Raw genomic sequence first — 235185 nt, forward strand, 5'->3', positions numbered from 1 at the left:
TTTTATAATATTTAGAAAAGGCAACAGTGAAAATCACTTAAAATATGGAATAAAAAATAATGGACATGGTAGAAATGTTTTTCCTAAATTGCAGGGAGATGAGCTTCCTCTTGTCTGCTCTTCGCAATCTTACCATGGCTTTTCTTTGCCTTTAACCCGGACTCTTACCACAGTTTAAAAGGGCTTTATGAAATGAGACGGTCCCTCCTTAACTCTCCTGCCTTTTTTTTTTCCCTATTTGTGGCTCAGGCTTAAGGAACATCTTCAAATTCCTCCAGTGTTTTTTTTTTTCTTGCCTCCAGTCCTTCATGTTCCCCATGCTGAACTAGGCTTCCTTCATCTCTTAATTCTCCAGATTTCACTTCAATATCACTTCCGTTTAACATAAGAGGTTTTAACCCTCTGAACCAGATTATGTGCCCTATAATTCCTCTAATGTAGCTTTTACTACACTTTGTTAAGGTTGCTTGTTTGGTGGTCTTTCCAGTGCTGTTCTATGATGGGGCGTATGTGTGTTTTGCTTACCGTTGCATTCCCAGCATCCAGCACAATATCTGATCTCATTCAATATTTAACAAATAACTGGATATGTAAGGAAAGCACAGAGATCATTAAAAAGGTAAAAACAGAACAGTATTCATTGGATTTTGCAATGAACGCGTTAAGGACTTTAGTAATATGTAATTGCAGCATGGGAAGAAAGTGACCACACCAAGAGTTTGTACAATAGAAATATTTTTGATATTTTATGAAAAAGTGAAAGGTAGTGGCCATGGTTTTTCACATTTTTGTCCTCATCTGCAGAGAACCCAGGGACCATGATTTCCCATTCCTCTGTCCTTTGGGCTCGAGACTCCAGATGAGATAATTAGGGAACAAAGTCCTGGTAAAAGTAAGTGAATGTTTCTGTTAAAAGTACTCCCTGCGGGGGCTCCTGGGTGACTCAGTGGGTTAAAGCCTCTGCCTTCGGATTAGGTCATGGTCTCAGGGTCCTGGGATCCAGACCCGCATCGGGCTCTCTGCTCGGTGAGGAGCCTGCTTCCCCCTCTCTCTCTGCCTGCTTCTCTGCCCACTTGTGATCTCTGTCTGTCAAATAAATAAATAAAATCTTTAAAAAAATTAATCCTTTGTATTTAAAAAAAAAAAAAAAGTACTCACTGCTTGCTGTGACAATTCACAGACCTGTACCCCTGGGGCTAATAATACATTATATGTTAATTTTTTTAAAAAAGTACTCATTGTGAGCGAAGTACTCTGAAGAGGGAGAGTTTGTCTGCTTGGGGAGTGTCAGGCAGGGCTTCGTGAGGTAGTAATAATGATTAAGCCAAGTCTCAAAGGTTGGGAAGAATTTTACACAAAGCTGGATGAAGAAAAAGGCATAATAGTTGGTTTGTATTCAGGAAGATCGTTTCTACTTGCCACTAAACTAGCTCTGTCCTCGGGCCTGTCACGTGAAGCCTAGTCTGGATCTAGTTTTTCATCCTGAGAGTGAGGTAAGAAACAAAGTCTTCTAAAGCTATTAATATTCTTCGCTTCCAGGGAGACTGGAATGTTGAGAGAAACGCGAAGTTGTTTCAGTGGCAGGGAGTTATGGCAGAAGGGGAAGATGATTTTACTGTGTTATTTCCAAGTTTTTACTAACTTGCAAGACTTAGATCAAAATAATTAGTAATTTGTACACACACACACCATGGCCATACTTAGTTTACCTTGTGACAGTAGGTTAAGATTAATTAGAAACACGTCTGCTGTTGGGGCACCTGGGTGGCTCAGTGGGTTAAGCCTCTGCCGTTGGCTCAGGTCATGATCTCAGGGTCCTGGGACCGAGCCCCACATTGGGCTCTCTGCGGGGAGCCTGCTTCCTCCTCTCTCTCTGCCTGCCTCTCTCCCTACTTCTGATCTCTGTCAAATAAATAAATAAAATCTTAAAAAAAAAAGAAAAAAGAAAAGAAAAGAAACATGTCTGCTATCAGCAGTCCGTTGTGAAGTGCCTAAGGTCATAATCTACATCGTCTTCATCTTTCTAACTCCAACAGCATGAAGTCTTTTACCCAATAGGCACCAAATAGGTGTGTATGTTGTTGTTTTTTAAAGAATTTATTTATTTGACAGATCACAACTAGGCAGAGAGGCAGGCAGAGAGAGAGAGAGAGGGAAGCAGAAGCAGGCTCCCTGCTGAGGAGGGAACCTGATGCAGGGCTCAATCATGACCTGAGCTGAAAGCAGAGGCTTAACCCACTGAGCCACCCAGGTGTGTGTTTAAGGGACGGGTGATATATACATGAGTGGTCGTTTGCAATCAGTCTAGAGTGTTTTCGAGCTGGCCTGTCAATAGTTCAAAATGCCATTTTTGTCCGTGGTCCATCCCCTGCTTTCTCTTTTCTGTCTTCAAAAGAAAACATCTCTTGGTCGTCTGGCTGGCTCAGTCGGAAGAGCATGCAACTCTGGATCTCAGATCTGTGAGTTAGAGCTCATGTTGGGTGTAGAGATCACATTAATAAATAAAATCCAGGGGCACCTGGGTGGCTCAGTGGGTTAAGCCGCTGCCTTCAGCTCCGGTCATGATCTCAGGGTCCTGGGATCGAGCATCGGGCTCTCGGCTCAGCAGGGAGCCTGCTTTCCTTCCTCTCTCTCTCTGCCTGCCTCTCGGCCTACTTGTGATCTCTCTCTGTCAAATAAATAAATAAAATCTTAAAAAATAATAAAATAAAATCCAAAACATCTCATTATACCCATCCTTTGCATGTCATGCTCTTAGGTCTTCCTGCGCTTGCTTCTCAACAGACCAAAGTCCATTCTCATAATTCTTATATTTAATTTCCATTTAATCGATGGAAGTGAAAGGGCTATCACCTGTCAATGAGCACCTGTCTTTAAGCGGTGAAGCAAGAGAATTCAAAACACTAGCAACAGCTTAACTGAAAGAACCAGGCTTCAGAATGAATTTTTTAAATTAGCCTTGTTTACCTACTCTTTTATCAATGACTTAAAAACTGTTAGTGGGCCAATCAGTAGAAGGTCTTCCAATGCCAGTTCTCCATTGAGCTAATTATGAGATAAGGTTATTTGACTTAAGTAGAAGTCAGGAAGTCAAGGTTTTTTTTTACAGGTGATGCTAATGCAAACGCATTAACGTTATCACAGGAGTTTGCAAACAATTCACTATCAAAAAGATTATGTATTAAAGCACCATTCACAAAGCATTGCAAGGGGAAAATGTGCTGTTTTAAAGAATGCCCATGCTCCTGAACAAACACTGCGCCCTCCAAGTGAGAAACAGAAGTCATCACTGACTGGTGGCTGAGCACCACTCTATTTGCTTTCTTGGGCTACCATAGATTTAGGGAGTTCAAACAACACAGATTTATTTCCCACAGTTCTGGATGCTAAAAGTCCCAGATCAAGATCCAGAAGTCAGTTCATGGTGAGGGCTCTCTTCCTAGCTTGCAGATAGCTACCTTCTTGCTGCGTCTTCATGTGACAGAGAGCAAGTTCTCTGGAAGGGCACTAATCCCAACATGAGCACCCCACACTTCTGACCTCATTTACCCCTAATTACCTTTCAAACATTTCGTCCCAAATAACACCACATTGAGGGTTAGGGCTTCAACATATGAAGTGGGGACAGGGGACAAATGCATTCAGTCCATAACTGACGGGTCAACTATGACAAGGTGAAAGTCTGCCCTGCAAATAGCCATCACTGATTGGCTTAAAATCCAGAAGCAAGAACATAGTTTATATACAACCCCTCTCTTCAGAGGGTCACAATGAAACTTCCTTAGCATAGAGGTCAAAGACTTGCCACTTCGAACTTCACATAGACAGTAATATACTGTCGGTTCCTAAATAAACCTTATCTTTCCCATGTCTCTCACTGTCATTTACTTGGTCCAAACCATCAACTGTCAGGATACGGTAACCTATTGTAAGGGCCTATTCAGCCAGAGCAGCCCCAGCCCCACCCCGGTTGAACTGCCATTTTGCTGTAAAGCTTAAATAGACCTTGCCCCCCCACCCAGGGGAACTTATTTAAAAGCAAGTCTGGGAAACCAGTCCCACGTAACAAAGTCCTAGTACAAGGGTGGGTCAGGCCAGGTGGAGGTATTCAATCAGTGGGGGCACATACTGTCTCCTAGCTACCAAGGAGTATGGGCCCCCGGCCTTTGGGAGCCTTTTGGCACCAATCCTAACCAAGGTGTGATAGGCTGGTTCAAATGTCTACTAGGGTAAATTGTAATTCAATTTGTCACCTAGCATCACTGTGGAGTTTCCTGTGTGTGTTACAATCTCATTGGCCACCTGTGTGTGGCCAGGCCCAACCACATGGACTTTGCTCTATAAAAGTTAGTCTGGAAAGCAGGGAGGGGTCCTCCTGTCTGGAGGGGCAGCCCTGACCGGTCTGTTTGATTCCTGATGCTTGGCGCGAAATAAAGCTTTGCTTGACCTTCGCTTTGTATCAGTCTCGCTCCTTTAATCACGGACCCATTATTGGGGTACCCAATTTGGGGGGGACCCAACACGATAAATTGCTGTCTCCCCACTTCCTGTCTTGCTTTTCCTTCCATGCATTCTCCACACAGCAGTCAGTGATTTTTTAAAAAACTGATCATGTGCCTCCCCATTGAAAACCCTCAAATGCAGTCTGTTGCTCTTAGAAGAAAGACCAAAATTCACACCTGAAACTAATATGACAGTGTATGTTAATTATTCTGGAATTAAGGAAGGAAGGAAGGGAAAAAAAAGAAGGAAAAGGAAGGAAGAAAAGGAAAGAAGGGAATAGGAAGGAAGGAAGGGAGAGAATAAGGACCAAAATGACAACTTCCACTTTCAGACATGGTAGAGTAACAGGGTAAATCCAAATGGCGCCTGTAGGTCTTCTTAAATTAAGGAGGCAAACTTCAGTCTTTGGGGAGGCCTAGGCAGTTGGAATTTGCAGTGTAGAAGACCTGAGAGAAGGGAGTTGATGAGGATTAAATTCTGGAGATACTCAGAGGTTTCCAACTAGTACTGATTCCGACTAATACTGACCAGCTCACATGGAGGAGGAAACTACCAAGGCCAAAAATAAGGACCAGAAATTCCAGTATAACAATCCCCTGAGCTCACACAAGGACTGACAGGCTTCATGTTCCCACCAGTCAGATTGGAGAGACGTCCTAACACAACATCAGCAGAGCACTCAGAAAATTATTATTATCTCACTAGCGCAACAGAACTGAACCTAGACTAAAGGCTGTTCTGGACCCATCTAACAAAGCTTAAAGCTAGCTTGAAAAAAATTAAATTATTTCCAAGTCACTTAATTGAATCCTAGAACAAATTCCAAAAATATATTGAGGAATCGTTTAAAAAATCCAACACCCAGGGGTGCCTGGGTGACTCAGTGGGTTAAGCCTCTGCCTTCGGCTCAGGTCATGGTCTCAGGGTCCTGGGATCAAGCCCCACATGGGGCTCTGTGCTCAGTGGGGAGCCTGCTTCCCCCCCACACACTGATGCTCTGCCTGCTTGTGATCTCTCTCTCTGTCAAATAAATAAATAAAATATTTTAAAAAATATATCCAACACCCAACAATGTAAAATTCACATTGTCATCAAATCAAAAATAACCAGGAATACAAAAAGCAAGAAAATACAACTCTGCTGAAGATTTGTAGAAAACAGAATCCATTGTGTGCACTGTCGATAGGAAAGTAAATTGGTGTAGCCACTCTGAAAAACAATATGGAATTTACTTTAAAAACTAAAAATAGAGGTATTGAATGAGTGAGTAATTTTTCTGGATATTTACCCAAAAGGAAAAAAAAAAAAACAAACCACTAATTTGAAAAGATGTACCCTTGAATTTACTGCAGCACAATTTATAATAGCCAAGGTATGGAAGTGACCTAGCTGTTCATCAGGTGATGAATGGGGACACCAGAGTGCCTCAGTCAGTCAGTTGAGCATCTGCCTTTGGCTCAGGACATGATCCTGGAGTCCCAGGATTGAGCTCCACATTGGGCTCCCTGCTCAGCAGGGAGTCTGCTTCTCCCTCTCCTGCTCGTCCCACTTGTGCGTTCTCTCTATCAAATACGTACATTCATACATACATAAAATCTTTGAAAAAATAGAAGAATGGATAAAGCACATGTGGTATATATACATAATGAAATATTACTTTGCCATAAAAAATGAAATTTTGCCACTTGTGACAGCCTGGATGGACGTAATAGGTATTATGCTAAGTGAAATAAGTCAGACAGAGAAAAACAAATACCATATAATTTCACATGAATGTGCAATCTAAAAACCAAAACGAGCAAACAACAACAAAGAGAAACAGAATCATAAATACAGAAGATAAACTAGTGGTTGCTAGAGGTAGGTGGGAAGATGGATGAAATAGGTGAAGAGGATTAAGAGATACAAACTTCCAGTTATAAAATAAAATCAGGGATAAAAGAGCATAGGGAATACAGTCCATAGTAATGTAATAACTTTGTATAATGAGAGAAGGTAACTACACTTGTGGTAAGCGTTTCATAATGTATATAATTATTGAATGTAATATTGTACACCTGAAACTAATATATGTCAACTGTAGTTCAATTAAAAATGTTAAAAATTGGGGCACCTGGGTGGCTCAGATAGTTGAGTGTCTGCCTTCGGCTCAGGTCATGACCTAGGATCAAGCCCCACATTGGGCTCCCTGCTCAGCTTCTCCACTCCCTCTGCTGCTCCCCCTGCTTGTGTTTTCTCTCTCTCTGTCAAATAAATAAATAAAATCTTTTTAAAAATTAAAAAAAATAACATCATAAGGTAATTATCATAAATAACTTCATACCAATAAATTTGATAACTTCAAGCAAATGAACAAATTCCTTGAACAGAAACTATCAAGAGCTAGATAACCCGATAACTTGAATCCAGTTTTGTATATTGGTTTGTACCCTGTAAACTTGCTGAACTTTCTTATCGGTTCTAATAGTTTCTTTTTCATGGGTTCCTTGAGATTTTTCTATACACAACATCATGTCATGCACGAATGGAGACAGTTTTGTTTCTTTACAATCTAGATGCTTATATTCCATTTTGTTGCCCAATTGCTCTGATTAGAACACCTTAACACAATGTTGGAAAGACTTCCTTGTCTTGTTTTTGATCTCAGGGGAAAGCATCAGTTTTTCACCATGAAGTATGATGTTAGCAGTGGGGTTTCTGCAGATGTCCTTTTTTTTTTTTTTTTTTTTTAAGATTTTATTTATTTGACAGATCACAAGTAGGCAGAGAGGCAGGCAGAGAGAGAGGGGGAAGCAGGCTCCCTCCTGAGCAGAGAGTCTGATGCCAGCTTGATCCCAGGACCCTGAGATCATGACTGGAGCTGAAGGCAGAGGCTTAACCCACTGAGCCACCCAGGCTCCCCGAGAAGTCCTTTCTTTTCCTAGCTTGTTCAGGTTGGTTTTTTGTTGTTGTTTTTGTTTTAAGATTTTATTTACTTGTTTGAGAGAGAGCATGAGAGAGAGTGAGCACACAAGCAGTGGGGAGAGGAAGGAGAAGGAGAAGCAGGCTCCTCATTAAGCAGGGAGCGCCCAGGACCATGACCTGAGCTGAAGGCAGCCACTTAACCAACTGAGCCACCCAGGTGCCCCTTGTTGAGGGGTTTTCATCATGAAAGTGTAGTTTTGGAATTTACCAAGTGCTTCTTCTACATCTATTAAGATTGATCATTTGATTTTTTTTTTTACTGTTATGATTTCTTACATTAATTGGTTTTTATATATTAAACCAACTGCCTTTCTCAGGTAAATCTTTGTCATGGTGGTTGATTCTTTTTTTTTTTTTTTTTTTTTTTTTAAGAGTATCTTCCACACTGAATGTGGAGCCCAGTGCTGGACTTGAACTCATGACCTCGAGATCAAGACCTGAGCCGAAATCAAGAGTCAGATGCTCAACCCATTCAGCCACCCAGGTGCCCCTGTAATTCTTTCTTTAGGTCAGTGGATTCAGTTTGTTAGTACATTGTCGAAGATTTTTCACATCCATTCTCCTAAGAGATATTAGCTTGCAGTATGTTTTTTCTTGTCATGTCTTTGTCTAGTTTTGATAGTTGTTTTTCAGTAAATTTGAGAATTTTTCTTCATTATTTCTTCATATATTTTTCTCTGCTCTTTTCTCTCTGCTCTCTTCTGGTACTCCCAATATGTATGCTGGTATGAAATGTGTCCCACATTTCTCTGAGGATCCTTTCTCGTTTAATTCCTTTGCTTCTCTTTGTTCTTCAGTTTGCATAATTTCTATTGACCTATCTTCAAGTTGACTTATTCCTTCTTCTGCCAGTTCAAAGGTACTGTTGAGCCCCTTTCATGAGTTTAAAAATTTCATTCATTTTACTCTTCAACTTTATAGTTTCTACTTGTTTAATGATTTCTACATATTTTTTGATATTTAAAGGAATGTTGTCATTATTTCTGTAAACATGTTCATACTAGCTTCTTTGATGCCTTTTTCTGATAAATCTGGTATCTGTTCACTCTCCTAAACAAGTTCTGCTGTCTGCTTTTTCCTGGGGTATGGTCATACTATTCTGTTTCTTTGCATTATTCATAGTTTTTGTTGGAAACTGATGTTTCAAACAATATATTGTCGCTTGTGGTAACTCTGAGTATTGGTCCTCACCCCTTTCCGGAACATGTTACGTGCTTATTTGTTTAGGGTCTGGCTGGATTATTTCAGTGATGTCTCCCCTCCTTACTACGCCCTTGCATGGTATTAAGCCTCTGGTGTTGCTCCTCAGAAAAAGTGCAGTTTTGGGTATGCCCATGATTATGCTGAAATGACAGTGGTTTTGGTAGAGCGGTTTTCCTCTCTTTCCTTGAGACCACACCCAGCTGTTAAACTTCACTAATTTCCAGCTGATTGCTCTATTTTTAACAATTTGTGCCTGGGCATAAATTGCTCTATAAATTACTCCAGTCAAGACTCACTTGTAGGAAGCGTTTCTGAATTCAGTGTTTGATTTTTTTGTTCTGACCTCAGCTGTCATATCCATTTCTCTTCTGAAAACCAGCCTATAGTTGAGCTTGTGTTGTAGATCTCCTCCCCATTACCTTTCACCGTAACCGGCACTTTGGTGAGACTTGAGTGTCTCCATGTTCTGTTGCAAATGAAGTCAGTTTTGGGGGGAAAAGATTAGTAGTTATCTTTTTTATGATCTGCTTCTCCTACCAGGCAAAATCTCTGAGCAAGGGTTCTAAAGCCAAGGAAGGCAAGCTTCTCTCTGAAGAACATGCCCAGTCTAGGAACCAAGCGTTTGTTGTTGGGGTGCAGGGTGTGCAGTGCAGTCCTGTGGGCTCTTCTTGGCTTGCCTCTCTTGGCATGGACCCACTACATTGTGAGCCAGGGCAAGGATGATAAGATAAGGTCTTAGTATTCTCAGCATGTCACACCCAAGGCAGAGCCTCCATTCCATGAGTGGGAGCTGGGCAGAAGGGAGTCCCTACCTCTCAACCATACTCTCACCCAGGACTTAGCCTCAAAACAAGTGGTTGGGGAAGGATAAGGGATGCTGATGTTCTGCTCCTCCCAGAAAAAAAGTCCTCCCACTGGGAGCTGGGGGAATAAGAAACCCTACAGTCTCTGCCTTGTTGAGTTAGGGAAAAATGAGGGGTTGGTCTTGGTTCATTCTGTAATAAAGACTCTTGCCTTTCTTCCTCAGTTTTCACACATTTTCTTAAATAGATAGTTCTTCGTGTTTTGTTTATAGAGGCTTTCAATGTTTGTTTGTTTTTAAGATTTTATTTTTAAATAATCTCTGTACCCAACATGGCACTCAAACCTACAACCCTGAGATCAAGAATTGCCTGTTCCACTGACTGAGCCAGCCAGGAGCTTCTAAATGGCTGTTTTTGAAAATAATTTTTACAGTTTCATCGGTGAATGAGTCAATGGAATTCCTCATACTATCATGCCAGATGTCAATCTCCACTGTTAAAATTTTTTAAGTATATGATATTATGCAAAAAATTCAGAGGTCTATTTGGTGTGAGAGTTTTTCTATAATGTTTGCATGTGATAAAATAATAATTATATAGAATTGTAATATACTTAAAATAATAGGGGATGCCTGGCTGGCTCAGTCAGTAGAGCATGGAATTCTTGATCTTGGTGTTGTGGGTTCAAGCCCTATGTTGGGTGTAGAGACTGCTAAAAATAAAATCTTTAAAAAAAATTGTTAAACATTATATATGTAGGACGCCTGGGTGGCTCAGTGGGTTGAGCCTCTGCCTTCAGCTCAGGTCATGATCTCAGGGTCCTGGGATTGAGCCCCACATTGGTCTTTCTGCTCAGCAGGGAGCCTGTTTCCCCCTCTCTTTGCCTGCCTCTCTGCCTACTTGTGATCTTTCTCTCTGTCAAATAAATAAATAAAATCTTTAAAAAACAATTATATATGTATATATATATACACATATATAACAAATATGTAATAAAAATGATTTTTAAAATTCAGATTAGGTTTTTTGAAAGTATTATATGTATAAAATTAGGAAATAGATTTTTTTACCTTCTATTGTCCCTTAGTCCTCCTCTTCATGGTCCATTTTTTTTATTATTATATGTAGTATTTATAAATATTAATCTTAATAAAAGCAGGGTATGATTTTTCTAAATCAGAGAACAACAAAACCCCCTTCCTTCTATTGGGAATTAAGCATTACTCCAAATATTGGCATGCTTAGGTTTTTATTATACAGTGTTTCTGTAGGGGAGTGATTTACTAACTACATTGTAATCAGTTCTTTTTTTTTTTTTTTTAAGATTTATTTATTTATTTATTTATTTATTTATTTATGCAGGGCTCGATCCCAGGACCCTGGGACCATGACCCAAGCTGAAGGCAGAGGCTTTAACCCACTGAGCCACCCAGGCACCCCTAATCAGTTATTTAAAAGACAGATTTCGTCATTGGATATAGAACTGCTTTTTCTGAACTTTGAAGTCACAACCTGACATCCCATTCATTGTTTATCTTGCTATGTGTGCTCTTATGGTCCCTGCCCTAAATGCTCTGTGTATATGTGTTTTATTAAAGAAAGTAGATGATTAGCTTAGTGGGTATAATTTACTATTAACTCACTGCCTATAAAGACATTAGCACTCAAATCCCATTCATTGTAAACAATATTATTTTTTGGCTAACTGGAAAACAATATTTATAATTCATTACCTAATTTACTAAGTACCCGTACTGCATGAGTTACTTTGCTTTTGAGATTTACAAAATCTCAGCAATAAAAATTAAGATGAAGATAGGCTAAGATTTATTAACTAGGAGTGAAAATAGAAATTATTTCTTCTGGATACTTGGTCCATTCATCTTAGGTCCTTTTATTTTTTTATTTTTAAAGCTTTTTTTTTTTAAGATTTTATTTATTTATTTGAAAGAGAGAGACATCGCGAGAGAGGGAACAAAGCAGGGGAAGTGGGAGAGGGAGAAGCAGGCTTTTCACCAAGCAGGGATCCTGATGCAGAGCTTGATCCCAGGACCCTGGGATCATGACCCGAGCCAAAGGCAGCCCCTTAACCAAGCCACCCAGGCATCCACCTAAAGATTTTTTAAAAAGTAATCTCTACTCCCAACGTGGGGCTCAAATTCATAACACTGAGATCAAGAGTACACACTGAGTCATTTTTCTCTTTCTGGACTTTTCTTTTTTAAAGATTTTACTTATAGGGGCACCTGGGTGGCTCAGTAGGTTGAACCTCTGCCTTCGGCCCAAGTCATGGTCTTGGGGTCCTGGGATCGAGCCCCGAATCGGGCTCTCTGCTCAGCAGGGAGCCTGCTTCCCTCTCTGTCTCTACCTGCCTCTCTGCCTATTGCGATCTCTCTCTCTCTCTCTGTCAAATAAATAAATAAAATCTTTTTTTTAAAAGAAATTAAAAAAAATTTTTTTTAATTTAAAAAAAAAGATATTTATTTGTTAGAGAGTGAGAGAAAGAGAGCACAAGCAGGGGGGACCCTGGGATCACGACCTGTGCCAAAGCAGATGGTTAATCAACTGAGCCACCCAGGCACCCTCTGTTTTGTTTTCTTTTGATAGATTTACTTATTTATTTATGTGAGAGAAAGCAGAGCAGAAGGCCGAGCAGAGTGAATCCATAAGCAGACTCCCCACTGCACATGGACCTGAGGTGGGGCTGGATACCAAGACCCTGCAGTCATGACCCGAGCTGAAACCAAGAGTCAACTGCTTAACCAACTGAGCAACCTAGGCTCCCATTTAGATGTATTTTTTAAAAACAGATTTTTCTCATAGATATGCAAATACAAAATTTTATATACAGTAAAACATCAAATACATAAAGTATATGCATTGTTAAAAAAATTTTTTTAAATGCCTCAAATGTTAATAGTGATTGTTTTTGGATGGTGAGTTTTTTCTTTTATACATTTCTCAAGTTGCATATGTTCTGGGGTGTGCAATTACTTCTATTCTAAGCAGGGAAAAGTCAATTTTGCTTAAAACACAACTCCTCAGGGTGCCTGGGTGGCTCAGTCGGTTAATCATCCGACTTTGGCCCAGATCATGATCCCCGAGTCCTGGGATAGGGTTTCTTGCTCAGCAAGGAGCCTGCTTCTCCCTCTCCCTCTGCCTGCTACTTCCCCTGCTTGTGCTCTCTCTTGCTATAGCTCTCTCCGTGTGTCAAATAAATAAATAAAATCTTTAATTAAAAAAAACAAAAAACTCCTTTCCTCTCCCAACTTGGAATCAAAATGCTGGACTTAGCTGCTGGCTGACAATGGAAGCAAGAGAGAGTGTTCACCAAGACACAGTGTTAATGGCAGAGCTGTGACTAGAAACAAGTCCTTCTACCTTCAAGTCTTCTTTGGCTAGAGGGAGCAGGCTTCTGAGGGGGCTTTTTTGTCTGTGCTCATTGGCATATCCTGGCTCCTTCATCTCTAAGTCTGGAATATCTGAGACAAAAAGAAAACTCATTGCCATGTCATTCTTGGGTCCCAAGGCCCCTAGCCAGTCCCTTTCCTACACCCTTCAGAGTCTTCTTGGTTTGTTTTGTACATCGTGTCTAGGGGTTTGGGTTACACTTACTAGGAGGAATAGGGAAATGTACTTCTAGTCCATCTTCCTGGAAACAGAAGTCTGTACCTAATTTTGAATTTATAATTTTATATCCTTCTTCTCCTCCTCCTCCCCCTCTTTCTCCTTCTCTTCTTTCTCCTCCCCACCCCCCCTTTTTTTTTTAAAGAAGGTCCACAGATTTGCAATAAGTGTCAAGCCCATTGGGATCCACCTCTGGTACTGGCACATGGTAAGAAATCACTAAATATTTTTAAATGGATAAGTGATTCGATCCCATAATTAAGATCTAATGAAATATGGTACTGGATATCTTTAGTATCTTGATATTCTGAGTAGTGCCTTTTGGTCTTGTGTTTTGTTTTGTTTTTCATTTGTTTTTATATTTTATTTATTTGAGAGAGAAAGACAGAGATAGCAAGAAAGAGCACGAGCAGGGAGGAGAGGGAGGAGCAGACTCCCCGCTGAGCAGGGAGCCCCGATGCAGGCTCCATCCCAAGACCCTGTGGTCATGACCTGAGCCAAAGGCAGGCATTCAATGGACTGAGTAACCCAGCTGTCCCTGCCTTTTGGTTTTGGAAAAAAAAAGAGAACTGAAACCAAAAAAGCAGGCAAACGGTGACCAATTGAGGGTGCTATTTAAGGGCTCTTGGGTATGGTTATAATCAGCAAAAGATTTTGCCTTTTATCTAAATCTTAAAGAGAAGCCTCACTGGTTATCCATTCCAGCAGTCCCCCGATCCCCTGAAATCATTTAGCAAGCTTATTTCCAAGTGCAAAAGAGATGGAAAATTTCACACACACCCCACTGGTAATTATTAAATTATATACTCTCTGGACTTCCAAGCACCAATTTATAGTCGGCTCTTGACAAACTGCAACTGAAAAGGCCAGAGAAACTTAAAAACAGGGGGGAAATCTTCATCAACAAGTCGATATAATCCAAATGCTCCAAACTTAAAAAAAAAATTCTTCAAGCGGAGTGTTGAATGAGACGAGATTGAAGAAAAACACCAGAGATGACATTCAACCATTCTTCCAAACAAAGCAGGATGTTGATACAGTGAGTAAAGAGAGATCTGGGCGACTCCAACTCTCAACCTCTAATGCAAAGGAAGATAGAGGGGCAGAAAGGATGGGTCACAAGACTTTAATGGAGCAGTTCAATCGAAACACCCTCCCCACATTTAAAAGGCCTTCCAGAGCCACAGGAGTTGGAAAGCCTCAGGGAAAGCACCTTCACATTAAACAGAAGCCAGCAGGTGGTGTGGTTCTTCCCCACTAGGAGGAAGTTGCAATAGGAAAGACATTGAGCAGTCACACCATGTATATGGAGTGGGGACTGGACCAAATATAAAATTAAAAAGCTGGCCCTCATACAGAGATTTCTTCAAACACAAGAAAGAAGCTCTCAGGGTGTTGGGTTATCGACCTGTTCGTGTGAATTTACATCCAATCCACGAGGGACACCGCGGCTCAATGAGTTGGGCATCTGCCTTCAGCTTGGATGGTGATCCCAGGGTCCTGGGATCAAGCCCTGCATTGGGGTTCCTCCTCAGCTCTGCCTCTCACCCTGGGTTGCGCTCGCTCTCGCTCTCTCTCTCTCTCTCTCACTGGCTCACTCTCAAAAAAATAAATAAAATCTAAAAAAAAAAAAAAAAGTCAGTGTATTTATTAGAAAGAAATAAGAAATATGGAAAAGAGAGAAAGATCAGATTAAGAAAGACCTGGAGTGCTGAGGTATGCTGTGAAAGATGACGTCGTGACTGTTGTATGGTTAAGGAAGTCCTTGTTGAGAAAGTGACATTTAAACCAGGAGAGAAGTAAGCGTGTGTTTATTTGGGGACAGAGCAGAGCAGGCACACTGAGCAGCTGTGCAGAGGTCCTAAGGCAGGCATGTGTGTGATATGTTCATGGAACAGGTGAAAGGTAATGTGTCTGGAATGGAAAGATGGAAAGGTAGAGTGTGTAGAGGCTTAATCTGTGGCATAATCTGATTTACGGTTCAAGGACTACTCTAGCACCCTTGTTAAAAGATTGAGAAGGATGGGGACAAAGAGAAAAAAGCAAGGTCAATGAGGAAGCTACTGCAGCAGTCCAAGCAAGAGACAACAGAGATTCAAGCCAGAGTAATAGGAAGGAAGATAGTGGGACATGGTCAGATTCTGAATATACTTAGAAAATGGAACCAACAGGTTTTCTCATGAATCAGATGTAGGGGGTGAGAGAAAGAGAAAAGTCAAGGATGACAAAGACTTTTGACCTAAGCTATTAGAGAGTTGGCACTGCCATTAGCTGAGTTGGAGAAAGTCAGTGTGGAACGGATTTAGAGGGGGAAGACCTGGAGTTTGGTTTTGGACATGATAAGTGCGGGATGTCTCCTGGACATCCAAGAGGAGATGAAGAGCTGGCGGCAGATATGAGGCTGGAAATATGAAATACTTAGAGATACAATTTTGGAAGACTTCAGAAATTTTTACAAAGATGAGACTAGACGAGGGAGTGAGTAACAGAGAAGAGGATAGAGTGCCCTGGAACACTCGAACATTAGTAGGCAAGGGGGAGAAGAGCTATCAGAGGAAAGGAGACAGAGGAATAACAACCAGTGAGATAGGAGGAACATTCTGTGTACTCAGCTTTGTGTTTATGGCTCTTGGCAAAGACTATTCTTACCATTTTAGTGTTAGGATTTTAAAGACCATTTGAAGAGAAGTTTGAGGGGCAAAGGTTATTCTAGACTAATGTTGACCCTTGGGTAATATATGAACAGTATCTTGAATTCCTTTTTTTTTTTTTTTAAGATTTTATTTATTTATTTCACAGAGAGAGATACAGCAAGAGAGGGAACACAAGCAGGGGGAGTGGGAGACGGAGAAGGAGGCTTCCTGCCAAGCAGGGAACCTGATGCAGGCCTTGATCCCAAGACCCCAGGATCATGACCTGAGCCAAAGGTAGACGCTTAACGACTGAATCATAAAAGGTTTTGTAGCTTTAAATACTAAGGGGTAATTTTTTAGACTCTACTGCTAGAAGAAAAATAAAGCTATATCCATTTTGCACGGAGGAGGGGGGAAGAAACACCATTTGTGAGAGAGAAAATGGTTGATCTAAGGCAAATTCTGGGGCCGTAATAAAATCATGGCAATGATGGTCATAGTTTATCTCTATTTAGTAGTTTACCAGCCCAAAGTAGTTACACGACTTTGCTAGAAACACAATTGTGTTCTAAATATTAGTTGTAATATGTATTAGCTTTTAATTAATGGAAACTTGTATAGAACAGAAGGAGTAAAACAACTGTCTAGTGTATCTCACTGTTCATGAGAAGGGTCATTGTTGATTTATGGTCTATATAAAGAACAAAGGAGGTGGACTGTGGATAACTGGAATATTTCTACAAAATACTTATGGGAAACATAGTTTATTCTAATTCTTTCATAGCATCCACAGCTTTCAACTAATTAAACTTAAAAAGTCTTGTATTTGGAATTACATGAAGGGCTACGAATTTATTCCTCAATCTTCTATAATTTAAATACCCAAATAAAATTGTACAGAAGCTTACATTAAAATTTTATGCTTTTTTTTTTTTTTTGACAGACAGATCACAAGTAGGCAGAGAGGAAGGCAGAGAGAGGAGGAAGCAGGCTCCCTGCTGAGCAGAGAGCACGATGCGGGACTCGATCCCAGGACCCTGAGATCATGACCTGAGCCGAAGGCAGAGGCTTTAACCACTGAGCCACCCAGGCAACCAATTTTATGCTTCTTTAAAAAAAAAAAAAAAAAAAAAAAACTTAGGGGTTACCCTCCTGGCTCAGTGGGTAGAGTGTGTGACTCTTCATCTCAGGGTTGTGAGTTCAAGCCCCATGTTTGATGTAGAGATTACTTAAAAATAAAATCTTCAAAAAGTAATAATAAATAAAAATTTGGAAAACCTCAGGATATACCATTATATCAAGTATACTATATATAGAGAAAATTATACATTCAGGATGGGGTTTTTGGTAATTATTGCATCTGAATGCAATAATTGCAATAAACTCTTGGTAATTATTGCATCTGAAATTTTTTAAAAAAATATTTTATTTATTATTTTGACAGAGAGAGATCACAAGTAGGCAGAGAGGCAGGCAGAGAGAGAAAGAGGAGGAAGCAGGCTCCCTGCTGAGCAGAGAGCCCGATTCGGGGCTTGATCCCAGGACCCTGAGATCATGACCTGAGCCAAAGGCAGCAGCTTAACCCACTGAGCCACCCAGGCGCCCGCATCTGAAATTTTTTTCAGGCATTCACAAAAATTTTTGAGAGCTACCTACAAACTAGCTTCTGAACTAAATGCTGAGGATACAGTAGTGAAAAAACAAAAATTTCTGTGGTCTTGGAACTTACATTCTATGAAAACAAAGTTCTATCAGGAAAAAGGAAACTTTAAGATTTTGGAGTAATATTTCTCAAAATGTGGTTCACTGGGACACCTGGTTGGCTCAGTTGGTTGGGCGTCTGCCTTCCGCTCGGGTCATGACCCCAGGGTCCTGGGATGGAATCCCACATCAGGCTCTCTGCTCAGCAGGGAAGCCTGCCTCTCCCCCTGACCTTCTCCCTTCTCATGCTCTCTCTCTCTCTCAAGTAAATAAATAAAATCTTTTAAAAAAATTCAATGAAGATTTGTATATTTTTACCATAATCTAAAAATTGATGGATATTATCAGGGACATCATCCCAGAAACAGGAAATCAAAAAGTGGGGTGGGAGCAGGAGTCTGCATTTTCAAAAAAAATGCATAACAGTAGAAACCATTATGAGTAGAAAATGTTATTTTAGACTGTGATATTTACTCTCTAAGTAAGCATATATACCATATCTCTGTATACACCACTTCCTCTATCCATTCATCTATTGATGGACACTTAGGTTGTAAAGCTGTTATTTTTTTTTAAAACTCTGTGTAAGAATATATCTTTTAGGGTGCCTGGGTGGCTCAGTGAGTTAAGGCCTCTGCCTTCGGCTCAGGTCATGATCCCAGGGTCCTGGGATCAAGCTCCGCATCAAGCTCTCTGCTCATCAGGGAGCCTGCTTCCCTTCCTCTCTCTGCCTGCCTCTCTGCCTACTTGTGATCTCTGTCTGTCAAATAAATAAATAAAATCTTAAAAAAAAAAAGAATATATCTTTTATATGCTTAACCTTAGGTACTAAAAGAAATCCCAAAGGTTAAAATATGCTCTCTGCCCTGGACAGTTTTCCAGTTTTGTTAGGCAATGTGTGCTGAAAGCATTAGGTGATATCTGTACAAGCTGGGGGAGGGTGCACTAAATACTAATGGACTTGGTAAGCGTCATCGGTGGTCAGAGAGGGAATATACCAGAGTACAACCTCTCCAGAGGAGAAGGTGGGTTTTGAGTTAGGCTTCCAGGGTGCATAGACTGTGGTTAGGTAGAAAAGAGGAAATACAGCATTTTGAGTGACATAAACAGATACAGCACAAGCTGGTAAAAATTATCTGAAATGTTATATAAATTATTAAAATGGTCTTTAAGGTCACCTGTCTTTTTCAAAAGACCCAATATTAGTGTTTGTCAAGACTTGTTTTTACAGGGCACCTGGGTAGCTCAGTAGGTTAAGCCTCTGGCTTTGGCTCGGGTCATGATTCCTGGGTTCTGGGATTGAGTCCTGCATTGGGTTCTCTGCTTTTCAGGGAGCCTGCTCCCCATCCCCACCTCTGCCTGCCTCTCTGCCTACTTGTGATCTCTGTCCAATAAATAAAATCTTTAAAAAAAAAAAAAAAAAGACTAGTTTTTAGAGTTTGGTATGAGTTATTTTCTCTCCCAAGCAGTGAGGATGAACATGTGTTTTTATTTAGTTAGGCAGCCTGGGACAGACTAATGTTAACTGGTCTGTTGAATGCCTGAAACTAGTCCTATATTGTTTCTTATCTCTGCAAGCAGGAACCAACTGAGAAATTACAGAGGAAATTCCTTGAACAACGTGAGACCAGGTTTTACTACCACCAGGGGGAGAGAGTATATTAAAAAAGGCCTAACCAGCTGGTAACCTTTTCTGAATCTTAGAACAGCAATTGCCTGGGTCCCACACACTAAACTGGGATTCTAGGGTCACAGCTTCCTAAGTTTGTATTCTTTGAAACAACCACGTCTGTAGTTTTAGTGTTGTATTCTTTGAGCCGCATGTAGGAGCTTCTTCCAATAAGCTAATGAATTCCCACGTAAAAGCCATTGTAATTTACAATCTGATCACAAGGGCATCCTCCTTCTAACCAAACATTATATGTACCAATGGTTTAAAATCATTACAAAATTCCCAAATTTGAAAAAGAAAAAGAAAAAAAAACTGGGCAAGTATCTGGCGGTTGAATTATTGGTCCCTTGGAGCATTTATCCTTTCAGAAGTACCCCAGCACTAGACCCCTGGATTCTCTAGTTTCAGATTCCCGTTAACAACCCTCCCTTTCCGTCTTTCCTAGCCTTCACTCCCTCTGCGCAGCAAACTCTATCCTTACCGTCCTGACCCAGAGTTACTTTGGAGGCGGCACCGATTTCCTTGGCAGTCAGCCCCGTGGCCAGCCAGCTGCCCTCCTAACCATGACCTCTAGACATTGCTCTCCTGGGCCAGATAAAGATTTGTTTGTTTTTTTACAGGGAGGGGTGCGCGAAATCTCGGTGCATTTGTCATGATGACATAATTTTAAGCATTAACTTTTAGAAAAAGCTACTAAAATTCTGAGCATGAATTAACTTGTGTAATCTTCATTAAAAAAACTCCACACCAGGGGTACCCCAGTGGCTCAACTGGTTAAGTTTTAGACTCTTGGTTTCTGCTCAGGTCATGATCTTGGGGTCCCGGGATGGGCTCTGCACCCATCCCAGAATCTGCTCGACATTATTTCCCTCTCCCTCTGCTCCAAGCCCTGCTCTCTCTCTCTCTCAAATAAATAAAATCTTCAAAAAACAAAACCAACAACAAAAAAACCCCAACGACAAACTCCACTCCAAGGGCGCCGGAGGGGAGTGTGTGTGACTCAGTCGTTTAAGCTTCAGACTCCGTTTCAGCTCAGGTCTTGATCACAGAGTCCTGAGTTCAAGCCCCCCTGGGAGTCCAAGTTGGGTGTGGAGCCCACTTAAAAAGAAAAAAACAAAACAAACCCCACGCCACAGGTGAGGGCCCTGAGGCACAGAGCAGTTAAGCCACTTGCTGCGTCCCAGAACCAATCAACCGCGGGACATGGTTTGCACCCAGGTGGGCTGGGCCTGCCGGGCGCCAACCGCTGCCCGCGCTTAGGAGGCGCCGAGCGACGGTGGGAAGCGGGTCGCGTAGGTGTCGGCGCCAGTCACCGGGCCCACAGCGAAGTGCTCCCTGCTTGGCTATCTCCCTCATCACAAGCGAGTAGCGCACCTTTTCCCGGCCCTCGGGCTGCAGGTTACACGCGTCTCCGACAGCCACATGACCCGTGGCGCGCGGCGCCCTGGGCGGGGCCGGGCGGGGCGGGGGCGGGACCTGACGGCAGCCCCGCCCCGTCCTGGGCCAGTTAACTGGCCGCGGAGCGGCAGGCGCTGACTCTGCGGTGCCGCGGTCGGTGGTGCTGGCGACCTGGCAGCCACAGCCATGGCTACGGTGCGGGAGAAGGCGGCGGCGCTGAACCTGTCGGCTTTCCATAGCCCGGCGCAGAGGCCTCCGGGTAGGTGCTGAGGACCCCTGTCCGGGGTGCGTAGGGGGTCCCGGGCCGGCCCGGGCTGGGGGGCGCTCTGGCTGCGGTTCTCGCGCTGGACCGGGACCCCGCCGGGTCCAGCGAGTCGGCGCAGCTGTAACCACTCGGGCGGGTACCTCTCGGTGTCGGCGAATTGGATCCCTCTCCGGCGGGTGGGCTTCGGCCGGCAGACCCCGCCGCCCTCACAGCTCAGCTTTTACTTAGTTCCCCAACTTGAACGTCGCCGCGCGCTCGTCAGTGGCCCGCTGCGTGCCAGGCGCTCTCACTCGGTCTCCAGACGGGCTCCACGGCGTTACGCGTAGCGAGTATCTCCGGACCGCGATGGCTCTTCGCCTTCTGTCTCAAGCACGAACCTCGGCCCACAATATGGCCAGGGACCGAGCGCCTCTCTTGCCCACTCAGTTCCCCAGACTTCCTGGGAGTGATGAGTGTTTTTTGTTCGATGGGAAGGAACTTGGCATAAAAAGTATTTATTCGTTAAATTTTCTGGATAAGGAGTATTTCAATGTATAGAAGTTTTGAACTTTTTTTTTTTTTTTTTAATGGTTTTGTGACCTTAGGAGAGAACTTGGTGAACTCTGCCACCAGCTTAATCGTATCTTTGGGGACAGCTTGCTTAGCCTTTTGCTTTCTTTGAATATCCAAACAAATGAACGGAAGGGATAACCAATTCTAAATTCTGATCCTAGCATATTACAACTCAGTAAGTAAAGATATTCACACAACACAGCATTTTTTTTTCCCCCTTTTTAGAACAGATACAACTTTCTCCCTTTCTGTATCTGCTGTGTGGGCTGTTGGTTCCCTATCCGGCAAAAACGTTTCCTTTGGAAAATACCTACTAGTGAAATTGACTCCTTCCTCAAGATGACAGTAGTCGGTGAATTGACTCAGGTCGTTTGGGTGCATCTCAGTGGTTCCAGTCTTGTGTCGACTTACAATTACTAATACTCCTTTTAATCTTCAAAATGCCAATAAATTGTGATAGTTCCTTTTCTAAGAACAATCATAATATTGACCTTTTCTCCACCAATTTAAAGGATCAGATAAGCGTATGATGGCTACATTCAGAATTTCTCTTTGTTTTACATTGTGAAGAGAAGGGATTCATTCATTGTTTGAGAATTCAAAATTGGAAACAGTATTGGGAAGTCTTTAGGCTTACTCTCTGAGTGAAAGCAATTGCCAACTTTTAAGTGATTAGAACCGTAGCACCCTGTCTTCTCTAACAGCTGAAATACCAGTTCTGAGCTTTGGGCATTTGTGAACAGGTTCTTAGATGGCATACGGGAGTATGTATCTTCAAAATTAAGTAGGCGACTCTCCAAGGGAAGAGCTGAGGTGCTGGTAAGCAGATCTAAACCTAAGGAAAAGACCAGTTTCCTGCCTGGCAGGTGCAGTGGGCAGAGAAGGGCCCACTGCCTTTTCTCATTTGTTTTGCTTGCTAGAGTTGGAACTCTACCTGTTAGCATTTGTTAATCCCTCTTCCACCCTTGAGTTCCCTGTCACAGTCCCAGGGAGCACAGTAATAGGAGCCTGTGCTTCTTAGTTCCTTGCAACTGGCTCTCTGTGTGCTGCCAGCAGCTTTGTACTCTTCATTCTCTACTGAATAGTTACTCTTTCCACACCTAAAGGGGCTGTAGTGACCAGGGGACCTGATTTATGTAGAAGAAATGAATGATATAAGCTAGCCATCAGTACTTGAAGATATTTGCCTTTCAATATAGACAAGAAAGTGGTGTGTTATCCTGTTATCCCTTCATACTGTAACCTAATTCTTTGAATTCACCTGGTATCACTTTTCCAGGGAGCTCAAAGTACTTCCCATATGCTGTTTCATTAATCTGTCTCAATTAAAGTAGGGACCAATGCCTACTTTTGTGGATACTTCTCTTAGCCTGTTTTAAAATTGTTCTTATTAGCAAAGATTTCTTTTACATCCTTTACCTACTTGTAGCCTTCTTTTTAGAGGCAGTCTCGGGTTTAGCCTGACATCTCTAATACCACACAAGAGGAAAGCAAACTTTGGACTACCAAAACCAATATACAGTAAAAGCATTGCGTATTGCTCTCAGTGTCTAGCAGGGTTTTCCCACTCAGTCACAGCTGCCTATTTGAACACCCAAATCTCAGTTCTTTACATTTATCCCTTTTCATAAGGTTTTGGTTAATGTCCAGTAGATTAGTTCTTTTCTTTTGTCTTGGCAGTTCTGTGAGTAATGTTTTAAAACCTCTTGGAAAAAAAAAAAAATTCTTAAAATTCTCTTTAATCCGGGGCACCTGGGTGGCTCAGTGGGTTAAAGCCTCTGCCTTCTGCTCACGTCATGGTCTCAGGGTCCTGGGATTGAGCCCCACATCAGGTTCTCTGCTCAGCAGGGAGCCTGCTTCCTCCTCTCTCTCTGCCTGCCTCTCTGCCTACTTGTGATCTCTGTCTGTCAAATAAATAAATAAAATCTTTAAAAAAAATTCTCTTTAATCCTAAATGACTTAGGATTTTTTTAAAAAATGTTATTTAGTTGAGAGAGAGAGAGAGCGAGCATGAATGGGGGGAGGAGCACAGGGAATGGGAGAAGCAGGCCTCCTGCTGAGCAGGGAGACCAACTTGGGGCCTATCTCAGGACCCTGGGATCACAACTGGAGCTGAAGGCAGACGCTCATGACTAAATGACTTAGGATTTATTAGGATTTATTTATTATTTTCTGAGGAAGAGTTAAATCCTCTGGTATGTGACACATCTTGTCTTAATCTGCTGGCAGAATTTATTTATTGAATTCTGTTTAAAGCCTGACGTCCTCAGGTGGTACGAATAGTTAAAGGATAAACTCTGAAGGTAGAGACTGTCTCCTTAGTTCAGAGGAGGGAAGAAGTAAGATACCTTCCCTTTTCTTTTTACTTTTTAAATAAACTTTTAGAATTTTAGAATAGATTTAGATTTACAGAAAAGTCATGAAGTTGGTATATAGAGTTCCCATCTGCCCTTTACTCATTTTTTCCTTACTATTAACATCTTACCTTTGTATAGTATGTTTGTCACAATTAATGAACCAAAGTTAACACATACTTATGAGCTGAAGTTCCATACTTTACTCAGATTTCATTAATTTTTGCCTAATGTTCTTTTTCTGTTCCAGGATCCCATTCAGGATATTACATTACAGGGGCTCCTGGGTGGCTCAGTCAGTTAAGCATCTGCCTTTGGCTCAGGTCATGATCCCAGGGTCTGGGATGGAGCCGCACATCAGGCTCTTTGCAGAGCAGAGCAGGGATCCCGATTTTTCCTCTCCCACTCCCTCTGCTTGTGTTCCCTCCCTCTCTCTCTCTCTCTCTCTCTGTCAAATAAAATCTTTTAAAAAAGGAGGGGATATCATATTACATTGAATCTTTAGGCTCTTCCAAATTGTGACAGTTTCCCACTCTGTTTGGAGTTACACGTCTGTTCATTACTGAGTACTGATGGTAGCCACTTAGCGTATATTGTCTCCTGTGATCCTCACGGTAACTGAGGGAAGTGGACCTAGCTCTTGTTTTGCAACAGAAAAGTTAGGCTGTTTGGCCAGGATTGCATTATTAGTAAATGATGGGGCCGAGAATAGAAATCAGGTATCTGGGACTCCAGAACTCATGCTTTGGTCTTACTCTTTGTATCCACAGAAAAGAACGCTGTGCCTGCTGCATTAACACAAGTTTTCATATCCTAATACTATTCAGTTAACCCACACTTTCTGAACTGTGGGCACTATTGACATTTTCTCTGTTGTGAGGGCTGGCCTGTGTTTAGCAGCGTCCCTAGCCCCTCTGCTCACTAAATGCCAGTAGCACTTCCCCTTCCTCAGCCTGGGACAACCAAGAATGGCTCCAGACATTGCCAGGTATCTAGGTAACTATAAAATCATTCACTAAGAACCACTGCATTAACTCTCCTTTAAAAATTTTTAGTAGTTGGCAATCATCTACCACTCACAAGTATTGAATATCCAAATCTATTATGTGAGGCAGTCTATAAGGCAATTAAATAATTTGAACTTTTGTGAATTGTAAGGACATTTGAAAAAAAGGCATTAGGGGCGCCTGGGTGGCTCAGTGGGTTAAGCCTCTGCCTTCAGCTCAGGTCATGGTCTCAGAGTCCTGGGATCGAGTCCCATTGGGCTCTCTGCTCAGAGAGTCTGCTTCCCCCCCCCCCCTCTCTGCCTACTTGTGATCTGTCTGTCAAATAAACAAATAAAATCTTAAAAAAAAAAAAAGGCATTAACTTGCTGTCCAAGTTTTTTGAAAATTGCCTAACATGAGCTATCTGAATTCTTTTTTTTTTTTTTTTTTCCTGTGGGGTAGGGGCATTCTAAAGCCCAAGAAGGAAAAGGAGATTGTTACATGTTCATTTAGAAGTAGCATTTTTTTTTCATAATTCTCTGCGTTTACCTTGCACTGGGATCCACTTTTGTAATGTGTGTATGATCTTCTCAGGCGAATAATCCTACTAATTTGAAGTGACTATAGAATTGTTTATGTCCTTAGGTCGGTTTCACCAGCAGGGCTGTGGGAGGTGTGTTCTGCAGATCATAGCTGAAGCTGATTATCCCTTTGTAACTTCTGAATAAGTGTAATTTCTTGACATGTCTGCCTTATGACTTGATCTTTTAAGGAATTATTTCAATAACTTGAGTATTTAGTGTGTATTTGTAGAAGGGAAGATACTTGTATTACACATATATATCAGAGTTCAGTATCAGAAATTTAACTTCTTTTTATGGTTGGTAAACTTTTTTGGATAGATTTCAAATACATGCAAAGGACAGGTCTTCGTTTTGAAAAGTAAGTATGGCTTTCAAGCAAATAAAGATGAGTGCTTGAAGAATGAAAGCTTTCAAGCAAATAAAGATGAGTGCTTGAAAAATGAATGTTAACTAACCTAGATTTATATAGGGCTTATGAGCACAGTATGTTATAGATCTAGTTTAAAACAATTTCTGAGCCTCTTGTTAGGCCACCTTCCAAAAAGCTTTTTATAAGGTCACATTTGTTCCTATTCCTCATTTCTTACCATATTTTCTGTGGTGTTCAGTGTCCATATCTAAATGGAAATGGGTAGAATTTCAGTCTCTGAAATCCTATAATCAGATGTTTAGACCTGAAACCAATCTTAAACACAGTGTTCAGCTCTTGTATCAGTGAATGAAGAAACCAACCTATAGAGGTTAATTCTCTTACCCCAGGTCATCACAGCTAATCTCTAGACTCTTTGATCCTTTCATCATGATGCTTTTAGAACATTTGTGACCAAAGGAAGCATCAAGGCACAGATAGTGCTGAATCTGATTTTGTTAATTTATTTATTTTAGAGAAGGGGGAGAGAGTGGGTTGGGGCAGGAGCAGAGGATGAGAGAGAATCTCAAGCAGGCTCCATGCCCAGCACAGAGCCCCATGTGGGGCTCCCTCTCTCAACCCTGAGCTCATGACCTGAGCCCAAATCAGGAGCCAGATGCTTAACCGACTGGGGCACCTGGTTTAAGGTGAGCATCACTAGTAATTAGATAGTGATGACTTTTAAAGAAATGTCTAGCTCATATGCAAGTAAGGGCTGGGGACAAGCTGAAGCTGAAATTTGATGCTAGACTTACAAAGCACTCTTTGTCTACTTCTGGTCTCTTGAATCCTGTTCAGAAGTCACAGTAATTTGTCTCACTGGGCCGTGGTCTGCTATACCCATATTCACTTCAACTCTTCGATGATGATGAATAAGTTTCAGACCAGCATGTGGGGGATCTATGTTCAACTGGTGAAGTCAGCATTAAAAAAACAGGTTATCCTGGTGTGGGTTTTGGCACATGTACTTGTCAAGTGCAGGTTATGTTATGTATTAAAGTATTTGTATGAACATGAGCTGGTTTGGGTCTGTGGGTGGTGATGCTTAAGGGGAAATATCCCAGGTTGCAGTGTTGGGAATTAATGGTCAGTGAGAACAGAGGGGACCTGAAAGGGCTGAATTGTATCCTGCCTAGAGGACTCTGGAAACATTGTGTGGCACAGAGGTGCCTACTATCCTGCTCTAACCTGTTCTTTAATCTTTTATACTGTGTTATCCAACCTGTAGAACTTCCTGATTTCCCATATTTAAGCAGCAAGTTAATATGCGGAAATTTATTCTTCTTACTTCCCCTCTGAGGATTAGCCTTTGTCACTGAAGCTGTGTATCCCCTCCCTCCTACCCTCTTCTGTTGTCTTGTTGATCTCTAATTAGTAAGTGACTCAGCCTCAATTTTTAGGATTTTTATACTTACCTACTTGTAGCTCAACTCTTAGGACTGAGGTGTTTCAAATTTAATATCATTACGAGCCAGAAGTCTATTTCACTGCTACTTAAAAGGCCCTCTGATCTCTACACGTTTGAATCTTATTTTCCTCTCCTCTCCTACTCCTGTGTACTGTGGCTTGTATGTATTATAGAATTTATGATATCCTACTTTATTTTAGGACTAACGGCTATGGCATTTATTTATTGGTTTATTTAATGATTGCCTTTTTTTTTTAAGGTTTTATTTATATATTGGGGGGGGATCATCAGTTGGGGGGGGCAAAAGGAGAGGGAGAGGCAGACTCCCCACTGATCAGGGAGGCTGATGCAGGACTCGATCCCAGGACCTTGAGATCATGGTCTGAGCCGAAGGCAGGTGCTTAACCAGCTAAACCACCCAGACGCCCACGGCTGCTGTTTTAAATAGCTTTGTTAAGGGTTCACAATCTTTTTTTTTTTTTTTTTGGTGAGGGGGAGGGCTCACAAATCTTTAAGTTTTTTGTTTCTTCTGATATCATTGGCTCACTTAAAGCTCTTTCACTTAATCCTAGTCTTCAATGAAAAGTTGATGCTAAAACCCTCTGGTGATTTAATATATTTGCATTTGAGAACTAGAAAAAGCATATATTTACTACCTGTGAAACTGGGTTTGTTTAACTCATGAGCCTCGATTTCCTCAAAATAAGATTATTAACAACTATTTCAGAGAAAGTTTATCAGGATTCAATAAGAGAAGGCAGAGCTTTTCATATTTACTCAAACATGAGTTGTTATTAATAACAGTGAATATTTGGAAAGGCTAAAGATCAGACATTAAGTTCATTTAAATCTCAGCTATGATCTCTAGTATTTTAAGAAGTTAAGAATATTAACTGTGAGGGCGCCTGGGTGGCTCCGGGGGTTAAAGCCTCTGCTTTTGACTCGGGTCACGGATCTCAGGGTCTTGGGATTGAGCCCATCATCGGGCTCTCTGCTCAGCAGGGAGCCTGCTTCTCCCCCCCCCCCCCACCTGCCTCTCTGCCTACTTGTGATCTCTCTCTCTCTCTGTGTCAAATAAATAAACAAAATCTTAAAAAAAAAGAATATTAACTATGAACACTCCTTTTATTTAGTTATTGTGGCTGGAAACAGTGCAGCTACTCCTGGGTTCTAGACACCAGGAATGAGCTGGACAGGTTTTAAGATTTCATCAAATGCTCCATTCTGGCTCTGTTCAGTAGATATTAAATACTGTGCCAGTAGTAAATCTCTTACCGGTGTGGTTTATCTAATTGATTCTCCATAATTCAGTCCTTAAAACTGCTCGCTCACATGATATTTGGAAAACTAGCATCAATTACTGCCTTCTTTGTTTATTACTGGATTCTGAAGCATCTTGAATTTTAAAATATAAAAACAGGGGCGCCTGGGTGGCTCAGTGGGTTAAAGCCTTTGCCTTCGGCTCAGGTCATGATCTCAGGGTCCTGGGATCGAGCCCCACATCGGGCTCTCTGCTTCGCAGGGAGCCTGCTTCCTCCCCTCTCTCTCTCTGCCTGCCTCTCTGCCTACTTGTGATTTCTCTCTGTCAAATAAATAAAATCTTAAAAATAATAATAAAATAAATATAAAAACAGTCTTGCTGATTTTAAACCAACATAATAATTGGTAGATAGTTAAATTACCCATCTACTTTTGGTACAGGAAGTATACAAATAGTAAAGGATTTTATGTGTATGCCTGCGTGTATGTTAGTAATTTTCATGGTGTAGATGTTAATTTCTAGTAGCTACGAAATGACACTGTAAGTGAATACAGTGTGATGGCCCACTGGGATTCTTTTATTATAATATAAAAGACTGAATGACCTACTTAAAATTTATGACCCTAGCACATTAAATGGAGTTTTATTGTCTTTAGGAACTCAACTTTACCTTCATCTCATACATTCTATTTTTTCTAAAAAGGCAGGAAGGTAGTTTCAGGTAGCAGTTTCTTTGGTTATAGCTCCCCTTATTCCTTATATTTGTGCTGATGCTTAGTTTTCCTTTTTACATGACCTTAAGGGACATAATAAGTTTTCAACTTCTCTGTCAGAGTATCCTAAAAATATAGGAAGTAATACACTTAACAAAACTGGGGGCTTAAAAATAGGAACCACTGTGTATTCCGAGGATCGCTGAAAGGTATAACACAAAAAAAGGCATACTCTCTGTTTATGTAAAAAGAGAGCAAGCCAGGGTGCCTGGGTGGCTCAGTGGGTTAAGGCCTCTGCTCAGGTCATGATCCCTGGGTCCTGGGATTGAGCCCCACATTAAATCGAAAGCATCAAACCGAATCAGGCTCTCTGCTCAGCAGGGAGCCTGCTTCCCTGTCCCCTCAAACACTCCCCCCCACCCCGCCTGCCTCTCTGCCTACTTGTGATCTCTCTGTCAAATAAATAAATAAAATCTTAAAAAAAAAAAAAAAAGGCCAGCCAGCTGGCCAACGAGCTGATGATTAGCTAGACTCTGTTCCATCAGCTTATTAAAACTAAGGTCCATTTTTTCCCTCTTAATTGTTTCTCCTTTTCTTTGTAGTTTTGCCAAATATCCATTTATTACAAAGAGGAAAAATGTGATAACTCTTTGAAAGCATGTTTTCTTTCTTTTCTGTTTTGCTAAAATCTTGCTCAGTTTCTGTGCTTTTCCTCTCTTTGTGGTAGGCTGTGAGCTCTTGGGCAGAAGGCAGTCTTCCCTGCACAAAGTACTTAACTCCTAAGCCTGCATAATAGGAAGCTTTAAAAATATTAGTTTATTCCAACTCGTGTGTGTGTGTGTGTGTGTGTGTGTATAACTATCCATCTACCTATTTACCGATAAATGCTTTTAAATGATGCAGACCATGAGCCAAATTCCAGTAGCACCTCTTACGGTATGTCTGGAAGTTACGTTTAAACTCTGTGCATCTGTTTTCCATCTCTCAAATAGACATTATATCTGCCTCATAGCATTGCTAATGGTCTAAATGTGAGGCACTTAATAGAGTTCCTGCCACATAATTCGTAACTGCCGCAAGGACCTACTTGATCTGCACTCCCCCACCCCAAAGACCATTTCCAGTCCCCTCTGATCTGACTTCCTACTGTTCTCTCCCTGGTTACCCACTCAGGCCATGTTGGCCTTGTTCCTCATCTCCTGGCCAAGCACACTTGTTTCTCGGGGCTTTGTTCTTCTTGCTCCCTCTGCCCTTTTCCCAGATATCTGCACACCTTGCTTCCTGGTTTTACTCCGGCTTTTGCTCACATACCACCTTGTCAGATCTTTCCAGACATCCCCTCCAAAATCGTGTTCTCCTCCTCACCAGTCTTTATTACCACCACCGCCCCCCCGCCCCACCCCCAGCATTTGTCCAACATCCGCATATTGTCTGTATCTTCCCACAAAGAGAACAGGGACTTTGTTTTGTTCACCGATGTATCTTAGCCCGTAGAACAGTGTTGGCCATACAGTAGGCGCTACTGATGAAAAGTTGGGCAACAAGCTGACCCCATACCTGTTCCTCATTAATAACTTTGGAAATTGCCACATTTTGCTTAAGGATTGCTTGGACCTGATTATTAATGAACAAGGTTTTTCCCGTTGCAGGTTTCAGTGTGGCCCAGAAACCGTTTGGAGCCACCTATGTGTGGAGCAGCATTATTAACACTCTGCAAACACAGGTGGAAGTGAAGAGGCGAAGACACCATTTAAAAAGACACAATGACTGCTTCGTTGGTTCAGAGGCTGTGGATGTCATTTTCTCTCACCTAATTCAGAATAAATATTTCGGTGATGTGGATATTCCTCGGTCCAAAGTGGTGAGAGTGTGTCAGGCACTTATGGACTACAAAGTATTTGAAGCAGTTCCAACCAAAGTCTTCGGCAAAGACAAGAAACCTACATTTGAAGATAGTAGTTGCAGCCTTTATAGATTCACAACTGTACCTGGCCAAGACAGTCAGTCGGGCAAAGAGAATAAATTATATTCACCTTCCAGGTTCGTATGAAATGTTGGACTATCCTGGGGACATTGGCAGGCTTTCCTTTACTTTTTAGCGAGAGGCTGACTGGCTTTATGTTCTTTTGGAAACTGTAAACTAGGCTAAGGGCTGGGTCTGTGGGGATATTTGACAGGATACAGTGAATTTCTATTTGGAAATTTCTATTTGGATACAGTGAATTTCTCCTGGAATTCCTACTTATTCATATTTTATATTTAGTAGAATAATCAACAGATTTTTATTTTTTTTCTGCTTCAATTCACAGTCGCAGTGTAAAAACATGTAAGAGGGTTTATACACACAGAACAACAGAAAAGGGGAGGGAGGGAAGAAGGGCGGAAGGGAGACAAGTGGGTTATCACTGGAATCCAGGACATGGCAGATGTGAAGTATGAAAGGTACGTGGGACCCAGAATGCAGAGGATTTCATATGACATATGACATCAGGAGTTTGCAATCAATCGTACAGATGTTGGGGAGACCACAGAAAATGACAGTGTATTTTAGAAAGGTCATCCTGGCAGCCATATGGACAGCCTAACGAGGAGAGCCAGTTAGGAATCTACTGCAGCATTGCCGTCTGCAGATGGGGGTACAGTGAGCTCCACTGGGGAGGAAGGAATCCTGTCAAGGGGGACACTGGGGGACGGAGGGGGACACTGGGGGGACAGAGCTTTAGAGCCCCGTGCTTGAAATGGGTGTTGGTGATAAGTACATTAACTTGATTATTTGTCATGAAATAAAACGTTTCCCTTATATTTCTTTCAGCAAAACTTTGTAGAGGTGACCATGTAACTGAAGCTCTTCCTTTTTTTTTTTTTTCTAAGATTTTATTTGACAGAGAGAGATCACAAGTAGGCAGAGAGGCAGGCAGAGAAAAAGGAAGCAGGCTCCCTGCCGAGCAGAGAGCCCCACAGAGCCCGATGTGGGGCTCCATCCCAGGACGCTGGGATCATGACCTGAGCCGAAGGCAGAGGCTTTAACCTACTGAGCCCCCCAGGCGCCCCTAACCGAAGCTCTTCTAATTCAGATCTGACCCAAAGGGTTTTAGTGTTACCAACTTTTAGTTATTTTTAATGTATCATGTGTCAAATTTAGTGTTATTTAGTGTTTCAAATATCTTAATGTCTTAAGTTTCAACACTCTATTTAGAAGATGATAACTTTTACCTCTCTATATAGGATGGAAATGTGAGGGTAAGATAGGGCAAAATCACTGCTTTCCAAATGCAGGTGTCATTTTTTATCTGGAACCATTGGAGGCACGTGCATGTAGAAATTTGGAACTTTGGAGGTTTTAAAAAGATAATTTTGTGCATAAAGCATATATTAGATGGCCCTCCTTGATGGATCTGGGAGAGCATCTGGTAACCAAATGCAGTAATATTTCTGTGGTAAACAAAATAGTCATACTAACTGGGATAAGTAAAGACTATGCGGGCGGGACAAGTTTTGTCACCATCTGAGTTCTGAATAAACTTCAGATTTCTCACAGCTTTTGGGGTTTCAAAATTGTGTATAAAGGATTATAGGCCTATATGTGGAAAACGATGAGCCCTATCCACCAAAAATGCCCCCAAAATAGAGACGAGTGATTAAAAACAGTAAGCTGTTAAAGTTAGATTATGTTTTAAAATTGGAGATCAAAATTTTAGTCATCAAATTACTTAAATCTGAATATTCAAAGGAAAATTTACCATATGTATATTTAGGCTTGAGAGAGAAGGTGGATATTTTTGTATTCTACTCTTAGAATTTGCATTTGTTGTGTTTTTGCTCTGAAATACATGAACTTTGTAGAAACTCAGCTCTCTGATAGTAAAGTATTTCTCTGAACTTACTAAGAAACAGTAATTTAAAAAATAAATTCATTTTAGGTATTCAGGTGCATTATTTAAGTCATCTGATATCAAATCAGCAAGTTTAGAGGATCTGTGGGAAAATCTGAGTTTAAAGCCTACTAACTCCCCTCCTGTAAACATCTCTGCAACCTTGTCTCCACAAGGTAAGTAAAGATGATACAAGTAAGAAATAGAAGACCAACTTCAGATAAAACAAGTTATTTAAAACTTTTCAGTCTTAACCTTTATTAGAATTTAAATGTTCAGAGCACAAAGAAAGAGTACACTGTGTATTAAAGCTGTTTATATTAAGTTTTAACAGAGGTCTATTATCTTTAACAAATAGATCAGTGTTGCAACTCTTGAACACTGACTTTTGTCCTATCAGCTGGCAGAGGTTCAAATCTGCAGTGTTTTGCGTGCAGATTTTTATTTATTTAAAATATGCTCTCAGATATTTCTTTCTCTAACATTTTATTAGGTTAAATAAAATTTTGAAAATCACATTAAAACATAAACAGAACTCTTATGTTCTTCCTTGTCTGTGGCAATGGAATGTAGATTAATGACCAATTTCCACCTTCCCTCCCCCATCCCAGTTGTGGAAACCCTGAGTGGAATAATCTGGAGCCAATAGTTTCAGACCAGTTTTCAGATGGAATAATGAATCATTCTTTCTTCCAAAGTCCTTATTAACATGTTATATGACTTGATCTCTTATCTCTGCCATATTGGTTTTACAGTAAAAGAATGAAAAGAATTCCTGTCGTCCAAAGTCTGTTCTCCTACACTTTAAACAAATCTTGAATTGTTTTATGAAACCACTTCATAAGTAAGATTGACTTTTTTTTCCCTCTTCTTTTTTCCTCTTTCTCTTCTCTCTCTCTCTCTCTCTCTCTCTCTTTTTTTCTTTTGCCACAAATTTATACCTTAGACTTGCCTGGGCAAATAACATGGTGAGCATTTAGTAAATATTGTTTCTTTTTACTTTGTCATTTCTCCTGTGTAGTTATTAATGAAGTATGGCAAGAAGAAACAATTGGACGTCTACTGCAGCTTGTAGACCTTCCACTTCTTGACTCCTTACTCAAACAGCAAGAGGTTGTATCTAAAGTACCTCAGCCTAAGGGGCAACCTGACTTGGTCAACAGCAGTAACTATCTGGATCGAGGGATCCTCAAGGCTTACAGTGACTCTCAGTATGTGGAAATACATCTGTCTCAATAATTTGAGGGTGTTTGTAGGGAAAGTCCTAGATGGTGGTTTTCAGATAATCTTTTGCATTCTTCTGTCCACAGCATCAGATAAGCATTAGTTGCTAATTATCAGGACTTGGGAAATTGAAGAACAAAATGACCTCGGTCAAAATCAGATGTAATTTTCATCATTTTTTAAATATTCATTTTTAAAATGAGATTTATTGATTGATTGATTTGACAGAGATCACAAGTAGGCAGAGAGGCAGGCGGGGTTGCGGGGAGAGGGAGGCAGGCTCCCCGCTGAGCAGAGAGCCCTATGTGGGGCTCCATCCCAGGACCCTGGGATCATGATCTGAGCCAAAGGCAGAGGCTTTAACCCACTGATCCACCCAGGCGTCCCAGCTAGAGAGAATCTTAAGCAGGCTCCACCCTCAGCATGGAGCCGGAGGTGGAGTTAAGTCCCATGACCCTGAGATCATGACCTGAGCTGAAATCAAGAGTCTAGAACACTTAACTGACTGAGCCTCCCAGGTGCCCCGCATACCTATAATTCTTGTACAAAAAGAAATAATTTAAATCCTATTTCTATAATCAAGTATTTTAAAAGATTTTATTTTTAAGTAATCTCTACACCTGTTAAGGGGCTTGAACTCACAACTCCAAGATCAAGAGTTGCATGAGCCACCGACTGAGCCAGCCAGGCACCCCATATTTCTACAATCTGAAGCAACATATGAAAATATTTTATAATTACCTTACATTTTAAATACAGAATTATAAATTGTGCTAGAAGTGACCTTAGAGATCATCTCACCGCATCTTAACAATGACCTTGGTGAAGCTGATGTGCAGAAAACTGACATGAGGGGCGCCTGGGTGGCTCAGTGGATTAAGCCTCTGCTTAGGCAGAGGTCGTAATCCCAGGGTTACGGGATCGAGCCCCACAGGCTCTCTGCTCCGCAGGGTGTCTGCTTCCTCCTCCCTCTCTGCCTGCCTCTCTGCCTACTTGTAAGCTCTGTCTGTCAAATAAATAAAATCTTAAAGAAAGAAAGAAAGAAAGCTGACATGACCTGCCCGAAGTAATGCCCCTGAGTGCTGGCAGAATTTGTTGTCCTGATTCCTAGCGGTAGAGCACAAGATTGTTCTTTTTTAAAACCGTATACAAAATACATATAAATATATAGTGCATATTACCAAATTGAGTACTAGAAGTTATTCTAGAATTCTGTTTCTTGAAAGACACTGCTTTTCTGAGGTTACCCAGGTGGCATTCTAAGAGTAGAGTTAAATTTTGATATCCTTTTCAGTTTGTCTTATAGTGGATAGCCTCTGTTTCCTCTTCAAGAAGAAAAAGGAAGACCTATGAAGCCAAACTTTTTGTCTGTGATACATGATCTAGCTGTATTTTAAAAAGAATTACACATATCTATATCTAAGTCTATGGAAATTTATCCTCATGGCAGACTTGAAAGAGGTAGTACATTAGGTACTGTGTGTATATTTGTTATTTGCTTTTTAAAATAATTCAGATAATTTTTTAAAAAAATAATTCTCTTCTCCCCCATAGAGAAGATGAATGGCTCTCTGCAGCAACTGACTGCTTAGAGTACCTTCCAGACCAGACGGTGGTGGACATAAGCAGAAACTTTCCTGAGCAACCAGAGAGGATAGACTTAGTGAAAGAACTTCTGTTTGATGCCATTGGCAAATATTACAGTAGTAGGGAACCTCTGTTAAATCACTTATCTGATGTTCATAATGGCATTGCAGAACTCTTAGGTAAGTAAGATCTTACTGGATACTGGAATTTGTCTTTTGGAGGAAGCAGGAAAAAGGATAATAAAAAAGGAGGCTAATTAAATCCTCCAAATGAACCAAAATGGCACTACTTTAAGCTCGAAGTGGATCTGGATTAATCCATGGAAAGTATGTTTATTCCAAAACTTCTAGGGCTCACTTGGAAGGAGGCTTTAGCAAGCTCTGCAATTACTTCTGGTTGGTACAGGAGAAAGCTGCCCTATTCACTGGAGGTTTAATAGGTTTAGTGTGGCAGTTCTTTTCTTTAGAAGGCTCTACCAACACCTCCACTCCCCCCACTTCATTGTCTTCAAAGTTGCAGACACTCTGCCCCGCTACCAATGAGCCAAACTCTTCCACATGGTTTGTTGAAAACAAATTGGGGGTTTCAAAGACTCCTTTCTATTTTTCTCAGGTAGAGTTGGATATATCACTACTTTACACGTAGTGTACCCTTGAAATGTGTTTGATTAATGAAAAGCAGGCTGGGGATTTATTTACAAAGCCAAGAGCTTGATTTAACATCCAAAAATGAGTATACAAGGATTTAGGAGTCTGCCTTGAGGTTGACATTGGTCATCTATTGTAATTCCTAGTCGTTTTATTTGGTTTTGCTTTTGAAAATAGTTTTGAGTTAGTTTAGTGTTTTGCTTCAGCTTTACCTTGAATTTTGTTCCCTTTGTTAGTCATATTTGGTCAAAATTAAAAGCAGTTTTTTCTTTTGGCTGAAGTGAACGGGAAGACTGAAATAGCATTAGAAGCCACTCAGCTCTTCTTAAAGCTTCTGGACTCCCAAAATAGAGAAGAATTTAGAAGACTACTGTATTTCATGGCTGTTGCAGCACATCCTTCTGAATTTAAATTACAGAAAGAAGTAAGTGTTTTGTCTAAATGTGAATTGTATTCGAGTAGTCTTAATACTTACAGGACTCACATGTCAAATTATTTCACACTGGCATCAAGTATGCTGAAATGAGTAATGGCTATTAATATCTAACATTGCCTCTTCTATTAAACTCATTTTATTTATTTATTTATTTATTTGAGAGAGAGAGGTCACAAGTAGGCAGGGGCGGGGTTTTGGGGGGGGGAGCAGGCTCCCTGCTGAGCACAGAGCCCAATGCCAGGCTTGATCCTAGGACACTGAGATCAAGACCTGAGCTGAAGGCAGAGGCTTAACCCACTGAACCACCCAGGTGTCCCTATGAAATTCATTCTTTTAAATATACACTGTTGGGTATGTTTTGTTTTCTTTTTATAGAGTGACAACCGAATGGTTGTGAAAAGGATATTCTCAAAAGCGATTGTTGACAATAAAAATTTATCCAAAGGCAAAACTGATCTTCTCGTACTCTTTTTAATGGACCATCAAAAAGATGTTTTTAAGGTAAAATTCTGAAAGTAGTTAAACTGAGTTTATGTAGTAGATAACTGGATTAAAATCATTTGAATAATCTCTTGTGTCCCTTCTCTCTCTCTCTCTCTCTCTTTTTGTTTTGTTAAGATTCCAGGAACTCTACATAAAATTGTTAGTGTTAAACTCATGGCCATTCAGAAAGGAAGAGATCCAAATAGAGACACAGGTAATCTGAGAAATACAATTTTCATGATCTTCCAAAGGCAAATTTCTAGTATTTATTTGTAAGTGTTTTGTTGTAAGTAGTTGCACTTCACCTAGACTTTAAAACTCCTCAGAGTTATCCAGACTTAGCAGAGAGTGTTCTTATGTCAAAAAGGTAAGTTGACCAGCGTTAGAGACTCAGCGGTGTTTAGCATCTTCAGTGCATTTTACAAACTGGGGAAAAAGAATATAAATGTAAAAATATTGTTTTTTTATTTTAAATCTGAGGAATAGATTAACTGAACTTTTTACTTTTAATCTTAAAGGATACATATATTGCCAGAGAATTGATCAAAGTGATTATTCTGACCATACACAGAAGACAACCAAGGATGAACTAATGAATTTACTAAAGACTATTGATGAGGATTCAAAATTGTCTGCAAAGGAGAAGAAAAAATTGCTAGGTCAGTTTTATAAGTGTCATCCAGACATCTTTATTGAGTATTTTGGAGACTGAGTTTTTAATGTCTGTATATAACTTATGTATTTTAAGAATAAATTATGTATCCTAAATATCTAATCACATTTGTAATTTTAAATGTTCTAAATATGAAATTGTACTTAATAAAACATGTTTTGTATAACCTTCCGTGCCTGAAACTATTAGATGGTGTATTGTTTTTAGGTATTGACTTCTTTAAGGTGAGCTGATTTGTAAGTACTGTGCCCAGTATTTTATGGAACATCATAGGAATTTAATTAGATGACATTGCAGTGTTTACTTAACAAAGCATTAAATAGTAAGGAAGTCTGTAATTACAAGTTAATAAGAGTGTGGTTTTTACCTTGAGAGGTACTCCTTAAAAAGGTGCAAGATAGAAACTCGGGCTATGATAAAGTGAATTTGCTAATTACCATAAAGAGTAGACAAGTCAGAAATTGAACTGTCCTAATGATTTCAAAAACTTCAACATCTTTTAAAATTTATTGTGGGAAAATTCAAGCATGTATAAAAATGGGGAAGAATAGAATAATAGAATAACTTGTACTCATTTTCCAGTTTCAACAAGTGGCAACTCATGGCCAATCTCATTTAATCTATATCCCCACGCATTCCTTGCTCCTGCCCTCGCAAACTTCAGACATAATATCACTTCATCTATTAAATTTCAGAATGCATGGCTAAAAGAAAAGGACATTTAAAAATAACCTCAGTATCATCATTATGTACATACAAACCCACAATTCCTTAGTACCATCAAATATGCAGTCAATAGTCACATTTTCTGATCTCAAATGATGTTGACAGTTTATTCCAATAGGGATCCATTAAGGTCCATAAGTTGCAATTGCTTAATGTGCTTCTTAATTCTCTTTTAATTTATATGTTCTCCTTTTTCCTCCTCCTCCTCTTCTCTGCTTTTCTCATTAAATAAAAATTGGTCAGTTCTTGAGTTTCTCCACAGTCTGGATTTTGCTAATTGTAAGCCTATGCTATCTTTTACCATATTCCTCTCATATCCTGTACTTAACTGTGAACTGGTGAAAATCTTCACTTTTTTTTTTTTTTTTTTAGTTTATTTATTTATTTGAGACCGAGAGAGATCACAAGTGGGCAGAGAGGCAGGCAGAGAGAGGAGGAGGAAGCAGGCTCCCCAATGAGGGGCTTGATCCCAAAACCCTGGGATCATGACCTGAGCCAAAGGCAGAAGCTTTAACCCACTGAGCCACCCAGGCTCCCTCTACTTAGACTTTTAAGGAGATGTAGGGAGGGGCATCTGGCTGGCTCAGACCTTAGAGTGTGTGACTCTTGGTATCAGGTTCTGAATTCAAGCTCCACATTGGGTATAGAGCTTACTTAAAACCAAACCCTAAAAGAGAAGTAAGGAAAACTTAGATGCGCCAAAATGCTAGCATGTCAGTCTTTTATTTTCTAACATCTGATACTGATAGTCTTCCAATGGGAGAGAGTTGAGGACTCTCCAGTGTGTCTGTGGTCCCAGTCCTCCTAATAAAGCAGGGAATAACTGTCAGGTTTTCTTGTTTTCCACTTTTGTTTTTATAGGCAAGGGAAGGCAGCTGTCTTTCCTATGTGAAAAAGAGAAGATAAGCTGGTTCATGATTTAAGTGTGAGGAAGTTTGCAGAAACTACAGAAAGTGTGGGGAGACCATACTCAGAGTGGGGAGGTAGTTCTTGCCCAGCTGCACATTCGAATCACCGGGAAAGCTTAACAGTTCCCTGGCTTCACCCCTGCAGTCTCAGATGATCCTTTTAGAACTGCCCACCCTACCCCACCCCACCCCACAGGAGATTCTAAGAGGTAGTTAGGGTTGAGAATAATCTAGAGACAATACATTAATACAGAGCAACTGTGTGTACACTCTGACTTGCAACCTTTACTTGGCACATAATTGAATGATTATTTGGCAAACAAAACTAACACTTCTCCTTTAGGGGAAGAACTAACTGTCTAGTGATTATATTCATGTTCCTAGAAGCAGTGGCATCCTAACAATCATTTCATGGAAAATTCTAGCAAGATCAGTTTACCTCAAACTTCCTAAGCAAGGGTAGAATCAAGTTTTAAGAAAAATTGGTCCTGTTTACTGCAAGCATGGTCAAAGTTTTAAAGGGTGGGGGTCCTGTGCTACCCTGAATGCTGGGGGCACCCGTCCTGTATTAGAACTGCCAGCTGCTTGCTGTGCATCCTCATCCACTCTTCTATGATCTCCCACTGGGGACCCAGCCCCACTTAGACACCTGATGGTAAGTGACTGAGCCTTGCCATCACCTTAGCTGGGTAGACTGGGGCTAAGCACTGATCCAAGGACAGCTTGCCTATAGGCAAATGACTGATTTTGCACAAAAATCAGCTTGGCCAAGGAAATTCTATATAGAAAAATCCAAAGTAGGTGGGAGAAACAACTAAGAAAACAGAGAAACCAGTCTGTGATTCAGAGGAGTGCAGGAGATGGCAGCAAAGAGCAGAGGTGTGATGGGAGCCATCCTGTGTGTCTTGGGGAGATGATCGAACAGTCTGGCTCTTTTTTTTTTTTGGAAAGATTTTATTTATTTGACAGACAGAGATCACAAGTAGGCAGAGAGGCAGGTAGAGAGAGAGGAAGGGTAGCAGGCTCCCTGCTGAGCAAAGAGCCAGACTCGGGGCTTGATCCCAGGACCCTGGGATCATGACCTGGGCCGAAGGCAGAGTCTTAACCCGCTGAGCCACCCAGGTGCCCCAAACAGTCTAGCTCTCTTGAACAGCTGCTGGCCTTCTCCTTCCAAACCCTAAGTAGTCTTGCAGTGAGCTCCCTTAATTTTGAAGTAGTTTGAGTTTCTAGTGCTTGCAGCCAAAAAAAATCAAACAAGGTGTCAATGTTTTTCATATTCAAAGGAAACAATCCTAAATATATCAAAAGATAACAAGTAACCACAAGTCAAATCAATGGTTTTGATATTGTAACAACATCCCCTCCACAAGTGAAAATTGTTTATATTAATCCTTCAAGGAAGGTAGTGGACTCTCTCTAGGGGTGTGGATGTGGTTGGGGGGAGAGAGGGTAGATCTCTCTGGGGAGGTGGTTCTTGCCGGGCTGCACATTCGAATCAACTAGAAAGCTTAACAGTTTTCCCCTGGCATCACCTGCAGAGTTTCAGATGATCCTTTGAGAAGGCCCACACTCCCAGACTATTTTAGGGAGTAGTCAGGGTGGAGGACACTAGTCCAGAGACCCTATGGTATATTAGTCCGGACCCTGCAATGAGAGCTTAATGTTTTCTTGATGAATCTTTATTCCAGTTAGTTGAGTATCTTAAGGGTTTTTTTTTTCCCCTCTCCTAAAGTGAATCCTCATCTGAGGACTTTAACGTGTGTGTATATTTAAGAAAAAATACCTAATGTTCTAGTTCGTGAATGACTTGAAGGTGTGCTGTCCTCAGCCTTCAATACTTTAGGAATAACTGCCCACATGTTATCTATTTAGTAGTGTTTGAAAGCACTAATTTCACATCATCTTGCTTTCCTACTTATTTAAATTTAAGGTTTATAGGCTACAGGTAGGAGACCCGGTTATTACCTTCATTTTGTTTAATTAAGGCATGCATGACATGCTCAGTCTTATAGCATCTTTACAAATGAACAGTTAAGAATCACATAGCTTTTATTTTTTGATTTTAGGTACAAAAACGATCTCTGTTCACGTAGTTTGCTATCGTGCCACTAAAAGGTAAGAAAAGCATGTGGGTTTTTTTTTGTTTGTTTTGTTTTGTTTTGTTTTGTTTTGGAGCAGTCTCCAGTCCAGTGCCCAGATAATCACGGCCCCCACTACCTGTGATGAGGGAGATGAGGCTCCAAACGGGCTTGTCTTAGCACGATATTTTCTTTTTCTAGAAAACAGTTCATAAAATGCACCAAGCGCTCACTGTTGTTTATGTTACCTACGCGGAGCTGAACCCACAAGGGAACCGTCCGTCCCCTTCCCTCGCGTCTCTTCGGGCTGAAGTCTAGCTCTATCGACAACGTGTAGCGACCACTCAGATAAATGAGAGGACCCCCAAACCAAAATCAGTCTGTGCCGTTAAAGTGAGGCTGGGCTATCCAAGTGGTTGGCATGGCCTTTTTTTTAAACAGCCGAAATGAGGCAGAATAATAAACTACGTGCCGCTACAAAATATGAGGATAATACTGATGTTTGAAAACCCGGGCAGGAAAGGCTTTGAAAGAGGTTGCGAATAAGCGGCCTTTTTCTTTCATTGGACAGACTCCGCGCAGGCTCTACCACGTGTTCCTCTCCCGCCTCACACTCTCATAGCGGCGCCCACCTTTCCGTACGAAAACATGGCGTCACCCTGCGTGGGGCTGGCACGACCTGTCTCCGAGCCACGGCCCGCTTGAGCCCCGCCGGCCGACTCGGAGCCTACCTCTCGCATCTCCGTACGGAAACATGGCGCCTCCCGGCTCAATCCCCCGCCCACCGAGCCCCCTCAGCTCGCACCGGACCGCGCCTCCCGCTTTTCCGTACGAAAACATGGCGCCGCCCTAAGAGGGGCGGGCGCCTCCTGGCTAAAGTGCTGCCTCCTCCTTCCCGACGCTTGAGGAGCGGCCACACTGGCCGCTACCCACCCGAGCCTGGCTCGGAGGACCGCCCGCAGCGCGGCGAGGGATGCAGCCGCGGAAGGGCAGAGGCTGAAGCGTCCCGTGCTCGCCGCGCATCGTTCCGCGCCTCCGCCGCGGCGCCGGCGGCCGTCTCATTCCCCGCCCGAGCGGCAGGAGGGAGAACTCCGCGGCAGGTGAGGGAAGGGGACGCAGAGGCTGGCAGCCCTGCGGGGCCCGCGCGGGAGGCGCCGGGTGGCATTCCCAGGCATTTCTTGGCCCCGTCCGCGCCGGTCGGATCCCGTGTGGTCTGGTGGAGGCGAGGGAGAAGCAGGGGCGGCGGCGGGGGGCGGCGTAGGGCGGCCTTTGTCCCGCCCCTCGAGGCCGTGCTCCTAGCGCGCCCCTCTTCCATCACCCGCAGCTGGCCCGCCACTCCCTCGCCGGCCCGAACAGTTGTTTACAACGGAATCCGGGCGCCCAGAGTGAGTGGCACTGGGGGCCAGAGGGAGCGGGTCCCGGCGTCGGTGGACGGAGCGCCTTGCCTTTGCCGAGAGACCCTTTCTGCTGGGGAGTGTCTTGTGGCGCCCTGGGCCGAGCGTGTAGCTCGGATGGAAGGTCTTTCGGGCCAGTGCGAGGAGCCTCTTACCCCGGTTCCCTTTTCGGGCGGAGCCGGAGTTGGTGATTGTTGAATGAATGAGCACGCTGTAAGCAGTCGGCGCTTCCTGGAGCCCGGTAATTACAGCTCCCGTCTGGGGGAAGCCTGTGGTGTGCCAGCTGCTGTTAGGCACATTCTGTCGTCTCATCGTCCCCCAAATCGAAGAAGTAGGTAGCTGCATTTTACAGAGGAGGAAACTGAAGTGCCCCAGCTAATAAAGAGCCAAAATTGGAACCCAGGTACGTCTGAGACCAACGCCCATCCTTCCCACACACGCTGACATCACAGAGATGACACAGCTGTCAACAAATACTTAACGGGCTTCTGTTTGGAAGACAGGCTTACACGGATGGAGCGGATTGGGGAATGTGGTTGGTGCTGGGCACGAAGAAGTTAAAAATCTAGGTGAAGAGTTGTGTGTGTGTGTGTGTGTGTGTTTTAATTTATTTGACAGATCACAAGCAGGCAGAGAGGCAGACAGAGAGAGGGAGAAGCAGGCTCCCCGCTGAGCAGAGAGCCCGATGCGGGGCTCGATCCCAGGACCCTGAGATCATGACCTGAGCCGAAGGCAGTGGCCCAACCCACTGAGCCAGCCAGGTGCCCCTGTGTGTGTTTTAAATAAAACTAGCAGTTTTGCAGGCTCGCCCTAACCCATCTTTCCCTCTTCATCACCTGCCACTAGTTCTCCTGCTCATTTTCGTGTGCCTTCACATTTGTCCCCTGAGTGAAATGCTCTCCCTTTCCACCTCCTCTCTCACTCTAGACATTTTTAAATTGGGTTAAATCCTCTGTTTTCAAAAGAACAGCTCAAATGTCACCTTTGTCGGGAAGGTTATCCCAGCCTTCCACCAGGCAGAATTCTTGTCTCCGTCTGCTCTGTTCCCTTAGTGATTTCTTCGTGCCACCAAGACTTAAGCTTCAGTCTGTTGTTTCCTTGTGAGCACGTTTCCCTCTCCAGGCCTATTTAAATAAGTACAGATAGATAGATAGATAGATAGAGATAAAAATATAGAATTTTTTTAAAGGATTTTATTTATTTATTTGACAGAGACACAGCAAGAGAGGGAACACAAGCAGGGGGAGTGGGAGAGGGAGCACCAGGCTTCCTGCCGAGCACAGAGCCAGAGTCAGCTGGACTTGGCTCCATCCCTGGACTCTGGCATCATGATCTGAGCTGAAGGCAGATGCTTAACGACCGAGCCACCCAGGAGCCCCTAAATAAGTATATTTTGAATTGGATTTAAGGCAAGGATGCATGCAGATGTTCAGTAACTAGCCCAACAAGAGTTCAGGGAAAGGTACAGACATTGCTGGGAAGTGTCCTGGGAGGAGTAGGACTTGAGCTGAATCTTAAAAGGATGAGGTTAGTTTACTAAACTGAGCATTGGAGAAAAGCATGCCTTCCTCCTCACTGCGCAGTAGGAGTTACTTCATCCTTTCTGAGCTCATTCTCAGCATGTGAAGAGGATAAAATTAGAAGTGTGTGTGTTTGTCCTTTCTCATAGAATATGCTGGCAATGTTATCTTTTGGTTTGGAGCATATCCAGAGCCTAATAGGATTTAGGACAGAGGAGATGGTTGTCTGGAGTGGGATGTCAGAAGGTAAGGAGAACTGCATTAAAGCAACTTTCATATTAATAATACAGGCCTGGAAAAAAAAATGCAGGCCTGAAAATGTCAATTCCAGTAACTTCATTTTATTTAATGGAGGGATCTGAAATTTCAGATAATTATATCAAGTGATTCTTCTCTGTTTAATGTGCAAAAGAGAGACTGCCAGACCTTTTGGAAGGAGTCAACATTTCTTTTGATCCCTGGATTACCATCCAGGTGTATAATAAAGACTAATTAGTATTTATGAAAATGTTTTGTGATCTCCAAGTGCTGATGGTACAAATTCTAATTATTTGCAGTTTTGTGAATGCAGAAACATTGTGTCTGTCTTCTCCCTTAATTAGAAACACCTTAGGAAGAGAGAACTCTAGGGAAAAACCTTGGGAAAGAAAAACTTGACAAAACTTCTACAGTAAAAAGAGGTTATGGGCGCCTGGGTGGTTCAGTGGGTTAAGCCGCTGCCTTCTGCTCAAGTCATGATCTCAGGGTCCTGGGATCGAGTCCCGCATGGGGCTCTCTGCTCAGCAGGGAGCCTGCTTCCTCCTCTCTCTCTCTGCCTGCCTCTCTGCCTACTTGGGATCTCTCTCTGTCAAATAAATAAATAAAATCTTAAAAAAAAAAAAATTTAGAAAAAAAAATAAAAAGAGGTTACGATTTCAGGCCTTTTTTTTTCCTTTTTTTTTTTTAAACTGGCCCAAACCAATGTGCTAAATATTATTCCTGTTCTAACCAGCAACTTAAAAAATTAAAACCCCGCCCAACCCCATACATTGTGGTTGTTTGCAACTTCCTCCTTATGATCTTTTCCTGCTCACTGACAAGAAGTTAATAAAAATATTTGCCCCGCATATTCTTACATGCCTTGTAAGATTCTGCCTTCTGTGTCATCTCTAGTCATCCACACAACAGAATGAAGGAAGCGGCTCATCAGCCCAGTGTATGGAAGCAAAGGTTAAAAGCATGGTTTCTAAAGATTTTTCATATCAGCTCTCAGGAATGAAAGTAGTGACGAATTGAATCACTCTTTGATTAAAATAGAAGCGGGCACTTGGTAGTATTATCTTCCAACAATGTAAGGTCCTGTTCTTTTTTCTTTTGACATGGTACTTAGGTGTGTGGAACAAAAATATTCAAACTTGTCGCTCTGTATCTGAGGTACAGGTCCATAAATTTGGTAAATCACAAGCGTCATTTTAGAGCTGTCTGTTTAATCACTGAGGTACAATATGATAGCTGGGTAAGAGCTTCACAAGCCCATTCATTTTCACAGGTGAGAAAATTGAAACCCAAGGAGAATAAATGATTTGCCCAGAGTTGTACTACTAGCTTAGTGGCAGAGCCAGAACATTTGGTTCACTTTTTTTTTTCTTTCCTAGGAAAGTGAATTAAACTTAACTGAGAATGTCCGAAAACCCTGACAAGCCCAATATAAATGAAGCAGGAAAATCAAAATCGAATGATTCTGAGCAAGACCTTGAAGATGCTGTGAAAGGTTCTGATGCTGCTCTACAGAAAACAGTAAAGTCGGGCTCTCCCAGCACCCAAAGAGTGCAAAGACCTCACTGTAAGCAAATTTGCCTTTGGGTAGAAACCCTATTATCATGTTTTGAGATAATATTTTGATTAGGCTTCCTTGTACTTGTGACCTTGACCTGGGTTCTAATAATATAACATTGCGGATAACTAGTAAGTTATAATATTTAAGAATAGCAAGTTTCTCAGCCGGCAGCGTAGTCACTTGTGGGTTTTCTTTTTTTCTGAGTTTTTTTTTTTTTTTTTAAGATTTTATTTATTTATTTGACAGAGAGAGCACAAGTAGGCAGAGAGGCAGGCAGTGAGAGAGAGGAGGAAGCAAGCTCCCTGCTGAGTAGAGAGCCCAATGAGGAACTCGATCCCAGAACCCCCGAGATCACAACCCGAACCGAAGGCAGAGTCCCAACCCACTGAGCCACCCAGGAGCCCCTCTTTTTTTCTGGTTTTTAAAAAAATTTTATTTATTTATTAGAGAAAATGCCCGGTGGGGAGGCAAAGAGCAAGAGAAAGAGAGAGAGAGAGTCGCAGACTGAGCAAAGAGCCCTGCGGGCCCATCCCAGGACCCATAAGTCATGACCTGAGCTGGAAGGCAGATGCTTTACGGAGCCACTCATGCGCCCCCACTTGTGGGTTTTCAGTTGCTTGAGAAATTAAAGTTTTAGGATCCTGTCCAGAATATTCCTGTCTTCCTGCGGTCTCCGTGGCATTCCACTTTCTCTGAAGTGCTCTGAGAAAGAGGGTGGAGTGCAAATTGTAGCTTTAATTTAAAAAAGCGTCTGAAAAGTCTGAGGCAGGTTCCAGCCAGGACTGTGCTTGTGCAGGTTAAAAAAGAAATAGGTTTTGAATGTGAGTGAGGTCACCACACCCTAACTTCATTGCCTGGGGGCTTCGTTCCCACGAGGCTGAGGGGATTCACTTTGCTGAATGGTCGGTGAAGTCATTTCAGATCCCTGGCAGGGAGCCGGCCTCATGGATGAAAAGGTGGTAATTTCCACAAGTATTCCCAGCAGTCGCCCCAACTCATGTCTTTTATTAAGAATACTTAAGCTTTTTGAAGTGAATCCAAAAATGAAAGTTTTAAGAGGGAGTGTCATAGTCTAAGAATGTCAGTGCTGATGTTATCTCTTTAAAGTGGAGGTGATCAGTAGTTCTTCATATTTGAAAGAAATATCAACATTTTTGGGGTTTCAGGTTGTTTCTTTTAAAATGATCAAAGTCCTTCCCAGGTAATTTATTAGTCCACACAGTACTCTTTTCTTTCTTTCTTTCTTTTTTAAATTAAGGTTTACGCCCCGTGTATGTGGCATGCTTTACTGACTGGTCCAGCTAGGCACCCCTCAACAAAGTATTCTTTTTTTCTTTTCCTTTTTAGATTTTATTTATTTGAGAGAGAGAGAGAGGGAGAGCTCATGTGGACACACATGCATGCGCCCATGGAGCAGGGGTGGGGAGGTTACCAAGGGAGAGGGAGAAGCTCACTTCCCGATGGGCAGGGAGCCCAACACAGGGCTCAGTCCCAGGACCCTGAGATCAGGACCTGAGCCGAAGGCAGATGCTTAACCGATGTTTAACCACACAGGTGCCCTTCAACGTAATATTCTTATTAGCAAACATTATGGGCCCCATTTTTATTGTGGTTTAGTATCACGTAAATTTTGATAAATACCAGTAGGTTCAGGGAAACTCGCTGTTGGTAGGACTGTCACGCATGTGTTATACCTTACAGAAAAAAAATTATTTTTGCAGAAAAAAATCAGGTTCTTTTAGCACCCGAAATGTACAAAGACCTCACTGTAAGCAAATATGACTTTGGTCATACTGGTCTCTAATATGTATAGTTAGAAAGCTTCTGTTGTCTCATTCTTGTTTATTTTTTAAGATTTTATTTTTATGTAATCTCTATACGCAACAAGGGGTTTGAATTCATAACCCTGAGATTAAGAGTCCTATGCTTTACTGACTTGAAACAGCCAGGCATCCCTGTTTTCTCATTTTCATTTTTTATTTAAAAAAAAAATTTTTTTTAAGATTTTATTTATTTTTTTTTCCTAAGGATTTTATTTATTTATTTGACAGAAAGAGATCACAAGGGGCGCCTGGGTGGCTCAGTGGGTTAAAGCCTCTGCCTTCATCTCAGGTCATGATCTCAGGGTCCTGGGATCGAGCCCCATGTTGGGCTCTCTGCTCAGCAGGGAGCCTGCTTCCTTCTCTCTCTCTCTCTGCCTGCCTCTCTGTCTACTTGTGGTCTCTGTCTGTCAAATAAATAAATAAAAATCTTTAAAAAAAAAAAAAAAAAGAGAGATCACAAGTAGGTAGGGAGGCAAGCAGAGAGGGTTGGGGGAGCAGGCTCCCTGCTGAGCAGAGGCTTAACCCACTGAGCCACCCAGGTGCCCCTGTTTTCTAATTTTTAAGATGAGGAAATTACACTTATCTCTTAGGATAGTTGTAAAGATTAAATGAATTCATGTAAAGCATTTAGAATAATGCTTGGCACCTAGTAAATGCTCAATAAATATTAATTGTTAATACTACTGGCATGTCATCTATTGCGATTAAAGATACCAGACTGATTGCTGTAATTGGGATGTATATGGCTGACATGATGGTTTTATCACCTACAGTTTCTGACAAAGGAGGATCATTGGTATGGATCTTTAGTCATTCTTTGATTGATGGCCTTGCTTTGGCATCCTGTCAGTCTAATGGCATGACTCCAAATTAATGTCAGGCCAACATTAGACTATATTATCTGAGACTGTATGTAGTTATGTCCTTAAGACAAGAGTACTTATCTTGGGACCCAAGATTTTTAGGGGTTGTAGGAACAGCCAGAAAAGTATATCAACATTTGTGTGCATATGCATTTTTTTAGGAAGAAAGTCATGGAAGATTTCATTAAATTTGTTTAGAAGTCTATACCAAAATGATATATAAAATCAGTTCCCTAAAATATTGCTCTGGCTTCCTTGTTCTTCTTATAATAATAGGTAGGCACAGGGCCATGGGCCTCAGTGTAAAGCTCAGACCCTATAGTATGGGGACCACATCAGGAAGCCTCACTCATCACCTAGAGCATAAATAAGAATTTATAAAATATTGGGGCGCCTGGGTGGCTCAGAAGGGTAAGCCTCTGCCTTCGGCTCAGGTCATGATCTCAGGGTCCTGGGATCGAGCCCCACATCAGGCTCTCTGTTCAGCAGGGAGCCTGCTTCCCCCTGTCTCTCTGCCTGCCTCTCTGCCTACTCTGTCTGTCAAATAAATAAATAAATAAATAAATATTAAAAAAAAAAAGAATTTATAAAATATGAAAGAAACTGTAGACATTTGAGTTTGTAGTAACTGTAAAATCACTTCTGAATTCTACAAATTAAAATGTAAATAGCAAAAAGATAATCTTTAGCCTTGCAAATTATAATAGAGTAATATTTTAAGGGCAGAATTGCTGTTGGTAACTGTGATGTTGTGAATTATAAAATAAGAAAACTCTGGGTTTTGGCTAGTTCCTGGCAAAGAGCTCCCTTGGAATTTCCTAAGTGATGAGCACTGGAAAGGTATCTTTTGTTATGTTAATGAGGTGACTTCTGGAAAGCATATAGATCACTCAAGGATGGGGGCTGGTTCCTAGGGGGACCCAGTCTCATATGATTAATTGGAGGGTTGAAACTTTCTTTTTTTAATTTTAAAGGTTTTTTTTTTTGTTTTTTTGGTTTTTTGTTTTTTTTTTTTTGGTTTGTCAGAGAGATTGAGAGCGAGTACAGGCAGGCAGATGGGCAGGCAGAGGCAGAGGGAGAAGCAGGTCCCCTGCTGAGCAAGGAACCAAGGAGCTCCATCCCAGGTGGCTGGGATCCCAGCGGCTCAACCCAGGCGTCCCAAGGGTTGAAACTTTCAGTCTCATCCCCCAACCTGCAGAGTGGGGAGAGGGTCTGGAAGTTAAATCAACTGTCAATGGCCAGTGATTTTTTTTTTTTTTAAAGATTTAAGAGAGGAAGAAAGCAGAGGCCTGGGCATGTGTGGGGAGGGGTGGAGAGAGAATCCACCAGCAGATTCCCTACCAAACAACGAGAGAACAGGGACCCAGACCCGGGGTTTGATCCTAGGACCCTGAGATCAGGACCTGAGCTGAAATCAAGAGTTGATCGCTTAACCGACTGAGCCACCCAAGCGCCCTGCCAATGACCTAGTGATTGAATCAATCATGCCTGTATAATGAAGCCTCTATTAAAAACCCCAGAGGACTGTGTTGGGGGAGCTTCTGGGTTGGTGAACACGTGCTGGTGCTGGGAGAGTGGGGTGCTCCGGGCACGGACGCTTCTCCCCCCTTGCCCCACCCATCTCTTCACGGGGCTGCTCCTGAGTCTAGCCTTTTATACTAAACCAAGGATCTGCTAAGTGACACGTTTTTCAGTTCGGTGAGCTGCTATAGCAGATTAAGTGAACAAGAGGAGGGAGTCATTGGAACCTCTGATTTATAGCACAGGTGACACGGTGGACTTGGAACTGGGGCAGTTTGTAGAACCCAGCCCCTAACCTGTGGGATTGGACGCTACCTGCAGGTAGATAGTGTCAGGATTGAATGGAATTGTAGGACCCCTGGTGGGTGTGTGACAACTGCTTGCCCCCACACACGTTGGAATTTGGGCGCAGAACCTTTAGTAGTGATAGAGAATATTGGAAAAAAAAAAAAAAAAGGCTGGCTTGTGAGAATTGGTTGGCCCTAATCTGAAGTGGTGATTTGATTCTAACAATGATGTGTTCCTTAAACACAGAGCTCCTCAGAGGAAGGGTCGGTCAGCTGTAACTTAATGTCCCCTCTGAGATTCTCTACTTCCATATGCTTCTCTGCTCACAAAGCACCTTCTGTGCTGGTGTTTCATCACCTTTTGGCCAGTGAAAGATGCTGTATTCAGATGAAAAGCATCAATTGTTATTCCAGTTAATATTTTCCATTTAGCTTTTTGGTTTATTGAATCAGTTCTTTGTGAGTTTAATTAGTAAATCCCAGGTCTCCTTAGATAAAGGGATGACACTAAGTTCTTACATTTTTAAAAAAAGATTTTATTCTTTTTTTTTTTTTTTTTTGAAGATTTATTTAGCTTTAGAGGGATAGAGATAAAAAAGGCACACATGTGCATGTGGGCAAGGGACAGATGGGGTGAGGGAGAGGGAGAGAGTCTTAGGCAGACCCCATGCTGAGCACAGAGCCCTAGGCAGGACATGATCTCAGAATCCTGAGATCATGACCTGAGCTGAAACCAAGAGTCAGACACTCAACTGACTGTGCCACCCGGGTGCCCCTAAAGATTTAATTTTTTTTTTTAAAGATTTTATTTATTTATTTGACAGAGAGAGATCCCAAGTAGGCAGAGAGGCAGGCAGAGAGAGAGGAGGAAGCAGGCTCCCTGCTGAGCAGAGAGCCCCATGCGGGACTTGATCCCAGGACCCTGAGATCATGACCTGAGCCGAAGGCAGCGGCTTAACCCACTGAGCCACCCAGGTGCCCTAAAGATTTTATTTTTAAGTAATCCCTATATCCAACATGGGGCTTGAATTTACAACCCCGAGGTGAGAATTGCATGCTCTACTGACTGAGCCAGCCAGGCGCCCCTGTGAGTTAATTAGTGTATCCCAGGCATCCTTAGATAAGTGGATGGTACTAAATTCTTACATTTTGGTTTGTGTATTTCAGTAATCTCCACACCCAGTATGGGGCTCGAACTCACAACCCCGAGATCAAGCTGCAGGCTCTTCCAACTGAGCCAGCCACGGTCCCTCCCCTCTTACATTTTTAAAGCTCATGACTAGACTTTGAGTTATGGTGTGTCTGTGTTCAGTCAGTATTTATTAAGTGCATGCTGTGTGTCAGGAACCCAGCAGTGAGCCAGCAGGTCCACACAGTCTCTTTGCTCATAGAGCTTGCTGTCTAGTGAGGAAGACAAAGTAACAAGCAATTTCTACACAGTGCACTATGTTCTGTGGATAAACTTTACCCTTCTTCACTGCACTCAGTGAATTGCCATTTGAGAAATTGCAAACACAAAACAGTCAACCCTGTGATTAGTATGCAGTGAACAATTCCTGTGGGTGTAGATCTGTAACGTATCCTGATCATATCATAGAATTGTAGCTCTTATCTCTTTTGATCAGGTACCCTTCATTAATAAGTTTGATTTTAAGTAGCCCCTAAGTTGGACAGTGCCTGTAAACTGGTGTCTGATGTTCTCAGCACTCGGTACAAATGGTTTTGTCCTAAGTATGCCCAAAACCCTGTGAACGCACTAACCTATAATTTGGAAGTCTCCTCTTTCATAGAACATTCCTTCGGTTGTCCTCTTTTTGCATATTAGCAAATAGTGGCCCTGGAAGATTTAAAGATTTAGGAGCAGAGGGAGATGGAGAGACAGAATCCCAAGTGGTCTCCCCAGTAGTGTGGGCCTCCTCGCAGGGCTTGACCCCACCACCCCGGGATCACAACCTGAGCCTAAACCAACAGTCAGATGCTTAACTGACTGAACCAGCCAGGCGCCTCTGGCCCGGAAGGTTTAAATGACTTGTTCAAGGTCACATTCAAGAGTCTTGGTTAGAGGGAATTGAATTTCTCCCTGACGTGCTCTGTCCATTGTGTTTCATGAGACCAGCGTCTATTTCTCATCACCCAAATGCCCCAAATTGTTGAAAAATGGCAAATTTACTGTGAAAACTGGGTGTGTTTCTGTTTGTTTGTTTGTTTGTTTGTTTTTCATAAGTTTAAGATGATCAGACATTTGAAGATTTTTGCAAAACCAGGGCTAAAACAAAACTTGGAAGCCTTGGTGACAATCCTGAGTCTCTTTAAGTTGGTGTGGCTCTTGATCTTGGGGTTGTGGGTTTAAGCCCCACATTGGGTGTAGTTGTTACTTAAGAAAAATAAAATCTTTTATTCTTTTTTTAGGATCTTTCTTTATTTGACAGACAGAGATCACAAGTAGGCAGAGAGATAGGCAGGGGAGGGGGGAAGCAGGCTCCCTGCTGAGCAGAGAGCCCAATGTGGGGCTCAATTCCAGGACCTTGGGATCATGACCTGATCCGAAGGCAGGGGCTTAAACCACTGAGCCACTCAGGTGCTCCTGGAATTTAATAATTTCTGATGCTTGCTGTTGATATGCCACAGTGGAAGTTCCATTTTCTGATAAATGGAAAGAGAAAATAATAGCTTGAATAAATTTAATAATCAGTATGCGTATAGCAAATTCCTGCTCAGTGCCTTTGAATTTTTAATCGACTTCATTGAGGTATGATTTATATATAATGAAGTTGAATTTTAAGTATGTATTTGAGTTTTGACAAATGTATTTACAGTTGTGTCACTGCTGCCACAATTATGAGCTGCTAGAACATTTTCATCACCTCCCCAAATCCCCATGTCCCTGGACAGTGAATCTTTCCTACCATTTGATCACAGCGTTTGACCCATTTAATGTATTGTTGAATTTGGTTTGCCATATTTTGTCGAGGATCTTTGCATCTATGTTCATCAGGGATGTTGACCTGTAATTTTCTTTTCCTGTAGTGTCTGGTTTTGGTGTCAGGGCAATGCTGGCCTCATATAATGAGTTCCAGCCTTTGACAACCACTTACTTGCTTTTTGTCACTATAATGTTGCCCTTTTTATGATTTCAAATAAATGGAATCATACTGTATATAGTCTTTGTATCTGACTTGTTAACTTGAGATGATGCTTTTAGGATTCATTTGTGTCTTTGCATGTTTTCGTTTATTCCTTTGTTATCACAGGGTAGTATTCTGGTGTATGGTTACAATCTGTTTATCCATTCTGCCGTTGATGGACATTTGGATTAGTTCTAGGGTGTGATTGTTAGGAAAAATGCTGCTGTTAAAATTTGAGTACAGGTCTTGGCCTGTACTCGACAAAACATGGCCATATGTTTTCAGTTTTCTTGGGTGAAGACCTAGGAGTGGGTTTGCTGGGTCATGTGGTCAGGGTATGCTTTACTTTATAAGAAACCAAGAACCAGTTTTCCAAAGTGACGGTACCATTTTTCATTCCCATTGTTTATGTATGAGAGAGTTCCAGATACTCCACATCTATGTCAGGACTTGGTATGGTCAGCATCTTTCATTTTGGCCATTCCAGTAGGTGTGTAGTGGTATCTCAGTGTGGTTTTAAATTGCATTTCCCTGAATCTAAAAGGAAAAACCTACAGTTTTCAACTTGCGTGAGGCAAAACCCAGTCCTTCCTCCTGGGTTTTTCTCCTGGGTGTCTCTTTTACTACTCACACAGAGTATATCACTTTTATTTTTTTATTTACTTGAGAGAGAGAGAGTGAGAAGGTGAGAGAGGAGAAGGTCAGAGAGAGAAGCAGACTCCCCATGGAGCTGGGAGTCCGATGCAGGACTCGATCCCGGGACTCCAGGATCATGACCTGAGCCGAAGGCAGTCGTCCAACCAACTGAGCCACCCAGGCGTCCCGAGTATATCACTTCTAATACCAAATGTGTGGGGTTCCCCTCCCCTGCCACCACCAAGCAATTTTCACACCAGCTGGGTGTCCTACACTGCAAATGAATTCTGACACTGTTTGCCCACAGATACCATCAGATCTTACAGGTGAAGGGCTTAGTTCCACAGGAATACTGCCCCCCACCTCCAGTCCCTCTGCTTTGGCCACGAGTCACAAGCCTAGGTTGTCATCTGTGCTTCTGACCAGTGGGCTATAGCTTGGAGATTCCGCCAACCCCTCCATGGATTCTGTTGATGTGCTAGAGTGGCTCAAGGAACTCAAGGCGACACGGTTCACCGGTTTATTAAGGTAAATACAGATGAGCAGCTAGATGAAGAGCTACCTGGGGTGAAGTCTGGGGGTTTCCTCCATGCTGGAGCTTCTGTCTCTGTGGAGTTGGGGAGCATCACCCTTTCCAGTATGGATGTGTTGGACAACCTGGGAGACCTCTGAATGCCCTGCTATTGAGACTTTATAGAGGCTTCCTCCTGCAGGCCTGATTAATTATTAACTCCATTTCCAGCCCTTCTAACCTCTCTGGAGAATAGGACTGAAAATTCCAGCCTTCTGATCCTGGCATGGTCTTTGTGGTGACCAGCCCCCATCCAGAAGCTGTCCACGAGCTCATTCAGAGTCACCTCGAAGGAACAAAACCTGTTCCTTCTGCTTATTGCTTCGGAATTATCAAGGGGTTTAGGAGCCTACTGTTAGTGAGGGGATCAAAAACCAAATATTTTTTTTTTTCTTCAAAGATTTTATTTATTTATTTGATAGAGAGAAATCACAAGTAGATGGAGAGGCAGGCAGAGAGAGAGGGAAGCAGGCTCCCTGCTGAGCAGAGAGCCCAATGCAGGACTCGATCCCAGGACCCTGAGATCATGACCTGAGCCGAAGGCAGCGGCTTAACCCACTGAGCCACCCAGGCGCCCAAAAACCAAATATTAAAACTAGATGCTCCTCGTGTTCTTATCACTTAGGAAGTAAGAAGGATTTTAGGAGTCTTCTGCCAGGAACCAGGGGTAGAAACCAGTGTACATATTTTCTGTTATCTCACACTGATGATTAATGATGTTGAATAGCTCTTCATGGCCTACTGGCCACTGTGTATCTACTTTGGAGCAATGTCTCTTCAGATCTTCTGCCTATATTTTACTGGTTGTCATCTGTTTTTGTGTTATAAGAGTTCTTTCTGTATTCTGCCTACAAGTCCTTTATCACATGTGTGTTTTGCATAGATTCTGTCCTACCTGACATGCCTTTTCATCTTCTTTGTAGGAGTCTTTCACAGAATAAAAGTTTTAAGTTTTGGTAAAGCACTGTTTATCAATTTTTTTCTCTTAATATATTGAGTTTGATCTTTTTGTATCTTACTCCAGATATCTTAATTCAAGATAAAGATTTCACCTGTCTTTTCTCCTAGGAGTTTTAAAGTTTTAGCTCTTATATTTAGGTCTGTGGTCCATTTTGGGTTCCTTTTTACTTATCATGTGAGGTTAGGGTTGAGGGTCATTCTTGTATATACTGAGAACCAAGTGTTCCAGCACTGTTTAGCTAAACTAGTCTTGCCTCATTGACTACATGTATATGTATGTATGTGTGTGTGTATCAGTCTGTTTCTGGGTTCTCTCTTCTCTTCACTGGGTCTGTAGATCTGTCTTCATACCAAAAATACTGTCTTGATTGTTGTAGCTTTAAAGTAACTCTTGAGATCAGTTAGTGTAAATCTTCCAACTTTATTCTTTTCCACAGTAGTTTTCATTTCTGTAGGTCCTGTGCATCTCCATGTAAATTTTAGAATCAGTTTGGCTTTTTCAACCAAAAAACTTGCTGGGGTTTTTACTGGGATTGCATTTTATGAATAGATCAATTTGGCAGAAATTGACATCTTAGTAATATTGAAAATTTTTATCTGGGCTTTGATTTTTGGATATTATATTTTGCTAATATTCATGAAGCAAGATTTATTTATTTACTTATTTATTTAGTATTTTTATTATTATCCTGTGGAAACGTTGAAAAGACTTTTTGTTGAGTATTCCCAACTTCCCCTATTGTGACTAAATAAAGATTTTTACCAGATAGCATATGACCAGCTCTTAGATTTAGTTCCTTTTTTTTGGTGAGCAAAGGAAAAAGGTAAAAGAGGAAGGTAAATAGTTTTTGAGTAACCTAAGAAGATCTTTATAACTGCTAAACCCTGTGCAAACCAATGACATTATTTATCTCATTTGAAGCCTAGGTCTTATCCCCATTACAGAAAATTAATATACCTTCTTAATTATCTTCTGGGTCAGTGCTTTTCAAATTATGGTTTCAAAACATTTTTAGTATCACATACAGGGTAGTAGCTTTAGTTTTCTGAGTAGCACATGATGTGCTAAACTACTTGATTGAATTTTAATTTGGGGGAATTCGCTCCTGGCGCAGTATTAGTGGTGACACAAAATGTAAACCGATGATGGGAACAAATGAGGAAATCCTAGATCTGGGGTCTCCTTTCTTAAATTTAAATTTAATTTAAAATTTAAATTAAATTTAAATTTTTCTTGACTTAAAAATCTTACCTAAGTCTCAGTTTAATTTAATCATTTCCACTGACCAGCCATAAGTAAAAAACTGGCTATTTTCAGTGTTGGAAGTGGTCTCTGTTTTTAGGTTTCTAGGTTAAAAAAAAAAAAAATGAAACAGGTAAAGTTCTGTTGTTTGAAATTGCCAGAGTATTTTCATAAATAGAGGCATAACCAAAATTATTAGCTGGTACCAGCTGCCTTCTCCTCACATTAATGGAAATTTTAATCTAGAGAAGCAAATCTCTTACACTGGGTTTTGTTACAGCTAGTCCTCCTCGATTTGTGACAGTAGAAGAACTTCTAGAGACAGCGAAAGGAGTCACTAACATGGCTCTAGCCCATGAAATTGTAGTAAATGGAGACTTTCGGATTAAACCAGTCGAATTACCAGAAGACAGGTAAGGCGGTTACTGAGTTACCTTGTTTAGTGGAACTCTGCCATTTTCCAGTTCTGGAAAGGTCTTCTCCGCTTGATGTCAGCATATTCAAATGTATTTTTTCCTATTGTATGTTGTTGCTAAAAAAAAAATCCCTCAGTATGTCTGTGCTTGGAATCTGATCATAAATAAAAGGTCTAGGAAATCTGTGGACACCTTTCATGTCAGTTTCCTCCTACTGCATAGGGCTTAGCTGTCCTATCTTGTGTTTTCATTGTACTGTTGCATTCATTTCTTGTAAACTACCACACTGTACTGTAATTGTTGGTTTACTGCGTTCTTCACCAGATTGTAATCTACAAAGACAAGGACTATACATTATTTTCTACGTCCGTAGCACCTGGCACACATCATATTGAATCTAAAACTCTTGAGTGTAAAAGTGTACCTTCTAAAATGTATTGTCATAAGAAAGCAAAATCATTGCCCATTATAACTGTACAAGTGTCGTGATAAACATTGGAGGAGGAATGGCTGCTGGGTTGCCAAGCTATGGTGTCGCACACATGAGCCTTTTATGACTTTATAGATCTTTCTTTGTGTTCTGCAAAGATAGTACTTTTTCACATTAATAATGAAGAACTACCTGTTTTGCTCTCACAATATAAGGACTCTCTTTTTTTGGAAGTTTTTATTTGTAAGTAATCTCTACACCGTACATGGGGCTCAAACTCCAAACCCTGAGATCATGCTCTACTGACCAAGCCAGCCAGGTGCCCCCAGAGACTGGTTTTAATGAGATGTTATATGTTAGTGGTAAGAGTTCGGTACCTAATTAAGCAAGTATCACACAGATCACATAGGAATAGGATATTTTCTGGAAGTAAAGTACTTCAGCCTATATATATGCCGAGTTGTTATCTTAAACTGCTTAATCATAAATATCTTAAGGAACTTGCTGTTTTCTGAGAAAATTAAAACAGCTCCAAACTTTTCAATATGCTTTTTAGCCTATGGCACTGTTTTATGCTATTAATTGGCCCAATGTCATCTGTCAAATGAGTTGAAAGTTATTCTGTCCAATGAGTTATTTATTGAAATAAATCACTAAACTTAAAATAAGGTATGTGCTTGGTTTAAGTATATCCAGGAAATCTTTCCTTCATCCAAATTATTTTTAAAATTTCTCACCCTCAACTTGGAGAATTTGCGCTTTTGGAAGTGATTCGAGGCTCAAATATTTTATTTGCTTATTTTTTTCCTATTTGTTTCCAGTTTGGAGAAGAGAGTGAAGGAGATTGTACATAAAGCTTTTTGGGATTGCTTGAGTGTCCAGCTAAGTGAAGACCCCCCCACATATGACCATGCCATCAAACTTGTTGGGGAAATCAAAGAGGTGAGGCAAAGAGCCATTTGTGGTGCTTTTGTGGTGTGTTTGGAGTAGTCAGCTTCTCTGTGTTACTGCACCAAAAGACTCGAAAGAAATTGAAGGATAAGTTAAAACTTGTACTTGCTGAAATGTGGATTAAGACTATTTTTGAATAGCTCAATGTGCTTTTAAAAATTTGAAACAAACCATGATAACTTGAAGGCTTTACTTTTGTAAATGAAGTTGTATTTGTCTGTGTGTATGTATTTTTTTAATATTTAAAGATTGATTTATTGAGAGCAAGAGAGCACACGTGGGAGCAGGGTCAGAGGGAGGGGAGAATCAAGCAGACTCTATGCTGAGCAAGGAGCCCAACATGGGGCTCAGTCTCACAACCTGCTGACCCTGAATTCATGATCTGAGCTGAAACCAAGACTTAGATGCTTAACCGACTGAGCAAACCAGGTGCCCCTGAAGGTTCATATTTTTAGAAAGAATTATTTAAGGAAAACAAAAGTTATTTTACAATATAGGTGGTTTGTAAAAAAAAAATTAATAGGTGTGGATGTGTTCAATTTATAATGGCCAAAAAATGAGTCAGTCCATGGGATAGAGAAGGCATTATGTAGAAGTTAATTCTTTTGCAAATACCTTTAGCAGTGGTATCAAAGAAATGTATCAGTGGAAATTGACATCTGTGTTGGCTCAGAGGCTCACATTAATTGTGTTTTTTCTCATTTTTAACAGTTTATCTTTTATCTGAGGGACTGCTACATAAACCTTAAATGGAAGCTTAAATAGCTAGTCTAAATGATTTGCAAACAGGGCACCTGGCTGGCTCAGTCAGTAAGGCACACAACTCTTGATCTCAAGGTTGTGAGTTTGAGCCTCATGTTGGGCATAGAGCCTATTTTAAAAATAAATAAATGATTTGTAAACATGTTTTCTATCCACTGTTAAATAAAAGGTTAAAATATGTATCACAGTAACAATTGTATTACAGTAACAATTGATAAGCCCTTATTTGGGTCATTGTGAGTTCCTTTGCATATAATAAAAAATGATGTCTGACTAAGAAACTTTGATTTAACTTAGCTGTGCTCTTTTGTAGACTCTCTTATCTTTCTTGCTGCCTGGTCACACTAGACTGAGAAACCAGATAACAGAAGTCTTGGATCTGGATCTGATAAAGCAAGAAGCAGAGAATGGGGCCTTAGACATTTCCAAGCTGGCAGAATTCATTATTGGCATGATGGGGACCCTCTGTGCACCTGCTCGAGATGAGGAGGTCAAGAAACTAAAGGACATTAAGGAAATAGTGCCTCTTTTCAGGTATAGAAATCATGATAATCACCTTCAGTGTGCTTAAAATACAGAGCCTTTTCTCTTTTTCTTTTCTTTTCAGATTTCTTCATCTTGGAGTGGGGGGAGGGGCAGAGGGAGAGAGTATCAAATAGACTCCATGCTGAGCATGGACACAGGGCTCAATCAGAGCCTGTTTTCAAATTTAGAATTCAAGTGTAGATACATGTGAATTAAAAAAATAAATAAATAAAAAACAAACATTTTGTAAAATAAAGAAAAGTAAAAAGAAGGAAAAAAATCATCCATAATTTTACCATCTAGAGGCAAAATCACTGTTAATCATGTTGATTTTTTTTTGTTTTTTTCTCCCTCAACATTTTATTTTGAAAAATTCCAAACGCACAAAAAAGTTAAAAAAAAAAAAAAAAAGAAGAAACTATGCGGTTAATACTGATGTATCCATTACACAGATCTCCCAGGTTTTTTGTTTGTTTGTCTTAAATATTTACATATTTGAAAGAGAGGGAATGTGGTGGGGAGGGAGAGGGAGATAGCTTGGAGCCTTTTGTGGGGCTCAGTCACAACACTGAGATCATGACCTGAGTGGAAATCAAGTCAGATGCCTTAAACAACTGAGCCACCTAGGTGCCTCCAGACATTGTGACATTTTACCCTTAAACCTTTGAGTAGGTGTCTCCCAAAAATGTGGACATTCTTCTGTATAATTAAAAAGAGGGTCATCTTGCTGGTTCAGTCACTAGAGTGTGTGACTCTTGATCTCCAGGTTGTGAGTTCCAACCTCACATTGGAGGTAGAGATTACTTAAAAATAAAATCATAAGCAAGGAGCATGTTGATGGCTTGGTTGGTTAAGTGTCTGCCTTTTGCTCAGGTTAGGATCCCAGGGTCCTGGGATTGGGCCCCACATTGGGCTCTCTACTCAGCAGCCTGCTTGTGTGCATGCTCTCTCTGTGCCAAATAAATAAAATCTTTAAAAAAAAATCTTAAAAATATCTTAAATTCTTAAAATCTTAAAAATAATAAATATCTTAAAATCTTAAAAATCTTAAAATCTTAAAAAATAAAAATCTTAAAAACAAAAAACCAAGACATTGAAGAAATTTAACATGAATATAATTCTATTAACTAACATATAATTCATATTGACTTCCTTTGGTCTTTTGGGTGTTTATTTTTAAAGATTTTTTTTTTTTTTGGTTTATTTTATTCATCAGAGAGACACAGAGAGACAGAGGGAGAAGCATGCTCCCCGCTGAGCAGGGAGTCAGATGCTGGACTCTATCCCAGAACCACCCCGGGATCATGACCTGAGCCGAAGGCAGATGCTTAACCAACTGAGCCTTTCAGATGCTCAGGTGTTTATTTTTAAATATATATAATCATGATCAAATTTATATAATTTTTTAAAAAAGATTTTCATTTATTTGACAGAGATCACAAGTAGGCAGTGAGGCAGGCAGAGAGAGGAGGAAGCAGGCTCCCCGCTGAGCAGAGAGCCTAATACAGGGCTCTATCCCAGTACCCTGAGATCATGACCTGAGAGGCTGTTAACCCACTGAGCCACCCAGGTGCCCCTATATAATTTTTTTAAAAGTAGGCTCCATGCCTAAAGCTTTTATGCCTGACCCTGAGATCAAGAGTTGCATGCTGTACCAACTGAGACACCCCAAATTTATATAATTTTTCTGATAATATTATTATTATTTTTTATAAAGATTTTTATTTATTTATTTGACAGACAGAGATCACAAGTAGGCAGAGAGGCAGGCAGAGAGAGAGAGGGAAGCAGGCTCCCCACTAAGCAGAGTGCCCAATGCAGGACTCGATCCCAGGACCCTGAGATCATGACCCAAGCCGAAGGCAGCGGCTCAACCCACTGAGCCACCCAGGCGCCACATTCTGATAATATTATTGACAAACAATTGACATGATGCTGCATGAGAATGTGACTTTTGGCCAGCTGCTTAGCTCTATATGTAGTGACTGGGACACCACACTTTGAAAGTCCTTTAGGGGAGTAGCTTTTATAACAGGTCATGTCCCTAGTGGAGACACTAGAAGCCATGCCATAGAATTATTACGAACTCTATTAGCACACATATATACATAAATATGTTAGCCGGGCAGCCCCCAAACCTCTGTCTTCTCTCAGCTGTTATGTAACCTGTGTGCTGCTGCCTTATTGGTCATCTGAGTGACTAGATGATGTCAGATCTCGTGAGCCCAAATGTTCAGCTGACTCTAAGAAGTCCTCCTGGTGGGCATTGTGGGCCTGACTTTTTCTATAAACCTTACACCCTAATTAGGGTGGCTCAGTTGTCAAGTGTCTGCCTTCAGCTCAGGTCATTATCTCAGAGTTCTGGGATCGAGCCCCGAATTGGGCTCCCTCTTCTGTGGGAAGCCTGCTTCTTCCTCTCCCACTCCCCCAGCTTGTGTTCCCTCTCTTGCTGTCTCTCTCTCTCTCAAATAAATAAATGAAATCTTATAAATAGACAAACAAATATACCCTATTTCACTTTTTTTTAATTGAAAGTGTCATTGAGATAATTGTGTGTTCGTGTGGAGTTGTAAGAAATAATACAGGACACTTTATCCAGCGTCCCCTGAAGCTAACCTTCCGCAGAATTGCAGAGGCGTCACAACTAGACTGTTGAGATGAATACAATCCAGGGACCTCACTCAGATTTCCAGTTTTACTTGAATGCGCTTGTGTCTGTATATTAATTTTTATATAATTTTATCCCTGTGTAAGTTTGTGTATCCACCACTGCATTCAAGGTTCTGGGCAGTTCCAACACCACAGAATCCCTTTTGTAAAACCAATGTAGATTATTTCTTAAGACTCCCCATAAGTATTTGCAATGGCTGCAAGATATTTATTTGCAGAGATATGGCTAACTATTACCCTATGAAGATGGACAATTAGAGTACATATAATTACTGTTTAATCCTGTTATGAACATCCTTGCAAATAAAACTTTTTTCTATATTTTAGATTATTTCCTAACTATAAGTTCTTTAGGGTGTGAGAGCACAAGCAGGGGGAGCAGCAGAGGGAGAAGGAGAAGCAGACTCCCTGCTGAGCAGGGAGCCCGATGCAGGGTTCAGTCCCAGGACCCTGGGATCATGACCTGAGCCAAAGGCAGATGCTTAACCAACTGAGCCACCCAGGCACCCCTAAGTTCTTAAATAGGCTTCCTGTGTTAGAGGATAGGAACAGTTTTAAGATTCTCACTGCATGTTACCAAGTTGCTTTCCAAAAGTTCCTTTTATTTTCAGCTTTTTTTTTTTTTTTTTAAAGATTTTATTTGAGAGAGAGGGGCGCCTGGGTGGCTCAGTGGGTTAAGCTGCTGCCTTCGGCTCAGGTCATGATCTCAGGGTCCTGGGATCAAGTCCCGCATCGGGCTCTCTGCTCGGCAGGGAGCCTGCTTCCCTCTCTCTCTCTCTCTGGCTGCCTCTCCATCTACTTGTGATTTCACTTTGTCAAATTAATAAATAAAATCTTTAAAAAAAAAAGATTTTATTTGAGAGAGAGCGTGAGCATAAGCAGTGTGGGTGAGGGGAAGAGGAGCAGAGGGAGAGGAAGAAGCAGGCTCCCTCCTGAGCAGATAGCCTGGATGTGGGGCTTGATCCCAGGACGCTGGGACCAGGACCTGAACTGAAGGCAGAGGCTTAATCCACTGAGCCACCCAGGCGCCCCTAAAAATAAAAATCTTATTGGGGCTCCTGGATGACTCGGTTGGGCGTCTGCCTTTGGCTCAGATCATGTCCTGGGGTTCCAGGATCAAGCTCTATCTGGCTTCCTGCTTATCGGGGAGTCTGCTTTTCCCTCTGCCCCTCACCCTGCTCGTTTTCTCTCTCTCTCTCCCCACCTCTCCGTCTCTCTCTCAAATAATAAAAATATTAAAAAAAAAAATCTTAACAAAAAACTCCTAAAAATGGATGTGTTTATTCATTCAACAGGCTCTTACTGAACATCTCTAAAGCAGTGGGCCTGGTGCTAAATGTTAGAATAGTCAGAAAGAGCTTCTAATAAGGCCAAGTGAGGAGTTCCTAGGAAGTGAGTCCTCTGGGGAAATAACTTGCAGCAAACTCAACCTAAACTCAAATTCCTACTGAGACAGAGAAGGCCCGGGGAGCCCCGCAAAAATGGGAGTCCGTACACTGTTGAAAGGGAGGCAGCTGAATGTGGGCCTGTGTTTTCAGATCTTCTCATTTCTCAGGAGAGGCTGGAAATGGAGGTCTTTGAAAACATGTTGGGAGCACAAACGCGTTCGTGGGCTACTCCAGTCAGTGGCTGCCAGTGGGCAGTTTCCGGCCGTCACTGGTCTGCAGTCCAGTTGCAGTTGATTTAGGGAATTGCTAAGGAGTGCTCAGAGGAGAGGCAGAATGTGCCGTGGAGAAAGGGGGGCTGTTCCATATACTTGGAGGTGTTCAGGATGGCAGGGGAAAGGCCACGAATCGTTCTCAGACTGTGTGATTTTTCCATGATAAACACCCACATATAAGGTCATTGTATCATACAGTGTTAGGTCAGTCCCAGAGGGCATCAGGGGACTCAGAGGACATGTGACCCTGTTCTTCCTTCCATGTGGGGCCACACCCAAGCCTGTACCTTGGGTTCTCAACCACCTTCAGCAAATAGGTCCCTTAGCAGCTCCCAGCCTCTGGAGAGAGAGGTATGTACCTGACAGGCGGGACTCGAGGCGTCCTGAGCGTCGGGTCAGGTCTGCTCGTCGGGCACATTCAGAGTGCGAGCTCACAGTTCTGCTGCAAAACTAGAACAGAAAGCAGGCCCTGAAACGAAGATCCTGAGGGGAGAGAGGAGAGAGTTCTTATTCTTTCTTTGCTGGGAAAGTGAATTAGCCTGTGTGACCATGAAGACCGGGTGGTCCTGTGTCTGCCCTTGACCTCGGGTCCTGGCTGTCCTTCCTCTGTGCTTCCAGGAGGGCTGACCCAGTGCCAAGGAGCGAGTTCCAGCCTACACAGGCAGTGGGGGAGCTGTGTTTGCTTGGAGGTAGGCCATGGAGGAGGGGGACAGAAGGCAGCTTAAAAACTTAGTCTTTTTAATCTGTTACTTAAATTTTTGTGTTTTCTAAATTTTTCTTATTTTATGTTTATTTTTTATTAAATAAACTTTTTGCCCCACTTGGAGCTCACACTCACGACCCCAGGGTCAAGAGTCGCATGCTCTAGCGGCTGAGCCAGCCAGGCACCCCCACTAAATTTGTTTTTCTTGATCTACTTGCTGCTCTTTCTGAGATGAAAAGCCTCTCTCAAATCTGCTGCCTTCTTTCCTCCAAGACAGTGCTTCCTTGACACGTGCCGAGTTCTAAATGCTTTTCTTCCTTTTCTCTCAGGGCAATTTTTTCCGTGTTGGACCTCATGAAAGTGGACATGGCGAACTTTGCCATCACTAGCATTAGGCCGCATCTCATGCAGCAGTCTGTGGAATACGAAAGGAAGAAGTTTCAACAGCTTTTGGAGAAGCAGCCAAGTACGTCCGATGCTTTGTGGCTCCTGCACTCTTTCTCCATTTCAGGGCCCTAGCTGGTTGCACAACGACACTGTTTGCCTAATAAAACTCAAATTTTGTATGGGAGTGTTCTGATTTCAAGATAGAAAAGTACCAGACTTTGGACTTGACAATGGACAAACAAGAGAAACAGAAGTAGAATATAAGAAAAGAAATTTAAAAGAACCAAGAAGTCCTAAATTAGGTTTTTAATGAAAACATCAGTTTGGGGTAAATCGTATGCTTGGCCTTAATTTTTAAAACATGGCAGACTTCTTGTAACTGTTTAATTCACGTGCTCCTCTCTCAAAGGTACAGGAAGAAATTTTACTTTGCCTCCGTTCTATATGCAGAAAATCTTTCTGGTTTTATACCCAGAAAAAGTCTCATTTTCATAAACCTCTCCGATGACTGCAGGAGGACAATAGGACTATAGCATGCAAAGCTATGTTGCATTTCTAGGATGGTTTTGGGGGGGGGTTCTCTGCATCGACAGCGGATAGTCCTGGTTAATTATAGTCTTTGGATCCAATTTATTTATTTATTTTAAGATTTTGTTTATTTGAGGGGCACCTGGGTGGCTCAGTCGGTTGAGTGTCAGCCTTTGGCTCAGGTCATGATCCCTAATGATCCCTCTCTCCTTCTGCTTGCCACTCCCCCGGCTTGTGCTCTCGCTCTCTCTGTCACTGTCAAATAAATACATAAAAGCTTAAAAAAAAAAAAAAGATTTATTTAAGAGAGAGCACCGCTGGGGGGTGGGGCAGAGGCAAACAGAGAGGGAGAAGCAGGCTCCCCGCTGAGCAGGGAGCTGAACGTGGGGCTTAATTCCCAGGACCCCGAGATCATGACCTGAGCTGAAGGCAGATGCGTACCCAACTGACGCCCCTGGATCCAATTTATTATGAGTTCCATTTAGCTGCTACCTGGGGTGGTTAAGAAAGAAAATGGTCTCTGGCTAGATTGTGTTGCTGGCCAGAGCAGGTGCTCATCCCGCTGCAGACAGAGAAGGCCTAGCTGGCCCGGAAGGGGTCAGGACAGAGCCGAGCAGAGGAGACTGTATGGGGAGAAGAGCGGCTGGGACAGAGCCGAGCAGAGGAGACTGTATGGGGAGAAGAGCGGCTGCGGTTCCCAGCACATACACGGGGCGTGGGCCTTAACCTCGCATAACCCTCCTGCCGGGAGCCACTATTTTTTTTAATTCCAGTTTATGGGTGTGGACCTCGATTTTTTTTTTTAAAGATTTTATTTATTTATTTGACACACAGAGAGAGAGATTACAATAGGCAGAGAGGCAGGCAGAGACAGAGAGAAGCAGGCTCCCTGCTGAGCGGAGAGCCCGATGTGGGGCTCGATCCTAGGACCCCGAAGCCATGGCCTGGGCCAAAGGCAAAGGCTTAACCCACTGAGCCCAGGTGCCCTATCGATTTTTTTTAAAGAGCTTTATTTATTTGACAGACAGAGTTCACAAGTAGGCAGAGGCGCAGGCAAAGAGAGAAGGGGAAGCAGGTTCCCTGCTGAGCAGAAAGCCCAATGCAGGGCTCCATCTCAGGACCCTGGGATCATGACCTGAGCTGAAGGCAGAGGCTTTAACTCACTGAGCCACCCAGGTGCCCCTGGACCTCGATTTTGAGAAATTTTGACCAGAATGGATTGACCGCCTGGTTGATTTTCTCGCCTTGTCCTCAGGAGGCATCCAGGCTGCCAGTTTTCCAGCAAAGAGCCTTAGTGTGTGAGTCCGGTGCCAGCAGCCAAGGGCCCAGTGAGGAGCTGCTGCTGCGGCTCCTGCACTGGTCAGGCGCCCCTTGCCTCCTCACATGGCCAAGCTGGGGGACTACAGAGCGTGCCGCCTGCAGAAGGCTAAAGGGACAGCATGGCTGCCCGCCAGGACCTCTGCGCCGCTCGTGCGTTGACACAGGTGCTTCCTGCGTGTTCCAGGAGCTGTCAGAGGGGTTTTCTTCTCCCGTCATATGAATAAAAACCTCGTCTTTCTCTTGTGCCCCCTCAGAATCCCTGGTGCATTTCTCAGCTTAGAAGAGGAGGGAGCACCCAGGGGCAGATGAAAGACACTTGCGATCCTCCCGGCGGTGCTCCGGATGCCGCAGAAGCAGTCCTAGGGGCAGCACACCTCCCCTCCCATGAGGTTGAAAGCAAATGAGCTTAATGGGAGACTCAGATCCAGATAAGGAAAAGGCCTCATTTTTAATGCAGAGGATACTTTATACTGGGAGACTCTCGCCTGTGTCTCCTCCTGTGTCTGCGCAAGAATTTTGCATTTCCCTGAGCTGGAGTCCTCAGAGCCCCTGTCTTGTCTCCTGCCGTGGTGCGGTTGGGGCTGAGGGCCATGGTTTTCGGGACAGCTGTAGGTGGCCAGGCCTGGCTGTGTGCTTCGTATTCACTATCTTGTTAATCCTCGGAACTGCCTACAAGGTGTGGCTGTCCATCTCTTTGTAGGAGGAATCTGATCATCCTTAGCTGTAATGGCGATATTGTGATTTAAACCGGGTTCTGTTTGGTTCCAAAGTCCGTACTTTGTATTACTCTATATACCAACCTTTAGGATGATTGTGCCACACCTTCAGGATGATCATCCCTAAAGCCATTCCAAGAAGTGTCCCTCCTGAGTGTCATGGTAATGTGGGTGGCCTTGTTTTTCACAGATTCCCTGGACTTTGTCACCCAGTGGCTGGAAGAAGCCGCAGAGGACCTTACAAATCAGAAGTATAAAAGCGCCCTGCCAGCTGGGGGAGGGGCTGCCGGCTCTGGGGACGGCCCCACGCCAAATCCTGTGGCTGTCCAGAATTATGCATACCTGAAGCTTCTGAGATGGGACCACCTGCGGAGACCTTTCCCGGAAGTAGGTGCTGCAGAGCGGTCTAACTGCTTGTTTCTTTTTGTGTGGCAGAACTTTGAAAAAATAAGTTTTGCGATGATACAGTTCTCTTACCAGAGAATGTCCCCTTTTAAATTGAACAATTGGGTGGGTTTTCATCAATTTACAGTTAGAGGACCAAAGCGTTTTCATCACCCTAAAAAGAGACCCTGTGCCCTTTCCCCACTCCCCTCCCCAGTGGTAACCACTAATCTACTTCCTGTCTCTCTGGATTTGCCTCTTCTGGACATTTCGTATAAATGGGATCCTGCACTATCGGCCTTTTGTGTCTGGCTTCTTGGACCGAGCATGATGTTTGTCCGTGTCATACGTAGGAGTACTTCATTTCTTGATTGGAAGTTGTATTTTTTTAACTGTAAAATATGTGTAATACAAAATATACCATCTTTTTTTTTTTTCTTTTTAGTTTTTTAAGCTCTACACCCAGCGTGGGGCTCGTACTCACAACCCCCGGATTAGGGGTTGTGCACTCCACCAACTGAGCCAGCCAGGCGCCCCAAGATTTCCCATCACTATGTGTACAGTTCAGGGCGAAAGGACGTTCTCACGGTTGGCCCACCACTACCACTGTCCTCTCCAGAACTTTCCCGTCTTCACAAATTCAAACTCTTTTTTTTTTTTTTTAAGGATTTTATTTATTTATTTGACAGAGATCACAAGTAGGCAGAGAGGCAGGCAGAGAGGGGGGTGGCAAGCAGGCTCCCAGCTGAGCAGGTTCGATCAGGACCCTGAGATCATGACCTGAGCCCAAGGCAGAGGCTTAACCCACTGAGCCACCCAGGCATCCCTCAAACTCTTTAAATACCTTTAAACACACCTCATGCCTCCCTCCACTTTGCCCCTGGCAACCACTGTTCTTTGCGTCTCTGGGTCTGATGACTCCAGGTGCCTCATATGAATGGAATCCTACAGTGTTTGTCCTTTTGTGTCTGGCTTCTTTCACTCATCGGATTGTTTTCAGGCTTCACCCATGTGATGGTGTGGGTCAGCGTTTTTTTAAGTCCGAACAACTTTTTGAATCATTCATCAGTTTTGTTGAATCATTCATCAGTTGACAGACGTTTGGGTTGTTTCCACTTTTTGGCTACTGTGAACTGTTCTGCCCTGAACGTTTGTGTACAGGTTTTAGCAGGGGGGCATGTGTTTGCAGTACTCTTGGGTGAATACCTAGGATGAGAATTGCTGGGTCCCGTGGTGATTTGAAGTTTCACACTCAGGAACCGAGTTTTCCCCGAGAACTGTCTACCCCCACACCCGTACCCCAAGCAGCCGCATCACTTACCCATCCCCCAGTGGTGCACGGGCCTTCCAGTGTGCACCGCTGAGCTGTTGCCTTGTTTTTACACAACTTGATTAAAACCATAACAGTGATGTTGCTTTTCAGTTTTATGTAAATAATACTACTTCCCATTCCATGTGCAGGATAAAAACAAACCAACCAACCATAAAGGTTTTTCACAATAAGTACTTCTTACTAAGAAGATGATAAACAAGGGATTTCCCCCATTTTTGTCTGTAACCTGCTGGTTTGGTGTGTAGACTGCCTCATTTTTTTTTTTTTATTTGTTTGATAGAGATCACAAGTAGGCAGAGAGGCAGGAGGAAGCAGGCTCCCTGCTGAGCAGAAAGACCGATGTGGGGCTCGATCCCAAGACCCTGAGATCATGACCTGAGCCGAAGGCAGAGGCTTTAACCCACTGAGCCACCCAGGCGCCCCGACTGCCTCATTTTTGAGGACACTTGGGGTTTTTATCTCTAGCCTCAGAAACTGCTACTTCTCTAAATCTTTCTCCTCTAAGTTCCTTATTTTTCCTTTGAAGATGCTGTAAGCCCATGGCTTCACTCTTGCCTCTGAGTTCCCTGTTTCATGCCAAAGGAGGCTTTAAAGAGGATGTGGTATTGAGGGGGCAGGGGAAGCCCCTTTCCGAATGGTGACATGTTCTTACCTGGAGGGCAGTTCGCAGCCTGACATTTCCTTTAAAATACTGCTGTGGGGAAGATGGTGTTTTCGTTGGACACCAATGTCTACCCTCAGGATTGATCGTTGGAAATGTTTTGTACCCTAAACCCCAGTCCTGCACAAAGCCGGGATGCTGCTGTGTAACATGGTGAAGTCAGGGAAGATGCTGAGTCTGGGGAAGCATCTTTGTTTAACAGAGGATCCTGACTCTAGGATTTTTAAACTTTACCTATTTATTTGACAGAGAGAGACACAGCGAGAGAGGGAACACAAGCACACAAGCACTGGGGAGCTGTAGAGGGAGACGCAGGCTCCCCGCTGAGCAGGGGGACCCCAGAATCATTGACCAGAGCAGAAGGCAGATGCATAACGACCGAGCTACCGGCGTGCCCCCAGGATCCTGAATCTTAAAGATAGTTTTCAGTGCTTGAGACGAACTCTAGGTTAAGACCCTAAATTGTTAATGTCTTGATTTGGTGTGCCAGTTTCTTATAGCAAAACTGGCTCTTCACATTTATTTGGGTTACCTGTAGAAACTCCCCATCGGAAGGGATATCTTGTCAGCCTTTCCAGTGTTTTTTCCTTCATCCCACGCAGGGCACTTTGACCTGGTAGAGCGCCTGGATGTCTGCCACGGGGGATGCCGTCGGAGAAACTCAGCCACTGCTTTCTGGGTGGCTTTCGTTTGTTTTCTGTCATTCCTCCTTTTTCTACTTTCGGTTTCTTTTTTGTTTTCTTCATTCACTTGCCGACTCTGAGGGGGCCTGCTTCGTGCTAGATAGTGAGGGGGACACCAAGGTGAATCACGTAGGCTCTCTCTTCCAGCAGCTTCTCCCCTCTTTCCCTCCGGGGCTCAGAGGGCTGGGGTGCCTGGCTGCCTGGTTTGCTCTGGACTGGTGTTGGCGGGGAGAGTGGTCACAGGACTTGGGAGTTCCAGTTTTAAAGTGGGGGCAGCCCTGGACAAACCGAGGTGAGTTGGTCACCCTAGCCCCGTATCTCATTACTCTTTCCTGTCTAACGATAGAACTAGTTACCGAGTGTTGGCTCCGCCAGCCCACTTTAGATCCATGGCCTTCCATCTTTAGGACATTCCCGAGAGGCAGGAATCCCTGGTCTACACAGGGCTCAGGCCGCTGAAGAAGCTGGCGTGAGGTTATCCTGCCTTTCAGTGGCGGTCTGCCTCCGGCTCTCAGTGGGCTCTAGGGCAGCCTTCCTAGGGAGAAAGCGGCTCTGAGGGGAAGGATGACTCATGCCTGATTCCCTTAAGCTCTCAAAGGACTGGAAAATTGGGCGGGAACCTGTGGAGGCACATGTGGGGCTGTGGCCCCACCGCCCCCTGCTGGCCAGCCTGCATCTCCTGCTCAGGGATGATTTCTGTCGCATCCCTTACAGACCGTTTTGATGGATCAGGCTCGCTTCCAGGAGCTCCAGCTGCAGCTGGAGCACCTCACCGTCCTGGGAGCCGTGTTGCTGGTCACATTCAGCATGGCAGCCCCAGGAATCTCCAGCCAGGCCGACTTTGCTGAGAAACTCAAGATGATCGTGAAGATTCTGCTAACAGATACACATCTGCCGTAAGTGGCCCCTGTGGGATGGGGGGGAGGCAGCGGTGGCAGAGAGCAGACAGCAGCGGGGTCTCCCTGTCTCCCAGCTCCCTGGAGCTGCCTTCTAGGACCGGAGAGGAAACCTTGCTCTCTGGTTTTTTCCCCCCAGCAGAACTGATTCGGGTTCCTAGAAAAGGCATTAGCGTCCATTCTGGGGTCCACGGGGCTCTAGGAGGGTGGCTTTCACATGTTTAGGACCAAGACCCACAGTAAGAAATTCATTTTCTGCTGTGACCTAGTACACGCTTCAAGCGCACCTGTAACGGGAGTAAAAACTTCACAAAATGAAACTTAACCCGAACCGTGCTTAGTACAAATTCTTATAACATTAAAAACAAAAATACTGCTTGCTGCCCACTGAATTGCTCTCACAGCCCCCTAAGAGTTTGGGTGGCACAGTCCTAGGAAAGGTACACTAAGAAGTGGGCAGCGTCCCCCTAAGTTGCCAGGTCACAAGCAATTTCTGCTCCTGCCCAGATGGCTCGTCAAGTCCATGTGGTTCACGGCCCACAGGATATGTTTTACTGGTCCGAAGTAAATACTGCCTCTCACAGGCCCAGTTCAGAGGATTCCTTGAGGAGGATGTCCCCAGATGTTCTCATCCTTACAAAATGGAGGCCTTTTCCTGCTGAGTTACACAGAGCTTGCCCGCGCTGAGTGTGGGGTCAGGGGTGCATGCACAGGCCAGCTGAGGCCGGGAGGGGTTTGCGGAGCTGAGGCCCTGGCACGTCACTGAGGTCTGTCCCCCACATCATCCGTCCCTCCCCGCCCCCCAGCAGACCTGGTGCTCTACTGTTTAGAGCTTCCCATGAGGGGCTCTGTGTGGGGCTTCCATACAGCCCTGTGGACAGCCCTGCGGTGTCCACACTGGCTCTTGGGTCGGTACCCTCAGAGCTGGTACCAGCTGTGAGTCCCTGGGCTCACTCATTTGTGCCCATAACTCCTACTGTACAGAGGGTTTAAGCCCAGAACAAAGGCCTCACAGGAAACCTACCAGCAGGAGGACTCCCCACAGATACTCCAGGAGAGCCCAAGGGCTCTGGAAAAATCAAGGTGCTCATTTTTTTAACTTAAGGATTTCAGTGTTATTAATTCTTTTAAAGTAGTTAATACCTTCCCCTATTTCACAAATCAAAAGGGACAGAAGGATATCTAATGAAAAGTTTCTCTTCCCGTTCTGTCCCACAGCTCCCTGGTTCTGGGTTCTTGCGTGCTACCCCAGCGGGATTGCGGATACTCGTAAGGCAGTTTCAGGATTGTTTCAGCACACAGACGCTAGCAAGAAGTTGGGTTTGGGGTTGTTAGCGCTGGTATAGTCTGAGCCCTTCCCTTCCCAGTGTTCTTTCTAGTAGAGAGAGGGGGGCTCCTGAGTCACGTGTCCGCAGCCTGGAAGGCTGAGTGAGGGCAGGGAAGAGTCCTAGACTTTCTCTTTGAACATGACAGTCCGCGCACTGACTCAGATCACGACTCTTACCAGGGCTCGGGCTCTTCCTTGGCCTGAGCCGAGTGGATGTGCACTTCGCTTACCGGCGCTCTCCTCCCTGCCTTCTCCCTTCTCTTCTGTACTCAAGCTCCTTCCAGCTGAAGGACGCCCTGACTACCATCGGGGAGAAGGTCTGCCTGGAGGTGAGCAGCTGCCTGGCCCTGTGCGGGCTCAGCCCCTTCACCACGGAAAAGGAGGCCGTGCTCAAGGGCCAGATCCAGGCTGTCGCCAGTCCCGACGACCCCATCCGCAGGATCATGGGTACGTTTGTGAGGGGAGGACGGGCAGCAGGGATGTGCCCTTGGAGGGACTGGCAGACCGGCCCGTCTGAAGAAACCTAGAAGGTTTTGGTAGCTTATGAGTGCTGATGAGTGAGGAGAGAGTGAGTCATCGCCATGGCGAGGGCAACCCAGAGTTCGGGACAAGTGACAGGGCAGCTGTCATTGCTCTAAGGCCTCTGACTTTGGAATCACAGGCTTTGTTCAGAACCCTGCTCCAGCACTGTGAGGTAACAAAAAATAGAAGTATTGGTCTCTGCACACCCCCGCCCCCTTTCTAGCTCCGAGCTCCTAAAATTCTTAGAGTTTCCTAAGTGATAAGAGCACTAAGAGTATCTTTTGTTCTAAGACTGGTCTTTGACCTGGATCCTGACATAGAACTCTTAAATCCTTTGGAATTTCCTGGGTGATAGGAGTGTCTTTTGTTTTAATGAGGCAACTCTGCGTGGGCTCTGAAAAACCAAGCCAGGATTAGAAGCCTGGAATTTTCAGCCTCCTCCACCCCCCTCCAAGAGAGGAGAGAAGCACTGGAAATGCCCTTGATGAAGCTGCCATAAACATCCCAGAAGTACAGGGTTCGGGGAGCGTCTGGGTTCTGCACGTAATAGGAGGGTGCTGTACCCCCACCTCCACCTACCCTCAGGACTCTGTGTCTTTTGTTCTGGTTTTCATGTGTATCCAAATCCTTTATTGTGTAATAAGTGAGTAAACAGAGATGTTACCCTGAGTGCTGTGAGCTGTTCTAGCCAATAATCAATATCCAAAGGGGGAGGAGGTCATGGGACCCTCCAGTTTGTAGCTGGAGGGACTGGCGGACGGGGGGGGGGGGGGGGGGGGGGAGACCTACTGCTTGCGGTTGGTTGGCTTCTGAAATGGGGGCGGGGTGTAGCCTCCTGGGACTGAGCCCCTGGCCTCCGGGGTGTGACACTCCCTCCACGTAGTGTCAGAACGGGAGTACAGCAGTGGGACACTCTGCTGCCATTGCAGAGTAACACTGGGTGGGGGAAGCCCCTGCCCTCGGCGCGCTGCCGTGATGTGCTCAGACGTGCTCAGGATGTGCCGTGAGAGGGGGGAGAGCAGGGCTTTTCCTCAAGAGCTCCCGTGCTGTGGCCCAAGCGGTGACCCAATGCCTGAGGCTCTTCATCTCTAAAAGACAATACCGACAGCCCTGTGCGGTTGCTGGGAGGACCACAGGGCATTAGGTGCATAAAGCACTTACCAGAATAACCCCAGCCCCTCACAAGTACTTGCTAGAGAGGAGCTGCTGGCAAATAGCTTTCTGTGCTGGCTGTTACTCTTCCTCATCCCAGCCATAGCACTAGGGAAAATTCTGTTCACTGGTTGATCAAAGAATACAGTGTTCCTAATTTGGGGGTGCCTGGCTGGCTCAGAGCACGTGACTCTTGATCTTGGGGTTGTGAGTTCAAGCCCCACGTTGGGTAGAGAGATTACTTAAAAATTAAAACAAATTTTTTTTCATCTAGGGGTGTCTGGGTGGCTCAGTCTGTTAAGTGTCAGACTCTTGATTTCAGCTCAGGTCATGATCTCAGGGTTGTGGGATAGAGCCCCGAGTTGGGCCCCGCACCCAGCACAGGAGACTGCTTGAGATGCTGTCTGTCCGCTCCCTCTGCCTTCCCCGCCCTTGCACTTGCTCACTCACTCTCTCAAATCTCTAAAACATCTCAAATAAATATCTAAAACATTTTTTTCATCTACTTTTAAGAACTATTTCTCTTTAGTATAACTTAAATTTGAAGTCGTTCTTTAGCTACTTTATGAAAGTGAATAGGCGTGCAGCGGAGCAACAGTGGATTGTTAGCAGGCTTCAAGCTAAAGCTGAGTGATCCGCGGTTACTGGATTTCAGGTTGGACAGAGGCTGAACCAGTGACCCGAGTCTCCTCTAACTCAGTGACTTCCTTTCTATCCTTAAGTAATATTTTACGGAAAAAGTTCCAGGGATCGACAGTTTTTTCCAAATCACTTCACCCCAGCCCTGCATCGCTCCCAGTGTCATCTGTGGGTCACTCAGGAGGAGCCTCTTGCAGAGAGAAGGACCGTCAGGATTAGCGTTAGTGACCGCGGTAGAGAGGCACGGAAGGCGGTGAGCAGTGCACGGGCTAACCCGTGGCTCCGTGTCCTGCCGTGCTGGGCTTGAGTAACAGCTCATCGCAGACCTGGGGCTAAAAACCAGTCCTGGGGTCGGGATGCTGTGAGCATCTCCAGTTCTGCGTGAGGCTTCGAGCTCTGAGAACCTTAGAAAACCAAACTAACTTGGGGGCAGGGGTGAGGGGACCCATCCGGTCTACAGTTGCTCTGTCACTGTGTATTGGGGTCCGAAGGGTGAAGGCCATGTGCACCAGGGAGGGTCCCGCAGGGCAAGTGGAAGGCGTGCGGTTTGAAAGAACCTGATGAATATAGACAACCCTGTTGCTTTTCTGAGAAAATCTGCGAGAAGCATGGCTTGGTGCTCTCTCAGCTGATGAGGACAGTGCAGAAGCGGCCTGGAGAGGAGGGGCTTACAAAGCGTCAGCCTGTGTTGTTCCTCAGAGTAGTACAAGTTCGCAGATGCCCGCAGCTCTGTGGCCTGCCCCTGGAGGCGTTACAGAGGGAAGTTCACGTCGCTTACATGTGGGCTTGGTGGGAAAAGCTCACAAACCCATGATGCTGGAATCTTCTTTTTTTCTCTTTTCATTTTTGAACTTGTAATTCCTGCTTTACCTCCCCCCCCCCCGCCCCATTTCTTATGTGCTCTTCAGCAGTGGCTCATGGTGGCCTCGGGGTGTCTTTCTCCTCAGCCTGTCAACACTGCAGTCTCCTTTTATTGATTCATACATTCATTCTTCCTTTCTGAATGGATTTTGAGCTTCTCCTGGGGCTGGGTCTCCTGCCAGCTTTGTGCTGTGGGGTGGGGGGGTGTGGGGTGCGGGGGGCGTGCTTCTACCTAACGGTCTAGAGCAGGAAGGGAAATGTTCTAAAGGGGCTGAGTGTTGGAAGTGCACGTGCTGTGGTCCACACCTGGTCCACGGGGTGGGCAGGGGAGACGTCCCTGGAAAAGGGATGTCTAAGCTAAACACGGAAGCATAATCCGAAGTTTGCAAAGTCACCCTGAACCAGAAGCAACCAGCTGCCTTCTTTTCTGTCACAGATTCCCGAATCCTGATCTTCTTAGAAAGCTACCTTGCCTCGGGTCATCAGAAGCCACTGCCCACGGTACCTGGGGGATTGGGTCCAGTTCAGAAAGAGCTGGAGGAAGTTGCTATTAAATTTGTCCGCCTGGTCAACTATAACAAGATGGTCTTCAGTCCCTACTACGACGCCATCCTCAGTAAGATCCTTGTGCGATCCTGACGCGCCTGCGCTCTTCGGCGGCGGCGGTATTAGCCTCTCCATACAGAATACCTATTCTCGACTCTCGTGTTGCTTTGGAAAATGGCTATTTAGTACATTTCTGTGTAACAGCCCTGGTTCCAAAGGGAAGAATACTGTGTATCACTGTTGAAAAGGGTTGTTGAAAAAGGCCCTGAATTCCAGTTTGAAGGTTTGTATTTATGAGTGCAAGTTTACAAATCAAGAAGCTTCTTGTTCTCTTACATTTGAGGGGGCACTCCGCTTTTAGACGGTTGACAGCCGCGTGTCTGCACCCGACTCTGGCCTGATTACAGCTGCCTGGTCTTTCCCGGGGGGCTGGGGCTTCTGTTCCACCATCTGGGTAGTTTTCCTTTCAGACACCCAAGACGATCTGCCAGCCACCGAGAATGAGAGACCAAGCCATGACGGTGTTGAGACTTTGCCCCCTGCCTGGCACCGACCCTCACTCTTCCCCCCTGCCTGGCACCGACCCTCACTCTTCCCTGCTCCCTGGCACCACCCCTCGCCCCCCCCCCCAGCTGTTTTGTGTTGGAAGGGCTATACAAGGCTTACTGCCTCCCTGTACCCCTTTGATTGCTTTCTCCTTGCCTGGCCTAGCCAGAGCTCCAGAGCCCTTTTGTTCTAGAGGGGAGTTAATTGATTTTAGAAAGCTTATTCTTTTATACAGAATTATTTCTGAGCCTGGATGATAGCAGTTATGACTTCTGGGATCTAGAGAGAGGAAATTCTTTGACTTTTAAGCTTTGAAAGTTAAGGAGGAAATATTTTTATAAACCGTATATATGTTGGTGTAATTTAAAAGACACTGGAGTTTTTACTGAAAAATTCGCTGATACAATACACAGATGTATTGATTGGATTTGAATTTCAGAAATAGATTTAAAGTGTTTTCAGATAAAACCGCATAGTGTAAGCTCACTTATTTCTGGGATAAAGGAAGTCCTAGAAAATCCCTGTTTTGGGAGCAGTATTTTTTGAGGAACTTAAGTGACTGGAATTCCTGACATACCCATCCTGTGGCTGAAAGGGTGACTGGGCTCTCACAGATGACCCACTCTGTTAGAATAAAAAGTAAAAGGTATGTGTATGTGTGAGTGTGTGTACGTGTGTGTTTTAGACAGGGACACTCTATCAGAAGCAGAGCCATGAAGTTGGATGTGAACTCCCAAGTCCAGGAACAGCACAAGACAAAATAATGCAGGGAATCCCTCAAAATGGTGGGGGCTGCGGTGGGGCCGGAGGCAGGCGTGGTGGCCTCCTGCCAGAGGAACGTTCGCTCTGTGACTATCGAGTGGTACTGAGCTTCAGGAGAGGGTACGCTTGTGCTCGGTGGGGGGTGGGGGGGAAGACTGTGATTGCTCCAAATCTATGTTACAAACTATGTTCTAATAGTATTTTCTACTTGCAGTCAGAAAAGTATGCTGCGTTATTTGGTCAGAAGTCCTATAAAGTTTATACTCAAGGACAAATCTTCCCTGGTTTCATTGGAAGTGAATAGAAGTTCAATAAGTAGAACTTTAAAAGGACAAAATCACGTCTTTTATAGTGTGTCTTCAAATGAGGTCGCTTCTGGAATTTTTTCTGGAGCTGAGGTTGCTCTGTGGCAGCCATACTTGTTGGTCATGGGGGCCCCCCCATCCCCCAGGCTGAGAAGCCCGAGCGCGCTTTAAGTAGGCTCCATGCCCAACACGGGGCTTGAACTCATGACCCGGGGTTCAGGAGTCACATGCTCTACTGACTGAGCCTCCAGCCTGTTGCAGCCCTCCCCCCAGCACTCTTTCACTCTCTTGCCTGCCTCAGCCTCTGAGTGTTTGGCGTCTTGTCCTGCCTCAGTTGAGGATGAAGGGGAGGAGCTTTACCCTTCATCCTTGAGTGAAGGGGTGGGTGGATGACCACTTCCTGTAGTCATTCTTCCTAAATCTTTAAAGTTCTTTTTTTTGCTGCCTTTTCTAAGGGTTCGCTTTTTACCAGATTTCCCGCCTCCCACCATGGGTTCCTAAATTCACAGAGTTAAGTTTGTACCATTTGAAATCTTGATGCATATTTTACAGGGACCCGCACAGACTCTCCTCTCCCCGCACCCCCCCACCCCTACCTCAATGTCCACGGGCAGAGTTCTCCAGGTGGCAAAGCCAAGAATGAAGGAAGCAAAGTTCAGAATCACAATATTCATACTGAATTTTGTTGTTCTTTGAAGATAAGTGAGTTACTTCCTGGAATCTCATAGGATTATCACCAAGGGCCAGGAAACTTCATTTGGTCCCTCAGGAAATGTTTGTTGAGCATCTCCTTATAATCCACACACCACCACCCCTCCCCCCAGCTCTCCCTCCAAGATACGTATCCTTTGGAGCAGAAATTATCCTTCAGAATTGAACTGGTTCTATATAATGTATTCTGACTGGATTTGACGTGATTTTCTACCTAACAGGTTTGTGGAAACAAGCGTGTTTTAGGAAAGTGCTGGGTTTATTTGGCGGTAGTGCTTTACTGTGGATAGAACCAAGCACTTTGAGAGTCCGGTTCATCATTGCAGTGTGTTCGATTGATCTGATGCTCTCACGGATGAATGAACGTCTAGAGTAGTAACTGCTACTTTGTTAGCTCTCGGTTGGGTGGATGGATTCTCAGCCTAGGTGTTTTTTGAAAATCTCATTACATTTATTTTATTTATTTTTTTTAAAGATTTATTTATTTATTTGACAGAGATCACAAATAGAGAGGCAGGCGGGGCTGGGGGGGGGGAGCAGGCTCCCTGCTGAGCAGAGAGCCCTATGCAGGGCTCGATCCTAGGACCCTGAGATCATGACCTGAGCCGAAGGCAGAGGCTTAATCCACTGAACCACCCAGGTGCCCCTGAAAATCTCATTACATTTAAAGCAAGCTATACAACTCGATTGTGTATGTAAACATATAACCCGACTGAAAGTATACTTCAGCTAAGGATATCTTACTGATTGAACGCAGTAAACAGGTGCGTAAGAGCTTTTTTTCTCGGAAGAAAAGTTATGAGTAAGTCTGACACAGCAGGCTTATAACATGCAGATACTGGCTGACGATTGATGGGTTATTTAGCAGTTCTGTTTTTGGGGAGGTGCTTATGTTCATTTCTCTAAAACCGCACGATTCCCGGGAATCAAGAGGTATTGGTGCACCACCTTTCCTGCTGAGTTACAAAGGGAAGAGGTATTTGCTCTTTGATGTCCGGGGATTTTTGGCATGCTCTGGTTTCTGTGTAGAACGTTTGCATTAATTTTCATTTTGAGGCCGGGTGGTAGAGTGCAGAGACTGGGAGCTGCCAGGAAACCAGAGTTCTGACCCCATTTCTGTTACATACTAACTAGAGCAAATCAGGACCTATTTCCCGCACATGTAAAACGAACGGAATAGACTTGATCGTTAAACTGCTTTCCAGTCCTGACATTCTATGATGTGTCTCAGGGGAGTTTAAGTACACTGCAGTAGGATCGTGCACAAAGCTCCTGATTGAGGGGACTGTCTGGGTTGGAGTCTCTCCTCTGTTGCCTTCTTACTAGTTGTGTGATATTGGGCCAGTCATTGTCCCTCGGGCCCCTGCATTTTCATGTGTAAAATGGGGAAACGACTCACTCACACTTCCTGTGAGGATTACACTTGAGAATGGATATTAGAATGCTTTGTACGGGGAAGGGACTGTGAATTGCCTTGTTAACAACCGAGGAGAGCATATAACCCTCTCCACGTAGGTGTACTCGTGTCTGTGCCTCGCTGACGGAAGGATTTCCTCCTGTCCTGGGATTTGTGCTTTTCTTCCGTCAACTCTTCTGTACTAAAGCTGGTCTTCCCGCTGCTCTTCTCCCTACTTCCATTGCCACCCACCGATTCCTCCCCACTCTCTCCTCTGTATTATTTGAACTGAACGATCGCATGAGTGAACAAATGAAGGACAGCAGAGGATCGGCTATGAAACTCCTATTTAAAGGCAGTTATCTCACTGAAAACATCATCTAAATAAAGAACCACAATGATGTTTGCAATTGTGTCTTAATATTGGATTTTGTATTCTAGAACTATTTCGTTTGTAGTGCTCAAGACAACTTCATGGGATGGAGGAAGAGATAGTCTAAGTGCAATAAGCTCTTTTAATTTGTCAGATGCTCACTGATCCCTTCCGAAAAAGCTAGAGCCTTGGAAAGTAAGTGGAACCTAAACAGGCAGGATTTAGTTGTTCTCAGCCCTGCTGGAGGTTTCTGTTTCTATTGCCTTCAGAACCTAAGAACTAGGACTCAACGTGTAGGCCTGGTTTAGGTTTGAAATCAGATGGGTCTGATGTTAGTAGCACTAGCCACATCTCACCATTTTTATGTTTTTTTCTGAACTAAACACCAAGAATGGTTTAAGAGTAACTTCTGACTTAAAGAGCAACCCCAGAACTGAAGAAGCACCTTCAATTCCATTGTTTTCATTCCTGCCGCCTCTGCTTTCTGAAGTACTGTCTTCGTCATGCTCAAAGCAGAACTCTGGTCAGGGTTCAGGGAGGAAAATTTAGAAAATGGATGAATTGTTTTTCTTGGCTTTTATTCCCAAAGCTTGGTAAGCTGACCCTTTTGTCGAATATGTAAGATTTTACTTAGATCAGGAACATGGTACCGGAGTTTTGTTACTTTGTATAAATGATCTCACAGGACTTCTGAAATTTTTATTAAATAGAACTTCACTTAAAAAATAGTAAGTAGAACTTCACTTGCTGAGTGTCAGGTAAGAGGACTACCAGCATTAAGGAAGTTTGCTTTGGGAAATGAAATATTGTAAAAAATGTATGAACATGGTAACTATGCTTTCACTGTCGTATAAATGAACTCTTGGTTTTACGTGCTAAACACAGGCCAATAGAGGGTTATAAAATTACCAAATAAATTTATAATTATTGAGCAAGGTTAATATGCTGACAAAAGCATGTCTTTTCACTCTTTTCTAATGGTACAAATTTGGTTGTTGAGTTTTACATTTACTTAGTAGCTACTACCTTTTACTTTCCTAGGAGTGGCAACACAGATAAAACCTCTCATGTGAAATTCAGTGCTAGAGGCTAGAGTTTGATTTTGTTCAGGAAGGACTGAGTCTTTTCATCTTACTGGGTTCTAGAATTCTCTAGAAAATGTCCTTGCTTTTATAAAAAGGAAAAATATGGATATCTTTTGGAAATTTCTGGGTCTAGCACTGTGGACACAGGAGAGTTCCTGGACAAGTAGGACTGGCTGTATGAGCATCCACACATTAGAGTTCCAAAAGTCAATGCAGATTTCTAACACCATGCTGCTTGATCAACTGTATCTACAAAGGGAATGATCAAAGACGCAGAATCACGTTAAAATCTAAACATTCATATATATATAGCAGAACATTAGAAAATGGTTTCTCTTAACAAATAATCCTTTTTGTGTTTATAGATCAAACGACATTCAGGAAAAAAACATCTTAGAAATTAATGGAATAGGAATACTTATAATGCCCCATTGGCTGCTCAGTGGTACTTTTCATCAAGGTCGGCGTGCGTGTGTTTTCTTTTTATTACGATGCTAAAAAAAAAATCATTTTTCATGCATTCACATAGTTTTGTTTTGTCGTTCATGCAGACATTACAGGCCTTTGAAGCCATTTGTCTTTAAATCACTCCCCAAAGTAGCTGGGTGATGGACATTGGGGAGGGTGTGTGCTATGGTGAGTGCTGTGAATTGTGTAAGACTGATCAATCAGGTCTCTGCCCTGAAAGAAATATGTTACATTATAAGTTAATAATAATTAGAAACAAAACAAAGAAAACCCAGAAACACTACCCAAAGATAGCACTTCAGGAGAGTCTGCACCTCTGTATTTTAATTCCTGGGAAGTTATTTGGTACTACTTGTATCTTTCAGATTGTTTTGATGACAACCATATTAATAAAAAGCTACACAGCTTAAAAGCAATACTTGAGAGGATAATACAATCTGAATTAGAGCCAGCTGACTTTGTTTATAGGATAAAATTTTAGCCTTAATGGGCAAAATACAGGAGACACATGCTTTGAATTACGACAATATTACCTGGCTACATATAAGCTTATGCAAGAAAAAGATTCCAGATAACGTCTTTTCCATTAAAAGCAAGAGTTTTGTAGAAGTATTTGAAGCTGATTTTAAAATGCATTTAATCACTTTATTTTAAAAAAGATTTTATTTATTTGACAGATCACAAGTAGGCAGAGAGAGAGAGGAAGCAGGCTCCCTGCTGAGCAGAGAGCCCGATGTGGGGCTCGATCCCAGGACCCTGGGATCATGACCTGAGCTGAAGGCAGAGGCTGTAACCCACTGAGCCACCCAGGTGCCCCTATTTAATAATTTTTGAATTCAAATTCTAAATTGCATACCCGATTTTTAAGTTTCTTTATAACTGTAATACTCTCACTTTTTTCCCCCCTTCCTTTTAGCTTTTATTCTGAATCACAGCCCTTAGGCTCAACTAGTTCTGTGTCTCATAGTTTTTCTAGAAATAAGTCAAGAGGAGGTAATGTTGCTAACAAAGCATGAAACCAAATTCTTAGGACTTAGAATTTAAAGCTATCTGCGCGTAGCTCCTGAAGAACATGTTCTTGAGCATGGAGTACCTTCTGAAGTACTTTTGTGAGAACAAGACAGTGGGTGGTGAAAGGAATTCCCACACATTGCTTTTAAAAGACATGAAAGGTAATATATCTGCCTCAGACTGGGGGAAAGAACAGTCATATTTGAGGATTTCTAAATGTTTAATTTGTCTCTTAAAATCAGATCCCTCTGTTTACAGTTAGCACTGAGGCCAGGAGAGGACAAGTAGGTAAGTGTACATAGATTAAATACAAGATGACCTTTCTTTGTATTGGCATTTATTTTTAAAAGGTATTGGCTGAATAAGTAGCTATTTTAAATAAATTCTGAATGGAAGCAGCAGGAGGCATGACATTTTTGAGATCCTTTTATTTTTTTAAAGGATTGTTTTAAAATTTTAAACTACAAAACCGGTTCCATACATTCTGCCATAAATAAAAACAAACGATAAGGCAGGACTCTACATCAGCAAACAGAACTGTTTTCAGAAAATGTGATAAAATGCTTTACAATCATAAGCCATCCAGTTTTTAAAATAAAACTGTTGAAAACTCACAAATCTTCAAGTGGCACATACAAGACACCCTTGAAGAGGGAACAAAATGTGGTTCTGCCGTTTTGTGCTGTTCTCACATTTTTGAAAACCTAGTTTTGCTTAGAGCACAGATCTGTTCCATATTCTAAAATTCACACAGGTTGGTTGGTTTTTTTTCTCGAGAACCATATGATAGAGGCACCAATGACAATACAACTTTGTTTCCAAGAACCTTGTAACAAAGCATTGTCTCTTTTAAACATATGACTTAAGAGGCAAAAACGGAATCCTGGAGTTTCTTCCAGAGGCTGGTTGGAGCCCGCCTCACCGAATTCGCTTCTGCTGCCGCGCTCTGTAGATGTCATGAACGGGAGGAACGACGGCGCCCTTTTCTTCGTCGTCGTCGGAATCTTCGTTGGGCCTCTTGACCGCTTTGGTGAGTACGGCGTTGCTCTCCACCGGGCCGTTGCCCTCCACCGCCAGCTCCGGGGCGCCGCCCGTGATGATCCGCACGGCCTCCTCGACAGCTGCGCAAACCACACGGAAAGGCCTGTTGGGGGCGCCGCAGAGTCCGCTCTGGGGAGAGACTCTGCAGGCGCTACCTGACACGTTTGCGGTTGGTTTCAGAACCTGCTGCTGGCAGAGCAAGGGAGGGTAGTAGTGATGCTACATAATTAGAGGAAAAGACAAAAGCGGCTCTTACAAGGACTTTCAGAAGCCCAGGGTCCTAGTGCGTGTTCCCATGAATAGAAAAGACCTGCTTTTGTGATGTTTTACTCAGTGGGATTAGATGTGAAGGAGCCTCTCTGTACCAAAGAGGGGTTGATCACTCTGAGGCTTCAGGGTACAGCAAGATGGCTAGCTGAATCTGGAAACTTCAGGAGCAAAGAATAAGGGTCTCCTGCCTAGAATACGGCCCTAAAGCGGGGCCTTCATCACTTACTATTTGGTATCTTGCATCTTCGGAAAATTTCCATCAGTTCATCCACTTGTACAAAAGGACCCTATTTTGACACAAATAAATTTTAATCCCCAATAACTGACAAGTTAAAATCACACGACTTTACATTTTCCGTAAGACAAGAAAAAGCACACAAGTATTATAACCCACAGAGCAAGTATTATCAAGAAAATAATAGTAAACAAACCTGGAAGCAGATGGGAGGAGGGAGAAGTTTCATTAGAACGACGGCTGCAGGCGGCACTGGGAAAACGCCCCCGGGAACAGGGTGCAAGCCGGGTGCTGCGACACAAGGAGAAGGAATCAGACAGGAGGGAAGAATTTCTACACAGGGCTAAAATAAATCAGAAGTAATCTATATAGAGAGTTCTAGGTCTGTGTTGCTTTGTTCTGAACATTTTAAATTGCCTTTCGTGCTTCACATGTTTGACGAGCTCAAGTGGAGGAGAGAGCGCCCTCTCACCCCCACGGCCGCTGGGAGGCAGAAAAGCAAACAATCCAGGGGTGGGACGTCAGTCAGTTTTTGTCAAAGACCATTTCTAAGCCTCGTAAGTCATGTGTGCGGCAATCCTGTTTAAAGTCGGTTACTCAACAGCATGTTTAATCATAAGGGCCTTGTGTTCAAATAGGATCGAGAGGCGCTACTACCCATTAGTAAGTGTAAGTAATACCAGACAGCATCGCTGGAGTGAGTGTCCAGTTGTACGGGTAGTTTGCAGGGAGCAGCATTTCTGCCCAAACTGGTTGCTGGAATCTGAATTGTTGAGGGTATTTTTGTTTTTAAGGACATTCTTAACTCAGTTTGCGGCAAAGATTACAGCTAAGTCACTTGTCATAGTGACCCTGAGTCTAATAATTAACCTGCAATGGAAAGGTCACATCAGTCCCCCCCACCTCTGGATTTGAACCAACACACAGAGGTCTCAGTACTGGGTCTAAAAGTCATGGCTTACGTGCTAAATGTCGTGGCTGAAATGGAATCATCTGCTGAGTGTCTGGTTTAGGGTACTCTGGTTTTCTATCCACTTCATCTTTCAGAACAGGCACTATAGAAGGAGCTACCACTGGGTCTGGAATGATAGCTGCTAGCTTAGCACGGGAGACATCCTGAAAATGCAGAACAGAAGAATCCTAAACCTGAAAAAGGGACTTGAATATAATTGTGCAACTCTACAATCTTGAGGATACACTGAGAATAACTGGGTTCAAACCACAGGAAGAGAACTGAGAGGGAACAGAACAGAGAAGTTCCTCTGCTGCAGGCACTGGTGTCAGTCAGCCTGTCCAGAGCCCCTTTTGCCACCACAGAGGTAGAAGAACATCTCACTTTCTCAGAATCTGCTCATATGCCACCTCATGGTGGCAAATCTGAAGAAGTAGGCCCATTGCGGATGGCTTGTTCGCTCTTCCCACTCACATTTTATACACATGGGAATATATTTAATTCTCCCCCCCCCAATAAAAAAAGTTGAAATAGAAATAGAAGATGGAGAATTCATATTTAAGAAGTTCAACTCAGAAATAGAGCTCTATTTTCATTAATTTCCATTTTCACCTTGGCAAAGTTAAAATAGTCCTTGCTAATAGGTGGTCTTAAAGGTCTTTTGCTTTTCATTGAGAAGTTAAACTAGAAACTAAATTTCCTGATCCCTGAGCAGTCAGAGTAGTTATAGAATAGGAAGCTGGCACTGGCACAGAACTAGGGCTTCCACCAGTGAAAAGGTCTGAAGCTTCAATTATGGGTCATTTTCCCCATTTAAATCTGGTTCATACACCAAACCAGCGAGACACAGGCCAGAAGAGGCTCCTGAGGAGAATGATGGTCAAGAGTATCCTAATGCTGGTTGGGTCCCTAAAGGGACCCAATCTAGGATCTGTGGTTATAGCTTCCCTTTGGACTTCCATCTTGCTCTTTGTTTTCATGACACAGGAAAAATCAAGAAATGATAGAACAATGTTTTTCTCAGCAAGGGCTATTTCTGGAGCTGCATAAACATTAATCTTAGCCTGAACAGGTTCAGGGGCCAGATTTCTTATGATTCTGTTGTCTATATAGATGAGTTCCATTTCCAGTTAAGCTAATTTCCCCAAGAACCCTCTGAAGTACTATGTTAAAAATACAAAAATCCCCTCGGGAACTTTATGGACTTTTAACAAGTTGTGAGGTTTCTTCATTATACCTACTGAAGCTACATTTGGTTTAAGATCTGTCAAAACATGTTCATCAGTTTTAAGAACTATTAGAAAAAACAATACCTAAAATGACATTGTTTCTTCCTTTCACAATACCTTCATGTGCCAAGCAGACAAAAGATACAGGGCACTGGCGATTTCAGGGGAAGGCTGAAATTGTTAAACCTCACTCTATTATTTTGTTCAGTACTTTTGATACTTAACGTTTCATAAACTCAAGGAAAAGCCCTGAACTTTTTCCCCATTTTCTGAAAAATCTATTCTAAAACTAATTTCTAGTTCAGAATTTGCTTTAAATGGATGTGTATTCATAAACTATTCTAAGACATGGGGCAAGTAGGGCTACTACATATCTCTTGATCCCAAGTACATACCTTATAACCAAGTGCTTTTAGTTCACTTGCAGAGCAAGGATATAAGTCCATGAACTTATATCTATCCACCAGTAAAGCTGTTTCTTTGCCTTCATACTCTTCTTTGAATGCTGTAAACCGTCTTTTCTCCACTTTGAGTATGCTAGCTAGATCACCAATGTTACTTTCAAAAGCTAGAAATCGGGCCCAGATTTCTCTGTAATAAATACAATCAGTACTTAATTATTCTAGGTTTGGAATAGGGAGTCCATTCACAAAAAAAGCCTGAAGTTCCCTCATCCCCCCTGCTTTTTTTTTTTTAAAGATTTTATTTATTTATTTGACAGACAGAGATCACAAGTAGGCAGAGAGGCAGGCAGAGAGAGAGAGAGAGGAGGAAGCAGGTTCCCTGCAGAGCAGAGAGCCCGATGTGCGGCTCGATCCCAGGACCTTGGGATCATGACCTGAGCCGAAGGCAGAGGCTTTAACCCACTGAGCCACCCAGGCGCCCCACCTCATCCCTTTTTTTAATTAGAAAAAGCTCTTTTTTTAATTATGATTTTCAAACTTAAGGACAGTATAACAAATATCTATAGACCATCATCATTACCTAGAATTCATCATTGTTAATATTTTGCCATATTGGTTTCACCTTGCTTTTGCTTAAGTACTTGAAAGTAAGTTATAGATAACACTTCATCCTGCACATTTGTGTGTTTAAGCTTTTTTTTTTTTTTTAGATTTATTTGGCACATCTTCCTATCCCCTTGTGGTAAGAGACACATTTACCTTAAAGAGGGTAAACTCTTGGTGGAAGAGCTGAAAAAGGAACATATACAGACTTCCAATTTCTCCTGAGTAATGTGGCTTCACCATTTTGTTTAGTGGCATGAATTATGTGGAATACAGTCTTCACTCAATATATGAATAAAAATATATTCTAAAATCTAACATGCTTCCTTTTGTTTTCTCATTAACATGGATTATTTGGGACATATTTGTACCTCAGAACTGTTGTTAACAGCCAGAATTAATTTTCTGAGACTCAAATGTCATTAAACACGTTTGTACTCAAGTAACACATGGAAGCCTACTGCATACCAGGAACGGGACTACTATAAAAAGCCTGTGTTGGCAGATGTTATTATTTGATGAGCTAAGATTTGGAAAGGTTATGAAATGTATCTAGGGTATCATCGGCTGAGCTGGAATTTGAACCCAAGACTCCAGAGCCTTATTATTTCCACTGTACCACTATACCATATTCCTGTTTGATAAAACTGATAGCCAAAAGCATAAACCAGGGATGTAATCTATCAAACTTTCAATATGTAAGAGTTTTTGTTCTGAACCATGGTAAAATTTTCAGAAATTTTATTTGTTTATATCAATTTCTAGGGCATTGTAAACTAGGAAGAATATTAAAATATTTAACAATAAATGGCCAACACCTCTTTCAATTCTACTCAGTATATAAACATTAAAAAAAAAAAATCTTAAACAGGTATTTGTAAATTAAGCTTCAAGAGAGAAGGGAAATTTCTTCTGAAACTTCTAAATAAACATTCACCCACAGATCACAATTCAAGTATTAAAACTGCCATCAGAACCTGACCAACAAGTTTTCCCAACAGCTTACCCAGACTTCTCAGGAGGAAGGCTTCCAGAGGTTAAGACTCGTTCAAACAAAACTCGGGTATTATTGTCCTCTAGGATACAAAAAAGATTTTAAACATTGAAAAATTAAATTTTACAATCAACAGTGTATTCACACATGCTTCATCTCGTTTAATTCTCATAAAATCCTCTGCAAAAAGGTAACTACTTCCCCAGTTTTTGTAGATGAATTAACCTCGGGTTCAAAACGAATGAGTTGGGGATGCCTGGGTGTCTCAGTCCATTAAATGGTTGCCTTTGGCTCCGGTCATGATCCCAGGGTCCTGGGATCCTGTCCTGCGTCAGGCTCCTTGCACAGTTGGGAACCTGTGCCTCTGCCTCCCTCTGCCTATCGCTCCCCATGCTTATGAGCACGTGCTGACAAAATCTTAAAAAACGATTGAGTTGATCTGGCTTACTGTTACTGAGTAACAGCTGGAACTAGAAGCCAGGTCTTTTTTTACCTGTAGTATGGCCCTCCTTCTATATGTACTGCATTTATGACAGACGATTTATAACTGGTATCTGTGTGAGATATCCAATTCGACTTTTATCTTTTTTTTTTTTTAAGATTTTATTTATTTGTGAGAGAAAAAGAGAGAGTATGAGTAGAGTGAGGAACAGAGGAAGAAGCAGACTCCCGCTGAGCAGGTAGCCCAATGTGGGACTCAGTCCCAGTACTCTGAGATCATGACCTGAGCCAAAGGCAGATGCTTAGCCTACTGAGTCACCCAGGCAGCCAACAAACATTAATTCTATAAGAGAAAATTTCTTTTTAATTAAATGCTCCACTGTTTCATTTTTTGGAGTGAAAGTCCTTTTCCAGAATATAAAATCACTCAGCTAAAATACCAAATTGTTTTTAAGTTTTATTCTTTTTTACTATATAGGTATAAAGAATGCTGTACATTTTAAAAATATCAAAGCATTGATAGATAGCGGTGATATCTAACTCATTTAAATGACACATAATTGTACACTTCTTTCTTAAACCAACTTTTACGCCATTTCTAGTCAAGAAATTACATGTACTGGACTGTGGGTAACTAGGCTAAATGAGACACATACATATGTATTCGTTATATGAATCCCTCAGCCCTGTGCCGGGTATAAGGTCGGATCTTAATATTATAGCAGGGTAGAGAAATAAAGATGGTAATAAACATAATGTTTCTTTTTGAAATCTCTCCTCTAATAGCCTCCAAGCATTTCACTTTACTACTTGGGCATCTTTGAGTTTTGGTGGCTAAATATTTGTTGTCTGTTCCTCCAGCCCTGACCCAGGAAACAAGAGATGAGCATGAACAACTCTTATTCCCAAGTCTGAATTTGTGGCTTTATCCTATTAGTGATGGGACTTCACTGATGAGGTATTAAAGATCATTCTGCAGAGTCAAAAGCATCTACCATTACTCAAATACAAATTTATGGTTGTTAGGCCACAAATATTTCCTGAGTGCCTAGTAAGTGCCGGTTCCACTGTGATGACGGAATTATAATACATTTAAGAAAAAAGAAACCCAGCAACATATTTTCAGAGAATGATATTGAGGGTTTAGTATTAATTACATAACCATTATAGATCTAAAACTTACTTACCATTCAGGTGGGAAAGATAGTCAATATAGGCCAAGACATATTCTGGAATGTCTCCATATTTCTTTAGACCCAGCTCAAAAATCTTAAAGGCAACAGATTTGTCCTGGAAGTAGAAAGGAATGTACTGATTTCTATGAAATGTCAGACAAGATACTCAAAACAATATTAAAACTATAACACCTAAGCAAGTTACATAAAGTATTAAAATGGAAATTAAAATCATATTAAGTAAAAACTGCTGCGTTCAAAACCAAGGTGTTTAATAAGGCATCAGTTAGCAGACAGTGGGGATTTGGATGATGCTCCATTTAATTTTACACAGATACACTTAGACTTCCTTTACGATACAGAGCAATTAAAACTTAAGGACAGAAACTAAGACTACCTTTTTTTTTTTAATGTATCTCAGATGAAAGAATCTATTTTACCTTTCTTTTCTTTTTTTTTTTTTTAAGATTTATTTATTTATTTATTTGACAGAGAGATCACAAGTAGACAGAGAGGCAGGCAGAGAGAGAGAGAGAGAAGCAGACTCCCCGCCGAGCAGAGAGCCCGACGCGGGACTCGATCCCAGGACCCCGAGATCATGACCCGAGCCAAAGGCAGCAGCTTAACCCACTGAGCCACCCAGGCGCCCCTCTATTTTACCTTTCTATTTTATTTCAGCACTTACCTTACTACAGTAATACTCCATGAGTGCTGCAGTAACATAGACGTGGTGGCGGGTTCTGGTATCTTCTCTTGCTTTTTTAAATATCATTCTTCCAGATTTGATACCTTCTGCTCTTCTTGCAAATTTCATATATTGGATATATACCTATGCAAAAAAAAAGGAATTTCTATTCTACAGATTAGGCAGAATGTGATCCCTGTAGCATCCAAAACAATCTCACCTTATTCTTATACTAGTATGTTTCCTGTATTGAATACCCAAGATATCAGAAAGCTAGGTTATAAGTAGTGCTCTCTTTAAGTCCACAAGCAATTTTTTCTGGTATTAAAGCTGCATGCAAATTAAATTTTTTAATGCAAATAAATTTTTAAAAATTGATACATAATTCACATACCACAAAATTCACCCTTTAGAGTGCACAATGGTTTTTAGTATATGCATGAGGTTGTACAATCATCACTACTATCTAATTCCTGAGTATGCAATTAAATTATAAGGAGGTAATAAAAGTAAAACCATTAGAAAACATTCCATTAATAAATGCCAACACCTAGAAACTCAAGATTTAATCTAACGTTTAATAGTATATGTTTAACTTTACATTTTCTTGGTTTATTGCTTTAAAAAGCCCACTAACACTATTTTCCCAAAGACCACATAATGTAACTTTACTGATAAACTATTAATGAGTCATTTTATACTAAGCACCACAGAGTGCACAATACATGATAAATATGTAATATCTGTTCAATGAACAAATGTTTCTGGACTAAGAATAGAGTCCTAATTTGCCCAGTTTTCATGTCAAACTATGTTACCCAGTTTTGATAGAGGTATGGATGAGTAGATGAATGAACTATGAGTTCCTTAAGGAGAGGGATTTTCGTCTACGGCCATACCACCCTGAACGCGCCCGATCTCGTCTGATCTCGGAAGCTAAGCAGGGTCGGGCCTGGTTAGTACTTGGATGGGAGGAGAGGGATTTTCTCTAATTTGTCATTGTACTTCTGGAATCTAGCATGGTGCACAGAACAGTTCACTAAATGAATTTTATTTATATTTATTTATTTTAATTTTATTTATTTATTTAGCAGAGAGAGACACAGCGAGAGAGAGAACACAGGCAGAGGGAGTGGATGAGGGAGAAGCAGGCTTCCCACTGAACAGGGAGCCCAATGCGGGGCTCGAGCCCAGGACCTTGGGATCATGACTGAGCCAAAGGCAGGCAGACAATGACTGAGCCAACCAGACTTTCCTAAATGAATTTTTTAAAAAATATTTTATTTGGGGTGCCTGGGTGGCTCAGTGGGTTAAGCCACTGCCTTCAGCTCAGGTCATGATCTCAGGGTCCTGGGATCGAGTCCCACATCGGGCTCTCTGCTCTGCAGAAAGCCTGCTCCCTCCTCTCTCTCTCTCTCTCTCTCTCTGCCTGCCTCTCTGCCTACTTGTGATCTTTCTCTGTCAAATAAATAAATTCTTAAAAAAAAATTTTTTTATTTATTTATTTGAGACAGGGATCACAAGTAGGCAGAGAGAGAGAGAAGGGGAAGCGGGCTCCCTGCCAAGCAGAGAGCCTGATGTGAGGCTTGATACCGGGACCCTGGGACCATGATCTGAGCTGAAGGCAGAGGCTTTAACCCACTGAGCCACCCAGGCACCCCCCTAAATGAATTTTAAAATGATGAATAAATGCAAATAATCAAAACAGTGAATCCCAATACAAATAAACCAAAAAGCAGAACAGATCTGACTTCAGGAAGAGGCTCTAGAGCTGCGCACACCCACCGGAGCCCTTGTCCTCTGGATCAAAGAGCTTCATTGCATTCTTACAGAAACTCAGGGCTTTGAAAACCACTATTATGGAGCAGAATTCAGGATATAGTGAGTTCCTGTCTAATTCCTTCCCAGAATGTTGGCTTCTCTTGTTTCCACTTATTTAAAAAGAAATATTTATTAGGCAACAATTATGTGGCATAAATGGCTTTAAACCATAATCACAAGGAAGATGTTAAGAGAAAGCACTACTGCTTCATACGGCTGCATTAAAAAAATACCTGAGGGGGTGCTTAGCTGGCTCAGTTGGTAAAGCATGTGACTCTTGATGTCAGGGCTGTGAGTCCAAGACCCACACTGGGTGTGCAGCCTACTTACGAGTGGCTCAGTGGGTTAAGCTTCTTCTGCCTTCGGCTCAGGTCATGATCTCAGGATCCTGGGATCGAGCTCTGCACTGGGCTCCAGCCCTGCACTGGGCTCTCTGCTCAGCGGGGAGCCTGCTTCCCTCTCTCTCTGCCTACTTGTGATCTCTCTCTCTCTCTCTCTCCTTCAAATAAATACATAAAATATTTAAAAATAAATTAAAGAAAATAAGAAAAGAAAGAAGAGAAGAGATCAGTAATTGACTATAAAGGGGTCACTTGAGGGAATTTCTGTGAGGTCATATAAGTGTTTTGTATCTTAATTGTGATGGTGGTCCCATGACTCAATGTTACTGGTCTGGATTCATAGAACTATACCAAAAAACCAGTGAGTTTTAATATATGTAAAGTAAAAATTTTTGTTAAAGCTGCCTACAAAGGTGTAAAGAGACATAACGTTACTCACCAAGGTTGGGTCAATATCCTCAATTGCCAGAAGTCTGTTATATATACTGTGAACTTTCTCATACTTCATGCGACTCTAGGGTGGTAGAGAAGAAGCAGATATAAGTAGATAATCACAAACAAGCTGGATTCGAGCTCTGAGGAATTTAGAGGCTGTACCCCACAATGGCACCTGCTTTGAACATAAATATATAATGAGCTGAGGACTAATAACTGTTCATTTTGCATCATCTCTACCAAAAGCAATATACCTGGCAAAGAAGCAGCCAGAAAAAAATTCAGTCCTGCAGTAAAAAATCCAATTATAAGAAAGTTCTAAATATTGTTACTAACCTCTTCATAATCTGCATATGCAAAATAAAGAAGCATATTCTTCTTTAATAAAGTGCTTATAGCTCTTTCATATATATTAGCAGCTTCATCACTAAATAATTTGGCATTATTCATATCCTAGGAGAAAAAAAAAGAAAGTTCACTCTTCAATAATTTTCATAGAGCTGAAAGAGAATGAAACAGACACTCACATATATACATATGGATACATATGCACTTCTGGATTCTAAAAAAATTCCAAAGACTTCTTAACACACAGAAGAATCATTCAAGTATTCTAAATGGCTCATCATTTTAATAGATTAAAAACAGTTCCTATATTTTAATTCTGACTAAGGTAGCCACATATAACAATGTCACTAAGCTTTATATTATAAGATTAACATTTTCAATACCTATACTTCATTACCAAAATTCAGTGTTGTATTTTTAGCAAATTATTGCTCTATTAAAACTATGAAAAGGCCAAAGATGGGGAAAGGAATACATACCCCCTTTTCTGCAAGCAGTTTACTTGACTGCTCAAGATACTGGGCAGCTTCATACCAAATATCAGGGTGATGGCCGAGTACAAGCAGGCACTGTTCATAAGCAAACATAACTAGGGAAGACATTCACAAAATATTATTTAAGAAACTATCAGTACAAGCATTATTACTAACTTAGTAGGCTAAAACAGCCCTCGATTATGAATGATTAGAAATAAAAGCTATAATGATTTCTGGCACCATTATCTACCTAAGCCCCATCCATTCATCTATCATTTATCAAATTAGTACTTATTTTTTTTTTAAAGATTTTATTTATTTATTTGACAGACAGAAATCACAAGTAGGCAGAGAGGCAGGCAGAGAGAGAGGGGGAAGCAGGCTCCCTGCAAAGCAGAGAGCCCAATGCGGGGCTCGGTCCCAAGACCGCAGGACCATGACCTGAGCTGAAGGCAGAGGCTTAACCCACTGAGCCACCCAGGCGCCCCCAAATTAGTACTTATTGAGCACAAACTGTATGCTACGGAATGTGAGAGATACTGAATGTATCAGTCACTAAGACTTCTTATACTCAAGGGGTGCCTGGGTGGCTCAATCACTGGGCATCTGCCTTCAGCTCAGGTCATGATCCCAGAGTCCTAGGATGGAGCCCGTGTCGGGCTCCCTGCTGGATGAGCCTGCTTCTTCCTCTCCCTCTGGTTGCTGCTCCCCTTGCTGTGCTCTCTCTCTGTCAAACAAATAAATAAAATCTTTAAAAAAAAAAAAGAAAGAAAGAAAAGTCTTCCTATACTCAAGGAGTCTGTCCTGTGTTGGGAAGATATCATGTAACAACTATTATGATGAGGAAAGTACAGTGTACTCTTGAACCTGCAGCAACAGAACTTTGCATAGTTAGACTCAAGAAAGGCTTCCCTAAGGAACTGACATCTAAAGCAAAACCTGAGGAAGGGAAAGAATCTGGTCAGATCAGAGAGTAAGTTGAGCTCAGAAAGGAACAGGGGACATAGTGTAGACAAAGGAAATTATCTGCAAAGGCTTACAGATAAGACAAGACTGAGGAGTTGTTTAAAGTTCCAAATTCTAGTTCTGACAGTAGCAGAGTTGTTTCTATCAGACTAACTCTCCTGAAAATAAAAATCATAAACCAAAATAACAAAAAAAAACAAAAAACCCCAAAACTATTTCAAGGCATGGGAGATTGATCAAAAGAAACTTATGGCCAAGACAGAAACCAAAAAACATTGAACCCTTAAAAAATCAGAACCACACAGGGTAAGATCCATATTTAATAAGACTTTTCCCCTCAGGGATACATTGCTGTGTGTACAGGGATAGTTAGATCTCAAGTCAAATACTGAAGTCTTATTTACTGGCTTAAGGGAAGTAACATGGCATTCTGTGCTATGAGAATAGGTAGAAAGTTAAGGGGGGAGATCTCCAGCAAAGAGAGAGTCACAGAGAATGGTACCTGAACATCTGAGCACAAATGCCCTCAAATCTTTAGTTGGCCTCTAAAATGTACTTAAACACAGAAGAATACAAAGAGCTCAAGTGGAAAGCAAAGCTGGAAGGCTAAAAGAGCTGAATAAGTTTCCTACCAGCTGCCCACTGTAATGGAGATCAAGTTTAGAATTGGAGTCCCATGAAGTTAGAGGTTCCGGGCAAACACCTTGAACTTCCCCCTCCGTCTAAGGACAAAGAGATTTACCATAAAATTAAAGGCAAATCTAAAATAGATCCATCCTAACAAGGTCTAGGTGATCTGTCAATAATTTAACTCCCTGCTAAAATAAAACTCAGTATTTTTCAGAGGAAGATGAGAGAACCCAGTCTTCACAATTTATCATTTGTACATCTGTATAATGTCCTAAAGAAAAATTTTAAACATCTAGACTCTGACAAAATAGGAAGATGTGACCCACAGTCAAGAGATAAAGGAACCAATTCCATGATGGCAGACATCTAGAACTTCAGAACTACTCTTATATATATGTTCAAGGATATAAAGAAAAAGATGTTAATAAACACAGAATCTCAACAGAGAAATGGAAACTATAAAAAAGAAACTATAAAACATGCAATATTTTTTTAAGAAGACTCCATGTTGGGTATGGAGCCCAATGGGGGTTTGAACTCATGACCCTGAGATTAAGACCTGAGCTGAGATCAAGTTGGATGCTTAACCTACTGAGCCACTCATGCACTCTCCAAAATTTCTAGAATGGAAATATATAGAACTGAAAAGTATAATATCTGAAATGAAGACTTCACTGGATGGGTCTAACAGCAGACTGGATATGATAAAACAAAGGTCAGTGAACATGGATGGAGAAGAATCTATAGAGCTTATTGAATCTGAAGAATGTAAGAGAAAAAAAAGACTGGAGGCAAAAAATAGCCTATGGGATAATATCAAGTGGCTGAACATGTATGTAATTGGAGTCCCAGGAGGGTTAATCCTGTTACCTCTTTTTGTGATAAGCGTCTGATCTTCTGTACGAAGAGGGTTGCTCTTTTCCCACTGTATGTATTTCTTCCACATATCCACCTGCTGGGCTTCTTGGGGAGTATTCTGAGGAGGCACTGAGGGAGCATTGCGGTCCAAACCTTTCATTACTGTCTCATATTCCTAGATAACAAGCATTTAGAATTCTGTGGTGAGCCTCGGAACAACTCAGATATATGGAATGGAGTTGATCAGTTTGGAATACTTTGTTCAAAATGCCTATTTTCCCCAAATACCACTTTGTTAATATAATCTAAAAACTACTGAAGAACAGAGAGAAAGATAACAGAGGATGACATACCCAAGAACAGGTCCCTAGGCCTGAGTGAACAGAACACCTCTGGGCCCTTTCTACAGGTGATCTAGGAGGTCACTCTCCAGGATAGAAGAGCTGACAGATCAACATGACTGATGATCTGGTGGCATCACTACTGCCAACTTTGGAGAAACTGTCTTTTAAAATTTCAATAGTTTGTATTCCTAGGCTATCTTCCCTGCCTCTTAATAGTGTCAATGAATGGAAAGGTATGCACAAAAGACAAAAATCTGGTCCTAAGAGCTATGAGACCACAAAGTAGTACAGTATTCAAGTATTTATGAGCAGATAGGAGGAAAGCATAGAACTCTTCGTCAATCTCAGGTAGAACCTGTCTCCATGTCCTGGTCAAGTATTTAAAAAAGTTTCTTCCAAACGTGATTTGTTCTATTTTTATCTTTAACATGTGTGTAAAGAGGCATTTCATTTCAAATATATCTGCTCAGATGATGAAATTGTCATTAGTTAAGACTGTTAATAACTGAAAATGCCAAGAGGAACATGAAACAGGGAAAGCTCTTGTATAAACAACATACTCATTAAAAGAAGTGATCTGTTGGAATTCCATACCTTTGCTACACGTCTAGCATTCATGTAATCTCGACTCCGATCTTCAATCATTTTTTTAGCTAAATGAATATTGATACCCTATGAAAACAAAGAGAAATGTATATTATTTTAAAATTAAGTATGTTTTAAAATTAGTACAATACAGTTAATTTGTGTAATTACTAAACAATTTTAAACTCTATATTTTGAAACATTTTGTTAATAAAATAAAGGTTAATCACATTACATGCTTCAGGGATCAAGGAGGATCTGCTTATATCTGTTAGGAGGGTGTAGTAAGTCTCCATGCGTCAGGAATTTCTAAAGATAAGGAATGATTTGGAAAGGGTCTATTATTTCATATAAAATTCTATTAATAAAAAAATGCTATACAGATTCATCAGATTGAATAGCCAAAACTTTGCTTTAAAATCCCTTTTCTCACTAGGTCTGTGTAACTGTTTTTGTTTTTTTTTTTTAAGATTTTACTTATTCATTTGAGAGAGAATAGAGCATGTGTGAGGGGGAGGAACAGAGGGAGAGGGAAAAGTAGACTGCTCGCTGAGCAGGGAGCCCTGATTCAAGACTCAATCCCAGAACCCTGCGATCATGACCTGAGCTGAAGGCAGATGCCCAAAGAAATGAGTCACACAGGCACCCCAAGAGAACAGTTTCAACACCCTACATAGTTCTTACTCATCACAAGAGATATAAGAGAAACTTGTAACGATACAGCTTATTTGGCAAGTATGTTCCTATATATAAGCTGATTAGATCAGCTAGTTAAAAATATGCCAGTGAGACAAAGATCTTGGACTGCAGCTCCACTGCAAGCCATAAATCACAGCACTGTAACTACATCAAAGACTTGCAATGCAACTAAACATGCCTACTGGAAAAAATTCTAATAAGGTCCCATTTCATAAGCAATGAATGACAATGTGTATGTATGACTGTGTGGATATGGTTTAGCATTGAATATAAGTGGTTTTGTAAGAATTATAATTTCTCCCAGGGTATTCTCTGAAAAATAATTCAGTAATATTAGAAGACTCTCAAAGCCTTACAAAAACATTAGGAGTAGTTCTCTGATTACAATCAATATAAAACAGACCTGTGTAGTACCAATATCCAGGTACCTTATACTAGAGAGGCTAGAATCCATAAATCCAAGTACATAAAGATTAAAAATGGCTTAGTTATAATAATGAACTACTCTGGCTAATTTACCTCTTCATACTTGTTATAGTCTCTCCAGAGTTGTTCAATGTTGATCATTGGATTAACACAACCTCGTTGATAAACTCTTCGGACAGCTGTTATTCTCTGATTTTCTGCATAAGACCCAACAGCTTCCCTGGCATTGGATTAAAAAATGCCAACAATTATAGTATAGCTAAAGCAACTGTTCACATGGAAGGAAAAAAAAACCTATAAAAATACTTACACGCCTTTTAAGAAATTGATGTAATCCACCCAAATCTAAGAAATAAAGTAAAATGTCAGTATCTTTCTTGATATTTTCAACTTATTAAGTGTAAGTATGGAAATAAGTTAACTCTACCTGATAAGACATAATTTCCATTCCAATTTTATCTAGTGCAAAGTCATATGCTTGAGCCATTTTTTCTCTGAAAAAAAATGTGAAAGATGTTTATTTTTAAGATTTTATTATTTTTTTAAGATTTTATTTTTAAACAATCTCTACATCCAACGTGCAGTTTGAACTCATGACCCCAAGATCAAAAGTCACATGCTCGGGGCTCCTGGGTGGCTTAGTCCTTAAGCATTTGCCTTCGGCTCAGGTCATGATCCCAGGATCCTGGGATCCAGGCCCACATCAGACTCCCTGTTCAGCAGGAAGCCTGCTTCTCCTCCTCCCTCTCCCATTCCCCCTGCTTGTATTCCCCCTCTCACTGTTTCTCTCTCTGCCAAATAAATAAAATCTTTAAAAAAAAAAAAAAAGTCACATGCTCTACCAACTGAGCCAGCAAGCCACCCTCCTAAAGATTTTATATTTAAGTGATCTCTATACCCATGATGGGTTTCAAACTTATAACCCTAAGATCAAAAGTCACATGCTCTACTGACTGAGCCAGCCAGGCACCCAGAAAGACATGTTTTTTTAAAAACAAGTATTTGTCTACAACTAAAACAAAACAAAAACTAAAACTAAATCTATAATTTATCTACAACTAAAAAATATATCTAACACTGATTGACTGGCTCAGTTGGTAGAGTATTGACTCTTGATCTTGGGGTTGTGAGTTTGAGACCCATGCTGGATGTAGAGATGACTTAAAAATAAAAACTTTAACAAAAAAAAAAAAAAAAAAAACTTAAAAAAAATTATAACTTCTGATCATATGATCAAAACAGCATTTGGACCTCTGTATAAGCAGAAATATAAAGATATCTTTGCAAGTACATAAAGAAAGTTCTTTTATGTTTAGTCTGTCGATGTCATTAATTTATGTACTTTCTTTTGCCTACTGTTTGTGAGCTTATCAAAGATAAAGCCCACGTTTCACTTAACCTAATATCCTTTAAACTGCCTAATCCTGCATGTAGCAGATTCAAATATGGAAATATCTGGTTCTCTGATTAAGGAGGTAAGTTATGTCTGAAGACGTATTAGCTCTGAAGTAAAATTTAGGAAGAACTTCCTCTTCAATATAAGGTAAAAAAAGATAATGAGGAAAAGGAAGTAGAAAATTCTAGTTACAGAAATAACTTGCCTGTTTGTTATACAGAAGATGAGCTATTTGAGAAAGTCCATTACTGAGTTTTCATTGAGGATGGATAGGTGGGTGTGAGTCATCACGGGGAGTTACGCTACAAGAGAACTGTCCAAGACACCTTTGAATACGTAAGCAGCACACTGCATAGTAAGCTGCCAAGAGTAGTGCTATGACAAGTAGTTAAGATGCTTTCTGTGGAGTTTGACAAGCCTGCCAACAAAGTGACTTGGCATTGCAAATGTAGTGTTTTGAAATAGAAGGGCTTAGGTGATTCAATTCTCCAGGATAAGACTTTCTTTGAGCACTTGTTCCAAGTTTTACTGACTTCTCAGAGAACCCTGAATTTCTGAAGTCACCCCAGAGTTAAGAGAAGGTGGGACTGACTATGTGCCTAGAGAGGACTTGTTTTCTTAAGATCTTTTTTTAACTTACTTGTAACTTGGCAGTTTACCCTTGGTTTCTCGAACATATGAAAGATAACACTTCCATAAATCAATGTGCAAAACCTTCATAAGGCATCTCTGAAATAGCTATAAATACAAGAAAATATTATCAGAATCCACTGTTAAAAAATTCCACATGTACGTGGGTAAAATGGAATATTAAAGAAATACATTCAGCTCTGCTCATGAATTTATCTTCTTACAGAAAAATGGCAAATTTAACAAATCCCTCCTATTTTCAGTTTAGATAATCAAAATCATTCTGATGACTTTTGCCAGTGGAGTATATTTTCTTTTCTAAAATTTTTATTATGAACATTTTCAAGCATACAAAAAAAGTTGAATAAGTACAGTGAAGTCCTATATAATCACTACCTAGATCAACAATTGTTATGATTTTACTTTATTTGCCTATGTGTGTTAAGTCCTAAGTTACACTTCAGCATAAAATTGAAAATATGTTTATGAGGACTCACCTTTTCAACCTTGTCATAATTTTTAGCTTTTATCTAAAGAGAAATAGAGAAAAATACAGAATTAACATTATTGTTTCTAGAGTATTAAAACACCATGCCAGAGTTTGACTGATCTTGCAAATTCATCCCTATACTTTCCAACTAATTCTACATTACAAAATAACAAATAAGAGAATTTTGAGCATGACATGGATAATTATGCATTATAAATATGCCTTATATAAACTGAGTCTACACAGCTTTTCATACAATTGTTGAAATTTTATTTCAGATTTTGTAAAATTATAGTTACAAGGTAGATACAGAAATATATACAAGGCATCCTTGAATAAAGCCTCATATATCTACTAAAGACAAACTTTATTTAAAGCTTTATTTTTCTTGAATAGCTAGAACAATCTGAGTATGAGAGCAAAAAGATTTGCTAAGTTTGACTACAATTACATTTTAGTCACCGAGTCAACCTATTATATTCTAGGCACAGTGGTAGGAACTGTGGCTACCACAGTGAACAAAACATGCATAGTGTCTGTGTCCTCAGAGGACTTAGAATTTTAATGCGGAAAAGTAGTGCCAAAATGGGGGAAATACAGGATGCTTATGGGTGCACTTAAGGGGAGTATAAAACTCAGACTTGGGGACATGCAAAAAATGTCCTGGAAAAGATGATGTTAAGGATGAGGGGTTAGTCTAGTAAAGAAAGGGAGGAGTTATTCCAGGTAGGAGGAATCACATGTGCAAAGACAAAGGTTAAATATTATTAGCTATCCCTTTCTCTGAGTATTTTCATCAGATGGTAGGTGAATAATTTGATTGATCTGAGACATCTTGGCTTGTGGTCCTTTTCTCTTTCCTGGCTTAAGGTGATTCAGATGAAAATTTTACTTTGTTTCTTTGGCTGGCGACTTGCTCTTTCTCTTCAGAACTTGTAAGATTTCCTCTTGATCTTCAGAGATCATAAATTTTAAGAGAATATGCCTAAGTTTTGCACTTTGAGCCAGCTCAGTCAGGCTTTGGAGTCAGACCTCTTGGGTTTTCACGGACTATCTACTTAACCTCTTTTTTCCTTATCCGAATAATGGGGATGATAGTGCCTATTTTGCAAGGCCATTATTAAGGACTCTGAGTTAATGTGAAGCCATTAGAACGCTGTCTGGCAAAGTGAGGACATAGTAATTGCCATTTATTATTCTATTAGCATAAATTCTGCCTGGAATTCAGCATGCCCTTTCAAGTTACAGAAACAGGTATCTTTCAGCTCAAGAATTTTTTTAAAAAACTACTGCCTTTTTTCTTTTTTTTCCCTTTTAGAACTCCTTTTATACACACTAGATCTCGTTGTTCTATTCTCAAAATCTATCATTTTTACCCTGTCTTTGAATTTTGGTCCAGGTTTAAAACTAATTCTTCCACTATATTTTCCAGGTCAATAATTTAGGTCTCCATGTTACCATTTTCTTCCATTTGACTTATTGCTATAGTAGTTCAAAAATAATGGGATTTTGGTTTGTTTTTTTTTTAATACTACACATTCAATATTGCTGTGTTCATAGTATTTTGTTGAAGTTATTGTCACTCTGCTTTGTTAGGGGCCTGTCCCGACAGTTTCAGTTAGCACTCCTTTCTTGTTGTTGGATCCTTAGAGGTGTAGCTGTTTTTTCTATTCACTGAAGCTCAGTGTTGGCAGACCTGGGTAGCTGACCCTTTCTCAACCATGACAGCTCTGTAGCAGGTGTAGACAGCAAATAAGCTGTACATAGTCCTTGGGCATAGAACCGAAAATAAATCTTTGCTCAAGAGTAGGATTCAGCCTGCTGGTTTTCCTCCTTTTCGGTTTCTTGGAGCCACGCTGTTGTCAACATCCCTCTGGGGGTAGAAAGGCAGTTGAGGCATTCCAAATAATTTCATGGGTCAGTTTCTTACTTTTTGCCTTAAGTTCTCCACCAGCCATCTTCTTTGAGGCTGCCATAAAACCTGAGTTTCCTTGCATTCCCCTGCTTGACTCAGTAGAGATGAACAGGCTGAGTTAAAAGTGGGAGCGAAGTTAAGTTCAAGTGATCAGTTTCCTAAATGCAGATGACAAATTATAAACAGTTCTCACAATTGGCCAGGACAACCAACACTTATAGAGAAAACTGGCAAAGAATATGAATAGGAAATTCCCAGAAGAGAAAATGCAAATGTTTAAAAATAATGTGGCAATACAGACAAACTTCCAAAATGGGAAAAATAAAATAATAGATATCACTTTATACCAATCAATATGGTAAAAGCTTAAAAAGGGTATTAACACTACTGAAGTGGTATGAGGAAAGAGAGTTCATCCACTGCTCAAGAAAATATGAATTGTTATAACCTTTATGGAAAGCCTTTGCCAAAATCTATTCAAATAAAAAAGTATACTTTTTGACCTAGCCATTCTGTTCTCAGATCTACCCCACAGAAACAAAAGCACACAGGATAAAATGGTGTTATACAGTTATTTACTGCTAACTTCGCAGCAGCAGAAACAGTTAACAAAGTAAATGTCCAATAGTAGGGAAATGGTTTAATAAATGATGGTGCATCCATATCATGGAATATTATAGATCCATATAAAATGAATTAAAGCTATATGTAACAGGTAACTTGGGAGTTTCCCTGTGATTTTATAGAATGAAAAATGATTAAAATATACATATAGAATTCATTTTTATAAAACAATGATCAAAAATAAATCTACTTATACATATCTATGTTTGTAGATGATTTTATGAGCATGGAGATAATATGGTATACACACAAAACTGATAATAGTTATAGCAGGCAGAGTTCTAAGGGTAGAAAGAAGAATAGAGACAAGAAAAAAGAGACTGTACATATATTATTTCATTTATGCACTTAAGTTAAAAAAATCTATTTTTGTGTAAGAAATATAAACCAAAAAAATTTTTTTTTCCTACATGAATTGGTCCTCTCTCTTAGATTCATTATTTATTGTTTCAATTGGTATTACATTCAATATATGTTTGTAGAAAAACTGTGGAATTCTCTGGTCTTGAATACCTGGTCACTGATTATCATTTATTAATTCAACCAATAAATATTCAACAGCCCTTCTCTAGAGCCTATACTGATGACTATAATGTTAATACATAGCAGCTATAATCTTACTTTTTAAACATTCAAATTTTAAAAGTACCAACCTGTATGCAGGTTGATGCAGTATTATAAAAATGAAAAGGATTTCATCACCTTGTATCAAATACTGAATATCTCACAGCAGCAGTGTTCCCACTTATAAAACAGGAATGATAAGAACATGTCCTATGAACACTTTCCAAGAATTGAAAAGAAAGCATCTAGATATTCCAGATGAATCATACCAATTAACAAAATTTTGATCTAAAGGAGTATAAACTTTCCATTACATATTCTTTAAATAGAGCTATATAAACCAAATAACCAAAAAAGCAATGTTGTTATAATTGACCCCATTTGAGAGAAAAGCAAAGCTTATGCTGCAGATCATATTCAAATTCCATTTTGGGGGCACCTGGGTGGCTCAGTGGGTTAAGCCGCTGCCTTCGGCTCAGGTCATGATCTCAGGGTCCTGGGATCGAGTCCCGCATCGGGCTCTCTGCTCGGCAGGGAGCCTGCTTCCTCCTCTCTCTCTCTGCCTGCCTCTCTGCCTACTCTCTCTGTCAAATAAATAAATAAAATCTTGAAAAAAAAAAAAAAAAGGTAGAACTCTTAAAAAAAAAAAAAAAATTCCATTTTGGTAAAAAATTCCACCTTGGTGAAAAACCAGCACAAGAACATGTGAACAAACTGCTTAATAGTCCATTTTTGTTCTCTAAAACATTATCCTAGGCGTTACTAACTAGTATTTGCACAAAAACATCTTACCTAGAAGTTAAATATTCTTAATATTTAGCAGTTATATAGGCTTGTACAGGAATCTACCTCATAACATAATCTTGGTTTAAATTTTTTAAATAATGAAAGAAAAAAGAAAATAATGTAAATTCTAGATACTGCCTTAAATTTTACACCAGAGACTCTTGCATCTGTTATTAACCAATGGAAAATGCCTCCATTTAATAAGCCCATTATATACATATACATAATTTTACAAAGCTCACTAGAACTTGTTCCTATCTATTAAAAGTAATGTTTTGGGGGCACTTGGGGGCTCAGTTGGTAGAGCATGGAACTCTTGATCTTGGGGTCATGAGTCTGAGCCCCACATTGGGGGATGAAGTTTACTTAAAAATAAATAATAAAAGTAACATTATGCATGTAATTTTAAAATGAAACTAACAGGGGCTCTTAAAAAATTACCTTTTTTTGGTCTCCAACTCTCAAACTTTATTGTGCAATCACCTGAGTAGTGTGAACTTCTGGGGCCTGGGTGGCTTAGTTGGTTGTCTGCTTTCTACTCAGGTCATGATCCCGGGGTCCTGGAATCCAGCCCTCCATTGGGCTCCCTGTCCAGTGGGGAATCTGCTTCTCCCACTCCCTCTGACCCTCCTCCCTGCTTGTGCTCTCGCTCTCTCAAATGAATAAATATTCTTTAAAAAAAAAAAAAAAGGATGTGTGGACTTAAATGTTTTTTAACAGGAATCCCAAGTTAGCCTAACGCAAAGATGTCTTACAGTGCACAGATTTATACCAAAATATGAATAACTTATGTCAGTGTGATGAAATGATTTTTTCAAAATTTCTAATGTGGTTATATTATTTTTATAATTTAAAACATTATTATAAGAAAAAATTAAGGATAATTTCTAATATATATTCCTCTGACATGTCTACTATTTATCATATAATTACAGTATTACTTTTTTTGATAAATCATTTGAATTTTACCAGTACATGAAAAGTTGCCGTGGAGGGATACAAGTAAAAAAATTTTTTTTAAAGATTTTACTTATTTTTCAAAGACAAGAGAGCACACTCAAGCAGGGAAAGTGGCAGGCAGAGGGAGAAACAGGCTCCCCACTGAGCAAGGAGCCTCATGTGGGATTCCAACCCAGGACCTTCAGATCATGACCCCAGCCAAAGGCAGACACTTAACCAACTGAGCCATCCAGGTGTCCCAGGAATAAAAATTTCCTAGGTGTCAACTTCCTAGGAATCATTTTTATTTTATAAAGGGGGGAGAGAGATAAGTGGAATACTATCAAGATTAATTAAACTTTAAATTTAACTGAATTTGGGGTTATTGGGGTTACTGGTTATTATTTGGGACAGGGTAAAACAAGTATAACACTGAATAAATACAGATCTATCTCTAACACTTTTGAACACTTCCCATTTTCAGTCATTTCTTAATTTCCACAGTTATTTCCCAAGCATTCATTGAATGTTGTCTTTTGGTACTAAAACTATCCTCAGGGTAATTATTGAACACAATGATGACTTACAGCAGATTATTTAATTTTGCAAAATATAAATGGTCAGAAGTGAAAAAAAGTTTAATAAGCCTTTGACTAACTGTGGTAACATTCATTTTTAACAGGTTAGATTAACTATGCCCTTACCTGAAACATCCAATATTTAGCTGTACAAAATTAAATTAGTTTTTTCTGGTCGATGTTGGAAAATTTTTCATATTTCACTGAACATTTTATTAAAAAGTTTGGTTTAAATGCCTATAAAACTAACATTTTTCTTATCAAATAAACCCATATATATCAACAGCATTTGACTTATTTCATCGAATTTATTTTTTTTTCTTATACCTTGGGAAAAGAAAAGAATCCCATAACATCAGAATATTTAAAAAAACATTATTTGCAAAATTGTCAATTATAATAATAATTGTAAAATTAATTTTAAATGTTTCAAAAACATATCTAACAAATAAACCCAAATGACAGGGTAACTATGAATAGGCAAAACATTCTAAAAGGAAATCTTTACATACTTTTTTTACGTTTTTACATAGTAACCAATTAGGAAAAGTCAGTGCTTATGGTTTGGTTTTTTAAGATTTACTTTTCTCTACATCCAATGTGGGTCTCAAAATTACAACCTGAAATCAGGAGTCTCATGCTCTACCAACTGAGCCAGACCAGCACCCCAGTGCTTGTGTTAAGACACTACTGGGCTACCCAGCAGAGGCAGGGCTAGGCCTCATCTCAAGTGAATTTACATGGCACTTGCTTATAATAAGTGATGAATAAATGAATTAATTATAAACCTGCATTCCTAATTTGTTCCCCACATCTTTTTCAAAGTAAAGCACATGCACTTTTGTGAAATTTAAGACAATATAAACTGAGTTTGAGCTACAGAATTTGCCTCAACCTGCTTGTCTTAATTATCCAAAGTTTGGGGCCCTAAACCTGAAAGTTGAAAGCAAATGACATCCTAATTATAAACCCTATCTTCCTTTACTCTTTCCCACTGCTAATCTTATATCCTGAGAAAAAGTCTTGGAAGATTACAGAATATAAGAAGTGTTTAAGGAATGTGGGAAATACTGAAGACTGACACTAAGATAGACCAACAGCTTTCAAGTTGTTGGAGTAGCTGCAAAACATTCTCCTTTCCACCACCCAGTCCCAATATCAGCGAAGAACTGTCTTCAAATAAATTCATTTTTATTTAACAAATAATGGCATGCCTATGAGGCAGGCTCTTTTCTAGCACTGGAGAGAGTGGTAGATTAAGTTTTATAACCCATGGAGTTCTATTTTAGTGAAGGAGCCAGGTAAATAAACTAGGTAGTTTTAAATTTTTGTTCATCTATACTTCCTATTTTTCCTGTATTATAGGGTATTATTTCTATAACATAACTTTTCTATTAAATGTAGTTACAAATGTATGCCAACGTACACATATACAGATTTAGATAAACCTGTTTATGTCCCATAAATTTCAGTTCTCCAAGCACTTAAAATGTGTTGCAGAAATGTTAAACATGAGTGGAAAGTATAGACCACTGTTATCGTCTCATTAGGACTGAAATTAAAATGTGCTAAGCAGGGGCACCTGGGTTGGTCAGTCAGTTAAGCGTCTGCCTTAGGCTCAGATCATGATGCTAGAGTTTTGGGATCAAGCCCTGCATCCAGGTCTGCTTCTCCCTCTCCCTCTGCCTGCAGCTCTGCTGTGTGTGCTCTGTCAAATAAATGAATAAAATCTTTAAAAGAAATGTGCTAAGCAAAAATATGATTATCTTCAGTTCTAGATTAAGTTTACATTCATTTCAATATTTCATACTAACCGAATTAAGTATTAATTGACCTTCCACTTTTCTGAACTAACTGAAAATATCCTCGGGGCGCCTGGGTGGCTCAGTTGGCTAAGCATCAGCCTTCAACTCAGGTGATGATCCCAGAGTCCTGGGTTCCAGCCCTGCCTTTGTCAGGCTCCCTGATCAGCAGGGAGCCTGCTTCTCCCTCTCCCCTCACCTGCTCATGCGCGTGCTCTCAAGTAAATAAATAAAATTTAAAAAAAAAAAAAAATGAAGAGTATCCAGTGTGTGCATAGAATTTATGAAGTGAATATGAGAACAGGAAACTGAGCTCTAATAAGGAGCTTATAATCTACTTGGACACATAAAAGTAATTACTGGAAAGAACAGAGGACTAACTTTAAATTATTTTGTATATGTTCCATGTCCTATAAAATTCAGAGGAAAATGAGTTCTATGCAAATTGGAGTTAGCAAGGAAAGTTTCACTAAGCAGGCAAAATCCAGGCCATTAATGAGAAAAAAGGTTTGTATAAATCAATGACATGAGTGTGTGGAATTTTCTGTGGAACAGTGAAGACATCCACAGGAGAAAGAACATGTACTAGGAAAGCAGCATGGCTAACTGTAGTAGAGGTCCACTACAAAGGGCCTAAGCAGAGTTTAAATCTGATGCTAAGCTAAGCAGAGTTTAAATCTGATGCACAAAAAATTGGATGTCACCAATAAGGAACATAAACAATGGCTCATCAGTACTAGGGTGGGAGGTGCAGGTGAGGAAGACTGGCGGCATTAATGCTATGGGATGAAGCAAGCAGGCACTAGCTGACAGAATAATAGCTAAAAGGCTGTTACTGTCATCCTTAAGTAGCCTGAATTTGGGGGAGGGGAAATAGAAAGAGAAAACCAGTAATATAGAGGAAAGAGCAACAGAAGTATTTTTTCATGAGAATAATAAAAAATGTTATGGTAGGTGTTGTAAAGTTTACTTTTTATTAGATTTAATATGAGATGACTATACAAAAGTACCAGACTAGAAACAACTTAGTCAGGAGATAAGGTATTTGGTTTCAAATTAGACTAGGGATAAAGAATCTGTATTCTAGTCATTTGTTTTCAAATAACTTACATATATATACCAGAGTGTATAATGCCTAAGACATTAGGTATATTCCCTAAAGCAGAGAAAAAGAAAAGAAGCCTAACAAGTACATAAGCTAACAGAAAAAGGACAAAATCCCATCTAAGTAGTTAACATTGTAAGAAAGGGAACTGGTGAACGGTAGGATATGCCACAGGTCAAAATGAATGTGGGAGTAAAAAAGATCAGTGGATGTGGTAATAAAATTTATAGCTTATCTATTACAAATTTAAATTTAACAGTTGAAAGAATTAAACTTGTTGGAAGTTGAAATCAATACAAAATACTGCTAACACTAGCAGCATTTATTAAATATTTAATGTATGTTAAGCACTATTCTAGTTAAGAGTATATAGACATATTAACTCATTTAATCACTCCAGTAAATAAAGTACTATTTCTATTACTTAAAGATGAGAAAACTGAGAAGGTTCAGTAATTGCCCATGACTGCACAACTGAGCTCTTAACGACTACACTCTATATTGCTCTTTAGCAAGACACATGTATGAGGATGTTCATTGAAAAGACTGCTTCTAATACACAAATTTGGAACCTTAAATGACCAAAGGCAGAATGACTAAATCATGCTTTGTCTAAACAATGGAATGGGGTATACATATATACATAAAATTCAAAAGCAATGATGTAGATTTATAATACTAAATAGAAATATCTTCAATATACTAGTTTAAAAGTGGAATTTAAAAAATACACACACATTTGGTATGTTTACCCACCTACTTATCCTCCTCACCACCACCCCTAACTCTAGAGTACAAGAAACATAAACTAAGGAGAAATGCACACAACACTGTTATCACTGGGAGAATTGAGAGTTGTCTCAGTTACATATTTCCATAACACATTTTCTAGAACACAATTTTACTGCAGTAAAGAGTTGGAGAGAAAGTCATAGTTGATTTGGGGCAGTGAATTCTTCTGAGTAATTTACTGGTATTTTTCTCTGGTTATAAACATCTCTATTTTAGATTCATTTTTAAATGCTCTGAAATTCTCAGCCAGGCCTACAAAGCTAAAAAAGTTAAATAAGTGATAGGTAAATCAGGCAAAACTGACTTCAACCAAAACCACCAAAGCTAAAACTTTCAACTTAATTTTTTTTTTAAGATTTTATTTATTTATTTGACAGACAGATATCACAAGCAGGCAGAGAGGCAGGCAGAGAGAGAGGAGAAAGCAGGCTTCCCCAGAGAAGAGAGCCTGATGAGGGGCTCAATCCCAGGATGCTGGGAGCATGACCTGAGCTGAAGGCAGAGGCTTTAACCCACTGAGCCACCCAGGTGCCCCTCAACTAAATTTGATTTTGTCCCAAATACAGGGCATTTGTCAACCACCCTCACTTGACATCTATAGACACAGTCTGTTTTACTTAATGTCTATAAATTCTTTGCTCCCAGGAAAAAATATTTTGTCAACATTATGCCAAACATTATTTTTCAAGAATATCCTTCAAATTTTGAGTAAGGAAAATAGAGCAGGATATTTTACTTTTTGAGAAAAGTAATTTGGTCTTAAGTATCAAAAATCACTTATTATCAGTGGGCTCAATTGGTTTTGCTACTCTAGCACCATTATGCCACCTCTCCATCATTCTCTCAAATCTGCCTTGTGGGACAGAAATTCTTACATTAGGGGCACCTGGGTGGCTTAGGCAGTTGAGCATCCACTCTTGATTTCTGCTCAGGTCATGATCTCAGGGTTGTGAGACTGAGCCCTATGCTCAGTCTACTTGTGGAGTGTGGGTGTGGAGCCTGCTTGAGATTCTCTGTCTCTGTCTCTCTCCCCCTTCCCTTGGTCCTTCCCCTCCAAAACCCCAGTACATTAAAACTGAGAATGAGAAATACATACGATCATTTGAGATCTTTCAGCTAGTAGGAATGTCAAAAAACCAATTTTATAAGTTACTGATCGCAAAAACAGTATCGATTCCAAAATATGCACCCTGAATAATGCTTAAGCAGAGGTACTGATTTGCTTCCCTCAAATGTCTAACAGTTTCTTTCCAATCTATTTATACTGTTTTCTATGCTACCTTAGTTTTCAACTTTTATGAATTATCCTCTTAATAAAATGAAAACCCTTCCAGCCTAACTTAAAAATACTATTCAGTAATATAATTTCTCTAGCATTATTACAAGAACTTTATGTATCACCCTAGAAAGTATCTAACTCCACTCATTTGCTGAGTTAACCTTCCGTGAGTATAGTTATACAACGTTTTTAAAAACATGTGGAGTGGAATTTTTTTCCAGTAATCTCTACATCCAACAAGGGGCTCAAATTCAGGACCCAAGATCAAAAGTCACATGCTCTTCTGACCAAGTCAGGTGCCTCTAAAGGGGAAAATTTTTGAAGTGGAAAACCATTTACTTAAAACTCTTTACAATTCTTTCTTCTCTTAATATATTTCTCACTACATATGCAATTTCACAAATTGAGAATTGCTATTTAAAAAATTAATAATTATCATGGGACAAAAGCCATAGTCACTCCTCTACTGTGAATCATTCTAGTTTTACTAATCAATTTCCTTCCCATTTTGATAAATTCATAACAGTATACCATTTTGCTTTCCAATTTTCAATGACATCATAATTTTTTCCATTCGTTTCCATTTTTCCATTCATTTTATATATGCTTTTACATTGCTAAATCAAGTATAACATTGATACTAGATATGTAGCATCATGGGTAATGCATCATCTGGACTTTCCTAAAATCATTTCTGGAAATCAAGATTATGCTTCCATAAAAAAGTAGAATAAATTTAGTACATTACATTTGTCTAGTTTTGAAGCAACTTGCCTAGTCTTCAATTTCCTTATCAACAGATTCATGAACGTAGAAAAAAAAATCCCATTTCTCCAAAACTTATACTGCATCCTTTGAATTTTAGATCAGAAATTATAATTAAGTTCTGCAGCTCTGCACTTCATACCCTTCTCATGTAAAAAAAAAAAAAAAAAAGCCCAAATCAACATTTGTATGACTCAATTCTAGCTTTCTCAATCCTACATGCATAGTTATTAAAATGACCTAATTCTATATTGCATTTAAATATATGCTAACCAAATAATCTCCCAACCATCTTTTCCACCAAATTTGTACATTTATGTAATCTTTTCCTCTCTATTCCTGGGCAAACTATACAGTGGCCATTATTACTAAAATTTGGAAGCAATTTAAAAGGCCCTTACCTGGCTCATTTGAAAGATCATGGCAGCAACTTTTGATTGTGAAATAGCAATTCTAAATAGTCAATCTGAAGAAATTGTTATAAATGTGTAAAGGTAAAATCGTATTTGTTAAGTTTCTTATAAAGCAAAAAAACGGAAAACAATATAATGTACAACAGTAAAGGACTGATTACATAACATTATCTAGAATGGACTACTTTGGCTTAAAAGCAATTCAGTATAAGTAACACATGTAGAAAATCTAAGTTATAAAAAGTCTTAAGATTTTACACATAGGTACACATAGAGAAGCCAACAGTGGATTAAGGTAGTAGCAATACAATTTCTTCCCTTTAAACTTTTCTAGCTTTTCTGTAATAAACATGAATTGTGTTATCCTTTTAAAAAAGAAAAATGTTTTATTTTCCCTTTTAAATAATAACAAATTCACAATTCCTCTCATCTCTTTTCTCTTAACTTCCATTTATTTGATGCCACTTCATTATGCTTGACCTTTAAAACTGAACCATTTCATTCCAAAATTTTTATTCACCCACATATTTAGCTTTTGTGACAACTGTATATGAAAGCCTGCTATAGGAACTGTATTTTTTCAGTATTCCATTGGCTTATATGAAAATGAGTCATCATTAAAAAAATCCCACAAAGGCACTGACTTTCACCAGTTTATTTTGCAGCACCTAGAGTAGTTCCCAACATAGAACATTCAATAAACAGTTGCTAAATTGAAGTTCCTTGTGGAATATTACACTAAATGAAGTATCTACGAAACTGTAAAAATGTAAATGTGTAACTTTTATAAAAAGCTAGGAGTTCTGTAATTCTTGTTAAAACTTGAACTGAAAAACCCAACCTCCATAAAATGGTTTAGAAAGAATATTATACTGTCAGTCAATTTAGAATAACAATTTTATAAAATAGATTAAGGACTGACTAAAATGCTAATATGGAGTTTGAAAGTAGATTTTTCACGTGGCTTAGACAATTCCATGCAAATATCAAATAATTTTTTCATTTATTCTCTTAAAAGTTTTTATTTCCAATGTAACACTGCTTCAAATAGCCACCTGAAAGATGAGAAATTGGGGCTCCAACGTGAGGTTTAAATAAGTAGACATAACTAACCAATTATAAATAAATAAGATTGAGACCTGAATCATCTTCTTCTATGATGGTTATGTTCCAAAATTCAAACTTTGGTTCTATTTTTATGAGTTAAGTCCTACTTTAAAATTTTAAGTATTTATTATCTCCAAAATGTTTATAAAATAACCTAATAGGTACTTAAATTTTAAAACTTTTTTCCTTACTTCATAAGTTCCTAAGTGACTTTCTCTAAACAGGCCTATAAAGGCTTAAGAGAAGTATGCCCTATTTTTCTACAATATATATAGTTTGAAATGTTTGGCTTATGTTTTATATTTTATCTCCTCCAAATACATGTTTGTGAGGACATTTTCCAAAGTGATACCACCAAAAGTAAAGAATTAAGCTCAAGTTCTACATGGAACGCTGCCATTAAGGTTTCAGGGGACAAGAAAGAAGGATTATAGTGGCATTCTTGTTATACAAAATAGACCCCCACTGTGCTCACTTAAATGTAAAGAAAGCTGAAGGGGGAAAAAAGCTGAATAGGAAGTCCTGGATCAAGATAATATTTTAGCTTATAAATGAAGTCTGGAAGCTCCTGTCATCCAATAAACAGATGGTCATTTTTCCCAGCGGATTCTAACACAGGTCTATTTTTGTCTGGGCTTTACATGACAGGCTAGTGCAGCTGTCAGATTATCAAAGTTTGTGACACATAAGAAGTAATAGGAAAGTAAGTTTCCTACTGCTCAGAGTCTCTAAAAAGCTGAACGGACAGCCCTTTTCTAACCACTACCTAAATCTAAGGGAGGACAGAAGCCTGGGACAGGACCATTCCTGCCCCACCCCCATGCCCTCATCCAACAAAATGCACACAGACAAGGCATAAAATAATGTAGGGATGGACTTCCAAATTGCTTCATTTGAAAACCCAGACTTTGTAAGTGTTTAGTTACCTCAACAATTGGGAAAACTAATTTTAAAATGTTTAATATTAAATAAATCAACAAGTAAAAGTTTTACGTTAAATAGTACAAATATAATCTATGTAATATAAAATTCACTTCGAAGTGATTTCCATAATTCTTAAAAGTGCCTTCAAGGTTTTGATGCTTGTTTTTAATTAATAGCTCAAGAAAATTTATACTGTGAATCAAGATTATTCTTCACAAATATTTTATAGTCAAATCAATTTAAGGGGAAAAAGCAAGTAACCAGCAAAAGAAGTATACCCTTACAAAATCTTAAAGGGGCACCTGAGTAGCTCAGTCATTAAGTATCTGCCTTCGGCTCAGGTCATGATCCCAGGGTCCTGGGATGGAACCCCTCGTCAGACTCCTTTCTCAACTCCCTAGCTGCTATACTGCCTACTTGTATGTTTGCTCTCTCTGTGTCAAATAAATCAATTAAAACAAAATAAAAAATCTATTTAAAACTATTATCATTACCTTCGGGTATTTGAGTTTTCTCACGTCTTTCTAATGTTGAGTTGCAGGAAATAGAAAGCTCAAGACATGTGAGAAAAATAACTTGTAAACATAAGATTTAAATGGGAAATTACAGGGTTGATCCACTAAATTAAAAGCTAAGCACAAAACATGTATTTGAAAGAAAAGTATTGAGAGCAAGTGAAGAACACCAAAAAAACAAAGAAAAATATTGGCTTTTCATCTCAGAGCATATTTATCATTTCTTCCAATTTGTCCCTGAGAAAAACGTAAGCAATCAAGAGAATATACTACTTAACTTTTATGTCAAAATTACTTCAACTTTTAAATAGCAAATTGTGAAGAATCCCTTAACTCCCCTAATATATGTTTCTGCAAATAAGAAAAAACAGAACAGAAAAATGTGGTAAGGGTATCATATCGGGGCTCAGAAAAAGAAATCCAAAGTCTTTAAACATGCAAACATGCTCAATCTCATTCATAAGAGAAATGCAAATTAACCACACAGAGATTATTTACCTATAAATACTGGCTAGAGTTTTAAAGTATAGTAATATATTGCATTAAGAGGATGTGAGGAAGTGAAGTTTTCCAAGGATTATCAATGGGATTTTAAATTGCTACCACCTCTGTGAAAGGGAACTTGGATATAGAAAATTCAAAAAAATCCCACATACTCTTTGATCCAGCAACTCCTCATCTAGAAACTTAATCTACAAAAATATTCACACAAATGGAAATGACATATAGAAAGACATTCAACGGGGGCTCCTGGGTGGCTCAGTGGGTTAAAGCCTCTGCCTTCGGCTCAGGTCATGATCTCAGAGTCCTGGGATCGAGCCCATATCGGGCTCTCTGCTCAGCAGGGAGCCTGCTTCCTCCTCTCTCTCTGCCTGCCTCTCTGCCTGCTTGTCATCTCTCTGTCAAATAAATAAGTAAAATCTTTACTTTAAAAAAAAAAAAAAAGAGGGGCGCCTGGGTGGCTCAGTGGGTTAAAGCCTCCCCCAGGGTCCTGGGATCAAGCCCCACATCAGGCTCTCTGCTCAGCAGGGAGCCTGCTTCCTCCTCTCTCTGCCTGCTTCTGGGCCTACTTGTGATCTCCATCTGTCAAATAAATAAATAAAATCTTAAAAAAAAAAAAGATGTTCAGCGTTCAATGCGGTAATGTTCATATTACAAGAAGTCTGGGAAGAACCTAAATATCCCTCAGTAGAAGATGGGTTAAGCAAAAAAAGCACTTGTAAAAAAAATTACTTTTAAAATTCATTTTAAATAATTAAAAAAAAAAAAGCAAGTGCAAAACATAAGAGGCAATTATTCATGTAAAAGTACAAGAGAAAAACATAGGCTGAATCTATTTCACTGAGAAGATGGGTGGCTCAAGGACAGGCAGATGAAAAACCTTTCACTGTAAGCCTTGTTAGTAACTTGGGAGTTTTGAACCATATTTTTTAAAACCCTAAACAAACCCTCCAATACTCTAAAAATGTACAAAAGACATGGGATATGTATTATGCACACAGAAATTAGTCTCCCTATTTCACTCATTTTTTTAAATTAAGTAAAGCCCTTCACCCAACATGGGGCTTGAACTCATGAACCCTGAGAACATGAGTTGGATGCTCTACCAACTGAGCCAGCCAGGCAGAAATTAGATGTATGATACTGTTTAACTATTTAACTAACATTATATTTTAAGACAAAGAATTACTTTTTCAACTTCCACTTACTAGAATTTAAGCATTTTAAAAAGAAATCTATCACGAACTGATAAAGTACAGAAGTATTACCATAAAAATTTAACTCATAATTTTCAAACATAAAAATGGTATTAACTAATAAAATAAAATACTGGTATAATTCAAGATTAGAGTGTTTTATCAGGTATTAATAATACTTTACTATTGAAATGATTACAAATGGAGAAAAATATGACTTAGAGTCAACACTTAACACTGTTCTACACAAACTTTATAAGCTTCAGCACTAAAGCAATCAAATAAGATTTACCAAATTTATATGATAAACATAAAATTCATAATTGCTTTCTTTTTAAAAAATGAAACTAAAAATAAATATTAACTACAATTCTAATAAAGGCCCACTCAAGAGAACTTTCATTACAACAGAATGAATTTGGGGGAGAAAACTTATTAAGAAAACAAATATTCAGGGTAACCTCATGGATACTTACTTAAAATTCCTTATCATGTATTTAAGCTTGAGGAAACTATATAATTGGAAATGTCCAAAAGTATGTATCTTTGACGATGCTTTTGTTGTTTTATTAATCTTGCCTAGAATTTCTTTCATCTCCATAAAGATTTTATTTCTGGATATAGAGCTTTGACAACTAGTTTCAGCAAATTGAAGTGCCAATTCCAATGTCTTCTGGCTTCCATTGCTGCTGTTGGGAAGTTGTTGATCAACCTGCCAATCCTTTGCTCATTTGTCTTTTTGTAGATAGCTGTTGCTGTGATTTTTCTGATCTTGTTTTCTATGGTTGCATTTTCATGTATCTATGTGGAAATTTTTATTATTATTATTATTACTTGGGATCCATTGAGCATCCTGAACTCTGGAAAATTAGTATTTAGTTCTTCAAATTGTGCTTCTGCCCAATCTCTCTTCTACTTCTGAAACTTCAATTAGACACATTTTCACTCTATGCTTTGTGGCTCTTAATCTCTCTCATATTTTCTATCTCATGGTCTCTTAGGCTCTAATCTGCATTCCTTCAAGTCTCTCTTCAGAGTGCCTAATCTGTTTCAACTCAATTCAACCTTAACTGAAGTCTTTGTTGATCTTTTTCTGCGTATGTGGTTTCCTTACATGCGGTTTTTAATAATTGAAACCCTTCTCCTTGGAAAAATATTTGTGGAGAATTTTTTTTTTAATGGCTTTTGTGATGAAAGTACAATCTTCCAGAAAGGGTTTGAGTAAACTTACTGGTTTATTAAGAGCCTAAACTCAGACTGAGTCCACCCTACATTAATGGGGTTTTGTTTTGTTTTTGAACCACCCAAGAGTTGTTTATTTTAACCACAAATCCATTCAAAGGACAACTCTGCTGTATCCTTTCAGGACTTCCCCATTCCTTTCTGGTCAGGATCACAATAAATGTCCTCAGTCTCCTCTAAGTTAGGCTGATAGCACAGTTTTTTCTGGTTCACTCTCATCCTGAGTATTACCTACACAGTTTTAAAGGGGAAGAATATTTTGAGCAGACTTGGGCTCCAGATTTTTGTTGCCTGAGCCCTTGGAAGCATTAACAGTTGCAGCTTGTGTTCTCCCAGTGTGGCAAAGACTCTCAGGGTAAAAACAACTGAGGTATTTTGCTTATCTCCCAGTGTTCCTATTTTTGTTTTTCTGTGTTTGTTTTGCAATTAGTTTTGGCCTGGCAAATCCTTACTATCAGTTCTTCCATTAGGCTTTTATCAAATTCAGTCCTGCAGTCTTAGTTGCTTTCAGTGAGAGTTGATCTGAGTAACGAAGTTCACCATACTACCCAAATCTTCAATGTTTCATACTATTTAGCTTTCAAAAACCTTGGGGAAAAAAATTGTACACAAACTATCTTGAAAAGTAACTTAAAACTTTAAAATCCAATGTTCACCGATACACTGAATCCCAAAGTTTTAAAAAAAATAGAATTAAACAAACCATATATTACAGAATTCCCAATTTAGTTCTCTGAAACACTTCATGAATCCAGCAATTTGAGTTTAAGGTTTGCTATGCCCAAGTAAGTGAAGCTTGGGTGAAAATCTCAAGAACAAAAAGTAAAATGATAACTAATATTTAACACAGAATTCTACAGCCTTTTTTTTTTTTTTTTAAAAGATGAAAGCTAGGGTAATCTTATATTTGTCTTTAAAAATAAATCTATATAAAGTTGTTTATGTATTAAAAGGCCTTTATATATTTCAATATTTAATATTTTAATATAGTATTTTAGTTTTTGCAAAAAGAATTCCCACTCGTCAATCAGATGCTGGCATTGTGTACATATATATTAGTCACAGTTGTGAAAGAGGGTGGGGAGTTAGAATGTCTATGCTTTACTAATTTGACAGAACCACCTGTGAAATCTCATAAATCAACATGTGAAAACTCAAGTTTTAATCATATATATACATACAAATATCTCAGAAATTTCACTCCAATATAATACTGCCAAAACTTTATTTTAACTTGCCAGGAATTTATTTTATACCAAGTTTTAAAGTTTTATCTGCAACTCTTTCAGAACTACAAGCAATTTTTTAAAGTTACTTCAAAATGATTAGGTCAATTAGTAATACCCTTTAAATTGGGTAATTCTTTAAAAACACTTTTGTGTCATACATCAAGATAATTCTAAACAGCAGTAAAGCTTAATCTATGATACCTAATCATCTCAGGCTATCAGACAAAAACATTTCCTTTGCATCTTAGATAAACTAGAAGAACACCTTTTTTAACCTGTTAACAGTAAAGCTATTAGATGTTTAATTTTATAAAAAAGAATACATTTTTCCATAAATTGGTACCATACTCTGATTCTTAGAAATTAAAATTCAAGGGGCACCTGGGTGGTTCAGTTGGTTCAAGTATCTGCCTTCAGCTCAGGTCATGATCCCAGACTCCTGGGATAGGGCCCACATTGGGCTCCCTGCTCAGGAGAGTCTGCTTCTCCCTCTCTCTCTACCTCTTCCCCCAAAACTTGTGCTCACTCTAATAAATAAAATCTTTTTAAAAATTGAAATTCAAGTTGTAAAACAATATAATCTCAATTTTACTTCCCACTGCAATTTTTCATCCAACCAAGTACCATTGTATGTCAAGCATCATTCTCAGTTCCTGAAACCTAACAGAGTACAAAGGAGAAATTATAAACACAGTAAGTATTATAGCTGAAAAAAAAATAGAGTAAAGATTTGAATTTTGATGAGTTGGGAAAGGGGTGGCAAGTTTCATTCAGTAGCCATAGCCGATCTCTCAGTGAAGATAACACTTTTTCTTGCAGATTTGAAGAACGCAAACGATTTACTTTAGCAGCTATATCTTTAGAGCAGACAACAGAGCTAATTTGTAAAGAAAAGCCTGGAGGTGGGAATATGTCTAGAACATTTAAGGAGGCTAGTGTGACTGATGAAGAGACTTTAATACATGAGTTATCTACCATACAATTATCAAGCACAAAATTTTATACTGAATCTGGTATCCCACTATTTATCCCTCATATAGACTAATTAAAAACTAATCAACCTATCTGCATTTGACTAATAACTGATGTTTAAACATAAAATTTACAGATATGAACTCAGTTAAAATGTACAAATTTTGTTATTGCTATACCAAATTCCACTTGGACGAGAGCCCTGGTTATTGTAATGGTTTTGAAGGTTCCAGAAAGCAGCCAAACCCAATCAAGAACCAGACTCACTAATTCAGTGATCAAAGATGCAGTATAACCCTTAATTACTCTTACAGTTATAGAAACACTATTTCATGCAATCCCATTCTAAAATGGGGCGCCTGGGTGGCTCAGTCGTTAAGCGGCTGCCTCTGGCTCGGGTCATGATCCCAGGGTCCTAGGATTGAGCCGCACATCGGGCTCCCTGCTTAGCAGGAAGCCTGCTTCTCCCTCTCCCACTTCCTGTGCTTGTGTTCCCTCTCTCTCGCTCTCTAATAAATAAATAATATCTTTAAAAATATAGATAGATCATTATCACATCAATATAATTATTAATAAATCCCCCCCTTATTAACTTAACATACTGCTGTAAATAGACAATACTCCCACCCTAATAATTTTTGGACTTTAAGAAAATTTGAAAACTTAGAAACTGGCACAGCTTTACCAAAAATAGGTTTGGAAACCAGCTGTTTTGCTTTCTTCTTAATTTTAGCCAGTCTATGTATTCCAAAAATATTCACAAGACATCAGGACATGAATTCCAGGGTTTTCCTCAAAATAAGTTTCAGTAAGTGTAAGTGGCATTTAAAAATCTTGGTTAAATGTCCCTTTGGTTCAACTGTCCCTTTTAGTGCACACTTGCACATTAAACTCCATGTTTAACCAAACTGAGGTAGTAAAGTCTCAAATTTCTTTCATTAACAGAGTTTATAAAACGAATAAAAATCTTTTTTCCTGTGCATAAGTCAATCTAGAAACTCTATGTTACTGAATAAGCTAGAGACTGGTATGTGGTATCCTAGGACTGGCATTTAGTAAAAACATTTTTACTTATGGTGTAAACTTTTCTAGGAACCAAACTGATTAAAGCAAGCGCTCAGGGGCGTCTGGGTGGCTCAGTGGCTTAAAGCCTCTGCCTTCGGCTCAGGTCATGATCCCAGGGTCCTGGGATCCAGCCTTGCATAGGGTTCTCTGCTCAGCAGTGAGCCTGCTTCCTCCTCTCTCTGCCTGCTTCTCTGCCTACTTGTGATCTCCGTCTGTCAAACAAATAAAATCTTAAAAAAAAAAAAAGGCAACCGCTCAGATTTTACCTACCTATAAAAAAAATAACTAGTTTCTACCTTTGAAAAGGCTTTTTTCTCCCTGCAAAAGAACATTTGGCCAATTGTTACATTTTCCTCAAGCTATCTGAAGACTATTTCAGGGAATAAAAGGTCTCATAGCTTCTTAAATTCTCTTAAGTCTGAAATGCCAACTAAAAATTAAATGAAACCAAAAGAGGATTTCTAACCAACATGTATCTTTCTTTGAAAAGTGAAAAGGAAACTTCCACTCAGTTAACATCTAAATTTATGTAGGCATGACTTAAAACAAGAACCCAGAATTATGTTCTCTCAACTTGCTGTTTTCCTAGAGCAAAATTACATTCACCTTACTATTTTAGCCATTAAAGTTTTAGACATTCAGGCTTTTCCCTCCAGTTCTATTTTCTAAAAGCTTGGGTGCAATTATTAACTATAGAGCTCATATTTTTATGTAACTAAGAAATACTTCAAGTAATGGTCGTAAGTCATCTGGTCATCTGTTTGAAATAGTGGGAAGGACTAGAAGTGAAATTCAGCTTACCAACTATCAAGCTGTTTCAACTGCTCAAATAAAGCAATGTTCTTTTTTTTTCTTGCCTCTGTTGAGGCCTCAGCACTAGTGGTTCCCTTTGCAGGGACTCACAAATTTCAGGCCTGTTTAGAAATCTTGCTGTTTTACATCTCCTGGACCAACCTCCCATATTGTTTTCTCTATCACAGCACCTATCAGCCATATTGTTTCTCTACAACAAACTATAATAAACTTGTTCACTGAGATGTTCATAGCATCTTGGTGTCTAGCATCCATTTATGCTAGAATTAACTTGAAAGTTAATTCCCCCATCTTCTCCTGATACATGAAGTGAAAGTAGGACCTGAAATAACATATTTTCATGTATTTTGTCAATAGCCAAATAAAAACCTATGAAAATGTGCCCAGTGACTTTCTGAGAATCTGTAAATTCAATAGTCAATTGTACTACAGAAAAAGAGTATAAGACTTTGGGAAATTTTAATGAATAAAACCCAGGCAAATATATCAATAGACATCTGTTAAGTCTTCATTCTAGTCAACATCCACTGATTCAGGGAACTTTTAAAGAACCCACATATAAAAATACTTGCCAAAGGGTTTGCTAATAAAATTCTGCATCTTTTAATCTGCACATCATTTCCTAGAAGTTAAGCTACAGTTACACTTTTCTCCCTATTCAGAAAATATTAGAATAAACATCACTGTATACGCTGAAGTGAATTTCTACAGTTCTTCAATTAAGAAAAATTTAAAACTGCAAAATTATTTTATAGGCAAATAATTTGAATTTTTACATTTCATAGATTTATTTAGGATCAACTGAGCAGTATAAGATGAAAAACAAGATATTACAGTATTCAGTGACATAGACTGGAGATGTACTCAAAAATATTTAACCTTCTAAGTCTGATAAACTATAGGTTACCAATAAATGGAAATATTGGCCCAGTTTCAGTAACTATGACTTTCCCATTAACTACAGAAGTTAAGATTCTCGGCATCCCTGGGTGCCTCAGTCATTAAGCATCTGCCTTGGGCTCTGGTCAAGATCCCTGGGTCCTGGGATTGAGCCCTGCATCCGGCTCCCTGTTCAGCGGGAAGCCTGCTTCTCCCTCTCCTACTCCCCCTGCTTATGTTCCCTCTGTCTCTGTCAAATAAAACCTTTTTAAAAAGAAAGTTAAAAAAGAAAAGTTTTGTAACTTTTAAAAAGAGCACTAAATGTTGTGCCCCTCTGACTTCGATTTTTCATGAGGCCCCCCCCAATAATTTCAAGTAATTTAAAGATTTCCCCTCCAAAAATACCCACATACACACACACACACACACACACACACACACAAATAAAATAGTCTATCCTGCCAGAAAGACTTATTTTGCAAGACTCCTACACTTCTATGGAAACAAAGGTTAACTGTATAGTAAGCAGATATTCAAAGGCTAATATTCTTCACTAAATCCTATATTCTGGTCTTGATTTAAGACAATTCCATCCTAATAAAACTCACTGCTCATTAAGTAGAAAGTAAAATGTACTATTCTCATATTAATGTTGAATATAGTTTTAAAGACCACGTCCTTACAAATTAAAAGTCCAGAATTAGTAAGATTTCTGTTAGTGTTCAGAATTCCTTTGTTATCTGAAATTTTATCAAAATACATAAGGTTAAACTTTTTTAAATCTGTGAAAGGTAAAAAAACATAGCGTAACAAAGCGGAATTTTAGAAGATGTTACAAACCATAAGATGAAGCTGCATGGAAATTACTATTCATGCTAACTTCTAAAACACTTAACAAATGTATGTGGTTGTTGAGTGGCTATACATAATCTATTTTTCAAAGAACTAGTTGCTCAAACCCAAGAATTAGAACACTTGACTATAAACCTCTTTCCCACTTTAAACATGAGTTTTGTTGATGCTAACAAAGTTGTTTAAATAATCTAAATCTCAGAAAAGCTGGTCATCTGAAAAAAAAGAAAAAAAAAGGAGGGGTAACACACACATACCTCAAAAGGTAAACTGTGGTTAATCAAATATCCCATATAAAGTACTAAACACAATGCCAGAATATATTAAAATAACAATAATTTGAGCTATTACCATTGAGGACAGTAATAAGAATAAAGGAAAAATCACTATAGTAAGATACAACTGAAAATCAACTATGAATTTTTAAAATGTAACTTGAACTCTTTACTTCTAAAAATCTGTTCTGGAAAAATCTTTCACCTCCAAAAGTATCTTCATTAGGTAATGTCCACAGATTTTTTCCATAAAAGTAGTTTTGCAGAACTATAACGAAAATATAAATGAAAAAACATTTGCTTACATTTAAGAACTCCAGTTCAATTCCATGCATATTTTAGGTAAGAACCGCAAAAACTTTGGGTTATAGCAAATGTATTTAAATTTAGAAAATAAGTCGCCTCTTGGTAAAAATATAAAAAACTCCCAACTTACTAACATTACATATCTAGAAGAGTTAATGGGACTTTGCCATTTTTATATAGATTATTGGAACGAATACTTGAATTCACATTAGTCTTTCCTATTCAGATAAAGAAGAGATGAATCTGAGAAATGGAAAAACTGTGTGGTAAATTTAACTTAAACACAAAGCACAGAAGAAAAAAGGACCATTATCGGGGCAGCTGGGTGGTTCAGTCGGTTAAGCAACAGGACTCTTGGTTTCAGTTCAGGTCATGACCTCAAGGGTTGTGAGTACAAGCCCCACGTCGACTCCACAATGAGCACGAAGCCTGCTTGAGACTCTCTCTCCCTCTGATTCCCCACCCCCTGTTCACGTGCATGTTCTCCCTTAAGAAAAAGAAAGTTTAAAAATTGGAACACTGGACGCCTGGGTGGCTCAGTTGGTTGAGCGACTGCCTTCAGCTCAGGTCATGATCCTGGAGTTCCAGGATCAAGTCCTGCATCAGGCTCCCAGCTCCATGGGGAGTCTGCATCTCCCTCTGACCTTCTCCTCGCTCATGTTGTCTCTCACTGTCTCTCTCTCAAACAAATAAATAAAATCTTAAAATAAATAAATAAATAAATAAATAAAAATTGGAACACCGTAAGGGGAAAATTCAAATACTCTTATCTATCACAGAAACAGGGAATTTTAGAAAAAAAATCCTAGGACAGCTGAAAAATGTAAACATAAGCTGCATATTAACTTGTATTAGAACACTACTGTTCTTTTTCAGTATGATAATGGTATTGTGGTTATGCAGTAAAATATTTTTTATATAAACAGAGAAAGATAAAGCCTGTATGCCAAAACATAACATCCAGTCAAGGTAGAAGGTCTATAGGTATTTAATATTCATGTTATTCTTTCAGTTTTTCTATTTTAGAATTTTCATAATAAAAGTCTGAAAAGGGAAGCATACCCAGCTGGTTCTGTCAACTCTTGATCTTTGAGTCATGGGCTGAGTCCCACATTGGGCATGGAGTGTACCTACTTAAAAATAAATAACCTGGGGCATCTGGATGGCTCAGTGGGTTAAAGCCTCTGCCTTCAGCTCAGGTCATGATCCCAGGGTCCTGGGATTGCGCCCGCATCCAGCTCTCTGCCTGCTTCTCAGCGTACTTGTGATCTCTGTCTGTCAAGTAAATAAATAAAATCTTTCAAAATAAACAGATAAATAACCTGAACCTTCTTATAAATAAACAATGGAAGAGCTTAAAGTACAAAATCCTAGGCCACCGGATTTCAAATTCTGTGCCATTTCTGTTTCTCCATACTACCCTTTATAACCTACAAATCTCCCACATTTCTTTCAAGAAATGACCAATTCTTCAAACATCTTTTCTGCACTACCAAAAATTGACAATGCCACTGTTGCAGTAACAGATAATCAGGAATAAATGTACTACTGCAGTTGAAACACAAAGCAAATAACCACCCCTACAATTAAAGGACTGTGTTGCAGACACCTATATGTAAGTTCTTTTAACTTGGAATGTCTGTTCTTTAAATGTAAATCTCACTCTTCTGTGAACTCACCCATTCAAATTTACAATTAAACATCCAGCTTTTAGGAAAATACCACTTCTATTGTTTAAGTGATCTTTAATTGCTAAGAGAAATTATTTCCTTTAAAGTGTTAGCTTTCCAAATTTGTGCCTCAAGCAGTAAAGAAATTATTTAAGTACTTTAAGAATATAGCATTTGCAAACACAATGAAATACTTATCTAGAAACTTTTCTTTTCTAGACTTTTTAAACTCACTTCCTAACCTGTTTTAAAGCCAAAGACCTGATGATTTAAATATATATATATATATATATATATATATATATATATATATATATATTCTTATTTGAAATAACTTGCCATTTGGCTAATAAATCAGTAAGATACTAATTTTCTGTGGCCTACAGTGATTCTCATAAAAGTAGTTAAGTTTTTATAAACCTAAGAGTTGAGGAGCAAATGTTATCTTCCCCATGTGATTTATGACAGAATTTAAAGGCATTACTGAGAGTATGAGATATGAGATTTGGAAAACTTGCTAATCACAAACCACTGAAATCCTGTAAATCATCATTTTTTCTAACTCACTAACTACTGTTTAAAAGAAAAAAACGTGGAGGGGAGCCTTGGTTAAGAGTCTGCCTTCAGCTCAGATCCCAGCATCCTGGGGTCCAGCCCTGCATCAGGCTCCCTGCTTAGCAGGGAAGCCTGTTTCTCCCTCTCCCAGCTCATGTCTCTCTTTCTCAAATAACAAAATCTTTAAAAATTAAAACGTTACTATTTAAAAAAAAATGTGGAAGCAAGTAAAGAAAAGCTGGCACTCTCCAACAGTTCTCAAATATACTCGAAGTTTGAGTCTATTGAATAGAGTACCTGCTTACACTCAACAATAAAAACACACACACAAAAAAACTAGATAATCTGTCAGAAGAAAAACATCAATGATTCCTGACAAAACTGTTTAAAATTTCCAAATTAAGTGGGTGGTTGCTGGGTGAGAAACACGAGTTTTACAGTCGTAGTATATCCCCATTATTTTATTAATGACAAAAGGAGAAATAGTGACTATACAATAGAGAAAATGGTCAGCATGGACATCACCGGTAAGAACACGTACCTCTGGATGAGATAGTGAGGACACACAATTATTTATAGCTTCTCAGCTATAATGTATATAACCTGAATCTGATGAGGAAATACCAAAGCTAAAGTTGAAGAACAGTTCAACATCAAAAGAGACTAAAGAGGAATAACAATTATGTATAGTAACTTTGAAGATGGTAATCTCACTAGGAAATTGCTATAAAGGGCATGATTAGAACAGTAATAAAAGTAGAACATGGACTATAGATTAAAGTTTGATTAATGATAGGGTTCCAGAATTTTTAAATGTTTATATATGAGATCTGTTATTAGAAAATACACCAAAATGGGGCACTTGGGTGGGTTAAGCAACCAATTCTTGACTTGGGCTCAGGTTATGTCACACCCAGCATGGAGCCTCCTTGAGATTCTTTCTTTCCCTCTGTCTGCCCCTCCCTGCCTCTTATAAAAAAAAGAGAGAAAAGAAAATACACTGAAGTATTAAAGGTTGTGAAGTATGCAACGCAACCTCCTATGGTTCAAGGAAAAGGGGATTGATAAAGCATGTCAAATGTTGAAAACTGGCCAATCAGGGCAAAGCATGTGTAAGAGTTCTTGTATTATCCTTAAACTCTCCTCTAAGTTTAAAGTATTTTCAAAAAAACAAGTTAAAAAAGCAAAACGGCAGTTTACAACCGATAAAAGCAAAGCTCTTACTATTCAACCCATAATAAAGCTGATTAAATCACGAAATCCCCAGTGACTGGCATGCAATTTGAATCTTCCACTCTAAATGATAATCTAAATAGTGATATTTATGCATTTTCTCACCTAACGTATCCTAATTAGGAGAACAAAACCCCAAGAAATCACTTATTAAATGAGTTAAATAATAGTTTTAAAAATGGTAGTAGTTGTTAAAATAAATGTACAGATAGTACAGGAAACTTTTTTTTGTTGACAATCTTCCCCCAAATACTTTTAAGCTCCCTCCTACAATATTGTCTAACACTTGCATGAGATAGTTTGTTAAGGTAATGAGATTTTGACATTAAAGTTTAATGAAATTTAGGTATTACTTCAGCTCTTCTACAAGTATCATTGATGCAAAAATTCTCAATTTTAAGATAAAAAGAACCAACTCTCCTAAGGACAGCTATAGACTGGAAATAATAAAATTACTATTTTTTAAAAAGGCTTATTTGATTTAAAAGCTACCAAAAGCCACTGAGGGAAAATTTTTTTTTAAATAAGGTAACAGTTAAAAATGGTTAAGAAACAATACATTCCTGTGTGGTGAAAAATCCAGAAACCTTACTACAAAAATAGCTAGAAATAATGACCAGTTCTTTGTTGGAACACTCCATTTCCCAACCTCCCCCCACCAAAGAATAAGTGAGTAGTATATATAGTCACGTACTAATTAAATGCACGGATATTGGTTAATAATCTGAAAATAGTAAGATGTGGTGGTGTTCTTGTTTAAAGACTCTCAAGGGTTAAGGGTTATTTATCAAAACAAAACAAAACACAAAAAAACAACCTGCAGGGATTTTAAGCCATACTCTCCAGCTAAAGTGGTCCTCTCTAAACACATGGGATTCAAGAGTTTGTTACTTAAATGATTATACTGTCTTGGGGCGCCTGGGTGGCTCAGCGGGTTAAAGCCTCTGCCTTCGGCTCAGGTCATGATCCCAGCGTCCTGGGATCGAGCCCCACATCGGGCTGTCTGCTCCACGGAGAGCCTGCTTCCCCCTCTCTCTCTGCCTGCCTCTCTGCCTACTTGTGATCTCTGTCTGTCAAATAAATAAATAGAATCTTAAAAAAAAAATGATTATACTGTCTTAAACAAGTTTACAGAGTTAGAAAATTGGGTTTCAAACCCACAGATTAAGTCAGCAACTACAAAACTGTCGGAAGTTCATTAATAACAACCACAACCCTGCCTGCTGATCTAAAAAAATAGTTCACCATACTGTCGGGAATACTACTAAGTACACAACAGACACTTCTAAGATTACTTCTAGATTGATTATATATTGAGTGATCTATCACAGTGTAGTCAAAAGAGCAAGCCAGGAGACTAATGAATCACATTATAGTTCAAATACAGGTAGTATTCTGTGAGGTATGAAACATACTCACAGCAATAAGATTCAATCATTGCCTTTTTAAGCCTCAATTCCCCAAACTAGATGCCAGAACACCTGAGTTTCCACCTGCCCATCCTGTGGAGACTGAGTCAGCATTAATGGTATGCTAATTGCCAAACCTGCAGGGTTTAAAAGTTTCCCAGGTGATCCTATAACACTGTAGTTTCTAAACTTTTCTTCTAAGGAATAATATCTTGATTTATTTCACTCACATACGAGTTGGCTAAACTAATTCATCTAATCTTCCAGCTATGAATTATGGATTTAAACTTAATGTCCTCTTGGGGTTTAAATATCCAATACTTGCATATTCAGTTTGTTGAATAAAATTTTTTTTCAAGAAAATCATAATCGCAAAAGGGTCAATACTCTTTTTTTCTTAAAATTCAACATGAAAGTTACAGAAAATGTTCCCATTACCAGATTCTTTCCCTTGGTACAATGTGAGGTGATGGGTATTAATATTGTGGGTATCATTTTACAAGATATGTATGTACTGAATCTTTATGTTGCATACCTTAAACTTATGCAGTATTATATGCCAATTATGTCTCCACACAACTGGAAGAGAAAAAAAGACTATTCTCCATACAGACATATGTAAAGACTAACAATATTATCTGCATATGCTAAAACTAAAATTTTGTATTAAAAAAAGGTCATAATTGAACACATTCTATCACATAAATAAAAGTATTAGAAAGCTTAAAAAAAGCTTTGGGACTATTCTATTGGCCTTAATATATTTCAAAGCATTATTTCAAAACTACATTTCAATCCTGTCTTTGACATTAGATTTTTGTTTTGATTTAGATCACTCAGTATTACCAAATTGAAAATTTTTCCTTGTGGGGTGGGGGGGGTCACATGGGTCTCCTAGTATACAAGTTGGTAAAACTTACCCCAGGTTATGCTTCCCTGAGCCTTAGAAAAGTCGTTTAGTTTCTCAACAAGTTGTATTCAAAGCAAATATTCAGTTTTGTTGAAACTGCTGTGGATTCTGAGTATGTGGGGGAAAAAATTTATACAGACTTCAATTTATGCCATTACATCAACCAACTGTTCTCTGTTCCAAAGTTGCTAAGAGCACAGCTGTTTAGTAATAAAAATTAAAGTTTAAAAAGTTAATTATTTACAAGCAAATACATGCATTCTTGTTCACATTTCAAAATACAGCTTTTTAATAGACATCACCAGTGTATTTTAGAAATCTTCAGTTCTTGGAAGTGCCTTGAACCAGACTCATTCAAAAAGGAAGAGCTGTTTGCAAGTTGAAAGCACAAACTAAACAAAAACAATAAACCCATTAGAAAATACCTGAGCCTTTGGCTTCAAGAGGTCTTTTTGCTTTTTAAGAGAAAGTCAATTAATTGCCACCTGGTTTCCTTATGCTCAAGTTAGAACCAAAAATGCAGAGCACCCTCAAAAGGCTTTTCTGTTAGGATTAGTTGTATTTCCAGTTATAGAGATTTTACTCTACAATATTAGAAAGGACTTATGTGTGTTTATTCATGGATACCATGATGCAGCATAATTTTAATTAATACCTCTTGGAATAGGGGAAGTGGGTCATATACCAAAATAGTCCCCTAAGATCTTGTATGATGCCCCACACTTGAAAAAAAAATAACACTATTAGGTACTATATATTAAGTATTGTTATTCCACAAATGCCCAAGAAATTTAGGCTAGAGCATTATCCACAGGGAACTACAACTGCATTGACCAAATAGTCCTTTTTGTTCCATAAATTTTAGAGTATGTGTGCTTTTTATTAAAATCTGGTTAGAGATGCTTTTTCCACATTTTCAGAATATACCATAAATCTTATTACACAAAATAAAGTAGAATATAAATAAGCTGGGTTAAAAATTTGAGTCTTTTCCAGAGGAAAAAAGATGAGCATTGCATTTTCAATGTTTATCAGTGACTTCAAAGATTGTAATTTTGCTTTATGAAGTGGAGAAATAGAAATATACAAGCAATTAGGTTCATTAGTACAAGGTTTTGCTTGAAAATAAATCACTACATTCCACATAAGATACTAAACTATCTAGAAGATAAATAGAAAATAAGATTTTTAAGAAAAGAAATATTATCTAAATTAACTATATCTTTCTGCAAAGTAGTTTTATTATACATTGCCTGGGTAAACAGAAAAGGCCTCAAGGGAACAACAACAACAAAAATGTATAGATCAAGTTAGTATCAGTGAGAAACCTAAACATCTATGCTACAATACTGGAAGGGAATATGGACGAGGTAAGTTCAATAAAACCCGAAATAAAAGTTTGCTACACCTAATAGTAAACACACAAATATCTTCTTTGTTTTAAAAATAGTATGTAATTATTTAAAGCACTTTCGGATATATGATCACTCAGTTCTGTGTTTGCAAATCATTCCTGTTTTTGTTTTTTTTTTAACACCCCTACACTACATTTATACATGCATTTGAGAAACTAAAGGTTAAAGATCACGTCGTGGTTTAGAGTACAATCTGAATAATCACACAGACATGGACCAACATTTATTACAAACAGGAAAAGAGCAGATCTATAAGAAAAGAGTACAGGTTTTTTAAAAAAGAGATTGCAAGCTGAAGTATAGAAAAGAAATTATATGATAAAGCAATAATTTTATCTGCATTAAAAAAATCACATTGCTCAGGATATACAAAACATGATTAACAGTAGTTTGAACTGCTACTTAGAGGAATTAAAACAGTATTGACAGTGGAGAAGTTTATTTCAATTTAGGTCACTCATGTTCCATGCTGAGTTCACTTCCATTTTCCAAGAGGAAAGGTATTTTTAAGAGTCATTTTTTCCCAAGTAGAAAGGTTATTTCAAAAAACTGAAATGTATACTTTACAACCCATTTATAAGGATTCAGTTTTAAAAATCTTTTAAATAAAAAGCAATCAATTCTCTACATACTTTTATTAAAGAATTACAGCTTTCACAGATAGCAAAATACATTGTTGCTATTACCAACAGCATTACCTTCTTCATTTCTCCTTCAGCTACCAATAAAAATCATCACCCTTTTGTAGGAAAATTTCTTATGAATGTGGCCCAATTCAAAACAAATTACTTCTACCAGTAAAATATTGTATCTTACGTGTTGTCACACTGATTACCTAGCTACATGAAAAGCTACAGAAACCACAAGCAGGAAAAAAGAACTTCAAAAAGAATATGGCAAAACCATAAATGTTCTCAACTTTGTAATTTAGTAACCCTTCGGACTACTCCAAAAAGCACTGAGGCTCTGACTGGGTATTCCACTTATATCTGATGTTTCTATACAATTAACATATGAAACACGAAAGTAATCTGGCCTAATTCTGAATTTATGTAATTATAAGAAGTACATAGATGTTGGTCCTAAATGTCCTTTCATTAGACACAGAGAATTTTATCTCCAACAATTTCTATGCTTTAGCAAAAAAAAAAAACTAAAAGTAGGTAACAAGCTAGCCTTTTAATTTTACACAAGTAGCTAGGTACTGCAGGTGCCACTGAAGAAAAAAGCTGATACACTGGCAAATATGAAAAATACCAGATTAGTGTCATTAGCTTCTTCACTAAAAATTACTTATATTATACTCTCATTTGCAACTGATGCTGAGGTTTCAAATTTAAAAGCAAAAAACCCAAAAAACCACTTTTTGCTATTTTGTTCTGAAGATTTACAAATTTCTTTGCAGAAGCAAAATTATCTCGTTATCAGTGATGTATGTATTTTCATTTGAAAAGAACTAAATGTATTAGGACTCATATGCAGTGGTTTGGCTGACCATAAATAAATGAAACATATTTTTCCCGCCATGAAGTACCGAGTTACAACGAATGTATTAAAAAAAAACTTTATTTTCTTGAGAGTGCATACAAAGATGTTATGTAAACGCTGTTAGTATTACCTTTAATGTGAAAACATTTCTTATTACTTCAGATTTTACTGTTTTATAAAAAGGTCATGTGTCTCCAGAAACATTAAAGGCCACAATGGGTGTTATGACCAAAGAATATTTTAGCCTCTTACAGGCTAAACAAAGTACAAAATGTGAAAATAAAAAAATAAAGAGCAAATCAGGAAAGAGAAAAACACAGCTCAGGATATGCATTTATGAATCAGCAATTTAACATTTTAATTCCTAAACCAAAAATGTCAATTTTACAAAACACACATTAATATATATTCTTCACCATTTTTCTCAAAAGATGTTTTATACATACATTCATATTTGTGTGTATATGTGTGTGAAATAACTGCAAATATTACCAATTAAATAAATTGGGCAACTGCTAGCAGCTCTGAAACAGTAAATGGAATGAGCTTGTTATGTAGACAATTTTCAGCCCCCTGAAATAACATCTGGTCTTAGGATTCTTTTTTAGAATGCAGTTGGTATTTTAGCTAGGAAATGGGAGAAACATAGTGTGTTCATACTCAAAGAATGGAGTATCTAACTGCCTATTTCAGTTTAACTTATGCTATAATAAAATGCATGAGTAAATACCTGAACATTTGAGAAATTTCTAAAACTAAAGGAAGTACTGTTTCATTATACAAAAACTATTATGTATCAATTATGTTCATTTCTGATGAGTTTGCATATAAGCTAATGTGTTTGTGAAATCAAACTGGAATGCAGACCAAGTACAGGTGATCCAGGTTCCTTGCTTTAATCAGTATTACAAAGCAGCACTGGGTTCAGCATACTTCAGACAGGCCTACTCACTCACCTGGTGAATTCCACGCCAGTCTACTCTGATGATTAAATATATTAAGGAAAGAAATGGTCCCAAAGGATAAGTGATGAAACCTTAAGGATATGGTCTTGGGCTAAAACCACAACCAAACTCCATGTAAGGTACAATCTCTCACACATACAAACACACACATCACATACACAACCACACACAAAAAATGTCACACACACACACACACACACACACGCACACAATATGTTCCTGCTATTGTCCAGTAATTCCCTCCCACTCCCAAAGTAATACACTATAAACTACAGCACAAATATAGTAAGTACACTGTAGCCTCAGTTAAAACTGGGTGTTGGTTGGTTCCATTATGAGAAGCACATCACAGGTGGCACTGTGTTGTGAAGTCTGTTTAGTACTACTGGTGACTAACGCGCTCTGAATAGGTCCAAAAGAGACCCATATATTACCAAATTTTAGTCATTATGGAAAATGTTATGAGGCTGCAGTGTATTTGATAATGCTGAGAATTTAGATTACAAAACTAACATTCAAAATAAGAATACTTCATAGTATAAGTTATAAAGAGAAATGGATAGAATTTTCACTGTAATGTGGATACCACTCCCATCTCACCCCTTCCATCCCAATAAATTATAACCTGAAAGATGATTACTTGGTGCCACTGGTATCAATACATTAACGCTTTATTATCATCTTGACTGCTAATTCCAGTTGTCAAAAATGAACATCTCCCTTCTAATCATAATCAAGAATGAGGACCTTACTCTTTAAAATAAACATGCCTGATGTAAAATTTTAAGACAGTTAGAAAGCAAGAAAAAGAAAGAAGTATCACTGGGTAAATTATGATTACACATATTTGAATCACATTAGCTTATTCCTGAATAATGTAAACTTTATCCTATTAAAAAACCTTATCTTTAAATTACCAAAATGCTTACATTTATTGACAAACCATGCATTTTCACAAAAACCTGAGATAATTTTTCACCTAATGTTTCATTTCACCACTCAATATACCCTATGAAACTAAGTTAATATTTCTGTATTTTCTTATAATACCATTCATATTAGTTTGTAAGTAGGAATAAAAAGAAAGGAGTTCTAAATAAATGACACAGGAGGCAATAAATTGACACATGACAAGTAAATAAAAGGCTAAAGCACTCCAATACCATTGAAACTGTTTTAATGTTGTTGCAACTCCAAAATGCAACAATCATCAGCTTGTAAAGACCCAAATTTCAAAAATTCACTTTAATTACTCCTTCAAACCTATTTTACAAAATAAAGGCAAGAGACATTTAAATCCTCCTTGTCCTAGTTGTGCTATCTATGTTCCTAACTTGTTTTCTATCACTCTAGTGTATGCTGCAATTCCCATCAGATGCTATATAAGAAAAAATAAAATAAAATATTAACCTCTGCTTCAATGTATAGTTTCCAGAATCTGCCAGAACTGGGGAACTGGGCAACAAGGCGTTCATAAGTCTTCCGTGCTTTGTCTATAGGTTGATTCTAAAATTGAAAACCAATAAACAGCATTTACAATGTTAAGATTATGAAAATATTATTTACTGCAGAACCAAGTAGTGTGATTGGACCCATAGAGAAGGAAATGTAATCCTATATCACTAAACCTGTGCCTCTCGAATGAGAATGCTCCAAGCGTCAAGGTCATATGGATTCTCTTCTAATTTCTTTTCCGCTTTCTTCACCTTCTCTGGGACATACTCAGCTGCCTGGAGGAAAGAAAAATAAGGAACTGATGTTACGGTTTTAAAAGTTTCATGCCTAATTTAATCCAAGCACAGTTATCAGTCCCCAATACAAAACATAAAAATGTCCTTTTACAAAAGAGGCCTGCATTTTCTACAATCTATATATACTATGCTATCATTAAGTCACCTGCATAAAAACAAAATTCAATGATTACATACTTTTAAAGCCATTATTAAATTTAAGCAAACCCATCTTTTACATAAACATAAAGCAGCCATTCTCAAACACTGTGGTCTCAGGACCCCCTTTATACTCTTAAAAATTACTGAGTATGCTGAAGAGCTTTTGTCTATGTGATTAGTTCAATATTTACTACATCAGAAATTAAAACTGATGAAAGAGTTAAATATTTATCCATGTACAATAAAAAATTATTTACATGTTAACATAATGCTTTTATGCAAAATAAATTTAAAAATTCAGTGAGAATATCCTATTTTATATATTTGCAAATCCGTTTAGTGTCTGATTTTTTTAAAGGTAGGTAGCTGGATTTTTCTGTCTGCTTCTGCATTCAATCTGCTGTGATATCACATCATGTAAAAATTCCACTGTACTTTCATAAGAGATTAAGAGTGAAAGGGCAGAATAATTATCTAAAGTTTATTATGAAACTATGAACTCACAGATCCTCTGAAAGTCTTAGGAACCTCCCAGGTCCCTGGACCAATTTTGAGAAACACTGCTATAGAGCATTCATCCTGAGCCACAAAAGAAAAAGCATGAAATGACATGGAAATTGTATTTTGATGTAAAGGTTTTCAAAACACGATTCACAAATTGTACAAACAGCATCATTAAAACTATTAAAAAGGAATTTGCGGTATAAGATCGTACTAAAATGTTTAGTGGTCACATGTGGGTAACAGTTTCATTTTTATTATAAAAATATAATCTAAAAAAAGAGTAATGCCTAAAATAGCCAGCACCTGAGGCAAAAATGTAAGTACTACTCAAACTGTTGTTCAGAATACCACCTGGGTGGCTCAGTCATAAAGCATCTGTCTTCAGCTTAGGTCATGATCCCAGGGTTCTGAGATTGAGCTCCCCCACAGGGCTCCCTGCTCAGCAGGAAGCCTGCTTCTCCCTCTTCCACTCCCTTGCTCATGTTCACTCTCTGGCTGTCTGTCAAATAAATAAATAAAATCTTAAAAAAAAAAAAAAAAAAAAAGAATACCACTATGTGCCAGGAAAAAAAGTGATATTCAACTAAGTCAGATAAATGTTAATTTTTAAAGTTGTGTTTTGTCTTTTTACAGGACTTCTTGAAATCTATATGGCAATACAGAATAATATTTAAGAGGAGACAGAAAGGGAAGCACTGCCCCTAACAGCTTTATTTTTTTCAGTGACAATTAACAACTCACAGAAACATTATGTCAAGGGGCACCTGGGCGGCTCAGTCATTAACAAGTCTCCCTTTCCCTCAAGTCATGATCCTGGGGAGGGGGGGGGCAGGTCCTGGGATGAGGCCAGAGGCCACAGGCCTCCGGCTCCCTGCCCAGCAGGAAGCCTGCTTCTCCCTGTCCCACTCCCCCTGCTGTGTTCCCTCCCTCACTGTCTCCGTCAAATCAATAAATAAAAAATCCTAAAAAAAAAAAAAAAAAAAAAAAGGAAAAAAGAAAAATAATGTCAAAATCCCAGATGGGAAGAAATTTTAGTCATGGGTTCAGGGAAAAAATATACCTGGAAGTAGTACACTCTTCTTTGGAATAAATTAGTGTCTACCACTGATAGGTATACATTTTATTTAGAAAGAAAAACACGTTTTAAAAGACCAATGTAGGGGTGCCTGGGTGGCTCAGTGGGTTAAAGCCTCTGCCTTTGGCTCAGGTCATGATCCCAGGATCCTGGGATCCAATCGGTGCTCTGCTCAGCAGGGAGCCTGCTTCCTCCTCTCTCTCTCTGCCTGCCTCTCCACCTACTTGTGATCTCTGTCAGACAAATAAATAAATAAATCTTTTTTAAAAAAATGTGATTTTGTATGAAACTCATATTTACTAATATATAAGAGCTCCATAAGTAGGCTAGCTCAAGAAACTAAAACTGGAAAAGTTTAATAAAGGAGGACTATTGGTCCCAACCACACTTTAAAACACAAAATGACATGGCAAAATGGTGTGGTAATGGTTCATGAATCACTGGTTCATGACAGTTGAAAAAGAGAATGATATATGGAAAATGAACAAATAAAGGTGATATTTCAAATCAGAATAGTGGCTTATTCAAAGCACAGGTTTAGAATAACTGTATAACCATCTATCAGAATAACTACAGTCAACTTTATCAAAATAAGGTTGAATTCCTATTTAACCCTTTCTACCGAAGTAAATTTCACATGGGTCAGAGATTTAAACACTAATAACAAAAAAGAACGAGAGGAAAACATACTGAAGTGGATCTAAGGCTTTTCAGAAGCCTTTGAAGAGAGTACACTTAATTGTTTAAATTGTGCATGAAAAATTATCAAAGTCAAAAGACAAACCTAAAAAATAGCCAACATATTTGGCAAAGTACTAAATTTATTCATGTACAGTCAATAAAAGATCAGCAACTCACAAAATGGGCAATGTACTGGAACAGTTCATAGAAAAAAAAATAGAAATGTAAGCCATAAGACAGAGATCCAAAGTGTTTTTATAATCAACATTACACTGGCAAGACATTCTCACACTGTTGGCGGGGGCAAATAGTAATGTGATAAAATTTAACATGAACGTTGACCCTGAATTCCACTTTTGGCAACTTCTACTGTACACATGCACAAAGATGTATACTGAAGAACTACTACTTGGCTGTTTGCTGTTGCATAAAACTAAAAATAATTAAAATAATCACATATAAAAGAACTGACTAAATAAATTGAGTAATTTGTAGTCAGGAAAAAGAACAGAGCAGGGAAGGTCTATAGATAGCAACATGGAACTATCTCCATAATACTGGGTGGAAAAAAAAAAAACTGGGAGATGAGCTGGGAAGAGACAGAGACAGACTCATGGAAACACTCCCTTTACAATGTATACACTCTTCTACTGTTTTAATTTTTATTCACCCAAGAAATATCTGCTCAGTGCCTAGTATGTGCCACACATTCTTGAAGGGACACTTTGGGATACAACAAAATAAAGTATTCTGCTTTCAAAGAGTTTACTTACTTCTTAAAAAAACAAACTTAAGAAAATATCTTAAAATAAAACCAGGATCTTAGTTTATAAGATACCAAGTATGAAATGTTAATGATAAAATAAGAAGTGTGATACAGAACTTTAAATCAGGAACTAAAAAAGAGCTAAGCTATACTTGAATTGCTTTAGTTAATCAATGCTAACAACTAGTGTTTCAAAGCAGTTTGATGTAAGGTCTTATACACTCAAGATCCACCTGCTGAAAATTAACCTACCAAATTAGGTAATGTATACCACAATCTGTAAAAGAAGAGAGAAACTCAAAAGATAGTGTCTAATATTCAACCAGCAAAATCACAGCAAGAAGTATAAATGTCTCCTTGCTAAATATGCCACTCCTTTAGTGATTGTCATCCCCCGTAGCACATTACAATCGCCTGGGATTTTAAAGATGCTCAAGGCCCACTATGTAAGCAATTAAATGAGAATCTCTAGGGACAAGGTGTACCATCACTACTTTTACTTTTTTATCACTATATATATTTTTTAAACTCCCTAGATGGTTCTAATGTGCAGCCTCAGGTGAAAACCACAGCTCTCCAAGGGCTTCCTCACTGTTCTTGTTTGCCTCAGAACTTTCCAATGGTCTACTGAAGCCTATGGGCTCTTTCTCAGAAAAATCTTTTTCTTTCTTTCTTTTTTTAAGTAGGCTCTACATCCAATGTTGGGCTTGAACTCACAATCCCAAGATCAAGAGTCACATGCTCTTGATGGGGCCAGCTAGGTACCCCTCTCAGAATACTGTTCTTAAATACACAAAATGAACCGTGAGAGACCTCAAAGGAAACCAATTATATTGAAATATAATTACTGAAATATTTTTAAACAAAATTTTACACAGTAATAGATACTTAACATATTAAATAACAAGATCTAATAATAAGTCTAGTGATGAAAACAATAATATTTGGAATATTTATGTCTAGTAGTTATTGCTAACACTGCCAGTGTGGTTTCTTGCCTACCTTCATAATAGACGGAAAGTTTCAATTTCAGTTAAAGATTAGTAAAAATATTTTCCTCCATCCAACTTCATAGAACCCCTAAAATTCTAACCAGACACCGGGGGGATGGGATTACAATGGACCTACGAACCCAGGCAAAGGATGCTGGAGAGCAGATGTTTAAAAAAAAAAAAAAAAAATTAATCACTCATTAAATAATAACCCCATTTCATTATAAGAAAAATAATTAAATTACATAATTCTACCCCAAATCCATTTAGAATCTGAAAGAACTATGGTTCAGCTCTTTTTAAAATCTGTTACACTCCTAAATTCTTTTCCTCTAGCAAGGATGTACTTAAATGTTCGTAAAACAAACTACATAGATAATTCTCAATCAAGTGCATTAATTAACAAAAAAGCTAACCAAAACCGCCCAGAATATACTCTGGTAGTCATGGCCACATTTAATTCCTACAACAAAAACTCATTTATCATCATGAACCAGTTGGGTAGCCAACAGCGTTAACACTTTTGCTCTCTTGCCTGAGCATATTTCTATAGGGCAAAGGAAATCTAAGCAGTTTTCCAGTATTCCACAAGGGGACTGGACCTCCATAAAGAATGGAATAGTAGGGGTGCCTGGATGGCTAGTGGGTTGAGCCTCTGCCTTCGGCTCGGGTCATGATCCCAGGACCGCATTGGGCTCTGCTTGGCGGGGAGCCTGCTTCCCCGTCTCTCTCTGCCTACTCGTGATTTCTCTGTCAAATAAATAAATAAATAAATAAATAAGTCCTTAAAAAAAAAAAAAAAGGAATGGAATTATTTTACTATTTCCTAAATCTACTGCTGGATCAGAGGAATAGATCAGTTTAAGAAAATTTAGGACAAGTTTCCAGTACTCATTTGAAATGGAATGAGGTCGGAACTCTGCTTTGTACAGCCAAAACACAGCTGTCCCACGGTTACACATCCCCAAAACTTATTTCAAAAAGTCTACAAAAATCCAGCTTTTGTCTTTGGAATAAACTATCATCCCATTATCATTCTTTAGGAAATGTTAATGGGGAGTAGGTTGGAACTCCAAATCAAATGACCAGAACAAAAGCTGGACTAGTTCCCAAAGCATGCATTACCAATGGTATCAGCTGGACTCTGGGAATGTCTTTGATTTGCATAATTTTAAAACCTAGAAAAATAACACAACTGTACGGTGTATACAAAGATACATACCAATATACACTATTTCAAGTGGGTACAAAACCCAGAAAAATTTTGAATAGATGATGTACTCTTTTTGGGTACAGGGACACAATGTTACTTAGTACCTATCTCTAGCATGTGTTCTATGAATTGTTTTTCTAGTAGTAGGGTACTGCTAACATGACAACTAATTTTTTTCTCTGTGAATAGTAACAAGTGTAAAACTGGCTAAAAGTATGAAGGAAGGGTAAATCCATTACACAATGACCTTCTAAAATTTTCTTTTTAATAATGGCTTTTTGGGGGGGCACCTGGGTGGCTCAGTGGGTTAAAACCTCTGCCTTCGGCTCAGGTCATGATCCCAGAGTCCTGGGATAGAGCCCCGCGTCAGGCCCCACATCAGGCTCTCTTGGAGCCTGCTTCCTCCAATCTCTCTCTCTGCCTGCCTCTCTGCCTACTTGTGATCTGTCAAAAAAATAAATAAAGATCTTTTTTTTTAATGGCTTTTTAAAGGCATAATCATATACAAGCCACTTATTTAAAGTAGACAATTCACAGTAAATTTTTTAAAAACATCTTATCATCCGACAAGAACCATCCTAACAGCCATTACCTTTCCCAAGGCCCTAGCCCTAGGCAACCACCAAACTACTTTCAGTCTCCATATATGTGCAGGTATTCCATGTAAATAGTATTGTACAATATGTTATTGTTTCTAGCTTTTATTATTTTGCGTGTTTCCAAGGTTCGTGTTTCATCATGTATCAGTATTTTCCTCTCTAATGTCAAGTAAAATTCCACTATATGGATAATCCCACAAATCCTACATTTTATTTAACTACTGATGGTCATTTAGATTGTTTCCCAGTTTTTGAGTGGAGTTCATTTTGTGTTTTTTACACACACACACACACACACACACACACACACCCCTCCCTACAGGTGAAACTGATAGGTCATATGGTGATTCTTTTTTTTTTTTTCTTTTAGAGATTTTATTTACTTATTTGACAGAGATCAGAAGTAGGCAGAGAGGCAGGCAGAGACAGAGAAAGGGGGAAGGAGGCTCCCTGCTAAGCCCGATAAGGGGCTCGATCCCAGGACCCCGGGATCATGACCTGAGCTGAAGGCAGAGGCCTTAACCCACTGAGCCACCCAGGCGCCCCAGTAATTCTATTTTTAACACTGAGGAACTGCCAGACTGTTTTCCAAAGTGATTGAACCATTTTACATTCTGAGCAACAGTGTTAAGAGGGTTCCAATTTCTTCAGATCTTCACCAACACTTGTCTTTTGATGATTCTGACCATCCTACTGGGTATAAAGTGGTTTTAATTTACATTTCTCTGATCGTGAATGAAATTCAGCATTTTTTTGATGTTCTTATAGGCCATTTGTCTTTGGAGAAATGTCTTTTCAGGTTCTTTGCCCATTTTTAATTGGGTTATCTTTTCACTGCTGAATTGCAAGAGACTTTTGTATTATGGATACAAGTCCCTTGTCACCAGATTTATAAAAAGTTTCTCCCAGGGGCACCTGGGTGGCTCAGGTCGTGGTCTTAAGGTCCTGATATCGAGCCCTGCTTCCTGCTCTCTACTCAGCAGGGAGCCTGATCCCCCCACCCTCTACCTGCCTCTTGCTTACTTGTGATCTCTGTCGTCAAATAAGAAAAAAAAAAAAAGTTCCTCCCATTAAGTGGGTTTTTTCACTTTCTATGATTAATCTTTTGTTTGTTATGTGAAGCCAGCCCAGAGAACCAGAATTTGACAAGGGCCTCACATACACTACACATGCATTTCAATGGTTCTCAAACTTTCTGTAAAAGAATCACTCTACAGTCTTAAAAACTGAAGAACCAAACAAAAATTTTTTTAAAATGTGGCTGTATCTATCAATATTATCATATGAGATAGTAAAATTGAGAAAAAAATTTTAGTTCATTTAAAAGTAACTTTATTGGGCGCCTGGGTGGCTCAGTGGGTTAAGCCGCTGCCTTCAGCTCAGGTCATGATCTCAGGGTCCTGGGATCGGTCCCGCATCGAGCTCTCTGCTCAGCAGGGAGCCTGCTTCCCTCTCTCTGCCTGCCTCTCTGTCTACTTGTGATCTGTCTGTAAAATAAATAAAATCTTTAAAAAAAAATTTATTTAAAAATATTTTCCAAAGCAAAAAAATAATTAGTGAACAAAACGGCAGTTTTATGGTTTCGTGACACTTAAATGTCTGGCTGAATAGAAGACATTATCTGCTTGGGCTTTCAATCTACTGCAGTATATCGTTTCGGATGAAGTATGACTATGTAACTAGAGTTATGAAGTATATGACTATGTATGTAGATGAGAAAGGAAAAGCACTTTTAATAGGCTTTTCATATAATTGTGGATAGCTGATGTAGCCTCCGAAAAACTCTAAGTTAAACTTTACTGAAACTGCATACCGGTTTCTATATGGCAGCTTAACTAATATTAGGGGGTGAGTTAACTCCCGTGCGAGGGGGGGGGATGACAAAAATGATTAATGACTGAAAGAATAAAATAATCTAATTTTTATTTTTCCCATCCCCACCAGGGAAGTGTAAAAAAAAGTGGGTAGTTTTCCTCCGAATATAGCTATTTTTGTGGTAAATGGGGAGGGTGTGATGCTAGAGGTCATACCTAAATTAAGTATCAGTGAAAATTTAATCCAAGGGATAAACGAAAGTATAGGGGAGAAGATGGTAAATTAAAAGATTTAAACCTATATAAACAGTTCTTGACCAAGGCGAACAGAACTAGAGGATGAGTCCTAACGTGGTTTTATAATGAATATTTCCCACTATTAAGGGTAATGATTGACTAAATATACTACAGGGAGGAAAACCACAAAAGACTATCAAAAGCCTACCATCCTCAAATAATCTGCAGTTTTTCCTCCACTTATTTTATAAAGAACGTATTCAAAAACAACTTTTAAGGTTCAGATATATTCAACCTCTACGTGGTTTGCACATTTTACATAAAAATCACCCATGGTACTTGTTTCAAATGAAGATTCTCAAGTCTCACTTACAGTCTGAAATTAAGATGTATGCACCTATAGTTCTATAAAAGCACCGAAGTAATTATGATACAATGGGCCACAGACTCCCATTTGGACAAACCTAACTAATCTGTTCTCTACATACATTTTCCAAAAGTTGTTTCTTTAAAAATAAAGTAGCATCAGACCTAAGTCATTCCATGTTTTCCCTAAAACATTAATAAAGCTGCATAAATTATACTATCTATGTGAAGTCTTTAGTCTCCTTTGATAGTTAAACTTTATTCAAAATTAAAAATAGACGAAGAGTAGCACACTGCAAGATTATCTGCAAGTAGTAACTGAGACGATTCATATGCCTAGAGAATAAAAGCAGTTTATGTGACAGGTGACATTAGGACTGAATGCCAGTTCAGTCCTATGTGTGTTCCTTTACCAGTGCAACAGAACTCTACCAGATTCTTTTTTTTTTGGGTAAATGAATCTGATTATGTATTCTGCATATCATCCCTTCAGCCCTTCCAGAGACTAGAAATCTACTAAACATGTAAACAATTCAAAACTCAAGAAAAAACACGCTAAAGATTATTGGCCTAAATAATGATACTAATCATATGTGCTTATTAAATCTGCTTACTAATTCCCTAGGAAACAAACAGCTGCCAACTACAAATAAAAATCTGAATCTTTTAGAATTCAAAAAATGTGGCTTTAGACCAAAAGTAGCCAAGATATTAATTCACTAAATAAACTAAATAAAACATTAGCAAATCATCAGTTAGGACACAGTTTTGTCCTCTGGCTTTATTAAGTATTTACTGATTATAAACTATCCATTAATCTAAAAATCTGCTAACTCAAATCAATTTTTACATAAATTCTCACTCCATTACCAACTGCCAAGCAAAACAAAACAAAAAGACTCAAATTCATAGGCAGGTCTTTATCTACAGAGAAAAGATTTAGAGACAATGGCAGAAAAGCTTACAACTATGAAGGGTTTTTGGCAATTATCCACTTAATAGGTACAAACACCTCAACACAGATTTTGCAATTCTGGAAAGTCTATCTGGGATGTAAGCTGTATTCCTGAAATTCCTACATTCTTAATGCTGAAGGAATGCAATCTCTCTTAACACAGCACCTTTCTACTGTACTTCTAAGGAAAACCAATACTTATATAAACACAGATCAGTCTCTCTTAGGAACAACTATTGCCAACTAGAGTATTCTACATGGTGGAAATATTAACAAAAAAGATGAACTCAATTTTGGCTGCCCCAAACTGTAATACCGAGTATCACAACAGGAGGAAGAAAAGTAGGAAAGGCTATTACAGAAAGATTGTTAAAAACTGGTAAAACTAATTGGGCCCAAATAACACATCATCTAATATATATACCTGGCCCTGTCTCTCCCTTACCACCCCCACCCAATCCACTTTGGCTTTATTTATATATTTTAAGATTGATTTATTCAGGGACGCCTGGGTGGCTCAGTTGGTTGGACGACTGCCTTCAGCTCAGGTCATGATCCCGGAGTTCCGGGATCGAGTCCCGCATCGGGCTCCCAGCTGCACGGGGAGTCTGCTTCTCCCTCTGACCTTCTCCTCGCTCATGCTCTCTCTCTCAAATAAATAAATAAAATCTTAAAAAAAAAAAAAAAAGAAAGATTTTATTTATTCAGGGGCCCCTGGGTGGCTCAGGTGGGTTAAAGCCTTCAGCTCAGGTCATAATCCCAGGGTCCTGGGATCAAGCTCCACATCGGGTTCTCTGCTCCGCAGGAAGCCTGCTTCCTCCTCCTCTCTCTGCCTGCCTCTCTGCCTACTTGTGATCTGTCTGTCAAGTAAATACATAAAATCTTAAAAAAAAAAAAAAAAAAAGATTTTATTTATTCATCTGAGAGAGAAAGAGAGAGGCAGCACAAGCAGGGGGAAAGGCAAAGGGAGAAGCAGACTCCTCACCAAGCTGGGAGCCTAACACGGTGCTCGATTCCAGGACCTGGAGATCGTGAACTGAGCTGAAGGCAGACACTTAACCAACTGAGCCACCCAGGCACCCCTCCATTTTGGGTTTAAAACTGTTTTTGATAGGCGCTTGGGTGGCTCAGCCAGTTAAGCGACTGCCTTTGGCTCAAGTCATGATCCCTGAGTCCTGGGATCCTGTCCCATATCCGGCTCCCAGCTCCGAGGGGAGTCTGCTTCTCCCTCTGACCTTCTCCCCTCTCATGCTCTCTCTTACGCACTCTCTTTCTCAAATAAATAAGTAAAATATTTTTTAAAAAATATTTTTAAATGCTATTAAGTAGTAATGGTTACCCAACAAAACCTTAAACCAGGTTTTGTGTTTCAACACTGTATGCGTTCATCTTTCATCTTAGTTAAGTATATAGCAGGGAACATTTTTCATTATTTTCCACATTGTCCTAAACTTATCTTTCACCAAAAGAGGACAATGACTTATGGCCCCAAGTTCCTCTCATTAAGAACTACTGATAATTATGCTTCTTCAGGTTATGCAAATTTTCCAAAGTGAGGATCATTTTGTTTACAATATAGGCATTCCTAATCCTAGGTCGGTTAGAAGTTATTTTAAAAATGAAGTCTTATTTCTAAAAGATGAGTGCAGAAAAAATTTTAGGGATTTAAAGGTTCATATGAATTGGCCTGGCTGAACACATTACTCTCCCCTCTTCTTATCTAACAAAACATTTAAAAAAAAAACCCACTCTTATGCCCAAATTATTTTTTTCTTCCTCCCAAAATTAAATTCTATGGGAATTTCTAATGTATCTCATACAGCCTAAATGCAAAATTCATCCATTAATTTACTGAACACCTTTAAGTATCAAAACAGAATTTCCTAGATTCCTAGATGCAAGGATGAATAAATAAGGCAGTCCTTTCAGCTCACATACAAACCCAGTAGAGGAACTCCAGACAACAGCTAAATGCTGTAGGGGTACTGCACAAGGTAAAATGGAGCTAAAAAAGAACACAATCAAAAGCTGAACCAAGCACTAACGTATGTGTGTGTGTGTGTATATATATACAGATAATATATCCACAGAGACACACACACAAGACAAAAATATAGCCATAATTCCACACATGAACCAGATGTGTTTTCATTAGGGAGTAGAGAGAACCTACAAGCACATAGTTTTGTCATCACCGAACTGACAAAAACAGTAATAAATACTGATGAAAAATGCCAAGGTAAATTAAATAGCTCTCTATGCAAAAATGGAACTTCCTCACAAGAGTTAAAAAAAAAAAAAAAAGACTACAATAAATCTTAGCAAACCATCCTGCTTGTTTACAATTATTTCCCCATTTCAGAGGGCACAAATTTACAGATTCAGTACCAAGAAAGTAATGACCATCCGTATTTTTTTTTTTTACCATCCGTATTTTTGAAAAACAGATACCAACAGGTTTGTTCAACCAAATTTTTTTTTGAGCTTCAATGTTATGAGGCTAAAAGAAATCTACAACTATCTTGCCATATTCTTTGTCCATAACATCCTTTGGCATCTTTCCAAAGCAATGGCCCCATACAGAGTGGCTTTGATTTTTTTTTAATGATTCTTCAGTTGTATTTAATCTCTTTTTGTCTATCATTTCAGCTCATTTTAGGTGATCTTTCCTCTAAACAGTCACCAATTAGTTAAAAGGTTACTGAGGAACACATAATCAACCTACAGAATACTAACTGCAAAAGGAAAAATAATCCTCTCTCTCCAAAATAAATAAAATCTTTTAAAAAAGAGAAAGGAAAAAAATTCTTTACAGAAGAATACGAGCCAGTCAGAAAGGACCGAGTAGAATTAGAACACCACCATTCTCTACCTCCAATGTAAAAACTGATTTATTCAAGAATTATTAATGGACAATAACTAGTTCAAAGGTTATCGAGGATCACAAAATCAACCCACAGATTACTAACTGCAAAGGAGAAAATAATCCTTCACAATGAAGAAACCCAGAATCACCATCCTACCCAAATAATCAAACTTAACCATCACTAATAGTGGAACAACCTAACTACTTGGCATGAAGTGCCTTTTGATGTAACATTATACCATTCTACCCAAAAATACTTAAGCCAAATATTAACAGAGCTCTCAGTTTAGACCTAAGCAAACACAAAGTTTTCAGGAAATAACAAAAGATAAAGGGACAAGTTAAATGATACCACACACATAAAAATCAAATCAACTCAGAAAATGAGAAGTTTCTACTAGAAAATTGTCCAGGATTCTTGAGACAAACAAAATCCCTGGGAGAAAAGGGGGTGGGGGGGACTGTTCAAGAGATACAACAAAATGATGCATGTAAACCCAAATTAGATTCTAATAAAGTAAAAGAAAATAAAGAAAAAAGAAAGAAAATCCAATGAATCCTATTTTGGCGATAACTGGGGAAATGTGAACAGAAAGTGGGATTCAGAAATGATACGTTATTACCATTAATTTTCTGAGGTGAGAAAACGGTATGGTTATATAACTGCATCAATGTCCTTATATAAAAGAATGATGAAATTTAAGGGGCTGAAATATGTGTCAACTTACTTTCAAATAAGTATGTATGCAGAGATAAAACAAGTAGGGAAAACGGTTGTTAACAACTGCTGATTCAAGGTGAAGAACTGTATTGCTAGCATTCATTGCACTTCCAACTTTTCTCTATGTACTAAACTTTGCACGGTAAAATTTTTAGGTTAATTTCTCCTCCTGTAAAATTTTCACCACCATCTCCCCCTTTTAAAACACCACAGTTCTGAAATATTCAAGGTCATGACATTTCAGTGTCTTTATAATTTTAGATAAATTTAAGGATTAACAAGTTCTGGAAACTTTCAATAAAATCTTAGGACATCACTACTCCTCACCTTTCAAGTGACAAAATATGAGCCCATCTCAGAAAACCCGTAGGTATATATAAACAGATTTGATAAAATAATTTTGAGACTCGAGACTTTGCATTTTTGGGCATTGTGACAGCATGTAAAATGTAAATGGGATTTCAGTACTGAAATCAGTCAACAAGCAAACACAAAATTTAATTTAGCAAGCCTTCCCGACATAAGGACATTTACAGTCACCCAGACCATTCAAGAGACCTCCAACTTTGCCTCATCTCTGCCAACCTCCAAAACAGCCTCTACCTTCTAAGCTGGGAATTTAAAAAACAAAAACCCAAGTGTAGTTCGTTACCACGGCAACGGGAAATTTCAGGAAATTGAGGCTCTGCAGGTCTAGCTAGCCTCCATTTTTAAAAACTATTTACCTAAACATAGCAGGACTTAAATCGAAAAAACAAATGGAATGACATCTCTCATAAGCTATCAGTTTCCTCTTTCAAACTAAAAGGTAGTATTTACCCAAATTCTGAACAAAGTGCAAAAGAAACAAATCACTTTACTAAATACCTGATTTTTACAGTATTTATAAGTCACTTACACCCAGTACTAAAGCGGACGCTTTTATTTACAGTGGCCGAAACCGATTTCTCATTTCCGATTTATCAAATTCTGCAATATTTGGGTCGCTTTAAAAACGAAAATGAACTGCGTACAGAATAAAGAGAAAAAGGAAGCAGAATCAAGTCACACAATTCCTTAATCTCGGCAAAACCATGCTTTTCTCCTACACTGCTTCCTTCTTCATTCGCACTGGCAAGAGACTATATTTCTCCCGATGAGTTTCATCTCCGATTATTTCTCAAAGTGGTAACCTATTTCGTGGTATATATCGGAGATGGCAGAGGAAACACTGTCAAGTTTTTCGAAAACAGCGACTACACGTTAAAGTAATCAATTCCGAACCACCCTAGTATCAAGATGGTATCAAAGGAAGGTATCTCACAGGAGTAGTCCCATGAACCTAACTAAACAGGACGAAGCAGCTTCCTGGCTATTGTCTAGATTAAATATTTGTTCGTATTAACGCCTAAGGCAGAGAAGCCAAAAAATAACTTCAGATCTCAAGTCAGCCCTTGCTCCCCATTCCCACATTGTCCTATACCCGGTTCTCCGGGTCCAATAGACCCCGATTGCTTCCTCAGGCGAACATGGCTGGAGTACTCGGACGAACACAGACTTGAAGAGAAGAGGTCGCCACGAGGCCCCACCACTCTCTTTCCTCACCTGCTCCGGGGCGCCGTCTCCTGACATGGCCTCAGTTGACTAGAAAGGGAGAACTGGCCCGCGATGCGAAGCTAGAAAAGAGAAATTAAACTAAAAACCACCCCAAACCAGTAAAGTTACCCCCTGCCCAGCGGAGCCAGACCGCCAACACGAAACGCCACCGCCCACTCAGATATGAATTAAAATGGCTGCGCCCCAGCCGGATGAGGGAAGAGGTGTGGCTTCTGCATTAACTTCCGGGGCAGTGGGCGGAGCTAAGATCGCGACTCGCCAGTTACTCGGCCGCGCAGATGCAGAGAGAATCCAGAAGGGGGCCCAAAGCCTGTGCTGACGTCACGACCCTGGGCTAGGGGAACTGTTGCTGAGCTGGCTGTAACCGGCTGGGAGGCGGGAAACTGTTTAGCCTGGAGGCTCGCGCGCCTTTTGGAGTTTAATTACCAAGCTGTGGAACCTGGTTTTTCGCTCTTGAAGCCTGACTGACAATCAGTTTAGTTCAGGCAAACTGGCCGTTTTAGGACAATGCTAAGTTTAAATGCCTTTTATATTTTGGAGTTAGGGAATATATCGCGGTTTTCTATGGTCTAAGCTAATGCTTTCTATGCTTCTTAGGGATAAGAGGAACAGATCAAGCCCATATTAATATGTACTGCCACTACCTCCTACTGTGTCTAAGGTTTTAACGTCTGTAAATCCTGGGTTTTAAGCTCAGCATCTCACCATGATTCTTCGTATGCAAATTGGAGGTAAAAGCAGTCAGACTCTGAAGCCAGACTCCATTCGTTTGAATCCTGGCTGCGTCTCTCACTTGATCAGTAACCGTGGGCAATTTAACTTTGCCCGCGCCGCAGTTTCTTTGCCAATAGATAGGAATAACAGTAGTACCCGCAATTTAAATAAGGTGTGCACGTAAAAGCGCTCAGAGCGGGTGTGGCATAGCCCAAGATTAAGTGAGAACGGGTCTCTTCTCAAACTAATTTCCAGGGAAAGTTTGTCATCCTGTGTCTGCTTTCATTCTCCTCAGGGATAGTGGCCTACATGCCAAAGTAAACCTAAACTTTTCCCATACACGTCTTACTCTTTTCTGTCTCCCTGCTTCTGCTTGTGTATTTCCACCACCCTTTCCACAGCCTGAGTTCTTACCCTTCCAAGTAATCAGACACATGAAAAATAATAGATGTATGTTAACACAAAGATGTAAATGTTTATTTCACCACCCAACAATAGAGGACATTAAATATATTACAGATAATCCATGATATTGTTACCTGAAAAAGAATGCAAAAATAGTGCACATTTTATAGGAGACACACACACACACACAACCTTAAAATATTTAAAGATGAAAAGCAGTTATCTCCAGAACAGGTGTCACATAATTTTCCTTTTTATCTGTTTTCTGAGTTTGTCTATGATTGATTACTGCAAGAATAAATCTCTAAGAATAATGTTCACAAACAAAAGAATAGCTTTTATGTTCTATTCTTCAAAGTTGGACTCAAATGCTGTTTTTTCCCAATATATATATATTTTAAAAGATTTTATTTATTTATTTATTTGACAGAGATCACAAGTAGGCAGAGAGGCAGGCAGAGAGAGAGGAAGGGAAGCAGGCTCCCTGCTGAGCAGAGAGCCCGATGTGGGGCTCCATCCCAGGACCCAGGGACCATGACCTGAGCGGAAGGCAGAGGCTTTAACCCACCGAGCCACCCCTGTTTTTCCTAATATTTTTATGAAAAACTTCAAAGAGGTAAAAGTTCAAAGAATAATCCTATGAATGCCTATATCCCCAACACCTTGATCCAGTGACGAACATTTTGACGTGTTTGCTTTATATGTATGTATTTACATGTATAGTAGTACACTTTTTACAAAATAATTTGAAAGCAAATACAAACATCATGACACTTCATCCAAAAATAAGTCAGTTTATGTTTTCTGAGAATGAGACATTCTCCTTCATAACTACAATATCATTATCACACCTAAGAAAATAAATAATTATTTCCTAACATTATTTACTATTCAGTTTATAGTCAAATTTTCCCAAGTATCCCAAAAATGTCTTTTTTGGAAGTTTTTTTTTTTTTTTTTTTACAAATCAGGATCCAATAAAGTTTCAAGCATTGCATTTAGTAGTTATATTTCTTCAGTTGTTTTTATTCTAGAAATAGTCTTCTACTAATCTCTTTATTTTTTGAGCTTTTATGAGACCTGACTGGTTTTCTCTAGGAATGTCCCATATTCTGGATATATCCCAAAGTATGCCCTAAAGGAATGATAAGAATCAGGTTAAACATTCTGGCAAGAAGGGGCACCTGGGTGGCTAAGTCAGTTAAGTGGCTGCTTTGGCTCTGGTCATGATCTCAGGGTCCTGGGATCCAGCCTCATGATCTAGGTGTCCTGGGATCCAGCCCCACCTCAAGTCCCATATCGGGCTCCCTGCTCAGCAGGGAGTCTGCTTCTCCTTCTCACTCTCCTCTGTGCTCTCTTTCTAATAAATAAAGAAATTCTTTAAAAAAATATTTTTTCAAGACTATGTCACAGGTATAGCTATGTACTTCATTTTGTATTATGTCAGGAGATACATCAAACTACTAATTTGGTGCTAAGTTTGATCACTTATTTGGGTGGTGACTATCAGTTGTCTCCTTTAGGTACATTTCACCCTTTGTAGTTAAGGAGCAGGTAATTGCAGAGTAAGGTGTTGGCACATGCTAATTTCCTGTTCCCCATCAAATTTTCACCATGGTTTGGTCATCTACTAATAAATCTTTCTTGAATTAATAGTGAAATACTTGGTGATTAAATAAAATTTTTTTATTCTATTATTCCTTCTACATTAATAGAAAGTTCTGTGAAAAAGAACTCTTCCTCATTAATATGTAAAAACTGGGTAATTGCTTAATTTTTTCCCTTTAATGACAAATTTTCAAAGCAAAGGTTTTAATACCTCCTTCAAGTAGTAGAAAATGAATTTTTTTTCTGGATTTTTCTCTTTGAGTATCATTGTGGATTTATGAGTTTTTTAAGACTTAAGTTATTTCAATCAATTGTAATCATTATTCTTTTGGGGCCAGTACTAGTCCCTTTATACTGGGTAACTGGATCCCATGTCTTTTTGACATGTTGCCATTAGTTTTGGAAAACTTCCTGACTTACTGGCACAAAATATCTTAGACTCACTTCCCTGTTACAGAATTGTACCCTCCCTGTCACAGACCTAGACTCAGTTATTTCTCCAAGGTACATTGGTTCATTTATTTTGGAAATGGTAATAGAAACAAAGTGTGGGCCATAGATGTTCTTTGCTCCTGGGTGCCATTGTTTCTAGGCCTTTTCAGAGTTCAGAGATAGTAAATGTATTTTTTAAATTATGCATTCATTTATTGATTTCCAATTCAAATTTAACAGATTGTCTTTTTTTCTGTGTTGATTCTACATTTGTATCTCATTTCTCTTACTCTTGGTCTTTACAAAATATATTAAAAAGTTTTTAGATTACATCAAAATAAAAAGCTTCTGCAGAGCAAAGGAAACTATCAATAAAACTAAAAGACAACCTCCTGATAAAGGGTTAGTATCTAAAATATATACAGAACTTATATAACTCAACACCAAAAAAACAAATAATCCAATTTAAAAATGGGCAGAAGACATGAACAGGCAATTCTCCAAAGAAGACAGAGACGTTCAACAGACACACAAAAAGATGCTCAGCATCCTTTATCATCAAGGAAATGCAAATCAAAACTGCAATGAGATATCACCTCACACCTGTCAGGCTAAAATCAAGAACACAGGAAACAGCAAGTGTTCTTGGGGATGTAGAGAAAAAGGAATACTCAGGCACTGTTGGTGGAAATGCAAACTAAACTAGTCACCTGTGAAAATGGTATGGAGGGTCCTCAAAAATTTCAAAATAGAATTATGATATGATCTAGTAATTCCACTATTGGGTATTTATGAAAACACTAATTCTAGAGGATATATACACCCTCATGTTTATTGCAGTATTATTTACAATGGCCAAATTACGGAAGCAGCTGAAGTGTTCATCAATAAATGAATGGATAAAGAAGATGTGGTACACACACACACACACACACACACACACACACACACACAATGGAATAGTATTCAACCATAAAAAAGAACAAAACCTGGCCATTTGCAACAACATGGATGGATCTAGACAGCATAATGCTAAGCAAAATAAATCAGTAGAGAAAAACAAATACCATATGATTTCACTTATATGTGGAATTTAGGAAAGAAAACAAATGAACAAAGGAAAAAAAGGAACAACCTAAAAAAGAGACTCTTAATTATAGAGAACAAACACATGGTTGCAAGAGGGGAGGTGGGTGGTTGGATGGATGAAACAGGTGAAGGGGATTAAGAGTATACTTATCTTGATGAGCACTGAGTAATATATAAAATTGTTGATCACTAAAAAACAAAAAATTAAGTTTCTAGTTTAAAATACAAATACTAAAATATCAATACCAATACATTTTCTGAGTGATGTTTAAGTCTTCTTTAAAATTCTTTTTGTCCTTACATTGTGTCATATTAAGGATGTTCAGTCAGGGTGACTAGTACAAAAGTCACTTGAAATAATTCTTGTCTCTCTGAGTTTATTTGAGCAATCTGACATACAGTTAGGTTCAACTGTTTCATTTGGTTTCAATTTCAATGAATTCAATTTCAATTTCAATGATTGAAATTCAATTTCAATCTTTTTATTTGTAATTTTATTTTTAAGTTTAAAAATCCCATCACATGGTTCAGAATCAAAACTAAAGAGTTATTTTCAGAGGAGTTTCACTTCAGTCTCTAGACCCTCTACCCACCCAACCCCATTGCCATTTTCTATAGATAATCATTTTTATTAGTTTCTAATGTTTCTTATTGCAAACATAAGCAGGTATATATTTTGCCTTTTTTCTTACACAAAAGGTCTCCAAGTATACACTTGATTTTTTTTTACTTAGTATGTTGTGGAGCTCACTCCCTACTTTACCAGTAAAGATTTTCATCATTCTTTTTTGTTTATTTAATGTTTGAATAGTACTTCATTGTGTGGATTGCCATAAACTTTACCCAACTTTATTGATGGAAATCTGTGCTGTTCCCATTCTTTTGCTCTACAAATAGTGCTTCAGCAAATAATCTTGTGCATATGTTTTTTTATATTTCTGGATATGTATCTTAGGGATACATTCCTAAAACGAGATTGCTAAGTCAAAGGGTAAATAGACATGTAATTTTATTAGATCTTACCAAACTCCCTTCCACGAGAATTGTGCCATTTTGCACTCCCCAGGTCCCTGTATTTATTTTTCCCATGGCTCCTTCACTAGTGTGTTGCAAATTTGGACTCTTGCCAATCTGATCAGTAAGAAGTGCTATCTCAGTACAGTTTTATTCACATTCCTTTTTTTTTTTTTCTTAACAAGTGAGACTATAATCTTTTCATATGTGTAAGGGTCATTTCCTCTTACTCAGAACTGTCTGTTCATGTTTTTGCCCTTTGTTCTCTTTATTTTTGGTCTTCATTGTCTCAGTTTTTTAAAGTGCTCTCTGGGGGCACCTGGGTGGCTCAGTTGGTTAAGCATCTGCCTTCAGCTCAGGTCATGATCCCAGGGCCCTGGGATCCAGGCTCTGCTCAGCAGCGTATCTGTTTCTCCTACTCCTTCTCCCTCTCCCCTGCTTGTGCTCTCTCTCTGTCAAATAAATAAATAAAAATCTTAAAAAAAAAAAAAAGTGGTCTCTATGTTATAGAGATTCACTCTTTGAGTGTTATATAGGTTGCAAATATTTCATCTGCATTTCTTGTTTTTCTTTTAATTGTGCTTTTAAGGATTTTTTTGGTGGGGTGACAGGAGGTTGGTGGGGGGTTTTGTTTGCTTGTTTGTTTTTGTTTTTTTGTTATGTAAAAAATCAGTTTAATTGTTATGTATTGGAATTCATCAATCCTGTTGTACTGGATTTGGGGACCAAGATAGAAGGGCTTTCTCCATTCCCAGGTAATAAATTCATTCATGGTTATAGTATTCCTATGATTTCATTCTTTCCATTTAGATATGTTGCTATAATTGGCAAATAAAAATACAGCACAATCAGTTAAATTTGAATTTCATATAAACAACAAATAATTTTTTGTATAAGTATGTACCAAGGAGCAAATGTAGGCAACTCTGTATCTTAATTGGCAACCCTACATTTGGATTTATGATCCATTTGGAGTTTATTCTGGTGTACATTAGGCAGCATGAGTCCAATCTTATCTTGTCCCAAATACAAATTCCATTTTCGAAAGTAATTTTTAATGAAGGAGTATTCTTAAATAGATTAGTGGCAATATGATATTTTACCCTCAATGCTCTGTTTTGCATCTTTCAAAAATTACGGAAATTTTCCTATCTAGCCAACATAATACTACCACATCTAATTAAATTAATAATTCCTTTATGTCATCTAATACCTAGTACATATTCAGATTTTCTAATTGTCCCAAAACCTTCTTCACATTTGGTTTACCTAAAACAAGAGCCTATTTAGAACAACATATTATGTTTGGTTTTTCTGTTTCTTATAACTCTTAGTTTAGGGCAGTTCCTTTTATCACAACACTGATTTGTTGAAGAGACAGCTGTCTTTTTCTTTTTTTTTTAAGATTTATTTATTTATTTAAAAGAGAGCATGCACAATTGTGAGGAGGAGAGAAGCAGAGGGAGAGAGAGAGAGAATCCTCAAGTGGACTTCCCACTGAGCATGGAGCCCAATGCCAGGCTCAATCCCAGGACCCTGAGGTCATGATCTGAGCTGAAACCGAGAGCTGGACGCTCAACTGACTCATCCGCCCAGGTGCCCCAGTTAGTTGTCTTCTAGAATGCATGTTCCACCTATGCATTTGTGTCCTTGCTTCCTCATAAAGTTATCCCATGAGTTTCCCCGTTGCAGGTGTGGTTAAATCTGTTAAATAACATAAACCTTTATACTGGATTAGGTGGAGACAGTCTGATTCTATCACAGTCTTCTTACAGCTAGAGAGTAATTCTTTGGAACCACATACATGTCAGGTTCTTCATCAATTATTCACCTCATGGTTCTTACACTAACTGATAATTTACGACTTGCTAATTTAAGGCTATTTTATTATCATTTCCTAATTATATGATTAGTTTTACATATTTACTAGCATTCTTATGAAGAGTTTTCCCTTATTCACTGAGCCTACTTAGAAAGCACGTTAAAGGGACACCTGGGTGGCTCAGTGGGTTAAAGCCTCTGACTTCAGCTTGGGTCATGATCCCAGGGTGCTGGGATGGAGCTCCGTATTGGGCTCTTTGCTCTGCAGGGAGCCTGCTTCCCTTCCTCTCTCTCTGCCTGCCTTTTTGCCAGCTTGTAATCTCTGTCTTTCAAATAAATAAAATCTTAAAAAAAAAAAAAAAAAAAAGAAGTGGTCAACCATGAACCAGGTGCTAAGTCAGGTAAAATGAAGATTGGGAATTCTCCACTGGACTTAGCAATATAGAGATTATTGATGACCTTGACCACAACAGTTTTGAAAGAGTTATGGGGGCAAGTACCTGATGAAGTAGGTTTAAGAAAGACAGAAGAGAGGAATCATTGAGCAGCCTTTGAAGGGATTTTCCTGCAAAATAAAGCAAGGAAAGGGAAGGGAGAACAGTAGCTACTAGAACAATCAGTCGAGAAAGAAATTTTCATTTGTTTTGTTTGTTTACTATGGATAGCTTTTAGTAAGTAGATAGAATTTACTGGGGGGAAAAGGGTCCATGCTCTGTATCTTGCTTTGTTTGTACAATCTGCCTTGTGAAGTAAAAAGCCCATAAGAATTTTTTAAAAAGTCAATTTCTGTCAGCAGTCACATCAGGCTGCCTCCCTACGAGAGACTACTTCTATTCACCTCATTTTCTTTATCTTCACTGCCATTTCATTAGTAACCACTTCCCCTTCTTTTAAAGCCCCTCCAAAAGGATATTTCTTTCAGATGCTTCTTTTTTAAAAAAATATACTGAGATATAATTCATATATTACATTCTATTAGCTTTAGACATATGACATAATGATGGCTACATGTATTATACTGTGAAATGATTACCAAGATGAGCCTAGTTAACATCCATCAACACACATGATTACAAATTTTTTTCTTGCAATAAGAACTTTTGAAATTTATTCTCATAACAACTTTCAAATATACAATATAGTATTGTTAACTGTAGTCGCCATGCTGTACATTACTTCCCTGCTGTTTATCTTATACCTGGAAGTTTATACCAAGAGTAATATATTTTTTAAATATTTTATTTATTTATTTGACAGAGATAAATCACAAGTAGATGGAGAGGCAGGCAGAGAGAAAGAGAGAGGGAAGCAGGCTCCCTGCCGAGCAGAGAGCCCGATGCGGGACTCGATCCCAGGACCCTGAGATCATGACCTGAGCCGAAGGCAGTGGCTTAACCCACTGAGCCACCCAGGCGCCCCCCAAGAGTAATATTTATCTTTTGTTATAGTGGGAGAGTTAACAGCAAAATTGTATAGTGGTGGGACTGATACAGTAGCAAGTAAACCTAAGAGATAAAAGGGAGCATTGTGGAGGTAAGAGAGGTGAAGGGAATTTGAATGCTGTGCATGGAAGGACTGTCTTGAGATAGAAGAAGCATAAATAACTCAACAGATGGAAAAGTTGAGTATGTGAGTGTGGTTGTTGAGACATGGTTAGGTGTGTTGGTGAGAGTCTTGGGAAGTTCCCTTGCAATTACTTCCATTTTCTGGTGAAGTAGGAAGCATGATCACCAGCTGAGAATAGGTTTTAGAAATGAGGATTTGGAGGTTCAGAAGAAAGGAGAAGGCATGAGAAGGTAACATGGGAGGAGTGAGGGTGGCTTGACTAGGGCCATATAGTAAGATTGCCTGGCAACCTATAGGGCAAATCTAAGCTGTCTGGTCAAGAATTTAAAATGGACCAGCCAGCTTTTGTGTTTTCCTCCAGCCACAGTTCAGCCACACAAATCAAATACATATGTAGGTTAGGGGGAAGACAGCTGCATTTAATCAGAGGTGTGGTTTTGTCAAATGAACATAAAAAGAAGCAAAAGGGAGAAACATGAGTCAAAATGTATGGGAGTACTTGTAATGACTGCTGATGGAGTTGAAACTAGGTAAGGAGGGGAAATGAGGACACCAAACTTTTGAGGACCTATGGTGGCATTAAAGATCTCTAGAAGGAATAAGCTGGAAAGATAGGAGGGAGAGATTAGAGAATGGAATGTAGAAAAATGACATCACAGAGATCCGTACTTACTGATAGTGACAAAATCAAGGTTATGACCATAGAAGAGAGCAGATGAGGTAGGTTGGAGGACAAGACCAGTGGAGGTGAAATCAAGAAATTGAACAATGTGGGTGCTGGACAGTTTGTCTACGTGTAAGCTGAAATTAACAAGAATGAAAAGTAGTGCTGGTGGGAGAAACCACAAAGACAGGAACTAGAATCTTTGAGAAAGATAAGGAGAATATTTCCAAATATTAATAACAATATTGCTATCATCAGTCACATTAATGAAGTCTAAGGTTTCTTTATAGCAGAGGTCCTCAGACTTTTTGGTCTCAAGATCATTATAAACTCTATTTTTTAATTTAAATTTTAGTTGACATAGTGTAATATTGGTTTCTGAAGTGGAATTCGGTGGACAACATCCAGAGCTCATCACAAGTGTGCTCTTTAATACTCATCACCCATCTAGCCCATCTCCCCCTCTACCTCCCTCCATCAACCCTCAGTTTGTTGTCTATCATTAAGACTCTTTTAATGGTTGTTTCCCTCTCTCCTTTTTTCCTTTTCCTGCTTCCCATATGTTGATCTGTTTTCTTACTTAAATTCCACAGATGAGCAAGATCTTAGGGTATTTGTCTTTCTCTGACTGACTAAATTCACTTGGTATAATACACTCTGCTCTATCCATGACTTTACAAATGGCAAGATTTCATGTTTGTTGGTAGAAGAGTAACATTCCATCATGTATACATACACTACATCTTTAGCCATTCCTCTGTCTCATCAGTCAATGGACAGTTGAGGTCTCTCCATGGCTTGACTATTGTTGATAATGCTGCTATAAATATCAGAGTGCATGTAGCCCTATTTGTGATTTTTGTAACCTTTGGGTAAATACCTAAGAGTGCAATTGCTGGATCATAGGGTAGCTCTATTTTTAACTTTTTTGAGGAACCTCCAAACTGTACTCCAGAGTGGCTACACCAGTTTGCAATCCCACCAATAGTGCCAGAGATTTCCCCTTTCTCTGCATCCTTGCCAACATCTGTTGTTTCTTGTGTTGTTAATTTTAGCCATTCTGAGGTGTGAGGTGGTGTGAGGTGGTACCTCATCATGGCTTTGAATTGTATTTCCTGGATGCTGAGTGATGTTGAACATCTTTTTATTTGTCTGTTAGCATCTGGATGTCTTCATTGTGGAAAATGCCTATTCAGATCATTGTAAACTCATAAACATTGTTGGGAACTATACAGAAATTAAAACCGAGAAAATGTTAAAATATTTATTTATTAAATAAATTTAAAATAATGGTAATATTGCAAGTTAACATATATAACATATGTTTATACAAAGCAACTATATTTCCTCAAACAAAAAATAATTAGAACAGTGGCATTTTACAAATCTCTTTAATATCCGGTCTAATAGAAACAGCTGGATTCTCATATTTCTTCTGTATCCAATATATTGCCATGCCATGAAGCCTCTGGAAAATTCTCCTGTACACATGAGAGAATGAGAGTGAAAGTTAACAAATATTATTATGATATATTTTAATCTTGTGGATACCTTGAAAGTTCGACATACTCCCATATAGCAAGACATAGTACCTTCAGGGTCTTTCTTGGTTCCATACAAATTTTAAGATTATTTGTTCTGGTTCTGTGAAAAAAGTTGATGATATTTTGATAGGGATTGCATTGAATGTGTAGTTTGCTCTAGGTAGCGTAGACATTTTAACAATATTCTTCCAATCCATTAGCGTGGAATGTTTTTCCATCTCTTTGCATCTTCCTCAATTTCTTTCATAAGAGTTCTATAGTTTCTGAGTACAGATCCTTTGTCTCTTTTGTTAGGTTTATTCCTAGGTATCTTATGGTTTTGGGTGCATTTGTAAATAGGATCAACTCTTTCTCTTTCTTCTGTTTCATTTTTGGTGTTCAGAAATGCAACTTATTTCTGTGCACTGGTTTTTATATCCTGACATCTTACTGAATCCCTGCATGAGTTCTAGCAGTTTTGGAGTGGAGTCTTTTGGGTTTTCCCCATAAAGTATCATATCTGCAAAGATGAGAGCTTGAATTCTTTGCCAATTCAGATGCCTTTTATTTTTTTTGTTGTCTGATTGCTGAGGGTAGGACTTCTAGTATTATGTTGAACAACAGTGGTGATAGTGGACATCCTGCTGGATGTCCACTCAGTTTTTTCCCATTGAGAATGATACTCGCTGTGGGTTTTTCATAGATAGCTTTGATGGTATTGAGGTATGTACACTTTATGCTTACATTATGAAGAGTTTTGATCAAGAAAGGATGTTGTACTTTGTCAAATGCATTTTCAGCATCTATTGAGAGTATCATATGGTTCTTGTCCTTTCTTTTATTAATGTATTGTATCAAATTGATTGATTTGCAGATGTTTAACCAACCTTGCAGTCCAGGAATAAATCCCACTTGGTTGTGGTGAATAATCCTTTTAATGTACTGTTAGATCTTACTGACTAGTATTTTGGAGAACTTTCGCATCCATGTTCATCAGGGATATTGGGCTGTAATTCTCCTTTTTGGTGGCATCTTTTTCTGGTTTTGGGATTGAGGTAATGCTGGCCTCATAAAAAGAGTTTGGAAGTTTTCTTTCCATTTCTTTTTTTTTAAGAAGAGTTTCAGAAGAATAAGTATTATTTCTTCTTTAAATGTTTGGTAGAATTCTCTTGGAAAGCCATCTGGCCCTGGGCCCTTATTTGTTGGGAGATCTTTGATGACTGCTTCAATTTCCTTGCTGGTTAAGTCCTGTTTAGGTTTTCTATTTCTTTCTGGTTCAGTTTTGGTAGTTTATACATCTCTACGAATGTATCCATTTCTTCCAGATTGTCTAATTTGTTGGCTTATAGTTGTTCATAATATGTTCTTATAATTGTTTGTATTTCTTTGATATTGGTTGTGATCTCTCCTCTTTCATTCATGATTTTATTTATGTGGGTCCTTTCTCTTTTCTTTTTGATAAGTCTGGCCAGGGGTTTATCAATCTTATTAAATCTTTCAAAGAACAAACTCCTAGTTTCATTGATCTGTTCTAATGTTCTTTTGTTTTCTATTTCATTGATTTCTTCTCTCTTCTTTATTATCTCTCTTCTCCAGCTGGGTTTAGGCTTTCTTTGCTGTTCTTTCTCCAGCTCCCTTAGGTGTAGGGTTAGGTTGTGTATTTGAGACCTTTCTTATTTCTTGAGAAAGGCTTGGAGTGCTATCTTTTTCCCTCTTAGGACCACCTTTGCTACATTCCAAAGATTTTGAACACTTATGTTTTTGTTTTCATTTGTTTCCATAAACTTTTAAAATCCTTCCTTAATTTCCTGTTTGACCCATTCATTCTTTAGTAGGATGCTCTTTAGCCTCCATGTATTTGAGTTCTTTCAACTTTCTTCTTACAACTGAGTTCCAGTATCAAAGCACAGTGGTCTGAAAATATGCAGGGAATGAGCCCAATCTTTTGGTACCAGTTGAGACCTGATTTGTGACTCAGGATGTGATCTACTCTGGAGAATGTCCCATGTGCACTCAAGAAGAATGTGTATTCTTGTTTTGGGATGGAATGTTCTAAATATATTTGTGATGTCCATCTGGCCCAGTGTGTCATTCAAAGCCCTTATTTCCTTGTTGATCTTTTGTTCAGATGATCTGTCCATTGCAGTGAGGTGGGTGTTAAAGTCCCCTACTATTATTGTATTATTGTCGGTGCATTTCTTTGATTTTGTTATTAATTGGCTGTTCTCATGTTAGGAGCATAAATATTTACAGTTGTTAGATCTTCTTGTTGGATAGACTCTTTAAGTATGATATAATGTCCTTCCTCATCTCTTATTATTGTCTTTGGCTTAAAATCTAATTTATCTGATATAAAGATTGCCACCCAACTTTCTTTTGATGTCCATTAGTATGGTAAATTGTTTTCTACCCCCTAACTTTAAATCTGGAGGTGTCTTTAGGTCTAAAATGAGTCTCTTGCAGACAGCATATCGATGGGTCCTGCTTTTTTTTTTTTTTTTTTTAAATCTCATCTTATACTCTGTGTCTTTTAATTGGGACATTTAACCCATTTACATTCAGGGTAACTACAGAAAGATATGAATTTCGGGCCACTGTATTGCCTGTAAGGTGATTGTTACTGTATATTATCACTGATCCTTTCTGGTCTAGTTACTTTTGGGCTTTCCCTTTGCTTAGGGACCTGTTTGAATATTGCTTCTTAGGCTGGTTTGGTGATCACAAATTCTTTTAGTTTCTGTTTGTTCTGGAAGCTTTTTATCTCTCTTTCTATTTTCAATGACAGCCTCGCTGGGTAAAGTATTCCTGGCTGCATATTCTTCTAATTTAGTAGTTTGACTATATCATTCCAGTCCTTTCTTGCCTGCCAGGTCTCTGTGGATAGGTTTGCTGATGATCTAATGTTTCTACCATTGTAGGTTACAGACCTCTTATCTTGAACTGCTTTCAGAATTTCTCTTTGTCTCTGAAATTTGTTAAGTTTTACTATTAGATGTCTGGGTATTGACCTATTTTTATGGATTTTGAGGGGGGTTCTCTGTGCTTCCTGGATTTTGATGTCTGTTTCTTTCCCCAAATTAGGGAGTTCTCCATTATAACTTGCTCCAATATACTTCTGCCCCCAAGCCCTTTTCTTCTTACTCTGGGATCCCAATTATTCTAATATTGTTTCATTTTATGGTATCACTTATCTCTCAGATTCTCCCCTCATGATCCAGTAGTTGTTTATCTCTCTTTTTCTCAGCTTCTTTCTCCATCATTTGGTCTTCTAAATCACTAATTCTCTCTTCTGCCTTATTTATTCTAGCAGTTAGAGCCTCCATTTTTTATTGCAGCTCATTATTAGTCTTTTTGATTTTGACTTGGTTAGATTTTAGTTCACCTATTTGGGAATGGGAGGGAAGAATGGGATCAGGTGGGTGAATAGAACAGAGCCATATACTAGATTTGGGGTGCATTTTGAACTGTTGGAAGAAACTGCATGCCAAAATTTTAAAGAAAGAAAAATTTATGTATATACAAAAATAAATACAATGAAGGGATAGAATATGACTGTAAAAATGAAAATTAAAGAAATTAAAATTAAAGATTTTTAAAAAGAAATTGATAAGATAAGAAATTGGTCGAGAGGGGGTGCCTGGGTGGCTTAGTGGGTTAAGCCTCTGCCTTCAGCTTGGGTCATGATCTCGGGGTCCCAGGATCGAGCCCCACATCAGGCTCTCTGCTCAGCAAGGACCCTGCTTCCCCTCTCTCTCTGCCTGCCTCTCTGCCTACTTGTTATCTCTGCCTGTCAAATAAATAAATAAAATCTTAAAAAAAAAAAAAAAGAAAGAAATTGGTCGAGAAAGGAAAGAAGAAAAAATTTTAAAAAATAAAGAAGGGATGCCTGGGTGGCTTAGTGGTTAAGCCTCTGCCTTCGGCTCAGGTCATGATCCCAGGGTCCTGGGATCGAGTCCCACATCAGGCTTCCTGCTCAGCAGGGAAGCCCTCTCCCCACTCTCTCTCTGCCTGCCTCTCTGCCTACTTGTGATCTCTGTCTGTCAAATAAATAAATAAATAGAATCTTTAAAAAAATAATAAAAAATAAAGAAAATTAAAAAATTAAAGTTGAAAGATTAAAGAATCATGGGGAAGAAAGCCATGAATTCTATGTGCTGTATTCTCCTAGCGTTGGAGTTTTGTAGTTTTTATTGATCAGTAAACTTAGCCTTGGCTGGATGTTCTTGTTGGTCTTCTGGAGGAGGGTCCTGTTGCCTTGATTCTCAAATGTCTTTGCCTGAAGTGGAATTGCATCACCCTTGCCAGGGGCCTGGCTAAGTAATCTGCTCAGGTTTGCTCTCGGTAACTTTTGGTCCCTGAAGGCTTTCCACACAACTTTAGTGGATGAGAATGGAAATGGCGGCCTCCCAATCTGTGGCCCCAGAGACTAGAGAGCAGGGCCCCACTCCTCAGTGTGCCCTCAGAGGGAAAACAGTCAATCAGTCCTGTCTCCCTTGTCTCCGGCCAGTCTCTAGCCAGTCTTTGGCTGCACTGTGTGCTCACTGGGCCTGTGACCAAGCATCTCTATCTCTGGCACACGGCCCCCTCTGACGTCTCCAAACCGAGTAGACTCCTGTGGTGTGCTCCCCTGCCACTTCTTCTGGGGGAGGAAGAGGAGTCTCCCCAGATCTGCAACTTGTTGGGCCCCTGGGTGGTGCTGGGGATCACGGTTTATGGCACCCCGAGCTGAGAGCCCACTCCTCTGCTCACTCTTTGCAGCCAGCTTCCCTGCTGCAATACCTGGGAGCTCTGCCAGCTCAGGCATCCCCAGTCTTCCTGTGACCCCAAGGGTCCTGAGACCACACTGCCCACCTAAGATTCTTCCCCACTTTGCCACCTGAACACCTTTCAGTTCGGGATGTCCCTCACCGGAGCAGACTTCTAAACGTTCTGATTTTGTGCTCTGCTGCTCTGTCACTTGGTGGGAGCTGGCTGACAGAGGATCCCTCCCCCCACAGCCTATCTTCCCAAATATTGCCTTGGATTCACTTCTCCGCACCTCCTACCTTACAGAAAGTGGTAGTTTTCTGTTCATAGAGTTGCAGCTATTCTTTTCTTCGATCTCTGGTTGAGTTTGCTGGTGTTCAGAATGGCTTGATAGCTATCTAGCTGAGTCCCTGGAACCAGACAAAATTAAAGTCTCCTACTCTTCCACTATCTTGGACTCTCTCCTTTTTTTATTTTTTTTTTTATTTTTTTTTAAAGATTTTATTTATTTATTTGACAGAGAGAAATTACAAGTACACTGAGAGGCAGGCAGAGAGAGAGAGAGAAGGAAGCAGGCTCCCTGCTGAGCAGAGAGCCCGATGCGGGACTCGATCCCAGGACCCTGAGATCATGACCTGAGCCGAAGGCAGCGGCTTAACCCACTGAGCCACCCAGGCGCCCCTCTTGGACTCTCTCCTATTCAACATTTTTTAAAGAATTTATTTAGTTCATTCTTTTCATTGGCTCCCAACAACATTTTAGGGCTGAAAGTATTTCTGATATTCAGATTGTGCAAGCTTGGCCCTTCCTAACAAATTCTAAAGCCAATTTTATTCATGAACAAAACTGGAAGAATCAGAAGTCCAAATTAGCAAGCTGAAAACAGCACTGAGCTTAAAAGAAAATACAAATGCAGGATAGTTAGATATGGGCATAAGGATAGATTAACATTAGGTAATCTGTTAATGACTATATTTTCAAAATCACCAAAAAGAAAATTATTTGATATTTATTAAAAAGTATTTGATAAAATTCCACAACCATTAAGGATTTAAGAACAGGGAAGTCTCAGAAGGCATGGGGGCCAGGGATGGTCCCAAAGAGTAGGAGGAGAGAGGGAGGGGAGAAGGTATGTAGGGCTAAGTGTCACCACTAAACACTCTTAGCCAGAATTCCAAGTGGGACTCTGCAAGGATAGGTGTGGGAGCAATGGCATCTAAAGATGAACAAGCTGTAGAAATATATCAACATGGAAACTGCCAGCCAGGAAAATGGAAAAAAGGATGAAAATGAGCAAGTTGCTAATAAAGGATATTCCTTGGCCCTCCCTTTGGAGGCTGGTAAATAGTGTGTGCCTAGAGTTAATTGTAGGCAGTTCCAAGTAGGCAACCCATCTTGTAGTATAGGTGGGGCATGATTCAGAGACTTGGAAAGTCGCTGGCAAGGATAAGAGAAGAGAATATGGAAAGGATTGGGGAGGAGGTGAGACAGCTGATGGAAAAGCGGACGGAAAAGTAGTTCAGTCATAGTCTAAGGCAGTTAGCACTGACCCTCCCCGCTGTGACCGACATATTGTGCTTTGCCTTATGCCTTGAATACTGATGTTTTCCCTGAAGTTAATAGGAAGATGCACCTGCTTCCTAAACTTGCATGTTCTCCATGTACCATTGTTGTCATCCTTTCTGTATTACATGTCTCTTGTGGGCCCCCTATGACCAGCTTCTAACTAAATGCAGAGAGAGGAGGAAGCAGGCTCCCCGCTGAGCAGAGAGCCCGATGGGTCCCAGGACCCTGAGATCATGACCCGAGCCGAAGGCAGAGGCTTCAACCCACTGAGCGACCCAGGTGCCCAGAGATTTACCTTATTTTATGGCAAGATGTTAATTATATATTGTGACATTCATAAAGCAGTTAGAAAAGGGGGCGTCTAGGTGGCTCAGTCAGTTAAGCGTCTGCCTTCCTTTCAGATCACGATCCCAGGGTCTTGGGATAGAGTCCTGCATCAGGCTCCCTGCTCAGGGGGGAACCTGCTTTTCCCTGTCTGCTGCCCCCCTTGCTTGTCTGTCTCTCTCCCCCTCTCTGAAAAGTAAGTAAATAAAATCTTTTTTTTTTAAGTGAAAAAAAAAAGAGAGAAAAGAAAAAAGAAAAGGGAATCTCAAAAACTAGGAACAGAAGGAAACTTCCCTGTTTGATAAAGACTATTTCCTAGAAATCTATAACAGATCATTTTAAATTACAGCAATGGTCACTTTCACTTCTGCTTAAGGCTGCACTGGAGGTCCCAGTTAATGCCAAATGAAGTATAAATGTTGAAAAGTGAGACAGATCTGTCAATATTTTCAAACAGTATGATTTTTCTACCTAGAAAATACAAGTAAGTCAATTGATAAAGTATTAGAAATAACAACAAAATCCAGTAAGGTGGTCAAATAGAAGATCAATTTACAGAAATTAAGAGTTTCCTATACTCCACCAGTAATGGATTAGAAAAATATTATAAATGATAAAATATACTCATGATAACAATAAAAATCATAAAACATCCCAGAACAGCTTTTTCTGGTCACCTATGAACTCCCAATTACCTAAGGCTGTGATAAGTCTTATTTGATCTACCAACAATATTTGATAAAGCATATTACTCTTTTCTTTTGGAAACATTTCATTACTTTACATCCAAAATACATATATATTCAATCTCGGTTTTGCCTCATTGGCCAAAATTACATATATGTAGTGTATATATGTGTGTTTAAATATATATGTATTTGTGTGTATATACACAATGTACACACATATACAACATTTGGTATATACACCAAATATATATATTTATATATATTAAAAAAACATTTGGTGTGTATATATATATAGATAGATACATATATACATGTATATATATATAATGCATTATTTATATATGTAAACATAACACATATCAGCCAAGATCATTCATAAGACAAATGTTATTAAAACATATTGTCATATTTTACTACTATGAATTTTTCCACTTGCAGTGTTTCCATGAATCCCCCAGGTGGCAGACAAATACAATTTCCACTTGATTAAACTTACTTGGTAAGAATGTTACTTTCTTATTGCAAATCAGTTAGAAATATTAATCAAAATTCTAGAATGCAGGCCAAGTATACTTACCATACAATTATGGAACTAATTCCTTATAACTTACTTTAGAATTTTATCAGGAACATAAATGGCAATTCTTAAATTGCTGAGCAGACATTGTAATTAGACTCTTTGGTAAATATATATTCCACTTGATCCATCATTCTAATGTATCTGTTGGGTATGAAAGTTAATATTGGTCCTTTGGGATCTGAAAAAATCAATTAAGCATCACTGATAACAAAGCAAAAGCTCTGTTAGCCAAGTAATCGGGTTTTAAAAAATTCTTTAGAGGGGCGCCTGGGTGGCTCATTAGACATCTGCCTTCGGCTCAGGTCATGATCCTGAATTCTGGTCTCGAGCCCCCACATTGAGCCCCACACTGGGCTCCCTGCTCAGCAGGAAGCCTGCTTCTCTGTCTACCACTCTCCCTGCTTGTGTTCCCTCTCTTCCTCTCTCTCTCTCTGTCAAATAAATAAATAAGATCTTAAAAAAAAATTCTTTAGAGATTTCTGTCATTACTACAAATTTTAAACTCTCGTCAGTCAAAATTGTCCTAAAAGTGTTTGTTACACCTGATACAGTTCAACTACTTGCTCTAAATACATTAAGTGCACTCTACCTCCTCACACCCACAGCTATGTTTTTCTAATGTTTCAGTCTGCTTTTGAGGTTTTGATGTATTTTATAAAAAAAGGAGCATGACCACAGCTAGGCAGAGGGACGGGCAAATAGTTTAAAGGCTTGTGTGAGAAGGGCACAAATATAAGAGATTTTATTTTTTAAAGTATCAATAATACTTCCAAGTAATGAATTCTCTATGTACATGATGAAAAAGACAGGAAAGACTATTGACTCATCTTGAATAGTTAATTAAACACAGCTCTTACACATTTCCTAAATTTAGTCTGACTCTAGTGTTGGCATTTAAAGTGATTTGAAAAGGTAAAGGAAAAAAAAAAGAGAAAGATAATCAGTTAAAAACCATCTGAGCATTGTTAAATTATATTAATTGTTCTAAATATTGAAAAACCTTTCCTAAGTTAGTCAAGAACTAGAACAACAATATTGGAAAAACTGAGAAGGGGGGAAAAAACAATGATAATCTCACCACTTTGAAAAACAGTTTTTATTTCACATTGTCCCTTTTTGTATTTAATCATATGCACACATTTTTCCCATTGTAGAAAACATTTGATATATACAGTTTTGATTTCCGTGAAAGGCTATTTTTCTGATTTTTAAAAATGTGGCTTCAGGGTGCCTAGGTGGCTCAGTGGGTGAAAGCCTCTGCCTTTGGCTCAGGTCATGACCTCAGGGTCCTGGGATTGAGCCCCACATTGGGCTCTCTGCTCAGCAGGGAGCCTGCTTCCCTTCCTTTCTCTCTGCCTGCCTCTCTGCCTACTTGTGATCTCTATCTCTTTGTCAAATAAATAAACAAAATCTTTTTTTTTTTTAAGATTTTATTTATTTATCAGAGAGAGAGGGGGGGAGAGAGCGAGCACAGGCAGACAGAATGGCAGGCAGAGGCAGAGGGAGAAGCAGGTTCCCCGCCGAGCAAGGAACCTGATGTAGGACTCGATCCCAGCATGCTGGGATCAAGACCTGAGCTGAAGGCAGCTGCTCAACCAACTGAGCCACCCAGGCGTCCCAAATAAACAAAATCTTAAAAAAAAAAAAAAAAAGTGGGGTCAAAGAGCTCCTGGCTGGCAGTGGGTAGAGCCTGAGACTCTTGATCTTGGGGTTGTGGGTTCTAGTCCCATGATGGGTGTAGAGATTACTTAAAAATAAAAATCTTCAAGAAAAAAAGTGGGGGCTGATACTAATATGGCATAAACTTTATACTGTCTCTAATGCCTTTTTTTTTTAAATAATTTTCTATTATCCATTTTTTTTTTTTAAAGATCTTATTTATTTGACAGAGAAATCACAAGTAGACAGAGAGGCAGGCAGAGAGAGAGAGAGGAAAGCAGGCTCCCTGCTGAGCAGAGAGCCCGATGCGGGACTCGATCCCAGGACCCTGAGATCATGACCTGAGCCGAAGGCAGCAGCTTAACCCACTGAGCCACCCAGGCGCCCTCTAATGCCTTTTTTTAATAAAAGATTTTATTTATTTATTTGACAGAGCAAGATCACAAGTAGGCAGAGAGGCAGGCATTAAGAGAGAGGAGGAAGTAGCCTCCCTGTCAAGCAGAGAGCCCGATGTGGGACTCGATCCCAGGACCCTGGAGATCATGACCTGAGCCGAAGGCAGAGGCTTAACCCACTGAGCCACCCAGGCGCCCACTCTCTAATGCCTTTTTTAAAAAAGATTTTATTTATTCATTTGACTGGGAGGGAAGGCGCAACCAGGGAGAACAGCAGGCAGAGGGAGGACCCTGGAATCCTCCCTGCTCACCCCACCCCGGGGATCATGACCTGAACAGAAGAAAACACTCAATGAACTGAGCCACCCAGGCACCCCTCCAATTGCCTTTTAAGAGAAGCTGAACACTTTTGTCAGGGATGGGCGCCTACGTCAGAATCTACCCTGTAGATAGACTCTCCACTGAGGAATTAAGTAATCCAATCACAGGCACCCTACTTGAAAGGTTGGAGAACGAAGAGAGACACCAGGAGAGAAAGAAAGACCATGTGGTCTCTGGTGTAACCAGTCCTTGAACTGTCAAGGTTATGAAATGACTTATAATTTTAAACCATACACGCCCTTACAGTACTCTTTTCCCTTAAGACTGAACGAACTTCTGTTCTTTGTAACCTAGAGTGTGACCCAACCACATTTTGGTAAATTATCGATTCATGTCCTGTCCCCCACCCCTTTTTTTACCCCATGTAAAGATTTTATTTATTGAGAGAGAGAGCATGAGAAGGGTCAGAGGGAGAAACAGACTCCTTGCCGAGCAGGGAGCACCATACGGGACTCAGTCCTGGAACTCCAGGATCATGACCTGAGCCGAAGGTAGCCACTCAACTAACTGAGCCACCCAGGGGCCCCTTGTTTCCCCTTCTTATTCAGTTTCCTCATTTTTTATGGGAGCTTGTTCACCAAACAATTCATTTGAAATGAATTTTTAAAAAGAGATTTTACCAACTCTGAAAACAACTTGATATTGCACAAAAATAAATAATATTTAAAAACTTTGCTTCCACAGTATCATTATTATCCTCGATCCTGAAAATTGTATAAAAGATGTATTCATTTTCTGGGGAAAAAAAATCCACAATCTCCATAAATTTACGTTATCTAAAATGCCATGTTTTCAGGACATGAATTTGGCCCACAAAAGACTCTCAGTAAAATATGTATGCCTCATAATCTTTGGTGAAATAATATTCTGCACAATAATACAATACTACCACTATACTCTGCCTTTCATCCAAGGACTCTTCTAAATTCCTTTTATGAGGCAACACATACTTTCAACTCTATGACGGTCATTTCATTGTTTACTGGTAATAGTACACAGAAGGATGGAATGTGCTATCCCTGGCATAGAGAGTTCTGCTGGAAGTTTAGAGAGAATAAAATGTTTCCATCCTTCAGTGACTACAGAGAAAACACTTGTGAGAAAGAGTAAAGTTCCAAGAAGTATATATTTATTATCTCTGTGCTGGTTAGTTGGAACTCCTTGTCCATGAGATCATGATTATAATCCCAATGTGGTTCATTTGTCTTTCCTAGTGCCCTTAATCATAGCACGCACCATAGCCCTAGCCAACTGCTTGAAAATGTCTCTTCTTGGTCCAAAAGGGGGCCTGTTAAGCTAGTAAAATAATTCATGCAACTCCACCACTGTAACTGAAGAAATAGTTTAAAATTCTTGTCCAAGTGACAATAGATTAATAGTTAATCATTTTCATCCAGACACTTAGTAGTTGTATAGAAAGGCACTGCATATATATGCAGAAACAATTCCTAAATGATCTAGATGAACAATGGATTCTGCACAAGAAAAGACATAAAAGTTTCTATATATTTATATATAAATTATAAATATAAACATTATATATATGTGCATATATGTATGCATATATATATATATATACATATATATATATATATATAATTCTGCACAATACCCAGAAATGGAATTGTTGCATCATATGGTAGTTCCATTTCTAATTTTTTTGGAACCTCCATACTCTTTTCCATAGTGACTGTACCAATTTACATTCCCACCAACAGTGTACAATCCCATCTTAATATGATGGGATTTCCCAAGTGTGTTTCATTGTGTGTCAATGTACAAATAGAGCATTACTTTTTAAATTTTATAATTGGATGTTTGTACTTCTGACCCTTGAGATATGGCATTTGTCTCTCTGTGTCTGACATTTCATTTAGTATATGCCGTCACGGTCCATTCATGTTGTCACAAATGGCGGGATTTCCTTCTTTTTTTATGGCTGAATTTTATAAATATATATATATATATATATGATATATACTATATATATTATATAATTTATATTTTGTATTATATATTTTATATTTTGTATTATATATATGTTATATATAATATATTTTATATATGTATACAACTTAGCCATATTTGTGTATTATAATATGTTTAAAACATTTATATATTGCATTTACATATATACATTTATATATTCTATTTTTTATATTTACATATATCACATATTTATCTATTCATCCATCATTGGACACTTAGGTTCTTTTCATGTCTTGGCTATTGTAAATAATGCCACAATGTACATGGGGTTGCAGATATCCTTTCAAATTAGTGTTTTTGTTTGCTTCAAATAAAGAAGTGGAATTGCTGGATCATATGGTAGTTCCATTTTTTATATTTTTGGACCCTCCATACTGTTTTCCATAGTGTAGCTATATTAATTGACATTTCCACCAATAATGTACAAAGCTTTCCTTTTCTCCACATCCTTGCCAAAACTTATTATTTCTTGTCTTTTTTTTTTTTTAAAGATTTTATGTATTTATTTGACAGAGATCACAAGTAGGCAGAGATGCAGGCAGAGAGAGAGAGGAGGAAGCACGATCCCAGGGCCCTGAGATCATGACCTGAGCCGAAGACAGAGGCTTTAACCCACTGGGCCATCCAGGCACCCCTTGTGTTTTTGATGATAACCATTCTAACAATTGTGAAGTGATAATCTTATTGTGGTTTTGATTTGCATTTTCCTAATAATGAGTGACGTTTGACACCTTTTCATGTACCTATTGGCCATCTGTATGCCTTTTTTGGAAAAATGTCTGTTCGGATCCTCTGCCCATTTTATTTTGTTTATTTTGCCCATTTTAAAATCAGATTGTTTTTTGGCCTTTGAATATCTTTATATATTTTGGATATTAACCCCTTATCAGATATATCATTTTCAAATATCTTTTCTCATTCTGTAGGGTGCCTTTTCAATTTGCTGATGGTTTCCATTGCTGTGTACAAGCTTTTTAGTTTGATGTGGTCCCATTTGTTTATTTTTGTTTTTGTTGCCAATAGAGTCTTTTAAAAAAAAAAAAATCTTTTATTTATTTGACAGACAGAGATCACAAGTAGGCAGAGAGGCAGGCAGAGAGAGAGAGGGGGAAGCAGACTCCCCACTGAGCAGAGAGCCTGACACGGGGCTCGATCCCAGGACCCTGGGATTATGACCTGAGCTGAAGGCAGTGGCTTAACCCACTGAGCCACCCAGGCACCTGACCTACAATAGAGTCTTAATAAGATGAGGAAAACAAAGGGCTTTAAAAGATTAAAAATCAAAACATTCTCACCATAGTCATTTGTTTCAGGGGCACCTGTCTGGCTCAGTAGGTAGAGCACATGACTCTTGCTCTCGGGGTTGTGAGTTTGGGGTCATGAATTCAAGCCCCATGTTGAGTGTAGAGATTACATTAAGGAAATAAATAATAAATAAATAAGGTAAAAAAAAAGAAGAAACAACAAAACACCCATACCCTATGGGAAAAAAATCACTTGTTTGAAACACAGCAAATCAACAGTAGCAGAAAAAAAAAAAAAAGTAGTGATTATCTCTCCTTTGGCTACCTTACCCATGTAAGTAATGGTAAAGTAATTTGATACTATCTGCATATCAGAAAGGACAACCCATATCCTTTACACCTATTGTTGAACTTCAGCTGTGTGAAAATTGGGTTAATAATGATTGCTGTAGTATTACTCAACAACAAGCCAAAGTGTGGGGTTTTTTAGTAAGATACTTGATCATGAATTAAGTATGAGTTCATGAAATACCAATACCAATACGTTTTCTCCAATAAAGTAAAATCTTAAAAAGAAATCCCTTAGGGCGCCTGGGTGGCACAGTCAGTTAAGCATCCGCCTTTGGCTCAGGTCATGATCCCAGGGTCCTAGAATTAAGTTCCACATTGGGCTCCTGGCTCAGCAGGGAACCTACTTCTCCCTCTGCCTGCTGCTCCCCCTGCTTGTGCTCTTTCTGTCAAATTAAAAATAAATAAATAAATAAAGAACGAAAACACAACTATGGGAGTGATAGCAGAAAGCTCAATGACAGTGTTAGACATATTAAGTATGAAGCTGTCAACGACCCCCAAATTGATCTATAGTTTCAAGACAATTATAATCAAAATATAAGCAGATTTTTAAAGATATTGATGAGATAATTCTGAAATTTATATGAAAAAAGAAAAACAAAGGTGAAAGTCTTACAGTACCTATTTTTAAGACTTATTAAGACAGTCTGATACTAACAAATGGAACAAAACAGGGTCCAGAAATAAATTCATACAATTTTTGACCAAAGATAAATTGATGAAGAAAGGTTAGACTTTTCGGCATATGGTATTAGAACAATTGGACTCCTATGTGCAGAAAACTAAATTTCAACCTATACCTTACACCTTATACAAAATTAACTCAGAATGGATCACAGACTTCTAAATAAAACTATAAAGTTTTTTGAAAAAACAAAGGGGAGTTTCTTTTGCTTTGGATCAGGCAAAGAACTTTTAGGCACGATGACCAAAGCATATTTAATCCATAGAAAAAAATATTGATACATTGGACTTCATCAAAATTAAAAAGATTTTCTTTTTTGGAAGACACCATTAAGGGAATAAAAAGACAAGCCACAAACTGGAGGAAAATATTTACATCACATATCTGACTGAAGAGTTGTATCCGGATTATATGAAGAACTCTTGAAACTTAACAATAAGGAAGAAACACAATTTAAAAAGCACGCCAAAGATTTGAACAGCCACTTGATAAAGAGCATGAACAGATGGCAAATAAAAGCACAAAAAGATGCTCTCTTTCTTTCTTTTTTTAAAATTTATTTGTCAGAGAGACAGCACAAGCAGTGGGCAGTGGCAGGCAGAGGCAAAGGGAGAAGCAGATCTCCCACTGAGCAAAGAGCCGGATGTGGGACTCGATTCCATGACCCTGGGATCAAGACCTGAGTTGAAGGCAGGTGCTTATCCAACAGAGCCACCCAGGCGTCCCAAGATGTGCCATCTCATTAGTCATTAAGGAAAGGCAAATTGAAACCATGATAGGATGTGGCTGCAAACCCTACTGAATGGTAAAACAACACCGCCTGATAATATCCAGTGCTGATGAGGATGAAAAGCAGCTGGAACATTGCTGGTGGAAATATAAGATGGTACAGACGCTTCCTGAAACAGTTTGGCAATCTTCTGTAAATATATACATACTTACCATATGGCCCAGCAATTCCACTCAGAGGTGTTTTCCCCAAGGTAAATAAAAACTGTCTTCACCAAAAAAACCATACAGGGGCGCCTGGGTGGCTCAGTGGGTTAAGCCGCTGCCTTCGGCTCAGGTCGTGATCTCAGGGTCCTGGGATCGAGTCCCACATCGGGCTCTCTGCTCGGCGGGGAGCCTGCTTCCTCCTCTCTCTCTGCCTACTTGTGATCTCTGTCTGTCAAATAAATAAATAAAATCTTAAAAAAAAAACCAAAAAAAAACCCATACAAATGTTTGTAGTAACTTTATTCATCATCCCAAAAGACTGGGAACAAACCAAATATCCATCAGCTGGTGTTTAATAAAGGAACTGTAGTGCATCTTTATTAAAGAAATGCTATTCGGCAACTAAAAGGAACTACTACTCATATACAGAATAGTGTGGCTGAATTTCAAATACATTATGCTTTGTGAAAGAAGACAGACTCAAAAAGACCACATACAAAACAAAAACAAAAACAAAACACAACACCACATACAGATTGATTGTGTTTAAGTGACATTCTGGAGAAGGAAAAACAACCAGATTCGTGATTGCCAGTTAATTTCACCAGGCCATTTTGAGAATTGTGAAGTTGTGTGATATTCCTTCTTTGTCTCTTTTGCTGAATACTCCTTATTGCTCAAATCTAGAATGCTCTAGGCCTCAGTTCCTAGAACTTTTCCATCACAGTCTTTTCTTTGGTGATCACATTCAGTTCCACATTCTGCTGCTAACTCCCAAATTCAGGCAATGCCTCTATTATGCCATGAAGACTTATTAAACCAACAGCCTCTGTGACATTTCCACTTGGGAATCCAATAGTACCTCAAACTTAACATGTCCAAAACAGAGCTTCTGATCTCATTCAGCAACCCCTGTCTTCTCCTAGGCTTTACCAAGTCAGAGAATGGCCACTGCATTTGTCCAATTGCTCAGGCCAAAAACAGTTCAGTCATCCTTGACCTCTCTCTTCCTCTTGCCCCCTATCCTAGCAGCAATTCTAGTAAATTCCATCTTCAAACAAACAAACAAACAAACAACATAAATAAAATCTGAGCACTTCCCTGCACCTCTACTGGCCTCACTTTGCTGCAGGCCACGATCGTGTCTCACCTGGATTACTGTGATTGCCTCCTAACTGGTCCCCCTATTTCTGCCATCTGTCCTCTGAGAAACAAATGACAAGACATGATTAAATGTACAGGAAATTTATCATGGGAAACCCTTTGTGGGAGAAAATGAAGAGGGAGTTAGGAGAGGCTAAAAAAGTTGTCAAACTGTATGCAAGTTTGGATTCAGATGGCGAGAAGGAAGGTTGGGTGTTGGGGGAACAGTCTTAGGCTGCTGTGCAATTAAGGGAAGTCCTTGTACCAAAGTCATCGGGTCAGAGGAGCCCTGTGATTCTTGGGAGGGGGCCTGCCGTAGTATACCAGCTATGCTCAGTCATTGGCAGAGAACAGCCAGAGCAAAGCAGGGCCTTAAAACATAGCCGTGGCCTTCCATCAATTACGCAGGAAGCCATTGAGACTGTTTCCCAGTAGCTACCATATCCCCTTCAGTCTATTCTCTATACAGTTGTCAGAGTGATCCTGCTAAAATGTAGCCAGACCATTGCACTCTACTGCTCAAAACCTTTTTAAATCACTTTTCTCATTTAATTCAGAATTAAACCAAACTCCAAACATGAGCCGCCTACCACTATAAAGAGGTGAGACTGATAGGTCCTCACCTTCTAAAGTGAAACATCTGGGACATACGTGGGATAGTGTGACCTGGTAGTGTGCTCTGACCAGGTTTGGTAACAGTTGGAAAGTCAGATGTTGGCTTCTTAGAAAAAGTAGAGTTTGACTTCTCTGGAATCCTGATATGTTAGAGCACCTTCTCGAAGTGTTAGGTCACAGGATATAGAGGGGATTGTATCGACATACAACACATTTACTTTTCCAAGGAGAGAATAAGGAAAGTACGCATGCTTGAGGTTTTCTTGGAGAAGTAGATTCATGATTCGAAGATTCATCTACAACCAGGGACTCTTAAGGTTTAAGTAGATTGGGATTTCTCTCCTTGTCTCCTACTAAACAATTGGATTGACTCTGTTTCCAATTTGTCACTCCTGGTGGATATGGATGACTCTTCCTGGAATTAATGTACAAGGAAAGTAAAAGAAACAAGGGCTACTTGGAGAAGCAGTCAATTCCATGGCTGGGGCAGGAAAAGACAAGATGAGTTGGGAACATCTTATTGTATCAGAAAGTAAGGAAGTGCTGAAAAACTAAGGGAATGTAAGACCCAGCTTGAAGGGATTCCCGTGGGTGAAATACTGGTGAGTCTGAGCAGCAAAGTAAATAATAACAGGAATGGGTTATAACTCATTAGTTGACAAAAGAGAAGCTACGAGTCCCTGATATTACAGGAAAAAAGTCTCCATTTTATAGATCCTGTAATAATTGATTCATAAAAGAATCATCAATAAATAATAAGACTATTATGTGAAAGACTGATGGGGAACATGATATTCATACAGTCTCAAAGTATCACTCACAGAATACTTCCTAGTTACAAAGGGAAAAGATATCTATCAGAGAAATTCAGGAGGACCTGAATGAAATGAACCAAGTTAACACCAGGGATGAAGCAAACTAACTTCTCCCCTCATTAGGTTTGATGATTTACTGGAAGGACCCAGAAAACTTTAAAAACTGTTTTTCTCACAGTTACCATTTATTATAGCAAAAGGGTATAGATTAACATCAGCAGAGTGAAAAGGAGCATAGGGCAAAGTTTGGGAAAAACTAGGAATAAGCTTCTAGTGGGGACACATGGGGGAGCACTCAATCTTCCCAGCAACTGCGTGTGACCATATGTGTCAAGGTTTGGCAACCAAAGAAGCTGACCCATGCCTTGGTGTTCCGGGTTTTATTGGGGGCCAGTTACAGAGGGCTGTATCACCATGTGACTGATCTTAGGGATCTCCTCCCCAGATTCCAGAGGTCAAACTAATGCAGCATAAACCAGGGTCTGAGGCATATGAAAACAGGTATGTGCCGTAAATCAAAATACTAGCATAAATTATCTGGTTAAACTGATACAGGATGGCCCAAGACCCAAGGCCTATAAAAACACTTTTTTTCCAGGCAGGATGTTCTGAGTGCTCAGAGGTTATCTCTCAGAACCGGGTCAAGGTCCAATCCTTGCTCTGGAATGTGCAGAGGCTGACAACCTAGCCTGCTAAGTTAACCCTTTATGGCATACTGCCTGTTAGGAAAAGGGCACAAATCAACAATGTAGCATCCTGCCAAATTTTTAACCTAGACTGAGTTGTGAGAAAATCATCTTGAAAGCTAGACTGATTGATGCTTGGCAAAACAGTTGTCCTGACTCTTAATAAATGTCAGTGTAATGAAAGACCAAAAACAGGAAAAGAAATAAAAAGGTGGGATGCTATTCTAGATTAAAAGAGACCAAATAGGGGCACCTGGGGGGCTCAACCAGTTAAGCGTCTGCCTTTGGCTCAGGTAACAATCTTGGGGTCCTAGGATTGAGCCCAGCAGCAGGTGGCGGGCTCCCTGCACAGTGGGGAATCTGCTTCTTCTGCCTCTCCCACCCCTACTCCCAGCCTAGTGCTTTCCTTCGGACATGTGCTCTCTCCCTCTCTCTCTCAAATAAATAGATAAAATCTTAAAAAAAGAAAAGGAGAGCCCAAAGAGACGTCACAACTAAATACAGGTGTGATCCTTAATGAGGATGTTCTTGATCAAAACAAAACAAACTATGAGATATTATTGGGACAACTTGGGACATGTGACTATGGTGGATAATATTGCATCCCTATTAAATTTCCCAAATATGACAAAGACTTCCTCTTTAGATTGAACTTGAGTCAGGCTCCTCTGAGTCCTCTTTCTGACTATGCCCCTGACCTTGGGCTCAGTCCTTGGCATATCATGTATAGTTATAGCAAGAGTCCTGCTGGGTCAGTCTATAGAAAATCTCCCATCCATCCAGCCACTCTTGATATCTGATTAAATTTGTCATCCTTACCTTCCATATCTTATACCCTGGCCTGCTTTCAGCAAGAATCCCATCATACAGTTTATTTATTTTATTATTTTATATATATATATATATATATATATATATACATACATATATATATGTATAATATATATATAATCTCTAGGGGCACCTGGGTGGCTCGGTGGGTTAATTAAGCCTTTGCCTTTGGCTCAGGTCATGATCTCAGGGTCCTGGGATCGAGCCCTGCATTGGGCTCTCTGTTCAGCAGGGAACCCGCTTCCCCATCTTTCTCTGCCTGCCTACTTGTGATCTTTCTTTCTCTGTCAAACAAATAAATAAATAATCTTAAAAAAATTAAAGTAATATCTACACTCAACATGGGGCTCAGATTCATGACCCCAAGATCAATGGTTGCATATTCTACCAATTGAGCCAATGAGGTACCCTCCATCCTTGGGTTTAGCCACAAACTCTCTGATGTTTTGTTTTAGCAATTTTCATCAACTGACATTCACCCTGTTTCTTCCTTATAAATTCCCATTTGTCTTTATTGGAGTTGGGCTCAATCTCTCTCCCATATCACAAAACCCATTGTAGTAGTTCTCCCTGAATAAAATCTGCCTTATTGTCTTGAACAGGTGTCGTGAATAATTTTTTTCTTTAACAAGTATAATAATTATATCATGATTATGCAGAAGATATCCTTTTTTTAGGAGAAATAGGCTGAAATACTTAGAAGTGTCATGAAGTCTATTTACTAACCTGTAAATAATTTAACAAATACTTATACATGTATATATGTGTATGTATAGATTTATGTGTATGTGCTATATATATGTGTGTATATGTTATATGTATATATGTGTATATGTGGGAAGAGAGAGAGCAAGTGAGGGAGCATATTTGGTAAAATGTCGACAATTAAATGAATCTAGGATGAGTATTCATATTTACAATTTTTACAAGTTTTCTGGTTTTTAGGTTTTGTTGGTTTTTTTTTTGAGAGAAAGAGTACGAACAAGACAGAGAGAGAGCAGGAACAGTGGGGAGGGGCAGAGAGAGAGAGGGAGAAGCAGGCTTCCAGCTGAGCAAGGAGCCCAAGGCACAGCTCGATTCCAGGACTCTTGGCTCATGGCCTGAGCTAAAGGCAGATGCTTAACCAACTGAGCCACCCAGGAGCCCCATGGTAATTCTATTTTTGATTTATTAAGAAATCTCCATACTGTTTTCCATAGTGACAACATCACTTTACTTTCCCATTAACAGTGCACAAGGCTTTCAATTTCTCCGCATTCTCACCAACACTTGTTATTTTTTGTTATTTTGATAGTGGCCAATTCTCATTGTAGTTTTGATTTGCATGACTTATGATTAGAAATGTTAAGTATCTGTTCGTATATTTGTTGGCCATTTGTATATCTTCTTCGGAAAAATGTCTGTTCAAGTCCTTTGCCCATTTAATCGGATTATCTGTTATTTTAGTTGTTGAGTTGCAAGAGTTTTTTTTTTTTTAATATTTTATTTATTCATTTGACAGACAGAGATCACAAGTAGGCAGAGAGGCAGGCAGAGAGAGAGGAAGGGAAGCAGGCTCCCCGCTGAGCAGAGAGCCCAATGCGGGGCTTGATCCCAGGATCCTGAGATCATGACCTGAGCCGAAGGCAGAGGCTTTTACCTACTGAGCTACCCAGGTGCCCCGAGTTGCAAGAGTTTCTTATATTCTGGATATTAACCTCTTATCAGATACACGATTTGCAAATATTTTCTTCCTTTTTATAGGCTGATTTTTCACTCTGTTCATTTTCTTTGTTGCACAGAAATATGGTTTGATGTAGTCCCATTTGTCTATATTTGCTTTGTTGCCTGTCATATCCAAGAAATCATTGCCAAATCCAAGGTCCTGAAGTTTCCCTCCTATGTTTTCTCCTAGAAGATTTGTAGTTTCAGGTCTTACATTTAGGTCTTTAATCCATTTTGAGTTAATTTTTGCATATGATGTCTGTTCAGGATCCAACTTCATTATTTTGCACGTGGATATCCACATAGCTATTGGCTTTTAAAATTATCTTTACTGAATGCCTGGCAAAGATCTTATTATATCATCATGATATGTTGCTTACTGAGGACATGATAATGATCTTTTCTTTTTGGGCTTTTCAGTTTAAGTTGATAGGAAAAGTTATCTCAGCTTGATTATATAGAAGACATGTGTGAATTTTACCTGTAAATATATTTGACTCTATAAGCAGCAAGTACATTCTTATACATCTTATAAATGTGTGAAAGCAAAAAAATTCTAGAAACTCTAATAGCACTCAGTAAGCGCTAATTTAGGAAAGTCAGTTGGATAGAAAAAACAATAACAATAGGAAGAAAGTAATTTATTAGTTAATTTGCTTACCCTGTATTAAGAGGGCTTTGCAATGTTGAAAACGAGCTCGTGTGCTAAACATCTCTCTGGAAAAAAATAGATGAACATCTTAGGTAATAGGATAGTGGAAGATGGGACAAAACAAGAGGCATTTGGATTAATTGAATTAGTATCCTGTTGAATTTAAGAATAGAGTGTCCCGCACATGCACAGACATAGATCAATAGCAGATTTGGGGAAACACTGTTAGACTGCACCTGTTGGAGTCCTCAGTGAATCCAGTCCTTGTTTAAGGCTTCCAGTTGGAGCTGGCAGTTGTTGTAGGGATTAAATTATTTAAAGCCTTCAGCTGGCTGGTGTAGGCAAGCAGTAGCTTAGAAAACACTTAATCTATTTTTTAAAATCTGTTCCTAAGTTTGCTTTGCTTAGGCTGTAAGACTACATGCACCACCCACCTGCCACATTCTGGAATCTTTTTGTCAGAGAGGGTAAATTTATCCAAGAAAAAAAAAAAGTTCTTTAAGGGATAGTCTATATTTTAATACAATATGCTTATTTTGAGCGTGATTTATTTGTAATAAAGATTTTGCTAAGCAACTAAAGAGGCAGTGATTAAACTTATTTTCAAAAGGGAATTACCAAATTACTTATTTCAACAACTATCTTTTAAGGTTTTATTTTTAATCATGTTGGAGGGGGTTTTTGGTAACATTGCCTGGCCCCTTTCAACAAGATCATTTTTAAAAGACAGCTCCACATGTATTAAGTAATTTGATAGTCCATTACAATGTATTTAACTTCTTTTTAGTAAATTAGTGTTACTTAATAAACTGCACTGTGCCTTAAAGTGACTAACAAGAAGTTTGGATAAACCTTCTGGATAATTCTGAGGCAGAGGATTCACTAGGCAAACTTCTTATATATAATTAATCATTACCTAGAGGCCCAGTGTATTTTTTTCACTGATGAAACCTGCAAAGAGCTACTTTCCTACTAGGAATTTTTAGTCTAGTTTGGGCTTCTATCATTTGTTAGATGCATGTTAGATGACATTAATACATTTCCAAAATAAAGAACTATGTTTCTAGCATCATTCACTGCCTTAAGTTCTTTCTTGGCTGCCTCTGAAATAATAAAACTTTTATTTCTCCAAATTGCTGGATATGGAATAGAATAATTATGGTGGGTGTATACTCTCATTTTCCTGAATTCTGTGTATAGAATTTTTGAAACAGAAAAAAAACCAATGAAGTAAGAATAAAGTATTGAACTTTTTAGATTACAGGTCTCGAGATCTCTTACTTCTAGAGCTAACACATTTCGTCACCTTCTTTCTTTTCCTCTTTAGAACTTTTCATTACTTTATTTTTAGAAGCTTATTTTGGGCATGATAAGATGAAGGCCAGAATTTAGATACATAGCAGAGGAAGAAAATCAATTTAGGACAAACGGCCTCTTAAATAGAGAAAATAAATGAAGCTATTCTAGTGCCATTTCTTACTTGGCTGCAAGTATTACCCCCCGAAGAAAAGTGGAATACGATTTCATGCCAAAAGGCGGCAGCCTTTGGAGAGTCAACTTGCACAAATCAGAGCAAATAACCTAAACACTCACACCAGCTACACTATCGTGATTTTTATTTAACTAATTTTATTCCATCAGGCAGAGCTTCATATTTTCTCCCACGTGGTTGCTTTAAAAATGTTATCATTGGGCCCTCTCCCAGAACCCCATGGGCAAGGCTGTCAAGAAGCGCCAGCTCCATTCCCATTTCTGGGCCACCTCCCTCGGAGCCTCTTTCTTGCTTTCAACAGGCTCCCTAGGGATTCAGCTCTCCTTCTTCTACTCCTCACAGCTGTCTCCGCCTGCTCTATTTCCTGGGGTTCCTCCCCCACCCCATCCCACCTAAAACTGGTTGTGGTCTGACCCACTTTCTTTAGCTACCCTCCTTCCTTTCTGTCTCTGAAAATAAGTATGAGGCCTGTTTACACCCTAAGGGAACAAAGTACTCGGAGGAACTTAGAATCCAGCTGTCTGCCTTTGTCATAAACACATCCTTTGTGGGAGACACGTCAACCCTCACATGGCCGACTTCCCCTTAGAACCTACAAAGCAAAGAACCAGTGTGTTTCTGTAACTTCTCTTTCAGCGGGTACTGCTTTCCCTGCAGTGGCTGCTTACTGAGCATGCAAAGATTGTTGGCATGAAATAGTTCCACCCTAAAAGCCCAGTCCGCTGCCCTCCTAGGGGGGCTGTTGGATGGCGTCAAAAGGGAAGCAGCACACTTCACTTGGCTGCCCTGGACCCGTCACAGTCATTTAGGGTCGCTAGCCTGGCCTCTCTAGGCATCTGAGTCTTCCCTTCCTGCTTTGGGTTTTTCTTGGCTGAATGCTTATCAAGATCAGCCAATTCATGTCTATAAATTTCTAGTGTGTACTATTTAAAAAGTCCTATCTGGAGTAGGTTGGAGCCTGGACTTCCCATATACAAGATGGGTAAACATGACCCTCTCCACACGGGTTTCAATTTTTAACACTTTGACTCTTCTTACTACACTCACAGCCACACCAGAGGCCACTGGTGACCCTCTGTGGCCACTGCCTGAGCTCTTCACTCAGGTGAGGATGCAAGATCTCTTCCCTTTCATCAGCTTTGCACATCTCACATACTAGCTCTCCTCCAGTCCCGAGGTGATTGAATTTGCTTTCTGGCTTTCTCTTATCTTTCCCCATTTGAATTTAATGATCAGGTTTCCTAATTTTTTATTTTTTTTTCCCCCTGGGAACTGACCTGGTAGCTCCATAGAATACTGCCTCTGGCAATTTCCTGGGACCCAACAGGCAAATTAGATTAACTCCCTTCGAGAGCAGGGGGCGTGTTCTATCTCTCTTATCTACGACGCCCGAATGGTGTCCTTTGGGTGGTGTGTGCACTCATCATCAATTTTCTTTAATGATCAGGGTGTGGAAGATTATGGCTTTGACTCCTAGTTCTGCTTTGAGAAAGTATTGCATGTAACGAGCACTGAGAAATGTATGGAATTGTCGAATTGTTATATAGTACACCAAGAACTAACCACCACTGTGTGTTAATTATACTTGAATTTTGGGGGGTGCCTGGGTGGCTCAGTGGGTTAAGGCCTCTGCTTTCAGTTCAGGTCATGATCCCAGTGTCCTGGGATCGAGCACTGCATCGGGCTTTCTGCTCAGCAGGGAGCCTGCTTCCTCCTCTCTGTCTGCCTGCCTCTCTGCCTACTTGTGATCTGTCTGTCAAATAAATAAATAAAATCTTTAAAAAAAATTATAAGTGAATTTTTTTTAAAGTGAAAAAAGAAAAAAAGCACTTCATAAGTCTCTATCCTTGCAGTGATGTGATAGACTTCGAATCAGCCTACAAGGGGACAGCATGGTGTAGTGTCCATGATCATGAGCTCCGGAGCCAGACTTCCTGTGTTCAAATGCTTGCTCTGTCACTTTCTCGCTATGCAAACTTGGCCAAGTTAGTAGGCTTTTCTAGGCCTCAGTTTTCTCACCTGTAACCTGGGTGTAATGACAAAACTTACTCCCTAGGGTTGTTATGATGATTAAATGAGTTAAGATTAATAATGAACTTAGAACAGTGTCTAACACATTCCAAGCACAAAATTGTTTATTAATCAGACAAAAAGAGATTTGTAAAAATATTTTATTTATTTATCATTAAAGAGAGAGAGAGTACAAGCAGGGGTCTGGCAGACAGAGCGGGCAGAGGGAGAAGCAGGTTCCCCGATGAGCAAGGAGCCTGATTTTGGACTCGATCCCAAGACCCTCGGGTTATGACCTGAGCTGAAGGCAGAAGCTTAAACTAACTGAGCCACCCAGGTGTCCCTCACACAAAAAGAGATTTTTCTTTTTTATTTTATTTTTAAGGAAGTTGCCATATACTTTTTAAAAAAAAGATTTTATTTATTTATTTGACAGAGAGAGAGAGAGCACAAGCAGGGGAGAGCGGCAGAGGGAGAGGGAGAAGCAGCCACCCTACTGAGCAGGTACTCTCTCCCGACTCCCCAGTGTGGGGCTCTATTCCAGGGTTGGTCATGACCTGAGTTCAAGGCAGATGCTAAACCGACTGAGCAACCCAGGCACCCCAAAAAGAGATTTTTAAAATAAATAATTAATCTACTTCTACCCTCCTAGGTAATACTAAAATATTATCATTTGGAACAGGTGGAAAATGTTTTTATGAAGCTCAGTCAAGTTCCAGAATAAATTTAATTATAATTGCTTTGCTTTATATGGAATGTTTTCAGTTTTAGCTTTCAATCACTAATGACAATTCATCTAGTGGGTTACTGAGTGAGATTTGTATTGCTCTAAAACTTAGCGATAAGGGTCTTTTTTCTTTTTTACAAAGCTTCTCTGAAATGGGCTTTCACACAAAATATTTTAAAAGTATGTTTATTTAAATATAATCAAAACAAAGTGTTTAAATTTTTTTGTACATTTTTTCATTATAGATTAAGACTTTCTAATATATTGACAACACCCTAAAAGGGAATGATTAATATAAATCATGATACATCCTTTAAATGGTCTACTATGCAGCTGTTTAGAAGAATGCAGTAAATCCGTATATACTAATATGGAACAGCCACCCAGCTCTATTATGATAAAAAAGGAAAGCATAGAACAGTATGTGTGGTATGCACATACATGTTTTTGTAACACTCAGAATAAGGTATAAATAAAAAACAACTTCATTCTTTCCCTTCACTATCCCTTTCAACTTGGAGGAAATGTTGTGGAAGGTCATAACCGTTTTGGTTGCCCTTAGGAAAAAAAAATCAAAAGTCCCCTGAGCACTTCAATTTCCCATAATAGTTTCGTTTCTGTAATTAAGTTGGCCACTCCAGTGAAATAACCGAAACCCCAAGCCTCAGGAAATTAGAGTTCAGCTCTGTTCTGAGCCTGAGGAAGGAGGCAGGCAGGGCAGCTTCTTGGCTTCTCAGCCTTGGTCTTCCCCTGCCTCTCCCCTGCTTCTCTAAACTCCTCTAGCTCCTCCAGGTTTGAAAGAAGGGGGAAAAGTAAAAGACGGGAACGGTCAGACCTGACTGACAACGAAGTGGTTCTAGTTGGGGCCTTTTAGGAGTAGCAGATTCTGGTTCCGATTCTTGGTCTCTTCTGTGGTTTTCTAGAGATTCCCCAACTAGCAAGCTCCCATTGCAATTCCTGAGGTGTGGTTCATGCTTTTCTCTGACACGCCACTTCCACCTCTAACCCTCAGCCCGTGGATGACTGGGGATGACACACTCTGTATCTGTCTCTCTCTCTTTCTCAGGGTCTCGTGTCCCTTGAGGCAGCCTAAATGGGTAATGTCCTTTTTTTTTTTTTTTTTGAGATTTTATTTATTTATCCGACAGACACACAGCAAGAGAGGGAACACAAACAGGGGGAGTGGGAGAGGGAGAAGCAGCCTTCCCACCGAGCAGAGAGCCTGATGCAGGGCTCGATCCCAGAACCCTAGGATCATGACCTGAGCCAAAGGCAGATGCTTAACCACTGAGCCACCCAGGTTTCCCAGTAGTGTCATTTTAAAGCCAATTTTAACCTGGTTTTTGTCCCTGAATCCACTTAAGCCTCTTGTCAATGCAGCTTACTCCCAGGAAAGCTTAGCGTCTCCATTCTCTGCCTCTTTGGGCCTACAGCCGTAGCTTCTCACCTTAAACCTCCCAGCTACGCACCAGATATCATTCCATCATGTCCCCTAGACTCTGAGGGGTGTTATTTAGCCCAGCCCTAGAAGTGGTCCCTCCAAAGGCTTCTTCTTCTTCTTTTTTAAAGATTTTGTTTATTTATTTGAGAGAGAGCAAGTGTAGAAGCAAGCTTGAGTTGGGGGCAGGCAGAGGGAGAAGCGGACTTCCTTCTGTGCAGGGAGTAAGATGTGGAACTCAATTCCAGGACCCTGAGACCATGACCTGAGCGGAAGGCAGATGCTCAACCAACTGAGCCACCCCTGAAGGCTTCCCATTGGTTTAAGGTAAAGGCAAACACCATCCTCTTGACCCCCATGGACATAAGGAAAACACCCAAGAATAACATAGTCCTTTCCAAGGAATTCCCCCTCTCTGGCTACTTCAACTTCAGGCCATTTATACCCTCAAAAGTGGCCAAGGTTTGCAAAGCAGTTTTTGATTCTTCCCTTTGTAAGTCCTGTCTGGAAGGTAGGCGCTCTCCTTGGAATGTGAGTGTATGTGGTAGCCACTGTTTTCTCTTGACCTTTGAGGATACAGCTGAAACTAAGACAGAAAGAGTCTCATTATAGCCTCCTATTTATTACGTATCCAGAGAACATCTCTTCAAGGATACCCAAGAAACAGGTGCTTGCCTCCAGGGGATGGCAGGGCTGGAGGAAAGGGACACAAAGAGAGACATTTCCCTGTATAACCTCTTGGGTCTTTCAAATTTTGTTCCATGTGTTTGTGTTACCTATTCTGTGTATGTGATAATCGTATCCCAAGACGCTTCCTCTTGTAAAGTCAGAGCAAAAACACACTGAAGGATGATGTTTGTTTTTTTAAAAGCAAAAGTAGAACTCAAGGCACAAAGTGAAGAATTGATGTAATTATAAAGATTTCCAAGTCAGGAAAGGCATTTCATCTTTCATCCTCCGTGCATTTTAGTTCTGTTTCGTATTGTCTGTTTGGGCTAAATTATATTATCTCAATTCTTCATTGCTTATGTCTGCCTTCTTGGTACCACCGAACTGATAAATTACGGTTGATTCAGTTTACTTCAATTCTGTTTCACATTTGATCCTGAATCACAAAAGAGTCAAGTTGGAAGGAAATTTAAGAAGTATTTGACTGTTGCTCAGGTGTTGGATGAAGATGCTGAGGCCCTCAGAGCATGTCATCACAGCAAACACATACTGCAGTTAACCTCCTGGAATGCCATGAACCCTGCCTGTTCTTTGTCGTGTGTGTGTGTGTGTTGTGTGTGTTTTGTTTTCTTCTTTTTAATTTTAAAGCAAGTGTTGAAGATAAATGAGAGTATTTACTGCATTCTATAACCCAGTGCCAGCCACTGTTCCTGCCTTGTGCAACCCCTAGGGTAGGACTCAGTATTTCTCATTATACCTCAAAAGAAAATCCATTCTACAAGGCACTAGAGGGAAAATTTTGTAGAGAAGATGGATTGGAGGATTACATCATATAGCACACAACAAAATTTAATAAAAATCCCCATTAACTAGCTCTGTTCTCTCCCCAAAGTTCGTCGCCAGACACCAGCTATCTTCTCTCCCTTCCAGCCTTTTTTTCTCAGGCAGACTTGTCAGGCCGTGCCTGGTTACAATCAACTTCACAGCCCCTGGGATTTTCCCTGTGAACTCCTAAATCTTTCTTTTTTTCTCCCACAGAGCAATTCAGCTCGTTTCTGGATTCTTCATTTTTGCATCTTCACATCTGTAATTCCGTTCAGCTAATAATGCACTTCCTTTAGAAGAAAGCAAATAGTAAATACTGTGTTTAAATCTTTGTCTCAAAACAAATTATTTTTCTCCTTCCAATTAAGGAAAGCAGCCTTAAGTAAACATTGAATCCAGATTTGTATCACTGAGGACATTTAGTATCACTGACCCCCAGACAATAAGACGTATAAAGACCTCAACTTAAAAGATGAAGAGACTGACACCTAGATGCATGGAAGATTGTTAGTTATCCTCCAAAATCTCCTTGCCCATCTTCCATAGTGATGGATTTATAGCTCGGTATGGCCACGTGACTAAATTGTCACAAATGGAACGGAAACAGAGAGGTCTTGTGCAGCTTCTAAACCACTTGCCTAAAAGGAATTTGTTCTTCGTGTCCCCATTTTCCCTGTGTGTTGAGCTGGAAATCAGACTTGACGATGACTGTTAGGGCCAATTTAATGTTAAAACCCGTTTAACTATTAGAGCCTGCTTAGCCAGAGTGACTCCATATTGCCTAGGTAGCCATTGTTGTTTACATCCATGGACTTCACTCCAGGAATAAACACCCCCGTAGTTCCCGGTATGGTTCTGGGTATGGATTCTGGGAGTAAACGCCTTAACAATAGAAGCCACATACCTTGTGTCTGTGGTTATGCCCTATAAAACCAGCCTGTGAGATCGGGAGGGGGCCGTTCTCTTCGGAGGCAGCCCTGGCAGGTCAGTCTGACTTCTAATGCTTGGCATAGAATAAAGCTCTACATAACTTTCACTTTGTCTCAGTCTCGTTCCTTTGATAACGGACCCCAACAATGACACAACTCAGACCATCCAGACAAAGCCAATGCCCTAGCATCATGCTACTCTAAGTGTGGCCCATGGGCTAGCAGCATCAGCCTCAGAACTTGTTAATATAGGCCCCACCCAGGTGTATTTCAACAGAGTCTGCAGCTTAATGAGATGCCCACGTGATTCACATTTATATTAGAGTTTGGGAAGAACTACTTAGATGATAGCGGAGCCCTAAGATGGAAGGAATCAGGGTTCCTGACTGTCAGGAACTGAAAGCCACCTATGTTCCCCTCCCCACCACCTCTTTTATTTTCTTTTCATGATTAAAAAAATGCACATCCTAAAAATTACTCTCTTAACTTTTTTTGAGTGTATAGAGCAGTGGTATGTTTGCATTGTTGTGCAACCATCACCCATCCCCAGAACTCTTTTGATCTTGCAAAACTGAAACTCTGCATCCATTAAAAAATACCTCTCCATTCCCTCCTTCCCACAGCTCCTGGCAACCACCATTTCATTTTCTTCCAGACCCACCTGCTTTTGGGCTATTGAGAGAGAGAGAGAGTGAAACCTTCTAATTTATTTAAACCACTGTGTTTTGGGGCTCCTGTAGGCCTGAAACACTCATTTCCTCAGCAGCTAACAGTATTTGCATATGACAGCCTTAGCTCAGCCCCTCTCCAGAAATTGCCCTTGGCAATTCTGGGTGAGAATTTGGGTGAGAGAACTTACACAAAGCCATTCTAGGGTTAGACATCTTATTATCAATGAATTCAGGAGTCAAGGCAAGTACCAATCCCCTTACCCCAATTCGAGAAAAGTGATTCCAAATACAAAGCTTCCCTGGGGTTATTGGGACTGCGTCACAGTTATATTTTGTCTTCTGCCTAATACTACTTCCTCTACTCCCCTCTGGGGTTGATGTCATGAATACTCCCTAATAAATCCTTATTTTGTATCCTTCACCTAAGGATAAGAGCTATCATAATAGGGAAGGCCGTGTTTCTTAAACTACCAACCAAAATAAGAAATTTTAAAAAAAAGTCACATTCTGGGGGTAATGATAGAGATTGTTGGCCTTGTAAGACCACTTATTTTTCCCTTTTTAAAAATTGAAGTGTTGGGGTGCCTGGGTGGTTCAGTGGGTTAAAGCCTCTGCCTTTGGCTCAGGTCATGATCCCAGGGTCCTGGGATCGAGCCCCGCATCGGGCTCTCTGCTTAGCGGGGAGCCTGCTTCCTCCTCTCTCAGTCTCTGCCTGCCTCTCTGCCTACTTGTGTGATCTCTGTCTGTCAAATAAATAAATAAAATCTTAAAAAAAATAATAATTAAAGTATCGTTAATATATAGCAGTATATTTTTTCAGGTGTACAATGTAATGATTCAACAATTCTATATTTCACTTAGTGCTCATCAAGATAAATGTACTACTCTTAATCTTTTTTATCTATTTTACCCATCCTTTTACCCACCTCCACTCTGGCTACCACCTGTTTATTTTCTGTGTTTAAGAGACGGGCTTTTTTGTTTGTCCCTTTTTCTTTTACTTCTTTGTTTTGTTCCTTAAATTCCACATATGAGTAAAGTCATATGGTATTTATCTTTCTCTGATTGACTTAATTTCACTATACTCTCTAGATCCATCCACATTGTTACAAATGGCAAGATTTCATTCTTTTTTACAGTTGAGTAATATTCCATTGTGTGTATCTGCCACATCTTTATCCACTCATCTATGGATGAATATTTGGGTTGCTTCTGATATAAAGAAACTAAAAGGACTCCATGAAATATTGCTTTTTTTTTCATTCTTTTTACTCCCTCTATTCTTGCTAGGAAATACACCTTCACCTTACACATGCCTTATAGAAGAGATAATGTATATCCTCCTTGTAAAGGTAAAAAAATGAATGATTCCTGTGCATTCTTTCAGCACAATACCCAAGCAGTGACCAGGCAGGATCATCATAAACATTTTCCAAGACCACTGACTCACCAAGACCCCTGGCTTCAGGGCCCAAGTGACTTATGAAGGACAGCTAAAGACTCATCTTTGCTCCTAGGTGCCTGAGAGAATGCTTGTACTAGACCACAATCCTCAGCAAAAACCCCAGACTCCAACCAAAAAGGATCCTCACTCTTCTTTCCCTTCCACATTTCTTTATGCTCTGTCTGTATCTTTACTTTCTCTATATTTTCAATAAATTTTGCTCTCACTTCCACTCAGTTTGTATTTGATTTCTATCCTGCACAAAGCCAAGAATCCTCTCAGTTTGTCCTGCAGGCCCCCCTCTGAGTCCTTGGAACCAGCCAGTCTGCATCACTTCCATAGCTTGGCTATTGTAAAAATGCTGCATTTGAATTAGTGTCCTCATTTTCTTTGGGTAAATACTCAGTAGTGGAGTTACTGGATTATATGGTATTTTTATTTTTTTAAAGATTTCATTTGTTTATTTGACACAGAGAGACACAGCAAGACAGGGAACACAAGCATGGGGGTGGGAGAGGGAGGCTCAGGCTCCCCACTGAGCATGGAGCCCTATGTGGGACTCGATTGCAGGACCCTGGGTTCATGACCTGAGCCAAAGGCAGATGCTTAACCGACTGAACCAACCAGGCATCCCTTATTTTTAATTTTTCAAAAGATTTTTTTATTTATCTGAGAGTTGGAGAGAGAGCACAAGGGTGTAAGAGGGAGGGAGAGAATCTTCAAGCAGACTCCCTGCTGAGCATGGAGCCTGACCCAGGGCTCTAGCTCACAACCTATGGAGATCATGACCTGAGCCAAAACTAAGAGTTGGGTGCTTAACTGACTGATCCACCCAGGTGCACCTTTATTTTTAATTTTTAAAAACGGGGTTCTTTTCTTTAAGTAATTTCTTTACCCCACTTAGGGCTTGAAATCAGAACCCTGAGATCAAGAGTTGCATGCTCCTCCAACTGAGCCAACCAGGCACCTGTATTTTTAATTTTTTGAGGAGCTTCCATACTGTTTTCCCCAGTAGCTACACCAACTTGCATTCTCACCAGCAATGCATGAACATTTCTTTTCCTTTACATCTTCACCAACACTTAATATTTCGTGGGTTTTTTATTTTCAGCTATCTTGATATGTAAGGTAATATCTCATTATGGCTTTGATTTGCATTTCTCTGATGATTAGTGATGTTGAGCATATTTTCATGTATCTATTAGCTATCTGCATGTATTCTTTGGAAAAATATCTATTCATAGGAAAAATATGAGGCCAAGGACACTTTATTGGGCAAGACTGTCATTCAGAACAGGAGAGATAAAGGGGAAAAAAAAAAAACCTAAAGGAGCTCATGACCACTAAATCAGTCCTGCAAGAAATATTAACGGGTGCTCTTTGAGTGGGAAAGAAAGACCAAAAGCAACAAAGACTAGAATGAGAAAATCTCCAGAAATAATGACTTTATAGGTAACACAATAGCACTAAATTTATATCTAATGATAATCACTCTGAATGTAAATGGACTAAACCCTCCAATCAAAAGACAAAAGGTTATCAGAATTGGTAAAAAGAACAAGACCCATCTATATGCTGCCTATAAGAGATTCATTTTAGATCTAAAGTCACCTGTAGATTGAAAATGAAGGGATGGAGAACCATTTATCTATGCTAATGGATGTCAAAAGTAAGTCAGATAGCCATACTTCTTTCAGACAAACCAAATTTTAAAGCAAAAACTGTAACAAGAGATGAAAAAGGGTGCTATCTCATAAAAAAGGCGTCTATCCAACAAAATCTAACAATTGTAAATATTTATGCCCCCAACTTGGAAGCATCCAAATATATAAATCAATTAATAATAAACATAAAGAAACTCAGTGATAATAATATAATGATGGTAGGGGACTTGAACATCCCACTTCTAGCAATGGAAAGGTCAACTAAGCAGAAAATCAGCAAGGAAACAATGGCTTTCAATGACACACTGAACCAGATGGACCTAACAGATATATTCAGAACGTTTCATCCTAAAGTAGTACATACACATTCTTTTTCAGTGCATGTGGAACATTCTCCAGAATAGATCAGATACTGGGTCACAAATCAGGTCTCAACAAGTACAAAAAGATTGAGATAATACCATGCATATTTTCAGACCACAACACTATGAAGTCAACCACAAGACAAAGTTTGCAAAGACCACAAATACATAGAGGTTAAAGAATATCTTAATAAAGAATGAATGAGTTAATTAAAGAAGAAATAAAAATTACATGGAAGCAAATGAGAATGAAGACACAACAGTCCAGAGCCTTTGGGATGCAGCAAATGTGGTCATAAGATGGAAGGATATAGCAATACAGGCCAACCTTAAAAAGCAAAAAAGTCTCAACTATAAAACCTAGGGGCACCTGAGCGACTCAGTTGTTAACTGTCCACCTTCAGCTCAGGTCATGGTCCCAGGTCCTGGGATCGAGTCCCACATCAGGCTCCCTGCTCAACAGGAGTCTGCTTCTCCCTCTCCTACTCCCCCTGCTTGTGTTCTCTCTTTTGTTGTCTCTCTTTGTAAAAATAAATAAATAAAATATTTAAAAAAGAAAATATACAAACTAATGTTACACCTAAAGAAGTTAGAAAAGAAGCAGCAAATAAAACCTAAAGCCAGCAGAAGAAGGGGAATAATAAAGATTAGAGTGGAAATAAATGATATAGAAACAAACCAACAATAACAACAGCAATAACAACAAACAACAATAGAATAAATAGATCAATGGAACTAAAAGCTGGTTCTTTGAGAGAATTAATAAGATTGATAAGCCCCTACCCAGACTTATTAAAAAGAAAAGAGAAAGGACCCAAGTATATAAAATCACATACATAAAGTACATAAAGGAGAGATCACAATCAATACCACAGAAATACAAACAATTATAAGAGAATATTATGAAAAATTATATGCCAACAAATTGGGCAATCTGGAAGAAATGGACAAATTCTTAGAAAAATATAAACTACCAAAACGAAAACAGGAAGAAATAGAAAATTTGAACAGACCCATGAACAGCAAAGAAATTGAATCAATAATCAAAAATCTCCCAACAAACACAAGTTCAAGGCCAATTGGTTTCCCAGGGGAACTCTACCAGACATTTAAAGAAGAGTTAATATTTATTCTTTTCAAACTGTTTCAAAAAACAGAAATGGCAGGAAAACTTCCACACTCATTCTATGAGACCAGCATTACTTTGATTTCAAAACCAGAAGGACCCCACTAAAAAGGAGAATGACAGGCCAATATATCTGATGAACATGGATGGAAAAATTCTCAATAAGATACTAGCAAATCAAATGTAACAGTACAGTAAAAGAATTATTCACTATGATCAAATGGGATTTATTCCTGGGCTGAGCAGTAGCTCAATATTCCTAAATCAATCAATGTGATACACTACATTAATAAAAGGAAGTATAAGAGAGCCATATGAGCCTCTCAATAGATACAGAAAAAAGCATTTGACAAAATAAAACCATTCTTGATTAAAAACCTTCAACAAACACTGAAAAAGAAAAGAAAAACTACAAAAAAAAAAAAAAGAAAAGAAAAACCCAAACACTGAAAAGGAAAAAAAAAAAAAACTACAAACACATACACACACACACACACACAACAAACCTTCAACAAAATAAGGATAGAAGGAACATACTTCAGGATCATAATGGACAGATACAAAACACCCAAAGCTAATATCATCCTCAATGGGAGGAAAAGTTGAGAAATTTTCCTCTATGGTCAGGAACAAGGGATGTCCACTCTTACCATGATTATTTAACATAGTACTGGGAGTCCTAGTCTCAGCAATCAGACAACAAAAAGAAATAAGAGACATCCAAGTTGGTAAGGAAGTAGTGAAACTTTTATTGTTTGCAGATGACATAATACTCTATACACAAAACCCGAAAGACTCCAAAAAATTGCTAGAACTAATAGACAAATCCTGCAAAGTCACAGGATATAAAATCAATGTTCATAAATAGGTTGCATTTCTATACACCAAGAACAAAGTAGCAGAGAGAGAAATTACAGAGTCAATCCCATTTATAATTGCACCAAAAACTGTAAAATAAACCTAGGAATATACCTAACCAAAGAGATAAAAGACCTGTACTCTGAAAACTATAGCAAAATTGGTCAAAGAAGTTGAAGAGGGCACAAAGAAATGGAAAAATATTCCATGCTCATAGATTGGAAGAACAAATACTATTAAAATGTCCGTACTTCCAAAACAAACTTCACATTTAATGCAATTCCTATCAAAAACCACCAAAAATGTTCATAGTTAAAACAAACAATCCCAAAATTTTTATGGATCCACAAAAGACCCCAAATAGCCAAAACAGCCTTGAAAAGGAAAAGCAAAGCTGGAGGCATCAATATTCCGGACTTCAAGCTATATGACAAAGTGTAGTCATCAAGGCAGTATTGTGCTCACACAAAAACAGACACATAGAGCAATGGAATAGAACAGAAAATCCAGAAATGGACCCACAAGTATATGCTCAATTCACCTTCAATAAAGCAGGAAAGACTATCCAATGGAAAAAAGGCAGTCTCTTCAACAAATGGTATTAGGAAAACTGGATGACAATGTGCAGAAGAATGAAACTGGACCACATTCTTACACCATACACAAAAATAAATTCAAAATGGGTTAAAGACCTATATATGAGACAGGAAACCATCAAAATCTTAGAGGAGAACACACAGTATGTTGATTTCTTACCGCAAGCCAGCTTCTCATGGTAATGAGATGGTTGCCTCAGCTCCAGGACCAATGCTCTTAAATAACTGTGTCCACAGGCAAGAAAAGGGCATTTTTTTTTTCATGGGTCGCATTTTATTTTATTTTATTTTATTTTATTTTTAAAAAAGATTTATTTATTTATTTATTATTTGACAGACAGAGATCACAAGTAGGCAGAGAGGCAGGAAGAGAGAGAGAGCAGAGAGCCCGATGCGGGGCTTGGTCCCAGGATGCCAAGATCATGACCTGAGCTGAAGGCAGAGGCTTAACTCACTGAGCCACCCAGGTGCCCCATGAGTCCCATTTTAAAAGGAGAATAAATCTTTATCAGAGACGCTCTGACTTCCCAGCCAGTCCCATAACCGGGAATGGGTACTTGCCTATGCCCTCCCTACCTAGCTAGAGAAGAGAGGGTGGGAGTGATACCTGGTACCTACAGCTTTTATAAAGAGGGGAAGACCTGGTGGTCATGGTGAATGGCACTGGTATTTTAATGTCTTCACATGGGCCTGAAGTGTAAGATTGTCTTCTAGTCAAGGAAAGATGAATGTTCCAATGAAGGCATAGTACTACATTTTGTTCTGGAAAAGACAAATGTTCCAAAGACAGTGCTTTTTCTTCTCTTATTTTATCATGCTCCACTTCCATTTTTTATGATCTTTATAATCAACTGGATTCAACAAGAACTTCAGAAGGAGACAGCATGGGAACTAAATGATTGGGACTCCAGGAAGGCACACTACTGTATCTACACTACATTTTCTTTTCTTTTCATGGTGCTGAGCTGGAGTAGGTGTAGTAGTAATGTTACAGAACCTAGACTGGGTCCTGACGGAAGAACCAAGCAGCACTCGGAGACTCTGGAGGATCAGAGGTTTATTTAACACCTGTGGGCTCAGAGGAGAGTCATCTCCAAAGGTCTGAGCCTGGAGCACAGACAAAGAGGGTAATTTATACCCTTCTGTATCCGCATACTTGGTACTTTTGGCATGTGTCTGGGCAGGGCAGGGAGAAGACCCAGACGAGCCCTGGGGTCAGGGCTAGGTTTCCTTTGCTGACTCAGTCGGCCACCTTAGAACACAGATCTTCCGTAACAGTATAGCACAGTGGCTCTGGATTATGCCTTCTGGAATATTCCTAGCTCTGCCAAATGGCAGTAATATGGTTAGATTTCTTCATTTACAGGCACTAAACAAACAAACAAACAAACAAACAAACTCTGCCCTCATGGAGCTTACATTTTAGCCTAGGGATACAAACAATATTATAAAAACAGATTTAAAATATGTACTATGTTAGAAGATGATTGCTCTAGAAAAAAATAGAGTAAAGGAGACCTAGTATATTGGGAGGGTGAGGCCAGGCTGCTGTATTGCAGGATGGTCAAGGGTAGTCATACTGAGAAGGTGGCATGTGAGCTAAGATTTGAAGGAAGTAAGAGTGAGCCATGTGCATGTGTGGGTAAAGAGTATTCCAAACAGAGGAACAGCTAGGTCCTGAGGTGAAAGTACTAAGATAAGAGAATGCCTGGTATTTATATGAAAATCAAGGATGTTAATGGTGGCTGAGTGAAGTGATTGAAATGAGAGAATAGCAGGAGATGTGGTCGTAGAAGGAGGAGAGCACAGATGATACAGAACCTTGTTGGTCCTTGTTAGGGCTTTAACTTTTTATTCTGAGTGTTATGGGGAGACACAGAAGATTTTGAATAGAGGTGAGATATGATCTGACAGATTTTTGGAAGAACCCCCTCATTATTTTTCATGTGCTGAGAATGGAGGAGGAGCAAGGGGGAAGCCAGGCAGATCTGTTAGGTATCCACAGTAGTCATCCAGGTAGACAAGATGGTTGCTGATGGAGGAGGTAAAGAAGTGGCCAAATGCACATATTTTGAAGGCAGAATTGGCAGAGTGTAATGAGAGACAGAATATATAATTCAGGATTTGGAGTTGCCATCAACTAAGATAGGCAAGACTGGATAGAAGAGTTTGGGGAAGACATGTCAGAAATTTTATTTTGGATATGTTAAGTTTGAAATGCCTACAATACATTTAAGAAGAGGTGTCAATGGGCGCCTGGGTGGCTCAGTGGGTTAAGCCGCTGCCTTCGGCTCAGGTCATGATCTCAGGGTCCTGGGATCGAGTCCCGCTTCAGGCTCTCTGCTCAGCAGGGAGCCTGCTTCCCTCTCTCTCTCTCTGCCTGCCTCTCCATCTACTTGTGATTTCTCTCTGTCAAATAAATAAATAAAATCTTTAAAAAAAAAAAAAAGAAGAGGTGTCAAGTAAGCTGTTTGCTATATGATCTTACGGTTCTATAGATAGGTCTTGACTCGAAATACATTATATGTCAAAGCCTTTAATTCAATGCCTAGAAAGTGATATGCTCAATAATGTTAACAATAATGATAATGATAATTTTCATCACTCACCCCTGAGGGCACTCTGACTCCCAACTTAGCCATCTTATACCTTTAATTCAGCTAAAATGAAGTTGGACTTGCCACTACTCCATCTTGATTTTTATTTATAACACAAACAAAATAATCCAACATTAGGGGCAGCTGGGTAGCTCAGTCATTAAGCATCTGCTTTCAGCTCAGGTCACAATCCCAGAGTCCTGGGATTGAGCCATAGCATTGGGTTCTCTGCTCAGCAGGAAGTCTGCTTCTTCCTCTCCTACTTCCGGTGCTTGCATTCCCTCTCTTGCTGTGTCTCTCACTGTCAAATAAATAAATAAATAAATAAAATCTTTTAAAAAAATATTCCAACATTAGAACAAAATTAAAGAAAAAAATAAAAGCCTCATAATCTCACTAACTATATTGTTTTTTATTTTTCCATGTGTCTTTTGTCTCTATTTTGAAAACAATTTAAAATAGTTGAATCATATTGTACACACACACACACACACACACACGCACGTGTGTGTGTCTTGGTTACTCCAGGTAACTTTATTCCATAAGTTCTTTTTCACATTGCTACATAGTTTCCATATTTATAATTTTTAGTGGTTACAAAAGAAACCCTATTCACTTGCCTTTTGTTATCATTGCTCATGAGACTGTTCGTTAATCTCGCAGTTTTATAATTACAGTGGCAATCTCACGCGTTTACAATTTCTTTCCTCCTAGGATATATTGCCAAGAGCAGAATCACTGGGTCAAAGGGTATGAATGTTTTTATAACTCTCAATATGTAATGCCAAATTGTGAAAGGGTCGTACCCAATTTACAGTTTCAATGGTTGGAGTCTTTTCATAAGAAAAAAAGAAACTAAAATCAAACACATGAAATGAGAGTCATTTCCTAATTCCATTTTAACGAAAGTCTACCCATAACATGTTTTTAGCCAGGCTACAGAACCTCAGCTCATTTTTCTAGCCTCCTTGGTCTCTATGTTACACTTAAATTTTAGCCTGAGTTGGGACTTGCTTACTACTCGGTATGGTGAATGCTCTCATATAATCTTTTTGTTGCTTACAATGAGAATTGACTTTAAAAATAATTTTATAATTAAAGACATATTTTCCTCTTCATATCTTTACTCTTATTTAAATGTTCTGGTTTTATGTCTGATTCCAGCTCTTTTAATGCAGCAGGGGATAATCAATTATTTAATCTGGCCCCACCCCCACTGCCCTGGTTTAGATTAGCTATTCAGAGTCATTTAAGAGGCAGAATTAACTGGCCTTGGTGATTAGCTGAATAGCTAATGCCTTTCCTCTTAAAGGGTGAAGAAAAGCAGGTGGGGAATACTGAAGTGAAAAACCAGGCAAGCTGGTTCAGACCGGGTTGGTTATGCCTTCGAAGTAACACTATTAGGGCAGGAGCAGTAAAAGCTGTTGTAGAACTCTATTCAGGCCACAATAACGTGGCTTAACCAACCACACCAAAACTTAGTGGTTAAATATCCAATCATTGTTCTTCCTCTGCCCTTCTCTTATTTTCCCTTTTTTTCTGTCCCTGAAAAATTTGGTCCTGAAGCTATTAGGTAGGGCTGGGCCAGGTAACATCTATGTCTGGCTGAGTAGGGGGGAGCTATGACCACCAAAGCAGGCTCTGACCAAGGTGAGTGCCTGAGCTTGAATAGGGTAAAGAAGGTGTCTGCTTGGGGTGTTGCCTCATTGAGGAGTCAAAGCCCAAGCAGGGTCAGAAAACATCTGTGTGGGGGTGGGGGAGGTGGCAAAGATGGGAGATTGGTTACATGCAGAGAGGTTAATAAAATAATTATATTGGGACGCCTGGGTGGCTCAGTTGGTTAAGCAGCTGCCTTCGGCTCAGGTCATGATCCCAGCGTCCTGGGATCGAGTCCCACATCGGGCTCCTTGCTCAGCAGGGAGCCTGCTTCTCCCTCTGCCTCTGCTGCCATTCCGTCTGCCTGTGCTCGCTCTCTCCCTCTCTCTCTCTGACAAATAAATAAAATCTTTAAAAAATATAAAAAAAATAAAATAATTATATTGAGGATAATGGGAGAATGGTTTGTTGCTATTGGAAAAAAGAGACACAAATATAGAATGGAAAAAACTAGAATTAAACCTGTGCCACTGGATTAGAGTGGGAAGTATCAAGTTGAACTCATGGTTTTCAATATATTACATATACTGGAATGAATTCTGTTCAGTTATATATACTTTATTGAATAGTACTATTATATACATATATATTCCAGAATTAGATGAGATAGTAGTAATGGTTACACAATGTAATGAATACACTAAAAGCCACTGAACTGCATACTTGAAAATGGTGAATTTCATGTTATATGTATTATATCTCAGTAAAAAATGTATGTGTATATATTATTAGGTAAATGAGAGAGATATAGATAGAAATATGTATACATACATACATATATACATGCACATTTCCCAGCTCTGTCCGCTGAAAGAAACGAAGCAGTGACACTCCAATAGCAATGAGCATGCCCAGTGACAAGATTCTGATTTTTAAATATTCTTTATTAAAAAGAATCAGGAGGAGTTCCTGGGTGTCTCATTTGGTTGGAAGTCTGCCTTCTGCTCAGGTCATGATCCCAATGTCCTGGCATTGAGCCTCGGGTCCGGCTCCTGGCTCATCTGGGAGCCTGCTTCTCCCTCTGTCTCCGCCTGCTGCTCCCCCTGCTTGTGCTCTCTCTCTCTCTCTCTCTCTGTCAAATAAAGAAATAAAATTTAAAAATAAATAAATTAATACATAAATAAAGAGAATCAAGATGGCTTCAAAGAATTGTGGTTTCTGGGTCCAACACAAGAAAAGGACAAGATCATCTCAGGATATCTTATTGTGTCTGGAAGTAAGGAAGTTGTCAAAGAATGCTGGAAGTAATCCAAAGCTGCAGAAGCAGCTTGATGGGGCCCGCATTGACCAAATCTGGAGGAATTTGAGCATGAAAATAAACAATGAACTTAAGAGATTATAGTCTCTTAAGCTATAAAACCATACATCCATACTGACATAAATCATTGATTAAACGAAAAGTTTGATGAGGAGTAGGGCATTTACAGACTATCCACAAAATATTTACTGAGTGTTTGGACAAATGGAAAAGTTTGTAGTGGAGAAGCTTGGCAGACACCACTTTAATTAAGTATTAGGTGAACATCATTGATAATGAGTCAGGAGCCACTGAGCAAGATAAGGTGGGAAAAAAACCCCAGCATCATCTCTGTGATGTTCTTGCCAAAAGAGGAGGAGGGCACATGCCTGGAGGGAGGCCTGGTGGAGGCCTCAAAATCCAAGTGTGGTGAAGAATGCAGCTCTACAGAGGAAGCCCCGATGCCCAGTCTGGTCAAGGAGAGCTTCTACTTATGGAGGTGGCCTGGCTTGGGGCAACAGAGTCCAAGAAAAGTATAGAGGAATGGCCTGAAATGGGACATTGGGACCCAAGTGGGCTGATGTGGTTTTCTAGGCGGAGGGTGTGGGGACCAAGGGTGAGGAGGGTTTCTGTGTTTAGGAGGGGCTGAGACCAAGGTGTCAGAGCCTAAGCAAAGTGCCTACATGGAGAGGAGCTAAAGAGAAGGAGCAACAATTATGCCTAGGCATTTTATATACAAACTGCAGAAAACCAAAGACAAAGAGAAAATCTTGAAGAAGCCAGAAGGCAAAAAAATCACCTTACCAAAAAATTGCAGTGGACTTGTCATCAGAAACCATGTAAGCAAGAATAGAATGAAGTGAAATATTTAAAAAGTTGAAAGAAAAAAAAAAAAAAGAAAAGAAAAACCCTACCAACCTAATGAATATAGTGAATAATATAGTGATCATTTTCTGATGAAATTGTCCTTGAGAAGTGATGGAGACATAAAGTTTTTCACAAACAAACAAAAACTGAGGGAATTCATTGCAAGCAAAACCACCTGACAAGAAATGTTAAAAGAAAATTTTCAGGCAAAAAGATAATTACAGGGGTGCCTGGGTGGCTCAGAGGGTTAAGCCTCTGCCTTCAGTTCGGGTCATGATCTCAGGGTCCTGGGATTGAGCCCCGCATCGGGCTCTCCACTCAGCGGAGAGCCTGTTTTCCCCTGTGTCTCTGCCTGCCTCTCTGCCTACTTATGATCTCTCTCTGTGTCAAATAAATAAATAAAATCTTAAAAAAAAATTACATTGGTCATAAATTTAATTACCGTGAAGAAGGGAAGAGCATTGGAGAAGGAATAAATGACAGTAAAATAAAATCTTTTCTTTTTCTTAGTCTTTTTAAAAAAATTTTTTTTAAGATGGGGGAAAGGCAGAAGGGCAGTGGGAGAAGGGGAATGAGAGAATCCTAAGCAGGCTCCATGCCCAACCCAGAGCCTGACCTAGGGCTGGATCTCACGACTCTTGAGATTATGACCTCTGAGCCGAAATCAAAAGTCGGTCACTCAGTGACTGAGCCACCCGGGCACCCCTATTTTTCTTAGTCTTAACTGATTTTAAAAGATAACTATTTGTTGAAAGCAATGATTCAAACCATGTATTGAGTGATTAGAGCATATGGACAAGTGAAATGAACGACAGAAATATCGCAAGGGATAAAGAGGGAAGAATGGGGAATATTCTAAGGCATCTATTACTATATGTGAAACTGAATAGTGTGATTTGAAAATGTACTTATGTTATTTAAAAATGTATATTTAAAACTTTAGGGCAACCACTAACATTACTTTTGAAGAGTAATTGATATCCTATGACAGAGGATAAAATGGAATCATATAAAATCTTCCATTAGAACCAGAGAAAGCAGAAAAAGAAAAAAACAAATGCAACAAATAGAAAACAGAAAGGTAAGAGGAGCAGGATATCTGCCCGGTGTCAGAGAATAAGCTGAGTGAAGAGGGCACATGCAGGGGATAAAGTAGGGTATGCATGGTATCCATATAGGGAAAAAGCTAGCAACAGTGATGGAAGATTGGTGTGTAAAGGGAAACTTTATCAGATAAGTAAATATATTTAGGATAATGTGAGCCAGGTTTCTCGGTGTCAGAAAGGAAATTACAGGGTTACCTGGGTGGCTTAGTTGGTTAAGCGTTGGGTCTTGGTTTCAGCTCAGGTCATGGTCTCACGGTTGTGAGATGGGACCAACATTGGGCTCCATGCTGGGTGTGGATACTGCTTAAGATTCTCTCTCTCTCCTTCTCCCTCTGCCCTTCCCCCTGCCACATGTTTGTATGCTACCCCTCTCTTAAAAAGATTAAAAAAAAAAAAAGAAGAAGAAAAGAAAGAAAAAGAAAATACAAATATGGAAAGGAAGAAAACTAAGATGAAATTTCTGGACTTGGTAGTATCAGCATGGATTCATGGATTTCAATAAATATAGATAGGTATCTAAATACATATGGATGTAGGGGCACCTGGGTGGCTCAGTCACTTAAGTGTCTGCCTTCATCTTGGGTTATGATCCTGGGGTCCTGGGATTGAGCCCTACATTGGGCTTCCTGCTTGGTGGGGAGCCTGCTTTTCCCTCTCTCTCTACCTGCTGTTCTACCTGCTTGTACTTGCTCTCTCTGTCAGATAAATAGATGATAGATAGATAGATAGATAGATAGATGATAGATAGATAAGCGAGTAAATGTGTGTGGGTCCACATTTGTAGGTATGTATAAATATCTGTATATTCCCTTGCTCTGTCTTGCTGAGAGGAGCTAGAAGCAACACCCACTAGCAATGAGCACACCTAGTGCTCAGATGTTGAGTTCTGAATGCCATTCTCCACTAAAAGAACCAGAGTTCCCTGAAGAAATGGCTGACTGCACGGTTGGTGCGAAGGAAGTAAAAGATGAGCTGCACGATATTACGTAAGAAAGCAAGGACATGTTCAAAGAATGATGGAGTCATGTCAGAAAGACACAGAAACCAATGTAAGTGGGCTCCAACAGGCTAAACGGGAAGAATTAAGCATCTGTACAAAATAATAATAGGAGCAGGTTAGAAGTCATTAAGTAAAATGGGAACCATGAGTTCATATTATAAATAAATGAATAAATTGAGAATTTGACAAGAAATAGGAAATTTACGTAGTTTCAAAAAAATTCCTACAAGGGGCGCCTGGGTGGCTCAGTGGGTTAAAGCCTCTGCCTTTGGCTCAGGTCATGATCCCAGGGTCCTGGGATCGAGCCCCACATCTGCCTCTCTGCTCAGCAGGGAGCCTGCTTCCTGCTTCCTCTGTCTCTCTTGGCCTGCTTCTCTGCCTACTTGTGATCTCTGTCTGTTAAATAAATTAATTAAAAATCTTTAAAAACAAAACTCCTACAAAGTGATTGTTACAAAGGGGAGAAAGAAAACTTCACCATGGAGAAATCAGTGGACACCACTTTTTGAGCAAATATGAATAATGAGAAAATTGTGCCACAAAAATACAGTGTTATTTCAGAACATTCCTGCCAAAGATGCATAATTGAACCTATTAATGAGGAAACATCAGAAAAACATAGTTCAAGGGAAAGTCTACCAAATAACCAACCTGTAACTTTCTTTCTTTTTAAACAAAATTTATTTATTTATTTGACAAGGGGAGAGATAGAGAGAGGGAACACAAGCAGGGGGAGTGGGAGAGGGAGAAGCAGGCCTCCTGCCAAGCAGGGAGCCTGATGCGGGACTCGATCCCATGACCCTGGAATCACAACCTGAACCAAAGGCAGATGCCTAATGACTGAACCACCAAGGTGTCCCACATCCCGTAATTTTCAAAAGTGTCACAATTAACGAACATCCAGGAAAGACTGAGGAGCCATTTCAGACTAAAGGAGACTAATGAGACTCAACAGCTAAATGAAAACACAAGACTGTGAAATAGATCCTTTGGCCATAAAGACCATTATTAGGACGACTGATGAACTTGAATGGTGTCTAAGGATTAGATGGTGATAATGAATCAATGTGACTTCTTCACTTTTTTTTTTTTTTTTTTTCAAATAGAGGGGTCTCTCTCTGTTTTTCTTTTCTTTTCTTTTCTTTTTTTTTAAGACTTAATTTATTTGACAGAGAGAGAGAGTACATGAACAGAGAGAGGGCAGAGGGAGGGGGAGAACTTGGCTGTCTGCTGAGCAGGGAATCTGACTCAGGGCTTAATCTCAGGACCCTGAAATCATGACCTGAGCTGAAGGCAGAGGCTCAACCAACTGAGCCACCCAAGTGCCCCTTATTTCCTCATTTTTGATAGTTGTATTATGGTTATGTAGAATATCCTGTAAGAAAGACACACCTAAGTATTAGGGGGCCAGTGATGGGGCGTTACGTTAGCATCTTACTCTCTAATGATTCAGGGGGGAAATTCTTTGTACTGTACTTGCAGGTTTACTATAGTTTCGAATTGTCTAAAAATAGAACAATCTACTTGAAGAAAAAAAACAACTAATAAAGTTTATATAATTGCATATCTGTAAGTAGAGAAAGAACTATAAAGTTACACAGTAAGCTATTAACTGTGCTTAATTTTGGGAGGGAATTATGCACTGGAGTAGGAGTGAAGAGGGACCATTAAGATGTTACTCTACGATCAGTATTTATATTCTGTATTTATAACTTCCAACAAAAATAAAAAGTCCAGCCATACTTCTGGACATACTTCAAGTGAGGAAAAAGACCTCACTTGAAATGACCGAACTTTGAAGAGCTTCTAGTCGTAAACTATACTTCTAGCGCTCTGAGGCACCCAGACTGATGGTTTTGGAAAGATTTTTTAAAAGATTTTACTTAGGGGTGCCTGGGTGGCTCAGTGGGTTAAGCCTCTGCCTTCGGCTCAGGTCATGGTCTCAGGGTCCTGGGATTGAGCCCCGCATCGGGCTCTCTGCTCTGCAGGGAGCCTGCTTCCTCCTTTCTCAGCCTGCCTCTCTGCCTACTTTTGGTCTCTGTCTGTCAAATAGTTAAATAAAAATCTTAAAAAAAAAAAAAAAAAGATTTTACTTATAGGTGGTGCCTAGGTGGCTCAGTAGGTTAAATTCTCTGCCTTCAGCTCATGTCATGATCCCAGGGTCCTCGGGCTCTCTGCTCAGCAGGGAGCCTGCTTCCTCCTCTCTCTCTGCCTGCCTCTCTGCCTACTTGTGATCTCTGTCTGTCAAATAAATAAAAGATTTTACTCATTATTTGATAGAGAGAGACACAGTGAGAGAGGGAGCACAAGTAGGGGTGTGGGAGAGGGAGAATCAGGCTTCCTGCTTGAACCCAAGACCCTGGGATCACTACTTGAGCCGAAAGCAGACACTTAATGACTGAGCCACCCAGGCACCCATAAAAACATTTTTAAGAATAATTTTATGTATTAACTTCCACTGAGAACTAGATAGAGTTGGCCCTCGAACAACATGGGTTTAAACTGCGTGAGTCCCCTTAATCACTGTATTTTTTTCAATAAATACAGAATGGGGGCACCTGGCTGTCTCAGTCAGAAGAGCATGCAACTCTTGATTTCAAGGTCCTGAGTTCAAGCCCCACATCGGGTGTAGAGTTGACCTAAATAAATAAATACATACATATATACATAAAATAAATACAGTATGGTATTATAAATCTATTTTCTCCTTATGATTTTCTTAATGACATTTTCCTTTCTCTAGCTTACTTTATTGTAAGAATATAGAATGTAATACACATAACAAAAATATCTATTAATCTATTCATATTATTGGTAAGGATTCTGGTCAATCGTAGTTTATTAGTAATTAAGTTTGGGTCGAGTCAAAAGTTATATGTAGGGGTGCCTGGGTAGCTCAGTGGGTTAAAGCCTCTGCCTTTGGCTCAGGTCCTGATCTCGGGGTCCTGGGATGGAGCCCCGCATCGGGCTCTCTGCTCAGTGGGGAGCCTGCTTCCTTCCCCCCGCCCTCCCACCTGCCTCTCTGCCTACTTGTGATCTCTCTGTCAAATAAATAAATTAATTAAAAACAAAAAGTTATATGTAGATTTTTGACTATGTGGGCAGTCAGTGCCCATAACTCCTGCGCTGTTCAAAGGTCAACTATATTGCTATTTTGCTTCTGTCTGTAGAGTCTGTTTTGAGAGTCAGCCAGCCTTATCATAGCTAAGCTTAGCTGCCAGTTTGGTTTTTTGTTTACTTTTTCTAACCGTTCCTTCATCGATGTTTGTGAAATTTTAAGTACTTGGTTCAACGGAACTTGCTTGTATTGTCTTCATATGACCAGAGGTGTAAAGCAATCAGTACATATTTAACAAAGAAACAAAAGGGAATGAGTCCATTGTTGGGAGGGGCTTATGTGCTAGGTATAAATCAGGGCCTGAACTCTTTTCATAACTCCTGATGAGTTGGCAAGAATTTCATAACTGTTGAGGGAAGGGTTTTACACTGAACTTTACATTAATGCTAGACTAGAATTTAAGTTGCCCTCAGTTTTACCAAGCAGACCCTATGAATGTAAAGAAAGAAAAAGGGAAGAGGAAGAGGGAATTTTAAAAACCATATTACAGTGTTTTCTATCAAACCACAAAGTTGTGCAATCCCCATTTGTTTCTGTTTTAGTTTTTTTGTTGAAGATTTGTTTGTGAGAAAGAGAGAGCGTACATGAGAGAGAGCGAGCATGCACAAGCAGGGGGCAGAGGCAGGAGGGAGAGGGAGAAGCAGATTTCCTGCTGAGCAGGGAGCCAGATGTGGGGCTCAATCCCAGGACCCCAGGATCAAGGCCTGAGGCGAAGACAGATGCTTAACCTACTGAGCCACCCAGGAGCCCCTGTTTTGTTTTGTTTTGTTTTGTTTTAAAAGAAGTCAAAGATAGTGTGTAGACAAGCTTCTTAGAAAACACTTGTTTTTAGGGGGGCCTGGGTGGCTAAGTGGGTTAAAGCCTCTGCCTTCGGCTTAGGTCATGATCCCAGGGTCCTGGGATCCAGCCCCGCATTGGGCTCTCTGCTCAGTGGGGAGCCTGCTTCCTCCTCTCTCTCTCTGCCTGCCTCTCTGCCTACTTGTAATCTCTGTCTGTCAAATAAATAAATAAAATCTTAAAAAAAAAAAACACTTGTTTTCAGAAGTGTTTCAAAGTCACATGCTACATATATGTGAATTTTAAATGACTCACCATACTAGTTACTCTAAACCATCTTGGGACCTCATTTCTGACCCTGTTTTTTCACTTACCTGAAGTCACTGCCACATAACATTTAACATTAATAAACACAGAAATGAATACATACATTTAGGGAAACTCTGCAATGTGGGAGACACCTGATGATGAAGGGAACTTGGGGTTTGGGAACCATTAAGTTTCTGACTCTTTTTTTTAAACACAAAATTAGGTTTTAGGCGGCTTTTGCAATGCCCAGAGTACCTAGGACAGCATTTGGCTCATAAAAGTACTTGTTGACTTTAGAAAAACTTATTCTGACATGTGTCCTTAGAGACCCATTTCCCCGTCTTGATTCCCCGAGGTTGGAGTAAAAATAGAACATGACCAAAATGTGTTGCAGAAACAAACTTCTGGAAATATGCAATACTGGGTCATGCTTTTTTACCCTTTCTACCAATAACCACAGTACAACTACATACACAGAATTGCAATTTCGCTTCATTTAAGTTTTACTAGTATTCTGGAAACAAAGATCAGTGTCGGCACTTAGTTTTACAGTATTGAAATGTAAGACTTATTTCTCTATCAGTTAGTGCTTTCCCACACACAAAAGTACTCTAGAGAGTCCACGATTTGACTTTAACTTCTACTAATATTAATAAATAGAGGTTTTCAAAAGAGGCAGGGCTTGAGCTCATGACCCTGAGATAGAGACCTGAGGTCAAGAGTCAGATGCTTAAATGACTGTGCCACCCAGGTCCCCCTCAAAAGACTTTAAAGAACAGTTTTCTATATTCTATCCCATAAAATCCTATTAATAGTCATACACTGATTTAAAGAATGTTTTATTTACATTCATTATTCAAAGACCTGGTTCTTTAAAGGTTTGAGTTAAACATCATTTTCTTCAAAAAGAGACAAAGGCACTGCTTATTACTAATTTTTTCTTTCTAAACCACGAATATTTCTATTTCTGTAGCATGATGAAGACTGGGCTCTGTCTGGCACCAGCTGCCTTGTTTGAGGTCTTCGCTTCACTACTCATTCACTTGTGTGACTTCAACTTCCTCAGTTGTGCCTCAGTTTCCTTATTTCTGGTTAAATCCATCCTTATAAAGTGATTATGAGGATCATGTTATATGACCTAAGCACAGCGTCCCTGACACAAATGAATCTTATGAAAATGTGTGCCCAACACTGTAGTAAACTTTGACTACTGTGCAAGGGAAAATGGATTCGGATTCCTCAGAGTCTGAAATCTTAAACCAACTTGCACTAGGGTAATTAAGTGCTTGCTAAGCTACAAGATAACATCTCTATGTTCAGAATGAATTCAGAGTAGGGGAAAATTTTGGTGACTGAGGTCCTTGGAGGGATTTTATGGGGGAGAAGAATCTGCACTGAGCTTTGAAGAATGAGAAATAATAAGAACTTAGAACTTTGTAAAAGAGAAAAAACTTTGAGCAAACATTTTCTTTTTAATTCAAGGCTTTCTTGGAAATCAGTCATATATAACTGTTTCGATTATTTTGCTTATGTGAAATATTTATATTTGTTTAAAATGTTTAGTTTCTTTGTAAATGATAACACTTATAATCTAATTAGAGAAAATCCAATTAAATAGTAAGTGCTTAAATACAGTTCACTCAGATCTGAAGAACAAACTAATGTACTAGCTACTAATAACTTCTCAGTATGGATATGCCTTTTTTCATCCATCCTTATGGAAAACATGGATCTCTTACATACCTTAAGAAAGCATAATTGATCTGCTAGTACCAGGATTCACATCAGAATTGCAGGTGTTCACAATCCATGAAGATATTGTTAGGGAGTTCTGTTTAGTGTTCAACAGGCAGTAACACGTTATAAACCTTCATAGCATATTATAATTTTAAAAAGAGATGTCGGGGGGCACCTGGGTGGCTCAGTGGGTTAAAGCCTCTGCCTTTGGCTCGGGTCATGATCTCAGGGTCCTGGGATTGTGCTTCCTCCTCTCTTTCTCTCTCTCTGCCTGCATCTCTGCCTACTTGTGATTTCTGTCCGTCAAATAAATAAATAAAATCTTTAAAAAAAAAAAAAAAAGAGAGATGTAGGAACCCAAAGCTGAAAAAGACCCTATATAACCATTTAGGCTGACTTCAGCCTTTTCTGTGTTATTTATTTCTTTTTTAAGATTAAAAAAATTTTTTTAAAATATTTTATTTATTTATTTGACAGACAGAGATCACAGTAGGCAGAGAGGCAGACAGAGAGAGAGAGGAGGAAGCAGGCTCCCCGCTGAGCAGAGAGCCTGATGCGGAGCTCCATCCCAGGACCCTGGGATCATGACCTGAGCCGAAGGCAGAGGCCTTAACCCACTGAGCCACCCAGACACCCCTAAAAAAATTTTTTTTAAGTAATCTGTACCTCCAACATGGGGCTCAAACTCACAACCCTGTGGTCATGAGTCACATGTTCCACTGACTGAGCCAGCCAGGCACCCCTTCTTTGTGTTTAAATTAGGAAATTAAGTCAGATCTCCTAAGGACCTAAGTAACCAGGGAGGTGCATGAATTTTTCCAGGCCCCTCTGGGGTACCACGTGATGTTGTTGCCTTCTTAATCACCAAATTGCCTACAAAGTGGGAAAATAACATGTGTCCACAAATGTGATTCCTAGCATTAGGCCTCTGACAAGTTGAGAAACAGGGAAAGCATATTGTGACAACTTCCGTCAAAAAGCTCTAGCTTTTTAAAAACACATTTTGCCCTATTTAAGTTCCCCAGTGAGTTCATGCAGCTTCCAGAACCATCCCATTACTAAGCCTCTCTACCGCTTTGAGTACTCTCTCTTTTCTGACTCTGTTCCTCTTCAAGCTGTGCTCTCTATGCTTTGCACTTTCAGCTCAACAAAAACCCTGGTCCCTTTCCTTTATGGTCTTGCTGCACAACAGTTACTTAGTTTAACAAAATTACTGTACTAGGGAATGCCCAACTGCCTCCCTGCCTCCCCTCAGTATTTTACTGAAAAGACTGACTATTGCTAGAGTATTCAGACTATTGAAAACCAAGAACACCCTGTTGTTCTTGAGAAATGCTCCCAAACATCGACTCTGATGAGGTATTTCACCCCCAGTGAACCATGGGAGTAACAATCACTTTTATAAAGCACCAATAACGAGATGGAAAAAAGAACAACCTTGGCAAAATTTAGATCTGTTAAAATGATTTGTAGCTTAGAAATCTATTGTTAATTTGCACAACGTGTTCTGATGACAGAATGACTTCCTAAATTTGAACTTGAAGTTGACATAAAGAGAAGCAATCTGACACCTCTGTTGCAATCAGCCTATTTTCAACAGTCAGGAAAACAAACTCAAATAAAACTTATCTCTGGGTTTTTGGTAGTGTAAAGCTGAAGGGATGGTGTCACTTTTCCTTTCTTGGGCCTTTAAAGCTCTATGAGGACATTTTCTGGGAATTATGTCCTTTCATTATAATGAACGTGGCAGGCAGAGAGAGCTCGCCGAGATGCCTCAATGTCTGAAAATTTGCAGTTTCCGATAAGAGCTGGAAATTTCTATTCTAAATGGAGTCTTGGTAAGCAGTCCTGATACATGTTTACTAAATTGGTTTAATTACTGCTGATTCTTACATTCTGCTTTTGAGTTGAATCTTAAATATTTGACAGTTTTAGCACGTGGGATTCACAAGCAACAAATAAAAAAGCGATCTTTGCAAATTTCCTCACCACTTTAAAAAAACAGTAATAAACAGTTTGAATTTACAGAAAGCACTTGTTTCAACAAATTGGGCTGTTGTCTCAAATGGGAAGAAGCTTTTTGCTAATTGGATGTCTTGGCTTTATCACTTTTACGATGAAAAATGGTATAGCATTTAGGTATCTTTTGCCAAGAAAACAACTTTAGAGTAATGCTGAGATCAGGATGGGCTGTTTGGGAAATGATTCTTCAAACTGCAAATGCTTACAGGTAGCATCTGTTTAATAAATCAAGGGACCGAAGAAGAACAAAGGTATTACTGTGGCTGGCTGTATAAGTTGCATTTTTACAAGGGCCAAAGAAGAAAATAAAAAAGAGATGAGTGGTGATTTTGTGTCTGCTATCAGTGGATTAAAGGGTATCATAAAGATGGTGAAAATATTTTTAATATACATATATCATTTCATGTCCTCTGGGAAGCAGACATCGAGAAGGAAGAAGTGCATGAGATATATTAGGGATAAATAGATTTATTAGGCCTGTGAAAGATAAGGGCAAAACAGAGCAGAAGTCTGAGATGAAAGTGTGGTACCTGTGGAAGGAGCAAGGGGAGAAGTACTGCAAATTGAACAGGAAGAGTTTTGGGCTCTGTTGTGGCTCTGAGCAAGTCTTGGGCCTTCATGCAGAGAGTGGCAATGCAGATTGCCAATAGAGGAGTTCTCTGTTGGCAGAAGTGGGCCAGACCCTGGGCCCCCAGCTCTGCTCACTCCTTGGCTTAGAGCTGCCTAGGGGGAGAGTGCCCTGGGGCTGGATGTTGCCATAAGCCCTAAATATCCTGCAGCTGAAGAGTAGCAGCTGACTGTACTCTTTTTTTTTTTTAATTATTAAATATCTTATTTATTTATTTGATGGACAGAGATCTCAAGTAGGCAGAGAGGCAGGCAGAAAGAGAGGAAGGGAAGCAGGCTCCCTGCTGAGGGGAAAGGCCCATGCGGGTCTCCATCCCAGGACTCTGGGATCATGACCTGAGCCAAAAGCAGCAGCTTTAACTCACTAAGCCACCCAGGCACCCCAGCTAACTGTATTCTTGAGCAAGTTCTCTCTTGAAAGGATCTCTGAGCAGTGCAACTCCATGGGTGATGCAGTATGCACTGTATTATGATAAACTTCATCATGTTTATGATGAAGGAAATAGAATTCCATCTGAGTCCAATTTTTTCTGCCTTGACTAGTAAGACACCAATATTATTTTACTAAATTTGTAATTCTTCTTTTGCCAAGAGATACGTGACTTATCAGCCAATATTTCCTGAAGTTGGTTCTGGGTTTTCATTTACTTTGTTTAAAAATTAATTTGTAATACAGAGCATCATTTGTCATCTCATGAGAATATCTTATTATAGATAGATTCCATGATTATTGTAAGTTTTGCGCATTTCTCATCTAACTTCTAGAGTATAAAGTAGTTGTTAGGTGTTATTAACAATGCAATTTTCAAAGAAACTGCTTATCACAAATCTTTGTATTTCCAAATGAGTTTAATTAAAGAGCAGCTTGAAGTTCCAAGGCACGGTGTTTAAAAAAAACAAAACAAAACAAAAAACAAACCTATGACTCTTTGTAACAGTATATTTATGTGATGAAGAGTATTGTGATACTATAAAAACAAAACAAAGTATAAGAGTGGATTGGAGGGCGCCTGCGTGGCTCAATGGGTTAAGCCGCTACCTTGGGCTCAGGTCATGATCTCAGGGTCCTAAAATCTAGTCCTGCATCGGGCTCTCTGCTCGGCAGGGAGCCTGCTTCCCCCACCCCTGCCTGCCTCTCTGCCTACTTGTGGTCTCTCTCTGTCAAATAAATAAATAAAATCTTAAAAAAAAATGGATTGGAGGGGCGCCTGGGTGGCTCAGTGGGTTAAAGCCTCTGCTTTCGGCTCGGGTCATGATCTCAGGGTCCTGGGATCGAGCCCCACATCGGGCTCTCTGCTCAGCGGGGAGCCTGCTTCCTCCTCTCTCTCTGCCTGCCTCTCTGCCTACTTGTGATCTCTGTCAAATAAATAAATAAAATCTTTAAAAAAAAAAAAATGGATTGGAGGCAGAGGCAGATTTAAGACAAACGATTGTACATAACTTCTGATTTCTATTTTTCATAGTCATCAAAATGTCTTCATTGCTCCTTTTGATTGACGTGATAGAAGTAAATATAAATGAGAAGAACTTATAAAATAAATGTATATTAAAATTAAATGTATTCTGCATACAATGTTGACATAAAATGGATTTTACAATTTTATTTTATTTTAAAAAAATATTTATTTATTTGGGAGAGAGAGTGCATGAGTGGGGTTTGGGGGGGAAGGGGAGAGGGAGAAGGACAAGCAGAATCACTGCTGAGCAGGGAGCCTGACACAGGGCTTGATCGCAGGACCCCAGGATCATGATTGAAGCTGAAGGTAGATGCTTAACCAACTGAGACACCCAGGCCCCCCTAGAGAACCCCTCTCTTACATTACAGATTAAAGGAATGCATTTCTCGGGTTGGGATAGAGGGTAGGTCCTTTTTTTTTTTTAATTGAATTTTTTTATTCTTTTATAAACATATAATGTATTTTTATCCCCAGGGGTACAGGTCTGTGAATCGCTAGGTTTACACACTTCACAGCACTCACCATAGAACATACCCTCCCCAATGTCCATAACCCCACCCCCCGTCCCTCCCCCACTCCCCCCAGCAATCCTTAGTATGTTTTGTGAGATTAAGAGTCACTTATGGTTTCCCTCCTGATCCCATCTTGTTTCATTTATTCTTTTAGGGTAGGAGCTTTTTTTAGGAAATAAAAAATACTTAAAAGAGGAGAGCTCTACAAAAGCTAAGTATGAACTGATCAATTTAAGGCTTTCCTGGTTATCTTCAAGCCATCAGCTTATAAAATTTTTTATTTATTTATTTGAGAGAGAATGAGAGAGAGTGAGAGAGAGAGAACATGAGAGGGGAGAAGGTCAGAGGGAGAAGCAGACGCCCCATGATGCTGGGAGCCCGAAGTGGAACTTGATCTTGAGAGTCTGGGATCATGACCTGAGCTGAAAGCAGTGGCTTAACCAACTGAGCCACACAGGCGCCCCACAGCCCATCTTTGTAACTCAGTGGAACTGGAATTCTCATATGTGCGGGAATTGTGGCTGGGAATTCCCGCAATCCTCAGATCAATGCCACCAAACCTTTGGGAAATCAAAGGCATATCCTTCTTAGTAACTGCTTCAGAAGATGGTGCCTGCGCAGCTCAGTCATTAAGCATCTGCTTTGGTTCAGGTCATGGTTCCAGGGTCCTGGAATCAAGTCCTTCCTCGGGCTTGCTGCCAGCAAAGGAACTGCTTCTCCCTCTCCAGTTCCCCCTGCTTGTGTTTCTTCACTCTAATAAATAAGCAAAATCTTGAAGAAAAAAAAAGATGGAAAAGAATATACAGTGAAAAGAAACTCTCCTCTTTTCCCCTGGTCCCGACTTACCCAGGTCATTTTCTGGAGGAGGCACAGGTATTAGTTTCTTGTTTATTTTTTCAGAGATTTTCTGTGTATTTGCATATATACATTTATCCATAAATCTTTATCTGCCACACTAATGGGAGCATGTTTTTCATCTGACTTGAGACCTTGCTTTTATCACAATACAGCTTAGTGGTTGTTCTATATTAGCACATAGAAATCTAGTGTATTTTTATTTTAATGGCTACACAGTATTCCATTGTATGGATATGCCATAATTCACCTGAGTTCCTATTGATGGACAATTGGGCTGTTCCTAATCTTTTGCTATTATAAACAATGGTGCAAAGAATATAGATAGATAGATAGATAGATAGATATAAAATTTCACAAATGTATGAGCATATCTGTGGGATAAATGTCTTTGTCTTTTTCTTTTGTATCAAGTTCCTCTTTTTCTTAATGATTTATAGGAGCCATATATTCATATAAAGAAGTTAGACTTTTATGTATTAGTCCCTAATTTTTAAAAAGTTCATGTTAAAAGTGCATTAGAATCTTTCAATATTAAGTTTTCAGTTTCTTATGAATGTATATAACATAAGGGAAAGAAGGATTGTGGAGTTTCAATTATCAGTTGAAGTTTCTTTAATAGGATATTTTCCTTTATAGTACAGTGAATTATTATATGTAAGGACATATTACATTTGTTATAGTAATGATCCTATGAAATAAATAATTCTTTTACTATTTGTCCATCATAGAAACAAACTTCTTTTCTACTTGACACTTTGTAATTTTCCTGAATGCCAGTCTTTTTTCTTTTTTTTTTTTTTTAAGATTTTTATTTATTTGACAGAAACACAGCTAGAGAAGGAAAACAGCAGAGGGAGTGGGAGAGGGAGAAGCAGGCCCCCCTCGGAGCAGGAGCCCAATGCAGGGCTTGACCCCAGGACCCTGAGATCATGACCTGAACTGAAGGCAGACGCTTAACAACTGAGCCACCCAGGCGCCCCCTGAATGCCAGTCTTAACAGCCTGTTAGATTAAGAACTTGAAAACATATTAAGAAAGTGAAACATAAGCAAAATTGGGCTTTTGTAACTTAATGCCTAGGGACAGATGCAAAGCTATAATACAACAGAGTATTTCAGGAGCAAATAAAACTATTCTGTAACATCTGATAAGAAGTTAAACCCTACTGAGCTATAGATACTTTTGTTGGCATTCAGCAGTTGTGATCTGCAAAATCTTAGAGTAAACTTCTTTTTTTAAGATTTTATTTATTTATTTATTTGTCCGGGGGAGAGAGAGAGAGCAAGCACAAGCAGGCAGAGTGGCAGGCAGAGGCAGAAGCAGGCTCCCCACTGAGCAAGGAGCCCAATCATGACCTGAGCCGAAGGCAGTGGTTTAACCAACTGAGCGACCCAGGCGTCCCTTCAAGCAAACTTTTATATGCAACTACTTTTGTTGCATCGAATGAAATAATATCCAAGGAGTTCGTTTATGCTTATTTTTAGTATTTGGAGTTCATTTATTTTTGATCCTGTGACTCAGGATTAAATTTTTTTATGGGGGGAGGGGCAGAGGGCGAGGGAGGGAGAGAATCTTAAGTAGGCTCCACGCCCAGCATGGAGCCCAAGGTGGGGCTCGAATTCACAATCCTGAGATCATGACCTGAGCTAAAATCAAGAGTTGGACGCCTAAAGTACTGAGCCGTCCAGGCGCCATCCCCCTTCTCCAAAAACATTTTTTAAACCCTTCTATATTCAGTGTTCATGAACTGATTCTCTTTACTTTTCAGAATATTTTTCATTTTGACAAGAAGGAATAACATATGAAAAGGTGCCATCTTCCTACGTTGCCAGTTTTGGCAAACGCTCTAACGAACACTAACCTTTCGAAAGATGTTTATCTCCTTGCAGGGAACATAAACCCCAAGAGATTTTCTGGACTCTTCTCTAATTTTGGGGACTTTTGTCAAATTGCCTGCATATGCTCATGTACTCATACTTAATTAGTCACAATTCTTCTTTAGAAAAGGCTTGTTTTAAAGAGAAGCACAACAACTGTTATATCTTTGGAACTTATAAATATCTAGTCCAGGATTTCGCTAAGCTTGTCATCTGCTTCCTCACTTCAGAAGTTGAAACAGTGTTAAGCTGCATTTTTAAAATGTTGGGTTTGTTTTGCCAATACAGGAAAAGCAACACTTCCTAATTTGCTTAGATTCATGCCCACATAATTTGGGGATCATATGAGCTCCAGATAAGTACTATTGTAATAGGGGAGTTAACAGGTCGAATGTGTGAGCATACGCGTGGATGTCTATGTGTGTCTGAGTGTGAATGTGTATTAGCAATGTGGTAGAAGATTTTAGAAAGTCAGTACGAACATCAATTCATTTTTTTGAACATTTGTGGTCCACAGAGAGAATAAATACACATTTCATTAATTATTTCCCTTAATAAGTGTTTTTCTAATCTTGAAATCCTTGAGTTAAGATTCACTAATGAGTATATTTTTATCGGAGCATGGTATTTCCTAAAATGATCTTTTAAGATGAGTTACACATTAGTATAATCTTCTAGATAACTAATAGTTTCCTATCATCATTTATATAAATGAACTAAAAATAATTTTATATATCTAGCTCAAAATTCTATGCTATGGGGGAGTTTCCCTTCTAAAACCTGTGGTAAGTGGTTAATCAGGTTTTTTGGGGTTGTTGTTTTTAGAGAGTATGTATGGGAAACATCTAGAGCTGTTCCTGGTAAGATTAACTTTTTTGCTTAACAACATCTTTAAATGAAATTTTGTCAGCGGATAATCATTAACTTTATTTGAATATTTACCATAAGGATATTTTTTCTCCTGCTTGTTCATGTATTTTACTGATTGTGTGAGTAAAGCATATTAATTTTTATGAATCCAAACAAAAGAAAGTTAAAATTTACTATAATCTTACTTCTCGGTAATAGTTGCTATTAAGAATTATGTGTGTGGGTATATATATATTATAACTTGGTACGTATGTATATTTGAGCCTATATAAACATTAAAATATTTTTATTCTACAGAAATAGATCATTATACAATATGTCTTAGTTATCTTTTCCTGTAAATAAAAATAGATTTGGGGTGAAATAGGTGAAGGGAATCGAAAAGTATGCTTATAATGATGAGTAAGGAGTAATATATAGAATTGTCAAATCGCTATATTGTGTGCTTGAAACCAATATAACAGTGTGTTAGCTATATTGGAATTAAAAGAAATATTTTATTTTTATTTTTTAGATTTTATGCTCTTTAATCCTGCAATGTATTCCATTATATGATTATACCACAGCTACTTACCCAACCCCCCTGTAAGAGTTATGGCTGAGTATGTCAGGCTGCAATTTTATTGCAAGAGTCTTCAAGGAAGACACTCTTTTCTTTCATGCAACAAAGTTTTATTAGAGTCTACTGCTTCAGTGGAGCTTATAGTCTAAAAGGAAGAGACAAAATAAACAAGCATGTGAGCAAGTGAATAAGATTATTTTAGAGGATGATAAATGCTAGCCAAAGGCCAGTGTGACAAGGATGCAGTAATTCAAGGGATGAAGTCAGAGAGGTATGCCTGGCCTCGTGGTCCACAGAAGGAAGCCCCAGTGTTCTCTGCATTTCAATGGTTAGCTTTGGGAGGGCTCAGGCTGGAAGATTTCAAGCTGTTCCTGGCTACTCATCTGCCTTCATGGGAGGAGTGTTACAGAATTTGTGGACATACTCTCAGAACAAACAGAGGGCAGTATCAATTGGGTTATATCTTTAAACCATCACTCCAGCTGCTGTGTGGAGAATAGACTCTGGGGGACAAAACAGAGCCAATGAGACTGATGCTGATGGTGGTTAACATTTATTAATTCATTTTTCTGTGCCAGGAAGTGGTCACAACATTTGACAGCTATTAACTCAATCCTCAGAACAACCTTATGAGGTATGAATTTTTCTATTCCCTGCAACTTATAGATGAGGAAACCGAGGCACAGAAATGTGAAAAAATCACAGTCTAGGTGAAAGATGATCTGATACAACAGCTGTGGCCGGAATATCACAAATATTCTTTATGTTCCTTTATGTTCTCCAATTTATGATCCCAACTCCTCAAAGTTACGTGAGGTATTGCAGAAATCTCTAAATTAATTGAAGATAATACCACAGCTATGCAAATTAATACACTCATAAACATGTACTATAGATTTTAAATTTCTGCCAATGATTCCAGAGTAGTCCATGGTCTATCTCTCTCTTTTTTTTTTTTTCAGTCATAGAAGTACACAGTTATGATAAGACTAAAATGGTGAGGCTAAAATTTTATTTTATATGTTCCTGGGGCAAGAAATAATAAATTTACAAACACAGTGACAGTCATGAGTGTATTTATCCTTTCGCAGATCTTACAAAACAACTTTATTTTGTTTTTTCAAGTATTTAGATAAGTATATCTTCAGCCTCAGAACTTAATCCATAATTGCCAAGCAATGGAATCATTTTTTTTTCCTGTATCTAGATGGTGTAAGTAGGAAGTACTATTTTCCTATTATATCAATTATATAATAACTACACTAATATACCATTATATAAGTTCATTGTAAAATTTGTATTTTTTTTTAAAGATTTTATTTATTTATTTGACAGAGAGAGAGGGATCACAAGTAGGCAGAGAGGCAGGCAGAGAGAGAGGGGGAAGCAGGCTCTCTGCTCTCTGCGAGGCTCAATCCCAGGACCCTCGGATCATGACCTGAGCTAAAGGCAGAGGCTTAACCCACTGAGCCACCCAGGCGCCCCGTAAAATTCATATTTTAAATAAAATAAGCTACATGTAAAGAGATTAGACTTACCTTTACACAGTTTTAAAATACTCTACTGCTTGTCATGCAAAGACTGAATGGATAGTCTTCCTTATTTTATTTTATTTATTTATTTTATAATTAAAAATTTTTAAATTAACATATAATGTATTATTAACCCCAAGGGTACAGGTCTGTGAATCGCCAGGTTTACACACTTCACAGCACTCACCGTAGAGTCTTCCCTACTTTAAATGGAATTCTGTAGTCTGCCTCCAGATCGAAAATGACCTTTACACTGTAATCCTTAGGGTGTTGATTAAAGAAAGTGTTTGCTTAGATTTTGTTGCACTTTTCATTTCATTTTACTGCAGTGTGAACTAATTGTCCTGTGCACAGGAATACATGTCGTTTTTATCTTGCTTTCATAGTTGATTGCTTCCCCCATCGTCTCTTAAGCCCTTTATGATACCCCCATCATTCTTTTGTTCTTTTACATTTTTTCTGCAAATATGTTTTAACCCTACTAGGAAAGAAAATCTATTGCTGCAGTAATCTCTACAGCAGTTTTATGAATAATGTTTCTTCTATTATTTCAAAGGAGGGAGCAGGTTTCTGTGCTATACGAAAAACAGTGAAGACTGACCGTGCTTGAATAGGGTTCAGTGTTTTAAGAAATAAACAAGAGGCACCACGGCATTAATCTCCTGGGTATCTAACAACATACATAATCATTGTGCTTCATAGTAATTTAGACACATGGGTAGTAAGCAGGTGACACAGATAACTATACTTATATTTAATGAATGCAAATCAGGCATTTGGGGGGTCAGTTGGGGATAGAGGAAATGTGAACTTAGCTTGAGCAAGAATTTCAGTAGATAATTGGTTATTAAGTGAGTGAAATCCAGAAAGTTGGGACTCTAAATTTTCTGGTTGGGGCATAGCCACAGGATAGACTTTGGAATTGAGGGCAAAACAATGAATTCTTTTCTCTCAAGGAAAATTGTCCTTTCCAAAGTGGGACAAAAACTGAAAAGGGTGGTCTAGACACACAGCTGAATGTGGTAAAGGTAAGAAGAGAAGTTTAAGCTGGAGAGTGACTGATTCCTCCTTTCAGGGGAAGAGAAGAGGAAGAAGGAAAGCAGAGACGGGAAATCATTAGGAAAACCAAATGTTTCTTCTTGTAGCTCAAATCTTCCCTTTCTCCCTCTGACCTCTGGGGCTGATCTCAAAGGGGAGATGGATCCCTCGAAGGGGACAATATGAGTATCTTCTTTAATTAGCCTGAAATTCTACTAATTAGACATTCTTAAAAATTTTGATTCACCTAACATTTTCCTTGAGTCTACTATACATCAGGTTAGCATAAGTGATCTCATTTAATCTTTAGCTTCTTTACAAGGTAGGCGTTCATGGAATTTGAAGATAAGGAAAAAGATTGAGGAAGGTATGAAATGTGTTTAAAGTCACACATTGAATGAAGAGTTTCCTGGTTCCTCCTTGTCCAGTCTCCTTCCTCCACTTCCGGAGAGGGTCAAAGGACAAAGAAGGAAGGCTGTAACAGCAGGGGTTGGGGGGGTGCTGTGATGAGTGGGGGGGATGGGAAGGTACGATTCACACTGCAGACATCACAGATTTGTATTTTTATTATGACACTTTTCAAACATATGGCAGAAAAGTGTGTTGCCTTAACAAAACTAATATATTAGGACAATTTTCTGATAGATGGAAGCAAAGCCTCATGAAAAGTGCCTTTCCAACACAGTCTTTGTTGGGCTATTGGCTGCTTTGGCTATTTTTATTTTTTAAAAGATTTTATTTGTTTATTTATTTGACAAAGAGAAAGATCACAAGTAGGCAGAGCAGCAGGCAGAGAGAGAAGGGGGAAGCAGGCTCCCTGCTGAACAGAGAGCCTGATGTGGGGCTCTATCCCAGGACCCTGAGATCATGACCTGAGCTGAAGGCAGATGCTTAACCCACTGGGCCACCCAGGCACCCCTGCTTTGGCAATTTTCAAACATAAAATTAAAAAGTGTGAGCATATAGTACTTCCTCCCTTACTGGCAGGGGATATGTTCCAAGACCCCCCAGTGGATGCCTGAAATCACAGATAGCACTGAACCTTATATGCATTATGTTTTTCCCTGTACACACACACAGCTATGATAAAGTTTAATTTATAAATTAAGCACAGTAAAAAGATTAATGACGATAACTAATAATAAAATAGGACAGTTATAACAATATGCCATAATAAAAATTATGTGAAAGTGGTCTTTCTCTTATAATATTTTATTGTACTATACTCACTTTTCTTCTTCCTATGATGATGTGAGATGATAAAATGCTTCCTTGATGAATAAGGTCTGGTGACTGATATAAGTGTGACATAAGCATGATGTAGCATCAAGCTCTCAGTAACCTGACAATGATCAGATGATCAGAAGGAAGATCATCTGCTTCTGCTTTGTGGTTGACTGTGGGTAACAGAAACCAGGGAAAGCAAGGTCATGGATTATGGCGGATTACTATACTTTCCCTAAGATTAAACTTGAGTTTTCTTGGGGACTGATCAAAGATGGAAGTAATTTTGATGTTAAGGATATTTGGATACTAAGTGGGAATAGGAATGTCACAGGGGGACGCTTTTGGCTACCAGAGCATCATCTGAAGCAGTCTGAAGGGAGTGTTTTTGATCAGCAGAGGGAGAAAACCAGGTATGTAGGGAGAAGTTGTATAAGGGGCATGACAAGTAGGTAGGAAAAAATCACCAAGGAAGAGAAAGGAAGAGTACCAATCCAAACATCACAAATTTACCCAGACCATCTCTGTTGTCTGTTCTGAAAGTCTAATGCACATGGCTATTTTCAGGTTGTGCCCTCCCATCTCCCCACTAGGGACCTGGAAGCAACTCCCTATTTTCTATCACCCCGAATAGCTAAATTGACACAGACACAGAGTAGGCTGTAATGTGAAATGAGAACAGACCCTCATCTAAAGGATCTCTCCTTAAATGCCTGAAATTTCACTAATCCAGAGGACTCTTGTGTTAGCCAGCAGAGTTTTTACTGTAGTTGTAACTTGTCATAGTTGTTATGTGGCTCTGCATGACTGAACACCCCACTTTGGTGAGGTGCACACAGCTTCTTCTGGATGATCCTTGCCTACGTCGTCATATATTCCACGATGGCACATGACCTCAGAAAATAGGGAGGGTAATTTATTACCAGGAGTCAGGCAGTCATTATTGAATATGGAGGGACTGGCTATTTCCCTAGTTCAGGTATTAAGGGAGGAAGGAATGAATTTGGGAACAGATCAGGGAATTGCTATTTGGGGACCGTCAATTTGATGAATCAGATGGGATGACTGAAGCAAGAGGACTGGGTGTGTATGGAAGCTGGGTAAGGAATGGAAGCTGCCCGAGTCTCTGTTCTCACTTAACTGAAATCTTGGATCCCTCACCTGTAAAAGGAGGTGGGACCTGACAAGCTTGGATGACTCTTCTCCATATATCATTTTAGAGGATTGTAAATTTCTACTTTCCTTTCGGAGCTTAATATTTGTTATATCCATGACTCAATGCAAAGACCTGTCAGGAATACAATTTTTTTTTTTTAAAGTAGGTTTCTCCGAGTGCCTGGGTGGCTCAGTGGGTTAAGCCTCTGCCTTCGCCTCAGGTCGTGATCTCAGGGTCCTGGCATAGAGCCCCGCATTGGACTCTCTGCTCAGTGGGGGGCCTGCTTCCTCCTCTCTCTGCCTACTTGTGATCTTTGTCAAATAAATAAATAAAAATCTTAAAAAAAAATTAGGTTTCTCGAATAATATGGGGCTTGAACTCAATATTTCAAGATCAAGAGTAGCATGTCCTATTGACTGAGCCATCCAGGAGCATAAGAACATCGTCTTTAATTTAAACTCTTCCCACGGGTGATTATAATCCCCTTCATGACTACATGTTTTATAAAAACATTTTCAAACAGTATGGAAGTTCCTCAAAAAGTTGAAAATAGAGCTACCCTATGACTTAGCAATTGCACTACTGGGTGTTTACCCCAAAGATACCAATATAGTCATCCAAGAGGGCACGTGCGCCCCAGTGTTTGTAGCAGCAATGTCCACAATAGCCAAACTATGGAAAGAACCCAAATGCCCATCAACAGATCAATGGATAAAGAAGATGTGGTATATATATACAATGGAATATTATGCAGCCATCAGAAAATGAAATCTTGCCATTTGCAATAACATGGATGGAACTAGAGGGTATTATGCTAAGTGAAACAAGTGAATCAGAGAAAGATAACTGTCATATGATCTCAATGTTAGGTGGAATTTGAGAAACAAGGGAAAGGATCATAGAAGAAGAGAGGAAAGAATAAAACAAGAGGAAACCAGAGAGGGAGACAAACCATGAGCAACTCAATCTCAGGAGATAAACTGAGGATTGCTGGAATGGAAGTGGGTGAGAGGGACGGGGTGGCTGGGTGATGACACTGGGGAAGGTATGTGCTGTGGTGAGCACTGTGTATTGTGTAAGACTGATGATTCACAGACCTGTACCCCTGAAAAAAATAATACATTATATGATATTAATAATAATTTAAAAAATGGTTAAAAAAAAAGTAAAAAGTGTTTTCAAGAATGCATTTCATTAAAATCTTTGATTTGGAGTAGATGTTTAAGGTCACACAGCTGGGGCACAAATCCAGCTCCATTATTTACTGTGTAGCCTTGGACAAGTTTCTTAGTCTCTGTGCTTCAGTTCCTTTACCTAAAAATGAGAATAGTAACAGTTATCCTTGAGTTATTAAATAAAAACATTCAGAACAGTGTGTGGCCTATGGTAGGTCTGAAAAGGTATTTGTAGGATGCATGACTACCACTTAGGAATGGTAGTTCACTCAAGGCTTTTTGGAGGAGGGAACATTTGTCTTACTTTGAAGGACAGGTGGGATCTTAAAGAGAGAAGGCTCTTGATGACAGAAATGTCACAAGCATGGAGAAGTAAAAGGTTTATTATCGGCAAGAGAGAAAAGCACACTTTGGTGGGGTCATAGAATCTATAGGAACATGGCTAAGGGTTTTATGGAGCCCAACTATAATGTACCTCAGTAGCCAAACTCAAAAATATGAACATTTTTAGTAACTGAAACAGTCTGAAGGTTTGTGAGCAGGGACCTGTAAAGATCTAAACAAGATCGATGGACTAAGACACCGGGATATAATGCGCAGCCCAGGGAATCTGGTCAATAACCGTGTAAGAACTTTATATGGTGACAGGTGGTAGCTGGATGTATCACTTAGCAATGTATAAGAAATGTTAAATTATTATGTGGTACACCTGAAACTAATTTCTGTCTATCAATTACACTTCAATTAAAAAAAGTGAAGAAAAAAAGAAGAAAACAAGGTGTATGATTTATTTTACCTGCCTGTTTTGCATTTCCTTGTTTTAAATATCATTTTTCTTAATATAAAACCTATGTTAGTCCAATATATTGCATTATAAGTACACTGAACTTCCAAGAATGAAATTCAGAAGCTGTGGAGAGACAGAACAAGGTAAACAGTGTGGGTGCTGGCAGGCCTTTTCACGCCCTGAGCTGGTGCCTGTGGGCAATGGACTCAATCAGACTTGAAAGAGAGCCTTAGGTTTTGGCAAAACCTGTGGAAATAATGTGTCAAGGATTAGAAGGATTCTTCAACCACGGAAACATTATTTAGAGTGAGTGTTAGTATTTTTACCATCGTGGAGGAAGAAATTAAAGATTTAACTGATAGCTTTAGAAAACCTTTAACAAAAGGAGTGATTGCTAGATGCCATCTTAAGAAGAAGATGAAAGTGGAAAAGCCAACAAGTTATAATCTTCATAAAATGTCTGACGGGATCTAAGAAGTGGAACATGGGAAAAATATTGACTTCATGACTAACTTACAGGAGCAGACCGCTGAGATGGACATATTATTTGTTCAAGGTTATCGACACAAAGCAACGCACACTGTACTTTACGAGCAGTGTGAATAATTTTCAAGGATGAATTTTACTATAAGAGATTTTTGCTTTGTGCTGACTGTAATGCTAAACTCAGATTCAGACAAGATTTGTGAACTTCCAGATTAAGATGAGATTCTATTTATCTGTGTGAACTTATTTATTTATTTATTTTTAAAACTGTGTCTTTTACGATTTATTTATTTATTTGAGAGAAAGAAAGAGAGAGAGAAAGAGAGAGCGTGAGCAGGAGGAGGGGCAGAGGAAGACAGAATCCTCACGCTGACTCCTCCATGAGCACACAGCCCAACCTGGGGCTTGATCCCGGGATCTGGGACCGTGAGATCACCACCTGAGCCGAAACCAAGACTTGGAAGCTTAACTGACTGAGCCCGTGGTGCCCCTGTTTTTTTATTTTTTATTTTTAAATTTAATTTAATTTTTTAAAAAGATTATTTATTTATTTATTTGACAGACAGAGATCACAAGTAGGCAGACAGGCAGGCAGAGAGAGAGGAGAAAGCAGGCTCCCTGCTGAGCAGAGAGCCAGATGCAGGGCTCGTTCCCAGGACCCTGGGATCATGACCTGAGCCGAAGGTAGAGGCTTTAACACACTGAGTCACCCAGGCACCCCTATTCTTTTATTTTTTGAAAAGATTTTATTTATTTATTGGAAAGAGAGAGAGAGAGAGAGAGAGAGAGAGAGAAGGACAAGCAGACTTCCAGCTCAGCAAGGAGCCCAACTCAGGACTCTATTTGAGATCAGGACCTGAGAGGAAGTCAGCCACTTAAGTGACTGAGCCAATCGTGTCCCCTATCTGTTCAAATTTAGTGGGAAGAGTTTCTTTTTCTCAAGGAAAAGAAATACATCTTTGGGCTCCTTGAGCGGGCCTCTCAGCTATGCAGATGTAGTAGGAGACACTCCTGAACGTTTTTTCCATTCCAGCGGCCCCTCCCTGAGGCCCAGGTGTACAAAACTGATCTCCAGCAGGAGGTGCATTATTTGCATAAGAAGGCCAGGACCTTTGGGAGAGACGACACAGCAGAAGCCCCCTACTGGACCTCTCCTGCCTCAGACTTGTAGTTAGGGAGCTCTTTTTGGCTGACTAAGTCCTCCTCACACCTCCCGAACCTTCAATAGCAGGAAAGGATTTTTAGGATCTGGAGGAAAACAACAATAAATTCCTAACTTGAGGAAGGAGAGCATGCATTGATGCCCAAGGCTCTATGACAAATTCCGAGGTTTTTCTTTGGAGAAGTGTCAGTCAGCATCATCTGGTAAGGTTGTGGAAGGGCCATTTCTCTCTCTTGCCCCCTAGACGTGGTATAGTGAGGAACAAGGGCAGTGATGACCACAAAGTAAGTGCAAGGAGAACTGGTCTCCTTTGGAAGGAGTAACTTTTGGGTTTGGGGTTTGGGGAAAGACCTAAGGGAGGGGGTCTTAGATTTTATGTCTGGGTGACTTCAAGCAGTTGTGACTGCCATATGAGTTTATGGAGAGTTTCATATTGCTCACACAGAAAATTCATTCTTTCATTTTACAAATACAAGTTGATCCCTGAACAACGTGGGTTTCAACTGCATGGTCCACTTGTATGTGGATTTTTCTCAATAAATACAGTACAGTACTGTTTAATGTATTGCTCTTTTTTGTGATTGTTTATTTTTTCAAAATAATTTTTGGGGCTCGTGGGTGGCTCATTTGGGTAAGCATCTGCCTTCGGCTTAGGTCATGATCCCAGAGTTCTGGGATCAAGTCCCACATCAGGCTTCCTGCTTAGTGGTGGTCTGCCTCTCCCTCTGCCCCTCCCCCATGCTCATGCTCTCTCACTCTTTCTCTTTCTCAAATAAATAAAATCTTTAAAAAAATTAATTATTTTTAGGGGCGCCTGGGTGTCTCAGTGGGTTGAAGCCTCTGCCTCTGGCTCGGGTCATGATCTCAGGGTCCTGGGATCGAGCCCCGCATCGGGCTCTCTGCTTAGCCGGGAGCCTGCTTCCTCTCTCTCTCTCTCTCTCTGTCTGTTTACTTGAGATCTCTGCCTATCAAATTAATAAATTAAAAAAAATCTTTAAAAAAATATTAATTATTTTTAAAGAAGTAATCTCTACACCCAACTGGACTCAAACTCATGACCCTGAGATCAAGAGTCATATGCTCCACCAACTGAGCTAGCCAGGTGCCCCTGTGATTTTCTTACCATTTCTTTTTTTTTTTTTCTAGCTTACTTTCTTTTAAGACTACACTATGTGATATGTATAACATACAAAATGTGTGTTCATTGAGTATGTTATCAGTAAGGCTTCTGGTCAACAGTAGGCTACTAGTAGTTAAATTTTGGGGAGTTAAAAGTTACATGCAGATTTTTGACTGCAGGGAGTGTGTGTGTGTTGGGGGGGTGGGTCCACAATCCTAACCCCGAAGTTTTTCAAGGTATTTATTGAGTTCCTTTATATGCCAGGCCGTGATCTACCCTCTGGGGTTAGAGCAGATAACAAAACAGACCAAAAGATCTGCTGCCAGGGAGCTTACCTTTGCGGGGAGGTGGTGAGGAAGCGACCAAAAAATCTATACCAGCGTACCTGAAAACAGGGAGTTTCGGGCACCTGTCTGGCTCAGTCAGAATAACATGTGACTCTTGATCTTGGGGTCATGAATTTGAGCCCCATGTGGGATGTAGAGATTCCTAATAGATAAATAAACAAAACAAAACTCAGGGCATTTATGTGTACGTATAGGTAGCTATCATTGAGGAAGTTGTCATTGAGAAGGTAATATTTGGGTAAGGACTTGAGGAGGAAGAGTGACTGACTGAAGTCTTTGAGGAAGAGTATATAGCAAGGTCTCAAAAACTAGGAGGAGTGTTCCTTGTGGACCAGTTCTATGTAAGATCTTATAGACCATTTTTTCTTTTTTTTTCTAAATGAAATTGGATAAAGTTTTGGAAGGAACACTAAAACTATACAGAAAAGTACAAAGAAGAAAAACAGCTCCCTTACCGAAAGCCAATGGCTTTTTGATCATGTCGTGTCCTTCCTTAAATTCTTCAGTAGCTTCCTTTGCAGGTAGAAGAAGGTCGTAAATCCCAACCTGGCCTTTGTTTTTTCCTCTGCCTTCATCTGCTTGGATTTATACTCTCACTCTGACTGAAAGACAGCTTTTAGTTTCTACTCTCTATTGCCTTTTTCTACATGGCTTTTGCATATGTCTTTCCTTTTGTTGGAAGTGTTCCCTGTCTAGGCTACTTTCCACACATCTTTCAGATCTCAGTTTTTATTCACTCATTCAATGTGTGTAGTTGTACTTAGTCTTGTGCTTTAAGCGCCCCCTTGATGGGTTCAATCCTTTACTGTTACCCTCTTGAAATGCTTCATGATTTGGAACAAGGCACCCCACTTTTCCATTTTTCGCTGGGCCCCAAGTGTAGCTGGTCCTGTGGATCAGCTGCTGCTCACCACTCTCTTGGAGTTGGGGTATACAATGGTGTACAAACGATATGCTACTTTTGCAGAGCTTTCAGGTTGGCAGGAGAGGAAGGCTTCAATCAAACAAACAGAATGAACCACCGAGGAAATGGAAACGGAGAAAAATGCTACCCCATGAAGGATGTGTGGGGGCATGGCTTAGAGAAGTTAGGAGGCTCTTTCTGAGGATGCAAGCCCTTAGTTGAGGCCTGGAGAGTGAGAAATGAATGAGGTTTTTTTATGGCTTCCCCACCTTCTCACTTGGTTAGGGTCTACCCTCTCATTGCAGGCTATGCTTTTTTTTTTTTTTTTTAATAATGTTTATTTATATTATAGTTATTTGTGTAATAACCAACTTTCTAGAGAGAGCGTAAACTCACAGGGTGTCTCTTTCTTGTATCCTCGGAGTATAGCCCAATGCCTGGTACTCAGTATTTAAGTAGCAATTCTAAATGGAAAGATTTTTTAAAAAAAGATTTTATTTATTTATTTGAGACAGAGAATGGGAGCATGAGTACGGGAGTGGAGCGGGGACCGGCAGAGGGAGAGGGAGAAGGAAACTCTCCACTGAGCAGGCCACCTGGTGCCTGTCCTGGGCTCCCTCCCAGGACTCTGGGATCATGACCTGAGCCTAAGGCTGAAGCTTAACCCACTGAGCCACTGAGGCAGCACCCTCTGAATGAAAAGATTGTTTTTTGGTTATCATCTTTTTACACACAATTAACTTTTTCATATACAATTTAGTAGTCTGCATTTAAAAAAAAAAGAATGCTGGAAGTTTCCATTTTCTTTTTTTTCTTACAAACTTCATAAAATGGCTAAGGCAGGGGCTTTGAAAGCTATGTGGATGTTGGCATTCCAAATGGACTGGAGAGGTAAGAGATTGCAAGTAAAGAGATTAAGCTAAAAGACAATAGGTATAAAGTGGTGGAGGACTTGAAGGAATAGTGTTTATTGACTTATTTAGCAGCATTTACTAAAGACAAGTTGTCTTTAAATCAGGCACTGTAAGCACTGGCAATTCAATTGTTTAAAAAATTGTTAAAAAAAAAAAATCCCCTCCTGGAACTTTATAGTGCAGTGAATACCAATGTTAGGGATAGAAAAGGAAAAAAAACCCCTCCTTTTCAGCTTTTCCATAAATGTTGTAATGCCACAAAATAGGGAGAATTGAAGCCTCCTATTAGATGTGATTCAGAGAAATATTTTACAAAAATTCTGGAAATTTGAAGTTCTAGTGGAATAGTTCCCATATTTCACTAAGATTTTTTTTTCTATTATTATCACTTTCTCCTGTGAATAGTGTTTATCCTTTTTTTGGTTCTTTTAACTATTGGTTTTTAAAAAAACCAAAAGTAACTAAATACTAAGTAAAAAGGAATGGCTAACATGCTGCTATCTCTCTGAGAGACAGTCATTG

General features: G+C 39.5%; 3 protein-coding genes across 9 annotated transcripts; 2 read left to right on the forward strand and 1 right to left on the reverse strand.

The window, feature by feature from the left end:
- The first annotated feature begins 20599 nt into the window (after positions 1-20599).
- Positions 20600-38124, forward strand: DEPDC7 (DEP domain containing 7). The gene is made up of 9 exons (XM_082748914.1): positions 20600-20763; positions 30686-31076; positions 32957-33084; positions 33930-34119; positions 35687-35898; positions 36648-36790; positions 37178-37303; positions 37421-37499; positions 37804-38124. The coding sequence occupies exons 1-9, from the start codon at positions 20691-20693 to the stop codon at positions 37995-37997; spliced, it is 1536 nt and encodes a 511-aa protein (XP_082605040.1). The 5' UTR covers positions 20600-20690; the 3' UTR covers positions 37998-38124.
- Positions 38125-42494: 4370 nt separating this feature from the next.
- TCP11L1 (t-complex 11 like 1) lies at positions 42495-82535 on the forward strand. 7 transcript variants are annotated; one of them, XM_082748918.1, is made up of 11 exons: positions 43537-43633; positions 44734-44830; positions 46219-46406; positions 57710-57842; positions 59097-59217; positions 60302-60522; positions 65876-66012; positions 68688-68884; positions 72273-72454; positions 74056-74228; positions 77392-82535. In XM_082748918.1, the coding sequence occupies exons 3-11, from the start codon at positions 46244-46246 to the stop codon at positions 77592-77594; spliced, it is 1530 nt and encodes a 509-aa protein (XP_082605044.1). In that variant the 5' UTR covers positions 43537-43633; positions 44734-44830; positions 46219-46243; the 3' UTR covers positions 77595-82535. The 7 variants fall into 7 exon arrangements, with proteins under 7 accessions (XP_082605041.1, XP_082605045.1, XP_082605042.1 ...); XM_082748915.1 differs by lacking the exons at positions 43537-43633; positions 44734-44830 and adding an exon at positions 42495-42770; XM_082748919.1 differs by lacking the exons at positions 43537-43633; positions 44734-44830 and adding an exon at positions 42495-42770 and having other exon boundaries at positions 57714-57842.
- A 2036-nt stretch (positions 82536-84571) lies between these two features.
- Positions 84572-152195, reverse strand: CSTF3 (cleavage stimulation factor subunit 3). Its single transcript, XM_082748910.1, has 21 exons — positions 151981-152195; positions 137344-137445; positions 137126-137221; positions 102640-102672; positions 102153-102250; positions 100544-100610; positions 100427-100461; positions 100210-100336; positions 99001-99078; positions 98075-98237; positions 95612-95721; positions 95121-95237; positions 94789-94863; positions 92188-92331; positions 91515-91617; positions 89899-89968; positions 88281-88476; positions 86667-86820; positions 85901-85995; positions 85696-85756; positions 84572-85279 (listed from the first exon to the last, which is right to left on the reverse strand). Exons 1-21 carry the CDS (start codon positions 152005-152007, stop codon positions 85077-85079), a joined length of 2154 nt encoding a protein of 717 aa, XP_082605036.1. The 5' UTR covers positions 152008-152195; the 3' UTR covers positions 84572-85076.
- Between the last annotated feature and the right edge of the window lie 82990 nt (positions 152196-235185).

Source organism: Mustela nivalis, assembly GCF_964662115.1.
Source record: "Mustela nivalis genome assembly, chromosome: 9".
In the NCBI taxonomy this organism is placed as follows: Eukaryota; Metazoa; Chordata; class Mammalia; order Carnivora; family Mustelidae; genus Mustela; species Mustela nivalis.

What these genes read in the sequence shown, in the direction of transcription:
- DEPDC7 (XM_082748914.1), top strand. Translation starts at nt 20,691, where the DNA reads ATGGCTACGGTGCGGGAGAAGGCGGCGGCGCTGAACCTGTCGGCTTTC. An exon ending in AAATTATATTCACCTTCCAG is followed by an intron (nt 31,077 to 32,956) that starts GTTCGTATGAAA and finishes AATTCATTTTAG; the next exon opens with GTATTCAGGTGCATTATTTA. An exon ending in AGATCCAAATAGAGACACAG is followed by an intron (nt 37,500 to 37,803) that starts GTAATCTGAGAA and finishes TTAATCTTAAAG; the next exon opens with GATACATATATTGCCAGAGA.
- TCP11L1 (XM_082748915.1), top strand. Translation starts at nt 46,244, where the DNA reads ATGTCCGAAAACCCTGACAAGCCCAATATAAATGAAGCAGGAAAATCA. An exon ending in AAGAGTGCAAAGACCTCACT is followed by an intron (nt 46,407 to 57,709) that starts GTAAGCAAATTT and finishes GTTTTGTTACAG; the next exon opens with CTAGTCCTCCTCGATTTGTG. An exon ending in GTCGAATTACCAGAAGACAG is followed by an intron (nt 57,843 to 59,096) that starts GTAAGGCGGTTA and finishes ATTTGTTTCCAG; the next exon opens with TTTGGAGAAGAGAGTGAAGG.
- CSTF3 (XM_082748910.1), bottom strand. Translation starts at nt 152,007, where the DNA reads ATGTCAGGAGACGGCGCCCCGGAGCAG. An exon ending in CTATCTTTCCCACCTGAATG is followed by an intron (nt 89,969 to 91,514) that starts GTAAGTAAGTTT and finishes TTTGTATCCTAG; the next exon opens with AGGACAATAATACCCGAGTT. An exon ending in AAGATGCAAGATACCAAATA is followed by an intron (nt 85,280 to 85,695) that starts GTAAGTGATGAA and finishes TGGTTTGCGCAG; the next exon opens with CTGTCGAGGAGGCCGTGCGG.